At 42.2% G+C, this 288,358-nt stretch overlaps 8 protein-coding genes, 1 long non-coding RNA gene and 1 other non-coding gene across 12 annotated transcripts in view; 2 read left to right on the forward strand and 8 right to left on the reverse strand.

The window, feature by feature from the left end:
* LOC148349948 (small nuclear ribonucleoprotein Sm D3) overlaps positions 1-7,077 on the reverse strand; it is a 9,047-nt gene extending 1,970 nt beyond the window's left edge. Inside the window, exons 1-2 of one of the 2 annotated variants that reach the window (XM_088355986.1) lie at positions 6,937-7,077; positions 4,671-4,820 (exon numbers count right to left, since the gene is read on the reverse strand). In XM_088355986.1, coding sequence (XP_088212112.1) covers positions 4,671-4,796 — 126 coding nt within the window. In that variant the 5' untranslated portion in view covers positions 4,797-4,820; positions 6,937-7,077. The remainder of the gene's footprint in view (positions 1-4,670; positions 4,821-6,936) is intronic. The other variant, XM_088355987.1, reaches the window with a different exon arrangement.
* A 3,740-nt stretch (positions 7,078-10,817) lies between these two features.
* adora2ab (adenosine A2a receptor b) lies at positions 10,818-21,559 on the reverse strand. Its single transcript, XM_088319975.1, has 5 exons — positions 21,511-21,559; positions 19,386-19,601; positions 17,641-17,772; positions 13,147-13,250; positions 10,818-11,572 (listed from the first exon to the last, which is right to left on the reverse strand). Exons 2-5 carry the CDS (start codon positions 19,583-19,585, stop codon positions 10,818-10,820), a joined length of 1,191 nt encoding a protein of 396 aa, XP_088176101.1. The 5' UTR covers positions 19,586-19,601; positions 21,511-21,559.
* An 8,144-nt stretch (positions 21,560-29,703) lies between these two features.
* Positions 29,704-109,296, reverse strand: bcr (BCR activator of RhoGEF and GTPase). Its single transcript, XM_088355728.1, has 24 exons — positions 107,911-109,296; positions 105,319-105,987; positions 68,680-68,864; positions 67,229-67,333; positions 64,347-64,532; positions 63,373-63,480; positions 60,818-60,878; positions 60,688-60,740; positions 58,939-59,079; positions 50,085-50,206; positions 48,856-49,021; positions 47,151-47,270; positions 46,275-46,350; positions 46,080-46,184; positions 44,135-44,209; positions 43,953-44,050; positions 40,526-40,657; positions 38,423-38,482; positions 38,235-38,344; positions 37,249-37,388; positions 35,725-35,859; positions 35,541-35,646; positions 33,727-33,889; positions 29,704-30,895 (listed from the first exon to the last, which is right to left on the reverse strand). The coding sequence occupies exons 1-24, from the start codon at positions 108,725-108,727 to the stop codon at positions 30,806-30,808; spliced, it is 4,023 nt and encodes a 1,340-aa protein (XP_088211854.1). The 5' UTR covers positions 108,728-109,296; the 3' UTR covers positions 29,704-30,805.
* A 3,462-nt stretch (positions 109,297-112,758) lies between these two features.
* atp2a2b (ATPase sarcoplasmic/endoplasmic reticulum Ca2+ transporting 2b) lies at positions 112,759-133,272 on the reverse strand. Of its 2 annotated transcripts, XM_088319808.1 has the most exons (24): positions 132,699-133,272; positions 129,352-129,369; positions 129,202-129,284; positions 128,296-128,400; positions 128,071-128,209; positions 126,414-126,494; positions 125,701-125,786; positions 125,480-125,635; positions 125,264-125,405; positions 125,019-125,185; positions 124,612-124,700; positions 123,798-123,900; positions 123,586-123,717; positions 123,390-123,509; positions 122,455-122,673; positions 122,249-122,372; positions 121,242-121,453; positions 120,951-121,171; positions 120,669-120,871; positions 120,258-120,343; positions 120,046-120,179; positions 119,840-119,957; positions 118,532-118,652; positions 112,759-115,495 (listed from the first exon to the last, which is right to left on the reverse strand). In XM_088319808.1, the coding sequence occupies exons 1-24, from the start codon at positions 132,814-132,816 to the stop codon at positions 115,482-115,484; spliced, it is 2,991 nt and encodes a 996-aa protein (XP_088175934.1). In that variant the 5' UTR covers positions 132,817-133,272; the 3' UTR covers positions 112,759-115,481. The 2 variants fall into 2 exon arrangements, with proteins under 2 accessions (XP_088175934.1, XP_088175933.1); XM_088319807.1 differs by lacking the exon at positions 112,759-115,495 and having other exon boundaries at positions 116,328-118,652; positions 132,699-133,271.
* Positions 133,273-140,581: 7,309 nt separating this feature from the next.
* Positions 140,582-195,634, reverse strand: LOC148349952 (RIMS-binding protein 2-like). Its single transcript, XM_088319976.1, has 18 exons — positions 195,631-195,634; positions 195,395-195,470; positions 193,913-194,009; positions 191,288-191,373; positions 191,116-191,225; positions 184,058-184,861; positions 181,231-181,254; positions 177,292-177,443; positions 175,732-176,337; positions 172,521-172,643; positions 172,250-172,396; positions 164,638-164,734; positions 163,478-163,641; positions 161,885-162,053; positions 153,100-153,200; positions 152,959-153,030; positions 150,913-151,065; positions 140,582-141,350 (listed from the first exon to the last, which is right to left on the reverse strand). Exons 1-18 carry the CDS (start codon positions 195,632-195,634, stop codon positions 141,126-141,128), a joined length of 3,210 nt encoding a protein of 1,069 aa, XP_088176102.1. The 3' UTR covers positions 140,582-141,125.
* Positions 195,635-227,159: 31,525 nt separating this feature from the next.
* noc4l (nucleolar complex associated 4 homolog) lies at positions 227,160-239,038 on the reverse strand. Its single transcript, XM_088320036.1, has 15 exons — positions 238,872-239,038; positions 238,682-238,802; positions 238,497-238,603; positions 236,640-236,747; positions 236,415-236,564; positions 235,639-235,741; positions 235,533-235,567; positions 235,400-235,450; positions 233,942-234,053; positions 233,807-233,867; positions 232,726-232,836; positions 231,097-231,260; positions 229,684-229,766; positions 228,366-228,479; positions 227,160-227,661 (listed from the first exon to the last, which is right to left on the reverse strand). Exons 1-15 carry the CDS (start codon positions 239,022-239,024, stop codon positions 227,545-227,547), a joined length of 1,590 nt encoding a protein of 529 aa, XP_088176162.1. The 5' UTR covers positions 239,025-239,038; the 3' UTR covers positions 227,160-227,544.
* An 895-nt stretch (positions 239,039-239,933) lies between these two features.
* On the reverse strand, positions 239,934-249,728 carry pus1 (pseudouridine synthase 1). Its single transcript, XM_088355743.1, has 7 exons — positions 249,379-249,728; positions 249,110-249,315; positions 246,897-247,034; positions 245,442-245,544; positions 242,852-243,160; positions 241,098-241,489; positions 239,934-240,120 (listed from the first exon to the last, which is right to left on the reverse strand). Exons 1-7 carry the CDS (start codon positions 249,425-249,427, stop codon positions 240,088-240,090), a joined length of 1,230 nt encoding a protein of 409 aa, XP_088211869.1. The 5' UTR covers positions 249,428-249,728; the 3' UTR covers positions 239,934-240,087.
* Positions 249,729-253,073: 3,345 nt separating this feature from the next.
* trnaa-agc (transfer RNA alanine (anticodon AGC)) lies at positions 253,074-253,146 on the forward strand. The gene has a single exon. It is a non-coding gene; the product is annotated as a tRNA-Ala (tRNA).
* A 10,687-nt stretch (positions 253,147-263,833) lies between these two features.
* The window catches only part of LOC148349956 (transmembrane protein 132D-like), a 42,249-nt gene continuing 17,724 nt past the window's right edge, over positions 263,834-288,358 (forward strand). The window contains exons 1-5 of the mRNA XM_088355744.1: positions 263,834-264,030; positions 268,221-269,067; positions 275,191-275,337; positions 282,270-282,441; positions 285,129-285,272. Of these exons, the coding sequence (XP_088211870.1) occupies positions 263,961-264,030; positions 268,221-269,067; positions 275,191-275,337; positions 282,270-282,441; positions 285,129-285,272 (1,380 nt within the window). The 5' untranslated portion in view covers positions 263,834-263,960. The remainder of the gene's footprint in view (positions 264,031-268,220; positions 269,068-275,190; positions 275,338-282,269; positions 282,442-285,128; positions 285,273-288,358) is intronic.
* LOC148349957 (uncharacterized) overlaps positions 269,713-288,358 on the reverse strand; it is a 47,854-nt gene continuing 29,208 nt past the window's right edge. Inside the window, exons 4-5 of the long non-coding RNA XR_015853027.1 lie at positions 282,337-282,495; positions 269,713-270,058 (exon numbers count right to left, since the gene is read on the reverse strand). This is a non-coding gene — a long non-coding RNA (uncharacterized LOC148349957). The remainder of the gene's footprint in view (positions 270,059-282,336; positions 282,496-288,358) is intronic.

Genomic DNA, 288,358 nt, shown 5'->3' on the forward strand with positions numbered 1-288,358 from the left:
GTCGTGAGATGATTTGAAGCTAAAAAAAATGATTTTTATATTCATGCAGGTGATGCCATGCAAGCAAGAGTCAAGAAATCCAAGCAGCAGTGTTCCAATCTTATGATATTTTCATATTTGTAATGCTTTTTGGCCCTTCTACAGCATTTCCCCCACCCCATGACAACAAAAATGGCCGTGACCTAAAACAAAATCCAAAGGTTGTGGCGTTTGCTAAGCCGACTGTGCGAATGAAGTGCCTAATTCTCTAAGATGCGCATCTGCTAATGGTCGACATCATATAAGATGCGGTTGCATCGGTTTGCATAACATCTTCATTAAGATGCAGATTTGCCATTGGCTGAATTCCCTCCCACAATTACCCATTTTGCCCTCACTTCACAATCTCGTGTGCTCATAATCTGTACTTTCTGTACTGCAGTGATACTATTAACAAGGGCCACCTCATCCAAGACGTCCTCGCTGAACGAAAACTCGACTTCCTCGTTTTAACAGAAACTTGGCAACAAACAAACGACTTCGCTGCTCTGAATGACTCCACTCCTCCCGGCTTTGTTTACATCTGCCGTCCCCGTGGCAACGGCCGTGGAGGAGGTCTCGCGGTAATTCACCGCGAGAAGTGGAAAGTCTTGCCTGTCTCCGTCACTTCATCGACTTCCTTTGAATGTCTGGTGTTTAAGCTCCCCGGACCCACGCCAACCATTATTGCTTCAATTTATCGCCCCCCAAAGCCACATAGTGATTTTATCAATGAATTCTCCAGCTTAATTACACATTTATCCACTCTCTCGCCAAATTTAATTTTATTAGGAGATTTCAATATTCACATGGACAACCCCAACCTGCCACTCACCAGAGACTTCACATCCTGCCTGGAGAGTCTCGGGATACACAGCCTTATTGACTTCCCCACCCACATTAAAGGCCACACATTGGACTTGGTTTGCTGCTCTGGCCTCTCTACTTCCAAGCCCACTTCCAACGTTTTTCCTGAATCTGATCATGTCCTCCTCACTTTTAACACCGTACTCTGTCTCTCTACTGTCAAAACCTCCCGTCTCATTTCTTTTCGTAATACCAAAAATATCAACATTGACACCCTCTGCTCCATTATTGACCGTTCCCCACCCCCAGAAGCTCTTTCAAGCCCGGATGAGCTTACCACTCACTACAATACCTGCCTCACAAATATTCTAAATTCTCTTGCCCCCCTGAAAACCAGGACTGCCTCGTTCTCCACATCTGCCCCCTGGTTTACACCCGCTCTTCGGTCAATGAAATCAAAGAACCGCCAACTTGAGCGACTCTATAAGAAAACCGGCCTCACCATCCATAAGGACATGTACACTACCCATACTGCTAAATACAAGGACCAAATTGCACAAACCAAATCCAGCTACTACTCCGGCCTCATCCTTTCCAACGAAGGAAATTCAAGAACTCTCTTCTCTGTCATGAACAAAATCCTCCAGCCACCAAATTCTCTCCCCCTCCACCTGTACTCCACAGCAACCTGCAACTCCATAATGGAGTACTTCAATCACAAAATCCTTAAGATTCATCACCAACTCCATCAAAACCTGTCTGCTCCCTCCCCATCTGAATTTCCTTCTCCTTGTCACTTCTTCTCCAGTTTTGCTCCACCCACGACTGCTGAATTATCCAACCTCATACTCAAATCCAAGCCCACCACTTGCCAGCTCGATCCCCTCCCTTCATCCCTTGTTAAATCCTGCCTCCCTTCCCTGCTTCCTCTCATATCTGCCATTATTCACTCCTCACTCTCTTCTGGTATTGTCCCATCACTTTTCAAAACCGCTGCTGTTACTCCTACACTTAAAAAACATGGTGCTGACCCCAACAACTTCGACAACCTCCGCCCCATCTCCAACCTTCCATTTATTTCAAAAATCCTTGAAAAAACTGTTGCTGCTCAACTCCACTCGCACCTGTCCCTCCACTCTCTCTATGAGCCCTTTCAGTCTGGTTTCCGCCCCCGCCACAGCACAGAGACTGCCCTAATCCGTATTGTAAATGATCTCCTCATAGCATCCGACTCCGGTTTAGTCTCCATCCTCATCCTCCTAGACTTGAGCGCCGCCTTCGACACAATCTCTCACCCTATCCTCCTCACTAGACTCTCCTCCATTGGTCTCACCCATACTCCCCTCAGTTGGTTCCATTCCTATCTCACTGGCCGCACTCAGTTTGTCCAGCTGAAATCCTTCACCTCAAAGCCCTCCCTAGTCACCACAGGTGTACCCCAGGGATCTGTCTTAGGTCCTCTTCTCTTCATCGTCTACCTCTTGCCTCTTGGTCACATCCTCCGCAAATTTAATATCCACTTTCACTGCTTTGCTGATGACACCCAACTCTACCTCTCCTGCAAACCAAACTCCATACTCCCACCTCCCTCCCTCACCTCTTGCCTTTCCGAACTCAAAACATGGTTCACAACAAACTTTCTTAAATTAAATGCCAATAAAACAGAATTCCTCCTTCTTGGCACCAAATCCACTTTATCCAAAGTAAACAACTTCTCTCTCAACATCGACAGCTCCTTAGTGTCCCCCTCCCCCCAGGTCAAGAGTCTGGGTGTCATCCTGGATAGCATGCTTACCTTCCACTCACATATCAACACCATCACCCGCACTGCTTATTTCCACCTCCGCAATATTACCAGACTCCGCCCTTCCCTCACCCCCCGCACTACTGCTATTCTCGTCCACAGTCTTGTCACATCCCGCCTTGACTACTGCAATGCTCTCCTCTTCGGCCTTCCCCAAAAGTCCCTCCATAAAATTCAGCTGGTTCAAAACGCCTCTGCTCGCATCATCACAAAAACATCTTCCCAGCAGCACATCACCCCCGTTCTCCAACAGCTACACTGGCTTCCTGTTCAGCATCGCATCAGCTACAAACTCATCTTATAGACATATATGGCCATTCACAACCTGGCTCCTCCTTACCTGTCCGACCTTCTCCAGGTGCACGTCCCCACTCGCTCCCTCAGATCCTCGTCCTCCCTCCGACTGTCAGTGCCCCCTGCCCATCTGAGCACCATGGGAGCCAGAGCCTTCAGTCGCGCTGCTCCCAAGCTTTGGAACAATCTACCTCCGGACCTCCAAAACTGCACACCTCTCTCCACTTTTAAGTCCCGTCTAAAAACACACCTGTTCAGGACTGCCTACAACACATAGCTTCTCCATTTCTTATGTTTTTATGATTTTATGTCTTGTTTTTATTTATTATTTCGTTTACAACTTTTTAAATTGTATTTTTTTTTCTTTCATTGTTTGTACAGTGTCCTTGGGTGGCCTGAAAGGCGCTTTTAAATAAAATGCATTATTATTATTATTAAAGGGAGCTGCTAAACATGACAACCATTGAAACAAAGCCTGCGATTATAAAACAAAAAGAAGTCACACAAATAGTTATGTTGGCTAAGGTGTATTGGCTAAACAATCAGGACCATTAAAAATGAAGAGTCAATAAAGCAAGGAGTGGGCAAAGAGAGTTGTGGGCCGCCCTGGGTTAAAAAATATGGCAGAAAGGCCAGCTCGGAGGGAAAATGATGATAGATTAGATCATTTTATCTGCCCATAAAGACTTAAACCAATACGTGAGGAAAAAAGATCATGTTGATCAATTCAATTGGTCCCAAGTACATTCATGAATGAGCAATAAATTTGATAAATACGCATTAAAAAAAAAAAAATTCAAAAGTGTTCTTTCCCCAGGAAATTTTATAAATATCTTGAATAAAATACACAATAAAAAAAAAAAGTGGACAAAAGTGGCACGAAAACGTTATACATATTTTTATACCATCATATGCGTAGTTATTTTCATTTTACCATTAAGATGGGCGTTCTAAGGGATGGGCAGGGCACCTGTATGATGCAGCGGGGGTAAACCAGTGAAAGCTGTTGGGCCTGGGTGAGCCTGGGTTTTACCATTTAGTATATAAGAAAAAAACGTATGCCTTATTTTTTAATCCACACTCACCCACTACACCACTGTATCAAAAGTCATATCAGACCAAAGGTAAATTACATTATTTCTACCATTACTTATATCTCTATTTGTACATTTATTTAATTATATACACAAATTACATACAAGCAGTACTTACTAGATTTCTTTTGTTATGTAATTATTAGCATTAGCTCAGGAGGTAGAGCACTCGTCTTGGAATCAAGAGATCGCAGGCAGGTTCGATTACCGGCTCCTCTATGTTATATGTCGAACTGTCCACTGAATCCCTAATGCCCCCAATAAGCAGCTAGCATTCAAAATGGATCCCACCAAAGACATGCAGAAAAGTGGACAAAGAGAAAAGAAGAGGAAGAGACTTTTTCTGGCCATCGAAGAAAGACATTATAGAAAGGTAATGCCTCCAATAAGCCTTGCATGGCTGACTACCTATTGGTGTGTGAATGGGTAAGTGTGAAGTACATTGTAAAGCGCTTTGGGAGCTCTTCATTGACTTGAAAAGCGTGATAGAAAGGCAGACCATTTACCATTTATTGGTTTGGGTTGCATTAGTCAATTAAAAAAAAAATGGATCCATGCAAATATGGCAATTTCACCATAGCATACCCACTTCCGTACAAATTTAATGCCAAATATGGGAGGTCTATAGAAGTGTGATGCTGAAATTGGCTCACCTGGCAGTTCATGTTGTCCTCCGCTTCAATGAGCTTTCCTCTGTAAACCTCTCCAGTGTTGGTCTCGCAGGTCACGATGTGTCCCTCGGCCTCATGCAGGACTTTGATAGGCACGCCGATCGACATCTTAAGCTAGTTTGTTTTTTTCTGCTGACAATACAGAAAGACATCATCAGCTTGTTAATCTTTGCATAAGTTAGGCCGGAATATCATCGGCTGCTCCCTGCCCGTTCTGGAGGACGCTGCGCTATTGCAGCAGGGCAGACACTATTAAGAAGGACTCGATTTCACCCCGGGCACAATCTCTTTGCCCAAATGCTACAGGTCCCTTAAAACAAAGACTAATGGGCTCAAAGGCGATTTCATCATTCCCCTCAAACAGGGGTAGGGAAGCTATGGCTCGGGAGCCATATATGGCTCTTTTCATGAGTACGTATGGCTCCGAAAAAGAATGTAACTGTTGCGCATCTCTCTGTAGCGTTCCAAAGTCATGCGATTTCATCCCGATTTTGGTCCATATAAAGCAGAAGCAACTTCATGCAGAAGTTGGATAAGAAACCATTTCAACTGATCAATAAAAACCCTGGCAAAGGACTTTGGGTGAGCAGTACGGGTGGGCGGATCCCTGCACACAGCGCAAGGCACTTCCTTCTCTGTCTCTCGCTCAGGGCAGTGAATATGACCATATGCTTAACGTTTGCAGTCATTTGTGACATTTTTACAAAAGAACTGTGCATGCACATTGTTTTGAAACCGTTATTAAGGACAAATTTCATGGAATAAAATGGTCTCAACACTCTTAAGGTGAAATACAAATTGTAAATGGCATATTGACATTGATTTGGGACACAGGATTTGGCATTATTATCATTTCATACATTTGATTCAATCATCAAATGACACACAGTGAAATCAAATGAGCTGAAGAATTAGCTTTTGTCGTGTTTGGCAGTTCTTTCAATTTTGGCTGAAAAAATATGTGGCTCTCTCAATTTCTTTTGAAAACATTTTTTGCTTTTATGGCTCTTTGGGTCAAAAAGGTTCCCGATCCCTGCCCGAAAACAGGCAGAACAAACATAGAACATATTCTTATTTTATTTCTTTATTTTAATTTTAACTTGTGTTGTCACACAATCAACCTTAATGTCATGGACATGAGCACTCAAAGTGGAAAATTTGGAGCAGTGTTTGTCTTTAAAGGGACTGTGAGTAGTATTTACTGCCTCCTACTGGTACAAAAAAACTTCAATCCCGTAATTGAGTTTCATAAAGCGAATGAGCATAAAATGTGCAGGTTTTTTTTAGCTAGCTTCCTGGATACTTTTTCTAGGCTTTGAAGCTAGCTATTTTCGTACATTTTTAGCTAATTACCAAGCTATCTACCAAGCGTTTTACATTTTTTGCATGCTATCGAGCTAACATTTTACCTTTTTTTACTATTTTATCTAGTAATCTAGCTTTAATTTAGTTTTTTTTACCTGAGTATATACACTTTAGAATATTAATATTTATAGAATAATATTTGCCATTTAGATTATATGTAAGCCAAGTTACATATTCATTTTTTGTCCATATTTCACTTAAAATATTTCAGTTCCTATAGAAATATGTTATATAGCTGTTGTTATATTTCACTACTTATTTTGTTATTGTGCTCTGTACAACCCTTTGAGGCTTTGTGATAAAGGGCTAAACAAATAAATATGACTTGATTTGTCAACAATTTGCCATTAATTAGAGTACTTTTACTTGTTTTCTGCAGATCAGATGTACTGTAACGCCATACATGCCCCCTAAAGGTCAGTTTTGGTACTACACTATATTTTAAATGTAAGGTGTTTACGGTCATTGCAAGAGAAAAAAATCAGCAGCACACATATTAACATATTTAAGCTTTGAGTCATGAAAACATTTTTAGAAACATTCTTGCAAGTTTTGATGATTTATTGCAAAAAAAAGCGAACGCCGCTAACAATAGCTAGCTAGCTTACATGGCTACACCTTGCTAACGTAGTTACCAGATAAAAAGTGACCTTAAGTAAATCACATTCTTACAATTTGACTAACGATACCCAATGAATTCAAACTTAAATCAAAAATTAATTGATTTGAAACTATTATTCATTTTGGCAGGATAGTTGATGTTTAGGACTTGAATGAACGAATCCGTGTTGGGGACGAAAGAATCACGTCTGCCGTTCCTTCATTCGGATATTCACAATATGAATAAATATGATCTAAATATCATATTTTATGTCGTTCTTACCTGTAATTTCGAACCGATTTCAAATCGTTTTGAACCAAAAGTTCAACAACGTGACTTGGACGATTTCCTGCGTTTTTTGGAGCCTTTTCGTTTTACCCACAATGCATTAGAGGTCGTGGAAATACTTCCGGTTTGATGCGCAGTGCATTGTGGGATTTGCGTTTCTTATAATACAGAATCCCTTATTTTTACTGCTTAAACTAAATATTCATAAATCTCAATTTTTGATTATCAATGTTATCTGGTAGTCACTAATTCATATAGTGTATGTTTTTATCTTGTTCAAACGCAAATTTTCTTGTTTAGACGCGTAGCGCATTTTGGGATGAATCGTAAAGGGACAGTGTGTAATATTTACAAAAAAACGTAATGCAGTAAAAAACAACGATTAGAATAATAGGTAAAACTACATGAACTATCATACCAATGTTAATTTCTATAAATATTCACAGCTCTAGAAATGTGTATTTCTTTTACATGGTGGAATCCATACCTAAGTCTTTAATCTTGCCGCTATGCTGTGCTCATTTGACACCGCTTTAGACAATACAGTGCCATCTCGTGGTCAAATATTACACAATTTGATTTTACTCACTGCTTTGTTTTATGCTACAACAGCATTCCAAAATATACATAAATATTCTGATACGTTAATAGTTGCTCAGTAATATTTATTCACAGAAATTAGTTTTGTATGTTGTTGTCCTTCTAATAAACACAATTTTCCCCTTTTTGACACGCAATGCATTGTGGGACTCGTGTTTCTCTAAATAACAAATCCTAAACTTGATTTTATCAGTGATTGGTACTATATTACTACGGCATTCTAAAATGTACGAATATTCATGCATTTTAATGTTTGTGCGGTAACATCTGTGATGGGCTGTGGATTTCACACCTAGGCCTTCAGTAGGCTGAATCAATCCAACCCTCAAAAGCTATCTAAAATCATTTACCGGAGCTACAGCTATGACATATAAAAAGCATGAATAATAACCATGTAAAAATTGCAGGTATAGTTATGAATATAACCAAATTTTACTCGCCCAAAATATTTTTTGTTTGTGGACGAAGCTATCCTTTTTCTTTCCTTATGAAGATTTCCGTAACTCTGTCGTACGGATTATCTGTGTTTTTCAGTTCCTTCAAAAGTTATTTTCTCTCCCATCGATGGTGAAAGTCAAGCCTGCCCTATCAAGCCTGCAAACATTTTTTAATCCAATTCGGGGCTAAAATTGTCCGTTCAACCTAAGCAGTGGACAAGGGGATTTTTTTCCCGCCATTTTGGTCGTGATACCTCAGGTACTGCCCCCTCAGCCAATCATAGTTTGAAAAACCACTAAGGTTTCCTGAGGCCTTCCAGAAGGCCCTCACTCTGCCATATTGAAATGTGATTGGCTAAAAAAACTGCGTTATTTACAGCTATACTATGGGAAAGCTGGCCTTCACAAACAATTCTGAAGGCCTTCGGGGAGATTCCCGAGCCTTACAGCAAGTATCGGCTGAAATGTGTTTGGTTAAATGACCCAATGGGTAATACTGTAAAGTAGGCTTAAACTATTTCCTCAAAAGTGTGTATTTCTAACCAGATGGCATCACGTTTCTCTGTTTCAAGTATTGGTACCGCCCAAAGGGGCGTTGCTTTCTTTCTCTTTCTTTGTTCTGCCTAAATAAATGCAGTTTGGTGGGGGAAGGGACCCACAGAGTTAGGAGCGCGGTCAAGGAGATGGACGTAAGTTCCTCCTCTCCTGGCTCCTCACCCTCTCCAACAAGAGTTGTAAAAAGTAGAATGCCCGGTGTATCTTTTTTTAGCGTTAGCCAACTTTTAAAATAGCTCTCCCACATGTAAGAGGTCGATTTAGACTCCACAAATACTTGACCACAAGATGGCACTGTGTCGTCCGGTGCGAGCGAGGCGGCAGGATGCCGGAAGAACATGGCGTCGATCCGAAAAAAAATGTCAAAATTAACATTGGTAGGGCTCTCTTTCTTGGCTCTTATTCTCTCTATCTCGCTTTTTTCTTCTTTTGTTTCTCTCTTTCACTCTTTCTCTTTATTTCCTTTTCACCCTCTTTTTTGTCTCTCTCTCTCTGTCTCTCTTTCTGTCTCTCCTTTCTCCTTCTTTTCTCTCTTTCTCTCTCTCGTTTTCTCATTGATGTCTCTTTCTTGGTCTCCCTCTCTCCTTTTCTCTTTCTTTTTATCTTCCCCCTTCATGTATTTTTTTGTACCACTCGGTGGCACTGAATCTTACACACTGTCCCTTTAAATAGGAAAGCACACATCTGGAAGCAGAACGGAAGCTGAATTTGGAATGATTTATTAAGTATTGATGGACAAAATAAAATAAGATTGCACGATTCAGAGAAGATGCGTAAGGATGCTCGTAAACAGGGTAGAATCGGGAGTCCCGAACCGGACCCGGAAAAACCAAGATCGGGGACCGGGAGGACAAAACAAAATGGCTCCTTTGTTTTGGCTGCGCTGCTGAATTGGACGCGGGAGAATCGGTGAAGCGGCCGACGGTTGCTTAGCACTTATCACACCGTTGCCCTTGGCAACTGATGACTTCCTCGCAAACATTGCGCATTTCTCTCTTTTTATTATTCTCTCCTCTCTCTCTTTCTTTGTCTCCCTCTCAGTTTCTCTTTCTATCCTTTTTTTTCTCATGATGTCTTTCTCTTTCTCCCTTTTCTCTCTCTTGTTTTTTTCTTTGATGTCTCTTTCTTTGTCTCTTTCTTTGTCTCTTTCTTTGTCTCTTTCTTTGTCTCTTTCTTTGTCTCTTTCTTTGTCTCTTTCTTTGTCTCTTTCTCTCCTTTTCTCTTTCCCCTTTCTTTGTCTTTCTCTCCTTCCCTCTCTCTTTCACTTTTATTTATTTCTCTTTCTATCTCTATGGCTCTCTTTCTTTGCTCTTATTCCCTCTATCTAGCTTTTCCTTCTTTGTTTCCCTCTTTCACTCTTTCTCTTTATTTTATTTTCACCCTCTTTTTTTTCTGTCTCTTTTTCTGTCTCTCCTTTCTCCTCATTTTCTCTCTCTCTCGTTTTCTCTTTGATGTCTCTTTCTTTGTCTCTTTCTCTCCTCTCTTTGCTTTTATCCTTCCCCTTTTTTTCTCTTTCTCTCCTTCCCTCTCTCTTTCACTTTTCCTTCTTTCTCTTTCTATCTCTGTAGCTCTCTTTTTTCTTTGCTCTTATTCTCTCCATCTAACTTTTCCTTAATTGTCTGTCTCTTTCACTCTTTCTCTTTATTTCCCTTTCACCCTCTTCCTTTTTATTCTCTCTCTTTCTCTTTCTGTCTCACATTGTTCTTTCTTTTCTCTCTTGTTTTCTCTTCAATGTCACTTTATTTGTCTTTTTCTCTTTTTCTTTGTCTCTCTCTTTCTCTCTTTCCCTCTTTCTTTCTCTTTTCTCTTCCCCTCTATCTTTCTTATTCTATTTCTCTAACTTTCTTTTTCTTTGCTCTCTCTCTCTCTCTCTCTCTCTCTCTATTTTCTGCTCTTTCTTCTTCTCTCCTTTTCTCCACTTTTTCTCTCTTTCTTTCTCTTGTTTATTTCTCCGTTTCGTTCTTTGCCTCTCTTTACCCCTTTCTCACTCGATTTCACTTTCTCTGCCACTCTCTATTATTCCTTTTCTTTTTCACTTTTTTTTCTATTGCTCTCTCTCCTCTCTCGCTTCATCTTTCTATGTTTTTTTTCTCTCTCCCTCTCTCTTTTTTTTTATTTCTCTTTGCTCTATTATTCCGGCTCCCGTAAGATCTATTATCTACCATGTAGCCCCTGAGCTAAAATCAGTCGAACACCGCTGTCTTACAAAACATAACAGGCATGTAATCCAATATGGCGGGCGCCGGAAATGTCACATGACCCCGGGAACCCGCTATCGGACAATCACGAGACTTCGGGCAAGTCCTTCGTTCGGGCGTGAACGTTGATGAAAGAAATACAGCTTTGGGTCTGTCTCTCGTCCACGTGACCGGTTGCCAAGCAACCGTTAGCTCCGCAGCTATCGGGTAAGCCCCCCGAGGCCGAGGTCCAATGGCCGGACTCCAGGACGTAACTGTTAGCGAGCGTCCCGCCGGACGAATCGTCTTTACTGACTCGCGAAGACGTCCGGGGGGGGAGTCGTACGCCCGGGCCACGCCCCCTCCCGGAGACACGCCTCCTCAAAATTTTTCGGAAAGTCTGTCGGAATTCTCGAATGCGGTAGGCGTAGATGAAAGGGTTGACCACCGAGTTAGCGTGCGATAGCATGATGGCTACGTTCATCACCCACAGGTGAGGACGCTGGCATCCGTCGCAAAGGTAATTGAAGCAGTTGATGACGTGCACGGGCAACCAGCAGAGGGCGAACAAGCCCACGATGATGGATAAAGACTTGGCGGCGTGGACTTCTTTGTGTAACGTGGAGCGGAAGGAGGAGGAGGGCCAAGCCACGCCCACTTTTTTCGGACCCGTCAGGCGGAGTTGGCGTCGGGCGGCTAAGAAGATGTGGGCGTAGAGCACCAGCATGACCAGCAGGGGGAGCAGGACGCAGCCCAAGAAGTTGAAGTAGATCATGTAGTCCAGCGTGACCACGCCCTCGAAAAGACATTCCGTCAGGCCCTCGGGGCAACTGCTGTGGGCGGCGGCTGTCGAGTTCCAGCCTGGACCGATAGGAAGACAACCGTTTGTTGGGTTTCTGACCGGCATCTAGTGGTCAACTCGTAGAATGCAACAGTTCTCGACAACAAAACCTGAGGAGACCTCGGACCAGTCTGAAAAAGCTCACCAGTCCACGAGTTTAGTGTTCGGGGTTACGTTCAGGAGTCAGGCTTAGGGTTAGAGTGTAGGGTTAGGGTTTAGGTGTGGGAGTTAAGGGTAGGGGTTTGTGGTTAGTGTTAGGGATAGGGTTAGGGTTAGGGGGTTAGGGGTTAGGGTCAGGATAGCAGTTAGGGGATAGGTGTTTTAGAGTCAGGGTTTAGCTGTCAGGTTAGGGGTTAGGGGGGGGGATTTTTTAAGGGTTATTGTTCTGTCTTCTTTATTCATTATCCATTATCCGTTATCGGTCAGTTCATAATACGCTACATAGCCTAGGAGCCGGGACACTTACTCTCAGCCAAAAGGCCAAGCTAAGGTCCTAGCCCTAAAGCCTTGCTGCGATCATTGCGAATGCACCGTTCCCGGAAGTACTGCAATACCGGGCCGATGCGAATTCCGTCACATGCCGACACATCTAGATTTTCATAGCCGTCCAGACATGCAGTTCAAAAACCTAGGAGCCGGGACTCTTACTATCTCCCCTGCCAGGTTAGGGGTTAGGGTTTGGGTTAGATTTGGTGTTTGATGTTTAAGGGTTTGGGTTAAGGGATAGAGGTATGGGGTTTATGTATAAGGTGGGGTTAGGTGTTAGGGTTAGGGGTGGAGTTAGGGCTAGGGTTATGGGTTAGGGTCAGGATAGAAGTTAGGGGTTAGGTGTTTTTGGGTCAGGATTTAGGTGTTAGGTTAGGGATCAGGGTTTGGGTTAGATTTGGGGTTTGGTGTTTAGGGGTTTGGGTTAAGGGATAGAGGTGTGGGGTTGATGTATGAGGTAGGGTTAGGTGTTCGGCTTGGGGTTGGAGTTAGTGTTTGGTATTAATGGTAGAGCTACTGGTTAGTGGTTGGGTTTTGGGGGTTAAAAGTTTGGGTTTACGTGTCTGGTTATGATTAGGGTTAGAGTTACTGTTAGGTGTTAAGAGGTGTTAGCATTTGAGTTTAGAGTTAGGGGTTTATGTTAGTTGTAGAGTTAGGTTGTTAGGGCCAGAGTTAGGGGTTAGGGTAGGGCTATCGGTTATTGTTGGGTGTTAGGGTTTAGGATTTGGGTTTAGGTGTATGGTCAGGGTTTGGGGTTAGAGTTTACTGTTAGGGGTTACAGTTAGGGGTAAGGGTTAGGGTTGAGAGTAGGGTTAGGCGTTAGGGTTGGGTATGGGCTTTAGAGTTAGTGTTAGGTGTTAAAATTAGAGTTTGAGTTTAGAGTTTTATGTTCGTGGTCGGGTTGGGGGTAAAGTTTTGAACTCTTATTGACTAACTTTGTGGTCTGAGTCAGTCAGAGAAGGGACATGCGGGAAAACCTGTGAACCTGCGACTGAGTGTCCTAATGACTGAATAAATAAAGAAGGGAATCGATACAAACATTCCTGCTTAGCGTGAGAGTCGACATAACACCTTCCTCTCTCTGAACGCGTTTGACTTCTGAACTCACCTTTATTCCAGCCCAGCATGGGCGTGAGGCCGATGCCTACCGAGAGAAGCCAGCACAAGGCGATGATGCCCTTCGCTCTCCGACCCGTCACCAGGCTGTTGTACCTGTACCAAAAAATAAAGATTCATAAATCAATCAGACTTGAATTGGATGAGGTTTTGTCGTGAACAGGGTTGAGGGGTAACGGAATACATGTAAGAGAATTAGGATACAAAAACTATAAAACCGTGTTCTGTTACTCTTACAGAAAAAAAAATGTCATGGAATTACAGGTACATTTAGTGAAGATAAGGATTACGGAGAGGAGGCGGACTCGCTATCTTCGTGAACACGAGGCGGTGTAACCCTGGGCACAAAGATTTCCATCGGCCGCAGGGACGTCCAACTTTTGGCCTAGCGTGTGACGTCATCCACTCCGCTGTGGCTAAACTACAACACAGCACCCTGAGGCCATCCTGTTAATTCGTTAATAAACAACAAAATGATACTGCTGGGAGTGTGAATTTCCCTACGGGGATGAATAAAGTATATATCTATCCATCTATCTACTTTACAGGATTCCGATTGTATTCAAAAGTATATTCACATACACTTAATGCCCCGATAGACAAATGGTCTCATCATTTCAATCACTGTTGCGCAGATTGTACAGAAGGCCAACTCATACACTGTGTTGCACTTAAAAACCTTTTGTCTTTTGTCTGTATTTTACTTCTCCTTCAATGTAGCACTCATCTGTCATGATTAGCGATGTGAATCACTTGTGCCCGCTCATTTTCGCCAACCGCTGTGGGTTCTGATTGGCTCCCTGTCCCTATTTAAACCCAGTCCTGTCTGTCCCCTGTTGTCCATCCATCTGCGAACCTCTGTTTAGATAAGGCAAGCCTTTTTTGACCCTGACTCCCGCCTGTTTTTTGCTCCCGTCTGTCCCCCAGCTTCGACCCATTTCTGATCCTGACCACGTCTACTCTCCAGTCCCAACTTTCGACCTCTTTTTTGTCCTCGACCAAGTCTACTCTCCTCTCCTGGCTTGTGACGCGTTTCCGACCCGACCACGTTTTTGCTCTCCCTATCCCGGCTACCGAAATGTTTTTAGTCCCTGACACCGCCATCGGTCGCTACGGAAGATCCACTTCCATGCTCGGATCACAATCCGAGTGTGAAAGCAACTTGCCTCCCGCGTCCAGCGAGCATCGGATCGTGGGTGCAACCCTTTTGCTTTCTTTCAATAAAACTTGTGGTAAACGTTACGCAATCGGGTCCTGATTCTGTCCTGGTCCTGTCATCATCTTGTTGAATTGGCGTGAGCCTGCAGTTTTGTGAGGGCAGCACTCGTGTTACATTCAAGCACATTTAGGAGATATGATTGTCTTCTTTTTGTATTTTGCAGATAATCGGTGTTCAAAATCACAAAACGATCACTGAATTGTTATATTGTGAGAATGTTTTATTAGCTGAGTCGGAGCAAAACAGGTCGTAGCTGGAGACAGATGGGAGCAAAGACGGGACAGGTGGGAGTCAGGGTCGAAAAAGGCTTGCCTAGTATTCACTGAGGTTCGCAGACGGACTGACAAAAGGGAATTGACAGGACCGGGTTCAAATAGTGACAGGGAGCCAATCAGAACCCGCGGCGGTTGGCGCCGAATGAGCCGGCACAGCTGAGCCACATCAGTAATCATGACACGAAATGTAGTACTTTTATTTATATTATGTTTATTTGGTCTTTTATTAGCATAAAATGAATCAAGTTACACTACTGCAATATAATGGTATTCGGACGACGTTATTGATTCAGTTTTTCATCAGGTCATTCCTAACTGTATATTGGATTCCATTTTGAAAGTAACCCTGGTCGTGAAAAGCAGGCGATTATGCAACTGCAAATGAGTCACCTGCCGCGGATTAAGCTAGCGTAAGAATGCAACGTAGCACGATCTCCAAACACAAAACGTTTCCATGACACGAGTCACGAGTACGCTCTTGTCGGAGGATTTTTCGACACTTAGCTATTGACTGTTTTTTCGTTACCGTTTCGTTTTAGAGGAACATGAAGAACATTTTTGAAATTGGGACAGGTTTGTCAAATCACCACACACCTTCCCCTATTTACTCTAAACTTTCTTAAGGACATTTTGGACACTGTTTTCAGTGTTATCCTGATTTGTGAGTTTTTTTTGTTGTTGTAGTTTTATTGTTGTTTTTGACCATTTGCATGATTGTTTCTTTGTTCCTGTCAGGACCAGAACGGAAACAGGACCCAATAGCGTTACGTTTCTCACAAGTTTTATGAAAGGAAAGAGGAAGGGCTGTGCCCACAATCCGGCGTTTGCTTGGCGCAGGAAGCAAGTGGCTCTCGTACTCGGTTTGTGATCCGAACAATGAAGTGGTTCTTCCGTAGCGAGTGATGGCAGTGTCAAGGACAGAAAAACAGGTCGATAGCTGGGACAAGAGAGCAAAAATGTGGTCGGGGTCAGAAACGGGTCGTTAGCCGGGACGGGAGAGCAGACGTGGTCGGGATCAAAAATGGTTCGTAAGTCGGGACGGGAGAGCAGACGTGGTCGGGATCAAAACGGGTCACAGACAGGAGCAAAAACAGGACAAGCGGGAGTCAAGATCGAAAAAGGCTCGCCTAGTATACACTGAGGTTCGCAGACGGACTGACAACAGGGGACAGATAGGAGTGGGTTTAAATAGGGACAGGGAGCCAATCAGAGACCGAGGCACAGGTGATTCACATCGGTAACCATGAGAGTTCCTGTGCTTTGTTATCAAATATCATCCTTTTTTCAAGCACCGCATCCTCAACTTTTGCTCCCTTGCATTTGGGTCCACCAGAAATGATAACAGCTTCACTGCTTCCTCATATTGGTGAATACTTTTCTTCTATTCTGTGGCTATTATTAACCAGATTTACTTATACAGTATAAAGTCATTTCTAACTAGATCATTTTTGTTGTCAATAATCGAGAGTGTCCTGAGGAGGGCAGCACAACTGAAAGACTTTTCGAATGATGTAACAAGAACTGTAACTAATGGGTTGGTTTTCAGTGATGCGACCAACACTGTATACATGTGTATTTGTTTCTCCATTTATTTAGATAGATAGATAGATGTCTAGATAGATGTCGAGATGGATAGATAGATGTCTAGATGTCTAGAAAGAAGTCTAGATAGATGTCTACATAGGTAGATAGATGTCTAGATGTCTAGATAGATGTCTAGATAGATAGATGTCGAGATAGATGTCTAGATAGATAGATATATGTCTAGATAGAGAGATGCCTAGAAAGATGTCTAGATAGATAGATAGGTGTCTATATATATATATAGATGGATAGATAGATGTCTAGATAGATGTCTAGATAGTTATATGTTGAGATAGATGTCTAGATAGATAGATAGATGGATAGATGTCTAAATAGACAAACAGACAGACAGATGTCTAGATAGATGGATGTCTAGATAGATGTCTAGATAGATAGAATGATGTCTAGATGTCTAGATAGATGTCGAGATAGATGTCGAGATGGATAAATAGATGTCTAGATAGATGTCTAGATAGATAGATGTCTAGATGTCTAGATAGATGTCTAGATAGATGTCTAGATAGTTATATGTTGAGATAGATGTCTAGATAGATAGATAGATGGATAGATGTCTAAATAGACAAACAGACAGACAGATGTCTAGATAGATGGATGTCTAGATAGATGTCTAGATAGATAGAATGATGTCTAGATGTCTAGATAGATGTCGAGATAGATGTCGAGTTGGATAAATAGATGTCTAGATAGATGTCTAGATAGATAGATGTCTAGATGTCTAGATAGATGTCTAGATAGATGTCTAGATAGATAGGTGTCAAGTTGGATGTCTAGATAGATAGATATATGTCTAGATAGAGAGATGCCTAGATAGATGTCTAGATAGATAGATAGGTGTCTAGATATATATCTAGATGGATAGATAGATGTCTAGATAGATGTCTAGATAGATGTCTAGATAGATAGATGTTGAGATAGATGTCTAGATAGATAGATAGATGTCTAGATAGATAGATGTCTAGATAGATAGATAGATGGATAGATAGATGTCTAGATAGATAGATAGATGTCTAGATAGTTCGATAGAGACAGATAGATGTCTAAATAGATAGATACTTCTTTCATCCCCGTAGGGAAATTCACACTTCCAGCAGTATCCTTGTGTTGAAAAATAAAATAATAAAATAAAGACATAGAATACAAAAATACCCAATATAACGTGTTGATATAGAGTATTTAAATAGTGCTACGCAAAATACACACCGTCATAAAAATGGGGTACTACGCGAATGTGAGGGTTGGGTTTAAGTTGGGCTTTTACTCTCCCGGGTGGAGTTAAAGAGCCTCATGGCATGAGGAAGAAATTATCTCCTCAGTCCGCCCGTGGAACAAGACCGTGACAGCAGTATGGTATGAACTTGTATTCAAAGTTACAAGCAATGGTTCTTACCTGAGCGGGTTCTTGATGGCGATGTATCGGTCGACGGCGATGGCCAACAGGCTGAAGATGGAACTTTGAGTGAGGACCAGCACGAAACAGGCGATGAAGAGGCAACCGTGGAAGTCGGCGCAAAAACCCGTGCTGGTGTCCAAAAACAAAACAAAAAGAAACAAACATGAAATTTGTATTATCATATATATCCATCCTTCCACTATCTGCACCGCTTATCCTCAGTAGCGTCACGGGGGTGCTGGAGCCCATCCCAGCTATCTTCGGGCAGTGGGCAGGGGACACCCTCAACTGCTTGCCAGCCAATCACAGAGACATACAACCGTTCAGGGACAACTTGGACCGGCCAATTAACCTGACTTGCAGGTCTTCGGAAACTGGACTGTCCGGAGGAATCCCACGAAAGCGCGAGGAGAACATGCAAACTCCACACAGATTTGAACCCATGACCAACGTCTCTGTATCTGATATCAGAGTCCCACTCAAGTCTTCTGAGTTATACGATCAGTTTTCCATTTTCTGAAGTCATTGAGTGTATTGCTAAAAGGTTGTAAAAGCGTCCTGCTAGCTTTAGCAGCTAAGTGAGACCCTTGCAACCCCCCTGCATCCAATTGCCAAATGGTTTAGTCCGTTAATTTATTGGTTGCAGCCACCAGGGCTCGTTTTTATTCCCGCCATTGCGCATTGTTTGTAGCTTTTGTAACAGTACAGTACAGCATTTAATTTCCAGCCATAGGTCCTCACAAAAGAAGTGTCAGGACCAGAACGGAAACAGGACCCAATTGCGTGACGTTTACCACAAGTTTTATTGAAAGAAAGAAGAAGTGTTCGCTGGACCCGGGAAGCAAGTCACTCTCGCATTCGGACTGGGATCCGAACACGGAAGTGGATCTTCCGTAGCGAGCGATGGCGGTGTCAAGGACGGAAAAACGGGTCGGTAGCCAGGACTGGGAGAGCAAGGCGTGGTCAGGGTCAGAAACGAGTCGTAAGCCAGAACGGGAGAGTAGACGTGGTCGGGGACAAAAAGAGGTCGTCAGCTGGGACGGGAGAACAGACATGGTCAGGAGAAAAACAAGTCGTAGTCGGGGTCAGACGGGAGCAAAAACGGGACAGGTGGGAGTCAGGGTTGAAAAAGGCTTGCCTAGTATTCACTGAGGTCCGCAGACGGACTGACAACAGGGGACGGACAGGACTGGGTCCAAATAGTGACAGGGAGCCAATCAGAACCTGCGGTTTGTGACTCTGGCAACAGATGTTTCATCAGGCTGGAGGAGAGCAATAAACGAAGATCTAGAAAAGTTTCTTATGATTTGGATACTGAAAAAAGAACTCGAGACGTCAGAAACGAAGGAAACGTTTGACTGCTGGCATAAACTGCAGGCTTTCATCAGAAAAGGACGTCATTCACACAAAGATTGTGTGGAATGACATTCAAATGACACACTGTCCCTTTAAAAAAAAAAGTTTTAAAACTTTAAAACAAGAGTCCTAGATGGCAGACTACATGAAGGGCGAGTTGGTCTCCCACGCTCTGCCGACCAGTCTCGACGAGGCAATTGTGCTCGGAGTCTTCCTCTCTCCTGCTCGCCCTGAAGGATTGGTACCACCTCTGATTTTCCGCATCCACCCGCAACCCTACTAGACCCTGTCGCGTAAATGATGGACTACAAAACTAGAGTTCGAATGTTTAAGACGACCTTCACGTTCGGTTTTCCTTGAAGAAAGCCCGTCCTAAAGAGTCTGACCTGATGGTGACGGCGAAGGGGATGGCGAGCAGGCCCACGGCAATGTCGGCGGCTGCCAGGGAAACCACAAACAGGTTGGTGATGTTCTGCAGGTTGGAGTTGAGGAAAACGGCCCAGCACACCAGAACGTTGCCCACCACCGCCAGCCCGGCGATGGTCAGCTCCAGGCCCACGTAGAGCAACTGCTCCTTCCCGAGCATCCTCACGGACGCTGGTCTGAAAGAAGCAAGAAAGCGTCCAAAATACTCAAGTTCTCCGCATTTGGTTTCTCCGGGCGGACAATTCCGCTTAAGGCCAGGAATCAAAGCCTGGCCGGAACATAGGTAACCTTAGCCTGACCCTACCTACCAAGCAACTGCCGCGGGTTCTGATTGGCTCCCTGTCAGTATTTCAACCCAGTCCTGTCAATCCCCTGTGGTCAGTCCATCTGCGAACCTTTGTTTTTCAAGGCAAGCTGTTTTCGACCCCTGAGTCCCGCCTGTCCCGTTCTTGCTCCCGTTTGTCTCCGGCTACAACCTGTTTTGATCCCGACCACGTCTGCTCTCCCACCCTGGCTTACGACCCGTTTCTGACCACGTTTTTGCTCTCCTGTCCCGGCTATCGACCTGTTTTCCGTTTGCTCGTTACGGAAGATCCACTTCCGTTTTCTGATCACAATCTGAGTACGAGAGCGACTTGCTTCCCGCGCCTAGCGAACACCGGATCATGGGAGCAACCCTTTCTCTTTCCTTTAATAAAACTTGTGAGAAACGTCACGCAATTGGGTCCTGTTTCAGTTCTGGTCCTGACACTTACTTTGTGAATTTTGATATCTTGGGTCTTTTTTGGGACGCAACCTGTATCTATGGATCTATATCAATCGCATAAGAGGATTCACCAAAAAATAATAATTTAAAACAAAATAAATAAATAAATAAATGCAACTTAATACAAAAAAGATCAATTATATCGGTAAATGTAAAAAAATGATAATTATATTTAAAAATAGCTAGGATAATAGCAAGGCTTGCAAATTATATCACAAATAAATAATCATATATTTGCAAGTTAACCAAATACCTAAATAACCACTTATTTGCATTATTTAAAAAAAATTACATTGTATTTATTTTCGTTTTGTTTCTATATTATTATCAATTTTGCATATTACATATTTGATTTAAGTATTCAAATTTCTTAGCATTCTTAGGAGGGTTTTGTTTTCATATTCTTTCAGCCTTGTTCCACAGACAGACTGAGGAGATTTTTACTTCCTCATGCCATGAGGCTCTTTAACTCCACCCGGGAGAGTAAAAGCCCACATTAAACCCCACCCCCACATTTGCATATTACCCTATTTTTATGACAGTGTGTATTTTATGTAGTACTATTTAAATACTCTATATCAATACGTTATATTGGGTATTTCTGTATTCTATTTTTTTTTATTTTATTATTTTATTTTTCAACACAAGGATACTGCTGGAAGTGGGAATTTCCCTACCCGGATGAAGAAAGTAGCTTTCTATCTTTCTTTGTATTTTTTTTATTTTATTTGAATGAGTTGAGGGAGAAAATGTTATTTTTGTTTGTGGCTTTTTATTTCGGCATAGCACAAACAACAACATCGATCATTGATGGACAAAGTATACATGATGTGCTCCAGCACCCCCGTGACCCTACTGAGGATAAGCGGTGCCGATAATGGATGGATAATGGCTGTATACATTCATTTAATCTCTCTCTCTAGATATATAAGAAAAATATTTGTAAATATATATATACATATATATATATATACTTTTAATTTGACTTTTTGTTTGAATTTCTAGACAAAGTGCTTTATTTAATTTTTTTGGAAAAAGATAAGTTTGTCTTTTTTTCTTGACCAAGAGAGTTTTGTTCAAATTTTATCAGTATTTTTAGATTTAGAATTTGATTTATACTATAATTCGACCGGTATATTTTTATCTTTCATGAAAAACGATTGTTCTTTTTTTCAATGATTTGATATCATTTCATGCGATTGCGAATGGATTTTTTTTCCCCATTTCTCGACAAAGAGAGTCTCGGAATCACAAAAGTCTTCCTTTTCCAATGTAGTCCATAAGGGTTATTCCGATTCCCGGTCAAAGGCATTTCCTACCTGCGTGGGGCGGCATCCCGGTCCGCGTCCCTTCGCCTCCGGCCACGGATTCTCCCCGACAAAGTTGTCCGGGACGCGAGCAAAGTCCGGCTTTTGCTTTTTTCGGGGCGGAAATCCGTCTCGGGACCGAAAGGAATGGCAAAAATGCAAAAATCCCCGGGCCGGAGAAGAATACGCGCTGGAAAAAAACAAGAGTGCAAATGATGCGGCCCTAATTGTGTTTGTTCTTCTTCTGCGTGGATGCTTTCGGCCAGGAGAGAATACAAAAAAAACGATAACGGGGATCGATGCTGATGATAAAGACCGCGTGTGGGAAAAACAAACGGCTATTTTTCCATTTTTCGGTTCTACGATCATACTGAAATACAGGACTGCGCAATAACTGTTTTTTCCCGTCGATACCGATTGGAGACCGATACGGATAAGCGATAACTTACAGCAACTTAATTCTAGAAAAATTCTAGAATTATTTTTTCTGCCGTACTCTTGTTTGAATCTGTCACTATATTATCGTACCAGGTTGCTCGCGCTTTGCTACTGTAGACTGATACTGATAGCTGATATTAAATCTTGATTCTGGAGACCGATACAGATAAGCGATAACTTATACCAACTGAATTCTAGAAAAATTCCAGAATTATTTTTTCTGCCGTACTCTTGTTCCGTCACTTCATTATCTTACCAGGTTGCTCATGCTATGCTATTGGAGACTGATACCAATAACTGATATTAAATCTTGCTTCTGGGGACCGATACAGATAAGCGATGGCTAATACCAACTGAATTCTAGAAAAATTCTAGAATTATTTTTTCTGCCATACTCTTGTTTCGTCACTATATTATCGTACCAGGTTGCTCGCGCTATGCTACTGGAGACCGATACAGATAAGCGATAACTTGTGCTATGCTACTAGAGACTGATGCCGATAACCATGATCTAGAAAGCTTATCTAATTATAAACCTGTGTCAAACCTGGACCATAATATCTTACTAGAACGGTTGGAAAAATGGATTGGTCTCTCAGGAACTGTCCTCTCACGGTTCAGATCCTACCTATCAGATAGGACGCACTGTGATAAATATGGTGAAATGACATCTGAGACTTTGAATGTTACCTGTGGTGTTCCGCAGGGTTCAGTACTTGGCCCCCTTCTTTTCAGCATTGACATGCTTCCATGAGGTGATATTATTCGCAAGTATAATATCAGTTTACATTGCTACGCAGACGATACTCAACTGTATCTTTGATCTGTGCAGCCCTTTGAGACTCTTTGTGATTCAGGGCCAAACAAATAAACATGACTTGACTTGACTATTATATAAAATGTGTCAGTTTTTTTTAAATATTGGATTTCTTTTATTTCTGGTGCATATACATATTTTTGTTCAAACAGCGGACTAGACTTGCAATATTAATATAAATTCAAATAAACATAAGCATGCAAAAAAAAAAACAACAAGTTGGCAATAAATAAATGAAAAAAACACTACAATTCAAAAAAACAGGCTAGCTTTTTAAAACTAAACCTAGCTTACAAAGGAATAAACAGGAGTGTGACTAGTTCATTGTAATATTATTTTATTATCATCATTTTTATATTCAAGGAATTCATAAAAAGAGAAAAAAAATCGACTTGAAAAGGCATGTTTCATGTATGTTAGCTATTAACGGAAAAAAATACAGTAAAGTAAAAAAAAAAAAATACACAACTATATTATAGGATAATAATCATCATTTGAACGAGAAATTGTTTCAGAAATTGAACAATTCAATTCTCTAAGAACTGTCCCGGAACAGATTATGATCAAATACAAATGATTATGATTATTTCATGATGTCAAAAATGGTTTATGTTTGACTTTTTTTTCATTTTTTAAAAATGTTTATAATAATCATAACGAATGAAATGCTCATAAATAACATAAATGACACATAAATAACTGGCCGGTTTTAGTTTCTGGCCGTGTTGAAATGGAGACTGTGACTAGCCAATCACAGACGGTCTTTTCTTAGTCCCGCCTTTTTTGGGTGTTTCTATTTGAAGCTGTGTTGTCCTGGAAAGGGATGGGCGCCACCAGGCTGTGTTTGCCCAAGACACACCTACGAAACTCACACACAACTCAAATCTGTGTAGGCGGCGCCTTCTTCCCATCATCTGCCGTTTTTACGATTGTTTGTCCTTATAGATCCGATCGTCGTACGTTTGCATTGTGACCTACTTTCCAAAAGCAAAAATAAAACCCTTTTTTTTTCCGTCCTCTTGTTTGAATCCGTCTCTATGTTATCGTAGCAGGTCGCTAGCTCTATGCTAACAGTTCTTAATTTGTCAGCAGTATCAAGTTCCTAGGGGTGCACATTACAAACAAACTCACCTGGTCCGTGAACACTGCATCACTGGTTAAGAGGGCACAGCAGCGCCTGTACTTCCTGCGGAGGATGAGGAGAGCCCACCTGCCCCCACCCTCCCTCATCACATTCTACAGGGGCACCATAGAGAGTATCCTGACCAGCTGTATCTCTGTGTGGTGTGGAGGCTGCAGCGCTACCGACTGGGGTAGTGTGAGGAGGGTAACGAGGACAGCAGAGAAAATAATTGGGACTACACTTCCCTCCATTCAGGACATTGGCCAGAAGCGCTGCCTATCCCATGCTAAGAACATTACCGGGGACCCCTCTCACCCCCATCATGGACTGTTCACACTGCTAGCCTCTGGGAAGAGGTTCTGCAGTGTGCGGTGCAGGACCACCAGGCTCCGCAATAGTCTAGTCCCACTGGCCATTAGACTGTTAAATGGTCAATCTAACATATAGTTAACTTAAATCTAAGCGGCTGCTAATCTGACTTTTTGCTCTACTGGCAGTTTTTATAGCTTGCCACTCATTGCACATTGCTCTCTGCACTATGGTAATTACAGCGTTGTTGTTACAGTGTTAATGTTACTGTGTACCTGACTTGTTAACCTGACTGCCCATTTTGCACATCTGGTTAGCTACTCTTCTTGCACTATCGGCACTATGGTAAAATACTATACGTAGCCAATTACAATACGACTTTATTTATATCTGTACATTCAAGGAAACTGTGGGGGTCAGATGCATCGACATTTCGTTCTGTATACACGTGTACTAGAATGACAATAAAGTAGATCTGAATCTGAATCTGAATCTGAATCTTAATTCTTGAACAGTGTCACTATGGCGCTCTTTATACCATCATATTAGGATGCGTTCCAAAACACATTTTTCACAATAAAAGCATGTTCAAATCTCAACTGATCACTGATACCGCTTACCATTTGAACATTAAAAGTCATTTCCCATCCCAAAAATGACTAATCTTTTTAAATCCCGACATTCTTTTCAATCCAGGATACCGTTTGTTCGATGGCCACAAAAAGTCAGCTAAACTGGCATCAGATGACCGTTGCGACTATCGATACCTTCAGAAAAGCTGGTATCGATACTCGGCCGTTCCGAGGGCTGCAATCTATAATTTTGTTTTTAAATAATGAAGAAAGTGGATCAAATACAGATCCCTAAATGTACAGTAGCTATCTGGCTTTGTCTAGATCTAGTCATCTACACCTATCTATTTAGAGCTATCTAGATACACCATTCCGTCTTGATTTATCTAGATATATCTATCCATCTAGATCCATTAATCCATCTATCTTTCTAGATCTATTGATACATCTATCAATTTTTATATTGATCTATTCAAACAGGGCTCTCTCGATCTATCTCGATCTAGCATCCATCTAGAGCTATTTCGACCTATCTAGTTATATCCACCTATTTAGAACTACGTATCCATCTAGATTTATCCACCCATCTAGATCTATCCTTCTAGATCTATTGATTTATCTATCAACTTTATATTGATCTATTTATATAGGGATATCTAGATCCTTCTCGTTCTATCTAGGGCTATTTAGACCTATCTAGATATATCTACCCATTTACAACTATTTTTCCATCGAGATTTATCCACCCATCTAGATCTATCAATCCATCTAGTTCTATCTTTTTAGGTGTGTCGAATTATCTATCAATCTTTATATTGATCTATTTCTATAGGGCTACCTAGATCTACCTCGTTCTATCATCAATCTAGAGCTATTTAGACCTATCTAAATATATCCACTCATTAAGAACTATCTATCCATCTAGATTTATCCATCCATCTAGATCTATTAATCCATCTAGATCTATCTTTCTAGATCAATTGATTTATCTATCAATCTTTATATTGATCTATTTCTATAGGGCTACCTAGATCTACCTCGTTCTATCATCAATCTAGAGCTATTTAGACCTATCTAAATATATCCACTCATTAAGAACTATCTATCCATCTAGATTTATCCATCCATCTAGATCTATTAATCCATCTAGATCTATCTTTCTAGATCAATTGATTTATCTATCAATCTTTATATTGATCTATTTATATAGGGCTATCTAGATCTACCTGGTTCTATCATCCATCTAGAGCTATTTAGACCTATCTAGTTATATCCACCCATCTAGATCCATCCATCCATCTAGATCTATCTTTCTAGATCTATTGATTTATCTATCAATCTTTATATTGATCTATTTACATAGGGCTACCTAGGTCTATCTCGTTCTATCATCCATCTAGGGCTATTTAGACCTATCTAGATAGCTAGATCAAGACGGATCGCTCTATCTATCTAGATCTATGAATCCATCCAGATCTTTCCATCCATTTGGATCCATCCAAATAGATTTATCCTTCTAGATATATCTAGACTTATATTCTTTTTAGATCTATCTAGATGAAGGGTCTCCAATATGATGCACTCTGGCACCAGGGTGCTCTTTAAGGTCATTTGAGGTGCCCACGGACCTGTTGTGAAAATAGATCACCCGTGCTGGGTTATTGTGGTTGACTGAATCTATTTAAATCTACTGTCAATAATTAACCTGGTGATAACAGAAAAGTGACATGGTAACAACATCGTAAAAACATGATGGTTATTTTAGAAATGCATATAAAACTAGAAGCCCCCTGCGCTAATCGGTATCAAAAAGTAGCTCTTGAGTTGTAAAAGGTTGGAGACCCCTGATCTCGATCTATCTATCCCCCTATCTAGATCTACCCATATCACCATCTAAATCTATGTATCTCTCAATCTAGATCTATCTGACTATTTCTGTCATGATTACTGATGCGAGGCACCTGTACCTGCTCCTTTGGCACCGACTGCTTCGGACTCCCATTGGCTCCCGGTCACTATTTAAACCCTTGTCTATTTGTCACCTGTTGTCAGTCCGTCTTCGAACCTCAGTTTACTCTAGGCAAGCTTTTCGACCCTGACTCACTCCTATTTTGGCTCCCGTCTGTTTCCCGGCTTTGACCCGTTTTTTGATCTTGACTATGTCTCCTTCCTGGCTTTTGACTCGTTGCCGTTTTTTTGCTCTCCTGTCCCGGCTACTGACCTGTTTTTACCGCTCTCGACACTTCCGCGTTCAGAGCGACCTGCTTCCCGCGCCCGGCGATCACCGGATCGTGTGTGTGCAATCCTTTTCCTTCTTCCCAATAGAACTGAGAGAAACGTACGCAAGTGGGTCCTGTCTCTGTTCTGGTCCTGACAATTTCTCTATCGTTTGCTCTCAAATAAGCACACCAGGACTTTTCCTTTTTCATGAATTTTATTCTTCCAAGATATTACAAATAAATAGAGCCGGCAGACGTTCTAGTTCAAGCTTAAATAAATACAAAGGCAGAAAAGGATCTAAAGTAAGGACACGGGCGACAAGTTCGGACCCCACCGATCCGTTATCACTTTTCAATTTACGGTATCGAGGTGAGAACGGATCTAAGAGCGAGGTGCGTCCAGTTCTTCTTTCTAGTTCAGGTCCTGTCTTAGTCGAGAAGAGACGTGCGGCAAAAAAAGGCAACGGGAGAATTTCCGCCGGCGGCGGACGTGTTAGCGTGCTACGCAAGGCCAAAAACGTGCTAGCAAAAAATGAAAAAAAAAAAAATGACACGGTGTCTTACGTGGAATGACGAGCGCGGCCCGCTGGTTTCGATATGTCACGAGTGTGTTTTTGTATCCAAAATTTGTGCTGGAGGGACAACGAAAAGAAAAAGAAATAACACGCCTGCATGTTATAAGAGGATAGGTTTAGCCCAACAGGCTAACGAGGTTTGATCATGTTTAAAAATGAGAAAAAAGTGGAAAGGTTCGAACGCCCGAGCGCTTCGATTCGTCCAGGGACGCCTGTGAAAGATTGCACGGCAGAAAACCTTGACGCTTGACTCCAGATTTAAAATGGCGGCGCTGCGAGCTAGGCTGTGGCTAGCGAGGCTGTAGCGAGCTAGGCTGTGTCGAGCTAGGCTGTGGCTCGCTAGGCTGCGGGTGGCTAGGCTGCGGGTGGCTAGGCTGTGGCTAGCTAGGCTATGGCTCGCTAGGCTATGGCTCGCTAGGCTGTGGCTAGCGAGGCTGTGTCGAGCTAGGCTTTGTCGAGCTAGGCTGTGGCTAGTGACTCTGTGGCTAGCGAGGCAGTGGCTAGCGAGGCTGTGTCGAGCTAGGCTGTGGCTAGTGACTCTGTGGCTAGCGAGGCAGTGGCTAGCGAGGCTGTGTCGAGCTAGGCTGTGTCGAGCTAGGCTGTGGCTCGCTAGGCTGTGGCTAGCGAGGCTGTGGCTAGCGAGGCTGTGGCTAGCTAGGCTGTGGCGAGCCAGGCTGTGGCTAGCCAGACTATGGCTAGCCAGACTATGGCTAGCCGGGCTGTGGCCAGCTGGGCTGTAGCTAGCTAGGTTGAGGCTAGCTCGGCTGTGCCTAGCTAGGCTGTGGCTAGCGTTACCTCTCAAAAAATATTCATAAAACAATATGAACACAAACTTGCAAAACTAAAATAAATACAGAAACATTAAATAGTAAATACACTGGCTTGTTAAAAAACAAAATGGAACAAATTCTATTAAAATAGCAAAGAAAATTCAATAAAATTATCTAAACTGGTAAAGAAAATATATATATTAGCTCGCAAAAAAAAAAATTGTAGTTCGCAAATAAAATGATATGATCACTAGTTTGCAAAAATAAAATTAAAAATAAAATAGTATAAACAAAGGCTTGCAAAAATAAAACAAAAAATATTTGTCTGCCAAAAAAAAAATAGATACACAGGCTTGCAAGACAAAATAGAAAATAAAAATGGGCTTGGAAAACTATTGACATCAAATAATATAAAGTATAGTACGCTAAAAAAGGAGTAGCCTGCAAAAACAAAATAAATACAAAGACATAAAATAGTATATACACTGGCTTGTTAAAAAAACAAAAATAGAACAAATTATATTAGCTTGTACAAAAAAAATAGTTCTTTGCAAAGAAAATAAAATAAAATAACATAAACTGGTAAAGAAAAAATATATGTTAACTTGCAAAAAAAAAAACAAAAAAAAATTGTAGTTTGCAAATAAAAAAAAAGATCATATGATCACTGGTTTGCAAAAATAAAATAGTATAAACAATGGCTTGCAAAAAGCGAAAATAAATAAATAGATACACAGGCTTGCAAAAAACAATAATAAGCTTGGAAAACTAAAATCAAATCTTATAAACAATAGTACGCTAAAAAGTAGTAGCTTGCAAAAACAAACAAAAATATCCTAAACACAAGTGTGCAAAAAAAATGGCAACAAAAAAAAACAAAAAAAATATGAGCTTGTAAAAACAAATAAAAGAATAAAAAATGGAAACAAAAGCGTGCAAGAAAATGAGTTTTCAGTGAGTCAAAAAAGACGATTGTGCAAAAAACAAACACTAGCTTCATTAAAAAAAAAAACTAGCTTGTAAAAGAATAAAATAAACTTTAGTATGCAAAAAAATTCTACTGGACTGTAGTAGAATTAATAATCATTTTGTATTATTAGTCGTAATCGCAATATTATTGTTTTTCGAATGATCAATAAAAATGTAAAAAATATTCATTTTAAAGGGAATATCAAAATATTCCAACTGAAAAAAAAAAAATATATATGCAAATATATTTTCATATATTCTAGAATAAATATACTCAAAAATAATAGTAAAAAATATATTTTGTAAAATGATCATGAAAATAATATTGTACCTAAAAAGGTACAAATTCTAGCCAACGAGCTATGAAAGTTTGTATGAATCATTTGTGTTTTTATCAATTCTCATTCGAAAGTTTGTATTTATCATTTGTGTTTTTATCAATTCTCATTCGAAACTTTGTTTTTTGAGCATTAAAGGAGCCGAGCGTCAATACCTCAAGATTTCATTTCGAGGTCTAAAACTTCCGCGATACAACCTTCCAACATTCACCTGGCACATTTGCTTTAAAGGTACAGTGTGTCATATTCCACCACTAGAGGTCTCTCTATATGGTGTGGTACGACTGAAAAACACAAGGAAGATTGGAGATGTTTTCCTTCCTTTTTTTGCCTCGCCTTTCACGAAGAAATAGGGAAAAAGAAATAAAGGCAGAAAAATGTGAAAAAAAAATACGTTTTTAAAAAGGGAAACCAAAAAAGCAAAGAAAGGAAAAAGGAAAAAGAGGAAACAAAGAGAGAATCATATGAAAAACTGGAGAAAAGAAAAGAGAAAAAAGGGAGAAAAAAAAGAAAAAAACTAAAAATTTAACAATAAAATAATACTTGAAATAATCAAAGATCATCTTACTTTTTACATTCTGAATTATTTTTGTTTATAATAATGACGCTAAAAAAAAACCCGATTATTCATAAAAATGCATGTTTACATTATAGCTCATTTATGTTTTCTCATCATTTAGATCAACGTTGTTTCGAGCGAATGAAGTTCTTTCTTTAACCACCAGGAGGCGCTCAACACTACACACTGTCCCTTTAAGCAAAATGAATGTCCTTTCGATTCGGGTTGTCGGGGGAAAAAAAAGAAAAAAAAAACGAAGAAAAAGTGTGTCCGAAGGCTAAAATCTGGCTCAAGGCTTGGAGTCGATGCTAACCGCTAGCGGTTCCGAGAAAAACGAAGGACCCGACGAAAAAAAGTCTCTTCTCCAGGATCCCGGAAATAAATTACGGAAACACGATTATGTACAAGGAGGATCGCGGAAGCGACAAACGAGGAGAACATCGGGAACGTTTCCGCGATAGAAAATATATTGCTTCCTCCGTTTTTTTGTACGCTAGTCCGAAACGGAGGGAATAGCGGCGCAAGGAGACTCGCTAGCTCCCCCTGGTGTTCCGGAGGGCGAAGAGAAAATGGATTTCCTGGACTAGAGTAGGTCCTTGGGCATAAAAATGGGGGTCCCTAGACCTCCGTGGAGAAGAGGATGCTCTGCCGTTTACTGTCCGGAGTCGGGATGGTCTCCAATTGGAGGAAGTAGAGCAGAACTTGGACCTGGGAAAAAAATTCCGGTGAAAATGGAATTGATTTTCGTGAGGGATGCATAATAACTGGGTTTTTCTATTGATAACCTAGATCCCAGGTGTCAAACGGGCGGCCCGCGGGCCGGATCAGGCCCGCTAAGGGATTGAATCCGGCCCGTGAGACAAAACTTAGAGAAGCGCAAGAGAAAAACAAGCTGCAGGTTGAAATGTGTCAACTTGATATTGCCAAAGAAAGGTGCCTCGAACAAAGACACTGTACTTGTATTTATTTCTCTCTCTCTCTCTTTCTCTCTCTCTTTCTCACCCTCTCTCTCCCTCTCTCTCTTCCACACCTTTTCTCCCACTCTCTGTCTCTTTCACTTTCCTTGTCTCTCTTTTTCTCTTCCTTTGTTGCTCTTTGTCTTTTTCTCTCTCTGTGTCTTTTAACCTCATTTGCTCTAACTTCCTATTTTCCTTTTCTCTCTTTTCTCTTCCTACCCTTTGCACTTTCTTTTCTCTCCTTCTGTCTTTTTTTAAGACAGAAGGAGAGAATTATTTTTCTTTGGATTTCTTTCTTTATACATGTCTAGTCATTCAGTCATCCATGTCGGGGGACATTCCCCCCCCCCTCTCTGTGTCTCTCTCTGTGTGTCTCTCTCTCTCTCTCTGTGTCTCTCTCTGTCTCTCTCTCTCTCTCTCTCTCTCTCTCTCTCTCTCCAACACCTTTTCTCCCACTCTCTGTCTCTTTCACTCTCTGTGTCTCTCTTTTTCTCTTCCTTTGTTGCTCTTTGTCTCTTTCTCTCTGTGTGTCTTTTTAACTTCTTTTGCTCTAACTTCATTTTTTCCTTTTCTCTTTTTTCTTTCTCTCTTCCTACCCTTTGCACTTTCTTTTCTCTCCTTCTGTGTTTCTATTTTTCTTTGGATTTCTTTCTTCCTCTCCCTTTCTTTTCCCCCTCTCTCACGACTTCTCTTTTTATCTCTTTTGTTTCTCACGCTCTCTTCCTCTCTCTCTTTCTTTGTCCCGCCCTCTCTCCTCTTTCTCTTATTTCTTGATCTCTCTTTTTCTTTCTCTTGAATCGACTAGTCCGGCCCCCGACAGAATGTTTGTTCTATCGAGTTTGACACCGCTGACCAAGATGTATATCATAAAAATGTATAAAAGAGAAATGAAGTACTACTAATAAATATATTTTGTGTGTCTACCAGGGTGCGTAGACCCTTTTCACGGTCGAATTCAAGCACTTTCGCGGCCAATTTTCCAAATTTTCAAAAACTTTCCAAGGAAGAAATCCAGCACGGATCAAAAGAAGTTTTTGGTTGTTGCTGTTGACTGTAATGGCTGTAATAAAGTCACTATCTTACGGCTAGCACATGCTATTTTGAGGTGTTCCTATCTATGCTCTACAAATGTTCTGCTATAAACTGACATGAATTCTGCCTCAACAATGCACGCACAGCTTCAATACATCACACTTGTTTACAAATACGGAAAAGGCACAATAGTCTATAATAGGGAAGTCATTGAAGTTTATATGAAAGACAAAATAAGAAAGTACTGTTCGTATAAAAACTAAAAAATACATCCAATTTAAACTCATTTAAATGTAATAATATTGATTGGTCCAAAGCAATTGTGGAGACTGCTTTTTGTTTGACTTATTTTAAGTATTCTTTTTGCCTGTTTTTCAGAGGATCTGTGTCTAAGTTAGTTCAAATAGATTTGTAAGATTTGTGGACAGAACTACTGAATGAGCCGCGAGGCCTGACAAAATACGACTGGGGATAATGGATAGCGACTGCATGAGCACAGTCCACCTTTCGGTGGACAGAACATCTGCATAGAGCCGCCAGGTTCAACAAAAATGTAACCGAGGGTGGTGAAAACCTACATCCAGCCCACCGGGCACCACCAAAATGCGACTGGAGATAACGGATCGTGTCTGAACGAGTGCAGTCCAACTTTCGGTGGACAGGACATCTACGTAGAGCCGCCAGGTTCAACAAAAATGTAACCGAGGATAATGGATCGTGACTGCACGAGTCAACCGTTTGGGTGGTGAGTACCTACATTAAGCCACTGGACCTGACCAAAATGCAACTGGGGATAACAGATCGCGACCGCAAGGGTGAAGTCCACCATTTGGTGGACAGAACATCTACATAAAGCTGCCAAAAATGTAATCGAGGGTAGTAAAAACCTACATTGAGCCCACAAGGCCACACCAAAATGCGACTAGGGATAATGGATCAAATAGATTTGTAAGATTTGTGGACAGAACAACTGAATAAGCCGCGAGGCCTGACAAAATACTACTGGGGATAATGGATTGCGACCGCACGAGTGCAGTCCACCTTTTGGGTGGTGAGGACCTACATTAAGCCACCAGGCCCGACCAAAATGCAAATGGGGATAATGGATTGCGACCGCACGAGTGCAGTCCACCAGAACGGGTACATAAAGCTTCCGCGTCTGACGAAAATGTGATTGTGGATAACGGATCGTGTCCACTCAGAGGCAGTTCACCTTGGTGCACGATAGAGCCGCAAGGCTGGATAGGGATGATGGATTGAAGCTGTTGAGTGCAGTTAACTCTTTGGTGGACAGAACAGCGACACAGAGCCGCCAGGTTCAACAGAAATGCGACCGGGAATAATGGATCGCGACCGCACGAGTGCAGTTCGCTTTCTGGTGGACAGAACGGCTACATAAAGCTGCCAAGCCTTCCTAAAATGCGATTGGGGATATTGTCCCGCGGCCGCTCGAGTGCAGTTCAATTATGGTCGGACAGAAGGGCTAAATAGGGCAACCCCATAGGTGCAGTTCGTTTTAGGCGGAGCCGATAAAAAAAAAAAAAGTGGTACCTGCGCCATGACTTCCAGGGACCAGCTGTCGCCCATGCTGATTGGCTGAGTGGGGTGGGCGGGGATCTTGCTGTCCTTCTCTGCCGGCCTCAGCAAAGTGGGCCCGAAAACGGTGGCCAGGTTGTGCAGCGACATCTTGTTCACGCTCTCCTTCTCTGCCACCCTGTCCGAAAAAGATTCGGAGCCCGAAATTGGCACCTTTTACACCGACGTAGAGGGAATCTCGCTCGTTCGAACAAAGATTTAGAAAGCGCCGTTATTATTCCCGACCTTAGCGTGTTTCTGCGTAAGAGGTTTAACCCTACCTCTTTGGGTGGTCCAAGAGGAAGAGTGAAGGATCCGAGTTTGCTTTTTCTATGGAATGCAATGTACCCCAAATTGGCATGTTTTCCACCTAAGAAGTGTCAAACTCTCTTTCTAAATTTTCAGTCATTTTCAAGGTACCGCTAGGTGCTATTTACAACCGAGGTTAAGCTGTACCTCTTCAGGTGGTCCAAGAGGAAAAGGGGACCGAGATTGTCGTTTTAATCCCAAGCAACTGGAGTCAATGTGCGCAGAATTGGTAGATTTGAGACCTACGTCGTGCGAATCTCTCTAAGCTCCTGGGAGGACCCATTTGAAACGACTGCTATGTGCTATTTTCAACCTTAGCATGTTTCAACAACCGAGGATAATGGATCACGATAATAGATTATACTGTTCTTCTTTAAGTGGTATAAGTTTTAAAAGAAAGGGATCCAGGTTTTTAATTAAGAGCAATGAGCGTCAAAGGGCCTATAATTGGCATGCTTTACACCACGGGTGTCAAATAGGCGGCCCGCGGGCCAGATTAGGCCCGCTAAGGGATTGAATCCGGGACAACACTCAGAGAAGTGCAAGAGAAAAACAATCTGCAGGTTGAAATATGTCCACTTCCTGTTGCTAAAGCCAGGTAACTCTCACAAAGACACTGTACTTGTATTTATTTCTCAGTCTCTCTCTCTCTCTCTCTCTCTCTTTTTTTCACCCATTTTCTCCCTCTCTGTCTCTGTCTCTTTCACTCTTTGTGGCTCTCTTTTTTCTCTTCCTTTGTTGCTCTTTGTCTCTTTCTCTCTCTGTCTTTTAACCTATTTTACTCTAACTTCCTTTTTTCCTTTTCTCTCTTTTCTCTTTCTCTCTTCATACCGTTCGCGCTTTCTTTTCTTTTTTCTCTCCTTCTGTCTTTCTATTTTTCTTTGGATTTCTTTCTTCCTCTCCCTTTCTTTTCCCCCTCTCTCACGACTTCTCTTTTCATCTCTTTTGTTTCTCACGCTCTCTCTCTCCCTCTTTTCCACCCCTTTTCTCCCACTCCCTGTCTCTGTTTCTTTCACTCTCTGTGTCTCTCTTTTCCTCTTCCTTTGTCTCTTTTTCTCTCTGTCTTTTTAACTTCTTTTGCTCTAACTTCCTTTTTTCTTTTTCTCTTTCTCTCTTCATACCCTTCGCGCTTTCTTTTCTCTTTTCTCTCCTTCTGTCTTTCTATTCTTCTTTGGATTTCTTTCTTCCTCTCCCTTTCTTTTCCCCCTCTCTCACGACTTTTTATCTTTTGTTTCTCACGCTCTCTCCCTCTCTCTCTTTTTCTTTCTTTGTCCCGCCCTCTCTCCATTTCCCTCCCCCTTTCTCTTATTTCTTGATCTCTCTTTTTCGTTCTCTTGAATCGACTATTCCGGCCCCCGACAGAATGTTTGTTCAATTGTGTGGCCCCCGAGATACACCTATATCCGGTCATTTTTTGGTCGATTTTTCTAAATCATTTAAAAATGACGGCAGTTGGAATCCCTGTGGGGTCTCAACCGTACCTCTTGAGGTGGTCCAGTAGGAAGAGAAAGGTGACCAGGTTGGGCTCAGGTAGCGACAGCAGCAAATTCAGCATGCAGCTCTCCTTGGCCACGCTGTCGGACAGCGCTAAACAAACAAAAAAAAAGAGGATAAGCTAAGCTGAGTTAAGCTAACCGGGACCCGAACCCCGAATGTGCCGCTCACTGATGCCGCCGGCAAAGTTGGGGTACAGTTCGTCGGTGAAGAGCGGTTCGGGCAGTTCTCGGAAGTAAAGCTTTAAAGTCCCGGCGATGGCGTTCACGTCCATCTCGCTCATCATCACCGACACGTCTTTGTGGTCTGCGTTAGCGACAGGTTAGCAGAGACGACGGGACCGAGTTAGCGAAAAACAGACGACCGAGTTAGCAAAGACGAGACAACAGAGTAAAAACGAAAGGATCGAGTTAGCGAACAAGAGAGGACCGAGTTAGCAAAGACGAGAAAACCGAGTTAGTACAGATGAAAGGATCAAGTTAGCGAACAAGAGAGAACTGCGTTAGCAAAGAGGAGAGGACTGAGTTAGCAAAGACGAGACAACAGAGTTAGTAAGGACGAAAGGATCAAGTTAGCGAAGACAAGACGAGAGGATTGAGTAAGCGAACAAGAGAAAACTGAGTTAGCAAAGAGGAGAGGACCAAGTTAGCAAAGAACAGAGGACCGAGTTAGCAAAGACAAGACAACAGAGTAAGGACGAAAGGATCAAGTAAGCGAACAAGAGAGAACTGCGTTAGCAAAGAGGAGAGGACCAAGTTAGCGAAGAACAGAGGACCGAGTTAGCAAAGATGAGACAACAAAGTTAGTAAAGACGAAAGGATCAAGTTAGCAAAGACAATACGATGGAGTAAGCAAAGAGGAAAGTCGAGGAAAGGAACTAATTAGGGCAGAGGAGAGGACCGAGTTAGCAAAGACAAGAGGTCCGAGTTAGCAAAGAGAGAGAGCCGAGTTAGGAAAGACAAGACGACGAAGTTAGCAAGGACGAGAGGACCGAGTTAGCACAGCAGCTAGGACCGAGTTAGCAAAGGCGAGACAATGGAATTAGCAAAGACGAGACGACCAAGTTAGCAAAGATGAGACAATGGAGTTAGCAAAGAGGAGAGGATCGAGTTAGCACAGAAGATAGGACAGAGTTAGCGAACAAAAGGGAACTGAGTTAGCAAAGACGAGACAACAAAGTTAGTAAAGACGAAAGGATCAAGTTAACAAAGACAAGACAAGAGGACAGAGTAAGCGAACAAGAGAGAACTGAGTTAGCAAAAAGGAGAGGACCGCGTTATCAAAGAAGAGACAACAAAGTTAGTAAAGACGAAAGGATCAAGTGAGCGAAGACAAGATGAGAGGACCGAGTAAGAAAACAAGAGAGAACTGAGTTAGCAAAGAGGAGAGGACCGAGTTAGCAAAGAGGAGAGGACCGAGTTAGCAAGGACGAGACGACAGAGTTAGCAAAGGAGTGAGAACCGAGTAAGCAAAGACAAGAGGTCCGAGTTAGCAAAGAGAGAGGACCCAGTTAGGAAAGACAAGACGGCGAAATTAGCACAGCAAATAGGGCTGAGTTAGCAAAGGCGAGACGACGGAGTTAGCAAGGACGAGACGACCGAGTTAGGAAAGACAAGACGACTGAGTTAGCAAAGACGAGACGACGGAGTCAGCAAAGACGAGTCGTTGGCAAAGAGTTTGCAAGGTGGCGCTCACTTGTATCGAAGGCCGTCTTGAGGGCCTGGATATCGGTGGCTACCCCGGAGACCCGGTAGATGCCCACCTCCTCCATCCCCCTCCTCTCGATCTCCTCCAGGCACTGCCGGACGATGTAGGGCACCTTGGAGCGCTCCCGTCTGAGGAAAGAACAGTTTTTGGTGAGGGGGGGCCGCCCAAATCGCAATCTCAATACATCTCGATACTGTATGTACGGAATGGCGATTGAAGTCCTATGAGGATTTGCTGCGGAGTGCCTCAAGGCTCTGTTTTAGGTCCTTTATTGTTTTGATTGCATATAGGCAAAATGGCCTGGCGTTGCCGGGCCGTGAGAAGATTGGATTTGGCTGCTTGGAGTAGTCAGTGGTCATGAGCCACAGTGCTCAGTTTGACCATTAAAGACCAGCAAAAGCAGACCGCGGAATAAAATGTCCATCAATTTTGTTGGCATTTATTGAAGGTGCCTTGACACAAAACCTAGCTGAAAAAAATGGTGTAAATGTTCTCAAAAATTGCTTCATTCAATTCAGAGTCGCATATAAACACACAAATTGAGATTTATAAAGCAGATGGATTAGATCGAGATTAGATAGATTAAATAGATGAATTTGATAGTTTAGAATATGTTGACATAGATTATTAAATGAGATGGATTTAGATTAGATCGATAGATTAAATTTTGGTTCGACAAAAGCAGAACGGTCCACTGTTGCCCTATGTTGGGTAAAAATGAGTAATATGACGTTTCATCGGACAATGCCATACGAACTCATGCCAGCTGCCGTTAATCACGAGGGAAAAGGAAACGTATTGGCAACGCCAATCCACTAGAGTAGAGAGCGCATAAGGCCTCATTGTTGAGAAAGATGGCAACGATGTCAAGCCTTTACACTTTTCAATCCTTGAAAAGGCAGTATTAAAATTCAAGCCTTTTCAAGGATTCGGAGCAGCAAACCAAGCAAATCCAGGTGAAATTGGAAACCAACTTAGTGACGGTGGAGATCTTGACTCCGAAGACCCCCATGGGTTTTCGCGAAGGCATCCTCTTCAGGCTGAACTCGCGGCTGGTGAATTTCATGGAGAGTTTGACCTCCATCTGGAAGGAGAAAAATCCCGGCTGGAAAACGGGCAAAACAACCACCAAGAGAAACCCGAATGGGAAAGGAGCACGTACCCCGTTCATGGGAACGACGGTCCTTTGCCAATCTTTGCCTTGGAGAATTTGCGGATCCAGCTGATAAAACGAAACAATTACACACATTTTCATATTTAAATTTTTTTAGTGTATTTATTGATGCTTTTTTTTTTAATTATTTATTTTATTCGATTAATTCACACCTGACTTGATACAAAAAATATGCCCCAAAAAAATGTAATCGGACTTATTTCCAATGACCACTTCCTGACATTTGTATCATATTGTCACGGTTGCCATGGCGCCCAATTGTCCCCGCCCGTGTGTGTCACGGTTGCCACGGTGCCCAATTGACCCCGCCCGTGGGGTGCCATTGTATTTCTGTCTAAATAAAGCTCACCGCTCTCTTGCTTCGGTTGTCAGCCTGTCAAACGAACTTTTGCCCGACAAGACGTGGGTTCTGACTCCGTCCTGTTTTCCTGTGATATCTCCAGTCCGGTATTGCTCCCGTTTATTTTTGTACGGTTTCATTTCGGGTTCCAGTTTTGTTTCTGTCTGTTTTTCTCCTGTTTATTATTTTCTCCAGTTTTCATTCCAGTCTAGTTTCTGCTGTGAATTTTCGATATCCTGAATCGTTACCTATCCTGTCTGTCCCGTCCTGTCCGGTATCGACCCCATCTGTCCGATATCAATTTGGACAATTGTTATCGATCTAGTCGGTCTCTGGCTTCCTGTCCTTCCACGCCAGACCGGCCGCCTAACGTGCATGACTCCCCATTTCCCGTAAAATAAAAGGCTTGTGTGAGAACGTCACGCGTTTGGGTCCTGATCCTGTTCTGGTTCTTGACACATAACAAAATTGTTTGTTTTATGATTGATAACATGTATTCTATACAAATAATTGAAAAACATGATATGTCTAGATAGATGGCTGTCTAGATGGCTGTCTAGATGTCTAGATGTCTAGATAGATAGATGTCTAGATGTCTAGATAGATAGATGTCTAGATGTCTAGATAGATAGATGTCTAGATAGATAGATAGATAGATAGATAGATAGATAGATAGATGGAACAATAAATAGATGTCTAGATAGATAGATGTCTAGATAGATAGATAGATAGATAGATAGATGTCTAGATTATAGATAGATAAATGTCTAGATAGATTGATGTCTAAATATATAGACAGATGTCTAGATAGATAGAAAAATAGGTGTTTAGATGTCTAGATAGATAGATGTCTAGATAGATGTCTAGATAGATGTCTAGAGAGATAGATGTCTAGATAGATAGATGTCTAGATAGATAGATAGATAGATAGATACATAGATAGATAGATACATAGATAGATAGATAGATGTCTAGATAGATAGATAGATGTCTAGATAGATAGATAGATAGATAGATAGATAGATAGATAGATGGAACAATAGATAGATGTCTAGATATATGTCTAGATATATGTCTAGATAGATAGATAGATAGATAGATAGATAGATAGATAGATGTCTAGATTATAGATAGATAGATGTCTAGATGTCTAGATAGATATATGGATAATAAACACAGTGGTTATTATTACCATATATTAAAAATAGAATTATTTATATACATTAAAATATAAAGATAATATTGTTTGATTGTGAAAATGCTGACCTTCTTTATTTCTATGACTTCAAAAAGAGCGAAAACAAAAAAGAAAATGAGTCAAACGAAGCGGTATTTTTCACGATTTTCCCACAAAATATCATACGTTCGAAAAAAATGCTGTCAAAAATGAAAAACAATAGTCAAAACAGGCAGAACGATCTGATCTTTTGGGCGGCTGTAAAAATAAAAATAAAAAATATTAGCCCACAAAATCTATAGTAGAAAATATGACATTTATTTCCATAAATATATATATTTGAATCTTTAAGAAGAAGCGCAGTGTTGCGTTTTCTGCATGGTCGTTGAAAATGACGTCATTCGTGCAGTGATAGTGACAAGAGCGACCGCCAGATGGCACTGTTTCTCCCACTCGCGGTAAAGATTCTCAACCCTCTCAGTCAAACGCACACAAGGGATGATTGCAAAATGGCTTTCTCGTTTGGATCGAAAGGGAGTGCGCGCCCCCTGGCGGAGGACATAGGAAGCCTTACGGGGATGCATCCTTTGGCCACCATGCGGTCGAGGCTTTCGCCGTCCTCTTTGTTTTGCTTGCTCTTGTTGTAGCACTTCTCGTAGCAGAGGAGACGCAGCGTCTGCGAGCCCTCCAGGTCGATCTCGAACTCCTGGAGAGAGAAAGAGCGCGAAAATGGCGACGTGAGTGGCGTGGAAGGGAAGCGCAATCTCCCGCGATTACACAGGAAACCCCGTCCTTAGCCAAAATGGCCGAAACCGGAGTTTCCGGCAATGCTCCATTCTTAGTCAAAGGGGCTTTTAGAAGAGATTGACAATGATCAAAAAGTGTTTTTTCTTATGAGTTTTCGGCCTATCACGCGAAAGGTCTCGGGTTCGAGACCGGGTGCAACGTGGCAGTACCAGGCAGTACTTGGCTGAGACACACCACAGGAAATGTTGCCCCTACCGCCCAACTATTGTGACTCATACAACTTTTTCAACCCTGACTCCCACCTGTCCTGTTTTTTGCTCCCGTCTGTCCCCCAGCTTCGACCCGTTTTTGACCCTGACCACGTCTACTCTCCTTTCCTGGCTTACGACTCGCTTCCGACCACGTTTTCGCTCTCCTGTCCCGGCTATCGACCTGTTTTTCCGTCCTTGACGCCGCCATTGCTCGCCATAGAAGACCCACTTTCACGTTCAGAGCGAACACCGGATCGTGGGCGCAGCCCTTCCTCTATTCTTAAATAAAACTTGTGAGAAACTTAACGCAATTGGGTCCTGTTTCCGTTCTGGTCTTGACAGATAGTCCAAGAGACCACCCCAAAACTCATTTTTTCTCTCTTTTTCTGGACCTTTTCTCCATTTTCCCTCATTTCTTTTCTACTTCAAAAAAAACCCCCAAAATGTTCTTTTCATATTGTTCTCATTTCGTTCGTTTTTTTTCCTCATTTTTTCTTTATTGGCTTTTTTTCTTCTGTTTTTTTCTTCCCTTTTTCTGAGCTTTTATTCTTTGTCTTATTCTTTCCTGCTTATTTTCTCTTCTCTCTATTCCCGATTTTACTTTTTACTTCTTTTCCATTCTGGTATTTTTTTGCTTTATTTCCCCCCCCTTTTAAGTCATGAAGTGCAAAAAGTAACATAATTTAGAGCCCTATTTTTTATGCACCGGATAGATTTTCTTGTGTGGCGAGAAGGTCTGGCCACGCGTAGTTTAGAGGGAACGTTGGATGAAGGAGGGACGAACGGACGATCGCTGGATGGGGTGGAATGGTAGAGGGATGTATGAGTAGATGGATACATGAATGGTTGGATGGATAGACAGAAGAATGGATAAATAACTCGACGGATGGGTTGACACAAGAATGGACAGACAAACAGATGAATGAATAGATGGGCAGAAGGATGAATGAATGGATTGATGATAGATGAGTGGATGGATGGATTGATGGACAGATAAATGAACGGATGGATGACTGAAAGACCAGACATGTATAAAAGAATTGATATACCGATGGACTGATGAATGGACAGATTATCTTGTGGGTGGATGGATGGAGGGATGGATGGACAGACGGAAAATTAATGGATTGATGATAGATGAGTGGATGGATTGATGGACAGATGAATGAACAGACAGATGACTAAATGACAAGACATGTATAAATAAATTGATGGATGGATGAACTGATAAGTGGACGGATTATTGTGTGGGTGGATGGATGGATGGATGGATGATGGATGGACAGACGGAAAAATGAATGGATTGATGATAGATGAATGAACGGACGAATGACTGAATGACTAGACATGTATAAATGAAATGATAGACCGATGGACTGATGAATGGACAGATTATTGTGTGTGTGGATGGATGGATGGACGAATTGAAAAATGAACGGATGGATGAAGGAACGCATGAATGGACGGACGTATGAATAGACAAACAGGAAGGGCATCAAACATAAATCTGACTTGTCAAACAAATAAATGGATGGATGGATGGAAGAATGGACAGATGGATAGAAGAATGGATGGAAGAAGGGATGGATGAATAGATGGATAAATGAAAGGCTGGATAGATAGACAGTAGGACAGATAACTAAATGGATAAATGGCTCGACGGATGGATAGAAAGATGGATGGATTGACAGAAGGATGGATGACCAGACAAACAGATAAATGAATGGATGGATGATAGATGAGTCAATGGATTGATGGACGGATGAATGAATGGAAAGAGGACTGAATGACTAGACATGTATAAAGGAATTGATGGAGCGATGGACTGATAAATGGACAGATTATTGTGTGGGTGGATGGATGGATGGACAGATGGAAAAATGAATGGATGGATGATAGATGAGTAGATGGATAGATGGACAGATGAATGAACGGATGGATGACTGAATGACTAAACATGTATAAATGAATTGATGGACGGATGGACTGATAAATGGACAGATTATTGTGTGGGTGGATGGATGGATGGATGGATGGACAGACGGAAAAATGAATGGATGGATGATAGATGAGTGGACAGATGGATGGACACATGAATTAACGGACGGATGACTGAATGACGAGACATGTATAAATGAATTGATGGAGCGATGAACTGATAAATGGACGGAATATTGTGTGGGTGGATGGATGGATGGATGGAAGAATGGACAGATGGATGGAAGAATGGATGGATGGATGGAAGAATGAATGGATGAATAGATCAATGGCTGGATGGATAGACAGAAGGACACATAACTAAATGGATAGATGGCTCGACGGATGGATGGAAAGACGAATGGATTGACACAAGGATGGACGGACAGACAAACGAATAAATGGACGGATGGATAAATTAATGGATTGATGATAGATGAGTGGATGGATGGACTGATGGACAGATGAATGAACCGACGGATGACTGAATGACTAGACTAAACATGTATAAATGAATTGATGGACGGATGGACTGATAAATGGACAGATTATTGTGTGGGTGGATGGATGGATGGATGGACAGACGGAAAAATGAATGGATGGATGATAGATGAGTGGACAGATGGATGGACACATGAATTAACGGACGGATGACTGAATGACGAGACATGTATAAATGAATTGATGGAGCGATGAACTGATAAATGGACGGAATATTGTGTGGGTGGATGGATGGACGGACAGATAAATGAATGGATTGATGAATGACGGATGAACAAATGGACGGACAAACAGACAGATGGACGGACAAACGGACATATGGATGGATGAAGGGACATACAGGCAGACGGATAAATAAGTGGAGTGATGGATGGATGAGTATATTCTTATGAATGGATGAATGGACAGACGTAGGATGGAATAGGAAAGTTACAAGGACGGATGAATGAAAGGACGGACAGATTGATGGAAAGATGGACGGAGGCATGAGGAAATAAGCCCGGACGGAGGAGTGAGTGAGCAGACCTCGTTCCATTTGGGTTCGGCGGTGTATCGGTAGACTCGGGTCTTGGCTTTATTGGAAAAGAAGCCGAAAGAGTCCACCTCCAATGTGCAATAGAGATCTGCGAGGAAAGCCAAAATCATCCTCACCATTTTCGCCACCGTTCAAAGAGTTAACAGCGCAGTTAATTCATCGCTCCACTCACTCAAGCTCTGTTTGAGGCCGGAGGCCGAGTGGACGATGACATTCAGGAACCCGCAAAGGCCCGGAGCTTCGTCCTCTGAAGTGGGGGGAAAGAAAAGATTAAATCGCGATTCATCAATTGATAGAGATTCTAGATAATTAACTCAGAGTTAATTGCGAGATATTTGTCAAGATTATCAAAATGTATTTTTTCCCCTGGCCTTTTCTGTCGGATTTCCCTGGTAAATGTTGGTCATCACACTTAACAATAATATGTTGCAGTTAACTCTGAGTTAATTAATTAGACTAAAATAAAATAAATAAATAAATAAATATATATATATATTTCCTTTTTTTTCTGGCTTATTGGTTTGTTTTTGTTCCTGATGAATGTCGGCAGTCACCATTTTCTTGGCAAATGTCGATCATCATGACTAATAGAAAATGTCATACTACAGTTAACTCAGAGTTAGTAGCAAGATGTTTGTTCTGATAATCATAATGTATTTTTTTCCCCTGGCCTTTTCTGTTGGATTTCCCTGATAAATGTTGTTCATCACACTTAACAGCAATGTGTTGGAGTTAACTCTGAGTTGATGACTAAAATGTCAAAATATATATATATATTTTTTTTTTTTTTTTCCTGGCTTATTAGTTTGTTTTTTCTGATGAATGTTGGCATTCAACAACAACTCTAGAAAAATATGCGTGGTTTTTATTTTCCTGGTGAATGTTTATTGTAATTAATAGAACATGTCATAATATAGTTAACTCAGTTAATCGCGAGATGTTTGTCCGTATAATCACAATTCTATTTTTACCCCTAGCTGTTTCTGTTGGACTTCCCTGGTAAATGTTGGTCATCACACTTAACAGCAATGTGTTGTAGTTAACTCTGAGTTAATGACTAAAATGTAAAAAAAAAAAACATATATATTTTTTTTCCTGGCTTATTAGTTGTTTTCCCTGATGAATGTTGGCAGTCACCAATAACTCTAAAACAATATGCGTGGTTTATATTTTCTTGGCGAATGTCGATCATCGTGACTAATAGAAAATGTCATACTATAGTTAACTCAGAGTTAATTGCAAATGTTAATCTGGATAATCAATGTATTTTTTCTGGCCTTTTTTGTTGGATTGCCCTGGTAAATGTTGGTCATCACACTTAACAGCAATGTGTTGGAGTTAACTCTGAGTTAATGAATTAGACCACAAATATACATATATATTTTTTTACTGGCTTATTAGTAGGAATAAAAACATTCCTGATGAATGTTGGCAGTCACCAATAACTCTAAAACAATATGCGTGGTTTATATTTTCTTGGCGAATGTCGATCATCGTGACTAATAGAAAATGTCATACTATAGTTAACTCAGAGTTAATTGCAAATGTTAGTCTGGATAATCAATGTATTTTTTCTCCCTGGCCTTTTCTGTTGGATTCCCCTGGTAAATGTTGGTCATCACACTTAACAGCAATTTGTTGTAGTTAACTCTGAGTTAATTAATTATACTAAATATATGTATTTTTTTTAGTTTGTTTTTCCTGATGAATGTTGGCAGTCACCAATAACTCTAAAACAACATGTGTGGTTTATATTTTCTTGGCGAATGTCGATCATCGTGACTAATAGAAAATGTCATACTATAGTTAACTCAGAGTTAATTGCAAATGTTAGTCTGGAAAATCAAAGTATTTTTTCTCCCTGGCCTTTTCTGTTGGATTCCCCTGGTAAATGTTGATCATCACACTTAACAGCAATTTGTTGTAGTTAACTCTGAGTTAATTAATTATACTAAATATATGTATTTTTTTTAGTTTGTTTTTCCTGATGAATGTTGGCAGTCACCAATAACTCTAAAACAACATGTGTGGTTTATATTTTCTTGGCGAATGCCAATCATCGCAAGTACTAGAGTTAACTCAGAGTTAATTGCGAATGCAAAAAATGTGGAAAATACCTTCTTTGTTGATACTCAGCGGAATGTGATGGACAGTTTGGAGCTTGAGGCAAGAATTGGTTAACATTTGGAGTTCCACGGAAGTTAAGGAAGCCGCTTTAAAACCTGGAAACGGAATTCAAACACCGTACTCGGATCCGGAATGCGAAAAATTTTTGGGGGAATATTTCGGAGCAAAAAAAAAAAAAAGCTTACATTTCTTTTGCTGCTCTTTGATGAGCTCCTTCCAGTCGGCACGCTCGTAGTCGGACGATATGAGGAAGCTGTAGCTCTGCCCCATCAAATCAAATGGTGAATATTATTTCGACAGATAATTGAAAAAAATTCATGTTATTAGAATAAATATTTTATATATTTTAAATAAAAATATACAATTATTGATTAAAAATGAAAATATAGATGCAATTAAAAAATACAAAAAAAAAAACATTTTAAAAAGTAATGACTATAAAAAGAGTCGATTATAGTTGAAAAATACACAAGATGAAAAAGTATATTTTAAGAAATATGAAATATACTTTATAAACTTCCCAAAAATAGTCAAATATATGGAATTCAAGAAGTAGAGCCATCATCCATTTTTTTTAAGATTGTAATTTAAAAATAGAGGATGTTATTGAATGCTCGATTAAAAACGTACACTCCATTTAAAAACCAGATTATATAACAAATGGTGATTATATTAAATTTGTACAATATTTTTCACAATATCTAAAAGTAAGCATAAAAATATTCAATTAAAAAGTACATTTTATTAAAGAGAAATATCTAATATATATATAAATATAAAAAAACTCAAAAAAATGACTGTAATAAATAGATTACATTTACATGAAGGAGATTATGACAAAAAGTAGATATTTAAAAGTAAATAAGAATCCAAAAGTAGATATAGTACATTCAATTTTTAAGAGTATATTAAAAAAAATGATATTAAAAGGTCAATAGAAATGATAAATCAATCTTTTTTTTCTTAAAGTAGATTACATTCCTAACGGAAAAAAAGTGAGGGGTTCATAGATAGAGCCCAGGGGAACGCCGATATGCGAAAAGCTAAAAAAACATGCTTACCTTTCCAGTTTTATTGTAGACCCTGATGAGCAAACTTGGAGACGTTAGCAGCAGCAGCGACTCCTGTTCCGAAAGCTTCTTCCTCAGTCGCTCGATGACCTTCGAACCCTTGTTGGCCCTCTAAAAAAAAGCAATTTATCGAAATTCATCGAAATTAATACGTGAATCGGAATTTTAGCCATCGCGAATTCTGAGGGTTGGAAAGAAAGCGGGACTGTTTTGTTGGCGTTTGCGAGAGGTCATCCGGAAAATACACCAAAAAAACAACTTTTTTGTCATTTCCCCTACTCTCGTCAACATTTCTCCCTTTTTCTCACTTATTTCCAAAGTTAACTCAGAGTTAATTGCAACGTGTTTCTCCAGCTTTTGTTGGAAAATGATTCAACGAAAACATTAGAAAAAGCCCTGCTAATGTCAAGCAAGTCTTTGCAATAACAATCAATAGCAATTTGTCATAGTTAACTCAGAGTTAAGGCAAGTAGAAAAAAAGTTGAAACACAAAAAAAACACCTATGTAAAGCTTAACTAAAATTACAAGTAAGAAAAAAACATTAGCGCTCTTAAGAAACGCGGGAATCATGGCTAATAGTAATTTGTAATTGTTAACTCAGAGTTAATTGCAAATGTTAAAAGTTAAAAATCTACCATGTCTGTCCAGCTTTTTAACTCAAATTGGATCCAAGAAAAAACATTAGAATTCTCAAGCAAATCAGTGTTATCACGATTAATTTTTCATAGTTAACTCAGAGTTAAGGCATTTAGAAAAAGTGTAGTGAATAACCGTGTTTGTCAAGCTTTTTAATCAAAACTAAATTCAAGAAAAAACATGAGCGCTCCAAAAAAAACCGGGTTATCATGATGCATAGCAATCTGTCCCAGTTAACTCAGAATTAATTGCTAAAGAAAAAAAAAATGACATCCATGTCTGTCTAGCTTTTTAACTCAAATTGCATTCAAGAAAAAACATTACAACTCTCAAGCAAGTCAGTGTAATCTGGAATAATAGCAATTTATCATCGTTAACTCAGAGTTAATCGCAACATGTTTCTCCAGCTTTTGTTGGAAAATGATTTAACGAAAACATTAGAAAAAGCGCCACTAATGTTAAGCAAGTCTTTGTAATAACAAACAATAGCAATTTTTCACAGTTAACTCAGAGTTAAGGCAAGTAGAAAAAAAGTTGAAACACAAAAAAACACCTACGTAAAGCTTAACTAAAATTACATACAAGAAAAAAACATTAGTGCTCTTAAGAAACTATTTGTAATCGTTAACTCAGAGTTAATTGCTAATGCTAAAAGGTAAAAAACATCCATGTCTTTCCAGCTTTTTAACTAAAATTGCATCCAAGAAAAAAACATTAGCACTCTCGAGCAAGTCCGTGTAATCACGATTAATTGCAATTTTTCATAGTTAACTCAGAGTTAAGGCAGATAGAAAAAGCGTAGTAAATAACCGCGTTTGTCAAACTTTTTAACTAATACTAAATTCAAGAAAAAAACTGGGTTATCATGATGCATAGCAATCTGTCCCAGTTAACTCAGAATTAATTGCTAAAGCAAAATATGAAAATAAATATTCATGTGTGTCCAGCTTTTTCATTCAAATTGCATTCAAGGAAAAACCATTACAACTCTCAAGCTAGTCCGCGTAATCTGGAATAATAGCCATTTATCGTTTTTAACTCAGAGTTAATCGCAAATACCTTTTCTCTTTGGAGTTCCCCTCGCAGGTGCGATATCTTCACCTTAATGGCGTCCAGTTCTTCGTCCGGGACTTGAGGGACGCTGAGCGCTTCGGCCTCTTCCGGGCCCTGGAAGCTCAGTTCGCCGAGCGGGACGTACCACTTGCTGTCGTACTGCTGGCTTTTACTGCACACGGGAGAAAAAAAAAGAAAGAATCGAAACTTTGTTTTTGGACAAGCTACAAGAGATTTGAGGCGGAGGGATAACAGTCATAGAAATACACTCATTCACGTTCGTTTCTCTCATTTGACAGAAATCAGCGGGGAAATGTCCAGTAAAGAAAAGTAACGCGTCGTGCCACGATTAAGACACTCGTTTGCAGGCTCTATCTGCACTAGCGTAGCAGTCAACGTGAATTAAATTAGCATTAACAAATAGGAGTGAGACAAAATCATTGTACATAAATACTTGGAATGTCGGCTGATTTAACGTAATGGATTTTTTTTCCCATCGGGCCGAATACGGCGACGTCCTATTCGGCTGTTATCGGTCCGATAACTGTCAGCCCGATAATGATCGTGTGACCCTCCTCAGGTACTAACTAATGTCAGCATGTATTTGTTTTTGAAATTTGTATTTAGTAGTAGCAAGACTCTCCTCCACTTCATGCGCGCAATGAATGGGAGAGCTTAATATCAGTCTCATAGCACTGCAAGTGTTTAGACTGTTGTACGGGCTTCTGAATTTTAGATAATATAGCACACTGGGTTTTGTTTTGAGAATGTTTTTGTTGCACTACAGCAAATATGCTAACGACAGTGTGATTGAGATTGACTGCTGTGGACACAGTCTGCAAACGAGCGTCTTAATCACGGCATGATATGTTACTTTTCTTTACGAGACATTTTTTGGCCCATTCTGCCAAATTCGTCATCTTATTTAATCATTGGGTGATAGGCATTTGACTACCAAAGTGAGTCATAGTTACTCCAGCCAATTAGCCGCGCTTCATTGAATTTCTTTACCGTGACATTCAGAGCACTTGGCAGAAAACGCGGCGCTTTGTTTTAATCAAACAGTTGGATTGCCCTGGTCCGCACCAGTTCTAAGCCACCTACTAGGGGTTTGTCCTAAGAAATTGCATTGTGTTGTAAACCACAGTGTTTAAAATGTAGGAAAAAAAGTAGCAGGTTTTAGTCCAAAATTGACAGTAAACACACCAAAAAATCTCCAATGAATGGTTCCTCACCCTGCAATTTGTTTTTTGAGTTTGGCGCAGAGCAGCAGGTCGGTGAAGAGGAAGACGTGCCGCAGTTTACGGGCGCCCTCCACCAGCTCCACCATGAAACCGTCCTTTAGCAGTTGCCGATTCTGGAGATCGGAAAGAAAAAAATCGTTACCGGTTTGTTGATGTTTGCAAGAGGCGGGTAGAAAACAAACAAACAAAAAACTTTATTGTCATGTAAAGATCGTCATTAATCTGATTTGATAAATTAATCAGAAGCAGTTGCTGATTCTGTTGATCAAAAATGATTCGGGACTATGTTGCGGATGTTTGCAATAGACAACAAACAAACAAAAAGATTTTTGTCCTGTAAAATAATAATTAATTGATTGATCGATTGATTAATTAGTTAATCAGAAGTTTAACGGCGACCAAATCTGTGGATTTGTTGATGTTTGCAAGAAGCGAGTAGAAAAAAAACAAAGAAATCAATTTAATCATAAAAGAACCTCATCATTATGTAAAAATATAATTAATCGAAATTGATTAATTAATTAGTTAATCAGAAGTTTAACGGCGACCAATTCTGTGGATGTGTTGATGTTTGCATGAAGCGAGTACGAAAAAAAACCTGAAAAATTTAGACATAATAGAACCTCATCGTCATGTAAAAATGTAATTAATCGAAATTGATTGATTAATTAATTAGTTAATCAGAAATTTTGTGGCGACCAATTCTGTGGATTTGTTGATGTTTGCAAGAAGCAGGCACAAAAAAACAAAGAGAAAATTTTAAACATAAAAGAACCTCATCATCACGTAAAAATATAATTAATCGAAATTAATCAAAATTAACTAATTAATCAGCATTTTAGCAGCTGCCAGTTCTTTGGATCGGAAAGATATCCAAAACCAACTTGTTGATTTGTGTGACAAAGAAGACGAAGAAAAGGATTTATAATAAAATTCCTTGTCATGAAATTTTTTTAGTTAATCTTAATCAATTAATTAATCTGACTTTTAGCAGTACAGTCAAGCCTTTTAGAACTATTGTGATGGCGTTTGCGAGAGGTCATGCAGAAAGTAAACAAAAAAAGTTTAAAGAAAAAATATATAGAGATATTGTCATGTACAAATTGTAGTTAATCTCACTCAATTAATTAATCTGACTTTTAGCGGTACAGTCAAGCCTTTCGCAACTATCGTGATGGCGTTTGCGAGAGCTCATGCAGAAAGTAAACAAAAAACAAAATAATATATATTGTCATGTAAAAAAACATAAGTCATGAAAATTCAGGACTGTAAATTCATAATTTAATGAAACTTTTGTGGATCGGAAAAAAAATTAGAAAACATTTTGTTGTTGTTTGCAGGAGGAGTGTAGAAAACAAACAAACAAATCAAACAAAGCGATTGTCATGAAAAACCGTAATGACTCTAAATCAACGCATCCGAATCTTCGAGTGGTTTTCCGTGCGGAATCAAAAAAGCCTTCTCGCTGATGTCAGACTACATAATGAGGCTGCATTAGCAAACTCGACCAACAGATGGCAGCCGTGTCAAGATAAACGTTCGACAACAACGGAACACAAGTCTAGCGTTTTGTTTCCTAACAATGACATCATCGATACAACTAAAAAATAAAAATGTTTGTTTTGTATTTTAAACGTCTTGTTTTTTTTTTCTCTAATCTTAAATTTTGCGCGGGAACTAACAATTTTTTTCTTTTGTCTTTGGATGTTTTTGTGGCGGTCTCAAGGGATGACGTCACACAAACCCAGGAGCGATGACATCATCGTCTCGATCTAAAACAACCCCCCCTCCCCGTCAACTCTGCCTCAAGACCATAATCCATCTGGGGCGATCACTTTTGTCTCATTTTAAAAAAATAAACATGAAAAAGGGCTGCAAAAATACAAAAAACAAACCATCCTCCCCCCCTCCAAAAAAGGATTCATTTAACCAGTTTGTTGATCGTTTTGCCGATTCATCGATAACATATGCACCTTTAGTTTTTCCCTGAAGCGACCGAACAAAATCGGTTTAATTGACCTTGAAATTTTCAATTCTAAAAAGATGTTATAGTATAATCTCAATAGCTGCACCGCTTATCCTCAGTAGGGTCACGGGGGGTGCTGGAGCCCATCCCAGCAATCATCGGGCAGTGGGCAGGGGACACCCTCAACTGGTTGCCAGCCAATCGCAGGGCACACGGGGACAGACAACTCACTCGCTCATTCACACCTAGGGACAATGTGGACCAGCCAATTCACCTGAAATGCATGTTTTTGGAATGTGGGAGGAAACCGGAGTGCCCGGAGGAAACCCACGCAAGCACGGGGAGAACATACAAACTCCGCACAGGAAGTCTGGAGCTGGATTTGAACCCACGCAGGAGGTTCCCAAGACATGAACTGTGCCGCCGTGCTGCCCGTTATAGAATAATAACTAAAAAAAACTATTAGATTAATTTGCTAGTTAACGACTTACTGATTCATTGATTTCATACGCAGCCATAATTGGAATTCCCCAAGAAATGTAATCCGAGAAAATCAATTTCAAACGTCAAAACATAGTTTTCGAAATTAATTTCACAGTTAACTCGTTGCCGATGAATTTGCATGCAGATGCACTCACAATTGAATATTTGCATCGGTAGCAACCAAACAAATCAGGTGAATTTCCTTTAGAATAAGCAACGTACCGACATTTTTTTAAAAACAAATTATGAGATTAATTTGATAGTTAACTAGTTACCGATTAATCAATTGCACATGCGGACGTACTTTCATTTGCCCCAGAAATTGAAGTTGAAAAGCTTAATTGTTCAAATCTAAAAATATAACCAATTTTTAAAAAAATCTAGGCGATTAATTTGATAGTTAACTAGTTGCCGATTAATCGATCTCATACGCAGTCATAATTGCATTTCCCCAGAAATACAATCCAAGAAAATAGTCAGAAAATAACGCAACTTTTTTAACATAAAAACATATTTTTCAAAAAAAAAAAAACTGATTAATTTCATAGTTAACTCGTTACCGATGAATTTGCATGCACATGTACTCACAATTGAATTTTTGCATCGGTAGCAACAAAACAAATCAGGTGAATTTCCTTTAGAATAAACAATGTACTGACATTTTTTTAAAACAAATTATGAGATTAATTTGATAGTTAACTAGTTGCCGATGAATCAATTGCACGAGCGGACGTACTTTCATTTGCCCCAGATATTGACGTTGAAAAGCTTAATTGTTCAAATTTAAAATTATAGTCGATTAAAAAAAAACATATAAACGCGATTAATTTGACAGTTAACTAGTTGCCGATTAATCAATTGCGCATGCGGACGTACTTTCATTTGCCCCAGAAATTGAAGTTGAAAAGCTTAATTGTTCAACCCTAAAAGACAGAATCAATCTAAAAAAAAAAACTAGGTGATTAATTTGATAGTTAACTAGATGCCGATTAATCAAATGCACATGCGGAGATACTTTCATTTGCCCCAGAAATTTAAGTTGAAGAGCTTAATTGTTCAGATATAAAAATATAATCAATTAAAAAAAAATCCAGGCAATTCATTTGTTAGTTAACTAGTTACCGATTAATCAATTGCACATGAGGACGTATATTCATTTGCCCCAGAAATTGAAGTTGAAAAGCTTAATTGTTCAACCCTAAAAGACAGAATCAATCTAAAAAAAAAAACTAGGTGATTAATTTGATAGTTAACTAGTTGCCAATTAATCAATTGCGCATGCGGACGTACTTTCATTCGCCCCAGAAATTTAAGTTGAAAAGTTTGATTGTTCAAATCTAAAAATATAGTCGATTTAAAAAAAAATCCACGCGATTAATTTGATAGTTAACTAGTTGCCGATGAATCAATTGCGCTTGCGGACGTACTTTCACTTGCCCCCGAAATATGAGTTGAAAAGCTTAATTGTTCAGACCTAAAAAAAATAATCAATTTTAAAAAAAAAATCTTGGTGATTAATTTGATAGTTAACCAGTTGCCGATTAATCGATCGCATATACATAATTGCGTTTCTCGCAGACAGAAACCCCCAAAAATCAGCAGAAATTGACAGAGAGCTTCAAATGTTCTCATCTAAATTCTATTCATCAAAATAAATGTGGGCGATTAATTTGATAATTAACTCATTTTCGATTAATCGATCACATATGCAATAATAATTGTATTTCCCACAGAAAGCAACCAAAGAAAATCACCAGAAACTGACCGAAAAGGAATTTCAAACATTCTTATCTTAAAATATATTCATAAAAAAAAAATCCAGGCGAATAATTTGATAATTAACTCGTTTCTGATTCATCGATCACCTCTGCAGCCATAATTGCATATCTCACCGAAAGCAACCAAAGAAAATCGCCAAAAATTGAATGTTAGGGAGTTTCAATGTTTCCCATCTAAATTCTATTCATCAAAATAAACGTAGGTGATGAATTCGATGATGAATTAATTGCTGATTAATCGATTACCTATACAGCATAATTGCATATCCCACAGAAAGCAACCAAAGAAAATCACCAGAAACTGAATGTTAGGGGAGCTTCACTGTTTCTCATCTAAATTCTATCCATCAGAATAAATGTCGGCAATTAATTCGATGATTAACTCATTGCCGATTAATCGATTGCCTATGCAGCCATGATTGCATATCCCAGAGAAAGCAACCAAAGAAAATCACCAGAAACTGACTGAAAGGAGCTACATATCTAAAAATATATTTGTTAAAAAAATGCAGGCGATTAATTTGATAATTAACTCATTCCGATGAATCGATCACCTATGCAGCCATAATTCCACAGAAAGCAACTCAACAAAATCACCAGAAACTGACTGAAAGGGAGCATCAAATATTCTTATCTAAAAATATATTCATTAAAAAAATGCAGGCGATTAATTTGATAATTAACTCATTTCTGATGAATCGATCGTCTATGCAGCCATGATTGCATATCCCACAGAAAGCAACCAAAGAAAATCACCAGAAACTGACTGAAAGGGAGCTTCAAATATTCTTATCTAAAAATATATTCCTGAAAAAAAAATGCAGGCGATTAATTTGATGATTAACTCATTGGCGATTAATCGATCGTCTATGCAGCCATGATTGCATATCCCACAGAAAGCAACCAAAGAAAATCACCAGAAACTGACTGAAAGGGAGCTTCAAATATTCTTATCTAAAAATATATTCCTGAAAAAAAAATGCAGGCGATTAATTTGATGATTAACTCATTGGCGATTAATCGATCGTCTATGCAGCCATGATTGCATATCCCACAGAAAGCAACCAAAGAAAATCACCAGAAACTGACTGAAAGGGAGCTTCAAATATTCTTATCTAAAAATATATTCCTGAAAAAAAAATGCAGGCGATTAATTTGATGATTAACTCATTGGCGATTAATCGATCGCCTATGCGGCCATAATTCCACAGAAAGCAACTCAACAAAGTCACCAGAAACTGAACTTTAGGGAGGTTTAATGTTTTTCATCTAAATCATATTCATCAAAATAAACGTAGGCGATGAATTCGATGATTAATTTCCGATTAAGCGATCGCCTATGCAGCCATAATTGCATATCCCACAGAAAGCAACTCAACAAAATCACCAGAAACTGACTGAAAGGGAGCATCAAATATTCTTATCTAAAAATATATTCATTAAAAAAATGCAGGCGATTAATTTGATAATTAACTCATTTCCGATGAATCGATCGTCTATGCAGCCGTAATTGCATATCCTACAGAAAGCAACTCAACAAAATCACCAGAAACTGATTATTAGGGAGCTTTAATGTTTCTCATCTAAATTATATTCATCAAAATAAACGTCGGCGATTAATTCGGTGATTAATTTCCGATTAATCGATCGCCTATGCAGCCATAATTGCATATCCCACAGAGAGCAACCCAAAAAAAAATCGCCAGAAACAGACTGAAAGGGAGCTTCAAATATTCTTATCTTAAAATATATTCATTAAAAAAAAATGCAGGCGATTAATTTGATAATTAACTCATTTCCGATGAATCGATCGCCAATACAGCCATGGTTGCATATCCCACAGAGAGCAACTCAACAAAATCACCAGAAACTGAACGAGATGTTTCTCATCTAAATCATATTCATCAAAATAAAAGTCGGCGATGAATTCGGTGATTAATTTCCGATGAATCGATCGCCTATGCGGCCACGATTGCATTTTTTTTTCCACCCACTCAAAGGAATGAATCTCGGACATAATTAACGTGACATATTTAAATCCCCTCTGGAATTATTGATCGGACTTTCCCTTCGAAAGCGACGAGCTCGCGTGGTACTGTTGAGTGGAATTACCCATCATGCATCAGTGTCAATCTCCCTGATGCTAATTTGGCATTGGGACAAAAGAGATTTATGGCGGAGTGACCGCGGGAAGAGAAAAGGAGGTTTTTTTACGATATTTATTGCTAATAAACGTTGACGGAGGCGCTCGACCTGCCCGGAGATTGATTTATTTCAGAGCGAAGAGAAAGAATAGTTTATGGCCGCAAACGCCGTAAATAAAATTCAGACGTTTATTTTTCGGCCATTTTGTCGCGGCAGGAGCGGGATTCCGTTCCGACGCATTTCCGATGAATCTAGACCAGGGATGTCAAACTCATTTGAAGTCGGGGGCCACACCATAGACCAAATATTCTCTCGGGGGCCGGACTAGTAAATTAGAGAGAAAGAAAAAGAGAAAGAAAGAAATAAGAGAAAGAGGGAAGGAAAAGGAGAGAGGGCGGGACAAAGAAAGAGAGGGAGAGAGCATGAGAAACAAAAAAGATAAAAAGAGAAGTCATGAGAGAGAGAGGGGGAAAGAAATCCAAAGAGAAATAGAAAGACAGAAGGAGAGAAAAGAGAAAAGAAAGCACAAAGGGTAGGAAGAGAGAAAGAGAAAAGGAAAAAAGGAAAGTGAGAGCAAAAAAAGTTACAAAGACACAGAGAGAGAAAGAGACAAAAAGCAACAGAGGAAGAGAAAAAGAGAGACACGGAGAGTGAAAGAGACAGAAACAGAGAGTGGGAGAAAAGGGGTGGAATAGAGAGAGAGAGAGAGAGAGAGAGAGAGAGAGAGAGAGAGAGAGAGAGAGAGAGAGAGAGAGAATACAAGTACCGTGTCTTTGTTTGAGGCACCTGGCTTTGGCAACATCAAGTTGCCATATTTTAACCTGCAGCTCGTTTTTCTCTTGCGCTTCTCTGAGTGTTGTCTCGGATGCAATCCCTTAGCGGGCCTGATCTGGCCCGCGGGCCGCCTCTTTGACACCTGTGCCATAGGATGTCAAATGGCTTATAACTTCATCTGTATGGAATAGTCAATCTTTGGTGAGAGTAGAGAGCGTCTTTGGTTTCCACGTGCAGCTTCATCAATCTTTGATGCTAAGCTAAGGGGGCGGGGCAAGCGCTAAGCTAGCACGTGTGGGCTGCAGTGGGGGGAGCCATTTTGCTATTCCCCCCCCCCCCCCCCTCCCTCCATCCTCTTCCCCTTCCCCTTCCCCTTTAATGAATAATTAACTGAGGAAGACCGGCGGCTCCTTGGCTCATTAGCGCCATTATGTACGCCGGTGTCGCTAACGTTTTCCATCAAATCGTGCTCTTCGTGTCCTCTCCGGAGATGACGGCGCCGTGGGGGGGCGAAGGGGGGTGAGAGATACGGGGGAGCGAGGGGGGAGATATAAGGCGAGCATCCTCTCCTCCCCCGTTGCGACCATATAAGGGCACGGGCTCGGCTCCGAGCTGCAGATTGGTGACGGGCCGGGGGCCGTCGGCTTTTTATCAAGGTGACTTCGAGGTCGCGGGGATTGAGTGGAGACGACAAACTCCCAGAACTGGAATTGAATATCCGTACTTGAAAAATGATACAAAAGCGGGGACGCAACAAAACAAAGGGAGAGAAAGTGTGAAGAAAGACAGAAAAAAAGAAATAAGAGAGAGAAAGAAAAAGAGACACAAGAGGAGAAAGAAAAAGGAATAAATAGAAAAAGCAAGAAAAGTCATGGTGAAAAAAAGAAAAAAACTAAAGAAAGAGAGAAAGGAAGAAGGAAGGGAAAAGAAAGAGAGAGAAAGAAAGAGAGAGAGAAAAGAACGAAGGAAAAAGAAGAGATAGGAAAAGAGACAACAGAAAAGATATACACTAGAGAGAAAGAGCCCGAGAGAGCAAGAAAGAGAGCAAGTGAGAGAGTGAGCGAGAGAGAGCGAGAGAGAAAGAGCGCGAGAGAGCGCGAGAGAGCAAGAAAGCAAGAGAGCGATAGAGCGAGAAAGAAAGAGAGAAAGGAAGAAGGAAGGGAAAAGAAAGAGAGAGAAAGAGAGAGAGAGAGAAAAGAACGAAGGAAAAAGAAGAGATAGGAAAAGAGACAACAGAAAAGATATACACTAGAGAGAAAGAGCCCGAGAGAGCAAGAAAGAGAGCAAGCGAGAGAGTGAGCGAGAGAGAGCGAGAGAGAAAGAGCGCGAGAGAGCGCGGGAGAGCAAGAAAGCAAGAGAGCGATAGAGCGAGAAAGAGAGCGAGAGAGAGAGAGAGCAAAAGAGAGAAAGAAAAAGAGAAAAAGCAGTAGGTAACAAAAAAAACAAAACAGAGGATAAAGAAAAAGGAATAATTAGAAAAAGAAAGTCATGGTGAAAAACAAGAAAAAAACAAGAGAGAAAGTTAGAAAGAAAGAGAAGACATAGAAAAAGAGATAACAGAACATATAGACACCAGAGAGAAAGAGAGACAAAGAGAGAAAGAGAAAGAGAGAGAAAAAGAGAGAAAGAGTAAGAGAAATAGAGAGAGAGAGAGAAGGAGGCAGGCTTCTCTGTTGTGGGGGCAACGGGGCGCTCTCACCTCCCCTTTTTTGACAGTCATGAGTTGCCGTCGCGGTGTGGATTCTTCATTGATGCTGGACAGGAAATTTTGGGAGATGCGAAGAGCGTCCTGCAGGAGGGGCTGGTCCGGGTGCCCGGGGGGAGTGTGCTTTAGCAAGTCCTGAGGGCAACAAAACAAAAAATGACATTTGCTTGAAAAAAATCCAACAAAAACAAGACATAAAGGTACTCTCTCAGCCCCAATTCTCAGCAATAATCGACCGGGGATAATGGATCGCGGCCAAAACAATGCTGTTCATTATAGGCGGGCCACAATGGCACGGTTCAGCGACCCGGACCCCCAAAAATATGCCTGTTAGCCACTGCTCTCTGAAATAGTCGATCGGGTATAATGGATTGCAGCCCAAACAGTGCAGTTCATTTCAGACGGGGAAGAAAAACAGCAAAAAAGATCCGCCACGCTACAAATTTGCTCCCTTAGACGTGTTATAATCACAAAAACACGTTTTATCTATGTCTATCTATATACTGAAGCCAAAACCCCCTAGTGGTCGTTGACTACAGTCAAGAACACACCCATACCGACCAAACATTCTACTTCGCTCTTCCCAACCTGACACCGAACATTGAACCCGCAGAACAACAAGAGCTGAGTTGCTGTGTCAGCAGAGAGCCCTCTTCTTGCAGCAATTTTTGATCAGGGATAACGGAATGTAGCAACAGGGGGGTGCTGTTCATTTTCGATAGAAGGAACAGAAAAAAAGAGCTGCGATGCAAGACAGACATTTGCTCTCCCAGCCCCCATTCACAGCCATAGTCATCTAGGGATAATGGAGTGCAACTGCAGGGGTGCTGTTCACTTTCAATGAAAGGAACAGGAAAAAAGAGCCGCGATAGAAGACAGACATTTGCTCTCCCAGCCCCTGTTCACAGCCATAGTCAACTAGGGATAATGGATCGCAACTGCAGGGGTGCTGTTCATTTTCAATGGAAGGAACAGGAAAAAAGAGCCCGATGCAAGACAGACATTTGCTCTCTCAGCCCCTTTTCACAGCCATAGTCAACTAGGGATAATGGATTGCAACTGCAGGGGTGCTTTTTATTTTCGATGGAAGGGACAAGAAAAATGATCCGCGATGCATGACAGACATTTGCTCTCCCAGCCCCCGTTCACAGCAACAGTCAACTAGGGATAATGGATTGCAGCCAAAACAGTGCAGTTCACTTTAGATGAGCCCTAACGGCATGCTTTCCCACAAAAGGGCCTTCCCCACGGAGAATGAAATTTTAGGCAGAATGAAAGGAAAAACACAGCCGCCGCACATGACACAAATGAGCTTCTCGGCCACAGCGCTTAGTAATAATTGACTGGGGATAATGAATCGTGGCCAAAACAGTGCAGTTTAACTGTATGCTTCAGGGAAAAAAGTGCAATAGTTGACCAGGGATAACAAATTGCGGCCACAACAGCAAATATCATCCTCAGTGAGTCAGAACAGCAAGACTTCCCACAAAAGTGCCTTTTGCCGGTGGTCCATGCTCACAGCAATATGAGAATGGGGATAATGGATCGCGGCCACATGAGTGCAGCTCTCTTTTTGATGGACAGAACAGAAAAAAAAAGTACACGCAGACCAGACAAAGATGCGCACTGCCAGCCCTTGTTCGCAGTGATATGCTATCAGGGATAACGGATCTCGAACTATTTTTCAACCCGCTTTATTCTTAAAGCCACAAAATATATACAGGCAGGCCCTGCACTACTCACATGAAGCACGAGCGTGCTGCGAGTGACTCTGTCCACAGGTTTATAAAGCAAAGCTGCAAAAACAGAGAAAGAGAGAGAATGGTTAAACCTTTGAAAAAGAGGATTTGGGGAAAAGGAGTATCTCGTTTACCCTCCAGAGAGTTCTTGGCTGTGGGCTCCTTGCAGTCTTTGGGGCTTCTCACCTTCAAGTTCTGTTTGGAGAGAAGACAAACGCTCTGATGATGGCCCAGTTCTCCAGTGCCCCGTGCACATAATAAAGAGGTTGAGAGGAGACACGACCAAGTTGTACTACTACTTCCATAGAAAATAAAAATATAATCTAATGAAAAACATCAATACTTAGAATCTTTTGAACAAGAAGCTTGAGCGATATAGCCAAAGTCTCTGGTCCCTAACACACGTTATGAAGAAGTAAAGAGGAGATACGACCAAGTTGTACTAATACTTCTGTAGAAAATGACAATATATTCTAATGAAAAACTTCAATGCTTAGAATGTTTTCGACAAGTCGTGTCAACTGATTATGGCCCAGTTCTCCAGTGCACATTATAAAGAGGTTGAGAGGAGACACAACCAAGTTGTACTACTACTTCTATAGAAAATAAAACATGTATTCTACTGAAAAACATCAATGCTTAGAATCTTTTGATCAAGAAGCATTGAGCGATTTGGCCAAAGTCTCTGGTCCCTTACACACATGATGAAGAAGTAAAGAGGAGACACGACCAAGTTGTACTAATACTTCTATAGAAAATGACAATATATTCTAATGAAATACATCATTGCTTAGAATCTTTTTAACAAGTCGTGTCAACTGTTTATGACCCAGTTCTCCAGTGCCCCATGCACAAGGTAGAGAGGAGACACGACCAAGTTGTACTACTACTTCTATAGAAAATAAAACATGTATTCTACTGAAAAACATAAATGCTTAGAATGTTTTGAACAAGAAGCATTGAGCGATATAGACAAAGTCTCTGGTCCCTAACACACGTTATGAAGAAGTAAAGAGGAGATACGACCAAGTTGTACTAATACTTCTATAGAAAATAAAAAATATATTCTAATGAAAAACTTCAATGCTTGGAATCTTTTTGACAAGTCGTGTCAACTGATTATGGCCCAGTTCTCCTGTGCTTCGTGCACATTATAAAGAGGTTGAGAGGAGACACGACCAAATTGTACTACGACATAGACAGAAAAACCAAATATATTATAAAGAGTAACCTAAATGCTTCAAACATCAAGTGTCGACTGGTTATAGCCAAGCTCTCTGGTATTATGAACAGGTGGAGAGATTACATGACCAAATACTATCAAAATTCAAATGACATTCTTATGAAAAACATACATGCTTTAAATCTTTCCAACAAGTAATTTCTGCTGATCGCATCGTATAGCGTAGCATCAAGTGACCAATTATTGTGTCTCTCCAGTCCCTCATGCACATTATGAAAAGGTTGAGAGGAGACATGACCAAGTTTCGCAATCACTTCTATAGAAATCCCAAAAGATGCTAATGAGGAAAATAAGTTCTTTGGATCTTCTTAACAAGTAGTTTTGACCGATTATGACTCATGCGCCTCGCACGTATTTGAAGAGGTAGAGAGAAGACACGACCAAGTTGTTGTACTCCTATTGTTAATCAAAATATATTCTAATAAGGAAAATTAATGCTTAGAATAGCTTCACCAAATTGTGTTAAGTGATCATGGCTAAGCTCTCCAGTGCCTCGTGCACATTATGAAGAAGCACAGAGAAGACACGACCAAGTTGTTGTACTCCCATAGAAAATCAAAATATATTATAATAAGGAACACAAGTGCTTCGAATAGCTTTAACAAGTAGTGTTAAATGATCATGGCCAAGCTCTTTGGTGCCTCATGCACATTATGAAGAGGTAGAGAGAAGACACGACCAAATTGTTGTACTCCCATAGAAAATCATAATCTATTATAATAAGGAACACAAATGCTTAGAATCGCTTTAACAGGTTGTGTTCAGTAATTATGGCCAAGCTCTCCAGTGCCTCGTGAACATTATGAAGAGGTAGAGATAGGACACAACCAAGTTGTTGTACTCCCATAGAAAATCAAAATATATTATAATAAGGAACATAAATGCTTGGAATAGCTTTAACAAGTAGTGTTAAATGATCATGGCCAAGCTCTTTGGTGCCTCATGCACATTATGAAAAGGTAGAGAGGAGACACAACCAAGTTTTTGTACTCTTACACAAAAATCAAAATCTATTATAATAAGGAACATCAAAGCTTAGAATAGCTTTAACAAGTAGTGTTCAGTAATCATGGCCAAGCTCTCCAGTGCCTCATGCAAATTAAAAAGACACAGTTGTTGTACTCCCATAGAAAATCAAAATATATTATAATAAGGAACACAAGTGCTTCGAATAGCTTTAACAAGTAGTGTTAAATGATCATGGCCAAGCTCTTTGGTGCCTCATGCACATTATGAAGAGGTAGAGAGAAGACACGACCAAGTTGTTGTACTCCCATAGAAAATCAAAATCTATTACAATAAGGAACAGGAATGCTTCGAATAACTTCACCAAATCTTGTTAAGTGATCATGGCCAAGCTCTTCGGTGCCTCATGCACATTATGAAGAGGTAGAGAGGAGAAACGACTCGGGCATAAAATCAAAACACCCCATCAATCGGTTTTACCTCGGAGATTTCAGAGAACTGCGTGTTGGCCTGGCAGCACTTCTCGGCCGTTTCCACGGCTAACTGGTAGTTGTCCACGAAGGCCCGGTAGACTCCTAACTGGCTGGCCTGCAAAAAGAGGTGCGTTTCAGATGCATCTTTGACTTTGTTCCACGGTTTCCTTCTTTAGCCACATTTGTTAGCCACTTAGCTTGAGTAGAAAATGTGCATCTCCTGAAAAATACTGTTAGCTTCAAAATATCAAGAAATAAAACTATGTGAAAAAAACTACAGAAAAATATGAATGAAAATAAGACTACAAGACAATAAAAATAGAAAGAGAAAATGAAAAATGAACAATAAAGAATGTAAAAAATAAAAACATCAACAACAACAAGAAAAAAACAATTGTAAAAAATAAAAAAGAAAATAAAAACAAAGAAAAGGAAAACCGTAATAATAATGATTAAAGATGAAAAATAAATTACAAACACAAAAAATAAAAACAATACAAATTAAAAAGAATAAAACAATACAAAGACATAAAAACTAATAAAAACTAAAGTAAAAATATAATAATGCAAAATTATAAATAAAGTGAAAAACAACCAATAACAACAAATAAGGAGACAATCTAAAAATAAAAAAATGAGAATTAAAAAGGAAAAAAAAAGAAAAATGAAAAATAAATTACATATAAGAAGAAAAATAAAAACAATACAAATTAAAAAGAATAAAACAATACAAAAACGACTAATAAAAAATTCAAATAAAAATATAATAATGCAAAATTATAAATAACAAGTTGGAAAAACAACCAATAACAACAAATAAGGAGACAATCTAAAAATAAAAAATGAGAATTAAAAAAAAAAGATGAAAATGAAAAATAAATTACATATAAGAATAAAAATAAAACTTTGCAAAGAAAAACAACCATAAATATAAAAGTGAATAGGACGACAGGAGGGCCAAGGCGACGCAGGGGGGCTCACCAATTTCTGGAAAAGATCTCCGACCCTCTGGTGATGGCTCCATTGCTGGACCCGGGGCAGGAGCCCGTCGTAGAAGTCCTTGTGGATCTCGAAGAGCTCGGGAACTTTGAAGAAGATGGTCTCGATCTGGGACGCCGACAGCACCGGCTGCGAGGTGGTGGCCGCCGCTTTCAGGGGCTTCATGGGCTGAAACCCGGACCACATAGCCACAACCTCTTCGTTATACAGCGCTACCCCTACTTACAAATCTCGTTTCAGGTTACAAAGTAGCTAAATATTGCCCCTAGTAGCAAAGTCCTTTCAGGATACAAAGACCGTACAGTACGCTCCTGGTGCTTATGCAACCCCAGCATGCTCTTCGTGTCCCCTTACGCCCTATAAACGGTCTACTTTATGGTTCTGCTACAAAGAGCTATCATTCAATGGACCCCACCAAAGACATGCACAAAGTGAACAGGGAAAAAAGAAGAAGAAGAGACTTTTTCTGGCCATGGAAACAAAGCAAGAGATTATAGATAGGTATAAAAACGCACACCGCCGTGCAGGAGGAGTTCATAAACGACAAAGAGGAGGACACAGCCGTCGTTCCATCAGCACAAATTAGAGACATTTTGGCAAGTCTCGGAATTGGTGGAAAGAAAATAGCCAGAAAAAGCGCATTTTCCAGAGCCGGCAAAAGCAGACGTCATTGGATCAGTTTTAAAAAAAAAAAAAACACCGCTAAGGACTAGTAAACAAGGAGGCCCGTTAAAAGGTAAATGAATCATTTCATGATGTCCTTTTTTCTTATTTTTTACACCATGTGCTTCTTGTTTTATGTTGATTATGCGGTAATCTAATTTATGTATTTGTTTCATGTTCTGATGCTCATTTATGATTCATGAAAAAAATATTCTGTTGCGGTGCTTGGAACAGATGAGCACATTTGCATTGAAAAAGCGTCTCTACTTACAAATGTTTCAGGTTACAAAGGTACTACGATTTAAATCCGTAAATAGAGGTACCACCGTACTTAGATTTACCGTAATCATTCGGGTAGACTGTTTTTTTTTCTCTTTTTGTTTGTTGATAAATAAAACATAGAAAATATATATAATTATTGTACGCACTATTAACATTTTTTCATTTACATATCAAAAAATAAATAAAAATAAATAAATCCTACGAATATCTTGGAATTTAACTTATTAAATTTAATATTTTTATGATATTTATTTATTTAATCAATATTCAAAATGTAAATTACTATTATGAAAGCACAACAACAAAAACCAAATATGGGTAGATATTGATAAAAATGATTAAATATAAAACTAATTGTAATCATCCTGAATTGGTCCAGTATTTCCTTCAAATATTATGTAACTTAATGCGACATTGACATATTTTAATTTAATAATATAAATGTAATTTTTATTTTAAAAGCTAAATCATTAGTATGAAATCACTAGATAGATAGAGATAGATGTCTAGAGCGATAGATGCCTAGATGTCTAGTTGTCTAGATGCCTAGTTGTCTAGATGCCTAGATATCTAGATAAATAGATCGATAGAGATAGATGGATAGAGACAGACAGATGTATAGATAGATAGATAGATAGATAGATAGATGGATAGATAGATGTCTAGATAGATAGATAGATGTCTAGATAGATAGATGTCTAGATAGATAGATAGATGTCTAGATCGATAGATATCTACATAGATAGATAGATGTCTTGATAGATGTCTAGATAGATAGATGTCTAGATAGGTAGAGATAGTTAGATGTCTAGATAGATAGAGATAGTTAGATGTCTAGATAGATAGAGAGATAGATGTCTAGATACATAGATGTCTAGATAGATAGATAGATAGATAGATAGATAGATAGATAGATGGATGTCTAGATAAATAGATCGATAGAGATAGACGGATAGAGACAGACAGATGTCTAGATAGATAGATGTCTAGATAGATAGATAGATAGATGTCTAGATAGATAGATAGATAGATGTCTAGATAGATAGATAGATAGATGTCTAGATAGATAGATAGATGTCTAGATCGATAGATAGATATCTACATAGATAGATAGATGTCTTGATAGATGTCTAGATAGATAGATGTCTAGATAGGTAGAGATAGTTAGATGTCTAGATAGATAGAGAGATAGATGTCTAGATACATAGATGTCTAGATAGATAGGTAGATGTCTAGATCGATAGATAGATGTCTAGATAGATAGATAGATGTCTTGATAGATGTCTAGATAGATAGATGTCTAGATAGGTAGAGATAGATAGATGTCTAGCTAGATAGAGAGATAGATGTCTAGATAGATAGATAGTTAATTCATCCCTGTAAGGAAATTCATACTTCTAGCAGTATTCTTGTGTTGAAAAATAAAATAATAAAATAAAACAAATAAAAACACCCAATATGGTAATATGCAATGTGGGGGTGGGAATCAACGTGGGCTTTTACTCCCCGGGTGGGGTTAAAGAGCCTCTTGGCGTGAGGAAGAAATTATCTCCTCAGTCTGTCCGTGAAACAAGACACTAGTTAACAATAATAAAATTCCAAATATAAATATTAATGGCTTCATTGATATAGTAATCATGATAAATGAGTACTTTTTCATATTTCTGTCAGTCAAACTTTGTTCATATTCAATTGGAGGGAATTTATTTTCAAAAGGAAAAGGATTCAAATGAGATCGGTATGAGAAATGAGTATTATATAATACCAATTACAGAGAACACGAGTAAGCTGGTTTTCGAGAAGATATGGGCGCTTATTTATATTTTATTTTCCAGGAACACGTCTCAAAGACGAACCCCGGACCAGAGTAGACGACGATGAGTCACCGACGGGAGGAAATGAGAGGAGATGAGTCTCACCAGCAGCATGGCCTCCAGGTGACTCAAGTAGGTCTCTTCGCTGGCCAAAATCCCGGACAAAACCCACTTCCTCATTTCCAAACCTTTCTCCAGGTCGCATTCCGTCTGCAAACATAAAAATATTTGAATTGAATTGATTTATTGTCATTGATATCAAGGTTGGGATACATTGTGTTCTGCAAGATTAGACGTGACACTCTAGGATAAATGTGGAGACGGTCACGTCCACCCAACACACATGCACGGCCTTCCGCCACGGGGATAGCATTTGCTGCGTGTTGTCTGCCGCAAGCGCACGATGAAACGTTGTGAAAACTGTGGTAAGTAAAGCGCAATACAGCGAGGGATAACTGTTGGCACCGAACCTCGCGAATGAGATCAACGCCGATCAGTAAAAGACGGCCACAGGGCCAGTCAAAGCTCAGTCTGGAGAAGCATCCGAAAAAAAAACGGAGCCACACTGAGATTCCCGGGGCTGGCCGGGCTTCGCCGCCGACTTCCGAATAACTCAAACGGGCGGGACGTCCCCGAGGAGGACAAGGTTGCCGTATAAATACCTGACTGCACGGAGGAGAGACGATGAAAGAGAATGGAACAGACAGGAACCAAAAAGGGCCGACTCGCATCAAGGGAAAGGAGAGTCGGCACGGAACAGACGCGACTGACGACTCCATTCGGAAATCCGACTTCGGGATTTTCAGGGTTCCTACACATCGGTAATTATGATAGTATGCTATTTTGTTATTTTGAAATTTTCATTCAGTTTTTAAACTCCCGTCTCCTGAAAGGAACCCGTCAGACCCTCTGCGAACCTATGCTCTCAGCTAGGCAAGCTTTTGTAATCTCTGACACTATCCTGCCCTGTTTTCCTGCCTGATACCTGTTGCCGACCTTTTTCTGGACCCGTTTCTGCTTTTGCTTCTCTGTCCCGGCCATCGAACTGTTTTGCCCTGTTTCCTGCCTGATACCTGTTGCCGACCTCTTTTCTGGACCCGCTTCTGCTTTTGCTCCTCCGACCCGGCCACCGACCTGTTTTTGCCCTGTTTCCTGCCTGATACCTGTTGCCGACCTCTTTTCTGGACCCGTTTCTGTTTTTGCTTCTCTGTTCTGGCCATCGACCTGTTTTTGCCCCGTTTCCTGCCTGATACCTGTTGCTGACCTTTTTCCGGACCCGTTTCTGCTTTTGCTCCTCCGTCCCGGCCATCGACCTGTTTTGCCCCGTTTCCTGCCTGATACCCGTTGCTGACCTTTTTCTGACTGAGTAAAACGAACGCTATTGGGTCCTGTCTCCGTTCCCGGCTTGTGACACGTTTGACTTTATGATCCCCAACTCAGAACAGGTAAATGTGGCGAGAGGTTTTAACATACGGCGACAGGGAATCGAACCCACGCCGCCATATGAAATCGATACAGAAAGGCGCAACGGTACGAATCGGAGACGAGATACTGACCGACTTGGAAGACTCCAGAGATCCCGAGGAGAGCGTATCTCGGCTGCTCCGGCTCTTGGAGCTCAAGTGAGGCGACGAAGAAGGCGAATCGTCGATGTAGGGCAAGATGTCGTGGTGCCTTCGCTGTTCCTCGGCACGGTCGGCGTCGTAGCCGTAAGACGGAGGCGTTCCCGTGTAATGGCCGTCTGCGGTCGGGGGCGGACGAGAAAAAGAGTCTGGGTTGGAAACGGACATGATCCAGAACTTCTACAATTGCTTTCCTTAAGACCAGAAAAACGACCAAGAACAAAGTACGATGGACATTTTAAGAACAGAGCTAGGGATCAGAAAAAAACCTTAAAAATGTGTAAAGAACCCTTGAAGAACTTGACATCAGAATAACCAAATTATTTCGAGAACTTCTCTGATACACAATCAGATAACATTTTAGGAACTTTGGACTAAAAAAGGGTCTACAACTTCTAGAAGTGGGCAGGGAACCATTTAAAGAAGTTCCCTTGAGACCTGAAAAAAACCTGAACAATTCATCCAATTGTGTCAAGAACATTTCACAAACGTTCTTCAAGACCAGAAACAATATTTCAAGAACTTCTCCAACTGTGAACATTTCAATAAATTTCCCAGGATCACTTTTAAAACTCTTTCAGGAACCTTTTACACTGTGTCAAGAAACAAAAAAAAAAAAAAAACAGAAAAAAATGAATAAAACTCTTTTGAGAACTTCTACTGGCGCGTGGAGAACATCCAGTTCCGTTAAACCAGAAACACAATCAAGTGTTTCTATAACTGGGTAGAGCCCTTTTTAGGACTTCCCGTGAGACCAGAAAAGAACCTCTTTCAAGAACCTTCCAAAATGTGTCGAAAACATTTAAATAACTTACTATGAGAACAGAAAAAGGAATTTGAGAACTTCTACTACCGTGTGGAGAATATTTCAAGAACTTCCCTTGAGACCCAAACAACTATTTCAAGAAGTTCTCCAATTGTGTCAAAAACTCTTCAAGGACTTTTTTTGAAACCAGAAAAGACATTAAAACTCTTGAGAACTCCTAATCCCGTGTAGAGAACATTCAGGAATGTTCCTTTAGACCATAAAAACTATATAGAACGACTATAGCTTTGTAGAGCATATTTCAAGACCTTCCCTTGAGACCCCCAAAAATATTTCAAAAAGTTCTCCAATTGTGTCAAGAACTTTTCAAAAACTTTATTTGAAACCAAAAAATACATTAAAACTCCCGAGTACTCCTGCTACCAGGTCGAGAATATTTCAAGAACTTCCCTTGAGACCCCAAAAAATATTTCAAGAAGTTCTCCAATCGTGTCAAGAACTTTTCAAGAACTATTAAAACTCTTGAGAACTTCTACTACCGTGTGGAGAATATTTCAAGAACTTCCCTTGAGACCCCAAAAAAGAAATTCAAGAAGTTCTCCAATTGTGTCAAGAACTTTTCAAGAACTTTCTTTGAAACAAGAAAAGACATTAAAACTCTTGAGAACTTCTAATACCGTGTGGAGAACATTAAAGAATGCTCCTTTAGACCATAAAAACAAGAAAGAACGTCTATAACTGGGTAAAGCACATTTCAAGAACTTCCCTTGAGAACAGAAAAAGGAATTTGAGAACTTATACTACCATGTGGAGAATATTTCAAGAACTTCTCTTGAGACCCAAAAATATTTCAAGAAGTTCCCCAATTGTGTCAAGAACTTTTCAAGAACTTTCTTTGAAACCAGAAAAGACATTAAAACTCTTGAGGACTTCTACTACCGTGTGGAGAATATTTCAAGAACTTCCCTTGAGACCCAAAAAAATATTTCAAGAACCTTCCAAAATGTGTCGAAAATATTTAAAGAACTTAATATAAGTACAGAAAAAGGAATTTGAGAACTTCTACCACCATGTCCAGAATATTTCAAGAACTTCCCTTGAGACCCCAAAAAATATCTCAAGAAGTTCTCCAATTGTGTCAAGAACTTCTCAAGAACTTTCTTTGAAACCAGAAAAGACATTAAAACTCTTGAAAACTTCTACTACCATGTAGAAAACATTCAAGAATGTTCCTTTAGACGATAAAAACTATATAGAACGTCTAGAACTGGGTAGAGCACATTTCAAGAACTTCCCTTGAGACCCCAAAAAATATTTCAAGAAGTTCTCCAATTGTGTCAGGAACTTTTCAAGAACCTTCTTTGAAACCAGAAAAGACATTTGAGAACTTCTAATACCGTGTAGAGAACTTTAAAAAAATGTTCTTTCAAGAACCTTTCAATCCATGTTGAGAACATTTGAGGAACCAGAAAAAACACTTCACCTCGTCTTGTTTTTCCAGATGGGAAATTGGCCAAGAAGTCATTGATGTGAGTGAGGGACCACGCTATATTAGCATTGTTAGCATTGTAGTCCAGGACAGATTTATGGAGGCCATGTTGGTGGCAAAGGAGGATCCTAACCCTCAGGAGAGTACCACCTCCCCCAACTACCAACATTTCTCATCTTCTCCCTCGATCCTTTGTTCATAATTTCCTCACTAATGAGCCCTGAAAATGAACAGCGACCCCCCATTTATTGGGGTCTCCCCCCTCAGGCGACGCTTGTCTTCTTTGTGGGAAGGTGGCAGTTTTCCTGAGCTCGCTTGAACTCAGAAAAGCTTTTTCATCGATGCATTTAGCACGCTACGCTAATGCCCTTGCTATGATTTTCATTCTATTTTAAGAATCCCTGAAACTGGAACTAGGGTTTTCAAAGCTATCCTGTGGTTTCAGACCAGGGTTTGGGTTTGGTCATGGGTTTTAAAATGTTCCTAGGGTTTCTGGCCATCATTCGGGCCTGAAACTAGGGTTTTAAAGAGTTACTTGGGTTTTTGGCTAGGGTTTCTGGTCATGGTTTGGGCCTGACACAAGGGTTTTAAAGTGTCCCTAAGGTTTCTGGCTAGGGTTTGTGATCAGGCTGCGGGCCATAAACTAGGGTTTTAAAGGTTTCCTAGGGTTTTCCAGCGAGGGTTTCCGACCAGGGTTTGGGCTTGAAATAAGGGTTTTAAAACATTCCTAGGGTTTCTGGCTGGGTTTCTGGCCATTATTCAGGCCTGAAACTAGGGTTTTAAAGAGTTACTTGGGTTTTTTGCTAGGGTTTCTGGTCATGGTTTGGGCCTGAAACAAGCGTTTTAAAGTGTCCCTAAGGTTTCTGGCTAGGGTTTGTGATCAGGCTGCGGGCCATAATCTAGGGTTTTAAAAGGTTCCTAGGGTTTCCAGCTAGGGTTTCCGACCAGGGTTTGGGCTTGAAACTAAGGTTTTAAAACATTCCTAGGGTTTCTGGTTGGGGTTACTGGCCACTATTTGGGCCTGAAACAAGGCTTTTAAACATGGGTTTGCGATCACAAACGCTTTTCTATCACAACTATTTCAAATGCCATTTTTGTCTGCAAGCTTAAATCACAGGCATGTCGGGACTCAAGAGTTAGCTTTATTCGTCTCTAAATATATTCTTTCGGCTTCAGCGACTTATTCAATAGTCCAAGCGTCCGAGACGGAAGGCAGGAGAGAGGGAGGGATAGGCTCGGCTGCATCTGAGCCTGAATAACTGCATTTTAATTTATTTTTTCAGTCCGTAGGATAATGTGGATACCGATATCGACCAAATCGCCAAATATCAGCGCGGATAAACCGTCAACTAAAATAAATGAATAAAACAAAGATAAATAAAATAAAATAAATAAATGAAATAAATAAATTAAATAAATCAAATAAATAAAGTAAAAATAAAATAAATTAAATAAATGAAATTAAAATAAATCAAATAAATGAAATAAAAATAAAATAAATGAAAAAAATGACATAAATGAAATAAATGAAATAAATCAAATAAATAAATAAATGAAATAAAAATAAAATAAATAAAATAAATAAAATAAATAAAATAAATAAAATAAATAAAAAGATAAAATAAAAAATAATAATGAAAAATAAATAAAATAAATAATAATGAAAAATAAATGAAATAAATGAAATAAACGGCAACTGCAAAGGGAATAGTGGGCTATTCCCTCTGCAGTTGCTGTTTTCCACCTGCAGTTAAAAAAAACCCATCACCAACCCCCTCTCTTTGTGCTCCTCACCTCTTGAAGATTATCCAAGGAACACTGATACAATTCTTTGACCCCCGTGCTTTTGGTTTGGACCTCCAGAAAAGAAAAAAAAAACCAAACCTATCGATCAGCGCCACGCATTCTTTTTCTGCCATTTCCGAGCGTTTGGTGCGCTCTCGAGGCTTTTTCTGCAGGGGGGACGGAGGGGAGGAAGGCCATGCGGGAGGAGGGGGAAGCCCGGGAAGAAGCGGGAGGACGCCGGCTGTTTGTGTCGCGTTGGGAAAAAAAAGAAAAGGGCGAGGTGTACTGTACGCGGAGTTCCTGGAGAAAAAAAAATGGAACGAAACATGAAAGGTTGACTCGAGGCGGCGTGAAAATCAGGTCACGGGTAAACGGATCGGGACCCCGTGTTGGCCCAGGCCGGGGATGGGCGGACGATGACTTCGACAAATCGTTGAATAAGAGAAAGAAGACAACAGACAAACCAACACTCAATAAAAACCACATTATTTCTTTAAATTACAAAAAAACAAAAAAAAAAACACATTCATGTTTTGTAAAAATATTTTAAACTAGACAATTCCCGCGGCAATTGTAAGAGTTGCGATTGATCTGGAAGATGATCCCGGCATGTACAGGTATATATAACCCCGGTTGTTAGCATTAGGAGTTAGCATAAAGCACAGGTGTCAAACATGCGGCCCGCGGGCCAGATCAGGCCCGCTAAGGGATTGAATCCGGCCCGCGAGACATCACTCAGAGAAGCGCAAGAGAAAAACAAGCTGCAGATTGAAATATGTCAACTTCATGTTGCCAAAGCCAGGTTCCTCTCACAGACACTGTACTTGTATTTATTTCTCTCTTTTCCACCCCTTTCTCCCACTCTCTGTCTCCTTCACTCTTTGTGTCTCTCTTTTTCTCTTCCTTTGTTCCTCTTTGTCTCTTTCTCTGTGTCTTTTTGACTTATTTTACTCCAACTTCCTTTTTTTCCTTTTCTTTCTCTCTTCCTACCCTTTGTGCTTTCTTTTCTCTCCTTCTGTCTTTCCATTTTTCTTTGGATTTCTTTCTTCCTCTCCCTTTCTTTTCCCCCTCTCTCACAACTTTCTCTTTTGTTTCTCATGCTCTCTCCCTCTCTCTCTTTTCCTATCTTTGTCCCGCTCTCTCTCCTTTTCCCTCCCTCTTTCTCTTGTTACTTTATCCCTCTTTTTCTTTCTCTTTAATGTACTTGTGCGGCCCCTGACAGAATGTTTGTTCTATCTTGTGGCCCCCGAGTTCAAATGAGTTTGACACCCCTGGCATAAAGTTTTTAGCTCGGAGAGATGTTTCTGTTATTTTTTACTTGGTTCTGTGGGGTGACTAACTAAATATGACAATATAAAAAAAAAACATTCATTTTATGGTAAATGGTTCAAAAAATATAAGAACTAAAAACCTCTATATTTTCGAGGTATAAAAACAAAACAGGGGCAGCACGGCAGCAGTTCTGAGGTTATGAGATGAAACCTGTGTGGAGTTTGCATGTTCTCCCCGTGCTCACGGGGGTTTCCTCCCGCATTCCAAAAACACGCATGTCAGGTGAATTGGCCGGTCCAAATTGTCCCTAGGTGGGAATGAGCGAGTGAGTTGTCTGTCCCTGTGTTCAGGGTGTCCCCTGCCCACTGCCCAAAGATAGCTGGGATGGGGCTCCAGCACCCCCGCGACCCTGCTGAGGATAAGCGGTGCAGATCATGGATGGATGGAAAAACGAAGTAAAAGTTGAATGAATACATGATTCAAAAAAACAACAGAAAACTGAGGAACAAAAAATAATACAAATTAATAAAACAATCTTGAATTAAAAGACTAACAAAGAAAAAATACTCAGAATTAAAAAAAATATATATATATATTTGGTACCACTCTTCACCCCAGTGTACCTTCCTCATGATTTATATATTGTATATAGATGGATATACATTTTTTTAAATTAGATAAAGGTTCGAATAAGAACAAAACCAAAAAGAAAGCCATATTATTCATCTGTAAATAATGTAGAAAAAAAAAAAAAAACGCTGAAAATTAAAAAATAAAGAATTTTTTTTGAAAAAAAACAAAAAACATTTTTGTAAAAAAAAAAATGCAAGGAAAACAACAAAATAAAAAAACATTCATCATTTTTATCATGTTTAAAAATGAACCCAAAAAAAAATCAGAATTAAGATAATAGAAAAAAATATATACAAAATGTCTCCAATTTTTGGGGATAAGAATAAAAAAAAATGTTTTCATCCCAAAATATTTAAAAGGAAAACAGCAACAAAAACAAAAAGCCCACTTTTTTTAAACGTTTAAAAATAAAAAAATAAAAAACAAAATCCAGAAAAAATATAATGTATGTATTTCTTTTAATTAAAAAAACGTTAATTAAAAACAACAATCCAAACTGAAAAAAAATGTTATTTTTTAATTAAAAATATGTTTTTAAAAAAGCAAAAGTTTGTTTTCAATAAAAATAAAATAAAATAATAATAATAACTGCAAGGGCCCCACCATGCACTTCCCCTAAATTATGGATAAAAAAAATTATAAATAACCAAAATATTTAAAAGAAAAACAGCAACAAAAACTAATAAAAAGCTCAAATGTTTAAAAACAAAATCCAGAAAAAATAGAATGTATGGATTTCTTTTGATTTTAAAAAAAAAGTTAATTAAAATCAAATATCAGAACCGAAAAAATGTTTTTTTTTATTAAAAATGTTTAAAAAAAAAAACTAGAAATAAAATAAAATAAAAATAATAATAATAAGTGCAAGGCCATCCACCCACCATGCACGTCCCCTAAATTGTGGAGCAGGCGAAAAGATGGAGGGAGAGGAACGAGGCCCGTCAGGATATGAAACAAACGGGCGCGCTCCGTTTCATCGACGCCTTTTTTTCAGGGTTAGAGGTCATTCAAAGTCAATACCTTGCTGATGAAAGAACAAAGGAGGAGGAATGAGCACCAGCGACGAGGAATAAGTAAATCGACGTCACACGGCAGAATTGTATGCACGTTTTAAGATTTTTTCGAATCATGAGAAGTCTTTTGCAAGCCGAAAGGAACCCGTCGTGGACATCCCTACGCCTTCAAACGGACTTTGAACACAGCGAGGGCGAGGAACGACGGCGGGTTTTTCAAACTGATCTCGCACACGGCGAGGAACGACGCTCGCTTAGTCTATCCTTCAAGTATCCAATTTAAAGACAATTAAAGACAATTGAGCAGCAAGTGGCAGGGGGGGAAGAAGAGCAGGCGGGGGGAGGAACGAGGCCCGTCAGGATATCAAACGAACGGGCGCGCTCCGTTTCATCGACGCCTTTTTTTCAGGGTTAGAGGTCATTCAAAGTCAATACCTTGCCGATGAAAGAACAAAGGAGGAGGAATGAGCACCAGCGACGAGGAATAAGTAAATCGAAGTCAAACGGTAGAATTCTATGCACGTTTTAAGATTTTTGCAAGCCGAAAGGAACCCGTCGTGGACATCCCTACGCCTTCAAACAGGCTTCGAACACAGCAAGGGCGAGGAACGACGGCAGCTTCTTCCAACTGGTCTCACACGAGGCGAGGAACGACGCTCGCTTAGCCTATCCTTCAAGTATCCAATTTAAAGACAATTGAGCAGCAAGCGGCAGGGGGGAAGGAAGAGCAGGCGAAAAGATGGAGGGTGGCCGGCGGGGGGAGGAACGAGGCCTGTCAGGATATCAAGCGAACGGGTGCGCTACGTTTCATCGACTCCTTTTTTCAGGGTTAGAGGTCATTCAAAGTCAATACCTTGCTGATGAAAGAACAAAGGAGGAGGAACGAGAACCAGCTACGAGGAATAAGTAAATCGATGTCAAATGGCAGAATTGTATGCAGGTTTTTTTTTTATGCTAGTCTTTTTTTTCCCTTTCAAAATAATAAACATTCTTTTTTGATGACGAGCGATGAAGAGAAATAAGCAAGGAACAATTTACAAAAGGAGATTCTTTCATTCTTTTCTTTTTTGAAACTTTGTCCCTTTTCTCGTTCCTCCCCCGGCCCCTTCCACGTTTTCACTGCCTGAAAATAGAAGGTAGGCCCGGCTAATTGCAGGTTTCCGCATTTATTCCGGCTTTCGTGCTGCTGCGGGAGGGGGCGGGGTTTCGACCTCACTTTTTGGAAGCCACCGTCGACATAAGGGGTGCCGAGCGTGCGGCCCGCGGGCCGATCCGGGCCCGCCGACGGATTGAAGCCGGTCCCCGAGAAAACCAGCTGCAGTTTTAAATATGGCCGCTTGACGTTGCCAAAGCCAGAAACCACACTTGAGCTGTATTGTAGTCTTTCTCTTTCGTTTTTTCCCACATTCTCTCCCTTCCTTTTTCTCTCTCTCTCTCTCACTCCTTTCTTTCTCCCTCTCTCTCTGCTTTTCTCTCCCTGCCTCCCTCCTTCTAATTCTTTCTCTTTGTCTTTCTTACTTTTTTCTCTCTTTAATATTCTCTTTCCTTCTCTCTGTCTCTTTCTCTCAGTGTCTCTATTGCTTCTCTCCCTCTCATTCTTTTTTTCTCTTTGTTTCTCTCTCTTTTTCCTATTCGTTTCTCTCTTTTTGTCAATCTCTATATCCTCTATATTTTTCTTTATCTCTTTTTTTGTCTCTTTTTTTGTCTCTTTCTATCCCTCTCTCCCTCTTTTTCTCTCAGTGTCACTTTTGCTTCTCTCTCTCATTCTTTTTTCTCTTTGTTTCTCTTTTTTTCCTGCTTTTCATTGTTCGTCTATCCTCTATATTTTCTATATTTTTCTCTATCTCTTTTTTTTCTCTCTCTCTCCCTCCCTCTCGATTTCTCACTTTTTTTCTCTCTAATTTTCTTTTTCTGTCTCTTTTTGTCTCTCTCTTCTTGCCCTTTTTCTCACTCTGACTCTTTCTATCATTCTCACTTTTTTATCTTTATTTCTCTTTCTTCCTTTCCTTTTTCTCTATTTTTGTTATTGCTCTCTTTCTCACTTGCTCTCTTTCTGCCACTGCCTCTCTCCTTCTTTTTCTTTCTTTCTCTTTTTTTCTTATTCTCTCTCTTTCTTCCTTTCTTTTTTCTCTTTCTTCCTTTTTTCCTTTAATCCCTTACATTCCCTCTCTTGCTCTTTCTCTATCTAATTCTCTCCCCCCTGGTTTTCTCACGTTCTCTCTCTTTCTTTCTACATTTCTCTTGTTCTCTCTTTCTTTTTTTCTCTCTCTCCCTTTTTCCTTTAACTCCTTTACATTCCCTCTCTTGCTCTCTCTCCATCTCATTTTGTCCCCCTCTGGTTTTCTCTCTTTCTCTCTTCCTTTCTCTATTTTTCTTGTTCTCTCTCTTTCTTCGTTTCTTTTTTCTCTTTCTTCCTTTTTCTCAGTCTCCTTTTTTTCCTTTAACTCCTTAACATTCTCTCTCTGTCTCATTCTCCCCCCCTCTCTCTTTCTTTCTCCATTTTTCTTGTTCTCTCTGTTTCTTTTTTCTCTGTCTCCCTTTTTTCCTTTAACTCCTTTACATTCCCCCTCTCGCTCTCCATCTCATTCTCTTTTTCCCGGGATAAGCGTTTCGGGCGGCACGAAAGGCAGAGAAAAAAAAAAAGCAAAAGAGGGGCGCCCGGGGCCATAAATCCCAGGCAGTTTATGACCGGCAGCGGGACACAAATTGGGAATTTGTTCAAGGCGTCGTGGCCATTCTCTCCAGCGCGTCTCCTGGGAAACGGTTGCCGCGGGTAACCACTCACAACAACACCGGCGTTTCGCCCTCCCGGACCGGTCCACGGGTGGGAAAACTACGGCCCGCGGGCCGCAGGCGGTCCGGCAGGCCTAATATTATGACAACGTATATCATAGTGAATAAAGTACTCCTAATAGAATACTATTATTGGGGCTCCAAGTCATAACTGTATCAAATTCAGTCCCTTGTATATTAATTTACTCTTATTCTGAAAAAAAAACGAGTACTGTAAACACAAATTTTAAAAAATACTACAGTCATACTATGATACAAATATACTACTATAGAAAAACACCTGCAGTAATAATATTACAGAACTGCAGTTATATTAAAATACAAAAATATTACTATGGAAACAAAAACTATGATAACACTTTAAAAATACAACTACAGTATGACTAAAATACAACAATTCTATTACAGAAACACAACTACAATAATACTAATAGAATACTACGAAAAATATACTACAGTAAAAAACTTCTACAGGAATCCTACAAAATTTCAACAATATTACAGCAAAAATACCATAGAAATACTGCAAAAATACTACAATAATACTCCTACAGAAATACAACTCCAACAATACTGCAAAAATACTACAGAAATACTGCAACAATATTACGACAATAAAAATACAAAATACTTCGACAGGAATACTATAAAATGACAGCCACACTACTACGGCAAAAATACCAAAGAAATACTACAAAAACACGACCAAAATACTACTACTATTACAAAAATCCAACGACAGAATTACTACAAAAATACTACAATAATACTCCTACAGAAATACAACTGCAACAATACTGCAAAAATACTACAGAAATACTGAAACAATATTACGACAGTAATAATACAAAATACTTCTACAGGAATACTATAAAATGACAGCCACACTACTACGGCAAAAATACCAAAGAAATACTACAAAAACACGACCAAAATACTACTACCATTACAAAAATCCAACGACAGAATCACGACAAAAATACAACTGCAAAAATACTATAATAATACGACTATAGAAATAAAGGAATACTCCTAAAATACTACAGAAATTCTGCAACAATATTACTACAGTAATAGTACAAAATACTTCTACAGGAATACTATGACAGCCACACTATGAAAATACCATATGGCTCAATTTTGAGACTAAACATATTTACATAATTATGGGGATTGAAGAATTGTATATTTTATTTATTTGACTATAAGGGATTTTATACAATTTTATACAAGTAACATTAATTGAACGCAATGAAGATTTTTCAAAGAGGAGGCTTAAGTTCCATGACAGGTCGCGCCGTTCCAAGTGCGGAGTGTTTTGGCTGGGGAATTTTGAGAACGGGGCGCTGACGAAGGACTTAGGCCTTGTTTTGATAAACGCTTGGCATTGTTTTGAGAAGCGCTTAGCTGATATGAGTTTTCTTTAGACATGGCGGCGCCTTTCGGCGAGGAGGTGGTGAGGCTGGCACCTGACGCGCCCTGTGGGAGGAGTCGGCACGCCCCATGGGAGGAGTCGGCACGTCCCATGGGAGGGGACAATACGCCAGCTTGTGAAAAGAACTTCAGAAGATAGAACTTCACAACAGACGGAAGATCGACCGCGAGAGGGAGGCTCGACGAAGACTAATTAGACTAATTCGACAATAATTTGGCTAATTCGATGGAATTCACTTAGTTAAATACTTTAGGAAAATAAATCTGCTGTTGAAATGCTGGACTCTTGCCCATATTTTCCCTAAATTAAGAAAAGAGCATGCATTGTTAGGTGAATGAAAGTTATGTTTGGTTAATGGCGTCATAACTACCGTATTTTCCGCACTATAGGGCGCAGTGGGTTATAGGGCGCACCCCGAAAAAATCATTTTTGGTCCTATTTTTGAGATACATAAGGCGCACCGGATCATAAGGCGCTACAATGGGAACGTGGACAAAACAGTCGGATAGTTCAGTCCAACTGATTACCCCCTTAACATTCCCAAAGCTTGCAAAGGAGCAAATAGGTGTCTCAGACATGTACGGAAACAGTGTCCGTACGATGTCACTCAAATGCATCGTTCCATCATTCGGAAGGTTCAAGTCTTGGGATTCAAGAAATGCCAACCATTCCTTATCTATTTTCTTTTTCGCCCGCAACTTTACTGTGCATATGACAATAAACACTTGGAATTGAGTTGAATTTAAAAATAAACACTCCATTCCATCCATTATCTGCACCGCTTATCACAGAAACATCGAGTTCAGTCTGAAAATAGATACAGGGAAAATATATAGCCGGAGTAGCTCACCGAAGTCGTTGCGTTCAATAATAATGTGCAGCCATGGTCCTCTTATAGCCGTGAGTTTAGTAAATCCAGGAGAATAAAATATTTACAAATACAAAATAGTAAAAAAATGCTTTCTGTATGCCGTCAAACCACGTGCTATACGCATTCATCTTTTTTGGCCAATTGCAGGCTTTGTTTTGCCGCTTCAGCCAATGCCAGCCTGTAAATGATAAAAAGGATCCGCCCCTTTACCTCCAAATAACTTTAGCCAATAGCGATCGATTCAAATGATGATTGACGCATTGGTTAGCCAATGAAACGCCGGTAAATAAATCCCAGCATACACCGCGGACTACTTGGCGTTCGGGGGAAAATCGAGTCGGCGGCTGTTGCGTAAGTTGCGAGACCTTGCGATTTAATATTGATCCATATACTTTTGTATAAGGCGCACTGTCTTATAAGGCGCATGGTCAGCTTTTGAAAAAAATAAAGGCTTTTAGGTGCGCCTTATAGTGCGGAAAATACGGTAATTCGAATAATTTGGTAAACGCTACATTTTTAATCGTTTTTTCCCCAACAGGATGAAAACGCCTAATTCAAAACAAAAAACAATTCCGCTCGGGAATACCTTTAAGGCCTGACTGGGAAAAGAACAACAACTGGAGGGCTCAGGGTGTTTTATACACATCCACATTTGAATAGGATGTGTGTTTAGCAGCAGGTAGTGGGGGGTGGGGTGGCGCTGCAGACCAAATGGGAATATAATAATAATCATCACGGCGGTGAGGCAACTGCAGCCGACAGCAGCTCGAGAGGCGGAATCGCGGCTGAAGAACAAAGTGGTCGCGGGGGCCCGTGAGGCCCCCGTGCGTCACCGTGAATCACAGGCGTCTCACCGCCGTGTCTGCGTGAGTTTTTGTGCGTTGGCAGAATGGAAACAAGCAGAGAATAGAAAACGCCAAAACGGGAACCAGAAGAAAACACATCTATATGCTAGATTCACTTGTCTCTTAGTGCGTGGACCGTCATAGCTTACTAGATGAGTCGAAACAATGGATTAGTCTAGCATGGACCGCTCCTCTCGCGGTTCAGATCCGACCTCTCGGAGTGGACGCATTTGTGTGATAGGACCTCCTCGCCTCTTTGTTTTATTTGTGGCGTTCCGCAGGGCGCAGTATTTGGTCCCCTTCTTTTCAGCATTTAGATAGATGGATGGATAGATGGAGATGGATAGATGTCTAGATAGATAGATGTCTAGATAGATCGATAGATGTCTAGATAGATAGATAGATGTCTAGATAGATAGATAGATGTCTAGATAGATAGATAGATAGAGATAGATGTCTAGATAGATAGAGATAGATAGATGTCTAGATAGATAGAGATAGATGTCTAGATAGATAGATAGAGATAGATGTCTAGATAGATAGATGGATAGATGTCTAGATAGACAGATGTCTAGATAGATAGATAGAGATAGATGTCTAGAAAGATAGATAGATGTCTAGATAGATGTCTAGATGTCTAGATTGATGTCTAGATAGATAGATAGATGGATGTCTAGATGTCTAGATAGATAGATAGATGGATGTCTAGATAGAGGTCTAGATAGATAGATGTCTAGATAGATAGCTGTCTAGATAGAGGTCTAGATAGATAGATGTCTAGATAGATAGATAGATGTCTAGATAGAGGTCTAGATAGATAGATGTCTAGATAGATAGATAGATGTCTAGATAGATGTCTAGATAGATAGATAGATGTCTAGATAGATAGATGGATGGATAGATAGATACTTTGTTCATCCCCATAGGGAAATTCCTACTTCCAGCAGTATCCTTGTGTTGAAAAATAAAACAATAAAATAAAATATATAGAATACAAAAACACCCAATATAACCTTTTGCTATAGAGTATTGAAATAGTGCTACATAAAATAAACACTGTAAAAAAATGGGGTCATATGCAAATGTGGGGGTGGGGTTTCATGTGGGCTTCTACTCTCCCGGGTGGAGTTCAAGAGCCTCATGGCATGAGGAAGGAATGATCTCCTCAGTCTGTCCGTGGAACAAGACTGTGACAGCAGTGAGCAAAAAATGAACGCAGAATGAGGATTTTTACTCTTTTTGTTCATTATCAGAACTAGATAGTACTTCTTTTTACTTTCCAAATTCTACGAATTGAAATGTTTTTTTTTTTATTTCGTGAATTGAACAAATGTTTATGAAGAATTCAGTTCAATCCCCTGAACGGGACTTTTAACTGTTTTACTGCAGTTTCTCCATTCGTTGAACTCCAATGACATTGTTTTCCCGAGCAATTCATTTTGATATGATAGAAATCTATTTTCAGGCAACACGAGGCTAAAGACGAGCCAAGGAAATCCATACGAGTCTGAAAATAGCATCGCGGGCCGGAGAAGAAAAATCCAATTCGATCTGGAGACTCCCCCAGGTCCCGGAATCCACTCGGCCACGTTTCCCTCGCGGGGGTCGTGCGCTCCGTCCGATCTGCCCGCTCCAGCGTCCCAAAGAGACAATAGGGGAGAACGGTCACGGACGAGATAATAGGGGAGAACAGACTCGAGAGAGAGCATAGGGGAGAACAGACACTAAAGAGACAAAGCGAAGAACGGACACAAAAGAAACAATAGCAGAGAATGGACACGAAAGAAACATTGTGGGTGAACAGACATGAAAGAGACAATAGGGGAGTAGGGACACGAGAGAGACCATGGGAGAGAAGAGACACTAGAGAGAGACAATAGGGAAGAACAGACACGGGAGAGACCATACGGGAGAACAGACACAAAAGAGACAACGGGGTTGAACAGACATGAAAGAGACAGTAGGCAAGAACAGACACAAAAAAAACAATAACAGAGAATAGACACGAAAGAAACAATGGGGGAAAACAGACATGAAAGAGACAATAGGGGAGAACGGACACGCGAGAGACCATAAGAGAGAAGAGACACTAGAAAGACAATAGGGAAGAACGGACACGAAAGAGATAATAAGGGAGAACGGACACGAAAGAGACAATAGGAAGAACTGACATGAAAGAGACAAAAGATGAGAAAATACATGAAAGAGATAATAAAAGAGAATGGACACGGATGAGACAAGAGGGGAGAACAGGCATGAGAGAGACCATAGGGGAGAATGGACACAAATTGACAATAGAGGAGAATATACACAAAAGAGATAATAGGGAGAGAACGGACATAATGTCTCAGCACGATGCGTTCAAATGACGTGTCCTCGCGACAACTGCCCTCAAATCCCCTTTTCTTCTTCTTTTTTGTGACTATTTTGGAAAGGCACTTTGATTCCATGAGAACAATTTATCGCATCACTTCATAAAGAGAAGAGATAATGACAAATTCCATTATCCCTTGCATACTTGACTCTCGACCGAGGCCAAATACCAATTCCCTCGATTAAATAACTGAGAACATTTTTAGTGTGTTTCTCTGTCGCCCGTTTTTGCAAGTACTCTTATCCGAGACGTATTTGGAATTGTTTGGATTTTTGCTACAGTAAATAGTTACTTTCGAGTTTCGTTTTTTAAAGTCATTCCACAAAGTTTGGACAGTTGTTCGGTGAATACGTCTTTTTTTCAACATTTATTTCGATAGTTCTTTATTTATATATCGATCTAGTCGAGACGAGGATATCATACCTGAGTTGCGTGTGTGTGTGTGTGTGTGTGTGTTCGTATGTGGCTTATAGGCTCCAAAATGGCTAAAGCCATTTTTGTGAAAATTGACACAGTGGTACTTTAGGCCCCCTCAAGTGTCTTTAGCTAGATTTCGTGTCAAATGGATAAACATCTGCTTTCAAGTACTCCGAAGCTGCATGCCGTCACACCGCTCTTCGGCACTCCCTAGTGGGCCAATGGCGCTTTTTCGAGAAACCACGGCCCCAACGACCTCGCTCAAGTCCAATGCCCGACAACGCTGGCCATTCTCCCGGTTTCGAACGAAACCATTTTATGAAATTCTTAACTTATGTCACTTATTCCGAATCATTTACTTTTGTAGGAACTGAATCCCTTTGAATAGATAGATGTATAGATGGACGGATGTCTAGATGTCTAGATAGATAGATGTCTAGATAGGTGTCTAGATAGAAGACTAGATAGATAGATAGATAGAAGTCTAGATAGATAGTGGATAGAAGTCTAGATAGATGTCTAGATAGATGGATGGATGTCTCGATAGATAGATGTCTAGATAAATAGATGTCTAGATAGATGTCAAGATAGATCTCTAGATAGATAGATGTCTAGATAGATGGATAGATGTCTAGATAAGATAGATATCTAGATAGATGTCTTGATAGATAGGTGTCTAGATAGAGGTCTAGATAGATAGGTGTCTAGATAGAAGTCTAGATAGATGTCTAGATAGATAGAAGTCTAGATAGATGTCTAGATAGATGTCTAAATAGATGTCTAGATAGATGTTTAGATGTCAAGATAGATGTCCAGATAGATAGATAGATGTCAAGATAGATGTCTAGATGTCAAGATAGATGTCTAGATAGTTACATGTTTAAATAGATAGATGTCTAGATAAATCGATATATGTCTAGGTCGATTGATAGATAGATGTCTACATAGATAGATGGACGTCTACATAGATAGATTTATAGAAAGATGTCTAGATAGATAGATATAGATAGATAGATAGTTTATTCATCCCTGTAGGGAAATTCACACTTCCAGTGGTATTCTTGTTTTGAAAATAAGATAATAATAAAAAAAAAAAAAATAGAATACATAAATATCCAATATAACGTGTTGATATACTCTAGAATATTTAAATAGTGCTACAGAAGATACATACTGCTATAAAATTAGGGTAGTATGCAAATGTAGGGGTGGGGTTTCATGTGGGCTTTTACTCCCCCGGGTGGAGTTAAAGAGCCTCATGGCATGAGGAAGATTATTCATTCATTTGACTATTCATTTGAATATAAATAGAAAAATATATGAAAAGTCAGTTACGCCATAAAGAGTCTCTAATAGGTCACAAAAATAGTTTTATGAAAAAAATATCGAAGCCACAAGTAATGCGTATATTTTCAGAACAAAATAGGCTTTTGAATTCATCCGTTAGCTAACGTTAGCGCTTTAGCTCTTTGCGGGTAAATAGTCGAGCTGTTGAGTCAGAAAAAGGTCGATACATTTTTTAGTAGTTTTATATTTAGTGGCTTAAGTGCTCCGGTCCGTCCGCATGCATGTCTCTGGTGAATGCATTTTATCTCCAGATCTTTTTTTTTTTTGGCCTCAAGGTGACGCCGATTCACACGTCGGCCGGAGAGAATTCCCGCCATAAATTGCTTATGAATCGGCTTATGTGAGAGATTCACTGAGGTTAGCTTGGTGCAAATTAGCTTAGCGCGGGCAAATGGCCTGCAATACAGTTCTGAGTCTCTGGATCAGGGGGTGGGAACCTATGGCTCGCGAGCCATATATGGCTCTTTTCAGGAGTACGTTTGGCTCAAAGAGAAATTTTTTCCATGTCCTTCCTAATCCCAATGAGTTTAGAGGTGAGATCACAGTCTTGTTCCACGGACAGACTGAGGAGATCTTTTCTTCCTCATGCCATGAGGCTCTTTAACTCCACCCAGGGGAGTACAAGCCCACATTAAACGCAACCCCCCACATTTGCACACTACCCTATTTTCATGACAGTGTGTATTTTCCGTAGCAATGTTTAAATACTCTATAGCAACACGTTATATTGGGTATTTTTGTATTCTATTTCTTTTATTATTTTATTTTTCAACACAAGGATACTGCTGGAAGTGGGAATTTCCTTACAGGGATGAATAAACTATCTATCTATCTATCTAGACATTTATCTAGACATCTATCTATCTATCTAGTCATCTATCTATTTATTTAGACATCTAACTATCTATCTAGACATCTTTCTATCTATCTAGACATCTATCTATTTATCTAGACATCTATCTATCTAGACATCTATCTATCCATCCATCATCTATCTAACTAGACATCATCAATCTATCTAGACATCATCTATCTATCTAGACATTTATCTATCTATTTATCTAGACATCTATCTATCTAGACATCTCTCTATCCATCTATCTATCTAGACATCTATCTATCCATCTAGACATCTATCTATACATCTATCTATCTAAAAATCTATCTATGTATCTAGACATCTATCCATCTTTCTATCTAGACATCTATCCCTCTATCTAGACTTCTATCCATCTTTCTATCTAGACATCTATCTAGACATCTATCTAACAATATAACCCAATATATGTCAATCATTCTTCATACTTTTACTCATGTAATTATTTAGATGAATGCGTTTTACTTCAACTCGAGTCCCATTCTTCTGAAGTAAGAGTATTTTTACTTGAGTAACAGAATTTGAGGCTGGACTAAGGCGCCAAAGTCATATGATACACATCACTCGACCATAAAAAAACATGTTTATCAGTTGAACTCCAAATCACAAATTACGAAGAAATCTTCATCTTGGGTGTCACGGTGAAAGATGCGCCGCTTCCTCTTTCCGCCTCTTACGACATTTCCGCTTCTCTACGGCACCTCACAAGCTTTACACACTTATTTCTGCTTTTCTCCCAAATGGTTCCAAGAGCCAAGAAGAAATCTGACAGTGTTTTCCATTGGGTGCCTTGGTGCTGTGGAATGCTCTTCCTCCTGAGATTCGATCTGCAACCTTAGTGGAAATGTTTCTATCTAAGCTTAAAACACACTTCTATTCTATTCTATAGCATATGAATAACCTACATTTTATGTTGTCAATATCTGTGTATTATTTGCCCTCATGTAGGTTTTAGATCAGGGGATGCTGTCATAATAGTCTCTGTTCCGTGCAGCCCTTTGAGACTATCCCTTCTCAAGGTTCCTTCATTTTCCTCATGTTGAGGTTTTTGAGTTTTTCCTTGCCCTCATGTAGGTTTTAGATCAGGGGATGTTGTCTACATAGTCTGTGGTCTGTGCAACCCGTTGAGACTATCCCTTCTCAAGGTTCCTTCATTTTCCTCATGATGAGGTTTTTGAGTCTTTCCTTGCCCTCATGTAGGTTTTAGATCAGGGGATGCTGTCATAATAGACTGTAGTCTGTACAGGCCTTTGAGACTCCTTGCGATGAAGGGCCAAACAAATAAACATGACTTGACTATTTGCATTTTGTAATCTGCAGAATACGGTTTTCTTTTCGGTGCCATTTCTTTTGGTTTCATTTCGCTGCACTTCGCCGAAGTGCACTTCGAAGTGCACTTTGAAGTGCACCTTTGATTTGCTGGACTAGGCCGAAACGCAGACTTCGCACAGTTCAGTTCCTGTCTTTTAATGTGTACTCTGTCTCCTATCTCATATTCTCTTTCTCTCTTTTACTCTTGCTCTTTCTCCCTCTCTCTCTCATTTTTCTCTTTCTCTCACCGCTACTTGAGACTGGTCAGTAGGAGTGGCGCGTTGTTTACTTAGTATAAACAACTTGACTATTTAAATGAGTTCAAAGTTCACTGTATAGTGAAACAGTTAAGCCAATCATAGTAGAATACATTTTTGAAAATAATTAAATTGGTGCATCGAGTTTTATGATTATCAGTAATAACCATCCATCCATCCATTATCTGGACCGCTTATCCTCAGTAGGGCTGCGTGGGTGCTGGAGACCATCCCAGCTATCTTCGGGCAGTGGGCAGGGGACACCCTCAACTGCTTGCCAGCCAATCGCAGGACACACAGGGACAGACAGCTCAATTGCTCATTCACACCTAGGGAGAATTTGATTTTGGTTAGGCCAATCAACCAAACATGCATGTTTTTAGAATTTTGGGAGGAAACCGGAGTGCCCGGAGGAAACCCACGCAAGCACGGGGAGAACATGCAAACTCCACACAGGAAGATTTGATCTCATGACCTCAGTACTGTGCCGCACACGCGCTAACCACTGCGCCGCCATGCTGCCCCCTATCCGTAAAAATTTGAAGAACCGTCTCTTATATTGGGAAGGAGTTCAGGTATCAGTTCTCTGAAAAGAATCGGAATTTCCATTACTTTTCATCATTTCATAGCGTCCAAAAAGCCAAGTGATGTCTTTCGTGCCGTCCTAAAAAGACGTCTCGAGCGTTTTCAGATGTTGGCGAGTGTTTTCCGAGCCTGTTTTCCCGATAAACTCGCCGTAAAGACGAGCTTTGATGGGGTTTTACGACGCGCGTTTATTGCGGGAATCCCTCCCGGCGTCCACATGGCGTCCACATGGCCAGAACCATTATCTCTCTACTCTTCTCTCCTTCGGCCCACTTTACCAGACTATAAATGGCGGCGCTCGCCGGAGGCCCATTGCTTTTGACGGGAGTTATTTTCTGTTTCTCTTCTCTCGCATCTGCTCGTCAACAAAGAGAGAAAGGGAAACTGGAGACGGAATGAATGGATTTCTCTGCCATTCATTATTGATGCAGAGCCGCTCCAAAAAAAAAAAAAACGGGGTGTCGGGTTCCCGATTTTGCACATCGGACCCCCCGGGTTACGCCCATATGAAGCAATTACAGTAAACCCCCGGGATAAGACGCTAAATCTGACTCTCTGAGTTCGTACGCCTTTTTCTTGGCAGATTTCCATGCCATCACTTGCAGCCAAGTGGCCAGAGAAGGAAACAGCGAAACAAAAAACATTTCCAATTTTCTAAACCTACCAGTTTAGAAAATCTTATTAAATAGTGTTTTAGCTTATTATTTAAATCAATAGTTTTTTGGGGATAAATAAAGTATTTTGACACCACTAGAGGTCGCCTTATTTTATACACAGGGGCTTTAAAGGCAAACAAAAGCGAATCTGTAAATAAATAGAGCTATTTCACTAGTGCACAGGTGTCAAAAAGGTGGCCCGCTGGCCAGATCAGGCCCGCAAAGGGATAGAATCCGACCCGCGAGACAACACTCAGAGAAGCACAAGAGAAAAACAAGCTGCAGGTTGAAATACTTGATGTTGCCAAAGCCAGGTGCCTCGAACAAAGACACTGTACTTGAATTTCTTTCTCTCTCTCTCTCTCTCTCTCTCTCTCTGTCTCTCCCACTCTCTCTCCCACTCTCTGTCTGTCTCTTTCACTCTCCGTGTCTTTTTAACTTCTTTTGCTCTAACTTCCTTTTTTCCTTTTCTCTCTTTTCTCTTTCTCTTTTCTCTCCTTCTGTCTTTCTATTTCTCTTTGGATTTCTTTCTTCCTCTCCCTTTCTTTCCCCCCTCTCTCACGACTTTTTATCTCTCTTGTTTCTCGCGCTCTCTCCCTCTCTCTCTTTGTCTTTCTTTGTCCCGCCCTCTCTCCTTTTCACTCCCTCTTTCTCTTATTTCTTGATCTCTCTTTTTCTTTCTCTTGAATCTACTAGTCCGGCCCCCGACAAGATGTTTGTTCTATCATGTGGACCCCCAGTTAAAATGAGTTTGACACCCCTGCTTTACATGGCAACGCCATTTTGAAGCCGACTTTATTCTTCTACTTTTTTTTGTGTAATGCGCGACGTGTCAAGACAAACTGCCGAGAAACCTCACAGGGCCAGAATTTCAAGCATTTTCAAGCACTTCATACAAAATTCAAGCACTTTTTTGTCCTTGAAAACACAAGATTAAAATTCAAGCATTTGAAGATTTCCAGCACCCGCCCAAACCCTGAACTCAGATAAATTTCTCCCCGCCACGCGACCTATCCTTCTGTGTTTTCTTAAATCTCAAATTTGCCGCTCGGTCGCTAAGAAGGACTAAAAATAATTCCGAAACGCGGCTGGAGGAGAACAATAGTCGGAGAGACGAAGAGCAGACCTTTCAACCGATGAAGGAGCGATTTCTTTCCAGTGAACTTTGCACAATGAACGCCATTCTCATCCTTTTTTTTTTTGCAGAGAATCAAACGCTCCTCTTTCCTGGTGCGCTTGATTTGACGTTAAAGTTGATCTCATCAAGGTCTTTTGTTGCCAAGTTTGCTGCGGGCGGACATACAAAAGGAGACAAAGTCACATCAAAGAGGGATGCTTCTTCCTGAAGGCCATTCGAAATCGGATCTTCCCCGGAGGCCGGCATTATCCACATCTCCGTACAGTCCGGGCTTGTTTTCCTAAATCCGACGTTGTTTGGGTCAAGCGCAAAAACGCAGAGCGGCTAACAATAAACACAGCAAAAAAGCCATGGCCTGCAGTCAATTGGTGTGAATGGCTAGAGAGGGAAACAATAGAAAAAAGTAAAAAGATGCCCGCGATGTTCACTCGCTTGCAATACCAGCTGGGGAAGGCGAGGGATGCTGAGGGACATGGCTAGTAACAAGATACAGCCTAAAACCAAGTCGTATGATATGGGTGGCTAGAAAAGGAAACAGTGGTAAACAGCAGGAGATGCCCGAGTGACTTGACTCAGTGACCAGCGTAGCAGGCAAGCGAGGAACCAGGCTTTATTTGGACTGTGTAACAAAAATTAACAGCCATCTGCAAACAATAGCCTGCAGCCAAGTCGCTAGAGAGGGAAACAATAGAAAAAAGTAGACAGATTCCTGCGATGTTCACTCGCTTGCAATACCAGCTAAGGAAAATGAGGGAAAGTGACGGATGCCGAAGGATACGGCTAGTAACAAGATACAGCCTAAAACCAAGTCGTATGATATGGGTGGCTAGAAAAGGAAACAGTAGTAAACAACAGGAGATGCCCGAGTTACTTGACTCAGCGACCAGCGTAGCAGGCAAGTGAGGAACCAAGCTTCTTTTGGACTGAGTAACATTAACGATAGCATGCAGCCAAGTCACAAGAGAGGGAAACAATAGAAAAAAGTAAAAAGATGCCTGCAATGTTCACTGCTATGGGTGAAACAAATATTAAGCCAAGAGGCTTTTATGACTCGCTAGAGAGGGAAACAATAGAAAAAAAGTAAAAAGATGCCCGCAATGTTCACTCGTTTGCAATACCAGCTGGGGAAGGCGAGGGATGCTGAAGGACACGGCTAGTAACAAGATACAGCCTAAAACCAAGTCGTATGATATGGGTGGCTAGAAAAGGAAACAGTGGTAAACAACAGGAGATGCCCAAGTGACTTGACTCAGTGACCAGCGTAGCAGGCAAGTGAGGAACCAAGCTTTATTTGGACTGTGTAACAAACATTAAACAGCCATCTGCAAACAATAGCCTGCAGCCAAGTCGCTAGAGAGGGAAACAATAGAAAAAAGTAGAAAGATGCCTGGGATGTTCACTCGCTTGCAATACCAGCTGGGGAAAGTGTGGGATGCTGAAGGACACGGCTAGTAACAAGATACAGCCTAAAACCAAGTCGTATGATATGGATGGCTAGAAAAGGAAACAGTGGTAAACAACAAGACATCCCTAAGGTTTCTTGACTCGGCGACAAGCGTAGAAGGCAAGTGAGGAACCAAGCTTCTTTTGGACTGAGTTACAAACAATAACAGCCATCTGCAAACAAAAGCCTGCAGCCAAGTCACTAGAGAGGGAAACAATGGAAAAAAAGTCAAAAGATGCCCGCAATGTTCACTCGTTTGCAATACCAGCTGGGGAAGGCGAGTGATGCTGAAGGACAAAACAAGCTTGAATTATACAGCCAGTGACAAGATTTTTCGGCCCCTGCTCTCCAGAATAATCGACTGGGAATAATGGATCGCGATCAAAATATTACCGGACACAAATAAGCTCTTTCAACCCCTGCTCTCGACAATAATCGACTGGGAATAATGGATCGCGATCAAAACATTACGAGACACAATGATGCTCATTCGGCAGCTGCTTTCGTCAATAATCGACTGGGAATAATGGATCGCAATCACAACATTACGGGACACAAATATGCTCTTTCGGCCTCTCCTCTCGGCAATAATCGACTGGGAATAATGGATCACGATCAAAACACTACGAGACACAGTGATGCTCATTCGGCAACTGTTCTTGGCAATAATCGACTGGGAATAATGGATCGCGATCAAAACATTACGGGACACAAATAAGCTCTTCAGCCCCTGCTCTCGAGAATTATTGACTGGGAATAATGGATCACGATCAAAATTACGGGACACAAACATGCTCTTTCAACCCCTGCTCTCAGCAATAGTCAAATGGAGATATTTGAACGTGGCCAAAACCACGCAGCACACAAATTTGCCCTCTTGGCCCAAGCTCTCAGCAATAGTTAAACAGGGATATTGGATTGCGGCTTCATGGGTACAGCTCATTTATGGCTGAAAGGACCTGCACACATGACACAAAATGGCTCTCTAGGCCCTTCTCTCAGTAATACTCGATTGGCGATAACGGATCGCGATCAAAACGGTGCAGGACACAAATTTGTGGTCACCTAACTTGAACCATACTGTTTTGGCCATTATCCATTATAGTGAGTCTGGGAGTGGGGGATAACAGAGCGCATGTCGAAAAAGGAAGGTTTCAGGTCCCCAATAACGGCGCTAAACGAGAGATAACAGGATGCGACGGGCGGAGCACTAAAAGAGCCGACTTCCTGAATGGAACATTCTCCAAAGGTGCGTTCGAGAGGAGTCCTAATCATTCGAATTGTGATGATGGTTTGCATTTATAGAGCGCTTTTCTAGTCACTTTACAATGTACTTCACACTTACCCATTCACACACACACCAATAGCGGCGTCAGCATATACTCCCAAACTGCTTTGCGAAAAAAAGCTACATGGAGCTAGCTTGAGGATTATCACGCCACTGTCTGCTCTTTGAGCTCAGTGGGGAGGAAGATGGAGGGGGACTTCAATCTGACCCTTTGAGCCGGATAATCCAGATTGGTGAAAAAGAACTGGATTAGAAATAGACCCCTCCAATATCCCCCACAGATTTGCTGTCTCAGCTCTGCTGTCAATGATAGTCGAATAGGGATAATGGATCGCCGCCGCAGAAGTACTGTTCATTTAGGGCGGAAGGACAGAAAAAAAAGAGCTACCACATATGAGACAAAATTGCTGTATTGGCCCTTGCTCTTGGTAATACTTGACTGGGGATAATGGATCACAGACGCACAGGTATTTTTCATTTTAGACTGAGTATGAGTTGCAATGCATGACAGAAATTTGCTCCTGGCCTGCGCTCTTAGAATAGAATAGAATAGAATATACCTTTATTATCCTAGCAAAAGTCAATTGGGAATAATGGATTGAACCAAAACATTGCAGGACACACATTAGAATAGAATATACCTTTATTATCCTAGCAAAAGTCAATTGGGAAGAATGGATTGAACCAAAACATTGCAGGACACACATTTGCTCTCAAGGCAAGCGCACCTAGCAGTAGTTGACTGGGGATAATGGATCACGACCGAAACAGTCCAGGACGCACATCTACTCTCGCAGCAGCCCTAAACAAAATGTACCTTTTCAGAGTAACCTAAATCCACCTCTTTGCTCTTTTCCTCCTACTGTTCATTTGAGGCAGAAAACATATACAAAGACACAAAATTGCTCTTTTGCCCCCTCCCTTTGCAATAATTGACTTGGGATAATGGTTTGCAGCCAAAACAGTCTGGCCCGCCTCACATGAACTGCATCGTTTTGCCCGCTCTCAATGATCTTCAGTCGACCATCACGAGATGCCGGGGGACACCACTTCACAGATTTGCCTTCTCGGCCCTCGCTCGAAGCAATCGTCGAACGGGGATAACGGATCCGGTCGAAACGACGCGGGAGACCAACGTTCTCTCATGTGGCGAAGCCGTCAGGGAAGGCATCCGCGATAAATGTCACGTTGTCGGAAACCGAGCGGGACGGCGGGCAGCGCCGTGGTCTTTCGCTCGACTGCTCAAGGCGAAGAAGAAGGATCGGATGGGAAAAATCTCGCCCGTTGCGTAACTTAGACGGGAACCGGACCAGAACCAGACACGTGTTTCCCTGAGAATTTTGTAAGACCGAAATTAGCATCTTTTAATGCTACCTGTGATATCATATATTTATATACTGTACTATATAGTTATCTCTTCCACCCTGACACAGAGCGCCCTCAAGACCTTAGTCCGGAAGTCAGGAACCTTTTGGACCCTGACAACCATAAAAGCAAAAATCAACCGTACCATAGACTTTAAGAAAGAACTGCCAAAGAAAGCCGCTTTCCAGACAAAAGCTAATTCTTCACCATTATTGGTGTCCTTAATAATTGTTTCAAAACAAGGTGCAAGCAAAGTCCTTTTGTAAAAATGTCACAAAATACTGCAAACGAGGACACCAAGTCATTTACCTTTAGTGAAGACAGCGCTGGGCGAGAATACGTGCCTGCGTCCAAATTGCTCTAAGTGCTTTGCTAGAGTTCCTGGGTAAAAGGTTTTTGGGGGGTTCAACTGTCAAGGATGCCATGGCGCCCAATTGGCCGCGCCCGTGAGTGTCACGGTTGCCGTGGTGCCCAGTTGGCCCCGCCTGTGTTGTGCCAGCTGCGGCTCGTTGAGAGATTGGATTTCTGTCCATATAAAGCTCAGCGCTCTCTTGCTTCGGTTGTCAGCCCGTCAAACGAACTTCTGCCCCACAAGACGTGGGTTCTGACTCGGTCTCTGACCACCGCTTTACATGAGGTACCAGGCGAACTACACAATAGTAAAAAAAAACAATTCTTATGCTTGTGAAAATACGGTATTCATGAAAAGACATGGTTTCCTGACCCCTGCCTCAGGGTGTTCAACAGCCCGCCCTACCAACACCTGTCGTAGAATAATGAAGTCAGATCTTATCGACATGATGAGGACACATTTGTTTAGACAGGAAATTCCAGGCTTGAAGGAATAACACTCGGCTTCGTTTGTAACAGCTTGCGAAGCTGACAGGAATTTGGCTGGGACAGGGCGACTCCAACTATTGTCTTGAAAATCGCGTAATTTGGGAGAATCGAAAGAGGACGAAAACATTCTGAGAAAAACGTTGTCGATTCCGGGAAGTGTGCGCCCAGTAAGATAAAAACAACACGTGATGTGTCTGCTCTGAAGGGTATAAGAAAGCTGATTGTCTCTTAGACGAATGAGAATGCTGTTTGAACGCTGACAAATATCGATAAACGACGTCTACCTCTCAGTCAAACTTCGCTGCTCTTTTGGGCATATTTTTGGGGCGAGGCCCAGATACGGTCTGCTCTGATACACGATCATGAAATTTGCCGGGACGAGACGGCAGACAGGAAGAAGGTGGGGAGGCCGACTCGCCCTGGCCCTGGCCCAATAGAACGATAATTATCGTGATATCGTTTTCGCCATGATAAATAATAAAACCTCGGATAAAAGTGGATCCAACCGAATCTCGAGTTCCAGACTGACACTCGGGAAACGAAAACGTGACAAGAACCGGCCAATCATTTCGCAGGACGAGCGGAATGCCAGCTCACAGAGTGAAAGCCAAACTGGACTACAAGACGGTCAAAGAGACGAAGGATAACAGCCGGCATACCCTCTCAAAACTTGCTGAAACAGTCGTGGATGGGAGAACCCCCTCATCTCCATTTGTTCCGGGGTATTTTGGCTACTTAGAGTCCGATAAAAAAACTTTGGCGACACGGCAAAATGATAGAACAGCATCGGCTGACAAGTACCGAGCCAATGAGCACCAAACAGTTAGCTAGCAAGGCGCTACCTGCCTATACCTGCAACCAGTTCTCCCTCTGAAAAGGTATTCACTTGTTCGATCAGGGTTCCAAGTTAAATTCGAGACTTTTTAAGACTTTTTGACCCCTTAAGGTTCCTGCTTCCAAAATGGCCTAAAAACCTCAATCCAAGACACACTCAAAGTCAATTCAATGCTGTTGTTAAAACCGAACGGTTGTGGTTTGGTCCCGAACTGAAATCCTGACCGCAAGCGCTACAAACATGGAGTCATCCGAGTCGGAAGACACAGAAATAGAACGTTTTTACTCTGGTCTCACAGTCAGAAGACGGTAGCACGAGCATCTTAGCTGGAACACAGCTGGGACGAAAGCATGACGACATAACATCGTAACCGCGTTATTTTCCCGCCATTACCGACGATCAAAAGCCCCGTTTGGTACGCCGTTTTCCGCTTTCCTGAGAGTTGTTTACGTCACGTCTTTTCAGGATCACGACACCATTCAAAAATAGCCACTACCATATAGTCAGGTAGCCATTTCGAATAAAGTACCCCAACAAAAGGCAATTAAGAGTTTTGACGTGTCGTTGCCGAACTAGCATCGATACTTGCTAACTGGGATGCTATTATCCGTGTTTTTGTTTGTTTTTTAACACAAAAAAAGAGCATAAGTAGCTAGCTAGCTAGCTAGCCTACTCACTTTTTCTGTCTCGATTTCATTTTTAAATCCTGCTAGCAGAATTATAGTGGTCTAAATAATTAGAACAGACTTATTCTATTAGCATAATAGGACACAAAACAGTCTGAAGTAGGCTTTGGACTCCAAATTAAAGTCATTGTTTAAGCTGAATGATTCCGTGATAGATAAATAGATAGATATATGTCTAAATAGATGTCTAGATAGATAGATGTTTGGATAGATAGATGTCTAAATAGAAAGATAGATGTCTAGATGTCTAGATAGATAGATAGATAGATAGAAATATAGATGTCTAGATAGATTGATAGATAGAAATATAGATGTCTAGATAGATGTCTAGATAGATAGATGTCTAGATATATGTCTAGAAAGATAGATGGATGTCTAGATAGATGTCTAGATATATAGATAGATGTCTACATAGATAGATGTCTAGATATATGTCTAGATAGATAGATGGATGTCTAAATAGAAAGATAGATGTCTAGATAGATAGATAGATAGAAATATAGATGCTTAGATAGATGGATAGATAGAGATAGATAAAAAGATTGATAGATAGAAATATAGAGTGTCTAGATATATGTCTAGATAGATAGATGTCTAGATATATGTCTAGATGGATAGATTGATGTCTAGATAGATGTCTAGATAGATAGATAGATGTCTAGATAGATAGATAGATGTCTAGATAGATAGATGTCTAGATATATAGATATATGTCTAGATAGATAGATGTCTGGATAGATAGATGTCTAAAAAGATTGTCTAGAAAGATAGATGTCTAGATAGATATAGATAGATAGATACTTTATTCACCATCGTAGGGAAATTCACTCTTCCAGCAGTATCCTTATGTTGTTTATTAACAGATGAACAGGATGGCCTCAGGGTGCTGTGTTGTAGTTTAGCAACAGCGGAGTGGATGACGTCAAACGCCAGGCCAAAAGTTCCACGTCCCTGCGGCAGATGGAATTCTTTGTGCCCAGGGTTACACCGCCTCCTGTTCATGCAGATAGCCAGTCCGCCTCCTCTCCGCTTCCCGCAGGCTTTTGTGTCTCTGTCTGTTCCGACTTTAATTCGAATCCAAAATTTTAGCGCACGGAATGGCTAACTGCTAAACACAAAAGCGGCAGTGGCGTTTCAACGCGTGCCGGAAAAGAAGATGAGATGAGATTTGCGGAAAGGTTGAATGAAAGTGATTAAGCGTTAGGAGGATTAGCGGTGTTAGCGAGCCGCTGTCCGAATCTATTACTTTGAAAAGTGCTGTGACACCGTAGACCTTTTAGCCATATTGCTTCCGGGGAACATTTTCGGAATTTTTGGAGGGAATCGTCGCTCAGATTTTAGAAGCATTAGCGGCTAGGCTTAGCGATCCGAGTGCTAGCAGTTGCGGCTAACGTCATTGTTGTCAAATTTGTGTAACCTAAAAATGAAACCCTAATTTGATGAAGCTAGTTCAAGTATATCTATGTATATATCATCATCATCACAATGTTTTTCCCGCCAAAAATTAGCCACTTTCCAAAATTAGCATATAACAATTTCATTTTTGATTGGATTTCTTGATTTGCTATTTGATTAATCTACCTAGAAAAGCTATTTACAAATACTGTTAAATCGGGAAAAAAAATTGTTTACCAGTATCATTACATTTTATTTCGTTTGTTGAGTAATAACACAATACATAATACTGTAATACTGTTGATTGAGAAAAAAGGGGGACTATTATATAAAAAGCTAAATATTTTATCATTATCATATTACTTTAAATTATTTGTAAAGGAACAAAATAATACTTTAAAATGACCTGAACTGAGAAATATGTACACGATTTTAGCGAAAATGATGAAACTAGATTCCTTTATGTATTTGACTTCTTTTTAAATAAAAAGAGTCATTGAATATCTGTTTTTAAGATATTCATTTTAGTAGAAACGTCTATAAAAACTAAAAAAACATAGTATTCATAAATATTTACAATTTACTATGTTTTAACTTGTTTTTCATGAATATTGAAATAATCTAGACAATTCCCGAGGCAATTGTGAGAGTTGTGATGGATCTGGGAGATGATACCGGTGTATGTATAACCCCGGTTGTTAGCCTGTAACTGTTAGCATAAACTTTTTAACTCGGAGAGATGTAGTTGTAATTTTTGACTTGGTTCTGTGGGGGACGTTAACATGACTCGTTAGCATGACTCGTTAGCATAAATCCGTTAGCATGTTGATGTTAGCATAACTTGTTGGCATAATTTGTTAAAATGAAGTGGTTAAAACTTAGCTGTTAGCCTCATAAATTTGCATGTTGCCGTAAGCATGCAGCTGTTGGCATGATTTGTTAGCATGCAGCTATTAGCATGTTGCCTTAAGCATAACTTGTTAGCAGTAGCAGTTAGCATTCAGCCGTTAGCATGTAGCCGTTGGCATAATTGGTTAGCATGTAGGTGTTAGCATTTGGACGTTACCGACCCTTGTTAGCATCTAGCCGTTATAACCCATCGCTTACAGCACGAGTGGCAGTGGGTTGTTCTGTTGAAGCCATCACAACTAATTATCTGATTTATAATGAACCTAAAAATGTAAAATGGCGTCCTATATAACGTGGACTGAACCATTTAGCGGTCAAAATTGTCTCAGCTTCGTATGTTCGACAATTGGTTCATGAAACGTCAACGCATTCGTCGTTTGCGCATGATCCATTTCGTCACCGAGCCGTACGTACTCATGAAAAGGGCCACATATGGCTCGCGAGCCGTAGGTTCCCGACCGCCTGCGCTCACATGTAAACTTAAATCCGCCCTCTTTTTGTTTGGGAATTAACGAAGTAATTCCCATGGACATTAGCCTTTCCCCTCTGGCATGTAAGACACCGCGCTAATGCGCCACGTCCTATATATTTCATGCGGGATTAGCGCCCGCCGGCTAGCGCGGGGGTGGGCACCCTTTTGGAGTCGCCGCCCGGATTAAGTTCAAAATTTTGGCAGAGGAGACGACGAAAGGAAGAAAACAAAAAAAAGATCGTATCTAAGTTGTGGATCCAATACCAAAAAACATCTTTTTGGTAGCCTTTTGCTGTTCAGTCCACCAAAAAGTGAACTGTACTGGTGCGGCAATGATCCATCATCCCTGAAGGCATATTGCAATGAGCAGTGGTCAGCAGAACAGTAGTCTGAACAGCTCTTTTTTGCCATTTTGACAACCACATATTGAATTGTAACTGTGCGGCAGCAATCCATTATCCCTGAAGGCATATTTCTGCGAGGAGGGACCAGCAGAGCGCAATTTTGTTGGGCCTGGAAGGTTTTTGTTGCCGTTCTTTCCACCCAAAACTGAACTGCACTAGTGCAGCAGTGATCCATTATACCCAAAAGCATATTGCCTAGACCGGTAACTGGCAGAGCTCAATTTGGTCAGTCTACCATAAATTTAAAAGACTTGAGAGGCTGTGATCCATTATCTCCCATGACATATTGCTGGGGGTGGGGAGTAGCAGAGCAATTTTGTCAGGCCTCATGGCTCCTTTAAGCTGTTTTGTCGACTAAAAATTGAACTGTACTCGTGCGACAGCAATCCATCATCCTCACTGGCATATTGCTATGAGCGGTGGCCGGCAGAACAGTAGTCCTAGCTGCTCTTTTTTGCCGTTCCGACAACCACATATTGAATTGTAACTGTGCGGCAGCAATCCATTATCCCTGAAGGCATATTTTTGCGAGGAGGGACCAGCAGAGTGCAGTTTTCTTGGGCCTAGAAGCTTTTTGTTGCCGTTCTTTCCACCCAAAACTGAAATGCACTTGTGCAGCAGTGATCCATACCCAAAAACATATTGCCTAGACGGGTAACTGGTAGAGCTCAATTTGTTCTGTCCACCATAAATTAAAAATACACGAGAGGATGTGATCCATTATCTCCCATGACATATTGCTGGGAGTGGGGACTAGCAGAGCAATTTTGTCAGGCCTCGTGGCTCCTTTTAGCTGTTTTGTCGACTAAAAATTGAACTGTACTCATGCGGCAGCGATCCATCATCCCCGGTGGCATATTGCTATGAGCGGTGGCCGGCAGAACAGTAGTCCTAGCTGCTCTTTTTTGCGGTTCTGACAACCACATATTGAATTGTAACGGTGCGGCAGCAATCCATTATCCCTGAAGGCATATTTTTGCGAGGAGGGACCAGCAGAGTGCAGTTTTCTTGGGCCTAGAAGCTTTTTGTTGCCGTTCTTTCCACCCAAAACCGAACTGCACTTGTGCAGCAGTGATCCATTATACCCAAAAGCATATTGGCTAGACTGGTAACTGGCGGAGCTCAACTTGTTCAATCCACTAAAAATTGAAAAGACTTGAGAGGTTGGATCCATTATCTCCCATGACATATTACTCGGAGTGGGGACTAGCAGAGCAATTTTGTCGGGCGTAGATGGTTTTAGCTGCCATTCTTTCCACCCAAAACTGAACTGCATTTGTGCAGCAGTGATCCATTATACCCAAAACATATTGGTTAGACAGGTAACTGGCAGAGCTCAATTTGTTTGGTCCACCAAAAATCAAAAAGACTTGAGAAGCCGTGATCCATTATCTCCCATGACATATTGCTGGGAGAGACCAGCAGAGCAATTTTGTCAGGCCTAGTGGCTCCTTTTAGCTGTTTTGTCCACTAAAAATTGAACCACACTTGTGGGAAAGTGATCTATTATCTCCTATGGCCAACCTGTTCTGAAACCAGCTGGGACATTGTGATTTTCTAGTAAAATGGCTTTTTTTTGTGGTTGACTGAGTTCAACCAAATTTCCACTCGCAGACCAGCGGATTAATCCATTAGTTGCTAGACGTCACGCCGCACCGATTTTGAACCCAAAAGCGTGAGAAGGGCTTCCATTATCCCGACTGAATTTGCAGACTGTGATCTCATGTGAGCGCAGACTGAGCGCATTGTTCTCTCTCCGGACTCGCGGCATTCCATGAATAAGCAGCGTGAGATCTTCTCCCACGCCAGGGACCAAAATAGGGGGTGTTGTTGTGGTTCGCAATTATTTTTTGTCGTGCCCCCCTCCCCCAGGAAGTTACCCCGGATGTAAAAAATGCTGACTCGGTATTTTTCACAGAAAGTCATTCCGGTCTCCCAGGCCAAAACAACATGGAATATCAATACCATTTTCACAAGCAGTCGGGTCGGTTACCTGAAGCTGAATTGTCACGATTAGTTTCTTTGACTCAGCATTTTTCCTAGAAAGACATTCTACTCTCCCAAGCCAGAACAACATTGGCTATCAAAACCATATTTCAAATGTAGTCAGGTAGGGTTTTCTAAATGTGAAAACTGATGAAAAAAGCTTACTAAGAATTTTTGTTTTGCTGATTCAGCAGCTCTCCCAGAAAGACATACTACTCTCCCAGGCTAAAACATGTACGCCAGGAGCCCAATCTTTTACAAACAATCAGGTATGACTCTTGAGGTGAAATTACCCCCAAAAATGACTCAGCACATGTGTTTTTTTCTGACTCAGCAGTTTTTCCAGAAAAACATTCCCCTCTTCCAGGAGGAACTACATTCAATTTAAACACAATGATTTGCAGGCAGTTGGAAAGGTAGACCTATATGTGAAAAAATGTCAAAACAAATGCTGCCACAGCACTTTCGGTTTCTTTGACTCTGCATTTTTCCCAGAAAGACATTTTACTCTCCCAAGCCAGAACAACATTGGATATCAAAACCATATTTCACAGGTAGTCAGGTAGGTTATCCTCAATGTGAAAACTGATGAAAAAACCTGACTAGGAATTTTTGTTTTGCCGATTCAGCAGCTCTCCCAGAAAGACATTCTACTCTCCCAGGCTAGAACAACTATTGCCAGTAGCCCAATCTTTTACAATCAGGTATGACTTTAGAGGTGAAAATGACTCAGCACGTGTGTTTTTTCTGACTCAGCAGTTTTTCCAGAACAACATTCCCCTCTTCCATTAGGAACTACTTTCTATTCAAACACAATGTTTTGCAGACAGTTGGAAAGGTGGACCTATATGTGAAAAAATGTCAAAAGAAATGCTGCCTCAGCAATTTTGGTTTTGTTGACTCTGAATTTTTCGCAGAAAGACATTTTACTCTCCCAAGCCAGAAGTGGATATCAAAACCATATTTCACAGGTAGTCAGGTAGGTTATCCTAAATATGAAAACTGATGAAAAATGTGAAAACTGATGCAAAAAGGCTGACTAGGGAATTTTTGTTTAGCGGATTCAGCAACTCTCCTAGAAAGACATTCTACTCTACTAGGCTAGAACAACTATGACCAGGACCCTAATCTTATACAAACAATCAGGTATGACTTTAGAGGTGAAAATGACTCAGCACGTGTGTTTTCTCTGACTCAGCAGTTTTTCCAGAACAACATTCCCCTCTTCCAGGAGGAACTACATTCAATTTAAGCACAATGTTTTGCAGACAGTTGGAAAGATGGACCTATACGGGAAAAAAGGTCAAAAGAAATGCTGCCTCAGCACTTCTGGTTTCTTTGACTCTGCATTTTTCCCAGATAGACATTTTACTCTCCGAAGCCAGAACAAAATTGGATATTACAACCATATTTCACAGATAGTCAGGTAGGTTATCCAGAAAGACATTCTACTCTCCCTGGCTAGACCAACTATGGCCAAGATCCCAATCTTTTACAAAAAAATCAGGTATAATTCTAGACGTGAAAATGACTCAGCTCGTGTGTTTTTTCTGACTCAGCAGTTTTTCCAGAACAACATTGCCCTCTCCCAGGAGGAACTACGTTCAATTGAAACACAATGTTTTGCCGACAGTAGGAAAGGTGGACCTACACTTGAAAAAAGGTCAAAAGAAATGCTGCCTCAGCACTTCTGGTTTTGTTGACTCTGCAGTTTTTTTCCTCAAGTGCCAATGAACCTCCAAAAAGGGAAATGCCACCCAACATTTTAGAATTTGTGGAAAACCAGAAAAGTGTTGACAGGTTGGGCTAAATCTCTTTATGATGACGTCTGTCAATAAGCCAGTAAAGTCATTGGAACAGTTTTTTCAAAAAAGGTAAATCGATATTTTTATCATTTCCTTTTTCATATTGTATTTGTTTTATGTTTTGATGCTCTTTTATGGTGAATTAAAAAAAGATATCATGTTTTTGCAGGGTGAAAGGATTTTATACATTTTATAAAGGATATTATAAAATCAACTACAAAGTAAGTACATGTACTCAGTTTAATGCAGTAGAGAGATTCACTGACTGTTTTTCTTGAAGGTACATTAGAAGGTTAGGCTGTCTGGAATGCATCAGACGTCTTTTGATAACAGAATTCCTGCGAGTGCTGACGGGAGAAGGCCAGACGCACAAGGACGTCAGGCATTGTTTTGAGAAGCCCTCTGCTGATATGAGTTTTTTAGACATCGCGACGCCCTTCAGTGAGGAGGTGGTAAAGCTGGCACCTGGCGCGCCCATGGGAGGAGTCGGCACGCCCATGAGAGGAGCCGGCAGAAGAACTTCAGAAGTAGATCGAGGGACAATCGAAAGAGAGGCTCGACGAAGAGCGACCACTAATCCGATGGAATTCACTTAGTTAAATACTTGAAGAAAATAAATCTGCCCCCGTGTGAAAATGTCGGCTATTCTTGTCCATCTTTTCCCAGAAAGAAACGAGCGCGCATTGTTAGGTGGTGTTTGGTTAATGGAGTCAGATAACTCATTCGAACAATTTGGTAAACCATACATTTTTAATAGCTTAATTCCTAAAAAGGGCCTGGAACGGATTAGCGCATTTCCATTGAAACGGCGTCTCTACTTACAAACGTTTCAGGTTAAGAAGCTCGTCTCAGGACAAATTCGATTGTGTTGTGGTTTAAAGACTGCTTACATTACGGGAAATCCTTGGCAAACAAATATTATTAATGATCGCCTTGGACGAAGGACTGGCGTTTGACCTGCCAAGAGATTCTGGCAGGGAGCAAGGTGACCCAACTTTTCTGAGAAAAGTGAGGGAAAAACAATTCCCAAGAAGGTACGAAACGGGCTATACTGTTTACTCATGCTGTGTTAAAACTATAAAGAGCCACTCATATCTAGATTTCTGCAAGATTGTTGCTTCAATAAATGAAATCTTCCTCTGACGTCATCGATTCTCGCATTCTCTTTTAAATACATACGCGACGATCCCAGCGGTAACTCCGCATCAATTGGAAAGTTGAAGTACCCCGCCCGACTTCTGACCCCGCTAACGGAGAAGCACCGGGTTAGCGCGACTCACCGAGATGGTCTCCGTGGAAGCTGTTGTCGTGCGGCGCCCGGACCGAGTGGGCCGGCGGCGGCCATATCTGCCCGGTTTTGCGGACGCTGACGATGGTGGCCTCCGACATGACCGGATGCCCGCCTTGCTGGCGCTGGTGGCGCTTTTGCGACTGCGGCGTGGGCGGACTGCTGCTGTCCAAGGAGTGCTGGGAATTCTGAGAGTTCTGCGAGGGGGAACGGCTCTTCTCCCGGAAGGGTCTCCGGAAGGCGGCGGTGGGACTGGGCGAGACGCGGCTGGACCGGCCCGACGAGAAGTCCTCCTCGCTGGACGTCAGGTTCTCGTTGGAGCTGCAGTCGGGCGTGTAGCCGCCGCCTCCCCCGGCGTCCTCGAAGCTGCCCGGCGAATAGGAGCGGCGGGGCCAGGTGAGGAGATGCTCCTCCGCCGGGTGGCGCTCTCGCGTCGGGACCCCGCCCCCCACGCCGCCTTCGCCCATCATCACGCCGCCCACGTAGACCGAAGAGTAGGCCTGGAAGTCGGAGGGTTGCCAAGGCGGGGGCGGGGGTTTGCCGCCGTTGGCCCGCCTGGGGTGGGGTTCGCCGTCCTCGTATTCCGCGTCCGTGCTCTCGGTGGAACGGCCCCGGTACACGGGCCGGGCCCGGAGCTCCCCCGCCACCGTCGCCAGGTTACCTGCGGGCGCCCGACAGGGGTCAGTTCCTGGCCGAATTCGAGCGCTTTCGAAAAGGACAGTCTAAGAGATTTAGCGCCTCCCAGTGGCCGTTTGCAGGACACGAAAAAAACATTTCGACGCGTTAAACATAACCACCGGCAGCTTTCATCAAGCTTAATTATTTCAAACCATCAGGGTTGAGTAGGGTTACTTGAACTGGATTACTTTCAATGACTTTTGGATGACTCCAATAGCAAATATGCTCATAAAAGACAAAAGAAACTAAATAGGAATCAAATGATGACTCACAACACGTGGTATGCTTTCTCTCCTGGCTTTGATCTCTTTGATCTCCGGCAAAACGAACATTAAATGCGACAGAAACAAAATGAAAATCAATCCAAACAGCTTTTTGCCGTTCCATGTATTCTGTTACTCCCCAAGCCTGCACAAAATGGAGTCATTTGATTCCTATTTAGTTATTTTTTGTCTTTTCTGAGCATATTTGCTATTGGAGTCATCCAAAAGTCATTGAAAGTAATCAAGTTAAAGTAACCCTACCCAACCCTGCGAACGATAGACAACCATCTCCCTTCTCGACCATTTTTCCCACTTGCGATTGGTCAGTATTTTCAATTTTTTCCATTACATTTTGTTGACCATTATAAAAGGTTAAAAAAATTGTCTAGTTTTAGATTTGTAACGATTCTTTTATGTCTCCACTGTTTTCAGGGATGTGTACGAATAGCTTTGCTCAAAAACAGTCATGTTTTATTCTTGTAATTTTGTCCCTGCACCAAAAAAGTCCATTCGTATTTTTGTCCTTTCGCGCAGGGATTCCGATGGCTTGACTTGGAAGTTGAAATGAAATTCACTGGAGAGTGAAAAAAGAAATGCTAGTATAATAGGGTTTTTTTATGTGCGTAATGTGACATTAATACTGGTAAAATACTGATTAAGCGACCTTAAAATAACCCTTTTCCTGCTTTATCTCTTTCAATCATTTTCCTTTTCATTTCATACTTTTGCTTCCAGCTTATTCTTGTTTTCATTTATCCTACATCCACTATTCTTTGGGTGGGCTGAGTCAATCTGTGGGTGGGCACTATCCTTGAAAATCCATTAAAATGGAAGCATTTTCAAGATACACTGTATAACCCACCGAACTATTGATATGTTTATCACATTGGTTTAATTTAACCTCAAGTCTCTTGCATGAAAGTAGGTTAAACTTAGCTCTGCTCAGGTATTTCCTACAGCAAGCCTTCTCCTGACGAGGCTAAGATTATCCCCGGAGATACATCTTGGAATGTTTTCTGTCTTGTGTGATAACAACTAATAACTTTCATAGCATTGCCTTGGACTTTCTTGATCATTCGCATTTTTTAAACACCCCATTTATTTTCTGCAAAATCTTACAACCAGACACCCTCCCCAAAACACTTTCTTCTTGGATCAGCACTAGGAGTCTCCAACGTGGTACTCGCAGGGACCAGGGTGCCCTCTAAGGACGGCTGAGGTGTCTGCAGACATGATCCGAAAATTGCTCACCAGTACCGGATCATTGTTATTTTCTAGGAAAGAAATTTAGGTGGGTGCCTGAGTCCTGGTAGTAACATAGTAAAAAGATACTAACAACACAATGGTAGCGAAAGTTATTTTGAAAATGCATCTCAAATTGCGCCAATGGATAACAAAAAGAAGCTCTTGGTTTGACAAAGTTTGGCGACCCCCGCTCTACAGCTAGCCTAGGCTAACAACGAGGGTAAGATGATCCCCAGATATACATTAGGAACTATTTTATGGCATTTCCTTGGGCTTTCTCGATAGATTGCATTGTTTTAAACTCCGGGTTGATTCTCACTACCAAACCACCTCCTATCTCTGCCCAAAATAATTTCTCCTGGGATCTACACGATTCACACACATGTTCATGGCCGTACCTGGCAAGGAGTGCAGGGACCTCTTGCGTTCCATCTGCATGGCCTGGCTCCCCAGGTTGCCGATCTTGTCGGAGACCTCGCGGTCGTTGACCCGGACCAGCCCCCGGTCGTGGTGAAACTCCATGTTGGAGTAAAACGGCGGCGGCGGCTTCTCCTGACTTTTATCCCCCAGCGAGTGGGAGTTGGCCCGCTTGATCCTCTCGAAATTGGACCTCAAGGCCGCCACGCCGAGTCCCATCCCCAGCTTGTCTTTGGGGTCCGGCTCCCGGTCCGGGGGCGGGAGCGCCCCCCGGCGAGGCGACGCCGCCGCCCTCTGTTTGGAAGGCGAGAGCCCGTCCAGGTTGTCGCAGGAGGCGGACTCCGCCTGCTGGGGGGGTTCGAAGGCCGACTCCAGCCCGTCGCCGTGCGAGGCCGACTTCCTGGCCGGGGGCGCTCTGGCTTTGCAGCCGCGGGGCGGGTAGCGCTGGCGCTCGGAGACGGGGGCGAAAGCCGCCCCCACGCCGCCCGTTTCCTGCATGTGGGGCTGCTGGGACTCGGCCCCCTGCGAGGCGGCGGGGTCCACCCCTTCGTTGAGGGGCGTTTTGCGAAAACCCCAGCGCTGCTTGTCGTAGCTTTTCCTCTCCTTGGCCAGGAGCGTCTGCAGGTAGATCATCCGGAAACGTTCCTTGTTGACTTCCTGCTCCAACCTCCTGATGGACGCTTTGCATCGCTCCAGCTCGTGTTCGATTCCTCCCACCGATCTCAGCTCCATCTTGGGGGGCTCCGACTCCGGGAATTGAGCCTTCCATGCTTCGATGAATCCCACCGGCTCTACCATATTGTGTCCTTCTCTTTCTTTCTTTCACGATCTTCTCAACGACGCCAGCTCACCTGCGGTTAAACGGCATCTCCGGCGGGCTTCTCGATAACAAACCAATGACAATAGTGCTTGAAAACCGCTTCGCGAGGACGACAAAACCTCATCGAGACACCGAATCCGTCATTTATCACTTCTACAAAAGAAAGTCGTCAAAACATCCCTCGCATCCATTGTCAACTCACCCCCGGAGGAAAACGTCACAAACCCCCCCGGAAGAACCCCCTTCTTCATGTAGCGTCTTAAAATCCGTTTTGGACACCGATTCCTAGTCCCGGACTCGAATTGGGAACCGAATCGGGCTTCTGGTGGCCTTTGTACCGGCGAAGCGTTCGGAGAAAGGAACACAAGGACGACGTCGAGTGAGCGAGCTCAGCGTCGAACGAGTGTCCCGAAAGGCCGAAGCGAAGGCCCGGTCGGCTTGGAAGGTTCGGCGGGCCGCTTCATTTTCTTCCCTCCTGGTCGAGGACTCGGCTTTTCTTGTTTTTTTCCGGGCCGTGATGGAACCGATTCCGCTCCTTTCCCATCGCAAACAAGTGAAGACTGAGAGAGTGGAGGCTGCGGGAGTGGGCGGGGCCTGGGACACTCAGCTGCTTAAAGAGACAGCGCGCTGAGATTTGAATCCCCGCCCCCTCAATAGAAAATGGACATATTTTAAATGAAATTCTATTTCGAACATTCCATGCGATGTATCCATTCGTAAGTTGATCATAAACGAGGCTAGCTAGGTTTGGTGAGTTGACACCAAAGAATCCCTCTTCCCCGCCTCTGTTCAGCTCAAAGACGCCCTCTGTTGGATAAACCTTGCAATTACAGTTGGCGTTTACTCCAAAAAGCGATGACGTATGAAGGAAAGCGGGGGCGATTTTAGGGTTAAGGGTGTGCAAACTACGGCCCGCCAGACAAAAGTGCTCAAGTATAAAAAAGCAAGATATAATCAGGGTTGGGTAGGGTTACTTTAATTGGATTACTTTCAATGACTTTAGGATTACTCCAAGAGCAAATATGCTAATAAAAGACAAAAGAAACTAAATGTGAATCAAATGACTCCATTTTGTGCAGGCTTAGGGAGTAACTGCAAAAATGATGTTGGCAAGCTGTTTGGATTGATTTTCATTTTGTTTCCGTCGCATTTTATGTTACTTTTGCCGGAGATCAAAGCCAGGAGAGAAAGATTACCACGTGTTGTGAGTCATCATTTTATTCATATTTAGTTTCCCAATGTAATTGAAAGTAATCCAGTTAAAGTAACTCTACCTAACCCTGGATATAATATAGTAAATATAGTACTAGTAATAAAATATTTTTGTGCCAACTATGTCCCCGTGGTCTCTTTAGATAGATAGATAGATAGATACTTTGTTCATCCCCGAAGGGAAATTCACATTTCCAGCAGCATCCCTGAGCTGAGAACAATCGAGAACAATCGAAAATAACATGTCTGTGATAAAAATACAACAAAGTGACATATTTAGTGTTTAAAAACAAGGTTTAACATATGATGTTATCTTCATTATGATTAAGATATACTATACATTTAATACTACTTACACTAATGCAAAATTACTACTACAGAAATATTACAACGAAAATACTACAAAATACAGCTACACTAATATCAGTACCCTATTGTCCCCTTTTGTGTCTGCAACTAAATTACTACAAAATAACAAAACTATCATATTTAGTACTTAAAAATAGGGACTAACATATGTTGTCTTCATTCTGATTAAAAAATTACTATAGAAATACAACAAAATACGACAATTACACGATTATAAAAAAATAATACTACATAAATATTACAACAGAAGTACTACAAAAATAAAAGTACAGTAATGTTAAAAAAATACTACGAATATACTCGTATGAAAATACTACAAAAATACCACTCCGGTTACACTGTAAAACAAATATACTACTACATAAATATTTCGAGTCAAGTCCCATTTCTTGATTTGGCCCTTCATCAGGATGGCGCAAATATTGCACCACCCACTGAGCTTAAAACGACCAAAAATGCTCCAAAATTCTAAAAACTATATACTATGGAATAGTACAAAATTACTATTGTATAAAAACTACAACATAAAAGAACAGTAGAACCATAAAAATACTACAGAAATAGCATTCAGGAAATTCTACTAAGACTACTACTGACAAACTACAAAAATACATCTGTAGAAATACCCCAGGGCAGCGCGGCGGTGCAGTGGTTAGCGCGTGTGCGGCACAGTTCTGAGGTGATGAGATCGAACCTCCTGTGTGGAGTTTGCATGTTCTCCCCGTGCTTGCGTGGGTTTCCGCCAGTCATTTCATGGATGAAATACTTCATCCAAATCTACGATAGAAAGCACTTCAAAAATACTACTGCAGATGTACAATCCGGTGCTGAGAATGAAATGAACTCAACCATGATGGCGGTGAAATCTTTTCCTTGTTTTCCTTTAAAAATAAAATCTAGTGTGTTCATCATATTCTAGCCTATCCGGTCCTTTAAGAGAAATAGTTTTCAAAAGGCTATAACTTTTGGGGGTGTTCGAGTACCCCCCAAAACGGACCGGTTACACCCATGGACAAAATCATTTTGCGTTATTTTGTGCAGATTTGGATTTGATAGCGGTGGTTGGCGCATTGGCCTACCACGGGAAAGGACTCCGGGGTCGAGACATTTGTTGGCCTGGAGAGGGATGTACTTACCCAAGGCACACCACAGGAAATGCGGCCCCTAAGACTTACGTCAGGGATCCAAACACCAAAAGGAATACACTCACAGAAATGTCTCAAGCTAAAAACTGCCTTTTATTCCCGATTGGCGCAAAGGGCAGCCAGTGCATATCAAGCATTCAGAAGAAAATCGTGTTATAACAATATTATACCGTTTTCAAGTTGTAATTATTCAATATGGGGCTCAGTTAACCGCCTTAGATAAGGAAACTGAATGATTTATAAAAAAAATAAGCTAATTTAAATTTTAAAACATTTTGACCTGAAGCATGTGAACGCCCGCATGGACCAGCCGGCAGAGATGGAAAGCTGCGTCGTGGCCGTCATAGGCTTTCTGGACAAGTTTACAGGCTGGGGGTGTCGCTGCTGTCATGCACTTTCCAGACAAATTTTCAATATGTTACTTAGTGTTTACTACGCTTATGTATAGTAATGCTAATTGTAATTCACCCTGGTCATCCTGAAAGGGGGATACCACTTGTGAGGTCCCTTCTCAAGATTTCTCTTTTTCCTAACGCTGAGGTTTTGAGTTGTTCCTTCCCCGCATGTTGCTTTAAGATCAGGTCATTGTAATCCTGTGCAGTCCTTTGGGACATTTTTGTGATTAAGGGCATCATAAATAAATTTGACTTGACATTAGAGAGTTTAAGAAAAATTCATCATGTATTTAAAGTCAGTCATCATGTCAATATATTATACCAGTTAGAAATTAAGTTTCCCAGAAAGTCACAATAATCGGGCAGTCTCAGGGTGGTATGGCCATAAAAACATGTCTATTGCATTATATATTTTTTTACCATTTTTTAAGCCAAGGCACATTTCTTTCAGTGAAAATATCCCGCGAACCACCACCAGTCGGTGCTGTTGCATCACCGGTATTAATGAATCCAAATCAAAAGCAAGATTTCGCTAGACCGCACAGGCACAGAAATTGCAGAGTGCGACAAAAAGGGAATTTCATTTTCAGCATTTGTAACAGGGGGGGGGTACAGTCAGTGCTGTCGCAGCAGTGTCCGCCACTTGACCCATTGAAAGCACCTGGTATTCCCAGGCGGTCTCCCATTTGAGTACGAACACCTCCGACCCCGCTTAGTTTTCCGAGATCAGGCGTTCTCAAGCCCTGCATATCGTGTTTCCATCTTTTAAATTTGGTAGGCCGGATGACAGATGTATTATGAGCGGTCTGTGGCCCACGGGCTTTCGTTTGCCCACCCTTGGGCGACCGCCGTGCGTACCGATATCTTAAAAAGAAATACAGACCAAAGTTGAAATAGGATTTTTATTTTCCTCGAAATGAAAACACAACCTCCGAAATGCATCTACAATCCTTACTGTATAATTATTCCTAGGGCTAGATCTGAAAAGCGAGGGTCTTTTTGCAGGGGACGCACTTATTAGATCACAGTTACCCAGCAGACGTTAAACATACAGGACCCTACGCGGCTAAAGAGGATATTCAAAAATAAAATGTTGTATTGCAGAGATGTCCTTATGAGAAATCACAACACAAAATGGACTTTCCTAAATCCAGTATGTCGAAGGGGGGATAAAAGAAAAGGGATTTCCCGAAGGAGTCCACAATAGAAGCATCTTAAATCGAAATGTCATTTATACATTATAGTCTATCATTACAAAGCGTAAAGCCTACGTACAGCTGCAAGGCATGCATGAGGTCTGTACACAGAACGGGAGGAGGGAACTTCATGCGAGAGGGAAGGACAATTTTAGGGCAATTCTTGGAGCCTCTTTGACCACAAAATTAATATCTCCGTGCCGGTATGTGGAATTCAAGTGTTTACGTCGTGTTTTTGGTCTCTTTTCTGCGACTCTGCACCACAAAATTATTTAAAACAAAAAAGATATATATACATATATCAAAAAACATCCTTGTAACTGTCTAATATTGTTTGCAGATCCATACAAGCACAAAAAACCCTATAATCCATCCCAAAGGGCAGCCATTTTGCCATTTGCCACCCACCCAAAATGATCGTAATAATAGTGTGCCCATTGGAAAGGATACTACCATCTATACTTCCCTCAAAGCGCTACTTCGATATGTGGATAGTATAGTCTTCTCTCTTGCCTAGCTCCCTCGCTGACTAGCCGAGGTGTGACCGACAGGGACACTTTTAGCACCTCTTTCTACCTGGCCTGCTGCTGCATCGTGCCTGCCAGGCAGAAAAGAGGGACGGGTCTTTTCGGCATTGCAGCGTGGACTTTTTTTTTCAACGACAGAAAAAGATAACGCTAGGTGAACCTTGAGTGTTGAGGGTCTACTGTGGCAATATCACAAATTTACATCAACACGTGATAAAAGCTCTACCTGCAGCATAATAATTAATAATAATCATTTCCTTTGTATTGTCATTCTTTGTAACAATGTACACAGAACGAAATGTCGATACACCTGACCCGTTGTAGCGAGTCGATGCAGCCGCAGCCAGAGGGCGCCGCCATTATACCAATTAGGTATGTCTCGGCCGAGGCGCGAACCAGCGACCTCCCAGTCTCAAAGCGGGCACACTACCATCTAGGCTACTGAGCTGGTGAAGGACCAGCAACGAAAAATAGGAACATGCTGCTGTTCCTGAACAAAAACCTGTAAATCCCTCAGCACTATGGCAACAGAGCCAATGAGAGACCATTGACTATTTGTACTAGTGACTATGATTTTCTAAATACTGTGCAATGGAATGTATATTGTCTCGTTGGAATCGTTAACTACTATGCTTTTGGTTGGTTTTTGTTTTACTGTTAAAAATTGCAATGTCGTCATTTAAAGGGACAGTGTAAACAATATTTATTTGTATACTAGGCAATTAATTTTTTTACAGAATCACCAATTCCATGCCTAGTAGTTGCCGCCACGTTTGCCTGCCATCTTGCTGCCCCATTGTGCTCATTTGGGACTGCTTTTCCTCCGCATTAAACAATACAGTGCCATTTAGTGGTCAAATATGACTCAATGTACCCTTAATAAAGAAATAAAACATTTTAAGTGCCTAAAATTTGTGTGCTGTATAAACTAACTCCAGGGGGAGGGTTCAATTCTTGAATGATCGTGACATTTCCAAGCAAAAAGTATCAGTATCGGATGGGTTGTATTAGGGTGCATTTACTTGTATCGGGGGGAGCACGCCTCGCGGTGGTTAGCGCGTGTGCGGCACAGTTTTGAGGTCATGAGTTCAAATCCAGCTACCAACCTTCCTGTGCGGAGTTTGCATGTTCTCCCCGTGCCTGCGTGGGTTTCCTCCGGGCACTCCGGTTTCCTCCCACATTCCAAAAACATGTATTTCAGGTGAATTGGCCGGTCCAAATTGTCCCTAGGTGTGAATGAGCGAGCGAGTTGTCTGTCCCTGTGTGCCCTGCGACTGGCTGGCAAGCAGTTCAGGGTGTCCCCTGCCCACTGGGCGATGATTGCTGGGATGGACTCCGGCACCCCCGCGACCCTACTGAGGATAAGGGGTGCAGATAATGGATGGATGGGTAGATACTTTATTCATCCCCGCAGGGAAATTCACAAGACTACTTGTCCAACAGGATACTTGTATCGGATTGATACCATAATTCCTGGTATCGCCCACCGCGTACGTTGCAATTAGATTTCTTTAACTGTGACTATTTCTTTTTAAAAATCACGTTTATGTGTTTTTGCTTATGTTTGAATCAATCGTATTTTATTTGAATTATCAAGCATTTAGACACCCCTAGAAGTCGCTAAATAACACACACTAGGGTTAAGGACCCATCAGGATTCACTCTTTTCTCCAGCAGCTCTCTGATTGGTTGTCACATGGAACTAAACAGGTGAATAGCATGTAGCAAAATGGCCGCACTCAGCTGAGATTAACATAACAGGTCGTGCTTGATTCATACTCGACAAACGTTCTCGTTGTGGCAATTCATATAACATGATTTGGGTTATAGCCTAAAACAAGTGTTTTCTTTCAGCTTACATACGTGGTGAAGAGCAGGATGAAACATTTTAAGACAGCCAACCTAAAAGGGGAGAAAATATAAAAAACGTCAGATAATATAGCAACATTTTAAAGGTGAAATGAAGGTCGGGGGGAGTGGATGGGTGTGGCACGCAGGTGACATTCACAATGAAAGCAGATGTTGATATTTTGTTTACAGACTTTTGGGGTATGGAAAATCAAAATACTCACTCTTTGGTCGGCCGCCAGAGGACAGCATTGAAGAAAAAGCACAGCAATGTCGTCAAGTGCTACACACTGGCATGCTTCCAATGCAAACTTTTCATTTCACCGATGCAAATGTTCACGCCAAACACGGTCAATATTTGCAGTTCAAATCAAAACGCCGTGCATTCATGATTGAGTGTTTACTTTGCACACATTTTTCATGGCCGAATTCAAGCACCTCAAGTTTTTAAATACCATTAAAAGAATTCTCATGTGAATGGCCACAATTATATCTGCTATTTACATACGTGATATCTATTCTTGCGTGTACATTTATGGAGACATAATTTTTAAAATCTTGAGTAAATAAATGGCCAATATATTTTTTACATATTCAGTTGCTGGAAGTTCTTGGGCGTGGCCTGTAGGGGGCGTTGACGTTTCATAGAACAATACCGTATAAACTAATGCCAGCTTCCGTTAATCACGAAGGAAAGATAAATGAAATGAGAAAACGAAGCCAGCAGAGAGCATTGTCTGTGTCATTTTCGGGCAGACTTGTGACAGATAACAATTTGAAGCACTTCACCCAAAATTTAAGCACTTTTCCATCCTTGAAAACATTAATTTTTCAAGGATCTCAAGCACCTGTGCGAACCCTGCTTCAATAAAAAAACACACACTGATTCAAAGGGTCCATGGATGTATTTTTTTCGTTAAAATAAAAAACAATTGAAATAACCGACTCATCCTCGTCTTTTCTTTTTATCCTTTGAATCAACTATCAAATGCACATGATCTCAAACTATACTTGGCCTCTAAAGAAAACGGATGTCAGAGAAAAAAAAAACATCACACCAATCTTTCCTTAAAAAAAAAAACAGTCAGAGGGAAGATTCCAAATTCTGCACAGGCAAACGACAGCTGAGCTAGACTGGAGGGGAAGCTACTTCAAAAATAAAGACCTATCACAAATGAGGTAGCCGTGATCTTCCCAGTGCAGAAAAAAAGGACTTCTTTCAAATCATAGCAGTCGATTCATTTTTAGTCTTGAGTAAAAGGGGCGCACAAAAAACGAGAAACCACATACAGTTCATGCTCGGTCAACATGCAGTTTAGTTTTTCCGAAATCTTTGCTTTTTTTTTTCCACGCCGCACATTCCGACATTCACCCCCAAACCTTTCCCCTGCTTTCTGTCTGCCGCACGTCGCCTGTTCTCTGAAAAAACCTCAACGCTTGAAGACACAATGGTTAACAAAAGGAAAAAAAAAACATCAAGGCGATCTAAGCCACGCTGGTCCGACAAATTTACAAAGCCATAAAAGAAAACAGTTGCATAAAATAGTGTTCAATCTCTGTACAGTTGCACAAATTTCGTTCCGTAAGGAAGGACTAAATAATAGTTGCCGCGGCGACGCCGGATCGATGACACCAAAGGGTACAGCTTAAAAAGGCATGAGCATTACCGTATTTTCCCGACAATGCGGCGCATCTAAAAACCCCAAACTGGCCAGAGATTTGTGTGTTATAATGCGGTGCGTCTTATATGTGGACAAAATTTGGAATGCTTCACTATATCTGTGCAATGATTGATCACTCTATGTACGTTTTCACTGACTGCAACTGCATAAGAGCGGTAGCAAGAGGATCGAACTAAATTTAACCACCAGGCGTCTAGGGACCTGGATGCTCGTTCACAATCGCATAACATTGAGTGCAACAGGGGTCGAACCCGGACCCCGGGCAGGGCAAGTGCCGGATCCTATCCGCTTGACGACGAGGGATACGGACGACAAATGAAAAAGGCATTAGGTTTTATCTCATTATCACTGTTTTTAGTCACGGTGCCAGATGTGTTAGAGAGAATGTGAATTATGTACTGTTATTCATCATGTGTAAAGCACACTCCTTCTTGTATGACGCGCACCCCTAATTTCGTATTTAAACCAGTGGAACATTTTCTCAGCTAAAACTAAGCATTGCACATGAAACATTTTGAACACGTGCGGCCATGCGTTAACTCAGATATTTCAGTAAGACCAATTTACTTCCCACGATGCCTTTCTCTCTATTCAGTTCAAAACGATCGAATGACTTCCCACCATGCCCTTGCCGCCATCTTCTTCAGAATCTTGTGCGCTTCGTAAAGACTTTGCAACTGGTTTAACATCGGACTGCCTTCTCTCAACCCGGCCCAACATCGACAATTTGTAATGCCTTTGCATGTGACGTCTGCATACCTAGTAGTCTAGTGTATAGGATCCGACGCACTCGACGACAGAATCTGGGTTCGATTCCAGTCGAATCCAATGTTATGAAATTGTGATCAGTGATGTATTCTGACCGTTCAATGCACAAATAATTACGGCACGTTCTGTACGTTTTGTACAACAACAGCCCTTACAGTAGTTTTGATTCCATGTGCTTATAGCCCGGTACGCATTATGAATCAACAAAAATAATGATCTGAAAACCCTGCTTTTTGGGCGGTGCGCCTTAGACTGCGAAAAAATACGGCAATTTTAAAATAGGGGAAAAAAACTCAATCGTCCTTATGAAATATGATGCGACTTCTCTATGTGAAATTATTGTTTCTCACACACACACGCTAACTCTACAAACGGCACACACAAGCTACGCACGTGGAGGTGGGTAGAGCGGGAAGTGGGCAGGGGGGGATGGGTGGTAGGGAGTGACGCTTGTGATGGAAAAAGAGTTGAGGTTGTGCTCAAGTCAGTCAGCTCCAGAACATGTCGGCCATGTTAGTGTCGGTGCTGTAGATCCAGAGGACCAGGGGGAGGGAGAGGGCCACGAAGGGCCAGGAGATGCCCTCCATGCACGCGGCCAGGCAGCAGCCATCCGAGCTGGCCGACTTCTCCGGCTCTTTACCCGGCTCGAGGTAGTTCCTGGCTGCAAATTTCAGCAGCTCGTCCAGTAAAATGACCGGCAGAGAGATCTTGAGCACCACCAGCCACTGGGTCAAATTCAGGGGGGTGATCTGGAATATCATCTGGCGGGATGAGAGCAAGATAAATGTGAGTGGCGCGTAGCATTCAAAGTCAAAAGATGGCAGTGTTTTTCATTTTCATTGGTCCCGCCAGGCTGTCATCAACTTGCATTGTTAAAAAATACTACTTTTATAAACGTATTAATTCCCGATTGATCAAAATAACTTTTCTAATGATATAAATGGGCACAAACACCACATTGTGCATTTGTGTTTTCAATAAGTCATAAATAATCTGTCAGTCGGCCCCTCCCGTTTGGTTGTTGCAGTGTTTAACCCATCCCGTCTGATCCGATAGCTTGGTAAAATGGGCAGTCGTTCAGAAGGTAGAGTGCTCGTCTTGAGACCGAGAGGTAGCAGGTTCGAACCCATCCGGATAAAATGTCACAATGTCCGTGGGCGAGACATTGAACCCCTACTGCCTCCGATATGCAGGCGGCGGCTTGCATGGCTGACTTCGTGTGTGTGTGTGTGTGAACGGGTAAGTATGAAGGACATTGTTAAGCGCTTTTCTCCAAGTTAAACATTTTTCAACTCTCAGCGACGGGGAGAAAACATTTTCACCCAGAAGAACCGCCTAGCACCTCTTCACACTGCCAGCTTAAGAGTGTGGCGCTACCTTTCCAAACATTTAGAAAAAAAAAGAAGCTTGGAGCAGAATTTGAGGCCTTAACTGTAGCCCATAAATTGCGCGTTATAATAACCTCCTCTAAACCACTGAAGAAGAAACGTCATACTGTCATAGCTGCAACCGCAAAAGCAGTGGTAATTATACTTAATACTGTAACTTAAAAAATCTCTGATATGAGAATCACGTACATTCAAATTTCAAACTCTAATTGCTGATTTAGTTTGTTTACTCACCGATACAATTCTTTAAAGTAGTAGAGCATCGGCATTAGAAAAACCCTAGTTATAATATATCGATTTTTTTTGCATTCAACTCCTGCTTCGTTTACCATGCTTTGTGGGTGTGACCCGTTTGCTGTACCTTTCACAACTTGTGTATTTTTGATTCAATAGTTTACAAGGGCAATCGTTCATCGTAGCTCTAGCTTTGTGATTTGGCTTCAAATTTTCACCAGTTCACATTTAAAATGTAAAAAGGCGGCAGAGGATGCCTCCGGACCCCTTCATAAGCACATCACTAGCTGACATCGATATTCGATAGCAGGAAAAGAATCCCTTACCGGAAGAGGCTCTACATAGAGGATGAGGAAGTGGAGGGACATTGAAAGACAGATTGCTCCCAGCAGCCACACGTTTTCCCAGGGAGGCATTCGCAGCAGGGACTGATTCTCAGAAACGCTGAAAAACAAAGCCACACAACAAAATTTTCAATGATATAACACGTGGGGGAGGAGGGAAGCTGTTTTGTAGATGTTTTTGGACCAACCTATTGAGAGCATTGCACATTTCAATCGTGACCAGCACCGACAAGGCCATCGTCATCGGGTAAGGAGACTCAAAGATTTTACAGTCTACATTGAGGAATTCTTGATTGTCTGGACCACACTGGAGGAAGTGACTCTGATAGCACAGAAAATGACAACAATTACAAATTTGAAAATGTTGCGAGTGAAAAGGCAGATTGATGGGATTGCATACCAGCTGGTAAAATGTAATCCTCGGTCCGTCTGCTGCTGCAACAAACCACCAGGCCGCGGCGCCCACCGTGGCGGCACCCACATAGCCTGATGATGCATGGGGAAAACAGCACATTTGATGGGGGATGTATTGAAGATTGTTCAAAGAATGCCAGGCTGAATGGTCGGCCCTCACACATTTGAGCTTACCAGATTCAGCCCGCTTTCTTAATGTTTGGATACACCTGCCATACATGCATATTATATTTATGTATATTTTACGATACAATTTTTTATGAATGCATAATATTTATAAACAATTTTAATGTTTTGACCTGGGGTTCAGAACATATTTACCAATTACCATAGGTTTCTTTCCCCGCCATACAACCACCTTGCGATCGCCCCTCAGAAGGGATAATTGTGGACTTACATCCAATGGCGAGGTAGCGGAAGAAAAGCCACCCTGAAATGAGGGGTTCACGAGCGTTACGCGGAGGCTTGTTCATGATGTCCAAGTCCGGAGGGTTGAAGCCCAAAGCCGTGGCTGGTAGACCGTCAGTCACAAGGTTGACCCAAAGGAGCTGGACAGGAATGAGCGCTTCAGGGAAACCGAGGGCTGCCGTCAGGAAGATGCTATCAAAAAAAGAGAAAATGTCCTTAAAGACAATTGTTTTCATGCAGAGTAAGTCAAAAATTGTGTGCACACACTTACCAGACAACTTCTCCTACATTAGAAGAGATGAGATATCTGATGAACTGCTTCATGTTGTTATAAATGGCGCGGCCTTCCTCCACAGCAGCCACAATAGTGGAAAAGTTGTCGTCGGCCAGCACCATTTCAGAGGCCGTCTTGGCAACCGCCGTTCCGGACCCCATGGCGATACCGATCTCGGCTTTCTTGAGAGCGGGGGCGTCATTCACACCATCGCCGGTCTGAATGGGAACATCAACAACGTGAGACCCACAAAAAAAAAAAAAAAATCATATGATCTTTAGACCTCACCATAGCTGTGATCTCATCATAGGACTGCAGATATTCCACAATCTTGGACTTGTGCGACGGCTCCACGCGTGCAAAGCAGCGAGCCTTGACCACCGCGTCTCGTTGCGCCGAAGGGCTAAGATCGTCAAACTCTCGGCCCGTGAACGCCATGCTGGCCACGTCATCGTCCTCTCCGAAGATACCGATGCGTCTGCAGATTGCAACTGCCGTACCTGTCATGACCAAAACGATCAAATGGTTTACATCGCAGAAAGATCAACTTCTTTTTTTGGACATATATATTGTGAAGTAACAAAAGGCACACCCCCAAAATAGTCTCTAGTCATATATTTTTCATACACAAAGAGCACCACCGGACTATAAGGCGCATTAAATTGAGATTATAGTAAGAGCTTCCTTGTGTTTGGGTACATATCAACACAGAGCATTAATATCTATGCAATGCATTAAAATGTGCCGCTAACTCAAATTGCATAACAATGTATGCAACTGGAATCAACAGTTTAAAATCGAAATGCACTATGCAAAACTTCACCAATGTTAGCGAATGGAGAAAAGTCTTTCAACAAAATAGTACACAAGCTTTTTTACATACGCATACATACTAAACTTAAGAGAATATTAAAGCACAGTTAAGATGTGGAGTGTTTAAACTATAAGAATGCAATATGCAAATCAGTGTTGTGGTACCGTGAGGAAAAATAGCGTCGTATGTCATCTGTACCACGGGCGGTCTAGTGTTGATGTGTCAGCACTCTTTCCACAACTACTCGGGTTCGATTCCTTTTACATTGTTTTGGAATTTAGGTCTGAGATGTTTATCGATTTTATCAATCATTGCTCGATTACGGTATTACCGTAAAACCTTGTAAGGTAATGCATACAAATACTGTTTGCATTTCCAATCTTATCCGCCGTATTCTGCGGTATATAAAGCTCACTTTCAATTTTCAGGCCAATATAGGAGTTTTAAGCGTGGCTTAAGTCCGGAAAATACGGCGAATTACCTTTGTTGTCTCCAGTGATCATGATTACTCTAATGCCCGCGAGACGACAGAGTCTAATGGAAGCCGCCACCTCTGCCCGGGGAGGATCCAGCATGCCCACACAGCCTACGAAGGTCAGATCAGTCTGACGTGATCAAGACAAAACATCGTCAACACGGGTATCCGAAAGTGTCAATACATTGATGTTAAAAAACATTTTCACTCACTTCATAGTCAATAAAGCGAGTGCAGTCTTCCAATACCAAGTCTTCCTTGTTCAAAGGGTTATCTCGCGTGGCCAGAGCGAGGCAGCGCAAGGTGTCACGGCCGGTCCCGTATTCCCTGATCACTGACATCAATTTGTCCTTGATGCCGGGAGTCATGGGCACTTTGGCGCCACCGATTCGGACGTGCGAGCACCTGTCTATCACTCCCTCGGGGGCACCCTGGTCAGAGAACACGTACAATATCAAGGGTCATTTGAGCTTATAAGACACCAATTGTGTGTCTGTATATTTGGGGTTTCAGGCTGTTGGCTGGGGAAAAAGGAGGGTATTTTATTTCCTTATTGTACACTGAATGTTTTATACAGCACATTGTCAATTCATTGCCTGAAAAGTGCTTTATCAAATAATTTGGATTTGAATCATTATGGTTGGCAGTTACAGTATAATACGAAGGACCCCGACCTAAAGTGTTCCTGCCTTATGGCATTTTCACTCTACGATGTAGAATAAGATGTTTCATCAGCCCTTCGTCATGACTTTTCCCCACCGTACAATGTCACTTATCTCGTATAACAAACTTTTGTTTAGCTATGAGCTTTAAGACTAGCAGTGATAAGGGAACCAAAATCATGCTAACCAAAGAAACAAAGCTTGCGTTGATCTACAAAAAAGGAGGCACAGGGCTGTAACTAATGGACGATCGGGATTATTACTGAAAATAAGGAGGCGATTAAAGCAAGGGAATCTACAGGCATGACACTCACGAAAGATTTTTAATTTATCTGGGGTACCAGGGCTTCGGAACGCATTAGTTACTGTAAGTTTCTATCCCCGCTATTCGGCAATTTCACTTTGCGATCCGTACATCGGAATGGACTAATGTCGTATACTGGGGGGTCAATCGTATGAAAAACCGTTGTACGTTTCAAACTTACCTTGACAAACATCCTGCCTGCAGATGAGCGAGCTTTGTTGGGGGTGCAATACACAGACATGGACTTCCTGTCTCTGGAAAACTCTAATGTAAACTCCTTCTTCATCAGTTGGCTAATTACCTGTATGTTTCAAAACAGTCATTTCAAGTTAGACTCTTGCATAACGCTTCAATATTTTGGAATAATTGTTACATACAGAGTTGCATGCGTTGGCTCTCTCGATCTTGGAAAGGCCTTTCAAATCAGTGTCAAACACATTCATCTTTTCCACCAGGCAGGTGAGCGCAGTCTCAGTGGCCTCACCCACTTTTTCGTACACACCTTTAACCTGGGGGAAAAAAACAGATTCCAACCAGAGTGTCCATCACGCCAGCGAGGGACTTCATACATTCCACAAGCGGACCCCACCTCGTTATAGTCCAACGAGGAATCGTTGCAGAGTGCGCAGATGGTGGCAAGCTCCACCAATGAATCATATTTGGAACATTTGACTTGTCTGCCATCGTGGTACCTAATTTAATCAGATATAAAATCAATTTTAAACACTTCTGAAAATCAATAAACACATTCTTGCAATTATTAAATATCTAATTGAATATGACCATTGTTTGAGTTGGGAAACAGTTCCATCCCAACCTTAGTTTTCAGGGGTTGGGGGTTAAATCTCAAACTTAAATGCAGCTTTGGTTATATTAAAAACACAAATGCAGGGTTCCTACAGCTTAAGTTAAGTTCACTTCAGGACTTAAAACTTTTTAATTCCTGTTGAAATCAAATTTAAGACCGGGTCGAGAAAAAAAAAAAAAGATACAAAAAAAAACAAAAAAACAATATGAAAGATGTTTACAGTACTTCATGAATCCTGAGTCAAAACGGGCAGATAACTCGTAATTCCAAAGAAGTCTTCTGCTACATTCATCAAGCATTTAAAACATAAAGTATGATAAATTACCTTTTGGTACGGCGAAAAACTTTTTGGAAAAACAACACTGCTATATTCATGACGAATTTTGAGTGTAGCGTCCTAAATACACTCGCTTGAAAAAATACTTTACTCCATGGACGTGGACAATCGATAAATATTACTAAATCTGTGTAAACATTTCTAAAACTTTCGGAAGTTGGATTTGAGAAACTTTAATGCCAAATAGGGCCTTACTATTAGAATAATGAATTTAATGCCAAAAAAAGACTTTTCAATGATCTGCAGGAAGACACTCACACTTCTCCTTCTGGGGCATACGTAGAGCCGGTCACAGTAAATTCCTTCAAGGAGCAATGTTTACCATCAGACTGGTCAACAATAAACATCTGCAAAACAAACATAAAAAAAGAAAAATGTCTTATGAACAGAAAAATACAATTATTTAATCACATTTGAGGCTTAATAGAGAATTATGTGACTGACGAGCAGTATCCAGCAGATGGCAGCTCTCAACCCTAACATTTCTGTGGACTAGTATGAGTACATCCCTGACTGATCATTGAGAATTCTGAAAATATTTCTTCACCTCAGATTTGCAATAAATGAATCACTTATTTGATTTGCCAAAACATTGAAAATAAACCACTAAATAAACACCCATCTAACCTAGATACGTCTGCTCCACATCCGTTTGCTCCTCTTACCCTGCATACGGACATCTGATTTGTCGTCAGTGTGCCAGTCTTGTCAGAGCAGATAACGGACGTGCATCCGAGAGTTTCCACCGAGGGCAAACTGCGAACGATAGCGTTTTTCTTGGCCATGCGTCGTGTGCCCAAAGCCAGGCAAGTGGTGATGACGGCTGGCAAACCTAAACGGGGAGAGGTTTGATTCACAAAAGGCACTCGGGTCATAAGGACTTCCATCATGCAAAACCTGCATGGCTTACCTTCAGGGATTGCTGCCACTGCCAGAGCCACGGCAATTTTGAAGTAGTAAACAGCCCCGCGGATCCATGAGCCTCCGTGGACAGGGTCGTTGAAGTGTCCAATGTTAATGATCCATACAGCGATGCAGATTAATGAAATAACCTGGAAAATAAAAGCCATCACAAATGTCATGGTCATATAAGTCACTTAAAATAAAATCTATATGTATGCATTACTTTAGACAACTGCTGCCCAAATTCATCCAGCTTTTGCTGCAGCGGCGTTCGCTCTTGCTCCGTGGCGGCCATCTCGTCACGGATTTTACCGATCTCTGTGTTTCCACCCGTCGCCACCACCACACCGACTGCCTTTCCAGCTGCAATGTTGGTGCCCTGAGAGAAAACATTGTTATTCCAGCAGGCACTTCAATGGTGCATCCTACTCTGTTGTCACATACAGAAAACAGCATGTTCTTCTTGTCTTGGTTGACCGCCCGAGGGTCTGGCACTGGGTCGGTGTGCTTGATAACGGACACGGACTCTCCTACAAAGAGAAATAAAAATAAACTGCCACATGCATGAAATGTGAATTTTTGTTGACACGTTGGCACAGCTGCAGTGTGTGGAAGTCTTTCCAGCTGTCTAAGCCTTTGAGAGGTGATACGGAATAACTTGGAGGCAGGCTGATGTCGCTGAACTGTGCTTAATCAACATGTTCTGATACGGTACGACAGACGTTTGAAGGCTATGTTGCCTTGAATGGGGAAAAGAGGAGCATAAGAAAATAGCTAGAATCACTAAAAATACCCAGTGGAGTTTACAACCAATTAAGGCAGTTGGGAAAGACAAGATATATGGCTCCCATTCACATTAAACTCTCTCGTGGAGCGTCCGTCTTTATACGCCACTTCAAGTATTTTCCATTTCAGACCAAATTATCCTGTTGCTTTTTCAGTTTCACCTCCTTTCAATCGCATCTTTCAGGTTTGAATGTTTCGTAATGACTGCGTAGCCATGACTACAGGATAGTTATGGGGTCTGTGAATCAAGGGAAGGCAGATCTTTTTTTCCTCCCCTGCAGTTTTTCGCTCAAAATAGAGAGGACGACAGGAACTAGCTAGTATACGAGAATGTGAGGTCAACAAGAAACATGAGTGTTTATTTGTTTTACCTGTTAGAATTGACTGATCAACTCTCAACGTGGTTGACTTGATGGATGTCAACCTGATGTCCGCGGGTACTTTATCACCAACTACGGAAAAAATACCCAAATAGAACATTCATTAGCGGCATTCCATGAATACCGAACATGCAATCTAGACAATTTTTTTAGCCCAATTATTATTGTGCGGTTGGACAAAACATGCATCAATCTGAAATCAGCAGAGGAAGTGGTGGTTCATTTACACTGATCTAGAATAACAGGTCTGCATTAGTTGAAAACATTCAGGGAGATTCTACGGAATCTATGACACACATGGAAGAAAACGGTCTTAAAATGTCTCCCATCACACATTCTTTTTGCAACAGTACACTTTAGATATCCCCCGTAAACCCAAGTGTAAACATACACCAACTAAGAAAGTGTTCATCCATACAAAGGGCCTAAAATAAAGATACTAACAAATAACCTCTGCTGACAGCAAACACAAAAAATGTGCGTTGACACAATTAAGAGATTTATTAAGGGCTGAGTGTACAGTACTATAAAGTATTAGGTAGGGGGCTATATAAAATTGGAATATTAGGGTAACAGTTACTGTCTACAGTGTAGACAGACATGTAAACCCTTGAGCCTCAAGTGCCCAAGAGTCAACCGGAGGAGGGAGGATGTAACAAGTATTAGATTCAGAGTCCGGCAAAACACACATCCAAAAATGGGAAAACTATTCCGATGAGTTGAGAAAGGGCGGGAATACTTTTTGAATGTCCACATTTGCATGAGCAGTGATGGTAGGATGAGTTCATCTTTTTTAATTTATGAATTAATCTGCATTAATGGGGATATTGTGAAATGGCAATGCTTACTATCTAGTAGAAAACTAAACAAGATATTACCATCAGAACTACCAAATACGGTCCGTTACTATACTGGAAATTGGCCGTTGTCAGGAGAGCTTCAACACAAACTTCCTACCTTCAAAACACTTTCAAGGTCATCCCTGATAAGCACAGTGAACCACGAATGAGGCCCTGCATCTTTCAGGACAATAAATCTGCATTTGTGTCATGATTAGATTAGCTCTGAATACTACAAATAGGAAATCTGCTCCCGGCAGTCAGGAAAAATTGTGAAAACCAATAACATCTCCCGCTCGACTGTCAAAACAAAAAGAAACACAAGCATACAAATGCAATTTGAGAAGGCACACTTTGCATGGCCCCTCCTACACAAGCCTGCTGCTTGGACCCCCCAAGTGCAATTTATCTATTTTTTGTTTTGTTCCATGATGCTTTCCGGAGTGGAGAATGAGCACGTAGGCTGACAGCCTTTCATGAAATTTCACAGGGTCACTCAGGCCCTCAAGAGACTACTTTTTCTCTCTTCATGAACGGAAGGATCACAAAGCAAGCGACAAGCAATAAACGGCACTGTCAGTAAGATGTCGGCATAGTCCTATGACGGAGAAAAAATGGTGGTAGAAAAGCAGAATCTTAAGGAGAGGAATGGACAGGCAAGAGTTGAGTTCATCTATTAGGAGTCAATTTTATAATTGTAAAAAAAAAAGAGGAGGAATAACCGTGTCGGCACATTTCCTTTTTAACCAAGTCCTAAATCAGAAAATTAAATATTGCAAAGATTTTTAGTTTACCCGACGCAATCTTACCTGCAACTTCCACAATGTCACCAGGCACGATATCCCTGGCCTTGATCCTTTGGACACTCTTCCTATCCTGGCGGTAAACTTTTCCCATCTCTGGCTCATATTCTTTCAGGGCTTCGATGGCATTTTCCGCATTTCGCTCCTATTTTGAGAATAGAGACATAAAATTGAGACATACATTTACAAGATAAAAACAAGCGTCGCTTTCATGTTGATTAGTGTATTGACCTGCCAGACTCCAACAACAGCATTGGCTATGAGAATAAGCAGAATCACAAAGGGCTCCACAAAAGCCGTAACGGTTTCTTCACCCTCTTCAAACCAGGCCAGCACCTACAACAAAATAAACCTTGTTAAATGCAGAGGAAATACGTTAACAGGCTGATGGCAAAGACATAAAGATGAGGCCACTCATGCCATTTTACAGCCAGTGGAATTATTAAATCAAATAATCCAATGTCATATTGGAAACTGATCATGTTAATAACCATTTCTAAGAGTTGCTTGTTGCGCTGCCTATGCTTCGTTTTTTATTGACGACAACTTAAACAATGACAAAGTTTTTATTCCTGCTGTACAGCATCGGTCGAACAATGCTCAAGTGTGCTGTATGTGTTTTCCACTTATGTTTTTAGTGCCCCTTGTGTCAACAGGCTATTCAACTCAAAGGCATGTCAGAGATATAGGAATCTGTTGACTGATTAACAACAAAACAGACCTTAACTCACAAGTCCAAACTCAAGTCAACACTTCTGCTCTAAGACAACTCGGGCTAAGAGGAAAGAGTTCAGTTTCATTTGCATTAAGAGCAAGATAACTTGTCAGCTGGGTTCTTTCTCGTACACTCTTCAGCACTCACCACTAATCTACAAAGATTTATGTTGTTTGTAAAGTTTGTGGACTGCGACTTAAATGTAGTTCTTGTGACAAGGTTTAGTCTCTAAAGCCAGACATTCACTATTGAATTGAGATACAAAGAGGGACCAGAGTACGTCCTCACATTTAATCATACGGATTTATATCGTTTAGTTTACCACCATACAAATCCTCTGAATTTAGCGTTTGAACTTGATTGTTTCAACCATTTAACTCACGAGAGCACTTATAAAAACAATAATGACAGAAAATACTTACAAATGATATGCAGGCAGCAAGTAAAAGGATCCTGACAAGCAAATCTTCAAACTGTTCAACCACCAGTGCCCAGAGAGACTTGCCTGAAGAAAATGTAATATTACTTTTTGAATCAGACAGGTAATAAAAAAGCAATTAATAAGTACTTACCCTCCTCTGCTGGCAATTCTGCTCATCGTAAGAAAACCCCGGGAGGGAAAAAAAGAAAAGAGGTCAATACTTGGAGTTTGGACTATGACTTCTTAATGTGAATCAGGTCATAAAACATAGCAACAGAGATAATTAAAGAGGATTTTCAATGAAAGAAGAAGTTAAATTGATATATATTTTAGATCAATTCGAGTTCAACTTGATTGTCTATCATATTTGCATAACATTAAATACAGATGGAATTACTTCCTCTTCTCCGCGACCAAACATGCAAGAGACGCAAAATCCATCCATCATGTTATGCTCATCCGGGGTCGGATCGAGGGGGCAGCAGCCTCAGCAGGGAAGCCTAAAACACCCTATCCCCAGCCACTTCATCCAGCTCATCTGACAGGATTCTGAGGCGTTCCAAGACCAGCCTAGAGACGTAATCTCTCCATCAAGTCCTGGGTCATCCCTGAGGCCTCCTGCTGGTGGGATATGCCCGGAACACCTCCCGAGGAAGGCGTCAAGGAGGCATCCTTAACAGACGCCCAAGCCACCTCAGTTGGTTTCCCTCGATGCAGATGAGCAGCGGCTGTACACTGCCTGTACACCGAGTCCCTCCCGGATGACATAGCTTCTTACCCTATCTCTAAGGGAGAGTCTAGGCACCCTGCAGAGGAAACTCATTTAAATCGCTCAAATCTGGCATCTTGTTCCATCAATCATCATCATCAGCTCCTGATCATAGGCAAGGGTAGGGACGTAGGTCAACCGGTAAATCAAGTGCTTTGCCATTCGGCTCAGCTGCTTCATTACCACGACAGTCTGGGTCAAGGTCCGTATGACCGTAGACGCCGAAACGATAAGTCTACCGATCTCCTGTTCTATCCTAACCTTGCATGTGAATAAGAACCCGAGATACTTAAACTCCTCCACTTTGAGCAAGATCTCATCCACAACCCGGAAAGAGCATGCCACCCTTTTACAGCCGAGAACCATGGTCTCGGAATTGAATGTGATCATCTTCATCCTGGCTGGGAAGTGCTCCAGCGAGAGCTGATGATCAGGGCTTGAGGGAGCCAACAGCACCTCGTCATCTGCAAAAAGCAGAGATTCAATGCTGCGGCTCCCGAGAAAGACCCCTACCCCACTAAGAGAGCGCCTAGAAATTCTGTCCATATAAGATATAAACAGAATCAATGACAAAGGGCAGCTTTGGTGGAGTCCAACTGCCACGGAAAACCAATCTGACTTACTCCCAGCAATACCGAGGAAACTTTGCTACTGGTCGTACAGAGACCCCATTACATACCCCATTACTCCCAGAGCACCCCTCCAAGGGCTCGCAGAGGAACACAGTCGAATGCCTTCTCCAAGTCCACAAAACACATGTAGACTGGATGGGCAAACTCCCATGCACTCCTAAGGACCCTGCATAGTGTGTAGAGATTCAGAATGGTTCAGATGGTTTACTGGTCATACGTATATGAAACTCTGTTACTCTCTGCCACCATCTCCTGGCTTAAAGTTATAATTGCATCCTTAGTCAACTCCTTCACGATGCGCGTGCAAGATGGTTCATTTTTTTGATGCGCTCATATACTTTGTTCATCTCTTGGAGTTTGTACTTTACTGGAATCATGCCTTTTCCTCCAGCGTTCTCAGTATGCACTCCTCGACCGTAATTTGTTCTGGTTTCTCTTTTCTTTGTCAAATCCACCTGCGACGATGTGAGTCACAATGGTCGAAAAACACGAAATAGACGAGGTTTGCCTTTGCTTGAATTACGCTGGTCTACCAGTCGTCCAAAGAGTAAAAAAGAAATCTGCAGGTTTTCCATTCGGGCCAGGGTGCTGTGGAATTCTCTGCCCTCTTATCTGCGACTTCAGTGGAAGTGTTTAAATCCAGGCTTAAAACACACTCCTATTTGATAGCTCATGAATGATGTTGACCTCAGGAAGCTGTCTGTTATCACCTAGGGATTTTAGAGATTAGCGCAGTGACTCTTCGACATTTAACTTAGAAATCGAACTCGGAATCCATAACTTCAAGGTTCCATTTTCTTTGAAAAGCCAATTTGTCACCCAGAAAGCTATCTATGGATCGATTTCGAGGATGTCCTTTAGTAACATCAATTTAAAAAGAATATCTGACCCCCTATCGTGTGTAAGTCAATGTGACTTGAGAAGCACTATATAAAATGCAGTCCATATACCATTAACCAATATTTCAGGTTGATGATTTCTGTGTATTGTCTGTACAGGCTTTAAGACGTCTCGCTATTAAGGGCTATACCTATGAACATGCCTTGACAAATGTAATATGACCCAGAGCGACTCAATTAAATATTTAAGCGTTATATTTGACACAAACACACGTGAAGAATTAGAACAGCTTTCTTATCTTTGCAACATTGCTAAAATTCGCCCTATGCTGTCTCAGTCGGATGCGGAGATTATAATTCATCCCGTCTCGATGACTGTAATGCACTACTCTCCGGTCTCCTGAAGTCCAAAATCAAGAGCCTTCAGCCGGTACAAAATGCTGCAGCGAAGCTTTTAACTAAGACAAGAAAGCTTGATCACATGACCCCAATTTTAGCTCACCTGCATTGGCTCCCTGTTAGCTTAAGATGTGATTTGAAAGTTCTGTTGCTAGTATACAAAATCATGCATGGACTTGCTCCCTCATATCTTTCAGATTTAATTCCCCCCTATGTTCCGGTCCGGAGCCTTTGCTCTGAAAACGCTGATCTATTAGTGATCCCAAGAGCCAAGAAGAGATCTGCAGGTTCGAGAGCGTTCTCCATCCGGGCCCCGGTGCTGTGGAATGCTCTTCCCCTTGAGATTTGTTCTGCAACCTCAATGGAAATGTTTCAATCTAAGCTTCTATTCTATAGCATATGCATAACCTATATTTTATGTTGACAATATGTGTATTATTTGCCCTCATGTCGGTTTTAGATGAGGGGATGGTGTCATAATAGTATGTCGTTTGCAATAGTCTTTGATCTGTGCAGCCATTTGAGTCTCTTTGTGATTAAGGGCGTCACAAATAAACATGACTTGACTTGTAATAGTGGTTGACTGAACCCATTTTAACCACTCTGATAGATTGAATCTAACACGGTAATAAAGTAAGGATACCGTAGCAACACGAGTTGCTATTTATGAACTCCATATACAACTAGTAGCCCTTTTTATCAGTAAGAAAAAGCATCTCTGATAAGAATTGTTTTGAGAAGTAAACGCGTGTTTTTCGCAGCGACGTGACGTCACTCCACTCGTCTTAAATGACGTCACACCGTCCCACGTCACCTCAGCAGCCCGTTACAAGGCATATAACGTTTCCAAGGTCCTTACCGTTGGGCCCGTAACGCTCCCGTTGTTTCTTGATTTGCTCCGTACTCAGCCCGGTGCTCTCGTTGACGTTAAAAAAGCCGTAAACTTCTTCCACCGTCTTGGTGTGCGCGTTGTCCATGCTGAACGGACACCCGGAGAGGGTCGGTAAACCGCTTCGCCTCAACAATTCCTCCCTTCGAACGCTTTTAGCGATAAATAAAACGCCGAACGGCACTCTTTTAGTCGCTGGGTTGACAACAGCGAAACTAAAAAAAAAAAAAGAGAAAAAAAAAAGTCCGTTTAAAATGGAAGATGCTAACGGAGAGTTAGCCGCTAATGCTAAAGCTAACAATTCAGCTCCGTCTTGATTTCGCCGGTCTCGCTTCGCTCGCTCTCCCGTGAAAACCGCAAATGATATAATTCATATCACCCGCTCACTATTAATTTTGTAAACGCGAGGGAAGTTGACGCCGTGGCCTTATTTAAACGTCCGCTAGGAATAGCAAATGTCCTCTTCGCTATCATTTGCATTTGTCCGTCGCAGCCTTCGCGTGAGTCGATTGCGGTGTTCGGTGTCCGCATGTGGAAGCCTCTGATTGGCTACTCCAACCGGAAATTTCTCCTTCCCGATTGGTTGCTATGACCGGAAGTCAAGCACTCGCCATCTTCATTTTGGATTATTATGACATCTTTTTTAAAAATTCTATTTCGAGGGTTTGAGTGGCTGGCAGTAAGTCCCAAAATAGCTTGAAGATAGCCTGGGTTTTAAAATAAATATAAGAGAAGGATTGGGATAAAAAAAAAATGCAAGTAAAAGTAAGCTATACATAACTGCCACTTGCTTCTCTTCACGCGTGGAGGGTTCCTCCCACAGAGGTCGTGACGTCATTATGACGCCACATAATCTCCTTTTTGTTGTACTGTATTTTTATTCAAATTGAGATTTTGCTTCTCTTTTTTTGTTGCCACATGAAACTGTAAAAACATATATACCTTTTGAATTTTATAGTTTTTTTTTATTGCTTTAAATGTTATTGCACTATACAAATGCACTATTCTTCCTTATTGCATCATTAATATTAGAACTTGGGCCAGGTTTTCTACGCACTGTGTTGTGATTCTTATGACTATTATTATTTGCCAATGCATCCTGATAATCTTTCTCTTTTTTCCCCTTAAAAGTATTTGTATGACTCGTTTTACCCTGGAGTGCCATGTCTAATCTCGTTGCATACTCTGTTTCACTACGTTGATATCAATAACAATAAATTCTAATTCTTCTTTATTTTGTGTACAGCAACATTCAGTGTCCTGAAAGGCGCTTCGAAATGAAATGTATTTTTATGATTTGTATTATAAAATGATGACAACATGGCGGCTGATAAGGAAAGTGCGTTTCTCATCCCCGAAATGGACGATAAATACAATTCTAATTTTAAATACTGCATGTTTTGAATATTTTAAATGTCGCCAGGAACATATTAACTTTAACGCATTGGCATTGAGATTTTCCGCAATAAATTAAAGAGACAAGTGTGGAATATTTGAGCACTAGGTGTCACCATATTGTGTGGTGCAGCCAAAAACGTGTACCACAAAATGCAAGAAAGAATGAAAACGACAGAGTCTCAAAGCAACAAACCTGCACTGCAATGCTTTTTATTTGTCTGCCAAGTATTTTGCAAAAAATGAAAAAAAAGAGAAGAGAAATAATAAAAGAAGGTAAAAAACAAGGAAAGAAATAGGTAAAAGGGGAAAAGGGATAAAAAAAAATAAAAATGAAATATGGGGAAAAATACAAAAAAGAACACAAAAGAAAATATAGAAAAAAAGAAAAAAGCAAGCCAAAAGAAAATAATAGTAAAATAAGTAGGGTGGGGGAGAATGAAAAGAAAATAAGGGGAATAGAAGGAAAAGAACCTGAAAAAAAGGAAGAAAAAATAAACACAAATAAAAATCAAGACAAAAGACATAAGTGAGTACACAATTTAGAAAAAAAAGAGCAAAGATGGTAAAAGGAGAAAAAAAGCAAGAGAAAATAAAATTAAAAAAGGGCAAAAAAAGAGAAAAAGGCAAGAAAAAAAAGAAAAGGAAAAAGACAAAAATGAAAGAAAATAATAAAAAAAAAGAAAAAGAAAAAAAAACTAGTTCCAAATATATGGAGCGTTGAGGGAGGGGGGAAAAAACAATAAAATCATGAAAAAAAAATCAAACAGCAACATTTTTTTCCAATTTTCTATTCGAAGGACCAAACAATTTCCCATCAAGCTGACACAAATAAAAGCAAACATATTACAAAATATCAAATTTATTCATCTTATAAAATTCTTCGTCCCCTTCCCCTCATGCACACACACACCACCACCATAAATACTGTCCCATACACACACACACACATATATATATATATATATATATATATATATATATATATATATATATATATATATCCATTTTTCGTCTCCGCAACAAAGATAGCACATACGGTGGACTGTACATCTGATTCCAAAAGACACTATGAGAATGCTTGCAACTTTTTTTTATATTTTTGGCAAATCAAAAGCTGTCATAAAACAGAGTCATAAAAATTTTTTTCCCGATGATCTACAAATGGATCGGAGTCCAAAAACAACAGAAACTGTTCACAGGAAAACACAAGGATTCGTTAGTGGATTATTATAACTTTTGTTTCTACTTGGAGAATAATGACACCGTTTGTAGTCGATAAATACATATTTCAGCAAGATTTGAAAACTTTTGTCACAGAAAACAGGAGTTGATGCATGAAAATTCAGCAGTTCTCTCAAGACACTGAGATTTCCTACTCTTAGCGGGGTCAGCAAACGCACCTCATGTCTTCTTAGAGTATAATTTCGCCTTTATTTTCTTTTCTTCCTTTTAAAACACTTTATTTTGATACTGTAAACACCAACAATAGTCGAGCGGGGATAATGTATCGTGGCCAAAACAGTGCACTTCATTTCAAGCGGGACACAATGGCACACTTCAGGGGCTAAACCGAAAAAGTGTGCCCTGCCGGCCCCTCTTATCATCAATAGTCGGCCGGGGATAATAGGTCACTGCCAAAACAGTGTGGTTGGTTTTAGGCGGGTCACAATAGTACACTTCAGGGGCTAAACGAAGAAACTGTGCCCTGCCGGCCCCTGTTCTCATCAATAGTCGACCGGGGATAGTGGGTAACTGCCAAAACAGAGTAGTTCGTTTTAGGCGGGTCACAATGGCACACTTCAGGGGCCAAACCGAAAAAGAGTGCCCTGCCGGCCTCTGTTCTCATCAAAAGTCAACTAGGGATAAAGGATCACTGCCAAAACAGTGTAGTTCGTCAGGTCACAATAGCACACTTCAGGGGCTAAACTAAAAAGCTGCGCCCTGCTGGCCCCTGTTCTCAGCAATAGTCCATCGGGAATAATGTATCACTGCCAAAACACTGCAGTTTGTCGTCAGCGCATCATGATGGCACACTTTAGGGGCCAACCCGAAAAAGAGTGCTCTGCTGGCCACTGCTCTCAGAAATAATTGAACGGGGATAATGGATCACAGCTCAAACAGCGCAGTTTGTTTAAGGCGGGTCATAACGGCACACTTCTGGGACCAACCAAAAAAGATCATTCCCGGTCGCCACTCTCAGTAATAATTAACAGGGATAACGAATCACAGCTAAAAACGATCAGTTCCTTTTATGTGAGTCACAATGGCATACTTTAAGGGCCAAACTGAAAAATAGTGGTCAACCGGGGATAATGGATCATGGTCAAAACCATGTATTTTTAGGCTTGTCAAAACAGCACGCCTCTTGACAAAAATGCCTTCTGCCGATCCCCTCTCTCAGAAATCTGGGATTGAGAATAATGGATCGCAATCAACCATGATCGCATCTCATCTAACGCGAAAATAGCGTGCGGGCAGACAGACTTGCAAGGCCCACCAAATTGTGCATTGCCGGCCTCCTCTCACAGCAATATGAGATCGGGAATAATGGATCGCAGCCGCACGAGTGAAGTTCACTATACGGGGAAAAGAACAGCTAAAAAGAGTCGCGAGGATACAAAAACAGGATCTGCCGGCGCCGACCGCAATAACTTACGATAACGGATTGCGGGATATTATTCTACCCACAATGCACTGAGACCACAAAGTAATGAAGGATTACAGTATTAATGATCTCAGATAAGAACTATTCCTTTTTCCTTCCCTTTTCCTGGTAAATGAACATTATTTTTATTTTTTTTTGCGTACCAGTAATCATAGAATATGTTTTGTGGCTAGTGAAAAATGATTGGCACTGATCGAGTTAAACAAAATTTTTGTGTTCCTTCCAAATCAGCTCTAGGACGCCCCCTACAGCTTTTTTAATAATGAAATAAAAAACAATTTACCAAAGTTTTGAAACTCAGACAATGGAAATGATTAACTCTTAGCCTCTTCTCTTGACTTGAGTAGATCTGTACAAACTTTTAATATCAGATAGAAAAAATACACTTAAATAAAAGAAGTGTTTATTTTTAAATTTTATGTATATATATACGCACGTACACAACCAAACGCTCGATTTGTCTCAGGGGTTTTAACGTGGCTTTTTGATGACCGTTATCCCTCGTATATCGCAAATAATGCGATGAACAAAATGCCAAAATCTGTGAAGTAGCCCCAACCCGATTTTTAACAGCAGTCGACTCGGGATAATGGATTGTGGCTGCGAGGGTTAGAACAGAAATAAAAGCCTGATTGCTGCCAAAACAGTGCAGTTCTTTTCGCACACTTCAAAGGCCCCCCATCTTTAGCAGTAGTCGACCGGGGATGATGGATCGCGGCCGCACAAGCCCTGTTCATATTAGCCGGATAGAAAGGAGCAACAAAGTATGACACCGATTTGCTCTCTCGGCCAAAATAGTGCAGTTCGTTTTAGGTGGGCCATAATGGCATGTTTCAGCAGCCCACCCTTCCTAAAAGGGCTCTGAAAAATATGCTAAAATAAAAAAATAAAAATCAGAATTTTCTATGGAAATAAAAAACAATGAGAAAATTCCTAGAAAAATAAAATTTAAATATATCTATGTATCTTTGTATCTATGTGGCTAAATAGATAGATAGATGTCTAGCTAGATAGATAGATGTCTAGATAGATGTCTAGATAGATGTCTAGATAGATAGATAGATAGATAGATAGATAGATAGATAGATAGATAGATAGATAGATAAATAGATATATACTGTAGATAGATGTCTAGACAGATAGATAGATAGATAGATAGATAGATAGATATAGACAGATAGATGTATAGATAGAAACTTAGATATAGATAGATTGACAGATAGACAGGTAGATGATAGATGGATAGATAGATAGATAGATAGATAGATAGATGTCTAGATAGATGTCTAGATAGATTGATAGATGTCTAGATAGATGTCCAGATAGATGTCTAGATAGATAGATGTCTAGATAGATAGATGTCCGGATAGATGTCTTGATAGACAGATGACTAGATAGATAGATGTCCGGATAGATAGATGTCTAGATAGATAGATGTCCGGATAGATAGATAGATAGATGGATGTCTACATAGATGTCTAGATGGATAGATAGATAGATGTCTACATAGATGTCTAGATGGATAGATAGATAGATAGATAGATAGATAGATAGATAGATAGATAGATAGATAGATAGATAGATAGATAGATAGATAGATAGATAGATAAAAGTCTGGATAGATATATATATAGTGATCTAGATAGATGTCTGGATAGATAGATAGATACTTAGATATGGATGGATAGATAGAAGGATAGATGGATAGAAATCTAGATACATATCTAGATAGATAGATAGATAGACGGACAGACGGATAAATGGATAGATAGTAACTTTGATATAGATAGACGGATAGATAGATACATAGATATCTAGATAGATGTCTAGATAGATGTCTAGATAGATACTCTATTCATTCCCATAGGGAAATTAGTAAAGTACCAAAACTGTAAAAAATACATAGTAAAATAAGAAAAGCCTTATTTTTCTCCAGAAATCAAATGAAAAGAAAGAAGGCTTAAATTGATATTTCTAAAAGAAACGAAGCCCTATTTTAAGGTTTGCAGTACGGGGGTGCGTACGCTCTTTAATGCCACGATATTTCCACGGAACGCAGCCGCAACGGTGCAGTTCTGCAGTTTCGGATTTATTTACCAGAAAAAATGAGAGCCCTTTGCGTTAGCAGCTCCGATCACTTCCATTATCGGGTACCCTGAATGAAAAATGGAATAGTATTTCCGACAAAAATGGCAAATACAACACATAAAGCAATCTCAATGTAAAGTACCGTATTTTTGGGACTATAAGGCGCACTCGAAACCCCCGAAATTGGGCAGAATTGTGAAAATATGCTTTTTATACCGCAGTATTCGGTGAATACTACACAAGGTTTTACGGTATACTGCGGTTTTTTTTGTGCAACGATTGATTAAACGAAAAAGACTGTTGAAATAAATCGCAAATCATTGCGTGGAGCGGCAGTAGCTCAGTAGGTAATATGCAATGAAATACGCACTTGGCACTGAATGACTTAACCAATCGGAATGCATTATGCAAATCAGTGTTTCTGGCACTGTGAATATAGGGTCATAATGAGAAAAGGTCTAACGCCAAATGGTATCTCATCCGTAGCGCAGGTGGTCTAGTGGTAAAGTATCGGCACCCTCACCACCGGGATCCGGGTTTCATTTCCATTGCAAGGTTTTGCGATTGAAATCAGCCAAATTAGCTTCGAAAGTTGTCTTGATCTAAAGGGACAGTGTGTCATATTTAGTACCTTCTAGTGGTACAAAAACCATTGCTTTGAATACTATCATACCAGTATTATAGGTCAAGAAATTTGTTTAAGTCGCCGCCATGTTTGTCTAACATCTTGTTGAATTCTGTGGCACTGGTTTTCATTGGCATTAGACAACAGTGCCATCTAGTGGTCAAATATGACACACTCTGGCGGGGTCTTCAACCTGGTGCCCCCTAAGGACAGCTGAGCTTTTCTGAAAATACCTGGGTCATTGTGATTTTCTACTCATTTTTGTTGTTGTGGTTGACTGAGTCAAATTAACCATACTTCCTACTTGTCTCTGTTTCTTTTATTATCTTCCTATCTGTCTCTCTCTGTCTTCTGCTCCCTTTCTTTCTCTTGCTCCCTATTCTCCCTCTCTCTCTTTCCATAATCTGTCTCTTTTTCTGTCTCTCGCTCTCATCTCTGACTTTTTCTCTTTCTCAATTTGTCCCACCTCTCCCTCTTTCTCGCTCTTCCTTTTTTGCCCTGTCTTTCTCCTTTTCTCTTTCTTATTACTCTCTCTTTTTTCTGCCTTTCTCTTTTTCTCTTTCTTTTTACTCTCTTTTTTTCGGTCTATCTCTTTTTATCTATCCACTCACTCTCTCACTTTCTTTCGGTCTTTCGGTCTTTTTCTCTTTCTTTTCTCTCTGCGTCATTCTCTCTTTTCTTTCTTTTTATTTTCCTCTATTTCTCTCTCCCTGCTCTTACTTTGTCATTATTTCACCCTCTCTTTCTCTAATGCTTTCTCCCTTTCTCTTTCTCTGTTCCTTTTCTTTCTTTCTTTCTTTCTTTCTTACTATGCCGTTTTCTTTCTTTCTCTTTCTTTCTTACTATGCCGCTTTCTCTCTTTCTTTGTTACAATGTTTGTTACTATGCCTTTTTCTTTCATTCTTTCTTTCTTTCTTTCTTCCTTTCTTTCTTTGTTACCATCTTTGTTACTATGCATTTTTCTTTCTTTCTATCTTTGTTACAATGCCCTTTTCTTTTTTTTTATGTTTTTCTTTCTTTCTTTCTTTTTTTCTTTCTTTCTTCTTTCCTTTCTTTTTTTGTTACCATCTTTGTTACTACGCATTTTCTTTCTTTCTATCTTTGTTACAATGCCCTTTTCTTTCTTTTTTTCGCTCTTTTTCTTTCTTTCTTTCTTTCTTTCTTCTTTCCTTTCTTTTTTTGTTACCATCTTTGTTACTATGCATTTTTCTTTCTTTCTATCTTTGTTACAATGCCTTTTTGTTTGTTTCTTTCTTTCTTTCTCTTTTCTTTTCTTTCTACTTGCAAAAATTAACACCTGGGAATAACATAGAAACAACATAGTAAGAAGTAGTAGATGAGTTCTTTTTGAGGAACTTTTGCGCTAATAAGTAGCAAAAAGTAGCTGGACGCTTGAAAAAAGGTTGGAGACCCCTCCACAAGGGCTTTAAGTATGACTATTTTTGGGGGGGGGTTTGCCGGGTGCACCATACAGTGCAGAAAACACAATACATCACAGTCCTTTTTTTGCGTTTTTCACGTCTACGCGGGGATTATGGCACCGTACATGGATCGGGGACAGGAAAAGCACACTCGAGTCCTGAAAGAAAGACGGCGGCCGCAAACCGGGTCGGCTTTTTTTTCACTTGGCGGGCGAAAGTCGCTTGAGTAACTTCTTCCCCTTAGAGAGGAGTCCTTTCTTTTTCTTGTCGGCAAAGTCTCGGGGGTCCCGGGGGCCGAGGGGGAGGCTGGAGGGGCCGCGCGGCGGGCTGAGGGGCCTCATGGTGCCCGGCAGAAGCGGGCGGACGACGGGCGAGGGCGCCGGGACGGGCGTCGCCTCGTTTTCCCCCGGGGTTTCCGGCGCCATCTGGGGAGAAAGGTGGCGGAAGAGTGGAATGGCGTCGCCTCCTGATCATTAACTTCAGATTTGATGGCTTGTGAGCCTCGGAAAGGCAGACTTTTCATGCCCTCATTTATGAGTGTGGCTCCCGAGAGAGTTTGACACCTCTGATTTTAAAGCGTTTGTTGAATATTTGCTCGTGTCATCAGAAATTCGTGTAAAAAAAAATCGTCTATAAAAATATTGATACTGTAATCCCTTGTTTTCTCACAGTAAATGCGGTCCAGAACCCCTCGCCATATGCAAAAGCCTACAAAGTTTTAGTCCAGCGGACAATGGATCGCAGTCGTACAAGTGCTGGTCTTTTTAGGTGGAAAGTAAAAAAACAAGAGTAGTCACGCATGATCCAAATCCTCTCTCTTGACCCTTCAGCAATAGTTGACTGGGGATAACGGATCACGGCCAAAACTATAGATAATTCGTGGCGGGCCAGAATGGGACACTTCAACATTCTGGGTTTAAAGAAAATGCACTCTCCAGGTTCCTCCTCACAGCAAAAGTTGAGCAGGGATAATAGATCACAGCCACAACTGCAGCAATTACAGATTGTGGCTTCTTGAGTATACTTTATTTTAGGCAGAGAAAATAGCCTCCATGCCTAACAAAAGTGCGCTCTGCTGGTCCCCACTCCCAGCAATTGGCGATTGGGGATAATGGCCAGCGGCCGCACAAGTGCGGTTCACTTTTTAGTTGACAAACTAGCAAAAAAAGAGCAGCCAGGCATGACACAAACGCTTTCTGCCGGCCTGCACTCTTAGAAATATGCGATCAGGAATAATGGCCCACAGCCGCACAAGTGCAGTTCACTTTTTGGTTGACAAACTGGCATAAAAGAGCTGCCAGGCATGACACAAACGCATTCTGGCGGCCTCTACTCTTGAAAATATGCGATCGGGGATAATGGACCGCGGAATCCTTTTCAACTTGCCATCATGCACCGAGGCCACTTACTGCAAAGTAGCGAGGGATTACAGTATATAATATGTATCTTTGCTGTCAAGTGAAAAAATATAACATAATCCATTGTTCTTTGTCACTTTTACATATTTTCAATATTTTTTTTCAAATGAGAGCGTCAAGTCTTTTAAATGTTTGCTTTGCTAATCTTGAATTTAAGTATTTTAATTTTATATTTATGTGTAATAAATATTGTTGCTATCAAACAAGAATATTTTGAGCCAGCCTTTAGTAAAAAAAGCAAGTACAACTGTAGATACCAGGTTTGTTTTCTAATCCATTAGCTTGATGTGACATGAATATAATTCCTCGGACAATTGTGCTTTTTTCAATGATGAGAAAGGGAAAATGAAGGATTCAAAAGATCAAATACAGTGGAACCCCGGGATATGGCGCCCCCAGCTTACAAACAGGGTGAAAAAGGACATTTATTTCTATTGTTATTCATCAATCAGGACAGAGGACAATATGGCTAGTAACTGTCAGGATTACTGATTACTGGCCCCTTGGCGCCAACAGCCACGGGATCTGATTGGCTGTTGGACTCTTTGTAAACTCCAATCTTCCGAAAGGAAGCCGTCAGACCGTCTGCGAACCTATGCTCTCAGCTAGGCAAGCTTTTGTACTCTCAGACATTATCCTGCCCTGTTTTCCTGCCTGATACCTGTTGCCGACCTTTTTCTGGCGCCGTTTCTGCTTTTGCTCCTCCGTCCCGGCCATCGACCCGTCTTGCCCTGTTTCCTGCCTGATACCTGTTGCCGAGCTCTTTTCTGGACCCGTTTCTGTTTTGCTCCTCCATCCTGGCCATCGACCTGTTTTCCTCGCTGTCAACGACTACCCTCGCTTGACACGGAAGTGTCACTTCTGCGCTCCTGCCATCAGCTACCCGTGATTGACGATCATCGGATCGTGGAAGCAAGCACTGCTCTCTTTCTTAAAAACTAAGTAAAACGAACGCTATTGGGTCCCGTCTCCGTTCCTGGCCTGTGACAAGGAACGGTGCTACCAAAGAAAGAAAACCTTCCACTAAGCAACTCCAGAACCATCAGTCTCATCAGCCGTCAAGTCATGCTAAAGGTCCTACTAGGAGAAGCTGAAAACATCCAAGCCCGAGAACAGACGGGATTAGGGACAGAAGAAGCACCGCACAACACGGATCTCATCTGGACAAGTTTCAACAACCTCCGTCACGTCTTTATGGACTTCAGGAAGGTGCTTGACAGAGTATGGAAGGCCTCTCTATGGGCTACCATGCAGAAGAACAACATGGACCAGAAACCAGTTCTGACCATTGCGGTACTTATCAATGGTAGCATCGGAACATGCTTTCATACCACAGTCGGTGTCAGACAAGGCTGCATTCTCTCCAATGTTATTCAATATCTTCCTGGAAAGGATCATGACTGACGCCCAGGGGCAACATGAAGGTATAGTCAGTATTGGGGGACACAACATCAGGAACTCCTGTTATGCTGATGATATTGCTAGACTGGCAGGAGAAAGCCCTTGAGTCAGAGATCTGGTCAATCCAGTAAGGGAGCATTAACCCAGTACGGGATGGAAATCAGCACAGAAAAAAACCTAATGACCCATACCCCCCAACGTATCACCACAAACAATACCATTAACCACCAAGAGCTTGAACCTATCCATCCATCCATCCATCCATTATCTTCAGCTTATTTGGGGTCGGGTCGCGGGCGCAGCAGCCTTAAAAGGGAAGGCCAGACGTCCCTATCCCCAGCCACCTCCTCCAGCTCACCCGACAGGATCCCGAGGCGTTCCCAGGCCAGCCCAGAGACAGTCTCTCCAGTGTGTCCTGGGTCGCCCCCGGGGCCTCCTGCCGGTGGGACATGTCCATGAGGCCTCCTTATCAGATGCCCGAGCCACCTCAACTGGCTCCTCTCGTTATGGAGGAGCAGTGGCTCTACACAGAGTCCCTCCTGGATGACTGAGCTTCTTACCTTATCTCTAAGGGAAAACCCAGACACCCTGCGAAGGTGCCATTGAACCTGTCCCTAAATTTAAATATCTGTCCTATCAGAACAGGGGTAAGAACCAGAAATCATGGCCAGGATAGCTCAAACCCAACTGGAGGGACAAGAAATTTGCAGTGGAATCAAAGATCAGATTCTTGCAAGCGCTGGTTATTTCCATCTTTGTCTACGCTTGGAAGGAAAATCCTGGCCATGGAGATGCGATGATACAGGAAACTTCCAGGTATTAGCTACTTAGCCCATGCGATAAACCAAATGAACACCATCAGTGGGCATGCTGGACCACACCAAGAACTGTTGACGAAAACTGCAGTGGTATGGTCACATCACAAGATCATCAGGACCAGCCAGGATGATTTTTCAGGGCACAGTCCGAAGGAAGCAACAGTAGAGGAAGACCATACTGTGCCAACTTTGCCATAACCCAAAAACAGGCCAGGAACCAGTCATGATTACCGATTCGGGGCACCTGCGGCTGCCCCGGTGGCTGCCCCGGTGGCGCCAACAGCCCTGGTTGCCGATTGGCTCCTTGCCACTTTTTAAACCCCCATCTCCCTGTTACTGGTGTCAGACCGTTTGCGAACCTATGCTCCCAGCTAGGCAAGCTCATACCTTCCGACATTTTCCTGCCCTGTTTTCTCCTGCCTGATACCTGTTGCCGACCTGTTTCTGGACCCGTTTCTGCCCTGCTCTTCCAACCCGACCCTCGACCTGTTTTGCCGTTTCCTGCCAGATACCTGTTGCCGACCTATTTTCTGGACTCGATACCACCCTTGCTCTCCTGTCCCTGATAGTGACCAGTATCCCTGCTGCCTATGATTATCCTCGCTCGACACGGAAGTGCCACTTCCACGTTCCGGCCACCTGCTACCGGTGTCCGTCGATCATCGGATCGTGGAAGCAAGCACTGTTCTCTCTCTTTATCAATAGAACTGAGTAAACGAACGTTACTGGGTCCTGTTTCTGGCTTGTGACAGAACCGTCAACAGTGGAGAAAACGGTCCAGAGTTGTGTCCTCATTGATGCTCCGACACCCCGGGGGGTTAAGGGATCCGGGACTATTTTGCCCTGGTATTTTTTTATCTGGGGTGACGGGGGGTCAGATGCTATTAGCTCATTAGCATAGGTTTCTATCCTCGCTATAGAGCAATTTGACTTTGCCATACCCGCTGTATCCCGGGGTTCTACTGTAGATAAATAAAAAGTAGTCACCATCAGAAAAACCCACAGAGCACAATGCCACCACAATGAAAACATTGACACACACAACAACACAAAGAGCGCCAAAAGAAGGTTTTTAATATCCAATTTTTTCTTCTTCTCTCATTTCTTTTATTCCCCCCCTCCTTTACGTAACAGTACAGTTCAGATATTTCGGTGGTGCCGTTAATTTTTGCTGAAAAATCGATTGATGTGTGTGCAACATACACAAAGAAGCCTCTTTTCGGGAAACACAACCAGAGTCTTTAGAAAATGGCTCCGTTAGGAAAACGGCATGCTGTTTTTTTGTTTTTTTTTGTCGATTTTCGTTCTTATCAAAGCACTTGGTCATTATCGTCCAGGACACGTTTAGAGTTTTGTGTTTCAGTGCAAAGAGGTACAAAGGAATGAGTTGATTCTCCTCCGGCATGCAAGGACACCCCCAATCCCGGAAGAGTCTATCCTCTATTTTTCAAGGGGGGGAGGAGTTGTTAGTCGGTCACTACCAGTGTTGGGCGCAATACTGAAAATAAAGTACCGTATTTTCCGCACTATAAGGCGCACCTAAAAGCCTTTATTTTTTTCAAAAGCTGACCATGCGCCTTATAATACAGTGCGCCTTATTTATGGATCAATTTTAAAATTGCAAAGTTTTCCAACTAACTTGCAGCCGCCGACTCGATTTTCCCCCGAACGCCAAGTCGTCCGCGGTGTATGCTGGGATTAATTTACCGGCGTTTCATTGGCTAACCAATGTGTCAATCATCATTTGAATCGATCACTATTGGCTAAAGTTATTCGGAGGTCAAGGGGCGGATCCTTTTTATCATTTACAGGCTGGCATTGGCTAAAACGGCAAAACAAAGCCTGCAATTGGCCAAAAAAGATGAATGTGTATAGCACGTGGCTGACGGCATAGAGAAAGCATTTTTTTCTATTCTGTATTTGTAAATATTTTATTCTCCTGGATTTACTAAACTCACGGATATAAGAGGACCACGGCTGCACATTATTATGAACACAACGACTTCGGTGAGCTACTCTGGCTACATATATTATCCCTGTATCTTGTTTCAGACTGAACTCGATGTTTCTGTGATAAGCGGTGCAGATAATGGATGGAATGGAGTGTCTATTTTTAAATTCAACTCAATTCCAAGTGTTTATTGTCATATGCACAGTAAAGTTGCGGGCGAAAAAGAAAATAGATACTAAGGAATGGTTGGCATTTCTTGAATCCCAAGACTTGAACCTTCCGAATGATGGAACGATGCATTTGAGTGACATCGTACGGACACTGTTTCCGTACATGTCTGAGACACCTATTTGCTCCTTTGCAAGCTTTGGGAATGTTAAGGGGTAATCAGTTGGACTCAACTATGACTGTTTTGTCCACGTTCCCATTGTAGCGCCTTATAATCCGGTGCGTCTTATGTATGTCAAAAATAGGACCAAAAACTATTTTTTCGGGGTGCGCCCTATAACCCTTTGCGCCTTATAGTGCGGAAAATACGGTAAGTAGTTATAACGGCTGGCAAAGGTATTGGCCCCCCAAGAACTTTTGGACCAATCGCAATGTACCAGAATATTCTGCCATATTAAACGTCAGTTAACTGGACAAGAAACAAAAAGACATAGAAATGTTTGTGATACACCTTCAATTATCAAAAGATCATACAAAACATGAAAGAAAGAATGTAAAAACTCAAACTATTTTGGAAGAATCAACAACATGCGTGACACGATCATGAAAAGAAAACAAACGTATTCAACATTTTATATCGTGCTAAGCAAGACAATTGAAAAGTAGACCTTGGTAAAACGCCCAGGTTGTTGTAAATATGCCTGCAGGTCATCCAATGTGATTATGGGCCTCTTGGTTGCATCTCTGATGAGTTTTTTCCTTGTTTGGGCCATAAGTTAAATGGTATGGTCATGTCTTGGTAGTTTTGCAGTGGTTTTATGCTCCTTCCATTTTGATATAAGCGCTCGCAGAGTCTTCCGGAAGATGTGCGTATTGAAGGATTTTATACATTTGATTATAAAGGATTTTATACGATCGAATACAAATTACATTTAATGCAAAAGATATCGGGCAGCACGGCGGCGCAGTGGTTAGCGCATGTGCGGCACAGTTCAAGTCATGGGAACCTCCTGCGTGGGTTCAAATCTAGCTCCAGACTTCCTGTGTGGAGTTTGTATGTTCTCCCCGTGCTTGCGTGGGTTTCCTCCGGGCACTCCGGTTTCCTCCCACATTCCAAAAACATGCATTTCAGGTGAATTGGCCGGTCCAAATTGTCCCTAGGTGTGAATGAGCGAGTGAGTTGTCTATCCCTTTGTGCCCTGCGATTGGCTGGCAACCAGTTCAGGGTGTCCCCTGCCCACTGCCCGATGATTGCAGGGATGGGCTCCAGCACCCCCGTGACCCTACTGAGGATAAGCGGTGCAGCTAATGAAAAGATAACCACTGGCTAGGCTGTGGTGCGAGGTCAGGGCACCCTAGTAGAAAATGTTGTTTACAGGAACGGCAAGAACAGGACAAAGGGCTGATAAGATAATCAGCACATCCAAACGCAGAGGAGCCCTGATGACGTAGAAACGTTTGGTGTTGTTTTGAACATTCCAGACATCGCGACGCTCTTCGGCGAGGTGGTGAAGCCCCAGGGGAGGTTCTCTGGCACGCCCATGGGAGGAGCCGGCGCACCATTGTGCGGGGAGAAGATGGCCATTAAGAAGAAAGCTAAAGCTAGTTGCAGACACACTTAGTAAATTGTACAAGGGTGGGATGTCTTTTGATATGTTTGTTGAAATGTATAAGTGATCCTGGAAAAATCGGGGTGGGAGAGTCGTCTCCGGAGGGCACACTTACATCTGCTCTTGTGAATAAACTCGCCCCCGTGTGGAATTGCAGACTGCTTGATTATTTTCTTTTCTTCTCTCTCACAAAACGAGCACGCATGATTGTTGGGTGAATGTAGGTCGTGTTTGATTAATAGAGTCAGATAACTCATTCGAACAATTTGGTAAAGGTTTGGTACATTTTTATAGTTAGGAATCCAACAGTATGTTGCGAAATCTTCTTGTATCCCATAACCCTAACCTGCCAGAATTGCCCTCTATTTGTTACCATCTTCCCATTAGCACTAGCCATCTTCCCAGTCCCTTCTGAAAATGATGCTGCCACCCCCATGTTTGACAGTGGGGCTGGTGTTCTTTGGGTGTTGTGCAGTGTTACCTTTAAGCCAAGCGTAGCACTTTTCATTTAGCCCAGAAAGTTCAATTTCAGTGTCATGTTATTTGGGTCTCACATGTGGCTTCTCGCAAACACCAGACAGGACTTTTAGAGGGACGGCCAGGTCCTGGTAGGTTTGCAGTGGTTTTATGCTCCTTCCATTTTGATATAAGCACTCGCAGAGTGTTCCAGGAGATGTGCGTATGCTGCGAAATCTTCTTGTATCCCATTTCTGCTTTGAACTTCTCCACAACATTATCCTGGACGTGCTGGGTGTGTTCTTTGGTCTTTATAACGCTGTCTGTTCTCCAGATTCTCCTTTCACAGACATCTGAGGCCATCACAGAGATGGTGCATTCAAATTGAGACTTAATGACACACAGGTGCACTTTGTTTGTCATTGTCAGTCATTTAGGTCGACATTGGATCATTCAGAGGTCCTTCTGAACTTCTGGAGTCCCTTGGCTGAGTTGAGAACAGGGAGCTGATATTTTGGAACCCCATTTTTTAGTTTTTCTTGTATATAAAACATGTAATGTTCCACTTCACAATTGTGTGTCACATGTTGTTGATTCTTCGAAAATATTTTCAGTTTTTTAACTTTAAGTTTCAAGTTTGAAATGTGGCAATATGACCAAAAGTTCTTGGGGGTCCAATACTTTCGCTAGGCACCGTATAGACGTAGGGAGAATATTAGTCTGGAGAAATTCTGTTACTCTGTGCTTAAGAATTTGCCATTGTAACTATTGAGCTGCACTTTGTAATAAACATGCTAACTGCGCATTGGTGACGTGCTAGCGGACGAAGGGATAATGAATCCATCTTGAGCAAAGGGGGAACAGATCGAGTTTAGACCAGGGGTCGGGAACCTTTTTGAACCGTAAAGGAAAGAATATTTTGATTTTTTTTTAGGAGCGCCACACCATATATTTTAAGACAAACCAAACTGCTAAACCCTGCTCTAAAAAAAAAACACTTAAAATTTGTCTCTCTCAGTCATTTAAGAGTATTAAGGCTTATACATTTTTGTCCTAAATAATGGTTTCAAAACAAGGTGCAAGCAGAGTTATTTTGTAAAAATGTCACTTAATACTGCAAACAAGGATACCCTTGCATTTACGTTCAGTGCAGACGGGGCTGGCCGAGTAGAAAGTGTGGGTAGCTCTTTGTATAGCAAGGACCATTCCTACTGCTCACCCCATCCAATTGCTCTAGGTGCTCGGCTAGAGCTTCTGGGTAAAACATTTGTTTTGGGTCAAAGTTTGCTCTGCGAGTTTTCTATCCAATGGTTATGGGTTTTAACGCACAAAATTCGAGGAATCAACTCCTTACCCTGAAGAATTCTCGTGCCGGCGTGATGAGGGGGCCCTATCGCGGATGCAGAGCCGGAGCTAGCTAAGCGGCTAGTGGCGTTATAAGCCTTCGGTACCGTCTGTAATCATGGGAAATGTGAACTCTCTACCAAAAAAGGTCGACGAACTGGCTGTGCTGGTGAAAAACCTCAAAGCGTACAGGGAGTGCAGTTTGCTGTGTTTTACGGAAACATGGCTCACGTCTAGCATTCCGGACGCTAACGTGGAGCTACCCGGCTTCAGCGCTGTTAGGGCAGACAGAGACACAAACGCCTGCGGGAAGCGGAGAGGAGGCGGACTCGCTATCTACGTGAAGACGAGGCGGTGCAACCCTGGGCACAAAGATTTCCATCTGCTGCAGGGAGGTGGAACTTTTGGCCTAGCGTGTGACGTCATCCACTCCGCTGTTGCTAAACTACAACACAGCACCCCGAGGCCATCCTGTTCATCTGTTCATAATCAACACAAGGATACTGCTAAAAGTATGAATTTCCCTACGGGGATGAATAAAATATCTATCTATTGTCAAATTTGATCTCTAAGCCATAGGTTCCCGACCCCCGGTTTAGAAGGTGTTTTCATAGGTAGGTAGTGGAGTTACGGCCAATGTTTTAGATCCAAATTTGGATTCCCGATACGGAGAAAATGGCGGAAAGTAACGCGTTACCCCCAACACCGGTCACCACACGGACGACAAACACACACGATGGAGAGCAAGCCGGAAGTCAAGAGAAATAGAGGAAGAAGGGAGGAGATTAGCGCTGAGAACGGCGGTGGTGATGACGGTGTACCCATTTGCCCTCCGAAGAATTGGCGGGGAGCCGGTCGTGGGGCTCCTCCAGGGGCAGGTGGGTCGGCGTTTCGGTCAGGTATACCTCCACGTCGTCAGGCACTTCTTCCAGGAAGTTGGAGGGGACCAGGCCTCGGTGACCGTTGAGCTCGCCCTGACCGGGGAAAAGACGCCTTGCTCAGTGTTTCCCATTCATAGGATCAACCAGCCATAGTCTCCTGAACTCGTATTATTGAAAAAATAGAATCAAATATATATGTATTTGTCGATTCAAGATTGCTAATTATACAAGGTGTTGTCGTGGAATAATGAAGTCAGAGCTTATCGACATAATGAGGACACATTTGTTTAGACAGAAAATTCCAGGCTCGTTTCTCTTGAGTTTAAAGAAAGCGAAGCAATAACACTCGGCTTGGTTTGGAACAGCTTGCGAAGCTGACAGAAAGTTGGCTGGGGCACGGCGACTTCTGATGAGAAACATGTGGACGATTGCAAAACGGTATTGGCTGAGACAGGTCAAAAAATCACTGTCAATTCTAGGAAGCATGCACTTTGAGAAAAACAAGCGCGTCATCGGGAGCAACATGTGATATTTCTGACGTGATGTTTTTGCCCCGGAGGGGATAAGAAAGCTGATTGTCTCTTAGATGAATGAAAACGCTATTTGAACGCTGGAGATTGTTAATAAACGACGTCTCCCTCTTTGTCAAACTTCTCTGCGCTTTTGTGTATATTTTTGGGGCGAGGCCCAAATACGGTGCGCTCCGAAAGTGTTTCCAAAAATATGATATCCTTCGAGATGTGAATATCACAGAAAGTACAGGATTAAGACGTGTGGAATTGAAAAGTATTATGTTGAGAATCACAATTCTTGCAAATCTGAATGAGAAATTCAAAAATATGTCAGGAGAGTCAAAACTTTTCAGGAAGCTGGCCGGGTTTGGTGAGCTGAAAATGGGTAAGGGTCAACTCTTCAGCCTGGCATTCTATAAACCATATTGCAGTGCTTATAGGTCATCGTCCCGACCCCGTAGTTCGCCTTCGTAGCATTTTCGTTCGACTCGTGAAAAAGTGCTGCTGTGTCGTTATTACAGCTTCCGGTTGCTTTACCTTTTCACAGCGTTTGTTTTCAGTTGGCTTTTTGTAGTCTTGCACTGCCCCTTGATATTCTATTCTTGAAAAACAGCCACGGGCAAATTAGGCAGACGCAGTTGTTTTGTATTTCGATGAAAAACGACTTCAAATTCCGCTTGTGAAATGGCCGCATCACAGTCAAATTTCCTTGTTTTATTTACAGTCGCCATGTCGGAAGTGGGGTTGGATAAAGTTCTTACAGAAAGCCAAGGGCTAAAAACGCTGAAGCATATCTTGAATATTCAAAGGATATAGATTTTTTTTAAACCAAGGCAACAAAACAAAATGCCCTTGATATAATCGACATTCACATTAAGGAAAATGCAGAGTCAATTTTTTTGCAGTGTTCTCGGCTCATGATGACTGTTGTGAATACCCTGTGCACGCTCCTTTGGTGCCAACTGCCTCGGACTCTGATTGGCTCCCTGTCACTATTTAAACCCACTCCTGTCAATCCCCCTGTGGTCCGTCCGTAGGCAAATCTTTTTCGACCCTGACTAACGCCTGTCCCGTTTTTGCTCCTGTCTGTCTCCCTGTTTTGATCTCGACCATGTCTGCTCTCCCGTCCTGAATCACAATCCGTTCTTAATTCCGACCACGTCCGCTCTCCCGTCCTGGCGACTGACCCGTTTTTTCCGTTCCCGACACCGCCATCGCTCGCCACGGAAGTCTCACTTCCGCGTCTGAGCAACCTACTCCCCATGACTAGCGATCTCCGAATCATGTGTACGATCTTTTCCCTTCTTCCCAATAAAACTGCGAGAAACGTTACGCGAGTGGGTTCTGTCTCTCGTTCGGGTCCTGACACCAAGAGGCCCTGAATATGACACACTGTCCCTTTAAAAAGTGCATTTTTTTTAAAGTTCACGGCAAGTAACACAACATATGTATAAATATAAAAAGAAGTCCTCACGTAGTAAAAGCCGTCTTCATCGATATCGCCAAAGACGGCAACGATGTCCCCGGTGCAGAATGTTAGCTCCGCCTACCAGAATGAGAGTTAGCAGACATAACCAATACCCGGTTCGATACTAATCTTCTTAATCACCGATACCTCCACGTCAACATTCGGCGAGCTTTCCCGGGGATCGTAGTCGTAGAGCGCCACCATCCTCCTGGAGGCCTCGCCGCGACGTAGGCCTCTTCTGTTCTGCTCTGAAACGGAGGACGTTCCATGTGAGATCGGTGGCCCCTTAGTAAAACCGCATCCATGAGACGTTGAGCAAAATCCAGAATAGAAATCGTGGAATTCCGTTTTCCAAGATGGATCACTCATAATGCAAAGATGAATGAATGAATGAAAACTTTGAACATAAAAACAGAAGAAAAACAATAACACAACAACAAAATAATGTGACATGATATGTTCGAAAAGGGGCAGTAAGAAGCCAATGCTTCTATTCCCTCCCCCTTCCTCTTCCCTATTAAGTACACCAATGATAATAACAACAATAGCAATAATAACAGTTATGATATAACAATAGCAACAATAACACAAAGTTAACCGTAGTTCTAGACGCACTATTCCCAATCTACCCCATTTTATTCATCTCTGTATTCCGCCAGGAATGTTTTTTTTTTAATTTAAATTTGAAGCCGTGAATCGTTGGACATTGTTTGATCTGGTCTTGTCAATTGTTCCAAAGTTTGACTCCGCACACAGACACACACATACTTTTCCTGGTGGTTCTCACCTTTGGGATTAGGAATTTATGAATAAAATGTCCCTCTTTCCGAATGAATCATTTATGACTGTTTTCTGGCACTATGTTTTTGTTGACCTTAAATAGCAGTTGTGCGGTGAAAAATTTGACTGAATCATTTAATTTTAACAATTTGGACTACAGGAATAAAACATGAGTATGATCAATGGTTCTAATTGCCCGTTTTTGGAGGATAAAAAGGGGATGTAGTGAACTTTTGGAATGATTGCCCCAGACTTCTGCACAATATGTTAAGTATGGCAGAACTAGAGAACAATACAACAAATACAATGCATTATAGTTTAAAAGAAATTTGGCTTGATTAATTATTGAAATGCCTTTAGATACTTTAGTTTGTATGTGTCTGATGTCAGGCACAGTCTGGCATAACGCTCAATATCTCTTTTCTATGATCGATATTTTATATAGAAAATGTACAACGCATGTCGTAGTGGCTTGAAATGTGACTTGAATTTTACCGAGGCGAGTCAGACTCCCTCTTGTTTAACCTTCAGACTGTTCGCTTCAAATATTCGTACGTTACTGAGCTACTGCCTTGATATGCAAGGTCTTCTTTGCAAGTCGTGTTTTTAGAATAGAATAGAATAGAATAGAATATACCTTGGTTGTCATTGTTACAAAATGGGTTAACATATTGTGACAACGAAATTAGGCATGACACTCCAGTTTCACATATTCACAGTGAGGTAAAAAAGCCAAGAAGATAATGGAACAGAAGAGATAAGGTTATAAAACAAGGAGGATAAGGTTATAGTTATAATTGACACAAGATTTACACAAGAAATGTCGGCATGTAGGATGTTACATACAGTTTGGTATCGTAAGGGTTTGTGCAATTATTTTATTGGCCGTATCGTGGCTAAAATGCCCCCGATCTTGAAAAGTTTCGGTACTTGTTGACGGAGTCAATTCTGTATGTAACTGAAACTCTATTGGTGCGTTAGCGACTCGCAGCCGTGGTTATTCATGTAAGATGCCTCACTCTGTTGGGAAAACATGTCTGGCAACAACAGTGGACAATGGAACTTCCATGATTCATTTTTGTTGACAACGTTGACTCATCGTTTCAGTTACCTTTTCTGGGACACAATTTAGAATAGAATAGAATAGAATAAAATATACCTTTATTATCATTGTTACAAAAAGGGTTGAACATATTCTGACAACAATTGTAGTAATATTAATAATAACAGTTATGATATAACAATAGCAACAATAACACATAGTTAACCATAGTTCTAGACGCACTATTCCCAATCTACCCCATTTTCTTCATCTCTGTATTCTGCCAGGAATGTTTTTTTTTTTTTTAAATTTAAATTTGAACACGTAAATAGTTGGACATTGTTTCATCTGGTCTTGTCAATTGTTCCAAAGTTTGACTCCGCACACAGACACACACATACTTTTCCTGGTGGTTTTCACCTTTGGGATTAGGAATTCACGGCAGCCCCTTAAATGATAATTTCCCTCTTTCCGAATGAATCATTTATGGATGTTTTCTGGCACTATGTTTCTGTTGACCTTGAATAGCAGTTGTGCGGTGAAAAATTTTGGTTGATTAATTACTGAATTCTTGAAATGCTTTTAGATACTTTAGTTTGTATGTGTCTGATGTGTGTTTTCCAGCCTAATTGATTGTCTATTATGACCCCTAAAAACTGAATTTCTGATACAGCGTCTATTGCAGCACCATCCATTTTTACTTCTAAATTTGGATTTGTGGTGCGATGACCAAATAATATTACTTTGGTTTTATTTCAATTTAAAGATCATTTATTGATATCCATCCATACTTTTAGGTTCATTAATTCACGATGAATACAGGTTACCCAATCAATATAGTTATCATTTGAATAGAAAATGTTAGTGTCGTCTGCAAATATTAATATTTTCAATAGTTTTGAAACATTAAAAATATTGTCAATATATAAATTACCGTATTTTCCGCACTATAAGGCGCACATAAAATCTGATTTAAAAAAAAAAAAAGCTGACTATGCGCCTTATAATCCGGTGCGCCTTATATGTGGATCAATATTGAATTGCAAGGTCTCCCAACTAAGAGAAGCAGCCACCGACTCCATTTTTCGCGTAGAAGAAGAAGTCCGCTGTGCATACTGGGAAATATTAAACAACGATTCTCTTTTACTTGTGCGTTTGTATAAAGACCCTGACATGGCTCCTATTAAGAGACACGCTTACAACGCAGAGTTTAAACTCAAGGCGATCAGTCACGCAGTAGAACACGGGAATAGATCAGCAACAAGTGGAGGGAGCATGAGGATAAGCTGCGCCAAGTAAGGAAGACTAAACAAAGTTTCCGTGGCAATAAAAGCGAGATGGCCACAGTTAGAGGACACACTTGAACAGTGGGTTGTTGAACAAAGAGCAGCAAGTAGAAGTGTCAGTACAATAACTATTCGAATGAAGGCAACAGCGCTGGCACGGGAACTTAACATCAAAGAATTCAGAGGTGGTCCTACTTGGTGTGTGTTTACGTTTTACATTTTACAGTTATTATGTTATTGTTTTGCACTTGTTGTTTTTGCACATTACGAGTGTCACTATCTTGCGATTGCACTAACGTTTCATTTACCATAACAGTATCAGACGTTTTTTTGCGTGTTGACTAAATGGAGGAAAAGTAAAATGTTATGCCTTGCTGTTGTTCAAAGATGTGTCACGAAAATCCTTTACCTCAGAGAAAATAATAAAACGGCTGTTTATTCATTTTGGGAGTGAATGGAGTTGTGGAAAGCTCGTTTGTTATCTATTAATAAAGTTTGACTGACCTATCTGACGGTTTTGTTGACATTCCCTTTAGTGCGGCACCATCTAACGGTTGTATAACGTAACTACATCCTCTACTGTGGCCAAGTCAAGTCACATTTATTTATATAGCCCTTAATCACAAAAATGTCTCAAAGGACTGCACAGGATTACAATTACAAAATTGCACAATTACCTGATCTTAAACCAGCATGCACTTATAGCGCCTTATAATGCGGTGCGCCTTATGTATGGAAAAAGTTTTAAAATATATCATTCATTGAAAGTGCGCCTTATAACACGGTGCGCCTTATAGTGCGGAAAATACGGTAAATAACTTTGTTTAAGCAGATTAAGCATATATTGATCATTCCAATAGTATCCGTGATCAAAGTCATGAAACATTGAATGTAGCAGGAATCAAACCAGAGTCGTGGTGGTGAGAGCGCCGACATTTAACCACTACACCACCGGTGGTGCGGAGGACTTACAGCCTATCACACTATCACGCTATTTTGACTTAGAGTGCCAGAAACACTGATTTGCATAGTGTAGTTTGTTCTGCAGTCCCACCACTTCTTCTCCTGTGAGTCAATGAGTTTGCGGTTTCATATGTGTACGTACATACAAAAACCTGTATAGTATTTTCGACAAAGACTTTGTGTATTCTCCATGCTCTGACATTTGTTGGTGAAAAAGTGGAGGGACTGTTTAAGTGATCGGAATGTACTATACAAATCATTGATACAGCTCTAATGCCTTTTTGTATGTTACATTAACTACTGATGTTTATGGATTGATCCATCATTGCAAAAATAAAGTAGTATACCGTAAAATATCCAATGGGAACAGATAGCTATGATGATTGTATTCATTACCATTGAATATAAGGTGCAACGAGTTATAATGCGCACTTTCAAATTTGTGAGCCTTGGTGTGAAAAATATGGTACACGAACCAAAACTTCTAAAGTTTGGGAGCTTTTTAGCCTGGACACAAAATAAAAAGACTACTTGCACAGCAGACTTTGTATATCATGGCAGTACCTTGGTGACACACGAACATTTAAAGAGAACAGTCAGTTAAACGGCAGACTGTGCCTGACAAAAAAATTCGAAAATGAAATGCTAACCCTATTCGTTAAGTTCTTTAGCGACAGACTTTGCAGTCGGCCACTCAATAAACTTCACAAAATGCACATGATATTTTTTTAATTGACTCTTCTACTTCTTCTAACGATCCTATTCTTGGTTTACAGGGATATAGTTAGTTGATTTTAATGTATTGCCTGTCCCTGTAATGATTAGCCATTACGCTTTTAACCGGATTCCCCGTTTGTCTCTGGCTACGAACCGTTTTTGACCCCAGACCACGTTCTGATCTCCTGTCCCAGCTAACGACCCGTTATTGACCACCGACCACGTTCTATTCTCCTGTCCTGGCTAACGACCAGTTTTTAACCACCGACCACGTTCTAATCTCCCGTCCCGGCTAACGACCGGCTTTTAACATGATTCCCCATTTGTCTCTGGCTATGACCCGTTTTTGACCACCGACCACATTCTGATCTCCCGTCCCGGCTAACAACCTGTTTTTGACCACCGACCACGTTCTTATCTTCCGCCCCGGCTAACCACCCATTCTTGACCATTGAACATGTTCTAATCTTCCGTCCCGGCTAACAACCGGCTTTTAACCTGATTCCCCGTTTGTCTCTGGCTACAACCCAACGACCACGTTTTCTCCACCGACCACGTTCTGATCTCCCGCACCAGCTAACAACCTGCTTTTGACCACCGACCACGTTCTGATCTCCCGTCCTGGCTAACGATCCATTTTTGACCACCAACCACGTTCTGATCTCCCGGCCCGGCGAACGACCCGCTTTTAACCACCGACCAAGTTCTAATCTCCTGTCCCGGCTAACGACCAGCTTTTAACCCGATTCCCCGTTTGTCTCTGGCTATAACCTGTTTTCTCCACCGACCACGTTCTGATCTCCCGTACCGGCTAACGATCTGCTTTTGACCACCGACCACGTTCTAATCTCCTGTCCCGGCTAACGACCTGTTTTTGACCCCAGACCACGTTCTGATCTCCTGTCCCGGCTAACGACCCGTTATTGACCACCGACCACGTTCTATTCTCCTGTCCCGGCTAACGACCGGCTTTTAACATGATTCCCCATTTGTCTCTGGCTATGACCCGTTTTTGACCACCGACCACATTCTGATCTCCCGTCCCGGCTAACAACCTGTTTTTGACCACCGACCACGTTCTTATCTTCCGCCCCGGCTAACCACCCATTCTTGACCATTGAACATGTTCTAATCTTCCGTCCCGGCTAACAACCGGCTTTTAACCTGATTCCCCGTTTGTCTCTGGCTACAACCCAACGACCACGTTTTCTCCACCGACCACGTTCTGATCTCCCGCACCAGCTAACAACCTGCTTTTGACCACCGACCACGTTCTGATCTCCCGTCCTGGCTAACGATCCATTTTTGACCACCAACCACGTTCTGATCTCCCGGCCCGGCGAACGACCCGCTTTTAACCACCGACCAAGTTCTAATCTCCTGTCCCGGCTAACGACCAGCTTTTAACCCGATTCCCCGTTTGTCTCTGGCTATAACCTGTTTTCTCCACCGACCACGTTCTGATCTCCCGTACCGGCTAACGATCTGCTTTTGACCACCGACCACGTTCTAATCTCCTGTCCCGGCTAACGACCTGTTTTTGACCCCAGACCACGTTCTGATCTCCTGTCCCGGCTAACGACCCGTTATTGACCACCGACCACGTTCTATTCTCCTGTCCCGGCTAACGACCGGCTTTTAACATGATTCCCCATTTGTCTCTGGCTATGACCCGTTTTTGACCACCGACCACATTCTGATCTCCCGTCCCGGCTAACAACCTGTTTTTGACCACCGACCACGTTCTTATCTTCCGCCCCGGCTAACCACCCATTCTTGACCATTGAACATGTTCTAATCTTCCGTCCCGGCTAACAACCGGCTTTTAACCTGATTCCCCGTTTGTCTCTGGCTACAACCCAACGACCACGTTTTCTCCACCGACCACGTTCTGATCTCCCGCACCAGCTAACAACCTGCTTTTGACCACCGACCACGTTCTGATCTCCCGTCCTGGCTAACGATCCATTTTTGACCACCAACCACGTTCTGATCTCCCGGCCCGGCGAACGACCCGCTTTTAACCACCGACCAAGTTCTAATCTCCTGTCCCGGCTAACGACCAGCTTTTAACCCGATTCCCCGTTTGTCTCTGGCTATAACCTGTTTTCTCCACCGACCACGTTCTGATCTCCCGTACCGGCTAACGATCTGCTTTTGACCACCGACCACGTTCTAATCTCCTGTCCCGGCTAACGACCTGTTTTTGACCCCAGACCACGTTCTGATCTCCTGTCCCGGCTAACGACCCGTTATTGACCACCGACCACGTTCTATTCTCCTGTCCCGGCTAACGACCGGCTTTTAACATGATTCCCCATTTGTCTCTGGCTATGACCCGTTTTTGACCACCGACCACATTCTGATCTCCCGTCCCGGCTAACAACCTGTTTTTGACCACCGACCACGTTCTTATCTTCCGCCCCGGCTAACCACCCATTCTTGACCATTGAACATGTTCTAATCTTCCGTCCCGGCTAACAACCGGCTTTTAACCTGATTCCCCGTTTGTCTCTGGCTACAACCCAACGACCACGTTTTCTCCACCGACCACGTTCTGATCTCCCGCACCAGCTAACAACCTGCTTTTGACCACCGACCACGTTCTGATCTCCCGTCCTGGCTAACGATCCATTTTTGACCACCAACCACGTTCTGATCTCCCGGCCCGGCGAACGACCCGCTTTTAACCACCGACCAAGTTCTAATCTCCTGTCCCGGCTAACGACCAGCTTTTAACCCGATTCCCCGTTTGTCTCTGGCTATAACCTGTTTTCTCCACCGACCACGTTCTGATCTCCCGTACCGGCTAACGATCTGCTTTTGACCACCGACCACGTTCTAATCTCCTGTCCCGGCTAACGACCTGTTTTTGACCCCAGACCACGTTCTGATCTCCTGTCCCGGCTAACGACCCGTTATTGACCACCGACCACGTTCTATTCTCCTGTCCCGGCTAACGACCGGCTTTTAACATGATTCCCCATTTGTCTCTGGCTATGACCTGTTTTTGACCACCGACCACATTCTGATCTCCCGTCCCGGCTAACAACCTGTTTTTGACCACCGACCACGTTCTTATCTTCCGCCCCGGCTAACCACCCATTCTTGACCATTGAACATGTTCTAATCTTCCGTCCCGGCTAACAACCGGCTTTTAACCTGATTCCCCGTTTGTCTCTGGCTACAACCCAACGACCACGTTTTCTCCACCGACCACGTTCTGATCTCCCGCACCAGCTAACAACCTGCTTTTGACCACCGACCACGTTCTGATCTCCCGTCCTGGCTAACGATCCATTTTTGACCACCAACCACGTTCTGATCTCCCGGCCCGGCGAACGACCCGCTTTTAACCACCGACCAAGTTCTAATCTCCTGTCCCGGCTAACGACCAGCTTTTAACCCGATTCCCCGTTTGTCTCTGGCTATAACCTGTTTTCTCCACCGACCACGTTCTGATCTCCCGTACCGGCTAACGATCTGCTTTTGACCACCGACCACGTTCTAATCTCCTGTCCCGGCTAACGACCTGTTTTTGACCCCAGACCACGTTCTGATCTCCTGTCCCGGCTAACGACCCGTTATTGACCACCGACCACGTTCTATTCTCCTGTCCCGGCTAACGACCGGCTTTTAACATGATTCCCCATTTGTCTCTGGCTATGACCCGTTTTTGACCACCGACCACATTCTGATCTCCCGTCCCGGCTAACAACCTGTTTTTGACCACCGACCACGTTCTTATCTTCCGCCCCGGCTAACCACCCATTCTTGACCATTGAACATGTTCTAATCTTCCGTCCCGGCTAACAACCGGCTTTTAACCTGATTCCCCGTTTGTCTCTGGCTACAACCCAACGACCACGTTTTCTCCACCGACCACGTTCTGATCTTCCGCCCCCGGCTAACCACCCATTCTTGACCATTGAACATGTTCTAATCAAATTCGCGGTACCTTCAATTAAAGATGTATTTTTAATCATACCCGGTTTTCTGGCTTATATTTTCATTTTTTACACGATCGAATCAGCCTTCGCTAAATTTAAGAAAAAAATAATACGACGAATCGTTTCAATAGTCGGTCGCTAAAATAGTCGGCCTACAGATGGGCCACTCGTCGGTCATCGGAGCTAGTCCATACCTAATTTGTCCACCGGGGTGCTGAGAGGAAGGAAACCTTGTTTGATGAGCTGGTCCATGGTCTCGTCGTCTTCGGCTCGGATTTCGGACACCATGTTGCAAGGGATCAGGCCCGTCCGGCCTCGTACTTCTCCTCGGTAGAAGCCGTCCGTGTCTTTATCGCCGTAGATCTGGAGTACAAAAATTCGATCATGTTGTGAGAAGGTACGTTTGAATTTTGAAATAACTATGGACAGAAATCACTAGTTCATCCTGGTGAATGGGGACCAGAACCCCCCCGCGATATGCGAAAATCCGCCAAGTAGGCCCCTTCTCACGGAAATAGTCAACACGGGGATAAAGGATCACGGCTGCACGGGTTCTGTTCATTTTATGGAAAAAGAACGGGAAAAAAAGAGCCACCAAGTATGACAAAAATTTGCTCTCTGCCCCTGCTCTCAGCAAGTTTCGACTGGGGATAATAGATAGCTACCAAAACAGAGCAGTTCAGTTTAGGTGGGTGACATTACAAATGCGCTCTGCCGCCCCCCTGTTCTCAGCAATAGTCGACCGAATATAATGGATCAAGGCCACACAGGTGCTGTTCATTTTAGGTGGAAAGAATGGAAAAAAGAGCCGCCAGTGACAAGGATTTGCTCTATCTGCCCACGCTCTCAGCAATAGTTGACGAAGGATAACAGTTTGCGGCCACAACTGTGCACTTCATTTTAGGAGGGCCACAATGGCACAGCTCCCTACAAACGTGCGTTATGCTAGTCCCCACTTTCAGGAGTATAGTATTGAGGATAATGGATCACCAACGCAGAAGTTCAAATTAGTTTTTGTGTAAAAAGTACAGAAGCAGCAAAGAAAAAAAGTACGATCCGCTGGGATAAGAAGTAATGGATCATGGCCTCAAAAGTGCAGTTTTTTAGGCAAAATATACAATAATGGAAATAAAAGAAAAGTAGGCTCGACAAAAGTGCCTTCTGCCAGTTCCTACTCGCAACAATAGGCAAACCTGAGATAATGGATCTTAGTTGCATGGGTGCAGTCATCTCAGCGGACAAAATGGCAAAAAAAAGCCGCCAGGCCCAACAAAAGTCTCTTCTGCCAGTCCCCGCTCCCAGTATTTGCTTGGGGATAATGAATTGCGGCACCACAAGTGCAGTTGAATTTAGACAGAAATAACAACCAGTAGTCTGGACAAAAGTGCGCTTTAACGGTCTCCACTTGCAGCAATATGTGATCTGGAAAAAATGGATCATGGATGCATGAATGCACTTCATTTATGGATGGACAGAACAGCATAAGAGAGCCACCAAGCCTGACGAGAGTTTGCTGTTGTTCCCCGCTCACAGCAATAAGCAATCGGGGATAACGGATCACAGCCGGACAAGTGCAGTTCATTTTCGAAAGAGAGAACGGCATAAAAGTGATTTCGGGCCTAACAAAAGTGCGTTCTGCTTGTCCTCGCTTCCTGTAATATTGGCTTGGGGATAATTGATCGCGGCCGCCAAAGTGCCAGTTGATTTTAGGGGGGGAAGAGGTGTAAAATGGAGGGGTTGGCATAATGTTATCAGTGTCATAGGGAGGTCAATCGAGAAAGACTTACCCTAATAATCTGTCCCTCTTTAAAGGGCAACTCTTCATCGGCGGCGTCGGGGTTGGGGGACATGGAGAGCGGGTCGTAGTCGAAGAGCGCCACGAAAACCCGAAAAGCTTCCTCGGCCTCCGATTCGTCCAAGTAGGTCGGCGAGTGACCTTCCCTGTAGCCGTCTTCCCAACACAAACAAGCAAAGAGATTTCAATCAAGTCGAAAATGAAAATGGTGAGAAGGGTGCCCTGGAGGTATCCATGTGTTTATTATCCCGGATAAAGTTAGCCTCAAATCGGTTGCATGAACACAGGTTAATATTAGGTGTGGTGATTTCTTCTCTAAGGCGGGCCTTCTTCTGACAAGGCTAACCATTAGGCCAGGGTTCAGGAATCCTTATGACTCAAAGAGACATAAAAACAAAAATATTTAGATTGTTGGGGGAGAGAGCCACGGTATATCTAGATGAGGACAAAATGAAACAAAACTGCCAAACTCTTTCTAGTCCTTTCCAGCAGCTCCGTGTTATTTCGCTCTTTTTGAGATTTATTGTTTTAAGTGTCTGCTTCTATCTTTGGTGTTTTTGGTCCCATTTGACAACTACACTTTGGATGACTTTCTATCCTATGGTGATGGGTTTTAACGTACAAAAATGCGTTGATTCGAGGAATCAACTCCTTGCCCTGAAGAATTCTCGTGCCGGCGTGATGAGGGGGCCCTATCGTGGAGCTAGCTAAGCAACTAGTGGCATTTTAAGTCTTCGGTACCGTCCGTAATCATGGTACCAAATAAGACCGACGAACTAGCTATGCTGGTGAAAAACAAAGCGTACAGGGAGTGCCGTTTGCTGTGTTTTACGGAAACGTGGCTCACGTCTAGCATCCCGGACGCTAACGCGGAGCTACCCGGCTTCAGCGCTGTTAGGACAGACAGAGACACAAAAGCCTGCGGGAAGCGGAGAGGAGGCGGACTCGCTATCTACGTAAACACGAGTCGGTGTAACCCTGGGCACCAAGATTTCCGTCTGCTGCGGGGACGTCGAACTTTTGGCCTAGCGTGTGACGTCATCCACTCCCCTGTGGCTAAACTACAACACAGCACCCCGAGGCCATCCTGTTCATCTGTTAGTAAACAACAATCTATCCATCTATCTATAGATAAAAGAATTCAGCACTGACCATTGAGGGGTCCCATCACCGCTCGTCTTTGAGGCTGCGGAGCGCCGTGGTGCACCCTCCGGACGCCTTCGTGACGGCCTCTGGAGGACGCCTTCGACTACAAAGCCAGAAGACAGCAAGAACTCAAACGCCGCTCGCCACAGCAGCGGCGTCATTAGCGAGGAGGATATGCGCTTTGACATACTCTCACAGATTCCACGGCGACAGACTCATGCAGCGCTCTCACACAAAGACACACTGACGCACAAACAGGCCCACACAAAGTCCAAAACCTGACCGTCGAGTAGGAGTCGGAAGTAAACTAATCTTTGCCGCTCGCTTTTTCGTTTACTTTTAGCTTTAATAAAATCCCGACGCAGTGAAACATCCAAAGTCAAACACCCGAATCATTTTAAGAAGTCCGACTTAACGTTAATAAGCAAGATTTAAAAAAAACAAGGTTTTTTTAGTCAGCTGTATTTTTTTTTTAGAAGAAAACAGCATTTAAGAGAACTTACAACCTGGTTTTAAGATCTACCAGAGTACAGAGACTGCCCTTTGAAGTGTTAAATGATATTAAAGGATTTCATACATTTGACTATAAAGGATTTCATACGATTGACTACAAGTTACATGTATTGAGTTGAATGCAATAGAAATTGACTGACTGTGCCTTCATTCAATGAGCAGTGAATGTGCAGGGCAGGCATGTGTTGTGAGATCGTTGGACGCAAACAACTGCTTGGCACGCCTATGGGAGGAGCCAAGACGCCATCTTGCGGGGAGACGTGGGCCAATAAGAGAAACCTAAAGTACTAGAAGAAGGCTTCCCACAGACTCCAACGTCACTTCAGCCGTCGCCTGTTTTACACTTAGTTTTGCTGTTGGGAAAAATAAACATCAGCCCCTGTGTGAAATGTTGGCTTTCCTGGTCATTTTTCGCTCAAGAACATTGCCCCGCGAGGGGCCCCAAAGACCAAAAAAAGTCCCCATCCGGAATAATGGGTTTTGAGAATCTCCCATCCGGAATACATGGGCCCATACAAATCAATGGGTAGCCATGGCAACCGGGGCTTTCCTGAGCGTAGTCACAGTAATAAGGGACTGTCCAGGGTGGCTTGAGGGGGCCCGACCCACATTACCTTTAACCATGGGTAAATGGTGAATTGCAAAGAGTGGATGCTAGCGAGAGGATGCTAACAGCTATATATAGCAAAGTGTTGGGCTGGCTATGCCAGCCCAAGCATTAGCGCAAGCTAGCTGTAAACACTGTTGGTGATTAGTTGGGCCAAGTATTAGTGATGAGAGGTTGATGCTATGCTTACTTATGCTAGCTGTAAAAACTGTTGGTGACGACTTGAAAAGTATTTGCGCAAGCTAGCTGTAACACTGACGGCAATGGGTTGGGCTGGCTGTGTCAGCCCAGGTATTAGCGCAAGCTAGCTGTAAACACTGTCGGTAATGCTAACTTCTTTATAGTAAAAAATTTTGGTAATGGCTATATTTTAACGACTTCATATTTAAAAATTATGCTAATGGACTCATGTGAATGAGTTATGCTAACAGATACATTCTAAAAAGTGATGCTAACGGCTAAATGCTAACTTCTTTGTACTAAAAATTTTTGGTAATGGCAATATTTTAAAGACTTCATATTTTAAAAATATGCTAATGGCCTCATGTGAATGAGTTATGCTAACAGATACATTCTAAAAAGGGGAGTCCCCCCACAGAACCAAGTAAAAAATGACAGAAACATCTCTGAGTTAAAAACTTTATGCTAACTCATAATGCTAACAACCGGGGTTATATATACATGCCGGGATCATCTTCCAGATCAATCACAACTCTTACAATTGCCGCGGGAATTGTCTAGTTTATTCCTACTTCACAGACAGACATTTCTTAGTACGTATGGATGCATGTTACTCCAGAACCTATAAGGTTAAATGTGGGGTTCCTCAAGGGTCCATTTTAGGCCCAGTATTTTTTCATCTGAATTTGCTTTGATTATTAAAAATGTCTTCGTGGGAGAACAATTTTTGTTTGTGAAATAGCAGAGGGCACGGCCCCTTCGACTTTCCACCCACCGGGATCTCATCAAATTCTATGGACACACTAAGAAACCCTTTAAAATGCATTTTAGTTATCGAGTCGCGGGTGATAGAGAACTTCCTACAACTCAATCAGGACAAAACAAAGGGATACGCCTTGTGTTCTGGAAATAGTGGATAAAATTGAAAATGCATAGTAACAATAATACAGCATACGGTGACTGTTCTGCCTTTGAGAAACATATGGAGTGTTTATTAGATGCCAGCTCAAACGCCAGTGCTCATTTTTTATAAAAACTATTCTGATGACTTAAATGATCATTTATGGTAACATTTTGTACAGTTATGCACTCTAGTAGGGATTGTTGTTAAACGATATTGCATACGGTAAACTGTTTTGCATTTGAGAAACTTATATAGAGTGGTCTTTCAGGTAACATGTTCATTGTTTGTTGCCAAGATTCATTTTCATGTTAATATATGTATGCTTTATGAAAGAAAGGATTTTATCTCATCTCATCTCATCAGCCGTACCGCTTATCCTCATTAGGGTCGCGGGGGGGCTGGAGCCCATCCCAGCCATCTCCGGGCAGTGGGCAGGGGACACCCTGAACTGGTTGCTAGCCAATCGCAGGGCACACAGGGACAGACATTCGCTCATTCACACCTAGGGACAATTTGGACCGGCCAATTCACCTGAAATGCATGTTTTTGGAACGTGGGAGGAAACCGGAGTGCCCGGAGGAAACCCACGCAAGCACGGGGAGAACATACAAACTCGGCACAGGAAGAAGTATGGAGCTGGATTTGAACCCACGACAGGTTCCCATGACATGAATTGTGCCGCACAAGCGCTAACCACTGCGCCGCCGTGCTGCAGGATTTTATTTCAATGTATATTTTTTTGTGCCTTAATAAATGGAATCAACATTTTAAAACTGCCTTTTGCATATCCTTGGGTTGGGTTGATCATCTGAAACCTTCGTGAGTGATGTATACGGAAAAAAAAACACAGAAATCGTGTAGGGGGCAAATACTTTTGCTAATAAGTTCGTCTTTGACCCTAGCTTTTTCTGTCGTTTTAATTCTGTGCGCCATGGGCGATTTTAGGTGTCGAATGCAACTTGCATTCCATTCAACGCAGTTAAATGAGGACTAATATTTGTTTGATGACAACAAAGTCACAATAGTATACGGTAAAATAGTGGTTCAACATAACCACCAGATAACATACTCCCACCGTAATACACCAGAGCCTCCACAGACTCTGCCGCTATGCCGCAAGTCACACGAGGCGAGCCAAAGAAGAGCGGAAAGGGAGGTGAGAGCGGTGTAAAGAATCAAACGGACTGAACTATTTCAAGGCAATGGAGGATTTCCGACGCTGGAACGTGCTTATTTTTGTTTTATGTTGCTTTTTATTTTTTTATCCAGTGTGTTTTTTATCCTATTTAAGCCTATCCTGAGAGTTTTTGTTATCATTTTGGGGAGGCTTGGGTTGATTTTAGGAATGCTTGAGCAAAAATATATGGAAAATATATCATTAAAGTCGATATTTGGGGGTGTGACCTATCATCTGGTGCGCCATATAGTGCAGAAAATATAGTCATTTGTATGGATTTTACACTTACTTCTCTGGTTTTTGCAACTGAATTAGAGTCCCTAACTGTTTTCCGGCATCAACAGTTTGACTTTGAAGATTTTGCGGTAATGGCCCTAAACTCAGCATGCATGTATGGGAAAAACGGTGCCAATGAAGTATCCGAGGCAAAGTGCAAAGAAATGAGCGTTGCCTCCATGTCCCTTGTCCAGCTGCATCTCTTAGTACAGTTCTTGAATGCCTTTTCGTATGTCATCTGTGTTACTAGTGGCCTAGTGGTTTTGTTTCAGCGTCCTCACAGCTGTGACCTGGGTCCGATGGACTGATGTATACAGCGAGACTTTAAAAGCCTCGAATAAATACTTTTACTGCGGTTTTAACTTCATGGTCCTTATAGTCAAGTGCACCTTTTGTATGGGAAATATATCACGAGACTATTTTGATTGTGTGGAAAATAAGGCATACCTGTCACCCTCCACGGCTCCATGCCCTTACAAACTTACTTAATCTGACACCATATTTTTTTTTTCAAATGTGTTTATTTATGTCGTTTAACATGTTATATTGTACATGTGTTTCCTTATATCATATATATTGTTAATTAACATTTACTGAGTTGCTCGACATGAATGAGGTTTATTATATAAAAAGTTCAAAAATGAAGTCGCTCGGACGTTCGCTGTGGAAGGAAAAAATACATGCAAATAGAATCTCATCATCTCATCTCATATCATCAGCTACACCGCTTATCCTCAGTAGGGTCGCGGGGGTGCTGGAGCCCATCCCAGCAATCATCGGGCAGTGGGCAGAGGACACCCTGAACTAGTTGCCAGCCAATCGTAGGGCACACGGGGACAGACAACTCACTCGCTCAGTCACACCTAGGGACAATTTGGACCGGCCAATTCATCTGAAATGCATGTTTTTGGAATGTGGGAGGAAACCAAATAGAATTAAGTAGAATAATATATTTTCTTACTTTCTGCATTCAATTATTGTTGGTAATATACTGATTAAAGGGATAATCACAAACCTGTCTTTTTTCATTTTCTCCTTTTATACTTCCTTTTTTTCTTAACTTCTTTATACAACATAATAATTTGCAATATAATGCATCAAAGCAAGTGAGCCGTTGGAGAGCCGGCTCTCTTTAACGAGCTGAGCCGAAAAATCCGCTTCTCTAAAAAGAGACGGACTTCCTTTCACTACACAACTACCACATGAAATCCGATGTTTTCTAAGACCACTGTTGTGGATTGTTGTGGAGAAGGCTTGCATAAGGAACGCATTAGGCTAGAGAAAGGGGAAATTTCAACTTGTTTACCCCGAGTTCAAATGTTGGCGAATATTATTATTAATGATCGCCTTGGACGAAAGACTGGCGTTCGTCCTGCTAAGATTTCTTGGCAGAGAGCAGGCCGGATCAAACCGACCCAGGACATTTCTTGGAAGCTGACCCCGAAAAACAATTCTTGGAAGTTATATAAAAGATTACAAAACAATCGGTCCGGTGGCACGTGCAAGGGGACGGGTGAAAAGGATATAAAAAGCCACCCGTCTCTGAAGACGGTGAGAGATTTTGAGATTCCTGTTGCAATAAACGAACTCTCCCTCTGACGTCACGACTTCGTTGCACCTTGTTTTTCAAGTATTATTAGCAGGGTTGGGTAGGGTTACTTTAACTGGATTACTTTCAATGACTTTTGGATGACTCCAATACCAAATATGCTCATAAAAGACAAAAGAAACTAAATATGAATAGAATGATGACTCACAACACGTGGTAAGCTTTCTCTCCTGGCTTTGATCTCTTTGATCTCTGGCAAAAAGAACATCAAATGCGACAGAAACAAAATGAAAATCAATCCAAACAGCTTGCCAACATCATTTTTGCCGTTCCATGTATTCCATTACTCCTCGAGCCTGCACAAAATGGAGTCATTTTATTCCTATTTAGTTTCTTTTGTCTTTTATGATCATATTTAATATTGGTGTCATCCAGAAGTCATTGAAAGTAATCCAGTTCAAGTAACCCTACCCAATCCTGATTATTAGTATACTGTGGGAAAAATTGCTCAGGCTGTTTCCGCAATACCACGCTCGTTTCATTTGCAACGAAAAAAACGATACCGAGATAGAGGCTACCGCGGCGAACTCGTTTGACTTGATTGATTTGCCGTTAGGTGATCGTCGGTGTATACCGGATGGTACCCATCATTGGGAAATTTGCGTTTTTCCGTACAGATTTTCTTGTACTTGTGTCTTAAAATGCATCATAAACGTACTTTGTACGGCAAAAACCTACAGCTTGACAGGTATGATACCGTTTTTGGTCTGGATTTGACGCCTATTTCCCAGATTTTTGCAACTTCCGTGGAGTGCTGCAATGCTAAATGTAATTCACCCTGGTCATCCTGGAGAAGGGATACTACTTGTGAGGTCCTTTCTCAAGGTTTCTCTTTTTCCTCACGCTGAGGTTTTGAGTTGTTCCTTGCCCGCATGTCGGTTTAAGATCAGGTACCGTAAATTCCGGACTATAAGCCGCTACTTTTTTCCCTAACTTTCAACCCTGTGGCTTATTCAGTGTCTGGCCAATTTGTGTCATTTTTCTAACATCCGCCAGCGGCGCGCGAGTGTTGCTACCATTAACTGCCCTGTCAAAGCTATATTATTATTATTAAAGCTTTGAAAACTCTCTCGGTGTACCGTCTTTCTTTGTAAATATGTGTAACCCATGTATAATATGTATCTGCACCTGTATATTTTTGTAATGTATGTATTTGTATTTATTTTAGACACTTATTCTGATATGTTTCGCACGGGTGAACGAAAAATGAGGGGCGGAATAAACGCGGGGTGCCGAGTTTAAATGGGGACTGCTAAAGGTGAGGGACAGACAAGGAAAGAAGAGGGGGTAAAAAGTTGTTTAAAGAAAAAGGAGTTGCGTGAGTAAATGTGTTCATCTGATATATTTTTCCCACCCTTACCGTTGGAAATATACACTTTTTTTCCTTGGATTACTTTCAACGGGACCCGTATCGTTTTCCATTCATTTTGCCGGCTGTGATTTTTGGACTGTGGACTTTAATGAAGGGCTGTGGGATTCCGGTTGTTTTGGCATCGCACTGATCCATCTATTTGGTTCCAATCGATCGGGAGATGGAATAAGAGCTTGCTCTGTCCACTCCTCGCATCGGCCCGGTATTGCAGTACCTCCAGGTACGGTGCATTCGCACTGATCGCTGCTTGGCTCTGTGGCTAGGACCTTGACTCAGCCTCTTGGCTGAGAGCAAGTGTCTCGGCCACTTGGCTTTGTAGCGTATTATGATTTGACCGATAACGGATAATGGATAATTGATAAAGAATATAGAATAATAAACCTTACAAAATCCCTCCCCCCCTCGCACTGATCGCAGCTTGGCCCTATGGCTAGGACCTTGACTCAGCCTCTTGGCTGGGAACAAGTGTCTCGGCCACTTGGCTTTGTAGCGTATTATGATTTGACGGATAATGGATAATTGATAAAGAATATAGAACAATAAACCTTACAAAATGCCCCCCCATTTAGTTTCAATCGCGGGACTCGAAGTCAGGTTTGGGTTAAGTTTGTGTTTGTGTTACATGTTTAAATGTGGGCGCATGCGGCTTATATACAGGTGCGGCTTGTGTATGTACAAAATCGGTTTACCTCTTGAAAAGTGGTGGGTGCGGCTTCTAATCAGGTGCGCTCTATAGTGGGGAATTTACGGTAATCGCGTCATCGGAACCCTGCGCGGTCCTTCGAGACGTTTTTGCGATCGAGGGCGTCAGAAATAAACGTGACTTGACTTGAGTAGGTTGAAAAGGGTTTGACTTTGGAGATTTCGCCGCAGCAAGACTAAACTCAGCACACACGCTAACAGCACATACGGGGGATAATGGCGGCAACGGAGTCTCCGCGCCTGTGCTTGCGCGTACGGTATAGTGCAAAGAAGTGCACCTTGGGTGTGTTGTGCGAGTTGCGTCGGCGTCCCTCGTCCGGCTGCATCTCTGAGTACAGTTCCTCCTCCTCCTCTTCCGTGATGTCGGACAGGTCAGAGCCTCGGCTGCTCTCGCTGTGATATTCTTGGCTCTGACTATAGTGAAGCTTTCCGCCGTCACACACAAACACAACACACCGGCCGCCCGTCAGTCGGCGCCGCTCGCCGACTCCGAACGCCGACACAGATGACAAACGCACGGATGAAGCCGGATCCCGGAGGACCACCTACCGGCCTCCCCAGCTCCGATCCTCGCAGGAACTCGTCCGCCGAAGGGCCCCGACCGCGAACGCGCCGACAACCCTTCTCCTCTTCTTCCTCCTCTTCCGAAGGATGCTGCAGGAAGGTCGGACCCTGGGAGGGGAAAACGGGACGGGTTCAGCGTTCCCTCGAATTTTCCTTACGGGTCTGACCGCAACGCTTGAAACAACGGTGAGCACCCGCAATCCCAAGTGTGGCAACTAAGTTATCAATTATCAAACATGTCCAAAACTTAATATCACGTTACATTTTGCTGAGTTTCCGGCAATGCAACATTTTTTTCCCCTGACTCATGCACGATTGCCTACAAACATCATTTGTTTTAACAATTCTTTCACAAGATTTCCATTTCTTTTTTTTCCTGGTATCTTTTGTCGCATAATAAAAACATTTTTGGGGGCTCATTGAGTCGGTTGCACGATACAGAACTGTATTTAATCACATTTTTTTTAGAGGAAGTACAATGTTGGCAACTTGGTGTAATTGGAAATTATTTGAATGCGACACAAACCTTTTCTTTTTCCCTATTTTTTCTCCTTTTTTTAATTACTTTTAAGGAAAATCTTTCTCTCTCTCTTTATTTTTTCCCAGCTGTTACTTTTTACTTGCTTTTTTGTTCTCTATTTCCTTTTTCATTTTATTTGTTTCTTTTTCTTTTTTTCTGGTTTTCTTTCTGAATTTTTCCTGTTCTCTCTTTCTCTTTTTATCTCCTTTTTTTCCCAGCTCTTCACTAATTTTTCATTTTTGGTATTTTTTTCTTTTTTGTTCTATTCCCCCCCTTCCTTTAAGGCATATTTGGTCGTGTAGGGATGAAAGAAGCAAAAACAACCCGAAGAGCCGTTTGGGACCCGAAAGAGCCGGTTCCTTTTAGTGAGCCGAGCCGAAAAAGCCGGTTCTCGAAAAACTCTACTGACTTTTGATTTTTCACTTTTGAATGAATTGACTCATGTATGATTGCCTACAAACGTCATTTGTTTACAACATAATAATTTGTAATACAAGCAAGTGAGCCGTTGGAGAGCCGGATCTCTTTAATGAGTTGAGCCGAAAAAGCCTGTTCTCTAAAAAGAGACGGACTTCCTTTCACTACACAACTACCACATGAAATCCGATGTTTTCTAAGACCAATGTTGTGGATTCGGCTTTGCATAAGGAACGCATTAGGCTAGAGAAAGGGGAAATTTCAATGTTCCCTGTCATTTTCCTTACGGGTCTGAGCGTTCACGCCAAGTCGGTGAGCAACCCTTGAAACAACAGTGAGCAACCGCAATCCCAAGTGTGGCAACAAAATCATGATCAAACATGTCCAAAACTTAACATTGACAGAGTTTCTGGCAATGCAAAATGATTTTTCACTTTTAAAGGAATTGACTCATCTACGATGGCCTACAAAAGTCATTTGTTTTTACAATTATTTCACAAGACTTCCATTTCTTTTTTTTTCTGGTATCTTTTATCGCATCATACTAACATTTTGGGGGGCTTATAGAGTCGATTGCACGATACAGAACAACATTTAATTACAGTTTTTAAGTGGAGTTACAATGTTGACAAAAAGATGAACTTGATATCATTGGAAATGATTGAAATGCAACACGTTTTTTTCTTTTTCCCTGGTTTTTTCTCCTTTTTTTAAAATTCCTTTTAAGAAAAATCTCATTGTGTTTATTTTTTCCCAGCTGTTACTTTTTTCTTGCTTTTTTGTTCTCTATTTCCTTTTTCCTTTTATTTTCTTTTTTCTTTTTTCTGGCTTTTTCTCTTCCTTTTGTTTCTTTTTTTCTCAGCTTTTCACTACTTTTTCATTTTTGGTATTTTTTTCTTTTTTGTTCTATTCCCCCCCTTCCTTGAAGTCATTTTGTGCACAATTTTACATCATATTTGGTCGTGTAGGGATGAAAGAAGCAAAAACAACCCGAAGAGCCGTTTGGGACCCGGAAGAGCCGGTTCCTTTTAGTGAGCCGAGTCGAAGACGCCGGTTCTCGAAAAACTCTACTGACTTTACTCCACTTCGTTCTACTTCGACCTTGACTTCCAAATACCGCATTTAGAACACAGCGTCAGGGGAACCTGTGTATTTCTACCTTCATGCACTATAACTTTGACTTAATTGGCTTCTTAATGAGAAATTACGAGCCCTGATTTTTGTGAGCTGGCTAGATTTTATTGTGCGTGGAAAAGCTCTGGGAAGTGCGCAATTGCGCACACGCGCAGCTTAGAGGGAGCATTGAGCGGGTTTGATGTGTTTCCGGGATTTGGATTTCGATAAAATACTCGGTTATTTCTGGTTTCCTCCTTCGCAGATTTTCAATTGAATGGATTTGAATTGTCCTTGATATCAGTGTATCGTGCGTTGTGTTGTGTTAGACAGAGCTCTGTGATAGGCTGGTGTATGCAGTCAGTCAAACAGCAGGCTAGCGCTGCCTCCGTATGCAAACTGGGAAGCATGGAAACCGCATTAAAAATAAATTCATCGACGAAATCTGACTCTGAGGAGAGCCAGAAGAGGTGGTGATGACCAGCTGGTGCTGCGTGGATTATTATCGGGTTCCAAAAGCAACTGGGGCGGCGTCAGTGAGAAGACTACTGCTAGGCTAAATCTCTTTAGCCAGCGTTGCGGACCCAGTATCTAGCCAACGCCAGCTCCATTAGCCGTAAGAAGGTATGGCCTGAAGTTACAATTAGTGGAAACTTCTACATTCGGGACGGTTTTATCTTAATCATTGCTGAGACCTGGCTCAATCCGAGGACCACCCAACAGTAGCGCGCAGCTGCTCTTTAAATTGCTATCTTACATTGAAAGGAGGGACCAAGATTATTTTCCAAGACCGGTGGCATTATTGCCACAAACTAAAAACAGGCCAGAAAGAAAGCAGGAAGCCGTCCAGAATTGCATCCTCGGTGGTACCCTGACAACCCAGGCGGTTAAGGGATTCGCGAGACATGAATATCATTAAAACTGATAATTGCTAATGCTAGTATTCGCATCTGCAAAGCTAGTCATAAAAGCTAGCGTACATGAAGCGATACCCTAATTCTAGTATCGACGAAGCACAAGTATTAAGCGACACTGGCTGAAAACCAAGAGCCGGTATCTCAAGGGCTCGCTGTTCGCAGGATCTATCGCGTCGCAAGTCGGGAGATCGGACGACGTGCAAAAACAACGGAGCATGCGCGGACAAACCTTGCCGCTCTCGGCTGCCACCCTCTGAGCCGCTTCCCTGGCGATGGCTTTGGCCACGTTGTCCGGGACCAGGGTGCCCCTGGGCTGGGGGAGGATCCTCTGAGGCGAGGGGGAGCGCAGGTTGCCAGGGCGGGGGGGTTCCAGGCCTCGGCCCTGCATCGGGGGCTGCGAAGTAGGGGAAACCGGCAGGTCCCAACCGGGCGGGGGGCCGGCTCGCTCTTTGGCATCCAGGTCTCTGGCACTTACCGGTCTCTGAGGTACGGGGTGGGGGTGGGCGTGGGGTTGCAGGGGTAGTCGGTGCCTGGGACCCTGTTGGAGGCGAGGGGGTTGCGGGTGAGGGTGGCGAGGCTGGAGCGCACCCGGGTGGGGGAGTCTGGGGTGGGGCGGGACGGGCGGTCCCTGGGGCGGGGCGGCGTGCGGGTGCCCGGGCGGGGGGAGGGCAGGTAGAGGCACGAGCAGGTTGTTCGGAATGAGGGCCACGTGGGAGTCTTGGGACTCGCCCTGGGCCGACAGCGTCCTGACGATGACCTCCCTGGCTTCCAGGCACTGAATCCTCGTCAGCTCCACCGTGACGTAGTCGGCCATTGGGAACATCACCTCCGCGATCTGGTTTGGAAACCCACAAGAACGGATTTCGTTGGTCCGCGTGTCAAAGACCAACTTGTTAGCAAAAGTATTTGCCCCCTACACGATTTCTGTGGGTTTTTTTTCGTATACATCCCTCACGAAGGTTTCAGATGATCAACCCGACCCAAGGATATGCAAAAGGCAGTTTTAAAATGTTGATTCCATTTATTAAGGCACACAAAAAAAAAACTATCTAAGCCATCTATCTAAAAAGTAATTCCCCTTGACCCTAATAGCGAGTTGGGCCACCTTTGGCAACGAAAAGAGAAATCAAACGTTGACCATAATTGCTCATGAGTCTTTCACAACACTGTAGAGCAATTTTGGCCCACTCTTCTTTGCAAAATGGTATCAAACCTGCTATATTGAAGGGTTTTCTAACATGAATTGCCCATTTATGGTCACACCACAGCATCTCAATTGGATTTAGATCTGAGCTTTGACTTAGTCACTCCGGAGGCAGCAAAGCAGCCCCAGTTCATCACACTACCGCCACCATGCTTTACGCTCGGGAATATGTCCTTTTTGTCTAACGCTGTGCCATTTTCACATCAGATGTAACGGGCTTCACACAAAATTTCAATTTTTGACTCATCAGTCCACAGAATGTTTTTCCACAAGTTTTGAGGATAATCAAGATGCTTTTTGTGATATTTTTGTGACTGCAGTGGTTTTCACCCTCCCGGGGCTGCCATTTTCGGCCAGTGTCTTTGTTACAGTGAAGTCAAGACCCTTGACCGTGACCGGGTGCCTTCTTTTTCATGCTCATGTCCACGTCTTACCCGTATGATTTAGTTTCTGTTTGAATTAATACAAGTAAAATGGGTCGGCATTGAATGTTGCCGGGCATTCCACGCAGGCAAATGTGGCAAGAAGTTCTTAGGGGGGCAAATACTTTCGCTAGGCACAGTAGGTAGAAGTAATCGACCTCACCTTTTGTCCTTTCGTGCAGACAGCATAACCGAGGACGTTGGCCCCGTTGGAGGTTCCGGTGGGGGACAACAAGGGGGGCTTCCAGCGTACCTGGAGGACCCCTGGCGCTTGCCCACAATGCACCTGGACGTCCTGGGGGGGCATCGGGGGACCTGCAAGCCAGGCACGAAATGTCATCTCAATAAAAGAATAAAAGTCGCATGCGCTCGATAAAAATGCCATGAAAGTTGAAGCATTCGCCGACATGCGTGGGAAAATGGAGCGCCAAAAACGCCCTGATAAAAAAAAAAAAAGAGAAAATAAATGGTGTTTATCTATAATTTCAAGCTACATGATAATATATAGGCAGCAAGGCAAGCAGTGGTTAGCGCGTGTGCGATACAGTTCTGAGGTCATGAGATCGAACCGCCTGTGTGGAGTTTGCATGTTCCTCCTGTGCATGCGTGGGTTTCCTCCCACATTGCAAAAACATGCATGTCAGGTGAATTGGCCAAATTGTCCCTAGGTGTGAATGGGCAAGGGAATTGTCTGTCCCTGTGTGCCCTGCGACCAATAAGCTGCCCAGAGCTTTTTTGCAAGAAAATCTAGCCAGCTCACAAAAATCAGGGCTCCAAATTGCTCATTAAAAAGCGTATTAAGTCAAAGTTACTGTGCATGAAGGTAAAAAGACACGGGTTCCCCTGACGCTGTGTTCTAAATGCGGTATTTGGAAGTCAAGGTCGAAGGAGAACGAAGTCGAGTAAAGTCAGTAGAGTTTTTCGAGAACCGGCTTTTTCGGCTCGGCTCACTAAAAATAACCGGCTCTTTCAGGTCCCAAACGGCTCTTCGGGTTATTTTTGCTTCTTTCATCCCTACACGACCAAATATGATGTCAAATTGTGCACAAAATGACTTAAAGGAAGAGGGGAATAGAACAAAAAAGAAAAAAAATCCAAAAATGAAAAAGGAATGAAAAGCTGAGAAAAAAAGAAACAAAGAGAAAAAAGAAGGACAAATTCAGAACAAAGCCAGAAAAAAAAGAAAAAAAGCAAATAAAAGGAAAAAGGAAATAGAGAACAAAAAAGCAAGAAAAAAGTAACAGCTGGGAAAAAATAAACACAATAAGATTTTTCTTAAAAGGAATTTATAAAAAAATGGAGAAAAAAACAGGGAAAAAGAAAAAAACGTGTTGCATTTAAATCATTTCCAATGATATCAAGTTCATCTTTTTGTCAACATTGTAACTCCACTAAAAAAAAACTGTAATTAAATGTTGTTCTAAGCCCCCAAAAATGTTAGTATTATGCTACAAAACATACCAGAAAAAAAAATGGAAATCTTGTGCAAAAATTGTAAAAACAAATGACGTTTGTATCCAATCGTACATGAGTCAATTCATTCAAAAGTCAAAAATAATTTTGCATCGCTGGAAACTCAGCAAAATGTCAAGTTTTGGACATGTTGGATCATGACTTCGTTGCCACACTTAGGATTGCTGTCGCTCACTGTTGTTTCAAGCGTTGCTCACCGACTTTGTGTGAACGCTCAGACCCGTAAGGAAAATGACAGGGAACATTGCCTGTGACTGGTAGGCCACCAGTTCGGAGTCTCCCCTGCTCACTGCTCAAGGATAGCTGGGATGGGCTCCAGCACCCCCGCGACCCTACTGAGGATAAGCGGTGCAGATAATGGATGGATGATCATATATGAGTGTTTTGGATAAGGTGTCACAGCTAAAAGGAGCATTGGTCCAAAAACCAAATGCAAATCTGCATTTGCGCATATTCAAGTCACTTCGTACGTTTCATTACGGAAGCGGAGTTTTGCTACCGGCAAATAAATCATTCATCGTTAGAATAAGAGACGATATCGGGCGCCGCTTCCTTAATGACTCGTTAGTCGTGCGCTGTGGACAAAGAAGCCTTTTATTGGATTTGGATTCGAATCGTGAAAGGGATTCAGTGTCGTATCGGACCACTAGATGTCGCTGTAGAGTGTCGTGCAAGAGAACCACGGGGGCAAGATGGCGGACGATCAGGTCAGCTCCCTCTAGGCCAGAAGTGTCAAAGTCATTTGAACTCGGGGGCCACACCATAGAACAAACATTCTGTCGGGGGCCGGACCAGTAGATTCAAGAGAAAGAAAAAGAGAGATCAAGAAAGAAGAGAAAGAGAGAGGGGAAAAGGAGAGAGGGTAGGACAAAGAAAGAGAGAGAGGGAGAGAGCGTGAGAAACAAAAGATAAAAAGTCGTGAGAGAGGGGGGAAAAGAAAGGGAGAGGAAAAAAGAAATCCAAAGAGGAATAGAAAGACAGAAGGAGAGAAAAGAGAAAAGAAAGCGCGAAAGGTAGGAAGAGAGAAAGCGAAAAGAGAGAAAAGGAAGTTAGAGCAAAAGAGGTTAAAAGACAGAGAGAAAGAGAGAGAAAGAGAAAAAGAACAACAAAGGAAGAGAAAAAGAGAGACACAGAGAGTGAAAAAAGAGACAGAGACAGAGAGAGGGAGAAAAGGGGTGGAAAGAGAGAGAGAGAGAGAGAGAGAGAAATAAATACAAGTACAGTGTCTTTGTTTAAGGCAGCTGGCTTTGGCAACATCAAGTGGACCTATTTCTACCTGCAGCTTGTTTTTCTCTTGCGCTTCTCTGAGTGTTGTCTCGCCTGTGCTCTATCCCATGGGTGTCAAACAGGCAGCCTGCGGGCCAGATCAGGCACGCTAAGGGATTGAATCCGGCCCACGAGACAACGCGCAGAGTAGTGCAAGAGGAAAACGAGCTGCAGGTTGAAATAGGTCCACTTGATGTTGCCAAAGCCAGGTGCCTCCAACAAAGACGCTCTCTGTCTCTCTCTTTCACTCTCTCTGTCTCTCATTTTCTCTTTCTTTGTTCCGCCTTGTCTCTTTTTACCTTATGCTCTTTTTTCTTTTTTTCTTTTCTCTCTCCTTTAATTCTGTCGATCTCTTGTTTTCCCCTTCTCTCATTCTCATCTTCTCTTCCTCTCCATCTCTTTTCTGTACTTCTCTCTTTCTATTTGGATTTTTTTCTTTCTCTCTCTTTCTTTCCCTGTCTCTCACTATTTCTCTTTTTATCCTGTTTGTTTTTCACATCTCTCTCTCTCTCTTGCTCATTTTCTCTTTCTTTATTCCACTTTGTCTGTTTTTACCTTCTTTTGCTCTTTTCCTTTTTTCTTCTCTCTCTCTCTCTCCTTTCGATCTGTCGCTCTCTTGTTTTCCCCTTCTCTCATTCTCCTCTTCTCTTCCTCCATCTCTTTTCTCTACTTCTCTCTTTCTATTTGGATTTTTTCTTTCTCTCTTTCTTTCCCCTTCTCTCACTATTTCTCTTTTTATCTTTTTTGTTTTTCGTATCTCTCCCTCTTGCTCTCTCTCTCTCTCTCTCTCTCTCTCTCTCTCTGTCGCTCATTTTCTCTTTCTTTGTTCCGCTTTGTCTTCTTTTACCTTCTTTTGCTCTCTCTTCCTTTTTACTTTTCTCTCTCCTTTCATTCTGTCGCTCTCTTGTTCTCTCATTCTCCTCTTCTCTTCCTCTCCATCTCTTTTCTCTACTTCTCTCTTTCTATTTGGATTTTTTCTTTCTCTTTCTTTCCCCTTCTCTCACTATTTCTCTTTTTTGTTTCTCGTATCTCTCTCTCTCTCTCTCTCTCTCTCTCTCACTCTCGACTGTTATCTCCCTCTCTTTCTGTCTTTTTCATTTCTCAAATCTACTAGAGAGAATGGCCCCCGAGTTAAAGGGAGTTTGACAGCCCTGCTCTAGGCAGTTTTATTTCCATGTAAAAAAATACAAATTTCTTGACTCGAGATTACTTCAAAAATGTATATGATAGTTCATGTATTTTGTTTCCTAATGTCTCTTTTAATGAAGTTTTGTTTGACCACTAGGAGGTGCTTTCAAATACACAATGTCCCTTTAAGAAATGAGGCGTACGTGCTATGGAATTGGGAGTATTCGATTCTGACCTGTTCTGCAATAAGGCGTTGGACCTAAAAGAGATAATAGACAACAATAGAAAAAAAAGTAATCATCTGGGTTATAATCGTAGTGGTAATTGTCAGGTAGGCAACACAAACTGGTTGGAGCTCAAGGTTTTTGTTGTTGTTTTTTTATTCATTTTAAAGGATGTGTGCGGGATTTGTAAAGTGTGTTACTCCCTGCCGCCATCTCCTGGCTTTAAGTCATGATTACAGACCTGAGGCAGCTTGTTTGTGCAAGTACGTGCATTTCTTAGATGCGCTTGGGGGATTTGGACTTGACCAGAAGCAGGCCTTTTCTTACTTTCACCATTTTCATGCGAGACCGACAAATTGAAACAAAAACCTGTGAGGACGGCACTCTCAAACACTCCTCCCTTTCCCCATTCCTCGAACGTAATCTGTTCTTCCCCAAACAGCTCTGATAAAAGTAAGATAAAAGCAAATAGAGGCAATGGAATATAAAAAGTAAAGGCTCTTTGAACTCAGTGGGACATCGTTAACGCAACTCATTCAATGCCAGACGTTTGGCTCAAATGGGAAGTGCAGGGGCTGGACAATTTTCCCCATTTTAAAACGTGTTTCTAGCTTTTAGCATTGTTTCGTTAACTACAGATTTCTTGAAAATACTTGTTTCCGAGAAAACATTTTTTTGTGATAACATTCATTTTAAGCAGGACTTTAAATTATTTTTTTCTAAAAAATGCTTTCCATAAACCCAAGGGTGCTTTGCTAGCAAAATCACATTTTATTTCAAGAACACTGAACTTATGCACAAACTTTGCAAGAACTTTACAGTTCCCGGTAAAAGTATCACATGATTCGGGTCGCCATGACGATCGCAGACGCGCACGAAACGTCATCCCTCCTTATATCCTTGTTTTTCTCACCACACTGCGCATACTCGGCAGATGGGCCGCATACGCGCTGCCATATGGTGTCATAGGGTGGATGCAGGAAGCAAAACTAGGCAGTTGTTGACAAAGATCTGATCAACACCATTACTGCCATCTAGTGGTGAGTTTTTTGAATCATTCCCAGTGGCTTGATACTTAATCAGTAAGACCCTTGTAACATTTTTTGAAAATGAAACAGAAAGAAACAGAATTTTACGTTTTGGCACTGAATAACTTCGTCGAGAAAACATTTCTCTTGCAACCACACTTTAACATTTGAAAATGTAATAGATTCCTTTTTAAAAAGCGGTAGGCATTTTTAAGAGGCGAAAAGCGATAGTCTGATGCGTAAAACTGTAATGTTGGCAGGTATGCTGGCTGTTACAAAGAAATAATAAAAACATACAGAAAAAAATCATGGCTAGCAACTAGGGCTGCAACAATGAATCGATAAAATCAATCAAAATCGATTATTTCAAGCGAATTTCATCACAGATTTGTTGTATCGCGCGATTTGTGCACCACTCAGAACATGACTTGAATGCAAAAAAGTGCATTGAAATTTCTCTTGATTTGGTGACGAACTTGTAGTTACACTTTGGTCCTGCAGAGGTCGCTTTGAGACTGTGTTTTTGATGCAAGAGGTCATCATGAGGGGGATGCAGCCATCATCATCTGAGCCCTAATTAAAGACATTTTGTCAAAATTCCACAAAGTCTCGGAATTTGTGAAAAGGAATCACTCAGAAAAAGTGTTGAGAGGTCAGGCTATCGCTTCGTCTGCCTAGGGCATTTCCGACCCATCGTCAAAAGCCGGCGTCGTTGGATCAGTTTTTCAAGAAAGGCCAGGCAAAAAACACGACTGAGGACTAGTAGACAAAGAGGCCTGTTAAAAGTGAAATGAATATTGTTCTTACGTCATTTATTCTTTGTTTGTCTACATGATGCGTCTATCATTTGATGTTTATTGTGCGGTAATATAATTCTAATATGAATTTGTTTCATGTTCTGATCATTTATTCAAAGAAATATCCTTTTCGGAGCAAATTAAATTTTCATTCAAAAGGCGTCTGTTTCAGGTTACGAAGCTACTCCTAGAACTTGTAGTGACACTTTGGTTCTGCAGAGGTCGCTTTGAGACTGTGATACAACAGGTCATCTTGCTCCAAATCCAAATTGTTGTATAAAGCAATTTTCAGACACAAAACTCAAAGTGCTGTATCAAAAGTTCAATGTAAAATAAGAGAGATACATGTCTAGATAGATAGATAGATAGATAGATGTCTAGATCGATGTCTAGACGTCTAGATAGATAGATGTCTAGATAGATAGATGTCTAGATAGACGTCTAGATAGATAGATATCTAGATAGATAGATGTCTAGATAGACGTCTAGATAGATAGATGTCTAGATAGATGTCTAGATAGATAGATGTCTAGATAGATAGATGTCTAGATAGATAGATAGATGGATAGATGTCTAGATGTCTAGATAGATAGATGTCTAGATAGATAGATAGATGTCTAGATGGATAGATGGATGTCTAGATAGATAGATAGATGTCTAGATAGAAAGATAGATGTCTAATTAGATGGATGTCTAGATCGATAGATGTCTAGATAGATAGATACGACAAAGGTTTTCATAGGTTTTCATTTGAATCAATTTTTGAAAGGCGCATTTTGTATTTCCTGGAGTCGTCCCTGCGTCATATTCAAATTGCTTTGACGATCCGAAGCCTCGGTGAGTGTGAAACGTGCAAAAGGGCCGAAATCAGGAAGGGGGCAAATACTTTCGCAACATCGATTGGATTCGGGTGAAGGGCGCAACCCCGCCAGCAATTTTCCCAACGGAAAGAAGCCTCGACGGGGTTCGCCATTTCTGCATTATTGATAGCGTCTCGGGGACGTCGCGCTCACCTGCTGCCCGGGTGCAGAACTCCACCCCGGCTTCCTTCCTCTCCCTCTGCTCCAGGGGCAACTGCCAGGGCACCTGATGAGGTTTGGCCACCACCGTCACTTTGTAGACCGTCAAGGGCTTCAGGTTGAAAAAACGAAGCCGGTACCTCCCGGCCTTCAACACGGCGTGTTCCGCCCCGTCCAGGAAGACCGTGTGCCCGTAGTTGCTGTTGCTGGGCAACCAGGAGAGCTCGGCCGTGTCCCGCCGGATGTCGTCCACCCTCAGGTTGTAAGGGGCCACCACCACGTTGGCCCCCACCAACAAGGAACAGCGCAGTTCGTCCGACAACCCCCTGTCGGTCACGCACTGCACCGAGACCCGGTGCACGCGGCCGTCCAGGTCCAGTTTCTCCAGCAGGCAGTTGGTCCGGCCGCCGAAAGGGACGCCGGCTCGGAATTCCCCGTCCGCCGACACGTTGTAGCCCGACACCTTGTTCCCCCGACCCGGAGGCAGGAACGGCGGCTCCCAGGCCACGATGACGCTCCGGGCCAGCTGCTTGATCAGGGCCATGTTCCGAGGGTAAGGCACCGCGTCTTCCGCCAGGTCCTCGGGATCCGGGGGACCGGCGGTCCCGTTGCTGCAGGGGACCAAGGCGTCGGACGGGACGAGAGAGTCTCGGTCGGGACCGCCGTCCGCCGGCAGCAACGCCAGCGGGGCGGGGTCCTCTATTTTGTCCCCGTCCTGGAGGGGTAATTTGTCCTTGTCCTGGACAAACTCCACAAAGTTGGACGGGACCAGTCCTCGTTGGCCGTCCAGTAGCTCACCTAGTGGTATGAGCATAGCATCTATCGTTAATTAACAAAAGGAAACGCTGAGCTACACGTAGACAACTGGTACCTCTACTTACAAATGCTTCTACACAAGAAAGTTTAAGGGTACAGGGCTATATGGCCTCTAGTTACAAAGGTGTTTCAGGATACAAAGGCAAAAGTACTGTATGTGCTGCCATTGGCCGCTCCGAGAGTTCTACCCTGTGTGTATGCGTGAATGCTTGCATGCTCTGTACACAGTCTGCTGTATGTGTTGAAGAATAATGAAGTCAGAGCTTATCGACATCATGAGGACACATTTGTTTAGACAGGAAATTCCAGGCTTGTTTTTCCCGAGTTTAAATGTCATTATTCTACAACATATGGTGCAGCTACAAATAGATATTATTCACAACGGACCCCAAAAAAGACATGCAGAAAAGGGGACAAAGAGAAAAGAAGAGGAAGAGACTTTTTCTGGCCATGGAAATAAAGCATGAGATAAAAGAAAGGTATGAAAACACACACCGCCGTGCAGGAGGAGTTCAGAGATGACAAGGAGAACGATGCAGCCATCATCATCTCAGCAAAAATTAAAGACATTTTGGCAAATTCCATGAAGACTTGGAATTTGTGAAAAGGAATCACTCAGAAAAAGTGTTAAGAGGTCAGGCTATCGCTTCGTCTGCCTGCCGCATTTCCTACTCATTGTCAAAAGCCGGCAATAGCAGGCGTCATTGGATCAGTTTTTCAAGAAACGCCTGGCAAAAAAAACGACTGAGGACTCGTAAACAAAGAGGCCAGTTCAAAGTGAAATGAATATTTTTCTTACGTCATTTATTCTTTGTTTTTCTACTTGTTGCGCCTATCCTTTTATGTTTATTGCGCGGTGATATCATTCTAATATGAATTTGTTTCATGTTCTGATGATTTATTCAGAGAAATATCCCTTTAGCGCATTTAAATTCAAAAGGCGTCTCAACTTACAAATGTTTCAGGTTACAAAGCTACTCCCAGAACAAATGAGAGATCACATTTGTGTTACGCATGGATGCTCTTTTTTGCGCCTAAAATGAACAGCACCCTTACAGCCTGATCCATTATCCCCGGTGGACTATTGCTCTGATTGGGGGTCGGCAGCGCCCATGTTGAAACATGTTCTTTTGCATAGTGCGGGGGTGGCGGGTCCGGTCCCCGTTCACGGCCATAAACCATTTGATTTCCCTCCCCCTTAATCTGTCCAGACGGCTGTTCCAGTTTTATGGTCAGCAGATCAAAGGTTCTAAAGTGCTCCCTGTGGACCGCCAGACATTTGCTAAGGAGAACTGTCAGGATTAGTGAGGAATGGAGATGACTCGGGTTAACCGTCTCCCTGAGGAAATTAATTTGGAGTGAAGGCTCGAAGCTCATCTCGGGTCATTGGACCTCGGATCGACCGGATGACCATCAAGTGAGTTGGTCGTCGACCGGCTTGAAACCTGAAAACTGGGAAGGGCTACATCTAAGGCAGGGGTGTCTGACTGCTTTTAGCTGGGGGCCGCAAACGTTATCAAAAAATCTCACGGGGGCCGGACTAGTAAGTTTAAGAGAAAGAGAGAGGGAGAAAAAGACAGAGAAAGAGAGGGAGGGAAAGAGAGAGCGATAAACAGATAGAGTAACAGTGAGAGAAAAAGAGATGAATGGAGAAGAAAGGGAAAATGAATAGCGAGAGAAAAAGAAAGTGAAAAAAGAGAAGTGAAACGACAGAAAGAAAAGAGTCAGCGGGAGAAAAAGAGACAAAGTGAGGTGAGAGAGAGAGAGAGAGGTCGAAAGAGGGTGAGAAAGAAAGAGAAAAATAGAAAGAAAGAGAATTAGAGAGAGAAAAAAGAAAGCAAGACAGAGAAAAAGAAAGAGTTTGAGAGAGAGAGAGAAATAGAGAAAAGAGAAAAAGAGAGAGAAATAAATCAAAAAGAAGTGAGTCAGAGAGAAATGGAGAAATGCAACCACATTTGTTTTGCAAGCGTTAACTGTCTTGGGTGACATCCGGTGGAAATATTTAAAACGACAGCTCATTTTCCTCTTGCGCTTCTCTCACGGTTGTCTCGCGGGCCGGATTTAAACCACGGGTGGGACTGATCTGGCCCGCGAGCCGCTAGTTTCACACCTGTGATCGAAGGCAACTCCGGTAGACCCCTGGGGTACGAGGACCCCGCCTTAAGACGTTTTCGCTTTCATCCTAAGGAACCAAATTTGGTTTTCAAACAGCTTGAAAAATAGATGCTCAGTAAATCTCATGTTATTCTAAGGGAAACACTGCTCACTAGGAAAAGAAAATAGTCCAGAAAATTGAAAAACACATCCAAATTGCAATACTGGTCTGAAAAATAGCAATTAGGTTTTATTCCAAATGTCAGGACCAGAACGGAGACAGGACCCACTTGCGTTACATTTTCTCTCAGTTTTACTTCACTCTGAATGAGGAAGTAAACGGGTCAGTAGCCGGGGCTGAAGAGCAAAAAACGTGGTCGGGGTCAGAAACGAGTCGTAAGCCAGGACAGGAGAGCAAAAAACGTGGTCAAAAGCCAGGAGAGGAGAGTAGACGTGGTCAGGATCGAAAAAATGTGTCGAAGCCGGGAAACAGACAGGAGCAGAAACAGGTGGGAGTCAGGGTCGAAAAGGTTTGCCTAGAGTACACTGAGGTTCACATTACCGATGTGAATCACCTGTGCCCGTTCCTTTGGCGCCAACTGCCTTGGACTCTGATTGGCGCCCTGTCCCTATTTAAACCCACTCCTGTCTGTCACCTTTGGTCAGTCCATCGCGACCCTTTTTCGACCCTGACTCGCACCTGTTTTTTGCTCCTGTCTGTCCCCTAATTTCAACCTGTTTTTGATCCTGATCACATCTGCTCTCCTGTCCCGGCTTACGACTCGTTTACGACACCGACCACGTTTTGGCTCTCCTGTCCCGGCTTACGACTCGTTTACGACACTGACCACGTTTTGGCTCTCTAGTCCCGGCTACCGAGCAGTTTCCGCCCCTGACACCGCCATCGCTCGCTACGGAAGATCCACTTCCGTGTTCAAATCACAAGCCAAGTACAAGAGCAACCTGCTTCCCGCGTCCAGCGATCATCGGATCGTGGGCGCGACCCATCCTTGTTTCTCTAAAAAAACTTGTGGTAAACGTTACGCAAGTGGGTCCTGTTTCTGTTCTGGTCCTGACATATTCCTTATCATAGGATTTAGACATTTTAGGGAACTTACTTTTTTCAAACTTTTTATACGAGAAGAAAAAATAATATAGAAAAGTAAAAAGTTGAAAAAAACAAAACAAGGTCCAGGTCATATTTGAAGAGCCGAATGACATTTAACACCGAAAAACAACGGCGACCAGATGATGAAGCTGCTGAATCAGAGTCAGATCAGGAAGCTTCTGGTAATCATGGAAACCGGTACGATCTGTTTCATGTGGGGGGAACAAACCCCTACCCAAAAAAAACAGTCTGGAGAGAGATGGTCTTGGACAGGTTGTACTGGCCCAAGACAAATGACTTGAAGAGGTGATGTGACGACCCTGGTGGACCTGTGAGTGTGTATATTACACGTAAGTAGTGATTCTTAAATCCCATTTTGTTCATAAGACCGGCGAACTGGCTGTGCTGGTGAAAAACATCAAAGCGTACAGGGAGTGCAGTTTGCTTTGTTTTACGGAAACGCGGCTCACGTCTAGCATCCCAGACACTAACGTGTTAGGACAGACAGAGACACAAAAGCTTGCGGGAAGCGGAGAGGAGGCGGACTCGCTATCTATATGAACACGAGGCGGTGTAACCCTGGGCACAAAGATTTCCATCTGCTGAGGGACGTGGAACTTTTGGCCTAGCGTGTGACGACATCCACTCCGCTGTTGCTAAACTACAACACAGCACCCCGAGGCCATCCTGTTAATAATCAACAAAAGGAAACCGCTGGTGTGAGTGTGAATTTCCTGACGGGGACGAATAAAGTATTTATCTATCTATCTATCCCAGGGGTCTAGCGTATTTTTTCCTTTCAGTTCAGGGCTTATTGAAGAAACAAGGCCTTTGGCACTGAAAAATCTCTTTCTGGTTCTCTGCCAGTAAGTCTACGGCGATTGTACGTGCACCGGGATAAGACGAGCGGGATGAGTCATCCAGCTAAAAGAGAGCAAGGTCCCGTCTTCGGGACAACTTGGTCTTCTGCCAGAGTTTCTCTTCCGCAGGGTTTCAATCCAATAGCGCATTTATTCGTGTACAGTGCATATTTCTTTGACCTGAAAAAGCACTCCGAAGTTTGGCTCAGAATGAGAAATATTCCGTGTATTCGGTCCCCGAGCGTTTCGGAGCAGCCTGTGAAATATGCCCCAGAAATATGCACAAAAGTACAGAGAAGTTGATCGGAGAGGGAGAAGTTTTGATCAGCGTTCAAAACAGCGTTCTCACTCGTCTAAGAGACAATCAGATTTCTTATACCTTTCGGAGCAAAAACATCGCGTCAGAAATGTCACGTGCTGCTTAGTGCGTCCTCTCCCGATGACGCGCTTGTTTTTCTCAAAGTGCATGCTTCCAGGAATTGACAGTGTTTTCCTCAGAATGTTTTCGTCCTCTTTCGATTCTCCCAAGTGACGCAGATTTCCAAGAAAATCGTTGGAGTCGGCCTGACCTAGCCAAAAATTCCTGTCAGCTTGCAAGCTGTTCCAGACCAAAGCGAGTGTTATTATTAAACTTGGGAGAAACAAGCCTGGAATTTCCTGTCCAAACAAATGTGTCCTCATTATGTCAAGCTCCGACTCCATTAATCCACAACAAGCGTCGAGCTACTTTTTAGGAGTAATTAGCGCAAAGGGAACACAGTTTCACATGCATTTCTAATCCAACTACTTATCTCATCCAGGATCCCTTCACAACCAGGCTTATCAGCGCACCACTTCTTGTGGTGTGTCTTGGGTAAGTACAGCCTTGGCGGCGCCCATCTCTCTCTGGGCCAATTTTTATGGGTATCCTCCTGACCCGACTCAGATACAGCCCCTTCATCATCTGGTCGCTGTTGTTTTTTTGGTACAGAGCGTCATCCGGACCTTCAGAGATGAGCCGGACCTCAGCATCGATGGACTTAATTGAAACAGTTGGTTTTGAAAATATTGCTAGCAGTTTCTGATTAACAAAAATACAGAATATCCCGTTGAAATAGTAACGGTAAATTCTCATTTATTTTGGCAGTTCACATACAAAAGCTTTGTAAAGAGATGCCATACGTAAGAGAACTTCCCCATAAAGGAGAATGAGTTATTTGATATGTTATCACCATTATTTTACGAGAAGAACAAACAATATAGAAAAATAAAAAGTTGAAAAAAAACAAAACAAGGTCCGGGTCATATTTGAAGAGCCGAATGACACTTTACACCGAAAAACAACGGCGACCAGATGATGAAGCTGCTGAATAATTATTCGAAATCTGACTCAGTCAACAACTAAAACAATCATTTTACTGGGAAATCACAATGACCCAACCCTGGTGGGATATTTTCAGAACAGGTCCGCGGGAACATCAGTTGTCATCGAGGGGCACCATGTTAGAAACCCCTGCCTTAGGGAAATTCATTTTCACAGACTGAACCCAGGGGGAGGTACAGTCTGTGCTGTCGCAGTAGAGCGTGCGCCTGGTATTCCAGGCGGCTTCCCATCCGACCACTAACCAGGCCCGACCGGTCTTAGCTTTCCGAGATTGGGCATTCTCATGGTGGCCACACGTTAGAAACCCCTGCCTTAGGGGAAAGTAAATTTCACTGACCGTACCCAGGGGGAGGTACAGTCAGTGCTGTCGCAGTAGAGCGTGTGCCTGGTATTCCAGGGGGTTTCCCAATCCTGACCCATCTTGGCTTTTTGAGATTAGGCTTTCTCATGGTGGCCACACGGTTTTATGGTAGTATTTGTGCTAGGATCAATTCGCGGAAAAATATTGCTGACCAGAATCGTAAAAATTTGGATGCAATGAGAATCGAGCCTGGGTCTCTCAGTTGAGAGCGCTAAATTTGAACAAATAGACCACCAATTTTTAACGACAGTTTAGACCTGTACATTGCTAAATAACCCTGGAAATGGAAGATGTTGCTGAGCACTGGTGTTGATTACATATGAAAAGGCATCTCATCACAATTTTTTTTAGTCATGGTACCAGAGATGAATGTAAGAGAATGGAGAAAACAGAAAGTGGCCCTGGAAAATACGAATAGATGCATAAAAAGAGACGAGGAAAACTCCTCACCTTCATAGAACCCGTCGTCATCCATGTTGCCGTACACATACAAGTACTTCCCGGCCACCAGGGGGAGCTCTGCTTCGGGGTGTTCATTTGGGCCGTCGTAGGGGTTATAGCTAAGAGAAGAAAGATTGAGTAATGGATTCGAGGATAGAAAAGAAGTCATGGAGTTCCTCACCTGTATCGGGCAGTGCAAAGGCGAACCTGGCCCGTGTAGCGAGGCTTGGACCTTGGCGACGGGCTCGCTTCATCCTCCATCTGTAGCTTGACCACAAACCCAAAATAGAAGAGATAATGGATTAGAGGAGGAACGCTAGCTTTTATCAAACTAGAAGCTAGTTAGCGGATTAAAGGAAGAACGCTAGCTTTTATCAAACTAGAAGCTAGTTAGCGGATCAGAAGAGTAAACGTTAGTTTTTATCCAACTAGAAGCTAGTTAGCGGATTAAAAGAGGAAACGCTAGCTTTTAGCGAATAACAAACTAGTTCGTGGATTAGAAGAGGAAACGCTAGCTTTTAGCAAACAGCAAGCTAGTTAGCGGATTAGAGAAGGAATGGTAGCTTTTCCCAAACTAGAAGCTACTTGGCGGACTAGAAACAGCAACGCTAGCTCCTATCCAACTAGAAGCTCGTTAGCAGATTAGAAGAGGAAACGCTAGCTTTTAGCAAACAACAAGCTAGTTAGCGGATCAGAAGAGTAAATGTTAGCTTTTATCAAACTAGAAGCTAGTTAGCGAATTAGAAGAGGAAACGCTAACTTTTAGCAAACACCAAGCTAGTTAGCGGATTAGAGGAGGAACGCTAGCTTTTATCGAACTAGAAGCTAGTGAGCAGATTAGAAGAGGAAACGCTAGCTTTTAGCAAACAACACGCTAGTTAGCGGATTAGAAGAGGAAATGTTAGCTTTTAGAGAACAACAAGCTAGTTCTCGGATTAGAAGAGGAAACACTAGCTTTTAGCAAAGAACACGCTAGTTAGCGGATTAGAAGAGGAAACGCTAGCTTTTAGCAAACAACAAGCTAGTTAGCAGATTACAAGAGGAAACCCTAGCTTTTAGCAAAAAACAAGCTAGTTAGGGGATTAGAAGAGGTAACGCTAGCTTTTAGCAAACAACAAGCTAGTTAGCGAATTAGAGGGGGAACGCTAGCTTTTATTGAGCTAGAAGCTAGTTAGCGGATTAGAGGAGGAACGCTAGCTTTTATCAAACTAGAAGCTCGTTAGCAGATTAGAAGAGGAAACGCTAGCTTTTAGCAAAAAACAAGCTAGTTAGGGGATTAGAAGAGGTAACGCTAGCTTTTAGCAAACAACAAGCTAGTTAGCAGATTAGAGGGGGAACGCTAGCTTTTATTGAACTAGAAGCTAGTTAGCGGATTAGAGGAGGAACGCTAGCTTTTATCAAACTAGAAGCTCGTTAGCAGATTAGAAGAGGAAACGCTAGCTTTTAGCAAAAAACAAGCTAGTTAGGGGATTAGAAGAGGTAACGCTAGCTTTAAGCAAACAACAAGCTAGTTAGCAAATTAGAGGGGGAACGCTAGCTTTTATTGAGCTAGAAGCTAGTTAGCAGATTAGAGGAGGAACGCTAGCTTTTATCAAACTAGAAGCTCGTTAGCAGATTAGAAGAGGAAACGCTAGCTTTTAGCAACAAACAAGCTAGTTAGGGGATTAGAAGAGGTAACGCTAGCTTTTAGCAAACAACAAGCTAGTTAGCGAATTAGAGGGGGAACGCTAGCTTTTATTGAGCTAGAAGCTAGTTAGCGGATTAGAGGAGGAACGCTAGCTTTTATCAAACTAGAGGCTAGTAAGCAGATTAAAAGAGGAAATGCTAGCTTTTAGCAAACAACAAGCTAGTTAGCGGATAAGAGGAGGAAAATAAAAAATCGTTAGCATTCCACTCAAAAGATGCTAATGTCAGTAACGCTAGGCGCCTAAGACAATGCTAGTATTTATGGTCGTGTTTCACACGGAATATGATGCTAGTTTTTGACGTATACCCTACCTGAATGACTTCCTTCGGACTTTGTTTTCCTCACCCACGCTTACAGAGGTACCTCTACGTACAAATGTCTCCACATACGAAAGTTTCAGGTTACAAATGAGCGGGTCGGGAAAGCAGTGCCTCGGGTTACAAAGTCAAAAATAAGGTACAGCACGCGCTGCTATTCGCCACTCCTGGAGTTTCCCGAACAATAGACGCTTTCCACTAATTTCCCTACATTAACAAAATGGCTAACGCTTCCAATCCACCTGGAAATCCAGTGCGCGTGCATCCCGGCATGCTTTTCGTTTCACCGTCCGAGTTTACATACTAGGAGGAGGCGGGTTTTCTAACAACACCATCATTCAATCAGCCCAAATGAAAGACATTCTAGCTCAATTCATAAAATGTGTGGAAAGGAATCACCCGGGAATAGTGTTGAGACGTTGTGCTATCGCTACAGGCAGAAGCAGACGTCACTGGATCAGTTTTTCAATGAACGCAAGGCAAGAAGTTCCTATTCTTTCTATTATATTTACATACAAAACGCGTCTCTACTTATAAAGTTCTTAGGTAACGAAGCTACTCCCAGCACCAATTACATTTGTGAGTAGAGGTACCCCTATATTTCAAAAAATCCTGTCCTATGAGGTCCTGGACTGAGTCTGTCTGGCAACACTCGGCGTACTATTTGGTTCGCTGAGACTTGCGCGTTACAACTAGCCAATTCACCGAACCGAGCTTTCAGCTCAGCTCACTAACAACCCCTAATAACTTCTCCCAAGGAGAATGCCCAGCAATAGCGCGAGGGCAAATTCGGTAGACTCACCGCTGCCGGGGTTGGCGGCCGAGGGCAGATTTTCGCTTCTCGCGTCGCCGATCTCTGCCGACACCCGATCCCCACTTTCCACGCTCGGCCCCGGACACTGCCAAAAAACAGAGATGGGTAGCCCCTTTAGCGCTAACGCATAGCCTTTTTTTATTACCTTTATCTTCTTTGTTCCTTTATCTTCTTTGTTTTCTTTTATCCTCATTGTTAAATGTGAAACTGGAGTGCCACGTCCAATTTCGTTGTCACAATATGTTCAACCCATTTTGTAACAATGACAAGAAAGGTATATTCTATTCTATTCTACACAGATCAGTCGCCCTGGTCCCTTTAAAGCAAAAAATCCCCAGAGCATGATGTTTCCACCCCCATGCTTCACAGTGGGTATCGTGTTCTTCAGACGCAATTCAATATTGTTTCTCCTGCAAACAGAAAAAACCTGTGTTTTGATTAAAAAGTTCTATTTTAGTTTCATCTGACCATAACACTTTCTCCCGGTCCTCCTTTGGATCATCCAAATGCTCTCTCGAGAACCACAGACGGGCCCGGACGTGTAGTGGCTTTAGCAGTGGGACATGTCTGGCAGTGCAGGGTTTGAGTCCCTAGGGGCCCATTGCGTTACTGATAGTAGCCGTTCTTACTGGCGAATATAATTGCGGATCCGAACAATACCTGTGTAAATATATTTCAGAATTTCCCTCTATTTATGTGTCGCATAGAAAATATTCTGGTTCCTGGCACGGACGAAGACGACGTTCCAATTTGACATAAAAAAAAAAAAATATATATATATATATATATATATATATATATATATATATAGTATTTGATGTGTAAGACGCAGATGCGGGCAGCACGGCGGCTCAGTGGTTAGCGCATGTGCGGCACAGTTCATGTCATGGGAACCTCCTACGTTCAAATCCAGCTCCAGACTTCCTGTGCGTAGTTTGTATGTTCTGCCCGTGCTTGCGTGGTTTTCCTCCGGGCACTCCGGTTTCCTCCCACGTTCCAAAAAACATGCATTTCAGGTGAATTGGCCGGTCCAAATTGTCCCTAGGTGCGAATGAGCGAGTGAGTTGTTTGTCCCCGTGTGCCCTGCGATTGGCTGGCAAACAGTTCAGGGTGTCCCCTGCCCACTGCCCGATGATTGCTGGGATGGGCTCCGGCACCCCCGCGACCCTACTGAGGATAAGCGATGCGGTTGATGAGATGAGATGAGAAGACGCAGATGCTGATTTTCCCCGCAGAAAAATAAAACACCAATGAGCAGAGAAGAATGGGCGTGACGATGCTTGGTAGTTCAACGCCATACAAACTGATGTCAGCCGCTGTTCATCATGCAGGAAAAAAACGCCCAAAAAAAAGGAAAAAGTTGAATTATTGAAAGAATACGGTTGAAAAAGAGCAATCCCCTACTTTTGTTGTGAAACCCGCGTTTTCTCCTCAGATTTATTTATCGAACGGTTTGACCGCGAAACCTACCGGTACCCGCCTCGGCGACCTTTGGGAGCTGCTCCGCTTCCCGGGAGAGGAAAGGAGAAGATTTCCGCGGGATGATCTCCGCAGGACGGGATCGGAAACGGAAATTCAGCAGCTCTTCGGAAAGCCGCGGGAGGTTTTCACTCTGCGAGCGGCATGACTGCTCCGGCTCACAAAGCTCAACCTTTTCAAAATAAAAGAAGAAGGGCTACTAAATATAGAATCATCGCTCATTTTACCCATAATAAGGAACTTTATTTCTGTATTTTTCTGACCTTTGGCAATTCCTGGATCTCCTCCTGCTTGGCCTGCTCATGCTCCGTCTTTTGCCACGGCTTCACCTGGAAATAAAATTGCAAAAATAAAAAAAAATAAAACTCCAAAAAAAAACGGGTGAAATACTGTAATCTATACAAAAGTCCCTTCTGTTGGTCTTCCTCGCAGCAATATGGGATTTTGGATAATGGATGACTGCAATAGTTGACCAGGGATAATGGATTGTGGCTCATTTAAGGCACAAAACATAAATATACACCATGTAGGATGCAAATCTGCTCTCTCAGTACTGGCTCCCAACAAAATGGATAATGGATCGCGGCCAAAATTCTACAGTTCCTTTTAGGCAGGCCAGAACTGCGAGACAAAGGTGCCTTATGTTGGTCCCCGCCCGCAGCAGTATAGAATTTGGGATAATGGATCACTGCTGCCTGAGTGCGGTTCATTTGAGGCAGAAACACAGTAACGGCAAAACAGGAGAGGCCTGACTAAAGTGTTCTCTGTCAGTCCTCGCTCCCAGCAAGATGTGATCTGGGGTAATGGATTGTGGCCAAATCAATGCAGTTCCTTTCAGACAACCAGAACTGCATGACTCCTGACAAAAGTGCCTTTTGTTGTTCCCCGCTCGCAGCAATACGGGATTTGGGATAATGGATTGATCCTGCACAAGAGCAGTTCATTTGAGAGAAGGGGAGTGTCTTGCGCTGCGTGCAGGACTCCGCCCACCTCTACCGCTCACCCAATCAAATCGCTCTGAGGGGTTTGCTGGTGTTTTTATGTATTTACAGTTTGATCAGTGGGTTTTCATCCAGAAGTATATCGACAGTGAAGATACAAAACGACCTACGACTAAAACGAGGTATGGTGGTGTGACACTCTGACTGTAAACTGTAGTTGAGAATGTGCCCTGTATACACTGGACTGAACCAATATTATACACAGTGCTACTTCAGCTTTGCATGTACCAAAATCAGGATGTAATGGACAATAAATGAATGGATCTCTGAGCCAAATGTACTTGTGGGAGCCATATATGGCCTGGGAGGTTCCTGACGCCCGCTTTTCCAGTATCAAGGTACTTGCAAAGAATCGTTCTTTCTTTCGACTTAAAAAGAAAAAAACCGCAGCCAAAGCTTTCTGCTTGTATTCCCCCTTCCCTGGCTTTCCCCCCCCCCAAAATCGGTTTTCATCCTCAGAGTGACTGGAACGTCCCAGACCGCTTTGCATAATCACGGCAAAGCGCTAAGCTACAGAGCTGAGGCTCCGTCACCAGGATGCATCATATCTTGGAACTGCTTCTAACGGAACAAGAATATAAAGAGGAGTATGCAGAGAACATACCCGCACCTGGGTCCGACAATAACCTCATGTTTTAACACCTAACAGAACAAAACATGAGACTGTGAAGGATGACTTTAAACACTACTGACCGACTCCAACTGGACAAAACATGAAAGGAGGGGCAATGCAAGATTTGTCAGGTCGACGAACTCACTCTAACCCAAAAAAAAAAAAAACATCAAACAAAATGCACGACACGTAAGAATGTCGGTTCTAACTAAACAATACATGAAAGAAAGGAGAAACCCAATAGGTTGGAAAATAAATGAGTTGTAGCTGAACAAAACACCAAAGTAACAACAAACGCACACGTAGATAGAACAACTTGGCAATGTTCAAACGACAACCGGCTCTAACTAAACTAAACATGAAACACAACAAATGTTCTCACACGAGAAAAGAACAACAACGCAGAAACGGGAAAAAACATGAAAGGAGGGGCAATGCAAGATGTTTTGATAGACAAACTCACTCTAACAACCAAAAAACATCAAAGAAAATGCAGAATATGTAAGAATATTGGTTCTAACTAAACAATACATATAAGAAAGAAGAAACCGGATAGGTTGGAAAATAAATGAGATCTAGCTGAACAAAACACCAAAGAAACAACACACTCACACGTAGATAGAACAACTTGGCAATGTTCAAACGACAACCGGCTCTAACAAAACTAAACGTGAAACACGACAAAAGTTCTCACACGAGAAAAGAACAACAACGCAGAAACGGGACAAAACATGAAATTAAGACAACACGGCACATGTTGCTACACTAAAGTACCCTAACCAAGAACAAGGAAACACAGAATGGGTTTGGAAAGAAGATCTAAATGGAAATACTGAGAAACCGACAAAACAAAACATGAAAGGCCAATACAATGGATGTTGGAATGCTGGTTGTAACCAAACAAAACGTGAAAGAGAAAAAGAAACAGAATTTGTTGGAGCTGAAAACAGTTGTAACGGAACAAAATGTGAAAGGAAGAAGAAACAGAATTAGTTGCAGCTGAAACTGGTTGGAACCAAACAAAACATGAAAGGAAAAAAAACAATTTGTTGGAGCCAAAAAAGGTTGTAACCAAACAAAACGTGAATGGAAAAAGAAAGAGAATTTGTTGGAGCTGAAACCGGTTGCAACCAAACAAAACGTGAAAGGAAAAAGACACAGGGGACATGCGTGATGATAGAATCACAACCAGCTCTAACAGAACAAAACATGAAACACAAAAAACTCCCCACAAGAAGAAAGAACAACAACGAGAACGCCGTGACGACGAGACCACTGAATAAAATGCAGGCACGTGAATAAGCTCTAACTGAACAAAACATGAAAGGAGGAAACATACTGTTGGAAGACTAAATATCTAACAGAACAACAAAACAATTCGGAATTTGTAGGGACAAAACAAAAGCAGCTAACAATAACAATATCGGCTCATAGCTCTATTTTGGTGTAATTGCACATCCACAGGATTAGGTGGCAGCGGTGCACACAAGTCGCAGATTTTACAGACAAGGAAGTTTTTGAAGAAATATCGGCGTCGTTTCATTCGAATTAGAAAGCCGATCCGTTACCCGAACGTCCCGACCGATAATTCGTCATCGGTCGACGGCGCTAACTTGTCTCTACTCCAAATCCGAGATTCGTGAAGTCTTCTTCTGGCCTTCGAACATTCGTATGGACGTCCGTACCGTTACGCCACGATGTCCGTCGCACATCTTTAAGCTAGCTGGCTTTAGCCTAGCCGCTTTTTTTGGAGCAAATTGTGATTTAAACAAAAGACAAAGAAGAAGAACTGCTGTAATCCAAGCAATAGAAGCTAGCAAAAGCTAGCAAGCGCGGAGAAAGACCAGGGTTTGTCGTGATTTCGTATCCGTCAATTCAAAAATGATGTATGACACCCGCCTCGTATCGCAATGACACTTAAGACAGAAAAGAATGTTTTAAATTTATGGCCGTGAAAGTGCAGTTCATTTCAAGCGGAAAAAGAGTCTGCCCGTGTTTGCAGCTGCAGTATGCCATCGAGGATAATGGATCAGGGCCGCTCGAGTGTAGTTCATTTCAAGCGGAAAAACAGTCTGCCCTTGTTTTCAGTGGCCGGATGCCATCAGGGATCATGGATCAAGGCCGCTCGAGTGTAGTTCACTTTTTGGTGGACAGAATCGCCAAAACAATGCGCTCTGCTGTTCGCTGCGATATGGGATCAGGAATAACAGATTGCGGCTGCAAACGTGCCAATCATTTTAGACGAAAATACAGTAAGAGCAAAATAATTGATGCCATGCCTGAAAGACATGCGCTCTGCCGGCCCTCGCAGTATGCAGTCAGGGATGTTGGTCTGCGGCCGCACAAGTGCAGTTCATTACAAGCGGAAAAACAGTCCGCCATTGTTTGCAGCAGCATTAGGCCATCAGGGATAATGGATCAAGGCCGCTCGAGTGGAGTTCACTTTTCAGAGGATAGAACTACAAAAAAAATGCGCTCTGCTGTTTGCTGCGATATAGAATAGGGAATAATGGATAGTGGCTACAAAAGTTCTGTTCATTTTAGACGAGAATACAGTAAGAGCAAAATAATTGTTGCCACGCCTGACAAGAAAGGTGCTCTGCCGGCCCTCGCAGTATACAGTTAGGGATAATGGTTTGAGGCCGAACAAGTGCAGTTCATTTCTAACAGAAAAACAGTCTGCCTTTGTTTGCAGCAGCAGAATGTGATCAGGGATAATGGATCAAGGCCGCTCGAGTGGAGTTCACTTTTCAGGGGACAGAACTGCAAAAAAATGCGCTCCGCTGTTTGCTGCGACATGGGATGGGGAATAACGGATCGTGGCTGCAAAAGTCCTGTTAATTTTAGACGAAGATACACCAAGAGCAAAAACAATTGTTGCCACGCCTGACAAGAAAGGCGCTCTGCCGGCCCTCGCAGTATGCGGTCAGGGATAATGGTTTGCGGCCGCACAAGTGCAGTTCATTTCAAGCAGAAAAACATCAGGGATAATGGATCAAGGCCGCTCGAGTGGGGTTCACTTTTTGGTGGACAGAACCGCCCAAAAAATTAGCTCCACTGTTTGCTGCGATGCGGGATCAGGAATAACGGATCGTGGCTGCAAACGTGCCGTTCATTTTAGACGAAAATACAGTAAGGGCAAAATAATTGTTGCCACACCTGACAAGATATGTGCTTTGCGGCCTCCGCAGTATGCGGTCAGGGATAATGGTTTGCGGCCGCACAAGTGCAGTTCACTTTTTGCCAGACAGGATTGAAAAAAAAAAAATCGATGCTTTGCCTGATGAAAGACTGCTTTCCCAGCGATTGGGGATAATGGATCGCGACAACACAAGTTGCTTGACAGAAGGGAAAAATAGCACTCTGTTGGGGATAAAGACTGCTTTGCCAGCGATTGGGGATAATGGATCGCGACAACACAAGTTGCTTGAGAGAAGGGCAGAAAAGCACTCTGCCGGGGATAACAGATTGATAAATGGGATATATATATATTGGCGCGATAATGTAGTAGAGGAGCTCACTTTGGATTTGTTTGTTTTGGCCAGGCCAGACGAGCCGATCCCTCCGGGGCCGAGAGAGAATCTGTTGACGGAGCGTCCCCCGGCTCCCGTTTTTTTCGGCCCCTATTTACTCGTCGGTCACGGGGGCCGGCTCTCTCTTTTCTTTCCCGGAGGCGCCCAAGCCAGGACGAAGAGACGAGCCGGATGGAGAGATTCCCCGGACGTTCCGGATAGACCGAAGCGATGGATCTCAGAACGACTGATGGGGAATGGAAACGAGTCCTGATGGAATTTGAAATACAGAAGCTTATATGAGCCACGTCATTTCGTGGCCTCTCTCGATTTTCTTTCTTTTCTCTCTATCTCATTTCTTTCTCGGTTCCATTCTCCCTTTTTCTCTATCTTATTTCCTTCTTTCCTCTCTTCCTTTCCCTCTTTCTCTTTCTTTCATTTTTGTTTTTTGATCTCCCTCTTTCTTTTCTTAGTTTCTTTACTTCTTTATCCCTTTCTATCTCTCTTTCTCCCTCTTTATCTATTTTTTTCTATCTTTCTCTCTCTATCTCATTTCTTATATCTTTTTCTCTTTCCTTTATTTCCTTTTTCTTCCTTTCTTTCCATCTTTTTCATGGCTTTTCTTTATTTTTCTCATTCACGTTTCTTTTTGTCTTGCTCTCTTTATTTCATTACTTTCTTTTTCTCGCTCTCTGTTTTAATGTTTGTTTTTCTTTCTCCTTTTCTTTTTTTTCGTTTTTTATCTGCCCTTTCTTTCTCTTTTTGGTTTCGTTTCTATCTTCCTTCGTTTTCAAGTCACAGTGGACCGACTGACTACATTCTTTTTTCAGGGAAGGAGAAAGGAAGGGATATTTTTTTTGTTCTTTTTTCTGTTTTCTTTAAAAAGCTTCATTTTGCGTGTGCTAACCGTGCGTTTCCTTTTTTTCCCTTCTTTTTTTTGAGGGTGTATTTCCTGCAAGCTTTGCATTTGAGCTAGTGTGCAACGGGGTCAGTCCTCAATTATTCACTTCCCGTGACTACTTGTTGTGTCTATTGGGGGGGGCGCCCCTCGTTAGCATCCCCCATTAGCATTTTCACGTTAGCATCGGCATTCCTCATGTTACGTGCTCTTCTTTCTTCTCTTTCTCCTCATTGCCTTTCTTTCTCTCTTTCTTTCTTTCTTTCTCTTCATCTCTCCCTCTCTCTGCCATTTTTATCTCCCTTTCTTTCTTTTCCTCTCGCTTCTTGTCATTCTTTCCCACTTTCTTTTTTCCTTTGTCTCCTTCTTTCTTTCATTCCCTTTCTTTCTTTCTCTTTATATCTCTCTGCCATTTTTATCTCCCTTTCTTTCTATCATTTTCTCTCTCTCTTCTTGTCATTATTTGCCAGTTTCTTTTTTTCCTTTGTCTCCTTCCTTCTTTCACTCCCTTTCTTTCTTTCTCTTCATCTCTCTCTTTCAGCCATTTTTATCACCCTTTCCTTCTATCTTTTTCTTTCTCTCTTCTTGTCATTATTTACCATTTTTTTCTTTCTTTGTCTCCTTTCTTTCACTCACTTTTCTTTTTATTTCTTTCTTTCTTTCTTTCTCTTTATCTCTCTCTCTTCCATTTTTATCTCTGTTTCCTTCAATCATTTTCTCTCTCTCTTCATGTCATTCTTTCACAGTTTCTTTCTTTCTTTGTCTCCTTTCTTTCACTCCCTTTCTTTATTTCTTTCTCTCTCTCTGCCATTTTTATCTCCCTTTCTTTCTGTCTTTTTCTCTCTCTGTTCTTGTCATTATTTCCCAGTTTCTTTCTTTTTTTGTCTCCTTCTTTCTTTCACTCTCATTCTTTCTTTCTTTCTTTTTATCTCTTCATCTCTCTTCCTCTGCCATTTTAACTCCCTTCCTTTCTTTCCCTCTCTCTTCTTGTCATTCTTTCCCAGTTTCTTTTTATTTCTTTGTCTCCTTTCTTTCACTCGCTTTCTTTCTCTTCATCTCTCTCTCTCTCTCTGCAATTTTATCTCCCTTTCTATCTTTTTCTCTTTCATTGTTTCCCAGTTTCGTCACTCCCTTTCTTTCTTTCTCTTCATCTCTCTCTCTGCCACATTTTCTCCCTTTCTTTCTTCTTCTCACTCTTTCTGAGGTTATTTTTCCATTTCTTTTTTTTCCTCCTTTCCTATATAGCTTTCTGTCTCACCTACCTCTCTCTTTATTTCCCGGTGAGCATCGGTTAGCAAGCTGAGGCGCGACGCCCCAGGTCTATTTTTTCCCCATGATTGTGACTAAAATGAACAGCACTGATGCATCCACGATCCATTATCCCCAGTCAACTATTGTTTTGAGCAGGGGCCGGCACTGTTTTGGGCGCGATCCATTATCCTAGTTGAGTATCGCTAAGAGCAGGGGCTTAGTGACTGTGTTGGGGGGGGGGGTTAGGTCTTTTGTTCCCATAATGACTAAAATGAACAGCACTGATGCATCCACGATCCATTATCCCCGGTCAACTATTGTTTTAAGTGGGGGCCGGCGCTGTTTTGGGCGCGATCCATTATTCTAGTTGACTATCGCTAAGAGCGGGGGCTTAATGACCGTGTTGGGGGGGGCAGGTATTTAGTTCCCATGATAATGACTAAAATGAACAGCACTGATGCATCCACGATCCATTATCCCCGGTCAACTATTGTTTTAAGCGGGGGCCGGCACTGTTTTAGGCGGAATCCATTATCCTAGTTGACTATCGCTAAGAGCAGAGGCTTAGTGACCGAGTTGGGGGGCCAGGTCTTTTTTTCCCATGATAATGACTAAAATGAACAGCAGTGGGGCGGCAGTAGCTCAGGAGGTAGAGCGATCGTTTTAGGATTAAGGGATCCCAGTTCGAATCCCGGCTTGTCCGTGTTACATGCCGAAGTGTCCTTGGGTAAGACACTGAACCCCCAATACCCCCAATAAGCAGGTTAGCAGCCTTACATGGCTGCACAGATCATGGCCGCTATTGGGAAATGTGAAGCACAATGTAAAGCGCTTTGGGAAGTCATTGACTTGAAAAGCGCTATATAAATGCAGATCATTTCATTTCATTTCAGTGACGCATCCACGATCCATTATCCCCGGTCAACTATTGTTGTTAGTGAAAAATGTGGCAGGGGGTTTCTTTGCAGAGTTTCTCAGGTTTTGGAAGGTTCCGGACCCCGGGTACTGTGACACACGGGGGGATCGGATATGCGCAGCATATAATCTGTTATCTCCCTGCGCCGGGCTAAAGTAGATCACCTGCACAACGGGCCCCGATCCAATTTTCATCCGGCTGCCCGTTTCCGTTCTCCCCCCCACGCCGGGCAGGAAATAAGCTTCTCTTCCGCGTTGTTCCTGACGAGACTGGCGGCGCACGCCGGGAAATCCATAAAGTTTCGCTTTTCTGTTTCTCGGGGAGGGGAGGGGGCGAGGGGGGAGCAGGTTGCTATGGAAACGCTGCTTTCGCAGTTATTCGTACCACAAAACCTGACCTCGGAATTCGCGTCAATTCTAGTTTCTAGAACGCAGGTTCGCATAGTAGTAGGTATGTACTATTTCCATCGTGGTTATTTGGAGTAATTCTGTAGTAGTATTATTGTAGGATTTCCATTGTTTTCTTTGGAAGTATTTCTGTAACAGTATTTCTGTCGTAGTATTTTGGTATCATAGTATTACTGTAGTAGTATTTTTGTAAGATTTCCATTGTGTTCTTTGGTAGTATTTCTGTAATAGAATTTCTGTTGTAGTATTTTGGTATTATAGTATTACTGTAATAGTATTTTTGTATTATAGGATTACTGTCAAAGTATTTTTGAAGGATTTCCATAGTAGTGTTTTTGCAGTATTTCTGGAGTATTATTTTTGTTGTATCTCTGTAGTAAGTAGTGTTTTTGGAGTATTTCTGAGGGTGTATTTTGAGCTATTTCTGTAAAATTGTTTTTGAAGTATTTCCATAGCAGTGTTTTGTAGTATTTCTGAAGTAGTATTTTTGTGGTATTTCTGTACCATTTTATAGTATTTCCAGTAAGTATTTATTTAAGAGTATTTCTGGAGTATTTTCGTGTAATATTTCCATTGTATTTTTTGCATTACATTATTACTGGATTATTTTGTAATATTTCCGGAGTATTTTAGTAGTATTTCTGTAATACTTTTTGTCATATTTCTGTCATATTTTTTGTATTATATTAATAATGTAGTTAGTATTTTTATAGTATTTCTGTAATAGTATTTCTGTAGTCATATTACTGCAGTATTTCTGGAGTAGTATTTTTGTTGCATCTCTGTAGTAGGTAGTGTTTTTGTAGTATTTCTGAGGGTGTATTTTGAGGTAGTTCTGTAAAATTGTTTTTGAAATATTTCCATCGCGGTGTTTTTTGTAGTATTTCTGAAGTAGTATTTTTGTCGTATTTCCATGGTGGTGTTTTTTGTAGTTTTTCTGTAGTAGTATTTTTGTTGTATTTCTGTACTATTTTGTAGTATTTCCATGTCAGTATTTTTTAAGTATTTATTTAATAGAATTTCTGTATTGTGTTTTTTGAAATATTTCCGTTGTATTATATTATTAATGTATTAGAACTTTGTAGTATTTTGTAATATTCCTGTAGTGTTTTCTAGTAATTTTTCTGCAACACTTTGTAGTATTTTGTAATATTTCTGTAGTATTTTCTAGTAGTATTTTTGTAATAGTTTTGGAATATGTCTGTCACATTTCTGTCACATTTTTTGTATTTTAGTTACTATTTCTATCATATTTCTGAAGTAGTATTTCTGTAGTCATAATACTGCAGTATTTCTGTGTTAATATTTACATAGTATTTCTGTTGTATTATTTCTATTATACAGACACGTAATCGGCAATCCCTTGAATTTCCTCCCACACTTGACGTAAAATTCTTGTTTGGCCTCTCACCCGCCCACGCAGCCGTCAGGCATATGCACGCTAGCTTAGCGGTACGTTAGCTTAGCGGCGGGCTAGCTTAGCGGCACTCATCAAGCACTTCTTTTTTTCCTGATTCTTTCAAAAATCTGCGCTGTAAATCAACACAAATAATCCCGCACTTATACTAGTGTATTACGGGTAGTATAACACTAGCTTATAAGAAGTATTTTGGAATATATAAAGAATAAACTACATGAAGAGCTACTATTGCATACATACAAATTAGCATGATGACGCCTGCTTTCATCACTCAACAAACAATGAACAGGTTAACCACAAGAGGGCACTCCAAGACCACTCTATGCGTTTCTCAAAGGCAGAACAGTGAGCCACTGCAGTATCATTTTGTCGGTATCATGATTTCTGGCCAATTTGGGGTTTTTCGGTAAACTTCGGGGAAATACGATATACTGAAACAACACGCTCGACTCCAATCGACATCCGTATTCTTGGAACTGTTAAAGGGACAGTAGTCACTTTCTAGTATTTCTGTAGTATTTTTGTATTGTATGATTACTGTAGTAGTACTTTTGAAGGATTTCCATTGTGTTTTTTTGGTACTATCTCTATCGTATTTTTGCTTTGTAGTATTACTGTAGTAGTATTTCTATTGTTGGATTTTTCCCGTAGTATACTCATGTACTAAAACAACACACTCAACTCCAATTGACATCCGTATTCTTGGAACTCTTAAAGGGACTGTAGTATCTTTCTAGTATTTTTGTATTGTATGATTACTGTAGTAGTACTTTTGAAGGATTTCCATTGTGGTTTCTTGGTACTATTTCTGTCGTATTTTTGCTTTGGAGTATTACTGTCGTAGTATTTTTGTTGTATTTCTATTGTGGGTTTTTCACGTAGTATACTCATGTACTAAAACAACACGCTCAACTCCACTTCCTTGAAACTGTTAAAGTGACAGTGTGTCATTTGAGGGCATTCGAAACAGAATGCGGGGCAAAATCGCAAAATTTGAGGCGGATCCACCCGGAGCGACTGAAAAGAGCCAATAGCCGGAGTTGGGCAGAGCCGATGTCATTGGCTAAGTTTAGCGGTTGGCTAAATAAATGAAATACATACATGTCGAAAAATACAAATCATAAAAGGTAGAAACCATATATAGATAAAAATATAAATAAATACATCTCAAAATTAAAGAAAATATAAATCGTGATTGGCATAAAATGAAAGAGGATGCAAAAAGATATGTCAAAAGAGAAATCATTGGAAAAAAATGGAAAAATGAAGTTAAAAACCAAAAATATATTGACAACAATTAAAAAAGCTTTTAAAAAATATCTAAAATAGAAGTCATTCAAGAAATATATAAACAAATGAAAGGATGACAACGGAGCACAACGTATTACACAACTGCCACTGTGAAGATCCACCTATTTATTTCAATCGTCTTCATTTCTTTGACTTTAAATGAGAAGCCCTCCAAATTCGTGATACGTTCGTCAAACGGCAATCCATTCATCCATTCATTCTTTCATCCTTTCATTCTTTCCTCCCATCCTTCGCTCTCGAGGCAACACCTGGCAACCCTGCCGCGTTCAGGGACCCGGGAAAAAAGATCGGACTTTCGGCCGCTCCGACATCAAATCGACGAGCGCTTCTCGCCGACATGTGTAACCGTCACGTCACCCGTCGTGCACGCGCACACACACTTCACGATTCCCGACCGCTCCCCTCCACTCACCCCCTCACGCACGCGCACTCCAAACAGGTGGCTCGCCCTTTTCGTAAAAGTCGATATTCAGGAAAAACGTTTTTTCCCGTCGGACCGTGAAACACACGCACTCCTGCGCGGCTAGGCTAACCTGAGGCTGCGAAATGAGGCGTTCAGGTTCCGGGAGGAGGTGGAGGATTTTCCCGGTGCACGTGGCGGCGTCGAGAGGCTTTTAGCGGCGTTTGGGCGACGTTCGGCGGCGGCGTCCGTCCCCTTCCCTCCGGGGGGACAATCGGGAATCGGATGCTGCATCGGCGGCATCCGTGGCAGCTGCGGGGCCTGCGTCTCGCTCTCTCTCTCTCTTCACTCCATCCTCTCTCACTCTCTTGCTTTCGAAGTGATGGGTGGTTCGTAAACTACTTGGCTGTGCGAGACGGCTCATTTAAGCGAGTGGGGCTCACCATCACTACTTATAAAACTCTCGCTCCCATGTCCTCTTTTTCTCCGTTCTGCTAGCAAAAAAGAGCTTAAAGATAATTTGGGTAGTTGTTGCACCGCTAATGGAATATTTTTATTTTACATTTGGTTTTGTCGTGTTTTTCGGGGATTCTGCGTCAAAATCGACTTTAAAGTTGCTTACGATAAACAATTTGAAAGTTCAACTTGTGTCATGATTACCGATTAAGCGCAGAAGCCCGGACAGCTGATTGGCTGTCACTCTCTTTTTAAACCCCCGGCTTCCTCTTGGAAGCCGTCAGATCGTGATGCGAACTGTTGCCTTCAGCTCAGTAAGCCTTTTCGTCCGCCCTGCTTTTTTCTGCCTAATCTTTGTTGCCAACCTGTTTCCGGACCTGAATACGCCCCGTTCTGCCTGCCGGTGACCTGACCTGTTTTGCCCCGTTACCTGCCTGCCTCCTGCTACCGACCTCGCTTACGAACTCGACACCGCCTTTGATCCCCAGTCTTGGCCAACAGCTTGCTATTCCCGCCTGTCTCCGATCCTCCTCGCCAGACATGGAAGTGCCACTTCCGCATCCCTCTTTTTCAAAAAAACTGAGAAAACGAGCGCTATTGGGTCCCGTGTCCGTTCCTGGTCTGTGACAACTCGGGTAAAAGTTCACAGCGCGTCAGAACAATAAAGGCTCTTATTACAACAGGAACAAATTTGGTGTATCATGTTTCAGGATGGGTCTACACACTTATTCGCTGAATACAGAAAGCAACACCAGGATGTGGGGGGCTTCCTCGATGCGTGGACAAAGATCTGATCAAAGCCACTCCCGCCATCTAATGGTGATTCATCATACTGAAATCATTCCCAGGGGCCTGATGCCTACTGATGAGCTGTACCAAACCCTTTAAAATACATTTTCTTATTGCTGGTTCGATTCCCGGCTCCTCCGTGTTATATGTCGAAGTGTCCTTGGGCAAGACACTGAATCCCTAATGCCCCCAATAAGCAGGTAGCAGGCCTTGCATGACTGACTCCCTACTGGTGTGTGTGTGTGTGTGTGTGTGTGTGTGTGTGTGTTTGTGAATGGGTATGTGCAAAGTAGATTGTAAAGCGCTTTGGGAGCTCTTCAGTGACTTGAAAAGCGCTGAAGAAATGCAAACCATTTAGCATCTTGATTATCCTCAAAATGTTTGGAGGCTGACTCCCTATTGGTGTGTGTGTGTGTGTGTGTGTGAATGGGTGTGAAGCAGATTATAAAGCGCTTTGGGAGTCTTCAGTGACTTGAAAAGCGCTATAGAAATGCAGACCATTTACCAGTCCTATTTCAAAAGAGCCGTTTGTAAGCCGAGCCGAAAAAGCCGGTTCTCTCTCAGGAGCTGGAGTTCCCATCACTACTCTCTCTTATCTCCGCCCACAGCCCCTCCCCTCGAAATACCCCCCCCCCCCCCCCCCCCCCAGCTCAATTTCCGCCTAGAACAACGATGAATCGTCTTCATGAAAAAAAGGAAGACAGTTTTTATTTGTTTTTAGTTTTTTTAAGCAATTGATATGTTGAAGAAATCCATTTTGGACTCTAGTTTGTTTTTAAAAAAGTTAACCAGTCAATAAGCCAATCATCTTCACTCAAATCATGAAATTATTTGCATTTATTTCTGTTTTATGAGATATTCAAGTTGTTTCCTCCCTCTAACTATAGTTTACATTTCTTTTTTTTATCTTATAAAACTTTATTCGATGTGAAATTTTTCCAATCCTAAAATAAAAACATATTTTTTGTAATATTTTTGCTTCAATAACATTTAAATCTTTTAAGAAAAATAGGTATGTTTTGGGGGGCGAGGGAATTCAAATATCTTTTTAAAAATATCAATGTGTTAATTTACTTAGTGTTTGTATAATTTAATAAAATTTGATGCGTTCATGCTCCGAAAGTTGGAAGAATTTGACCGCGCATGTCATAAAAGGAAAGGCCTCGAGCGAGGGCTTTTACAACAGGTTGGACTTTCACGTTGATCTCCATTTTTCAGGACCCGTTGATGTCTTCTCTTCGCATTTTGAGTGTCTACTTCACTTCAAACTTAGCAAATGCGTATTTAACACTAACCAGCGGACAGCCAAAAGGCCATGTTATTTCAAACTAGAGGCAGTCGGGAGAAGTACTACAAAATGATGACAAAACTAAATATCAAATTTAGTACTTCAAAACCGGGAGCTCATCTATTATTTCGTTTTCATTCTATTATAGAAATACGACAGAAATACTACCAACAATACTATGATACAAACATGTCGTGTCCAGCATGGTCGCCGTGGCGACCGGCTGGCCCCGCCCCCTGGGCACGGCTGCAGTAAATCAGCTCATTTGCGTGTGTGCCACTTAAGGGTGGGTTGTGGGTTTTGCGGCTACTGGCTCATTGCATTTTCTGTCTGCATTTCCAGTTCTGTTTTGCTCTGTCCTGTTTTGTTTGAGTCGGAAGAAACCTGTGTTTGCACGTTTTTAGTTAAAGCCTGTTTGTTCTGTCTTGTCCCTGAGTTTTGGACGACTTTTATTTTACTAAATAAAAGTTTTGATCGTCAACGCAATTGAGTTCTCCCTTCCTGCCTCCTGCCTCCGTTCTGCTCCGGTCCCTCGTGACAAAACATCCTATTCCAGATATATAATGACAGATATACTACAAAAATGTCTCATGGAAATATGACAAAAAACTGTATACATTATTTTAAGAAATATCATTGTAAAAATACAAGCATACTACAAAAAATATCTCACGGAGTTATGACAAAAACAGTATAAATTCTTTTAAGAAATATCATAATACTACTATAAACACACTACAAAAATACCACAAAAAACAACTACAGTAATACTACAAAAAGTCATTATTGGCAGGACCAGAACGGAGACAGGACCCACTTGCGTCACATTTCTCTCCGTTTTATTGGGAAGAAAAGAAAGGGTGGCGCGGGAAGCAGGTCGCTCTGAACGCGGGAGTCGATGGCGGGAACGGAAAAACAGGTCAGTCGCCGGGACAGGACAGCAAAAAACGTGGTCGGGATCGAAAACGAGTCGAAAGCCAGGAAAGGAGAGTACACGCGGTCGGGGACAGAAAAGGTCGAAAGCCGGGACGAGAGAACAGACGTGATCGGGAACAAAAACGGGTCGTCACCGGAGACAGACGGGAAGAAAAACAGGACAGGTGGGAGTCAGGGTCGAAAAAGGCTTGTCTAGTATACACTGAGGTTCGCAGAAGGACTGACAACAGGGGACGGATAGGAGTGGGTTTAAATAGGGACAAGGAGCCAATCAGAGTCCGAGGCAGTTGACGCCAAAGGAGCGGACACGGCTGAGTCACATCGGTAATCATGACAGATACAAATTTCCTATTACAGATATATAACGACAGAAATACTACAAAAATATCAAATGGAAATACAACAAAAAACGACATAAAGTATTTTAAGAAATATCATAGTAACACTATAAACATACTCCAAAAATACCACCAAAAAACAACTACAGTAATACTACAAAACTCTAGCATATACGTGAGTGGTTTCTTATCAAATTAGAATAGATTTTGATTTCCTATATAGGTCGTAGAACAAATTGCTCGTGTTTACTCTCTACGTCACTTTAAAGTGACAATGTGTCATATTTAGAGCCTTTAATTTAGTCATTTGAAAAATACTTGAACTATCATATTATTGTTTTTTTTAAATTTCATTCTGTGATTTGTTTTTTTTTCCCATAATCCTTACCTAAAAGTTGCCGCCATGTGTGTCCAGCCGCATATGCCACTGTTTTTTGTTTGGCATGCGACAACAGTGCCGTCTAGTGGTCGAATATTACACACTGGGGTTTTAATGCGTGCAAGGCATTGGAGAGACCTCCTAGCGAGTCATTGTTAGCCACGCCGAATCATTTCATCGGCCAAAGGATCCCTGTAATTCATTTTGGCATAGGGCGGCATTAGCTCAGGAGGTAGAGGAAGTGTTCTTGGGCAAGACACTGAATCCCTAATGCCCCCCATAAGCAGGTAGGCGGCTTGCATGGCTGACTCCCTATTGGTGCGTGAGTGTGTGTGTGAATTGGTAGGTGGGAGCTCTTAATTGACTTGAAAAGCGCTATATAAATGCAGACCATTTACCATTTAAATAACGGCTTCAATGTAGCCCAATGTAGCGAAATAAGAGTACACCTTCTTCCTCACAAATCTGATTTCAAAATACTCCTAGAAGTACAAAATGTCCCAAAACTTGCTCAAGTGGATGTAACAGTGGGACGGCATTAGCTCAGGAGGTAGACGTAGAGCGCTCGTTTTGGGATCAAGAGGTCGCAGGTTCGATTCCCGGCTCCTTTGTGTCATATGTGGAAGTGTCCTTGGGCAAGACACTGAACCCCTAATGCCCCTGATAGCAGGTAGGCACTTTGCATGGCTGACTCCCTATTGGTGTGTGAGTGTGTGTGTGAATGGGTAAGTGAGAAGCACATTGTAAAGCACTTTCTTCATTGACTTGAAAAGCGCTATGGAAATGCAGACCAATTACCATTTAAGTAACGGCTTCAATGTAGCCTAATGTAGCGGAATAAGAGTACACCTTCTTCCTCACAAATCTACTCAAGAAAGTAGAAAGTTGAGTGATTTCGAAATACTACTAGAAGTACAAAAAGGATGTAACAGTGGGACGGCATCAGCTCTGGAGGTAGACGTACAATGCTCGTCTTGGGATCAAGCGGTCGCAGGTTCGATTCCCGGCTCCTCCGTGTTATATGTGGAAGTGTCCTTGGGCAAGACACTGAATCCCTCATGCCCCTGAAGAGCAGGTCGGCGCCTTGCATGGCTGCATGGCCACTATTGGTGTGTGACTGTGTGTGTGTGTGTGTGTGTGTGTGAATGGGTAAATGTGAAGCACATTGTAAAGCGCTTTGGGAACTCTTCATTGACTTGAAAAGCGCTATAGAAATGCAGACCATTTTCCATTTAAGTAACGGCTTCAATGTAGCCTAATGTAACGGAATAAGAGTGTACACCTTCTTCCTCACAAATCTACTCAAGAAAGTAGAATGTAGAGTGAGCGGATGTAACAGCGGGACGGCATTAGCTCAGGAGGTAGAGCGCTCGTCTTGGGATCAAGAGGTCAAAGGTTCGATTCCCGGCTCCTCCGAGTTAAATGAGGAAGTGCCCTTGGGCAAGACACTGAACCCCTTGCATGGCTGACTTTCTATCGGTGTGTGAGTGTGTGTGTGAATGGGTAAGCGTGAAGCACATTGTAAAGCGCTTTGAAAAGCGCTATATGGAAATGCAGACCATTTATCATATCGGACGGCGACGAAATGAAGCGACTTCTCCAAGGCGGAGAAATGTTGGCGCCAACGGCGTTTGTTTGTTGCCACGTTTAACAGTTTGCGTCCCCGCGCCACAACAGCGAGCGCACTCGCTATGGCGCTGCCCACGCCGCCTTGTCATCGCTGACTCATTACATCATACTCGCTCGCCGTGTGTGTCTTTCTTTGCATGTGCGGACGCCACGCCGCGTGGGGGATAAGTGCAAAAAAAAACGTCTGAGAGACCATCGTCCCTCGCTTTATGCAGCGCTACAATATTATATTAGGAAATATGTGGATTTTCTATCGAAGCGGTAGCTCCGTTTGGTCGTTTCCCCTCTCGACCTCTCCTCAAAATGCAAAAGGTACCGAAGATGTCACCAAACAAGGCTTAAATCATTAACTTTCAATTTTAGAAAATAGCGTAATATCTTTTAATAGTAGGAGTACAATGAAGTTGTTTCACCTCTCTACCTCTTCATGATGTGCACCGGAGAGACGAGAATATCAGTCACCGGACGCTACGCTAACCGTTGTTGTTGTTAGAAAAATTTGAACCTTTTAGTTCCTCATTAGAAAAGATTTTGATTTTGGTTGTGTTCCCTCTATAGTTCTCCTTATTGTGCACGAGACACTGAAAATCTCACCCAATGAGACTTAAATCATTTACTTTCAATGTTAGACAACAGTGTGATATATTTTACGAGTAGGAGTACAATGATGTCGTTTCACCTCTCTACCTCTTCATGATGTGCACGAGGCACCGGAGAGACGAGATTATGAGTCGCCGGACACTATGCTAAAGGTCGTTGTTAGAAAAAATTGAAGCTTTTAGTTCCTCGTTAGAAAACATTTCGATTTTTTTGTGGAAGTAGAAGCAGCACTACTTGGTTGTGTTCCCTCTCTACTTTTCCTTATTGTGCACGAGGCACTAGAAAATCTCACCCAATGAGACTTAAATCATTGACTTTCAATTTTAGAAAATAGCGTAATATCTTTTAATAGTAGGAGTACAATGAAGTTGTTTCACCTCACTACCTCGTCACGATGTGCTCGAGGCACCGGAGAGACGAGAATATCGGTCACCGGACGCTACGCTAAAGGTCGTTGTTAGAAAAATTCGAAGCTTTTAGTTTCTCGTTAGATAAGATTTGGATTTTTTGTGGAAGTAGTAGCACTACTTGGTTGTGTTCCCTCTCTATTTCTCCTTATTGTGCACGAGGCACTGGAAAATATCACTTAAAAAATACCTAAATTGTTGACTTTCAATGTTAGAAAATAGTGTGATATTTTTTAAAATTAGGAGTACAATGAAGTCGTTTCACCTCACTACTTCTTCATGATGTGCACGAGGCACCAGAGAGACGAGATTATGAGTCATTGGACGCTACACTAAAGGTGGTTGTTAGAAAAATGTGAAGCTTTTAGTTCCTTGTTAGAAAACATTTCCATTTTTTTGTCAAAGTAGTAGCACTATTTGGTCATTTCACTTCTCCAACTCTTTGTGATGTACACGAGGCACCAGAGAGACCAGATTATGAGTCACCACTACGCTAAGGGTCGTTGTTAGAAAAATTCGAAGCTTTTAGTTCCTCATTAGAAAAGATTTCGATTTTTTTTTTGTGGAAGTAGTAGCACTACTTGGCTGTGTTCCCTCTCTCCTTCTTCTTATTGTGCATGAGGCACCAGAGAAACGAGAATATCAGTCACCAGACGCTACGCCAAAGGTCGTTGTTAGAAAAATTTGAAGCTTTTAGTTCCTCGTTAGATAAGATTTAGATTTTTTTGTGGAAGTAGTAGCACTACTTGGTCTTGTTCCCTATCTATTTCTCCTTATTGTGCATGAGGCACTGGAAAATCCTACCCAAAAAAGACCTAAATTATTGACTTTCAATGTTAGAAAATAGTGGGATATCTTTTAAAAGTAGGAGTAAAATGAAGTCGTTTCACCTCTCTATCTCACCCAAAGAGACTTAAATCATTGACTTTCAATGTTATAAAATAGTGTGATATCTTTTAGAAGTAGTTGTAATATTTGGTCATTTCACCTCTCTACCTCTTCCGAATCTGCATGAGGCATCTGAAACACTATAATATTCAATCAGCCAACAGCAGTTTTGAGAAAGAATCCAAGCATTTGGTTACTCGTTAGAATTATCCCCGCCCGGTCGTGTCTTCTCACGACCTCTTCATGATGTGCACGAGGCACCGGAGATCCTGCCCGAAAAAGATTCCGAGCTTTTCTGTTCCACAATGACTATATTTTGTAGCAGCACAACTCTTTCTCTCTCTCTTTCTCAGTCAGTAAATTTGCCGCCCAAAAAAGAAAAATAGGTGTGTCAGATTAATTTGGGATATTAATCTTTGGCTGATATGAGAGTCAAGGAAGATGCAGGTTTGATATCAACAGGAGGCCTCCAGTAACCGCGGGGAGAAAAACGGACCCACTCCATTGAATGACTCCCTTTCTCTCACCGTGGCCCAGTGACCCGAATGTTTTTATTTGGAAGAAGTCAAGCAGTTGTAAAAACATACCAAGATGACTTTCCTGTATCCTTCAAAATAAAGACTGAAAGTGTGCATATATTTTAAACAGAATCATATAAAAGAGTAGAAAAATAGAGAATAAGTAATAAAAATAGTATGAACTCAAGTACATTCCATCAGAGCCATTTGTGACGTGAATAATAGAGATAATAGAGAAAATTACAAATAACTAGATTTAATATACCTTACAGGTGCCACACTAATTCAGCCATTTTCACTTTCCGTGAAAAGCCAAGGATCTCTGATTTAATCCGTTCGAGTCGAGTCCTCAACAATTCTCGTTTGAGACACGTTAAGCGAAACTGTCTTTTTCCCGCACGAGGCCAAAAAACCAGGCGTAGCAGCAAAAAGGGCCGAAACAATCTCCAGATGGAGCGTGCGGGAAGATGTCTGCGGCCATCAATTGGGATTGACATCAAGTCAAATGAAGTCGCAGGCGACGTGAAGATGCGCAGGACTCCGAAAACAGCATTTTCTCCCAGCCCGGCTCCATTATCCCCTCCTACCATATCCCCCCACTCACCCCACAACACTGACTTAGAAAACAATCTTTGTTTTGCAGAGCCACAAATACAGTGCCGTGCAAAAGTATTGCGCCCCCTACAAATATTGCCAGATTTCAGGCTTACTGAAAATACATTTTGAAAGTAACCTGGTCGTACCCGTGTTGGAAGGCCAACCTGCGCCCCATTCTCAGGTCTTTGGCAGACTCCAACCGATTTTCTGCCAGAACAGCCCCAAATTTGTCTCCGTCCATCTTCCCCTCAACTCTGTCTTGCCAGTCCCTGCTGAAGAAAAGCAACCCCAGAGCATGATGCTGCCACCACCATGTTTGACAGTGGGAATGGTGTTTTCAGCCCAAACGGTTTCATTTTGGTCTCATCTGACAAGAGCACCTTGTTCCACGTGTTATCTGTGTCTACCGTGTGGCTTTAGGGGCCTTTTTTTTGGTATTCTTTCTGAAAAGGCTTCATTTTTGCTACTCTTCTGGAAAGGACAGATTCATGCTGTCATGATTGCTGATTGAGCCCAGCTGCAGTGGCTTAATTGGCGCCAACAGCCAGGACAGCTGATTGGTGGACACTCTCTTTTTAAACCCTCTTGGAAGCCGTCAGATCGTTATGCGAACTGTTGCCGCCAGCTCAGTAAGCCTTTTCGTCCGACTCTGTTCCTGACCTGCTTTTTTCTGCCTGATCTTCGTTGCCAACCTGTTTCCGGACCTGACTTCGCCCCGTTCTGCCTGCCTGTTACCTGACCTGTTTTGCTCCGTTACCTGCCTTCGTCCTGCTACCGACCTCGTTTCTGAACTCGACACCGCCTTTGCTCTCCAGTCCCGGCCAGCGACTTGTAATTCCCGCCCGTCTCAGATCCTCCTCGCCAGACACGGAAGTGCCATTTCCGCATCCCCTCTTCCTCTTATCAATAAAACAGAGTAAACGAACGCTACTGGGTCCTGTCTCTGTTCCTGGTTCGTGACACATGCAGAGTATGACTACTCATTGACTTATGCACAGATTGTCCCACCTAAGCTGTGTATGCCTGCAGGTCATTCAATGTCATCATCGACCTCTTGGTTGTTTCTCAAATTAGTTTTCTCTTTGTTGGAGTCAAAGCTTTTGAGTGACAACCAGGTCTTGGTGGGTCTGCAATGCTTGTATGCTCCGTCTATTGTAAAGTAGGCTTAAACGTATTTCCTCAAAAGTGTGTATTTCTAACCAGATGGTATCACATTTCTGTTTCAAATATTGGCGTTTCTTTTTCTTTCTTTGTCTCTGTCCTACTTAAATAAAATACAGTTTGAGGGGGGAAGGGCCCCCCAGAGTTAGGAGCGCGGCCAAGGAGACGGGTGTGAGTAAAAGTCGAATGCCTGGTGTACCTTTTTAGCGTTAGCCAATTTTTAAAATAGCTCTCCCTCAACATGTTGATTTAGACCTCACACTATCTAGATATTAACGGTCGCCAGTTCTCCGGGAGGTGTGTAAATGTTGCAAAATCTTCCTATAATCCCATTCCTGCTTTGAATTTTTCCACAACTTTATCTTGGAAATCCTTCCCATTACAATTTACCGCTGAGAAACGCTACCTTCGTTTTTTAGCATAGACCATCATTAACAAGTAATAATTGCTCTAATACACATTGAATAGGATCCTCTTTAGGTGAAGCATGCACCTGTCCCGTAGGGGGCGATGCCGCTTCATAGGAAAACGTTTTCAAACGAATGCCAGCTGCCGTTAATCAAGAGGGAAGAGGAAATGCATCGGCAAAGCCAAGCTACCAGAGGGTCGGCATTGTTTTTAGGCAGACTTAGTAGAGAAACGTGGTGACGATTTCAAGCATTCACAAGCAACCAAAATTCAAGCGTTTTCAAGAATTTCAAGCACCTGTACGAACCCCACCTAATCAATTATTGTCGCCATCCCAATCTCCCGCCGAACACGGGCAAAGGTGAGCTCCGCCCCGGACCGTGTCCGTCCGTCGCCACGGAAACGTCCTCTCTCTGCGAAGGCGGCGGGTCGCCCGACCGCGGGGCCACGCCTTTTCTCGGCCGTGGATGGAGCCGACGTTTCCACGGCAACCCCGACCCCGCTTCTCCAGTCTTTCCCGGAAAAGGCCTCTTTGACATTTACCGGCACCGACGCAAAGCGGCCTCCGGGCCACGTTTCCGTTGGTGTGCAGGAGCCGTGCCCAAAGTCAGGCCCGGGGGCCAGTGACGGTCCCTGATCACATTTTTACTGGCCCCCAGCCTCCATCGCAAAATGAATATCAAAAAAGTCATCAAAAAATATTCACCATTTGACCAGATGATGGCAGTAGCCCTTTGGCCATCGAGCCCAGCCCATTTCCGCCACTGTGAATAAAAAAAGGAAAGTTGCCTGTGAGGGCCGCCGCTTCCAAGACAAGTGGAGTATTTTATCCCCGAAATCTGAAACAACCGCGTCTGCCAAAAGTCTGCGGCTGTTTTCGGAAAATAGAATATCAAGGAGGGCTCGCTGCCAGACGACAAGGAGGTGACCGGATACGAAGGCTGTGAAAAGGTGAAGCGACCGGAAGCAATTTTAGTGTCAGAGCAGCGCTTTTGCACCAGACCCTGTGTCACAGTTGCCATGGCGCCCAATTGGTCCCTGCTCTGTGGTGCCAGGTTCTGTCACGGTTGTCACAGTGCCCAATTGGCCCCGCCCATGGACACCCACTGAAACGCGTTAACAGATTGCTCCCTGACTACTTAATCGCTGTCTTGTGAGTCGCCTTTTGTCGGAGCATCTACGAAATTCCTGCTAGACTCTGTTGTGATACGTCAAGCCCTGTGAATCCCCGTTTTCGCCTGTGCTTTTGCTCTAGTTTTGCCAAGCCCAGTGAATCTCCATTTTTTTCCTGTGTTTTGCTCCTGTTTTGTTCTCGCCCCGATCTATTTGATTTTGACTTCTGACACTGCCATTGACAGATGTAGACAAGATCTATTTAAAATGGGCTGAGATGTGCGCAAACTACACCCTGTTGGGATTTTTGAATTCAGCCCACTGAATTCAGTGAAGTCATTCGGTGCTGAAATGTATAAATACGTTTTCAGAAGCATTGTCCCTGAGTGCCAAAACGTAAAAATAATTATTTTGGTTCTCTTTAAAAACGAAAAAGTATGATAAAGGATTGGGTGCAGATCATGTGTAGGCATCAGGCCCCTGGGAATGATTTCAGTAGGATGAATCACCATGAGATGGCCGGAGTGGCTTCGATCAGATTTTTGTCCACACATCGAGGAAGTCCCCCACAACCTGGTGTTGCTTCCTGTATTCGGCGAATAAGTGTGTAGGCGGCCCACATGGCGAGTAAGCGCAGTGGAGCAGTGTGGTGAGAATAGTGAAGATACAAGTACAGTTTTTTCTTTCTTAAAAATATAACGAAATCCCTTCTTGATCATCGGGGCTGAGAGGGATGAGGTTTTGTGCACACCCAAGGTGTGATCACGTCACCGGAAACATTCGGTGCAGGAATATGTACGACGACAGAAAATAATACGACAAAAGTAAAACGACAGTAATATTACAAAAAAAAGTCAAAAATACTACAAAAACACCACCATAGAAGTACTGCTACAATATGACAGAAATACTAATATAAATATACCATATTTGAAATACTTTTAAAATATTTCTAGAGCGATAATACAAAAATGCCAATTCAGTGAACCTATAATAGAAAAATACTACTACAGAAATACTACAGTACAAAAATATATTATAGTGTTTTACTTCTGATTTTCTTCCCTTCTTCTCCTTGCTTATTTTTTGTCCTAGACTTGAACGTATTCTTCTTGCTTTACTTCTCCTTTTGTTCTTTGGTCTGGTTTGTTACTTTCTTCTTTTGTCCACCCCATCCCCCAATTTTTTTCTTCCTTTTCTCTCGCTTTTCTCTTTTGGTTTCTTTCACCTCTATTCATTTTTAAACTTTTTTCCCCTTGCTTCTTTTTTGCCTCTTTTCTTCATTGTTTGCTTTCTTTTCTTTTGCTTTCTGTCCTCTTTTTTTCGAACCATTCCGCAGATGAAACATCGAAACGATCTGGGAGCCGAAAGAGCCGCTTCTCGCAATAGAGACGGACTTGCCGCACGGTGGCCTTGAACCGGAACGCGAAACATTTCAAAATAAAAGAAATAAAAAGTCACCAGTTGGCGGCGCTGTCGCTGCTCTCGGCGGGGGGAGGACTCTTCCTGTGGCAGAAATAGCGTTTTTTCCTCCAGGGGAAGAAAAGGACTTTGGACGGAGAGGTCCGACTGAAAAAAACCCAAAAACAATAAAGACATATTAGTTTTGGACGAAGGATGGCCTACTAGGTTTTATTTTATTTTTTTCACATTTATATTCAATCTTTTTGATATTATATTTATTAATACAATTGTTTTTTCGATCCATTGATTTTTATGATCCATTGACTTATTTTTCCTCAGTAAAGAATATTTTTTTCTTTTTATCTGAATTTTTGTATTCTACTCCCAATGATTTCATATATTGATAATAAATGTATCCTATTTCAAAGAACACTTTTCTCTTTTCCAATTGTTTTTTATCAAGTCATAGTTTTCTAAAGTTATATTTTCAAATGTATTTTAGGAATAAATGAAGAAAAACAAGCTAAAAGAAAGGGTAAAAATGATGCTATTTATTCATATCAGCCAGATAAAGAGTCACAAAAATATTATCGAATACAATCAAATAATATATCCAAAATAAGAATGTCATATTGTTGATGATAGCTCTGTACAGAAAGGTCGTGTTGCCTAGCAACACTGGCCCCGCCCCTCTCCTGCGCTGCAGAGGCATAGGATGGGATTGGAAGAAGCGGCTCTTTTGGCACGGCTCACTAAAATGAGCCGGCTCTTGAGCCTGCCAAACGACTCCTTCATTGAAATAGTCACAGGAATAATTATGGAAGGATAGCCTTTATTTTTTAACTTTTACCGACAATATTAAGGAATGACGGCACGTTTCGTTGCTTTGAAATATTGAGTGCCTCCTCGTGGTAAAAAAAAGACATTCGGTAGATTTAATGCTCAGGGGGGCACAACTATCAAGTCAATCATTCAAAAAGTAATATATTCTTTTCTTTTTTTTCTTGATTTTTTTCTTTTTTTATGCTTTCTTTTTTTCTCTCCTTTTCCTTTTTTGTTTTATTTTCGTTGTTGAGCTTTTTCTTTTTTCTTTTTTCCTCTTTCTTATATATTCTTGCTTTGTTCTTCATCTCTTTTCTTTTATTTCTTCTTCCTTGTTTTATTATTTTTTTCTCCTTTATTTTCCTTTTTTTATCTGATTTTTTCCCCAGACTGCCCTCACTACGACATCCAGTATTCTTCGGGTGGGCAGAGCGTGTCTGTGGGCGGCCACTGCTTACCCCCACCCCTGGTAACGCCCCTGGCCAGGGAAGCATTCGGCAGCTGAAAGAGCAGCGGGTTGCCGACCCCCGGGGTTGAGCCCATCCGAATGCAGAACGCAATACATGAGGAAAATTTGCTAAGGAAGCGAAATCGCGATACGGTGAGGGATTACTGTGCGGCCAAAAGTAGTGTTTAAAACGTAACGGCTTGTTAGTCCAGGATTTACGGACTCCAAGTCAAGAATAACAGACTTTGGCATACCTGGAAAGAAGAACGGCGCCCTTGCGTCTTCCTGGCGGCGATAATGGTTAACTGTCTCCGGATGCAGTGAGAGCGCCTCAGAAGTTTCTCCACGTCGGAGGTGTGATTCCACATCCTCACCTGCAGGGCGGCGACAAAAAAGACAGATATGTTTCAGTCGTTTGATTTTGTGCCAATTTTTGACCACAAGATGTCACTGTTTTGTTTAGTGCAAGCGAAAACAAGATGAGAAAGGATGGCTCCTCAAGGTGATCTTTTTTCATCATTTTTTGAGCCCAAAGGTTTGGAAAGAAAGCAAAAAAAGAAAGATAAAAATGAAAACGAAAAATAGGAAAGAAAAATAACAAAGGAAACGCGGGAAGACAAAAAGAAAAAAAATAAGAAAAAAGGGGCATGGAAAAGAATGCACTTTTATATGACAGGTCATGTGATTTTGCTTGTTGTTTTGTTTTATAACTAATATGCGCTTAATACATACTGTTCCTTTAAATATAAAAACTATCATTTCAAATATTTGTATTGTTTCTATTTACTAAAAATGAGGATCAACAATAGTTTTTCGATAAAAAGGCATTTCATATGTTCAACTCTGACTACATCTATTCTATAAGTTAAAAATGATTAAGTTAATTCATAAATGAAAAAAACCCCTTTTGAAAAACGAAATAAAAACGATTTAAAATATATTGGAATTAAAGAATATTTTTTCTTCTTTTTCTAGAAATGAGGGTAAGAAACATAGTTTTTTTACTTTTCATGGGCAATTTTCTGTGAGAAAAAAAAGTGTACTTTGGCACTCAAAAAAATATATCAAGAAAGATCAAAACAATACTAATGGCATGCCTTTGCTTTTCACGTTAGGTGTTTGAAAGAGAGAACAGCACAAAAAAAAAACCAATCCGTCAGGATTACTGATTCGGATTGGCACCAACAGCCACGGGACCCGATTGGCTGTTGGACTCTTTTTAAACCCCGGTCTTCCGAAAAGAAGCCGTCAGACCGCCTGCGAACCTATGCTCTCAGCTAGGCAAGCTTTTGTACTCTCTGACATTATCCTGCCCTGCCTGATACCTGTTGCCGACCTCTTTTTTGGACCCGTTTCTGTATTGCTCTCCCGTCCCGGCCATCGACCCGTTTTCTCGCTGTCAACGGCGTTCCTGCCATCAGCTAGCAGTGATGGTGGCTGCAAGCGCTGCTCTCTTTATTAATAAAAACTGAGTCAAACAAACGCTATTGGGTCCTGTCTCCGTTCCTGGCTTGTGACACAATCTTGACCCGTATTTTAGTCTATGGCCGCTTGATTTTCAAGCCTGGGGAAAGTTTTTGTGTGAATAAGAGGCTCCAAGGATCACATTGGATTTACTGCTCTTGTTTCATACAAGGTCATCTTATTTTCAATCCTCTGGAGACTCGGGGGCCACACGATAGAACAAACATTCTGTCGGGGGCCGGACTAGTAGATTCAAGAGAAAGAAAAAGAGAGATAAAGAAATAAGAGAAAGAGAGAGGGCAGGACAGAGAAAGAGAGGGAAAGAGCATGAGAAATAAAAGAGATAAAGAGAAATTGTGAGAGAAGGGGAAGGAAAGAGGAAGAAAGAAATCTGAAGAGAAATAGAAAGACAGAAGGAGAGAAAAGACAAAAGAAAGAGCGAAGGGTAGGAAGAGAGAAAGAGAAAAGAGAGAAAAGGAAAAAAGGAAGTTAGAGCAAAAGAGGTTAAAAGACACAGAGGAGACAAAGAGCAACAAAGGAAGAGAAAAAGAGAGACACAAAGAGTGAAAGAGACAGAGAGTGGGAGAAAAGGGGTGGAAAAGAGAGAGAGAGAGAGAAACACAAGTACAGTGTCTTTGTTCGAGGCACCTGGCTTTGGCAACATCAAGTGGACATATTTTATCCTGCAGCTTGTTTTTCTCTTGCGCTTCTCTGAGTGTTGCCTCGCAGGTCGGATTCAATCCCTTAGCGGGCCTGATGTGGCCCGCGGGCCGCCCGTTTGACACCTGTGTTTTAGAATCTCAAAACGTTGCCATTGATGAAATGACTTTCAATGAGAATTCAAAAGGAATAAACAGAACCAACACAGTCCGCTTTTAGTCACTTCTGTGCAAATGCTCTCATCCTCCTCTACCAAATGACTCTTCGGTAGGAAAAGACATCCGTAGTAGTAGTTTGCACGTGCGGCAGCGGCGCAGAGGCCGAGCGGGGCTTACGTAAGAGAGGATTACGCTCGTCGACAGAATTACGGCAACATTCGTTTCGCCGCCGCCGCTTCTGAATCCTGCTTACTGTCAGCCTTCTCTTTATCTCTGCGTGTCAGGGTTGCTTCACTTTATACATGGCCAAATTCAAGCACCTCTTAAGGATTCTCAATGCCAATTGTACCATCTCTCCAGCACTGGTAAATGATGTCAAACCATGTTTTACCAAAGCTATCTATATATATATATATATATATATATATATGTAACCGCGTTGTACGTGTCCCACCAAAGATCCACATTCACGCTGGACTGGATGATGAGGTTTTTATTATTACAGTTCTGCAAATGGATGAGTCACAACATTAGCTTTTTCTGCTGGGTTTGATCTCTTTGATCTCTTTGTAGTACTCTGGTTAAACTGACAACAAAGCATATCAAAGAGCTGTCTTTTCACTTTACAGAAAATACATTTTAGAATATCACAATACATTTATAAATCTTTGCATTTTAACAAGATACTTTTAACAAGAGATCGTATAGTGGATTTTTAACGTTTACAATGAATTCAACATGTTTTTCTTTACTCTGAATTTTAACCAACATCATCCTTTTTTAATGTATATGAAAAAATAGGAATAAAAACAATAATGAGTATAAAAATGGGTACAATTTACCTGCAAATGGATGAGTCACAACATTAGCTTTTTCTGCTGGGTTTGATCTCTTTGATCTCTACAAGGGGAATTAATATTTAGTAAAACAGAAACAAAACGAAAATAAATCAAAACAGCTTGACAATATCAATCACATTACTATGCATGGTGAGAGATTTGTCAGCTGGGGTTATAATGTTTAAAATTAACTTATTTTGTGGAGCACCAAAAGATATGTCTTACCTTTGTAGTACTCTGGTTAAACTGACAAAACCCCGCCTCCTGGTCACATGTTAGAAGCCAAAACCAAACCCCACCCCATACCAGCAGATGGCACTGTTGGACTCAGCATTGCAGGACATTTACCAAAAACTATACACATATTTTAGCAGGAATTTCAATAAAATAAAAGTTATTATTACACCCGTTACATATATATATATATATATATATTCCTGTGCGGAGTTTGTATGTTCTCCCCGTGCTTGCGTGGGTTTCCTCCCACATTCCAAAAACATGCATTTCAGGTGAATTGGCCGGTCCAAATTGTCCCTAGGTGTGAATGAGCAAATGAGTTGTCTGTCCCCGTGTGCCCTGCGATTGGCTGGCAACCAGTTCAGGGTGTCCCCTGCCCACTGCCTGGAGATGGCTGGGATGGGCTCCAGCCCCCCCCCCCCGACCCTAATGAGGATAAGCGGTACGGCTAATGAGATGAGATGAGTATTTTTCATTTTCCAGCCTTCTTTCATTAAAACAGTCACCTGGTCGAATCTTTCACCTCTTGGGCAATGATGCTTCGCATAAAAACACCAAATACAAACTAAAGCCGTTTCCGTTAATCACAAGGTTGGAAGAAATGCGATGGCCAAGTGACGCCATCGAAGCAGGTGTTGTGACAATGTCACCCAAAATTCAAGCACTTTGAAATCCAAATGTTTTCTAAGACTTATACGAACCCTGGCATGAATATAACTGCAACTGTTCCGCCTTTGAGACTCATGCTTAACATGTTCACCGTTTATTGCTAAAAGGAAACCGTAGAGAAGCGCTAAACATCAGACTTTTGAACATCGACCGCAAATTGTCTCGTTTTAGCTTTTGACAATATTTTTCCCCCAAGTATGAAACATATCATTCGAAGGTATATTTTATTTACAGTAACGCTTTGTACAAAATGATGTCATTTTGTTTGATTGACACTGGACATTGTATAGTGTTATATTCTTGAAAATTGACAGCTTTATTTGAGAATTGACATAAGAAATAAAGGGAAGACACACAAAAAAAAGCCAAAGCTCATCTTCATCCTATCCTATTGACAACCAAAAGACAAATTGTTCTTGTCATGAAATCAGATTCTTCTAACAAGCCATTTTAAGTAACACACTAAAGAAATATTCAATAGGTCAATCTCCATCAGCATTGTCATGTTCGCCCTATCATCTCCCCCTCCTCTTGGTTTGTTTCATTTGTACGAGAAAAAAAGGTCCCACGAGAGTAAAAATCAGCGAGGTTATTTCTACTCTAATATCGATAAGAATGTGGTCATACATAGCAAGCACTCTGAGGTAAACACAAAATAAAGACTTTTAGGAGAAAGACGAGATCAAAGGGATAAATGATAGCATTGAAAACAAAAAGGCAAGCCTATTGAAAGTTTTTGTTGAACAAATCCAAAGTGCTGCACTTTAGAAACAGAATTCGAGCTGATACAACAGACTGCACTCCGGTGCCTCGCCCGTATTACCCAGTCAGAGGAGACACCACCAATTCTGAAACTCAGTTTTTCTCCAAACGACTAAGTATTTTGTCTTGGTCAGCCCATTTGGCCCAATATTTACGGTAGACCCCTGCTATTTTTCTACGGTGATTGCCGATCGGCACACGGAGGAAGAATCAACGCTTTTATGTACTTACCCAAAGAATGGCTCCTAATCCTGGCACGAGACCGCCTTCTCGTTCCATGATGTGCGACAAATATTTCAAAAAGAAGAAGAAAAAAGGTGGGCATCGGCAGAACAACAATACAAAGCGCGTGTCCAAGATCGGTTTTTGGACGGCGTCTCATCGTCCGAGTATTCTTTGGAGGCTCGAAGGCCGCTTGCTGTGCGGCCATATGCCGCGCTTGACCGAAGGGGGGAGAGCGTTATGAGGCTCGTTCAAACAAAGGCAAACACCCTGCAGACATTGTTAGGAAATACCTTAAAAATGTAGCCTTTACCAAATTGGTCAAAATAGTTATCTGACTCCATTAACCAAACACAGCTTACATTCGCCTAACAATGCATGCTCGTTTCTTTATGGAAAAATGAACAAGAGACCGGCATTTACACACGGGGACAGATTTCATTTCTTAAATAATAAACAAAGTGAATTCTATCGAATTAGCCGAATTACTGTCGCTCTTCGTCGAGCCTCTCTCTCGATTTGGTCCTCGATCTTCTGAAGTATTTATGCCCACGTCTTTTCACAAGCTGGCGTGCCGGCTCCTCCCATGGGCGTGCTAACTCCTCCCGTGGGCAGGCCAGAGACTCCCCACGTGGACTCCACCTCTTCCGAGCGATTATCAAATCAGTGCCTGGCCTTCTGCGTTTGGCCTTCTCCGTCAGAGTCCCGTTATCAACAGAACTAAACAAAACGTTCGCATTCGGAACGGCGTGACCTGTCATTGAACTTGAGCCTTCTCTGTGAAAAATCTTCATTGCATTCAATAAATGTCACTTGTATAAAATCGTATAAAATATAAACTCCTTCAACATGATAGATTTATTACTTTGGCCATGTAGAAACAGAGGATTTGTGTACAAATACAAAGTATAACAGTTAATGCCGACGCACGCGTTCCATACGTATACATTATATAGCAAGTATATATGCATGATACGTGTACATATGATATAAAACAGAGAGGATGTTGAACCCAACCTTTCTATAAATATTCATAGGTGGAAAAGTCTTTCTTGTACATAGCAGAATCCATACCGAGTCGTCGGGGCCGTGTTTGTCTGGGATCTTGCTGCTACGCCGTTCTCATTCAGCACTGGCTTTTCTACTGCTCCAATATGACCCAAGGTACCTTTAAGATCCACAGAGTGGTTTTGGAGGTTTCGGAAGCGTCCCCGCTTCTTTCAATGCAGACCAAAGTGTCGCCCCAGTACGTCTTTGTCGTTCAGGAACCGCGTGGCCGTTTCAAACTCCAGCGGGACGACGGTCCTCGACGTCATCTTCAAATCTCGCTCCATCAGCTAGGTAGGAAAGAGCTCCTTTATCCTCAAAAACATCACATTGCTTACATTTGTCCACACACGCTTTGGGAGGTCTTCATTGACTTGAAAAGCGCTACAGTAATGCAGACCATTTCAAACAGCCCTTTTCTTACTTTCACCACTTTCATGCTACGCCAATAAAAACAGCACAAAAAAATAATTCACAGAGACAAGCACCCCGCCCACCCCTACTTAACATGTGGTGGCACCAACAGCTTTGCTAAAACAAACATACACGAAGAGTGGAAAATAATGCAAAAGGGCTCTTTGAACTCAGTTGGGCAATGTTAACACATACTCAAGCGAAATCGATTCAACTTTTTACGAGACCTCAGACGACATGAGTGATATCATGCACGTGGTTTTCTTTAATTGTCGTATGAAAATAGTGAAAGTCAGAGAAGGACCGTTCGAATACTGACCCAAACCCCAAAAAGAAAAAAAGTTGATTCAGACGCTTTTAAGAATTTCCCATGGGGGCAGCAAGTAGAACATTAGTTACCAAGTAACAGTGTGCAATAGTTCACCACTTGAGGGAGCTCTAGTTTGGGCTTATAGTCTAAAAAAAATTCCAGTATTTTTTCACCAATACATAAAACACATGAATAATTGTATGACGGATTCATTTAAAATATACACGCTTGTAATGATTAAAAGACAGTAAAATAGAAAAAGAAGCTGACCTCAAATATCGTCACCTCGAGACCCTCGCTGATGTCATCCTCCTCTTTGGACAAGGGCCTGTTGATTAACATGGCCGTCTTGGAGACGTCCGGATGGTAATGCCTTTGTAACGTCTGCCATAAATTCAGATTTCCATCAATGAACTCGTACGAACGAGGTACACTAAACCCGCAGGATACGGCGTCCAGGGGGTCAAATACATTCGAGCTTGGGGGGCTACATGGGAGCAAAAGAAAAAAATGAAAGCAGGAGAGAGAAAATAAGCAAAAAAAGAGGAAAAAGGGAGAAAGACAGAAAGAAAGAGTGAAAAAAGGAGAAGAAAGAAAGACAGAAAAAATGAGCAAGAGATTAAATGAAAGAGTGTGAGAAAGATAGAAAGAGAAAAAGAAAGGGAGAGAAAGAAGGGGAAAAGTAGAAAGATTAGAAGAAGAAAAAAGAAGAGAAGGAAAAAGGAAAAAGAGAAAAGCCAACCATTTCGTAATGTCAGGAATGTACTTTATTTGGGGCGCTAGGGGTTCAGAACGCAGTTCCTATAAGGTTATGTTCCCCGCCACATCAAGAGCTCGTACACCTTTTCTCATGACCAATTTCAAGCACTTTTAAGGACTTTCAAAACCAATTTTACAACGACTCCAGTACCAAAAAAAAAGAAGAAATCCCCTGTAATCTGGTATTTTAAAGAGCCACAAATATATGAGATTTTAATCTTGCATTTGTCAAGACAGGATTTTAAGATCTTGAGTAAATATTTTTGAGACAAATCTCCCCGTATAAGTACAAATAACATAAATGACATTTTCAGTTGCAGGAAGTTCTTCCCATTACGATGGGGGAACGCTATGTTCATTGATTGTATGGCCCAAAATAGTCCATCCTTGCCATACAAGGCAATACCAGCTGCCGTTAATCCATGGGAAGAAGAAATGCGATGGCAAGGTGAAGCCACCATTTTGAGGCAGGCTTGTTGAAAAACATGGCCACCATTTTTGAGGAGTGGGCATGAAAATGGGTCAGGAGATAAAAAATGTGAAAAGGGAGAGACTGCATCATGCAAATCTTTAACGATGAATGTCAAAGAATGGAGAAAAGGTCAACAAAATACGATGCAAACTCTGATGTACGCAGACATATTAAACGGAGGTGTTTGACACCCAAGAAGTGGAGAAAGTGTCTAACCAATCAGAATGCACTATGCAAAACTGTTTCTGGCACCTGCATAAGGCAATTTCCCTTGACAACGCCCACTTTAGATTTTTTGTGTAGTAATGTATTGAACTCAATGAAGGTTGAAGAAGGACCCCCAAAAAGCAAACACACCTTAATTTCCCACAGGCTACTGTCCATGGCACGGCAGTGAGCAGGGTCCTCCTCCTCCATGAGATAGGGGTCTTCCAAAGGCTCTGTCATGGAGAAGCGCGTTTTAGACAATTGGGCTTTTCTCTTCACAAGTCCCTCCGATATTCATACGTTTATTCCGTTTTTACCATTGGAAAAACCGCAGAGGAGATTTCATAGGATGACAGTGCTTTAGTTGTTTCGACGATTGTTAGTGGGCTTTGATTCCGATACCACTTTAGGGTGGATCTGTTTTTGTAAACCTTCAAGATTTAGGAAAAAGAGGGGATGCTTTTAGGACAGCATTAAATTCTCCTATCTGAAAGCTCCTCTACCGGTCCTCCTTGCAAGGTGAAAATCCATTGATGTTTTCTTGCCCTATTCATAGGCGCCGCCGCGAGCGGCAGCCTTTCCGGCAGCTCCGTGTTATTTCGCTCTTTTTGTCATTTCTTGTTTTAAGTGTTCTATCTTTGGTGTTTTTCGTCCCGTTTGACAACGACATTTTGGATTACTTTCTATCGTATCGTTATGGGTTTATTCGAGGAATTAACTCCTCGCCCTGAAGAATTCCCGTGCTGGTGTGATGAGGGGGCCCTATCGTGGCTGCAGCCACTAAGGCTAAGCGGCTAGCAGCGTTAGAAGTCTTCGGTACCGTCCGTAATCATGGTACCAAAAAATACCAACGTACTGGCTGTACTGGTGAAAAACATCAAGCGTACAGGGAGTGCAGTTTGCTGTGTTTTACGGAAACGTGGCTCACGTCTAGCATCCCGGACGCTAACGTGGAGCTACTTGGCTTTAGCGCTGTTAAGACAGACAGAGACACGGAAGCCTGCGGGAAGCGGAGAGGGGGCGGACTCGCTATCTACGTGAACACAAGGTGGTGTCACCCTGGGTACAAAGATTTCCATCTGCCGCAGGGATGACGAACTTTTGGCCTAGCGTGTGACGTCACCCACTCCGCTGTTGCTAAACTACAAACACAGCACCCCGAGGCCATCCTGTTCATCTGTTAACAAACAAAAGGATACTGCTGGAAGTGTGAATTTCCCTACGGGGATGAATCAAGCATCTCTCTATTTTGATTGTGGGATTAGATAGAAGACCCGAACTCATCTGCTAGGTTGCTGCGCACATTCTCCAGTTTGCTCCCGATAAAACTAATCACGTCTCACATAGGCACATTGAAGAGGGCGCGTGTCCCCCGCCCTGGCCAAGACAGTATAGGACTAGGCAATATCTTAGATAAGACAGACGACTTCCATGTCATGCTGAAAAAGGCTCTGTGGCTATGTATTTCATCTTTCTGGCATTAAAGAGAACGTGCGGTCTCCTGGTTCTTATTTCGAGTATAGCGAGCATTGAAGATAAAAAAAACGTCACAAATATACTCGCCGTCTTCGGCGCCGGGCTTGTGTAGGAGGATCCGAGAGGACGGATGTCTGCGGATCAGGTTGTAGATGAAGGGCAGCGCGATGAGGAGCCCGCCGGGCGGGGCCGTCAGGGCCAAGCGGGAAAGACGTTTGGCGAAAGCCGCCACCAGGTACGCCGGCAGGTGGCTAGAGGGCAAAGTAGAGAAATAAACAGCGTCGTCAATGCGTTTTGGGAAAGGGGTACGGCGTTTTCCACCCGTAAGATATTGGAAGGCCGCCAGGGTTGAACTGGTCCCGCCAGAGTCTCGTCACCTCGCATTATTCACAAATATCAGATTTTTAATCATATACAGGGATCAGAATTTTCCGCGGATTTCCGCTGTTTTTGAACCCCAAAGGCATTCCGACTTTTTCACTTTTTCTCTTGCGTAGCAAACAAATTCAAAATCCGACTGTCTCACTCTTTCCTCCGCCCTGGTTTATTCCTGGACGCTGGCTATTTCAGCTGAAAATGAAAATCTCCATTCTGATCCCTGCATATATAAGTGAGAAGTGAAGGAAAATAACTTTTAGTTTTCTCATGATATAAATGATTGCAAACGCCATGGTCAGAAGGAATCTGTCAGCCGGACAAGGTCTCTTATTTTCCTCCTGCTGAGGTTTTTGAGTTTTTCCTTGCCCGCATGTTGATTTAAGACATACGTGTCAAACAGACGGCCCGCGGGCCAAATCGGGCCCGTCAAGGGTTTCAATCAGGCCCGCAAGACGACGCTGCGAAAATGAGCAGTGTTAAATATGTCCACTTGATGTCATCCAAGCCAGGCACCACTCGCAAAGCAACAGTTGTTGTATTTCTCTCTCTCTCTTCCTTTCTTTTTTCTTTCTTTCTCACCCTTTCCATCTCTCTCTCTCCCGTTTTCTATTTATCATTTTTCTTTCTCACCCTCACTCTATCTTCCTCTGCCGTTTTTCTATTTTTCTCTCTGTCCTTTTTCTCTGGTTATTTCCTCACACTTTTTCCCTGTCATTCTCACTCCCTTTCTTTTTCTGCCTGTTTCTCATGCTCACTCTTTTACTCTCTTGGTCTTTTTTTCTCTCATTCTTCTGATTTGTCTCTCTCTCTCTTTTTATCTCTATTTTTATCTATTGATCTTTCTTTTTCTGTCTCTTTCTCTCTCCTCCCCCCTCTTTCTCTTGTGCTTTCTCTATTTTTCCCACTCTTTCTCCCTTTTTATGTCTCTCTTACTTTCTTCCTCTTACTCTGTCTCCCTTCTTTCTTTTCATCTCTCTCTTTACGGCTCTCTATTTCTTCTTTCTCAAAAACCAACTAGTCCGGCCCCTGTGAAGTTTTTCTTTTCTAGTATGTGGCCCCCAGCGCAAATGAGTTTGACACCCCTGGTTTAAGATCAGGGGACAGTGTCGTTGTAACTTGTGCAGTCCTTTCAGACATTCTGGGATTAAGGTCCTAACAAATAAACGTGACACATTCATCGTAGATCTAGCGTCTCAATTTTGCTAAAAATGTAACGGATCTGAATTTAAAAGATGGAAAATTTCCTTTCAGGGGCATGCCCACGGGACCCCTCCAGACAATCTAGCCACCAAGGTCTGAGAAAATTGGATGGGAAAGACCGGAGTAGGAGGAACATACCTGGAACTGAGGAACAAGTTGGCAAGATGGAAAAAACGGGCTCTGTACTTGACGTGGAAAATGGAGGGCTCCAGGAGGTTATACAGTTTCTTGTAAAAGTTGGGGTAATCTCTGAAATGGAGAAAACATTTACAAATGGACATATATATTTGAAGTTTCTGGTCCCTGATCATAAAGCCAAATAACAGGAGAAATCTTGCCCGCAATTACCCATTATTTTAGAAATTTCGGACTAATTGGATAATACGATACCAATATCAATCCATGATATCAGTGAAAATGATAGCATTTTTTACATTTAAACTGTTCCTTTATTTTGTAGTCTCCAAAATGATGAATTGAACAAAGTGATTGAATCTGCCTTATTTCTTTGATTTCCATTATTATTCTGTTATTTGATTTTATTCTAAAATAAATAAAACTATGAGTTGTTGTTAATATGTATTTATGTTTCCCACAAATATAAAATAAATAACATTATTTTGAGGGTTCATAAAAATATTTAGATTTGACTGTTTATGTACTTGTCTATAATATAGATACTAATATTTGTCAGAAACTGAAGGCGTTAACCATTTTTAAATGATTGGCGTCATTTATTTATAATTTGTATTTATGTATAAAAATACATACATTAGAAAGGTATGATGTGAACCATTTTTTAATTATTTGCTTTTTAAATAATATTTATATTTATACATTCAAATCTATTTGCATTTGGTTATATCCATCTTTTCCCCCCAAAATGAATAGATCAGATTAAAAATAATATTTTGCATTTGTTGTATTCTGGCCAAAAATAAATAAAAACTATTCATTGATTTTGGTTTATTTCATGTTAATCTATATTACCCCAAAACAAAGAGTTTATACGTTCTTGTATTGTTTAAAATAAATATTTTGCATTAAATTGTTACATTGACCTCCCTTTCCCAAAAATACATGAATTGTATTCATTTATTTCTTTTAAATAAATGCCTTTATAACCGATAAGATCAGATGTTGACCGCCAATATCAGATTTCTTTTTTTTGCATCCGATTTCAAAATCTATTGATAATAATATCATACGCGCTACTTACAGATTATGCTTATGGATGAGGATAAAAAGTCCGTTGAGGGCCAAGAGGCTGATGGCTCCCCCTATCGAAAATAAGAAAAGATTCACGTATCGTATCCATCTAATCCATTTTTCCGACGGGAAAAACCGGACATACCGACATCGTAGGCCGCCGTCAAGAAATCGATCATCAACGTGGGTTTGCTCATGTGGGGCAAAATGGCGTCGTGGAGGATGACCAAGACTTTCTTATACATGTTACTCGGCAACTACAGAAGAAAAAACATATCTGAAAAGTTCCACGTGAAATTTCGGTTTCCATGATGACACCTTCGGTCTTTCGCGAGCTGTTAAAAATACACGGTTATGAGACTCTGGCTCAAGTCTCAAACTTGTATTTTGAAAAAAGACACATTTTCATTTATATTTATTTTTTAGAGGTTCTGTGTGGGGTCTAAATCGACCTCTTACATGTGGGAGAGCTATTTAAAAGTTGGCTAATGCTAAAAAATACACCAGGCATTAGACTTTTTACAACTGCCAGTTGGAGGGAGGCCGGGCCAGGAGCGGAGGAATTTACCCGCGTTCGTCTCTCTGGCCGCGTTCCTTCCCTCTGGAGCCCTTCCCCCCCTACACTGTATTTTATTTAAGTCACAACGGGTAGGACAAAGGCAACGAAGAAAAATAAACACCACTTTGGGCAGTACCAACATTTTGAAACATGATACCATCTGGTTAGAAAAACACACTTTTGAGGAAATAGTTTAAGCCTACTTTACATTCTGTGTTTTTTCAGTCTACTGAAAGATTTTATACATTTGACTACAACGGATATTATAAAATTAACTACAAAACAAGTACATGTACTCAGTTTGATGCAGTAGAGATATTCACTGGCTGTTTTCCTTCAAGGTACATTAGAAGGTTAGGCTGTCTGGAATGCATCAGACGTCTTTTGATAACAGAATTCCCGTGAATGCTGACGGGAGAAAGCCAGACGCGCAAGGACAAACATCCGCGACGCCCTTCGGCGAGGAGGAGTCAGCACGCCCATGGGGGGTGGCCGATGTCCCGACGTGTCAAAAAGACGGAAGGCGGAGAGAGACGGGAGCAGAGACGAGAGATGGGAGGCTTGACCAAGACTAATTAGAATAATTCGACAATAATTCCGCAAAATTCGATGGAATTCACTTAGCTGAATACTTTAAGAAAATAAATCTGCCCCTGTGTAAAAATGTCGGCTATCTTTGTTCATGTCCCCATTAAGAAACGAGCATGCATTGTTAGGAGAATAAAGTGTGTGTTTGGTTAATGGAGTCAGATAACTCATTCCAACAATTTGGTAAACGCTACATTTGTAAAAATATATTTTTTCCCCTAACACTACATTGGTTAAATGTGTAAATATAAACAGTCGAAATATATTTGATTCCAGAGTTTCTTTTAGCACTGAAGAGTTCACATTTTCTAGACATCGGTGACGGGAAATATTGCTGCGGTTCACTAGCAAATGTTGTCCCGGATCGAGCATTTATTTTCCAAGCGTAGCGTTGACACAAATACCCGTATTTTGCTTTGAGTAAATGGGGCACCACTTTCTATGGTAAACACTGACCTTGTACTTGAGAAAGCCCAACCACATCTTCTCAAAGTTCCGTTTGTGTTCCTGAGAAGGGAAAAAGAGCGAAACCTCTTTAAGATCTTAGGGTCTGGGTGACAATGTGGAATTTCGAGGACGGTTCACTCACAATTAACTTTGTAGCTTTCCAGTCTTTAGGTTTGGCTGAAACAAAGCGACAAAACAGAATTAGAACCCTTCCAATGAACGAATCGTGGAAAGATAGCAAGTCTTACTTTCTTGTTTGACCAGGAAGTTGGAAAGCTCAGACTCTGTCTTGGGCACGCTGATGTTGGACATGAGAGCGAAAACATTTTGTTGATAGACAGGGAGCTCTTCCTGGTGAAAAAAATAAGATAATGAGGTGCATATGATTCAAAGTCCATTCAAAACCTCATACAAGAGCTCTAATACTTGGACGTGGGGTGTGTGGTTTGAGATGCCCTTAAAAAATGTTTTCAATTCAATATTACATTCGTGTTCACAACGCCAATTGGTTTCAAAAGAGCCTATACATATTTCCTTCCCACCATGCCTCTCTGATTTTATCTTACGTTTACCCGCGGTGTTTCAGCCGCAGCGCGCATTAGGCAGGACGAAAGGCGGCAGGGGGGAGGAGAGTGATTCTATGCACGCGCTTGTGGTTCTTTTTTTCTAGGATCTAATCTAATAAAAGAAAAGGACCATTTCAAAGACAGTCCAAACCCAAGAGAGATAAAAAAAAAGATAATTTGAGCCGACGTGGAGGAAACAAGATGTATTTCTGTCATTGAATATTATTGTTTAGTTCATAAAGTGGCACACATCATTTGTATGCTCCTTTGAGTAGTCAGACAGGTATCTGACCCCGGAAGGGCTAACCCTTTTGACCGCTAGGCTGGTTTTTGATTTTGTAGTTTCTTTTTAATACACGGCGTTTGAAGGCAGCACGGGCTGGTCTTTTTTTCTTCAGAAAGTCAGCGCCCTACACCAAGGACGGAAGCAGAAGGTCGGCATCTTCTCTCGGTCTTACCCCTTTGTTTTTCTCCATGACTTTTCCCAGGTTCTCCCGTACGGCGCTCATGACATAAAATCGCACATCGTCTTGCTCCAGGAACTCTTGAAACCGCGAGATCAAAATGGAGTTGTCCGTCGTTTTGGAGAGCAACTGAGTCACGATGGCCTGTTCCAAAAAGAAATCAATTACAAAGGAGGCACATCACAGGAAATCACTTATTGTTCAATGACAAATACATACCAGAACGAGTTCCCTGGGGAAGTTGTAATGTTCACTCCAGTCCAACTCTTCAAGGGGATGCTCTCCTTGCCCCGCTGCAAACTTCATCAGGCAGCACAGCGAAGCTTCCTACGATTGAGCGCATTATTTGTAAAGGCACAACAGGGTTTCTTTCCCGTATTGAGTTTCAACTTGGGTGCGTCGCGTAATTTTTGACTCTGCTAATTCTGCAAATAGATTCATCGCAAAACTTCGCAACTGAACTCAAATCAATCAGAGAACTACCTTCTGTTCCATGGGTGCCGATTGGAGCAACCCGAGGGAATTGTTCACAAGACGATAGAAAAAATTTGAGAAACCCACCTGTATACAGTATGTGCCATTTGAAAGCAATTCCAACAGGGAGACAAGAGGTACTTAAAATTGCAGCCATAGTCGACCGGGGATAATGGATTGCGGCCACACAAGTGCTGTTTATTTTAGGCGGAAAGGACAGAAAACGAGCCGTCACACGACGAATTCCCTCTCGGCCACCGCTCTCAGCGAGTCAACTGGGGATAACGAATCGCGCATTCCCTGTGGTGAGGGGCCCTCTCCCCATGAGAGAATTCTCCCAGAGTGGTCCGCTGCGTGTCGTAAAGGCGACTAAAGTGGAGGGAGCGAGGGGACTGGGGATCCCCTCCCCTCCATCAATACTCCCTAAGAGAAAGCAAGGCAAAGAAAGGGGGACGGGAGACCTAGTTATAGGGTCACTAAATGTGAGAGGATGTGGAAGTAAAGCGACCGAGTGAAAGACAGAGGAGTTTGGAGGGATGATGACTAAGAGGAAGGTTGATGTGTTAGCCTTGAGTGAAACCAGTAAAGCTAAAATAAAAAAATAATTTTATAACAAGTACTGGACCAGCCCCTGCACTCAGCAATAGTAGAATGGGGATAATGGGTCACCTGTCTAAAGTGTATATTTTTAGCCATGCCAGGATGACATGCCTCAACAAAAGTGCCTTTGGTCAGTCTGGATTGGGGATAATGGATTGTGGCTGCACAAAAAATGAGCCGGCAGGCCTTACTAAAGTGTGCTCTTCTAGTCCCACATCTGTGATAATTGATCCGGAATGCACGCGTGTCGTTAGTTTTATGGCGGACAGTACAGCAATAAGCCGCCAGGCCTGACAAAAGAGTGGCCCGTTTTAATAGTGAAGAATTTTTTATTTTATTTATTTGACTATAAGGGATTTCATATAATACAAATTACATTTGATGCAGTAGAGAGATTCACTGACCTTTTTTCTTCAAGGTACATTAGAAGGTTAGGCTGTCTGGAATGCATCAGACGACTTTGGATAACAGAATTCCTGTGATTGCTGACTAGGGAATTAGGCCTCGTTTTGATAAACGCTTGGCATTGCTATAAATAAGCTTTCTTGTTGTGAGTCCTTCAGACAAGTAGGCGTCTTTTGGCGAGGAGGCGGCGGCACGCCCAGGGGGAGGAGTCGGCACGCCCCACGGGAGTGGCCAATGCCCCGACGTGTCAAAAGGACGGAACGCGGAAGATGGAGAGGGACAGCAGAGATAGATCGGAGAACGAAAGATGGGAGGCTCAACAAGGCTAATTAGACAATAATTCGGCAAAATTCGATGGAACTCACTTGTCAATATTTTTTCCCTAAAATTAAGAAAAGAGCACCGATTGTTAGGAGAATAAAGTTTGTGTTTGGTTAATGGAGTCAGATAACTCATCCGAACAATTTGGTAAACGCTACATTTATAATAGTTTAATTCCTAACAATAGCAAGGGATTTATATACATATATAAATGATTTCTACAAATGGTTTGCCTGAAGTTGAATCATTTTCTTCTCAATTTCCCCCCAAACTCACTTGGACAGCAGGAAGTTCATGGCATAGATGTTCGAGCAGCATTTCCACGCAGTTGTTGTAACGATGAGTCATGAAGATTTTGTATTTTGTTTCGGCATTATCGTCGCCTCATAAGGAGAAAAATCAAGTGGTTTTAATGAGCATTATACACAATAAAGCACAACTTTATTTTCACCCAAACTCACCACTTAACCCTTCCTCTTCCGCCGGCAGCTTGCCTTTAAAAAGCTTCTCTTCCCCCAAAAGGCTGCAAAATAAGATGCCGCACGCTTCGATAGCTTTGACGACATCATTTTCCTTTTCGGACTGAAAAGAAAGAAGACATGTGCTAACAGTTCTCAACAACATATTAGCCGAGCGGTGTATTGGTACTACCTGGAGGAATTTGAACACGTCGAAGATTTGATTGGCGTTATTTCGATTCTTGAGTATAAGATGGACTCGACTGTTTAAGTCGATTTTTGCCCTTTTTGTTCTCGGTTGTGCTGACTTAGCAAGCTTCACGTTGCGTTTCAAGGAGGGCGCCATGTTTGTGTGGGATGAAGGGGGCGACTTTTCTTCTTCTACGCAAACAAAAGTTGTACGGTATAGGGCTCCCACTACAGGCCACTAAAGATATTAGAACGGTGGTGTTACCAGCCAAGCGATAGAATCGACGCCGAGAGAAAAACAAGCAGCACTTATAAATCATTTGTGTATCTAAACAATACGCGTGGAATTATTTGGAAATAAATAGTTCCCCATGTGGGAATTTGGTCATAAGTAACTTAAATTTTCAATTTCAGGAAGTTCTTCCCATTACAATTTACCACTGGGGAAACACTATCTTCATTTTTTTGTATGGCTCAGAAAAAAACATCATTAATACATAATCTTTGTACTAATACACATTTCATAGTGTCCTGTTTGGGTGCAACATGCACCTGTCTTCTTGGGCGCAACCCAAGGGGGGCAAAGACGCTTCGCAAGACAATGCCATATAAACTAATGCCAGAAGCCGTTAATCAGGAGGAAAGAAGAAATGCAATGGCAAAGCCACAAGAGAGCATTGTCGGCATCATTTTAAGCAGACTTGCTGAGAAACTTGGCAACAATTTCAAGCATTTAAAAAGCAATGTGCAATCTTTGAAACCCGCAACATTTAAAATTTAAGCATTTTCAAAGATTTCAAGCACATGTACGGTACAGGTTGCGATGAGGAGACTTGCGTTTTCATGAACCACGGTCTCTCGTGGCCAAAACGGCTAATGGCCTCAAACGCATTAGCGCACTGTAATGTGGAAATAAAAGGCAGTGAAAGGGAAGCCTGGCCTGAACATAATGGTTTCATTTTCGGCCTGACCTGGTCCAAAATTTGGCTCAGGCTTAAGCTTTTACCTTTAAATCATACTGGTTTAAAAAACAATGGAATCCAAGCATCAATTGGCAAAGGTGTCATACCTTGAAAAAGGGCCTTTTATTCATTTGGTATACAGTAATAATACAAAGTATAAACAAGGCCCCTAACTAATAAAAAAAGTTCAATACAAATGTCAAATGTATTGGAATTCCTCTGTGAGTTTTTAAATGAAGTCTTCTGTTTTTTTTTTTTTCAATCAAAATCATTTGGAACATCAGCGTCCTCCTGGAAAAAAAAACAAAGCAAGTTATACTGTATTTTCGACACTATAAGGCACACCGGATTATAAGGCACACCCTCCAAAATAGTCTTAGGTATTTCGTGATTCACCGGTCAGCACGCCCAGGGGAGGCAAAATTCGATGGAACTCCCTTAAGAAATAATTTAAGAAAATAAATCTGCCCCCGTGTGGAAAAGCCTGTCTCTTGTCAATGTTTCCCTAAATTAAGAAAACGAGCACGTATTGTTAGGAGGATAAAGTTTGTGTTTGGTTGATGGAGTCATAACTCATCCGAACGATTTGGTAAACGCTAAATTTATAATATAGTTTAATTCCTAACAATACCAAGTTTTAATTTCTGGCACAGCGATAATGAGATGCAACCCAAGGCCTTTTTACCTGTGGTCTAGATAGATAGATACTTTATTTATCCCCAGAGGGAAATTCACATTTCCAGCAGCATCCCTTCGCTGAGAACAATACAATAATAAAGTAAAAAGAATACAATATACAAATACCCAATGTGACGTGGTAATACCCACTGTAGCGTGTTATATAGAGTATCTAGATAGTGCTACACAGAATACACATTGCAATAAAATACGGTAATATGCAATGTAGGGGGTGTGGTTTAATGTGGGCCTTTACTCCGCCGGGTGGAGTTAAAGAGCCTCATGGCATGAGGAAGAAAAGATCTCTATATCCGTAGTGGTCTAGCGGATAGGATCGGGCACTCTCCCCGCCGCGATCCGGGTTGGATCCCTGTCGCATCCGATGCAATCGCATGGGTCTAACAGATAGGATTCGGTAATTTTGACACCGCCATCAGGTTCCATCCCCGTTTTTATGCAGGTCTGGTCAGCGATAGAATTGATCGACCGGTCAACGGATTCTAAAAATCGTTTTCTACTTTCTGGCCAATTCGGGTTTCGGGGTGCGCCCGATAGTCCGGAAAATACGGTAACGGAGATTCGCGGCGTACCTTTTTCCGCTCTTTATGATTCTGCGTTTCGGTAGCCGTACCCCGGAAGTCGTGAACGGGCAGCGTGGCCATCCAGCCGCGCATGGAGCCCTCCTGACACTCGGTTTCCACGATGGTGGGGTAAAGGTGAGCCTCCTTGAAGGCCCGGATGGCTTCTTCCTGGGCGTCCCACTCCAGACGCTCGTGCAGCCCGTCCCCCCCGAAACGTTTGTTATAGCGGTCGAAGTGGACCCTCTCCAGGACCAAACCCAGTCCCGGGGCTTTGGGCACGTCCAGTTTTTCCGGCCGCCAGCTCAGCTCCATGACGTCTTCTTGGGCGTATCCCTTCACCACGGCGATCACCAGGCCGATCATCTTGCGGATTTGGTGCATCATGAAGCTCTGGCCCCTCACTTGAAAACAATCAGAATGGTCTTTATTGTCATTGATATCGACATTGTGCGCGACGAGATGAGACGCGGCACTCCGGGGGGAAACGTGTCATATCGAGACTTTGTGGAGAAAAGAATTAAAAGGCTATCAGGATGAATAGGACAAAAAAAAAAAAAGAATAAAAAAAATCGTGTGTCTAGAAAAACTGGCCTCAGTTACAATGAATGAATTAAAACTTTATTCGAACATTAAAATAAAAACAGAAAAAAAACCAATAACTCAACAGCAAAATAATGTGACATAATCGGTTCGAAAAGGGGTGGTCAGAAGCAGATGCTTATGTTCCTTAACCCTTCATCTTCCCTATTAAATACGCCAATGATATAACAACAATAGTAATAATATTAATAATAACAGTTATGACACAACAACAGCAACAATAACACAAAGTTCACCATAGTTCGAGACGCACTAGTCCCAATCTCTCGCATCACTCATACCCCATTTTCTTCATCTCTGTATTCCGCCAGCAATGTTTTTTTGTATTTAAATTTGAACAAGTGAATAGTTGGACATTGTTTGAACTAATCTTGAAAATTGTTTTAAAATTGGACTCCGCACACAGACACACACATACCTTTCCTGGGGGTTCTCACCTTTGGGATTATGAATAGACGACAGCCCCTTAAATTATAATTTCCCTCTTTCGAGTGAAGAATTAATGGATGTTTTCTGGCACTATGTTTTTGTTGACCTTAAATAGGAGTTGTGCAGTGAAAAATTGGACTAAATCATCCAATTTTAATAATAATAATGCAAAGAAGAATAGTGCATTGTAACAATTGTGCAATGAAAATAAGTGCAATAACATTTAGCAGCAGCCGTTTAATATATATATAAAATTCAAAAGGAATATATAATTAATTTCTTCTTCCTCACAATTTCGTGCAATCCATTCAATACGTGGACTGTGCAAACAGGGGGGAAAACACTGGACCGCTTGTACAGTAACATAAAACATGCGTACAGAGCTTCCCCTCCTTCCCCACCTAGCTGGATCTGACCATCTCTGTCTGTCCCTCATACACCCCCCCTCCGGAGAAACACAAAGCCTGCAACAAGGACAATACAAACATCTTCTTTGCTCTCTTCTTTCCTCACTGTAAAATGTGACACTGGAGCGCTACGTCCAATTTCGTTGTCACAATATGTTCAACCCATTTTGCAACAATGACAATAATGGTCTGTTCTATTCTATTCTATTCAAAATGCATTAACTCTGATAAAAATTGGAAGATCCCAATTAAATACATAGAGAGATTTTATGCAAAACTAAAACAAACATGTACAATTTCCTGCCATATTTAAGAATGAGCGACTACCTTTGATGAGGGCGAATTGGTTGTCTTTCCGGATGAAAGGCTCCCCGCAAGACATCTCGGTGATGTAACGTCGGGCGCTGGGGTCGTCGGGCGTCTTCTGGGAGGTGAAGTTGTGGAAGTTGTGAGTTCCTTTGTAGCGCGAAAAAAGGAGGTTGACTTTCTGGAGGGTTTCCGGCTCCAGGCGGAAGGATTCCGGGCTGTCGGCGTCCCGGTCTTTGTGGGAGAAAGCCACGGTCGGGAGAAGGTAAGAGTACGTGCGGGCGTCGCAGTTGTTTTTGGAATTGAAGCCTTGAGTCACTCGTTTCAGACCTGCCCGGGACAAAAATCGCTGTTATCCGAGAGACACCAGATAGTCTTTATTGTCATTGACATAAAACGCCGATGACGTTTTCTTTGAAGCCTCAGTGTATAGTGTTGGCAAAGGGATTTCAAATTTACATTGAATGTTTGGAACAGTTTAAAATCAAATATACACAAACACACACACAAAAAGGATGGACGAAAATGAATGCTCTACACCAGGGGTGTCAAACTCAATTATACAGATGGCCAGAACTCCAAACACACCTTTGGTCGCGGAAATATTTATTGAATACACTTTCCTTTTTAAAAATAAATAAATAAATAAGAATTTAAAACAGTCAGGAATATTATACCAGAATAAACAAACTTAAACCTTAAATGAATTAAGAATCATTGCTCTCCATAAAAATATCTCCTGTCAAAACTATAAAAATGAAAATATGAAAAAAATCAATAAAATGTGTGCTTTTCACTTTGGGAATCTTCGTATTCTTCTTGAACTCTTCAACTTTCTGTATCTTTTCCCTGGATTCAAGGTTTTTCAGCTTACTCTAAAGTTTTGTCTTGTAGTGCCGTTTTACATAAAATTCCTTAAGGGAGGCCACAAAATCTCCACAAATAAGACACATGGGTTTACCGGCAATGTCAGTTAACATCATTTTCTCGGCCATTGTGGTTTTTAGTATCCGAGTATAATTTGTAAGTCATCAGGGTTTCATGGACCCGGGCCATTATAGTAGATGGATATAAAAGGATTTCACGGGCCGGATAGATCTGTACGCCGGGCCGGATGTGGCCCGTGAGTTTGACACCTGTGCTCTAGCCAGTGCTTTTAAAGCATTCTTCTGAACAAATGATGCAATTTGTTAAGTGATTATTAATATCAGAAGTTGGGAAAAGATTACTTTTTTTTCCATTTTATATACTTTAGCTCATGGGGCAATAGCACACAATTGCATCCATTTTCTGCAACGCTTCTCCTCAGTGGGGTCGCGGGGGTGCTGGAGCCCATCCCAGCTATCTTCGGGCAGTGGGGAGGGGACACCCTCAACGGCTTGCCAGCCAGTCACAGAGACAGACAAGTCACTCGCTCCTAGGGACAATTTGGTTAGGCCAATCAACCTGAGATGCATGTTTTTGGAATGTGGGAGGAAACCAGAGTGCCTGGAGGAAACCCACGCAAACACGGGGAGAACCTGCAAACTTGCATTGTAAGTATTATTTTTGTGCATGGTAAACATGTCTTGGCTAAGAAATCAGTGTCTCATTCGAGAATTTTTTATGGTAGCGTTGAAAAGATTTTGAAATCATAAGTGTTTTCCAAAAAATTGCACACCAGAGATGGCACTTATGCACCATAAATGACGAAGGAACAATCAACAGTGTCAATTAAAAAATGAGCATTGCTTGATTGTTCTTTTTCCGATTTTCTGAGATTTAACAGAAAATGCTTTTTTTTGTATTTCGATATAAACCGGGGGGCAGCACGGCGGCGCAGTGGCTAGCGCATGTGCGGCACAGTTCATGTCTTTGGAACCTCCTGTGTGGGTTCAAATCCAGCTCCAGACTTCCTGTGCGGAGTTTGTATGTTCTCCCCGTGCTTGCGTGGGTTTCCTCCTGGCACTCCGGTTTCCTCCCACATTCCAAAAACATGCATTTCAGGTGAATTGGCCGGTCTAAATTGTCCCTAGGTGTGAATGAGCGAGTGAGTTGTCTGTCCCCGTGTGCCCTGCGATTGGCAGGCAACCAGTTCAGGGTGTCCCCTGCCCACTGCCCGATGGTTGCTGGGATGGGCTCCAGCACCCCCGCGACCCTACTGAGGATAAGCGGTGTAGCTAATGACATGAGATGAGAGGAGATATAAACCGGCAGGGTCAATTCCACAGGATTCCTAGCACTTGGTAGCATCGGTAAGACACATGTTGCACGTTTCGTCAAGATGCTGTTGAAATGAATCAACGAGCTGTCGATCTTAATTAAATCGCGCACAAACACGCGAAATAGACTGACCAAAAAGCCGACAACAAAAAAAAAACTGAATATGGCCACGCTCTCCGTTTCCTCGTTCAAATTAAGAAGAGGTAGAGGAAGAGAAATGACCAAGTTGGAAGAAAATCAGAAGATATTCTAACATAGAGCAGAAATGCTGATTGAAAATGACCACAGGGTATAATTATCATATCTTTTTTTTGGGCCGTTGTCGATTACATAACAATCGTCCTGCTACTTATCGTGGATCATTTTTCATCATACTGCAGATTCAAATGAAAATATGGACATCACTCACCGAGGATTCTAATTTGAGGCGGCAGATGCTGGTTGATTTTTTCAACGATATCTTCAATCATCCTCAGTTTGAGTGACACCACTTGGCCCGCTGCTGACACACCCTAAAAGACATGAAGTCATTAGATTTGTTAAAGCGACAGTGTGTAATACTTCATCAAGTCTTTACAGTCGGGAGACAACAAAAGACTGAGTGAGCTGGATACATCCGGAGCAGCTGTAGAGTCCCAATACCTGGGTTGGTCAGAGCTGGTGTAATCGGTTATCTTTGGCAGCTAGTCGGATAGGCTGCTAAAAATGTCAGAAAAATATCGCAATTCGATGAGCATTGGGATCCTAAATCGAAGGATTCAACCAAGGGAGGTGAGAGACGCTGAAGCAGCCAACATTAAGAATAGTGCCTAGCGGAAATTCAGAAATCAAATCAAAATGTATTTGTAAAGCAGTTTTCAACTAAAACATTGGCACTCAAAATGCTGAATAAAAACATTCAGTGTAAAATGAGATCATAAATTCAAAGACACACAAACATTGTTTAAAATAGAATAAAATCATACTGACAAAATTAAAAAAATAAACACAAAAAATGGCTAGGCACAGACTAACAATCAAAAGAAAGGGTCCTGTGGGAGGCTCATCCACATAGCCAGCAGACGAATGGCTAACACGAGTGGCTAGAGAATGCAACAGTGAACGAAAGAGGATGCCAGAAACATTGGATTGGGCGACAAGAATTTAAATGATTACCGGGGCCATGCTAGCTTAGTCGTAAGATGACTGCCAAACATGTTAGCTTCTTCACAGGGAGTTTCACCGTGTGTCGTATAATTACAACTTTCTAAAGTGAACTTTGAGAGACTTCTACTTTCCCTTTGAATTTGAATCAATTTTTTCTAATCAAGTGAATTAAGTATTCTTACACTATATACAGTAATGCACACTTGGGCTTTAAATGGACATTGTGTATCATTTAGTGCTTCCTAAAAATAATAAAAATGCATCATTAAATTTAAGAAAGAAAACACATCAACGTTGATTTGAATAGTAAGCACAAATAATTGAGGTATGATACAAATGTGGGGTTTTTAAATAATCCTAGATCAATAAATTTATATTTTATTTTACATACCAGCAGGCCCACCCAGAGTTGGGTGACAATATTGTCGGTCATCTTACAGCTAAGGATACGCCCAGAAATTTGGGGAAAAACTGGGCAAACATTAGGAGAGAGTGCAGTTTAGTCACTTTGGGTGTGTCGTTTGTATTCTTACTTGTGCTTTGTTGCACTACACAATAGGGACACCAGGGGGACCAATATTACAGAGTGTCCCTTTGAGGCAATTCATTGACATCAACGTAAAGAAGGGAAGTCGGCAAAAGGACCGCCGCGCAAACCAAGGCAAGTCATTCGAGTGTCCGGCATGTTCCGGAGACGTCCTTATTTGTTAAACCCTACCTTGTCCGTCCTGGCGCATCTCTGGAAAGACATCTTCTTCATTTCCTCGCCGTGGTTTTCAGGAATGCAGCCCGATTGGATGAGCGCCGCGACCAGTTCGTCTTCGATGGTCCTGAACTCGGGTTTTCCGGGATTTCTCTGCAGGAGATGAAGGAGCATTTTTCTTTAAACACTGTTTTGATTTGATCATTTTCCATAAAGAAATAACATAAAAACGCACCACAAATAAATAAAAAACAGACATGCAGTAGAGCAGTTAGACATCATTTCTATCTATCCATCTACCTTGGTCATATCCCTCAAGAGGGGTGACCGACAACAAGACAGACACATACAATAAAGAAAATAAAAAAGGGAAAAATATAGCAAAAAACACACAAACATTTTTGGACCCAAATGCCCAAACAAGTTAAACACCTCGGCACCCAAGTCAATCATGCTTTCGTCCCTCCAGATAACACGGGACACCAGAAAACGTGTCACTCGGGTCAGGGTGACACAACACACTCTTCTGTTCAACAGCAGGACTCGCTGGTTTACCCCTGCCGCATCATAGAGGCAGCCTGTCCGCCCCTTAGAACGCGTCCAAAAATCACACTATCCTTTTACAACACCTCTCCACTCATTCCTATCACCAACAATCCCTAAAGTGGAGGGAGTGAGGGGACTGGGGATCCTCTCCTCTCTATCTCTACTCCCTAAGATACAGCAAGGCAAAGAAAGGGGGGCGGGAGACCGAAAGGTCTCGCAAACCCTAGTTATAGGGTCACTAAATGTGAGAGGATGTGGAAGTAAAGCGACTGATTGGAAGAAAGAAGAGATCGGAAGGATGATGACTAAAAGGAAGGTTGATGTGTTAGCCTTGGGTTAAACAAAGCGAGCACAATACCAACATAAAATTTGTATTCCTTTCACGTCCGTCCAATTCATGATCAGATACACAAAAGAGTTGTTTCCCTCGTCGTGCTTTTCTGGCCTTTTTGATTAGTTATTTAAATATATTTCTTTCAGGATGAATTTGTTTTCTCCATTCTCGAACATTCGTCTCAAGTACGAGAATGTTACTGTATTTATTCCTGCGTGTTACACAGGAATAAATACAGTACTCCCGTCCATGTGAACTACACCGATTTCAATTCAAACGCACTGCCTCAAATGCCCAATTCACGATGGGAAATGTCACAAAACCCCACTCCCCACCTCAAAACATTTTCTCCTCAGATCTATTGGATTTACGTGGGACACCTTGTGATACTTCAAAACTGTGAATTTCTCCTAAAAGGCTAAATACTTTCGGGTTTACGGAGTCATCCCAATCAGTCGCATTCGACCCGTTTAATCCCTTGAAGATAGTAGGGTCCATAAGATATATTAGCTTTTGAAAAAAATTGGATATTTAGTATAAACTCAAAATACAAAGCTATCGTCAAGAAACCGCAATGGTAACAGGTGCACAGGCGAATGTTGGAAACTGCTTTTAAGAACAGGAAGTTTTTAACTCTGAATCCCTAGAAAGCTGTTGATTTGACTGATAACACTAAAACTGTGCCAACGATTGCAAATCCTGTAGTTGCGGTATCCTGTTGACCATTACAACACCTCAGAAAAAGCTTTATAGTGTCATTTCACACACATTGCAACGATTATCTGATCATAGACTTGTCTCAATCCAAACAGGTGTCCAGAATATACACCAAAAAAAGCTTCTCCAGAAGCACTCAAACTATAGCCTGGGATTGTTTCCACCATTCTCCTCACCCGAAATGAAAACCACCGTACTTTTTGACTTGCAATGATTTTATTTCGGCAGCACAGTGGTTAGCACCTCCTGTGTGGAGTTCTCATGTTCTCCCCGTGCTTGCCTTGGGCACTCCGTTTTCCTCCCACATTCCAAAAACATGCATGTCAGGTTAACTGGCCGGTCCAAATTGTCCCAAGATGGGAATGAGGGAGCGAATTGTCTGTCCCTGTGTGTCCTGCGACTGGCTGGCAAGCAGTTCAGGGTGTCCCCTGCCCACTGATTGCTGGGATGGGCTCCAGCACCGTCGCGACCATACTGAGGATAAGCGGTGCAGATAATGGATGGATGGATTTAATTCCAAAAGCTATGGCGTCCATTATCGGTGTTTTATGGCTAGACGACCCGGAAGCTTTTACTGGAAGATCAAGTAAACAAGACATCTGCTCGTGTTGCTTTATAGATTGTACTCCACCTGCATGCCGTAGTAGCCTTTTCCACAGTACGCCATAAGGAGGACGACTTTCTTTTTAGGAAGTCGCTTTTCCTCCTCAGTGTTACCTCCCTCTTCACATTTGACTTTCTTTGCATCGTGAAGGACTTCGTTTTCCTCCCTGGCTCTTTTCAAGTGATTGTCGGGCGATCCTTCGCTCATCGTGGAGAGGAATTGAAAACAACCTCCTGGAATGCCAGAATTTGCTCATTTCATTTTTAGTCAAGTATTTCACGTGTAATAAATCTTACCTCTTGTTGCGGTGATTCGTCTACTTTGCAGAAATATAGTCTGCAGCATGTCACCTCGAAATACTTTTAGGTTATTGTCATATTGAGTGACGAGCCGAGCTAACGTGGGCTAGCCAAAAAAATACGTCAACAAAAAAACGAGTTTGGAACGTAATGAAAGTACTGCATAGAAGAGCGTCACTTTTTGTCTAACAACCGTGTTATTGTTTCTCTTCTTTGTCTTATAAACTGTTTGAATTGTATGAATTCAATGTTTTTACTATGGCTGCCATTCAGCCACATGGAAAGAATCAACTTTGACCCTGAATAAAAGCATCGCGGGATTTGCTTTATCGCGAGACTCGGCGTTGGAGAAACCTGTTGACAAAAAAAGAGAAAAAGAAACATATTTACTATAACAAATCATGAATTTTGAGCGTCTATCAACCAAGATTTGGATGTTTTTAATACTAAAACATTTGAAAATATTCTTTTGATTGTAAATATCGCGGGATTTCTTTTATCACGCGACTTGGCGTTTGGGAAAATCTCATCTCATCTCATTAGCTGCACCGCTTATCCTCAGTAGGGTCGCGGGGGTGCTGGAGCCCATCCCAGCCATCTCCGGGCAGTGGGCAGGGGACACCCTGAACTGCTTGCCAGCCAGTTGCAGGACACACAGGGACAGACAACTCACTCGCTCATTTACACCTAGGGACAATTTGGACCAGCCAATTCACCTGAAATGCATGTTTTTAAAATGTGGGAGGAAACCGGAGTGCCCGGAGGAAACCTACGCAAGCACGGGGAGAACATACAAACTCCGCACAGGAAGTCTGGAGCTGGATTTGAACCCACGCAGGAGGTTCCCATGACATGAACTGTGCCGCACATGCGCTAGCCACTGCGCCGCAACCCTTCGACTTTTGCTGTATTTATTTTCCTAGGATGAAAATGTAAAAAACCTAAATATAACAAAAGAAACACTACAAGAATAAAACTACAGTCATTTTAAAAAAGACTACAGAAATACTACAAACAGCACAGTAACACTGTAAATACTGCCAAATAAATATTACAACAGAAATAATGTATCAAGAAATACAAAAATAAAATACAGTAACACTGCAAATATACAGATATGCTACCAAAATGTGACTGCGGATATTAAACAAAAATACTTGAAATCATAGAACGACAATGTGACCACAAAACTTAATATCCAAAGTGGAGCTAGGAATAAAAGTGACTGAACCATTTCAAGGCAGTGGAGTATTATCCATGCTGTGTTGTTCATTTTTTTGTTTTTATCTGTCTTGAAGATTCAGATCTACTTTATTGTCATTCTTGTACATGTGTATACAGAACGAAATGTCGATACATCTGACCCGCACAGTTTTCTTAAATGTACAGATATAAATAAATGTTGTACTGAGAGTATTGAAGTACTGATAATATGCTAAATAATTTATAGCTATGTATAGTATTATACAGTAGTGCAAAGAGTGCAAGAGGAGCAGCTAACCGTAATGCTACCATGCTTGTTACGTCCATGTACCATGTTATAAGTTTACAAAATGCAGAGTAATACAGTCATGTATATAAAAATAGATAGAAATGTACTCGTACAAGAGTTTTTAGACAATGCTCCATAAAAACGTTCAATGTCATAATCAGGGTTGGGTAGGGTTACTTGAACTGGATTACTTTCAATGACTTTTGGATGACTCCAATACCAAATATGCTCAGAAAAGACAAAAAAAAACTAAATAGGAATCAAATGAATCCATTTTGTGCAGGCGTGGAGAGTAACGGAACACATGGAACGGCAAAAAGCTGTTTGGATGTATTTTCATTTTGTTTCCGTCGCATTTGATGTTCGTTTTGCCGGAGATCAAAGCCAGGAGAGAAAGCTTACCACGTGTTGTGAGTCATCATTTGATTCCTATTTAGTAACTATTCCAAAAGTCATTGAAAGTAATCCAGTTAAAGTAACTCTACCCAACCCTGGTCATAATAAGGAAATCCAATCACACAAAACCCCAAACACAATGGTTAAAAAACTCGTAAATACATTCTAAATAACAACAATGGCAAAACAGCTTTTTTTTAGTACATGAGTAGTATGCCGTTGTAATCCGTTATTACTCCGGTAAATAAACACGATTTGGATGTATTGTCCACATTTTGAGGTTAAATGTAAACATGCGCGTGTAGTAAAGTGTTCAGGCCGTTAGAGGGCAGTCGAAGCCTGTAATATCTGACTTGGGTCCTTTGTCACCTGGACTCAAGTCTCAAACGGAAAAATTGTTTTCGAAATTGGAGAGAAAGAGAGAACAGACAAAAAACAAACTAAAAATTTTAAACCTGTAGGAGAAGTATTTGAGAGGCTACAACATACCTCATCTAAATAAACTAAACGCGTTTATGTTATTCTCGAAATCAACCCTTGGTTATGTGCTATCATGCAAAATCTCTGAAATCAGTTGGATTTGACTCTTTTTTGCAATATTGGATTTCATTTATAAACAAATAAAAAAAATACAATGTATATGCAAATTGCTCTGCTAATATATACAATCAGCTATAAAAAATAAATAAATGCAAGGAGATAACACCTTAATAAACGAGTCCATAAATTGTGCAAGCAAATGTAATGGATAACAGATAAAAGATGTTAAAGCTTAAGCAATCATAATATGTTCTTAGTAAATGAGATCATAGATAAGGAAAGAGGAAAAACTTAGCTCAATTTTAGGAGATGTTTGTAGAAAATGTCAGGGATTTTACCTCTTTTCTGATCGGTTCTATTTTCTTTCTCTCTGTTTGCTCTTTTTTTCTCCCATTTTCTCCTCCTATTTTCCCCCCTCCCTCTCATTTTCTTTTTTATTCATTGTCTTTCCGTGTCCCTCTTTCTTTCACACTCTCTCCACTTTCTTCCATTCTTTCCCTCTCCCTCTCTCACTTTTGTCTTGTCTTTCTTTTTCTCACTCTCCCTTTTGCTTATTTGCCTCTCTCCCCTTCTCTCTCTCTTTTGTTCTCACTTTCTCCTTTTTATCTTTTACTTTCTCTTTCTGATCCACTTGTTTCTCTCTCTCTCTCTCTCTCTCTCTCTCATTCTCTCTCACACGCACACACTTTCTCTCTCTTTCCCCATTCCTCCTTCTCTCTCCCTCCCGCTCTCTCTCAGGTAAAAATCGAGTGCGACGTTAAACTCGTTTCGATGTGAAAGGTTAACATATATGTGTTCCGTCATAGAATATTCTCACCATTTTTTTTCCGTGAGAAATAAAAATTACGATGTACATTTTAAATAAAAATCCTGCTCGTAATTCAAATATTGTTCGGCCCCTGCCAACGTTGTGACACTCTACTTTTAGGGACAACAAGATAATAATATTAAAAACAGAAAGTGGCAATCTTTGACCGAATGGGAAATCGAATTCGATCGTCGGAGCGGTTTATCGACACACAATCACTTCCTGTAGTTACGCTTCAAAATAAAATATCCGTAGACTAAATGACACATAATCAGTTCCTGTCGACACAACAAAATAAAATAGCCGTAGACTAAAATGATAGTTGATATTTAAAAAAAAAGACACTCTTCATTTATCAAAATAGTATAAGAAGATAGTCGAACGTGTAATACGGCAGAGTTGACAAAAATCCGGATATGAGAGTTTATAAAATCAGCTTCCACGCTAACTCGTATCGGGGGATTAGCTCAAATGGTAGAGCGCTCGCTTAGCATGCGAGAGGTAGCGGGATCGATGCCCGCATCCTCCAAATAATTTTTTCATTCTTATTTAACTTTGTCATTTTAAAAGTGGTCAGTAACACTCAATAAATCAAGGGTGTCCAACTGGTTTTAGCCGGGGGCCACAAATGCAATCAAAAATCTCACGGGGGCCGGAATAGTAAGTTTAAGAGAAAGAGAAAGGGAAAAAAGGAGAGAAAAAAAGGAAGGGAAAGAGGGAGCGATCAACAGATAGGGAGAACAAGGGAGACAGAGTAACACTGAGAGAAAAAGAGAGAGCAGAATAGAGATATGAATGGAGAAGAAGGGGGAAATGAATATAGAGAGAAAAAGAAAGTGAAAAAAGAGAAAGATAAAAAGAATAAGAGAAGTGAAACGACAGAAAGAAAGAGTCAGCAGGAGAAAAAGAGACAAAGTGAGACGACAGAGAGAGAGAGAGAGAGAGAGAGAGAGAGAGGTTAAAAAAGGGAAAGAAAGAGGGTGAGAAAGAAAGAGAAAAATAAAAAGAAAGAAAATTAAAGTGTAAATTAGAGAGAGAAAATAAAAAGAGCGCAAGACAGAGAAAAAGAAAGAGTGAGAGAGTGAGAGAGAAATAGAGAAAAGAGAAAAAGAGAGAGAAATAAATAAAAAAGAAGTGAGTCCGAGAAAAATGGAGAAATACGACCACACTTGTTTTGCAAGCGTTAACTGGCTCGGGTGACATCCGGTGGAAATATTTCAAGCTACAGCTCATTTTCCTCTTGCGCTTCTTTCACTGTTGTCTTGCGGGCCGGATTCAACCCGCGGGCCGCTCGTTTCACACCGGTGCAAAAAAAATCATATTTCGTCGAGAAAAGTGATGGCGCCACAAAATCTCGCATAACCTTCCTCCACCGCTAGATGTCAGACTCCATTTTCCCCGGGAACTTCTCACCAACGAGGCCTTGATGAAATCCTCATCAAGTCTTCCTTTTTTTTCTTCTCGGTGTCCTTTCCTCCATCTGCTCCCTCTCTTCCCTCTGCGACCATTTCCTAAAAGCTCGTTCGGACTTGTTTGTTTGGCCGCCATTAAAAGCCGGCGCCTTACGAGGCCGAGCGGACCCAAACGCAGGGCGCGCTTTGCATCTTTTAATGACTGTTTGCTTGCATAATGGATGTTCTATTTCATTTTATTACATTTGAAAAAGGCCTCGGGGTGAGGCTAACCTTTTTGGGTCCCCCCCCCCCCCGACTCTCTTTGCAGTCATTTCCTGGCTTCGGTTGACCTTTGGAGCCGACACCAGTTGATTTCCTGTAAAGCGCACGCCATCGTGATGGCTCTACTGAGTAGAGCAGGGGTGTCAAACGGGCGGCTCGTGGGCCCGGATAAGCCCCCTAAAGGATTAAATCCGGCCCGCGAGACAACACTCAGAGAAGTGCTAGAGAAAAACAAGCTGCAGGTTGAACTATGTCAACTTGATGTTGCCAAAGCCAGGTGCTTCTCACAAAGACACTGTACTTGTATTTCTTTCTCTCTCTCTTTTCCACCCCTTTTCGCCCACTCTGTCTCTTTCTCTTTCACTCCCTGTGTCTCTCTCTCTCTCTTTTCCACCACTTTTCTCTCATTCTCTATCTCTTTCACTCTCTGTGTCTCTCGTTTTCTCTTCCTTTGTTGCTCTTTGTCTCTTTCTCTCTGCGTCTTTTTAACTTATTTTGTTCTAACTTCTTTTTTCATTTTTCTTTCTTTTCTCTTTCTCACTTCCTACCCTTCGCGCTTTCTTTTCTCTTTTCTCTCCTTCTGTATTTCTATTTCTCTTTGGATTTCTTTCTTCCTCTCTCTTTCTTTACACTTTTCTCACGACTTCTCTTTTTAATCAATTTTGTTTCTCTCTCTTTCTCTCTCTCTGTCTCCCTCTCTCTCCTCACTCTTTTCCACCCCTTTTCTCCCACCCTCTGTCTCTTTTTCTGTCATTCTCTGTGTCTCTCTTTTTCTCTTCCTTTGTTGCTCTTTGTCTCTTTCTCTCTCTCCATCTTTTTAACTTCTTTTGCTCTAACTCCTTTTCTCTTTCTCTCTTCCTACCCTTCAAGCTTTCTTTTCTCTTTTCTCTCCTTCTGTCTTTCTATTTCTCTTTGGATTACTTTCTTCCTCTCCTTTTCTTTCCCCTTCTCTCACGACTTCTCTTTTTATCTCTTTTGTTTCTTACGCTCTCTCCCTCTCTCTCTTTCTTTGTCCCGCCCTCTCTCCTTTTCCCTTCCTCTTTCTCCTATTTCTTTCTCTTTGTCTTTCTCTTGAATCTACTCTCCCGGCCCCTGAGAGAATGTTTGTTCTATGGTGTGGCCCCCGAGTTCAAATGAGTTTGACACCCCTGGTGTAGAGATTCTATTTTGGTGTTAAAAAACCCAAAAAGCAAGTCATTGTTCGGTATCTCCGCATTCTTCCGGTAATGGGCCGAGTAACATTCATCCATATCAGTAGGGGGCAGCAGATGACTGGATCTGTTTTCCATTTCTATCCACTGAATTTTCTGCACTTTAAGACATTCCTTCGAAAAGAAGTCTTATCACATATAGGGGGCCCTAGACTGTAAGGCACATTCTTTTTCTTCTTTTCTTGCCTATTTTTCTTCTTATTTTGATCTTTTCTTGACCTTTTTCCCCTTTCAGTTCCCCCTTTTCTGTTTTTTTTGTGGCATTATATTATCCATTTAAATGTCATCTTTTCCCTTTACTTCTTCTTTTATTGCATTTTTCCATATTTTTTAATGGTAAAATAATATTGAATGGTTTTTGTTCTTTTTTCCCTTTTCTTGCATTTGTCTCTTCTCTTCTTTCTTTTCATTTTTCTTGTTTCTTTCTTTTTCTTCTTTTCCTAGTTTTCTTTCCCTTTTCCTTGCTTTTTTATTCGGTTTTTACTTCATTTTAAAGGTAATTAGGTGCAGTCGGATCACTTTTGGGCAGCACGTCGGCGCAGTGGTTAGCACGTGTGCGGCACAGTTCTAAGGTCTTGGGAACCTCCTGCGTGGGTTCAAATCCAGCTCCAGACTTCCTGTGCGGAGTTTGCATGTTCTCTCCGTGCTTGCGTGGGTTTCCTCCGGGCACTCTGGTTTCCTCTCACATTTCAGGTGGATCGGCCAGTCCAAATTGTCCCTAGGTGGGAATGAGCGAGCGAGTTGTCTGTCCCTGTGTGCCCTCTGATTGGCTGGCAACCAGTCCAGGGTGTCCCCTGCCCACTGCCCCATAGTTGCTGGGATGGGCTCCAGCACCCCCGTGACCCTACTGAGGATAAGCGGTGCAGCTCATGAGATGGATCACTTTCAGTTTCAGTAGTTTGTATCCTTCTTCATGGTTTTGAGCACTGGATTTTGGTTGCACGACCCAAAAGAGCAGCATCTCCTGGTCAAATCATGCACACTGTCCCTTTAACATTCATGCTGAGGGCTGCAATTGGCCCCCTGGTTTAATCATTCAGTGACGTTGACGGACTGACAAAGCAAGAGTGAGAGCACTGAGCTTAAAAAGACGGAAAGCCAATCTGTTAATGAGCAACTCAATTCTAAATCTTTTTTTTGCTATTGTCTTCCTTTTTTGCATTCCTTTCTCCTCTTTTTGGAATCTTTTCCTTTTTTCACGTCTTGTTTTTTTTGGGGAGAACCGAAAGCGTCAATAAATCCTTTAAACGTGACCCTGGCGGCCGGCAATAAGGGCGAGAACGGATCCGGGACGGGAAAAGGAAAGAACGGCAGGACGTGCTGACAAAGTGCGCGGAGTTTGAAAGTTTCCGGGCAGCGGTAAACTTTGCATTAGTGCTGAACTGGGCTTCGCTTTGCCGAATTCTCCGTTGCCGCCGTGATGAATGGGGCGAGAGTTGTGCGGATGTTGCATTATGGGAAATCGCAATATGAGGATAATGAGGCTGTGAATTATAGAGGTGGACTTTTTTCCCGGGGTCCTTTTGAATACCGACGCATCTTAATTTCAAAGTCGTTTCACTTCTCTTATTCTTTTTATCTTTCTCTTTTTCTTTCTTTCTTTTTTTCTTTATTTCTCAAGTATTATATCTCAATTCTGCTCTGGTTTTCCCTCACTGTTACTCTTTCTCCCTATCTGTTTATCGCTCTCTCTTTCCCTCCCCCTCTTTCTCTCTCTTTTTCTCCCTTTCTCTTTCGCTTAAATTTACCAGTCCGGGCCCCGTGAGATTTTTTTTATAGCATTTGTGGCCCCCAGCTAAAACCAGTTTGACACCCCTGCTCTAGAGTCTCAAACTCTCTTCTTTTACATTTTTTTCTCCCTCTCTTTCTCCTGTTCACTCTCTTTTTCTCTCTTTTCTCTATTTCTCTCTCACTCTCCAACTCTTTCGTTTTCTATTTCCTCTCTCTGTAACTTATGCTGTAATTGTCTTTCTTTCTATTTTTCTCTTTCCTTCTCACGCTCTTTTTCTCACTTTTTTTTATCCCTCTCTCACCTCACTTTGTCTCTATTTCCCCTGCTCACTCTTTTACTCTTTCTTTCTCGGTCGTTTCACTTTTTCTTTTTCTTTCTCTCTTCATTTCTTTCTTCTTTTCTTTATTTCTCAAGTATTATATCTCAATTCTGCTCGGGTTTTCTCTCACTGTTACTCTTAGTCCCTATCTGTTTATCGCTCTCTTTTCCTCCCCCCCTTTCTCTCTCTTTTTCTCCCTTTCTCTTAAACGTACTAATCCGGCCCCCGTGAGATTTTTTGATAGCATTTGTGGCCCCCAGCTAAAACCAGTTGGACACCCCCCGCTTACCAAAGCCGCATCATCTCTTTTAAATTGTCAAGCCGAATCAAGACGCGCGTATAAATCATCGGACCTTTCTCCTAATTCACGCCATCGCAGTTTATTGTCGCAAACCGACATCATTGACAGTCCTTGAAAAGTTGCTCTCGGGTACACGGTAGCCTATACGCGTACAGCGTACACGCGCATACTCCTCGGCAGCTTCGGCTCTGAGACAAAGATGTCTTTATTTACCCGTGATGTCTGCGTGAGCTCCTGTGGCACCTTGTTAAAAAGAGAAAAAAAAAGAAAAAAGAAAAAAAGTGTCCCTGAAGCAGGTAGAGGGAAACATGGCAGTCACTCACATCAAATAGAAAATAAAAGAAAGGTTGAAGGAGGTCATGAAGGATAAGCGACAATCACAAATGATTATCAGGCCGCGAGGGCCCGCAAGGCCTTCTCTTCTGGCTTAAAAGATCTTGAGTACTTTTGAAATGAAATGATCTGCATTTATTTCACGCTTTTCAAGTCAATGACTTCCCAAAGCGCTTTACAATGTGCTCCACATTTCCCAATAGCGGCCTTGTATTGCAACCATGTAAGACGCTAACCTGCTTATTGGGGGTATTAGGGGTTCAGTGTCTTACCCGAGGACACTTCGACATGTAACACGGACGAGCCGGGATTCGAACTGGGATCCCTTGATCCCGAGACGAGCGCTCTACCTCCTGAGCTACTGCCGCCCTAAAATTCCAGATAGTCTGTCCTTTAATCCCAAATGTGTGCTTTTATATTTATTTCTGTAACATTTTTGTGGTATCTAATATTAGACATTTTTGTAATATTTTTTCGTATTACTGTAGTGGTATTTTTGTAGTATTTCTGTCTGTCATGATTACTGATGCGGGGGACCTGAGTCTGCTTTGTTGGCGCCAACAGCCGCAAACGCCGATTGGCTGCCTCCTCTATTTTAAACCCCCGCCTTCCTGTCAGCATTTGTTGGATCGTGTGCAAACCTACGCTACACGCTAGGAAAACTTTTGTGACTCCTGACTATCCTACTTTGTTGTTCTGTCTAATTTCCGTTGCAGACCTCTTTTCTGGACCCGTTTCTGTTTTGCTCCCCCATCCTGGCCATCGACCGGTTTCCTGCTATCTGCTACCAGTGACCGACGATCATCGGGTGGTGAATGCAAGCGCCGCTCTTTTTCTCAATAAAACGGAGTAAAACGAACGCTATTGGGTCCCGTCTCCGTTCCTGGTCTGTGACAGTTTTGAGCATTTCCTTGCCCGCATGTTGGTTTAAGATCAGGGGACGGTGTCATTGCAATCCTGTGCATTCCTTTGAGAAATCTTGTGATCAAGAATGTCACAAATAAAACTGACTTGCTTGACAGTTCATATATTCCATGTCAAACAGGAACATCTTGTTTTCCCCATCGTTTGCGAATAAATATATTGTGTTTAGAAAAGATCTTGTTTGATATTATATTATATGGAGGGTAGGTTACTCATCCATCCATCCATTATCTGCACCGCTTATCCTCAGTAGGGTCGCGGGGGTGCCAAGCAAGCACGGGGAGAACATGCAAACTCCACACAGGAATGTTCGATCTCATGACCTCAGAACTCTGCCGCACACGCGCTAACCACTGCGCCGCCGTGCTTCCCTAGGTTACTCGTGTAGTCTAAAAAGCAAAAAATTTGGAGTTGACATCCTTTTAGTGTTCCAGCTTGCCTCACCACTCAGTCCGGATCCGTCTCCAGTGCTCAACTGACTCCGATGCCCTGATGTCGTGCCGACAGACCGGTCTCATCGATGATTCCGGCGCAATGAAAAATCAAACGCGTTGTAAGAATCGTCCAATGAGACGGTGACGTTCAACAAGAACAAATCCTCGAATCGGTGGCAAGCGATATATTTTCACACTTTTGCAGGCTTGTTTAGGGTGGTGATGGCCCAGGGGAGGAACTGTCTCTGAGCCTGTTACTTCCTGTTTTAAGGGACCCGTAGCTGCTTCAAATAGAAATAAATGGAGTTCAGGCCAGGGGCCTCTAACGTGCTGCTCGACACTATAGAATGAAAATAGCTCACCGGCGCTGGGTCATTGTGATTTTCTATTTTTAGTGGTTGACTTCACTCTATTCGATGTTTTAATAATGAACCCGGTAATAACATGAAAAGACCTAAAAAATTATATTCGAGTATTAGTCCCCATTTATAAGCAATTCTTCAAGAGAGTGGAATGGGAATCTATTCATTCAATCATTCGTCATCTGCACCGCTTATCCTCAGTAGGGTCGCGGGGGTGCTGGAGCCCATCCCAGCTATCTTCGGGCAGTGGGCAGGGGACACCCTCAACCGGTCGCAGGGCACACAGGGACAGACAACCCGCTCGCTCATTCACACCTAGGGACAATTTGGACCGGCCAATTCACCTGACGTGCTCGGAGGAAACCCACGCAGGCACGGGGAGAACACGCAAACTCCACACAGGAGGTTCGATCTCATGACCTCGGAACTGTGACGCACACGCGTTAACCACTGCGCCACCGTGCTGCCCGGAATGGGAATCTATTCGTGTATTAAAGACATGTATCTTTACATCTTTGTATTGATTTGTTTTACAGGAACTTCAACAAACTCAATTCCAATTTTTGGGTTTTCTGAAGGAAATGTGTATTTTTTTAGTTAGCTATCTGGCTTTTTAGCTTTCTATCTCACTTTTTGGATGTCTTTTGATTCTTTTAGCGAGCTAACTCGCTCCCTTTTCATTTTTAACCAATTTTAACGATCAAGCTACATTTTTAGCTTTTTAGCAAGCCACCTAGCTATGTGGCTATTTTAGAAATTCATGATCAAAGTGGGGGCAGAACGGTGGAGCAGTGGTTAGCGCGTGTGCAGCACAGTTCTGACGTCATGAGATCAAACCTCCTGTGTGGAGTTTGCATGTTCTCCCCGTGCTTGTGTGGGTTTCTTCCAGGCACTTCGGTTTCTTCCCACATTCCAGGTAATTGGCCGGTCCAAATTGTCCCTAGGTGTGAATGAGTGAGTGAGTTGTCTCTCTCTGTGATTGGCTGGCAAGCAGTTGAGGGTGTCCCCTGCCCACTGCCCGAAGACAGCTGGGATGGGCTCCAGCACCCCCGTGACCCTACTGTGGATAAGCGGTGCAGATAATGGATGGATGGATAATCAAAGTGGGTGCTCATTGCGCTAATAAGTCATAACAAGTATCTGGGCGCTTGAAAAAGGACCAGGGGGTCCAGGCTCAAGGCACCCAGGTCAGATTTTACAGGTTTTTACTGCCCTCTAGTGGCTATGGCCCGCGGGCTTCGAGTTTGGGACCCCTGCCACATAGACATCGGAACCTCGGTTCTAAAAACAATCTTTTTCGTCATTCGAGAGAATCAAACGGCAATCTATAGAGGCAAATTTCAGTGTGACGGCGCCCCCTCGGCGTCATGTGACTCTCGGCTTAAGCTTATACCTGCGTCCATCTGCTGCGTCCCGCGGCGTCGGACATGATCCGGTTGCCACGCCGATGCGGCGTCCCGATCTGGGATCACATCTGGAGGGACAAAAATGGGGACAAAAATGGGGACGAATCATGCAAAACAACATCCAGGACATGCAGGAGACCAAGTTCATGACACAAATAGTCGACGTAAGGTTCAATTGCAAGACATAAGACTAGAAAAGCCACAAAGAGCGGATTCAAATTACGACATAGTAACGCAGGGTTTCCCATACACAGGAAGATTCTAACTTTCTCCATTACTTACGAAAGGCAAGGACACGGCAAACAAGTCACGCCCACAAAGCATCGTCAACGAAGAGGGAGAAAATCTGCTCGTCATCTAATTAGACTGAAAATGACTCTTTGTCAGGACCAGGACAGGAAACGGGAAGCAGAACCCAATCGCGTAACGTCACAGTTCATTGGGACGAAGAGGAACGAGCGCACGCTCGATCCGGGGATCGTCGGTCGCGGAAGTAGATGGATCGGAACGAGGGAGTGGTCAAAACCAAACAGATCGGGGTGAGAACAAAACAGGAGCAAAAAAAACAAAAAACAGAGATTCACTGGGCTTGGCAAAACAGGAGCAAAAACACAGGGAAAAACGGGGATTCACAGGGCTTAACGTGTCAAAACAGAGTTTCGCAGTCGCTCCGACAAAAGGCGACTCACAAGACAGAGTTTAAGTACTCCCAGGGAGCAATCTGTCAACGCGTTTGAGCCGGTGTCCGTGGGCGGGGCCAATTGGGCGCCGTGGCAACCGCGACACTCTCGGGTTAATCGATACCGATGCTGCGTTATTTTTAGTAAGCGGAGAAGATCACACGTTGAACTGTAAACGTGCTGTCTGGAATTTGAAGCTGTGTTACTCTCTGCCGCCATCTCCTGGCTTAAAGTCACGATCGCACCCTCAGTCGGTTCTTTCCTCAAGCACATGCATCTCGGATGTGCTCATATTGTCAGGAACCAGAACAGGATCAGGACCCAATCGCGTGACCTTGTCACACAAGCTTTTTATTTTACGGGAAACGGGGAGTCATGCACGTTAGGCATCCGGTCTGGCGTGGAAAGGCCAGAAGCCGATTCCAATTTCCTGAGTTGATATCGGACAGGAAGGGATCGACAGGATTGACAACAAATCAAGATCAATAATTAAAAGGAAAAACGAGACGGGAACAAAAAATGGAGAAAATAATAAACAGGAGACCAAAACAGACGGAAACAAAACTGGAACCCAAAATTAAACGGGACAAAAATAAACAGGAAAAATACCTGACTGAAGATATCAACAGGAAACCAGGACTAAGTCAGAACCCACGTCTTGTGGGGCAGAAGTTCGTTTGACCGACTAACAAAGGAAGGGCGAGAGCACTGAGCTTAAATAGACAGAAAGCCAATCTCTCAACCAGCCGCAGCTGGCGCCACATGGGCGGGGCCAATTGGGCGCCATGGCAACCGTGACACGCACCGGCGTGGCCAATTTGGCGCCATTGCAACCATGACACATATGAACTCATCTTTTGACATATTTTTGGGGGGTTTGGGTTGGTGTTTGGACTTGATTTCAAACAGACCTTTTCTTACTTTTAACACTTTCACGCTACACTAACAAAAACAGCGATGACGAGCATAAAGTCCTTCTCAGAATCTTCCAATGTATGGGAAACACCGATAGATCTAGCTTCTTGATTTTGCTCTCACAATGCCACTTACTCAATGCATTTGAATCTCGAACGTACCAAATGTGTTTCACTGCGATTGGATGATTGAATGAATGAAAACTTTATTCGAACATTCAAACAAAAACAGAACAATAACTCAATCACAAAACAATGTGACATCATCTGTTCGAAAAGGGCTAGTAAGAAGCAAATGCTTGGATTCCCTCCCCCTTCATCTTCCCTATTAAATACACCGATGATAATAGTAATAATATTGATAATAACAGTTATAATATAACAATAGTAACCATAATAACTAGGTTAACTCTAGTTGTAAAGGCACTATTCCCAATTTCTGCTATCAGTCATACCCCATTTTCTTCATCTCTGTATTCCGCCAGGAATGTTTTTTTTGTTTTAAAATTTGAAGACGTGAATCGTCGGACATTGTTTGATCCGGTCTTGTAAATTGTTCCAAAGCTTGACTCCGCACACAGACACACACATACCTTTCCTGGTGGTTCTCACCAGTGGAATTTTAAATTTACGACAGCCCCTTAAGTTATCATTTCCCTCTTATGGTATGGGATAGTAAAGAGTGCTAACTTAGTGGTAAAGAAGGTCGCGACGTGAATTCAAGTCCTGGCGCGGAATCATGTCCGCCGTTGCTTAGATCAAATGGAGAGCGACTGGCAGGGAAATCACTGATCCCTTTGACCTGGCGCACATTTAATTTGCTGGCGGCGCTTAGAGCCCTACCCCGACCCGAGCCACGTGGTCGCCACTAATCTGAAGCGTCGCACATGTCCACCGAATTCGGTCATGGGGATATTCCAGACCGCCGCTGATCCACCGTGCCGCCCGGGGTCCCGCCGCCGATGGTTTTTTAGGGGTGCCGAGGAAAGGAAAACAGGAGCGTATCGAAAAGTCTTTTTTCCGCTTACCGCAACATCGTTCCCTCGATAAGATGCTCCACTCGCTTCTCCGGTTCCTGTTTCTGTTGGTGACGGTTGCGGTGTTTGCTGCAATCACTAAAGGTAAGGGATCTGTCATTTTTTTGCAAATTTTTTGAAAAAAAATAAACCCAAAACATTTGTATAATGCTGCCTAAAATCAGGAGAATGTATCCACCAAGACAGTCAGGTCATAAATGATAAGGAAAAATAGCTTGAAGACACAAACGGTGAGGCAACCCTCATAAACAAGAGCGTCAACTATTTTTGGTGAAAAAAATACGACGATAGTAGACCTTGGTACATGACATATTCAACCAGGGATAACGGATTGCAGCCAAAACCGTGTATTTCATTTTGGGCGGACCGTAGTGAGGATCCGAAACCTAGGCTTATTAGCAAACCCCGGTACCTCGGATTATCCATCCATCAATCCATCCATTATCTGCACCGCTTATGCTCAGTAGGGTCGCAGGGGTGCTGGAGCCCATCCCAGCTATCTTTGGGCAGTGAACGGGGGACACCCTCAACCGCTTGACAGCCAATCGCAGGACACACAGGGACAGACAATTTGCTCGCTCATTCCCACCTAGGGACAATTTGGACCAGCCAATTAGCCTGACATGCAAAGGGAGAACATGCAAACTCCACACAGGAGGTTCGACCTCATGACCTCAAAACTGTGCCGCACACGCGCTAACCACTGCGCCGCCGTGCTGCTACCTGGGATTAACAAAATCCAATAACAAAATAGTACATGGTAAGTACTTACACTTTTTATGTGTACTATACGTGGATATATTCATATATAGCGTTTTCTATAGCACTTTAAGTCAATGAAGGGCTCCCAAAGCGCTTTACAATGTGCTTCACACTTACCCATTCACACACACACTCACACATCGATAGGGATTCAGCCATGCAAGGGATTAGGGATTTGGGATTCAGTGTCTTGCCCAAGGACACTTCCACATATAACACAGAGGAGCCGGGAATCGAACCAGTGACCTCTTGTTCCCAAGACGAGCGCTCTACCTTTACCTCCCGACCTAATGCCGTCCCACTGTTACATCCACTTGAGTAAGTTTTGGGACATTTTGTACTTCTAGGAGTATTTTGAAATCACTCTACTTTCTACTTGAGTAGATTTGTGAGGAAGAAGGTGTACTCTTATTCCGCTACATTAGGCTACATTGAAGCTGTTACTTAAATGGTAAATGGTAGTGCTTATCAAGTCACTGAAGAGCTCCCAAAGCGCTTTACAATGTGCTTCACACTTACCCATTCACACACACACACTCACACACCAATAGCGGCCATGCAGCCATGCAAGGCGCTGACCTGCTTATTGGGGGCATAAAGGATTCAGCGTCTTGCCCAAGGACACTTTGACATATACCACAGAGGAGCCGGGAATCAAACCTGATCCCGAGACGAGCGCTCTACCTCCTGAGCTAATGCCGCCCCAGAAAGAGAAAGAGAGGAACAAAGAAACCGAAAAAAAGAGACAGAGAGAGTGAAAGTGAGAGATACAGAGAGTGAGAGAAAAGTGAAAGAAAAATGGAGGAAGAAAGAGAGAGAGAGAGAGAGGGAAATAGAAGTTCAGCGTGGCTTTGGCAACATCAAGTGGACCTATTTCAACCTGCAGCTTGTTTTTCTCTTGCGCTTCTCTGAGTGTTGTCTCGCGGGCCGGATTCAATCCCTTAGCGGGCCTGATCTGGCCCGCGGGCCGCCCCGTTTGACCCCTGTGCTCTACAATCATACTGGAAAATGGTGTTGTTGTACTCCCCGAACTGCCCGCACACTTACATTTTTTTTCTCAGCATGACACTCAGAGCAAGGGTTCGTCTCATTTCCTGCTCCTACTATTGACAAATCTTCCATTTCCTGTTCGTCTGACTTTTCCATCTGGAGTATATTTTCTCCGTGACACAAAGCACCCGAAGGATCGTGCTCCTGTCTTTGATCAGACGTTTCTAGAAAGTTTTTGGCTTCGAAAACTCGTCACGGAATTTGTTTTTGGGCTTGAAATACGGTTCAAATACTTAGCTTAACTGAAGCAACTAGCAATGCAAGTCAGTCAAGTCCTGATTATTTGTTTGGCCCTTAATCACAAAGAGTCTCAAAGGGTGTCAGGGGACCGGACCAGAACGGAGGCAGGAGGCAGGAAGGGAGAACTCATTTGCATTAACGATTAGTACTTTTACTTAGCAAAATAAAAGTCGTCCAACTCTCAGGGACAAAACAAAACAAAAACAGGCTTACAGGCAAACAGAAACTAAGACCAGGGAATACTCAAAAAACAGGTTTTAACTCAAAACGTGCAAACACAGATTTCCTCAAGACAGACAGAACAGAATAATGCAGAACAGAAAACGCAATGAACCAGCACCCGCAATACCCACAACCCACCCTTAAGTAGCACACACGCAAATTAGCTGATTTACTACAGCCGGTGCCCAGGGGGCGGGGCCAGCCGGTCGTCACGGCGACCATGCAGGATATGACAAAGGGCTGCACAGACCGCAGATTATTGCAAGCCACAGACTATTATGACGCCATCCCCTGATCTAAAACCTACATGAGGGCAAATAATACACAGATATTGTCAACATTAGATTGAAACATTTCCACTGAGGTTGCAGATCGGATCTCAGGGGGAAGAGCATTCCACAGCACCGAGGCACCCGATGGAAAACACTGTCGGATTTCTTCTTGGCTCTTGGGATAACCAGAAGACCGGCGCTCTCAGAACGAAGGCTTCGGACCAGAACATAGGTGGAAATGAAATCTGAGGGAGCAAGTCCATGTACGATTTTGTACAATACTAAGAGAACCTTGAAATCACATCTAAGGCTAACTGGGAGCCAATGCAGGTTAGCTCAAATTGGGGTCATGTGATCAAACCTTCTTGTCTTAGTTAAAAGCCTGGCTGCAGCATTTTGTACCAGCTGAAGATCTTGATTTTGGACTTGGGGAGACCGGAGAGTAGGGCATTACAGTCATCGAGACGGGATGAATGATAATCCCCGCATCCGACTGAGACAGCATAGGGCGAATTTTAGCAATGTTGCGAAATTGGAAGAAAGCAGTTCTAGTCATATTCTTCATGTGTCTTTGAAAGGACAGATCGGGGTCAAATAGGACACCTACATTTTTGACTGAGTCGCTCTGAGTGATATTACATTTGTCAATGTTCAGAGCCGTTTTTGAGAACAAGTCACGGCATTTAGATGGACCAATGACTAACATTTAGGTCTTTTCAGAGTTAAGGCGCAAGAAGTTGAGTGACATCCACTCTTTGACCTCAGTGAGGCAGGCCTCACAGTTTCCACAATTGAGTGTGGCAGATTTCTCCATCGGAATTATCACTCGTGCTAGCGGCAAGCTGTTGTCCCGACCCCCTTTGGAACAAACTTACTCCAAACGTGTTCCAGGGAATTCCGGTCGATTAGCATTAGCGTGTGGAGTTGTCCGTTTCTTCTAGGTGTTGGAAAGCGAGAGATTCCAGAAGATACTGAACCTGAAAACGTGACTTGATGCGATAAAGTTAACTCAGAAAGGCGGGATGAATTACAATCGTTGATCAGCACTAGTATTTCTACGCAATCAAAACCGATGTCACAGGCCAGAATCGGAGACGGGACCCAATTGCGTCCGTTTAACTCAGTTTCATTGAGAGAGAGAGAGAGAGCAGTGCTTGCATCCACCATCCGATGATCGTCGGTCACGGGTGGCGGATGGCAGGAACGCGGAGGTATCACTTCTGTGTCGGGCGAGGGTCGTCGTAGGCAGCAGGAATACGGGTCGATGGCCAGGACGGAGGAGCAAAGGCTGTAACGAGTCCAGGAAAGAGGTCGGCAACAGGTATCAGGCAAGAAACAGGGCAAAACGGGTCGATGGCCGGGACGGAGGAGCAAAAGCAGAAACGGGTCCAGAAATGGGTCGGCAACAGGTATCAGGCTGGAGAAAGCAGGGCAGGAGAATGTCGGATAGTACAGAGCTTGCCTAGCTGATAGCATAGGTTCGCAGACGGTCTGACAGCTTCCTCTTGGAAGACAGGAGTTTAAAAAGAGTCCAACAGCCAACGGGGGCAGTCGCAGGTGCCCCGAATCAGCAATCATGACAACCAGAAGACATGCAACGATTAAAAAAACAACCTTTTTTATGCCAAGATTGAAAAATGTGACAGAAATCCTTCAATTAACTCAATATAATTAACTCAGAGTTATCTCAGAAAAACACGATGGATCATGGCTTTCCGTTTCTTCCAGGCGTTCAAAACCAAGAGATTCCGGAAGAAACCGAGCCCTCTACTCCGCTACCCGTCTATCCGACGGTCCGATTTCAGGTCCTCGGCGCCGATCACGTCTTCCTGACTCAGGACAGTCCCGGACCACCCGGGAACTCCAGTCTGACGTCCCACAAGCAGACTTTCCTCATCACCGATCCGGGAGCCGGTTCAGCGACCGTCAACGCGTCTTACGGACCCTTTAGCGTGGACGCTCCCGTTCCCAAGGAGCTCCTCCTCTCCGGGCGCGGGATCGTGCCGGTCATTTTAAACCGGGTGGTTCGCTCCTCTTCCCCGCTCATCAAGATCCTGTTCCACGTGCCGGACCGTTTGGACGGTCAGACCGAGGACGGAACTCATTGCGTGACGGCCTACGCTTTCTGGGGGACGAGGGAAGTCCGCGGAGCGTGTTCGGTATCTCCAAAGAAGTTCTGCCTGGCCCGGCTGAAACCGGAACCGGCTTGGTTCGGGGTTTCTGGGCCGTCCGGCAAAGAAGGACGTTCGGAAAGCGGGAAAGGGGTACGGGGTCATCCGGTGGAGGTCTACTTCCAGAGTCGGACGGAGCTGACGGGAAAGTGTACGCCGCAGGACAGCCTGCAGAGGGTCGGGGTAGGTAGGGCGGGGGTCCAGGGAGGGTCCGGGACGCCCTTGAGGAGGATCGGGAGCGTCAACTTGCAGAAAACTCCAGCTGGGAACACCACGGTTCTTCGTCTGAGGTTAGGGGGAGCCTTGGTCGTCCAGGCTTCGTCCAAGCCCCTCAAGACCGGCGATGTCGGGACTTTTTCCGTCTTCTTGGCCAGTACTTCCACTTTGGAGCGTTTCACGCTGAGGTAAGGAGGAGATTTTGCTCTATGACCGTGTACCAAAAGCATAAAATGATGCATAAAATGCAAAAAGTGGGGGGGATAAAGGCCTAATTCTTGCAGGAAGTGGATTTAAGGACACAAACAGTGGAGCAACACACATAAACAAGCGTGTTTACTCTGTGGTGAACAAAAATTCTATTCTAGTAGATGACATATGTGTCACGGACCAGGACAGGAAATAGGAAGCAGAACCCACTTGCGTAACGTTACTCACACTTTATTGGGGAGAAGAGGAACGAGCGCACACTCGATCCGGGGATCGTTGGTGGCGGAAGTAGATTGCTCGAGACGAGGAAGTGGTCAAAATCAAACAGATCGGGGTGAAAACAAAACTGTAGCAAAACACGGGCAAAAACAGGGTTTTACAGGGCTTGGCAAAACACAACAGACTTTAGCAGGAGTTTGGCAGACACTCTGACAAAAGGCGACTCACGAGACAGTGTTTAAGTAGTCAGGGAGCAATCTGTCAACGTGTTTCAGCTGGTGTCCATGGGCGGGGCCAATTGGGCGCTGTGGCAACTGTGACATCCTCAAGGGGAAGCATATACTGATTAAAAAGTAGCAGGCTTGATATTGAACCTCGGGGAACCCCACGTTTAACTTCCTGGGTTCAATGCATCCATGCTTACTAAGAAATGTCGGTCTGTGAGGTAGGAACCAAACCAGTTCAACCAGTTCATAACAGTCCAAAAGTCGAGCGACCCGACGAGAGACGGAATCCTGCGCAATCAAATGGTTACTCGGAGCGTTTTGACGCCGACGGGGCTCGGGACGAGAGCGAGCAGGTCCGCCGGTTCTACCGCCTTCATAAAAATCTCTCCGACATCTTAGTGAGCTGCTCCGGGGGGAGGACGCCCTCCCGATTCGCCGCTTTTAATATCTGGACATCCGCCGACATTCGAAGATTTCTTCGGGTGTTTGACTTCGTGAATAATGGATCTGGTTTTGTAGAAAGCTGCGAGAAAAAAATGGCGTCAGAGAACCGTTAGCGTCATGATTGCTGATTGCTGCGGCAGCTTAATTGGCGCCAACAGCCCGGACAGCTGATTTTGTTTTAAATGTCTGCTTCTATCTTCGGTGTTTTTCGTCCCGTTTGACAACGACACTTCGGATGACTTTCTATCCTATGGTTATGGCTTTTAACGCACAAAAATGCGTTTAAGTGAGGAATCAACTCCTTGCCCTGAAGAATTCTCGTGCTGGTGTGATGAGGGGGCCCTATCCTGGATGCAGAGCTGGAGCTAACGCTAAGCGGCTAGCTGCGTTATAAGTCTTTGGTACCGTCCGGACTCATGGTACCAAATAAGACTGACGAACTAGTTGTGCTGTGTTTTACGGAAATGTGGCACACGTCTAGCATCCCGGACGCTAACCCGGAGCTATCCGGAGCTACCTGGCTTCAGACAGACAGAGACACAAAAGCCTGCAGGAAGCAGAAAGGAGGCAGACTCATTATCTATGCAAACACGAAGTGGTGTAACCCTGGCTTTGCGTGTGTGGTCAACTATGCTAGGTCCTTAGCTTGGCCTAAGAGCTTGCTCTGTCCACTCCACGCATCGGCCCGGTATTGCAGTACCTCTGGGAACGGTGCATTCGCAATGATCGCAGCAAGGCTTTAGGGCTAGGACCTTAGCTTGGCCTTTTGGCTGAGAGTAAGTGTACCGGCTCCTAGGCTTTGTAGCGTATAATGAACTGATTGATAACGGATAATGGATAATGAATAACGAAGATAGATCAATAACCCTTAAAAACCCCAAAACCCTGGGCACAAAGATTTCCATCTGCCGCAGGGACGTCGAACTTTTGGCCTAGCGTGAGACCTCATCCACTCCGCTGTGGCTAAACTACTACACAGCACCCGAGGCCATCCTGTGAATCTGTTAATAAGCAACAAAAGAATACTGCTGGAAGTCTGAATTTCCCTACGGGATGAATCAAGTATTTATCTATCTATGGTATCTATCTATCTCTCTATCTATCTAGACATCTAATTATCCATCTATCTATCTCTCTATCCATCTATCTAGACATCTAATAATCGATCTATCTATCTATCACTCTAGACATCTATCTATCTATCCATCTCTCTATCCATCTATCTATCTATGGTATCTATCCCTCTATCCCTCTAGACATCTATCTATCCATCACTCTCTCCATCTCTCTAGACATCTATCTATCTAGACATCTATCTATCTATCTATCATGACATGATCCAGTCCGTGAAACCGCGCATCCCGCTAAATACAAGATACAATTCGGTATTCAGGTTCTTCTTAAACGGGATCGAGAGAAAAAAAAACTTAAATGAAGTTGAAGTGCTGAAGTCCAAGTTAACTCGGGGGGGAAAAAGTGATGGCATCTGTCTCCCAGCCCCGCCATAATCTGGTCCGTGATACGGCGCCCCCCCCCCTAATCCCAGAGACATGCGAAGATACGCGTATTAACGGCTGGAAGTTAAAGCTGCCCTTGAGCCAAACACGCCGACCCACTGACCCCCTTTTGCTCCGTCTTGCCCCTCCTCTCCGACGTCCCGAAAGTCCTCGTCCGTCCGACCCCGAAAAAGGAACCCCGAAAAGATCCCGTTTTGCCCCCAAGGTTGAGCAGCGCTCGCTCAGATGATCCGCAACCCTTGATTGAAAACCCGTCCGAAGGGTTAACTCTTCAGGGTGCGCTTGATTCGCCAGAGGATTACGCCGCCGCCGCATCTGTTTCCCACGTGCGATTTGACGAGCGATGATTTTTAGCGGATTTTTAAAGGGACGGTGTGTATTGTTTGACCGCTAGCGCAGGGGTGTCAAACTCGTTTTAGCTCAGGGGGCCGCAGAGTCGAAAAAACATTCCCAGGAGATAAAAGAGAAAGAAAGAGAGAGAAAGCTGAAAATCAAAGACAAAGAAAAAAAAGAGAGAGAGAAAAAGCAAAAAGAGAGGGAAAAACAGAGATCACACGAGGGGATAGAGAATAGAGAAGAGAGAGAGAGAGAGACAAAAAAAAGAGAAACATTTGGGAAAATAGATTAAGCAAGAGAAAGAGAGAGAAATACAAAAAGAAAGAGAGAGCTAGAAAGAAAGAAGACAAGAAGAGAGGGAAAAACAGAGATCACACGAGGGGGATAGAGAATAGAGAGAGAGAAAAAAAGAGAAAAATTAGGGAAAATAGAGCAAGAGAAAGAGAGAGAGAAATACAAAAATAAAGAGAAATGGAGTGTGAAAGGACAAAAAGTGAGGGAAAAGCAGAGATAACACGACAGGGATAGAGATAGAGAGAGAGAGAGACAAAAAGAGAAAAATTTGGATAAATAGAGTGAGCAAGAGAAAGAGAGAGAGAGAGAGAGAAATACAAAAAGAAAGAGAGAGGTAGAAAGAAAGAAGACAAGAAGAGAGGGAAAAACAGAGATCACACGAGGGGGATAGAGAATAGAGAGAGAGAAAAAAAGAGAACATTTGGGGAAAATAGAGTGAGCAAGAGAAAGAGAGAGAGAAATACAAAAATAAAGAGAAATGGAGTGAGCAAGGACAAAAAGTGAGGGAAAAGCAGAGATAACACAACAGGGATAGAGATAGAGAGAGAGAGACACAAAGGAAAAAAAAATAAAAATTGAGGAAAATAGAGTGAGCAAGAGAAAGAGAGAGAAATACAAAAAGAGAGAGGATGAGAGAAAACCAGAAATAAAGAGAAAAGTGATTATAAGAGAGAATAAGAAGTAGAGAAAGAAAGAGCAAAAGAAAATAAAGATAATTTGAGATAGATAGAAAGAGGAAAAAAGGAAAAAGAAAGCCAGAGGAAGATAGAGATAAACAGAAAAAGACAGAGTAAGAAAGACAGAGAGAGAGAAAGAAAAGAGAGGGAGAGAGAGAGAAAAACAGAAAAGGGGAAATGAGGAGAAAGATGGAGAGAGAGAAAGAAAGAGAGAAAAAGAAGAATCTTCACCCTGATTTGAGCACAGCGTGAGTATGAAGTGGCTGCGTGTGTGCACGTGGAAGGAGTAGATGCTCACGACAACATAGCGGAGCGCGGCGCCCCCCTCTCACAATTGCCCCGGGAATTGTCTAATTATGACTCTGTTATTGAACATTTTTCAAGCGCTTCCTTTCCTCCCCCGTTTTTTTTTTTTTTTTTTTTTTAATCGACGCGGCCCGAAAACCTTTGCGTCGGTCTATGACCTTGACCCGGTCGTCCCGCTAATCGCTATATGGCCCGGCCTAGCGTCCGCGTGTCCCTTTTTTCCACTGGTTGTTTTCTTCACTGATATTGTTGACAGGACAGTACTTCTAGATGTCTTTCTCTCTTTCTGGCTTTCTTTTTTCTCAATTTTTCTCTCATTTTGCACTTTTTACCTCACTGTTTCTCTTTTTTTCTTGCTTTCTCTCTCACCAGTTTTATATGTTTCTCTCTCTCTTCTCTTTCTTTCTTCTCTCTCTTTTCTGTTTTTCTATCTTGTCTTTTTTTGCTTTTTCTCTTTTCCTTGTCTTTTTCTCCTTGTGTTTTTCTCTCTCTCATTTTTACTCCTTCCCCCTCTCTCTTCTCTTTCTTTCTTCTTTCTCGTTTCTGTCTTTCTATTTTGTCTTTCTTTTGCTTTTTCTCTTTTTTTCCTGTCTTTTTCTCATTGTCTTTTCTCTCTCATTTTCACTCCTTCCCTCTCTTTCTTCTCTTTCTTTCTTCTCTCTCTTTTCTGTCTTTCCATCTCTTCTTTCTTTTGCTTTTCTCTTTTTTCCTGTCTTTTTCTCCTTGTCTTTTTTTCTCTCTCATTTTTCACTCCTTCCCTCTCTCTCTTCTCTTTCTTTCTTCTCTTTTTTTGTCTTTTTATCTCTTCTTTCTTTTGCTTTTCTCCCTTTCATCTGTCTTTTTTCTCTTTGTCTTTTCTTTCTCTTTTTTGACTCCTTCCCTCTCTCCCTCTTCTCTTTCTTTCTTCTTTCTCTTATCCGCCTTTCTATCTTTTTTTCCTTTTTTTCTGTCTTTTTCTCCTTCTCTTCTCTCTCCTCTCTTTTTCCGTTTCTGTTGACGTCGGGTGCCCCCGCTCCCGGTGTTGGCCCTTAGGAGGCCCCGGAGGTGGCGCGACGCAGCAGCTGGACAGGGGCCGGGACGGGCGTAGGGAGCGGGGTGTCGCGACGCGTGCGTCTGAATCCCATTAAGCCGTCCTCCTCTTGGGGTTCCTGGCCAAACGCATGCTAATTCATGCTAATTTCCAGTCTGCTCGCAGCTAGCGACGCATCTGTTTGCGGGTTTGTGGCCGCCTCGCGTTCGGCGAAGCGATTCCGGCTAAACGGACGCTCGCCGCAAACTAATTGGCACATTTTCTCTAATTGGTCTTTTTTAATTGTGATTAAAGCCGAGTCAGGTTTCACCGACACCGCCCGAGGCTTCCGATTAGGTTTTCGGTTATCGTGCGAATGAGAGACTTTGTGAATCGCAGTCATTCCGGAAAGAAAACGAATTTCCATCATTGAATGAAGAAGAAAAATGGGGAAAAATGATTCGGTCGCTGAATAAGTCAAGTCAAGACTATTATGACACCGTCCCCTGATCTAAAACCGACATGAGGGCAAGGAAAAACTCAAAAACATGTCAAGTCCTGTTTATTTGTTTGGCCCTCAATCACAAAGAGTCTCAAAGGGCAGCACAGACCACAGATTATTGCAAACCACAGACTATTATGAAGCCTGCCCTGATCTAAAACCGACATGAGGGCAAGGAAAAACTCAAAAACATGTCAAGTCCTGTTTATTTGTTTGGCCCTCAATCACAAAGAGTCTCAAAGGGCAGCACAGACCACAGATTATTGCAAACCACAGACTATTATGAAAGCCTGCCCTGATCTAAAACCGACATGAGGGCAGGAAAAACCTCAAAAACCACAGGATGAGATCTGTTATCCCTGTCAACGGTGGTCAAAAGTGGGCAATGACTTTTTCACAAAGTGTGCGATACTAAAATTGGTTTGATGATCTGAGTGAGATATATGCAAAAAAACAGAAATCAAGAAGGGGGTGATTACTTTTTCACGGCACGGTATACAGATATACATAGAAATATACAGTACATGTGACACAGTATTCAGTATACACATCTTTCCGATCTTCCCGTAGGGCCACGGTCAAGCCGGGATTGTCTTTCGGCGGCGTTCGGCCGAGCGAACCGACGCTATGGGACGCCGGGGCCGAACCCGGCCGGGTGGCCTTCCCTAACACCGTCTCGGTGGTCTGCCGGAGGAAGGGGGCCATCGTGGGAAAGAGGTCAGTGCGCGACGTCGGGACGATGCTAACTGATGCTATCGTGCTAGCAACTCAGCATTTCCGAAGGATTTTCTTACTCTATTTGTTGATCGAAGGCTAATGGCCCTCAGGAACCGACGTGGATCCGCTCTATGGTGAAATTGTCAAATAGCAAGAGATAGAAACCTAAACTATCCCCCAGGACCCCAGACCAGACACGAATTGTAAACTGTAATCCCTCGTTTATAGCACTGAATAGGTGACAGAACCTGCAAATAGACCCCAATTATTTTTACATGCGATCTGTTGGCCCGCACTTGGTCAACTACAGATAATGGATCGCAGTCACACAGGTGCTGTTTATTGTTGTCGGAACGAATGTAAAACAAGAGCCGCCACGCACAACTCATTTTTGCTCTCAGCGCAGGCTTAAAACAGTAGTTGACCGGAAATAATGGATTGTGACCAAAACGGTCCAGTTCAATTGAGGTGGGCACAATGGTACGGTTCAGCAGCCCAAATAACAACAAAAAAAGCGCACTACACGCCCCAGCATTAGTCGACCAGGGACGATGGATCACGGCTATAATGGTCCCTAACGCAGAAATATGAAATAAGGGATAATGAAGCACAGCTGCACAAGTGCAGTTCATTTTAAGATGAAATAATGGCAAAAAAGAGCGGCTAGGCCTTAAAGAAGTGCACTCCTAATGGATTGCAAACCTTGGCAAAATTGCGCTTGGTTGGCCCCCTGCTCGCAGCAAGACAAGATCAGGGATAATGGATCAAAATGGAAGCAAAAAGTGTGTCGTGCATCATAAAGGGTTCTGGTCCCCATCAACCGCAAAAAAAAAGTGAAAGAAGGGATTACAGTTCTTCCAAAATCAAAAATGCTCTCCTCTGGTCCCCACTTGCAGCAATATGCAGTCAGGGATAATGGATCATGAGCGCAAGACCGCAGTCCACCTTTTGGTGTACAGAACAGCAGAAAAGTGCCACCAGACCTGACAAAAACAGGCTCTGCTGCTCCCCTGCTCGTAGCAATATGCGACTGGGGATAATGGATTGCAGACTATTTTTTCAACCTACGATGCACCAAAGTCGCAAAGTACAGAGTGTTGTATATTGTAGGGGATTCTGGTCCCTACTAAACAAGAGATAACGGTTCTTTCTAAATCAAAAATGCATTTTTTTGGAGCTAGCTCTATTTAGCATTGGCATCCAAATGTTGGAATATTCATGGGTTTCAGGGTCCGTCCAACTTTTAATGGCCTAATTTAAGCAATCGTGAAGGACATTTCAATCCATTTTTCCATTTTCTCCAGTCCCGTTAAAAGAAGAAATCCGGTTGGAATCGTGTATCTTAATTATCTATCTGCCATTTACATATGCGATTTTTAATCTTGCTGTCAGGACCAGAACGGAAACAGGACCCAATTGCGTAGCGTTTACCACACGTTTTATTGAATGGATCTTGGATCTTCCGTAGCGAGCGACGGCGGTGTCAGGGACGGAAAAACGGGTCGGTAGTCGGGACTGGGAGAGCAAGGCGCGGTCGTGAGTCGTAAGCCAGAACGGGAGAGTAGACGTAGTCAGGGACAAAAAGAGGTCGTAAGCCGGGACAGGAGAACAGACGTGGTCAGGATCAAAACGGGTCGTAGCCGGAGACAGACGGGAGCCAAAACGGGACAGGTGAAAGTCAGGGTTGGAAAAGGCTTGCCTAGTATACATTGAGGTTCGCAGACGGACTGACAAAAGGGGACAGACAGGACAGGGTTCAAATAGTGACACGCAGCTAGATTTTTAGATCTTGACTGAGTAGAATAGAATAGAATAGAATATACCTTTATTGTCATTGTTACAAAATGGGTTAACATATTGTGACAACGAAATTGGGCATGACACTCCAGGTTCACATATTCACAGTGAGGATAAAAGAAACCAAGAAGATAAAGGAACAGAGAAGATAAGGTTATAAAACAAGGAGGATAAGGTTATAGTTATAATTGACACAATATTTACTCAAAGGAACGTCGGCAAATCAAAAATCTATTTGTTTTTCAGACAAACCTCTCTCCGTATGTGTGTTGGGTAAATATGATATGTAGCTTCCATTTTCAGTTGCAGGAAGTTGTTCCTGTTACATGGCCCATAATCAATTCCTTCACTCATAAACATTTCACAGTGTCCTGTTTCAGTGGAGCATGCACCAGCCCTTAGGGTCGCTTCATAGGACAATGTCATACAAACTAATGCAAGGTACTGTTAATAACGAGGGAAGAAGAAATACGATTGGCCTAGCAAAGCCACTAGAGAGCCAGTGTCGGTATCATTTTTATGTCAACTTGTTATGGCGACAATTTCAAGAATTTGCAAAGCTTTCAGCCAAAATTCAAGCATTTTTTCCAGCATTTTCAAGGATTTCAAGCACAGGTCCAGACCCCCTCGTTACCGTGCCGTATACCGTACGCGAGGCTATAACCGGACGGATATCATCCGTCCGAGTCGCCGACACAGACGTCTCCTCCGACCGAATGCAAACGACCGCCCGTCGTCCGTCCCGACCCATTTCTTGGTAATCGTCCGTAATCACGGATCCGTTATCCCTTAAGCCCTCGCCCGTTGGCGAGGGGAGGGGGGGATTAGAAAAGGGCAGATATGCCAAGTTTTCCCCCTTTCACGCACACACTGGATGCTGAAAGAAGATGTCGACCGATTTAAGAGCATAAAAGAAGGATTTCCAGGAAATAAGCAGCAGAAGCACACACTTACTGCTCCTAAGCGACTACGTACTGTAAATCCAGACTCCAGAGTGCGCCTGATTACAATTAAGGGAAGAAACTCCAAATTTCCCTTAGTACAAGCCACGTCGCATCTTAGGCCCCAAAAAATGAACTTGTTCAGTTCAATCTTTTAGATTTAAAAAACATCAGCGGGGAAATGTCCAGTAAAGTAACATGTTGTGCCGTGCCCAAGGCTCTCAATCCAATCCTGAAATACTAAAGGATAATGTGTGCTTTGCAACACTAATCCGGTTGTAATCCAAATTCTACAAAAATACAACAGAAATTCTACAAAAACGTTATTATATGAATAGTGGAAAATTATTACTACAGTAATACTACAAAATACAACTACACTATCAGCACAAAAATCCTACTGCAGAAATATTACAAAAAAGTGTACTACAAAATTACTACTAAGTACTGTAAAAATATTACGATATACATAATACAAAATACAACAGAAATACTACAAAATACGACCACAGTAATACTAAAGAAATATTACACGAATACTACAACAATGATCCTAATGAAATACTAAAAAATTACTACGAAAGTCCTACAGCAGAATCCTACAGAAATACTGCAAAACTATTGCTACAGAATACAAAAATACATGGATGGCTGCATGGCCGCTATTGGTGTGTGAGTGTGTGTATGAATGGGTAAGTGTGAAGCACATTGTAAAGCGCTTTCTTCATTGACTTGAAAAGCGCTATAGAAATGGAGAACATTTACCATTTACCATATAGCAAATGACTAGCATAGCCAGCCCTCTTGGCATACAAGGGATCGTCAACCATCTTGAATGCCTACTTTTAGTTTTGTTCTGTCCCTTTTAGAGAGCCTGAATACTCGGGAAAAAAATTATGGACATCTTTGTAATTAGTACTATTTGCAGATTGATTGGCAGATAGATAGATAGATGTCTAGATATATGTCTAGATAGATGCCTAGATGGATGGATAGATAGATAGATGCCTAGATGGATGGATAGATAGATAGATGCCTAGATAGATAGATGCCTAGATAGATAGATAGATAGATGCCTAGATAGATAGATGCCTAGATAGATAGATAGATAGATAGATAGATAGATAGATAGATAGATGTCTAGATAGATAGATGTCTAGTCAGATAGATGTCTAGATAGATACATGTCTAGATAGATAGATAGATGTCTAGATAGATGTCTAGATAGATAGATAGATAGATAGATAGATGTCTAGATAGATGTCTAGATAGATGCCTAGATTGATAGTTGTCTAGATGTCTAGATAGAAAAATGTCTAGATAGATAGATAGATGTCTAGATAGATACATGTCTAGATAGATACATGTCTAGATAGATAGATAGATAGATAGATAGATAGATAGATAGATGTCTGTCTAGATAGATCTCTAGATAGATGCCTAGATTGATAGTTGTCTAGATGTCTAGACAGATAAATGTCTAGATAGAAAAATGTCTAGATAGAAAAATGTCTAGATAGATAGATAGATAGATATATAGATAGATAGATGTCTAGATAGATGCCTAGATAGATAGATGTCTAGATAGATACATGTCTAGATAGATAGATAGATGTCTAGATAGATGTCTAGTTAGATAGATAGATAGTTGTCTGTATAGATAGATAGATAGATAGATAGATAGATAGATGTCTAGATAGATGTCTAGATAGATGCATAGATTGATAGTTGTCTAGATGTCTAGACAGATAAATGTCTAGATAGATAGATAGATAGATGTCTAGATAGATACATGTCTAGATAGATAGATAGACGTCTGGATAGATAGATAGATAGATGTCTAGATAGATGCCTAGATTGATAGTTGTCTAGATGTCTAGATAGATAGATGTCTAGACAGATAAATGTCTAGATAGATGTCTAGATAGAAGATAGCTACTTCATTCATCGGGGTAGGGAATTTCCCACTTCCAGCAGTATCCCTGTGTTGAAAAATAAAATAATAAAACAAAAGAAATAGAATACAGAAATACCGAATATAATGTGATGTTACAGAGTATTTAAATAGTGCTACGGAAAATACACACTGTCATAAAAAATAGGGTAATATGCAAATGTGTGTGTGTGTGTGTGTGTGTGGGGAGGTTGTTAATGTGGGTTTTTATTCCCCCGGGCGGAGTTAAAAAGCCTTATGGCATGCAGAAGAAATATCATAATCATATATCAAGGCGTCAAGTACATTTTTTGGGGGAGGGGGGGGGCGTAACTGTGACATAATTTTAGCAGTTAGAGGTCCAAAAACTTTTGACCCAATAGTTAATATGATTACCTAATACTTACTCGATAACTGATCATCAGTTAGTCCAAAAAAACGGTGGTATTGGATATTCCCGTGAATATTAAAACGCATGCCATCGACCCGAATTTTATTACTTGGTATCAAATAAATAAATCCTGTATTTCCATTAGTTATTTATTTTTGAATTTGATACATCTATTGGTATTATTACTGGGAATATATATATATATATATATATATATATATATATATATATATATATATATATATGCAGTGGAAATAAGGCGTTATAAACAAGTTTTTCTCTCCGTCTCTCTTTCTCAACCTCTCTGCATCTCATTTTCTCTTTCCTTCTTTATCTCCCATTTTCTCTTCTTTTTTCTCTCTCTTTCACTATTTCCCTTTTTTCTCTCCCTCAGTTCCTCTATTTTTCCTTTTTTTCTCTCTTCTTTTCTCTATCTCACTTTCCCTCTCAAACTTTTTTTTTTCTATGTCTCTCTTTTACGTTCTTTCTTTTACTCTCCTTTGCACTCTATCACTATGCCTCTCTTTTCCTTTTTTTCCTTTCTCTCTTTTTTTTCTTACTTTCTTTCCCTCTGTGCCTACTTTAACTGGGTAATAACATAGTAAAAACAAAATGAGTCGTTCAAACTATATGTATATCCAACTAATTAGTATCTCCGCTGAAAAGCTGGCGGGTCTCAAACAGCATCCAAGGTCTCGCGACCCGTATCGCTTTCTTTACAACAAACGCGTTACCGTGGCGACGGCTTTGAAAACAACCACGGCGACGCTTTGATTTTTGTTTTTGTTTTCCGTCTGCGGATCGCAGAGAAGAAAATAACCCTCGTTGAATGATTTCTGCATCGGTACTGCTTTTACTTGTTGCTTTGGAATTTTGATGATCCGTACCTCTTTGATGTATCTCGCCTTTTTCTGTGAAGTACTTTCTCAAATATCGGCTTTATCGTATTTTGTTTTCATTTCTTTTAATCTATCTGAACCTTAAATGCGGTCGACCCATTGTCTCTATTCTACATACAGTGATACCTGAATGCATATTGCTGTGAGTGAGAAGAACGCAATTTTTTGCCACTCCAAAATGTGAACTACACTCATTCATGATCCATTCTCCTCGATAGCATATTGCTAAAAACAGGGATCGTCAGAAGCCACTTTTGTCTAGCCTGACAGCTTCTTGTTTTTCCATGACTGTTTTTAAGCCTTAAATTGACTAAATGAACTGCACTGTTTTGACCTTGATCTATCATCCCTGGTTGACTAATGCTGGAAGAGCGCATTTTTGGCTGGCAGAGCACATTTTTGTCGAGCCTCAGGGCTGTTTTTGGCCGTTATGTGTACCAGAAAGTAAACTGCACTTGTGCAGCCACATTCTATTATCCTCAGTCTCGTAGTGACCAATAGAATCCATTTTTGTCAGGCCTGGCAGCTTTAGTTTTACCATTACTGTTTTTAGGCCTAAAATTGACTCAATGAACTGCACTGTTTTGACCTTGATCTATCATCCCTGGTTGACTATTGCTACAAGCAAAGGCTGGCAGAGCGCATTTTTGTCGAGCTAGGGGCTCTTTTTGGCCGTTATGTGTACCAGAAAGTAAACTGCACTTGTGCAGCCACGTTCTATTATCCCCAGTCTCATAGTGACGCGAGTAGTGACCAATAAAAGGCACTTTTCTCAGGCCTGGCGGCTCTTCTTTTGACTGTATTTCCGCCTAAAATGAACTGCACATGTGCGGGGAAGGGGATTACTTATAGATGTTTGCATTTCATGTTTTTTTTTGGTCCAAATAACCAGTGTTAAATGAAAATGACAGTATTATTTTGGATTTTCTTTCCACTTTGTCTTGGTGTCAATTGACTTCAATGCACTACAGAGGTCTCCTGGAGGTTTTCCAGTTGGACTTTACGGCGAAAGAGGGCTCGGAACCGATCGAGACTCACAGCGTCTCCTGGAGACTGGAACAGCCGGGGGACGTCAGGGATGTGGGTCAGATGCGGATCTACGCCACTCAGCGGGACTACGTGGGACTAGCGCCTCTGGTCTTGGTAAGAAACACACGGAAGCCGTAAATTGGAGTCGCCGGGACAATGCAGGCTGCACTGAGGGAAAAGAAAACAGAAAGACAGCTTACTTGAAAATAAATAAATCTTTCATATTATATATGCATACACTGGAGATCAGAATTAGAGAACAACTCCTAAAAAATGGAATCATTCTGAAATAATAGAAACTTCACTGCAGTTTAAGGACAATTGGTTGTGTCTATACAAGAGGTAAGATCAGCCCTCTGAAGCATGATGGTCGGAGACACATTGGAGAAAGACTAAACCTAAAGTATGTAAGATAAAGTCATTGAAAGGTGGAGGAGGAAGTGTCATGGTTTGGGGAAGCAGGAGTATGCAACGGGATCAGACACGGCACTGCAGGGTAAACATGTCATCAAGACTTTAGAGGGGAAAGCCGATGTGACTCAGCTGTGCCCGCTCCTTTGGTGCCAACGGCCTCGGATTGGCTCCCTGTCCCTATTTAGACCCACTCCCTTCTGTCACCTGTTGTCAGTCCGTCTGCGAACCTCAGTTTACCCTAAGCAAGCTTTTTTCAACCCTGACTCACACCTGCTTTTGCTCCCATCTGTTCCTGGCTTTGACCAGTTTTTTTTTTTTATCCTGACCACGTCGACTCTCCTCTCCTGGCTTTCGACTCGTTTCTGATCCCGACCCGGTTTTTGCTCTCCTGTCCCGGCGACTGACCCGTTTTTTCCGTTCCCACAGATGTCCCGCGTACGCGTTCAGAGCGTAAAGAATTTGAAACTCGTAAGCTGTTGTATCGGTTGACTAAGCCTATTTTAGACTTCATAAATACAACCTGGTAATAACATAAAAACCGGTCGTCCTTTGCGCTAATGGGCCACAAAAAAAAGTATCTCTCGGCTTGGAAAAGTTTACAGACCCCCGGTATAGGTAAACCAAAAACGAAAGAATCCCAATTTTTCTTTCTCTTTGGTCTTTTGGCCTTTGAGCGCAGAAGTGATTTTGATCTCAAGGGATGCGCCGGGATTGCTCAGGTGGGTGGAAAGAGCTAGCATGGCGGCGGAAATGAAAGGCTAGCCGGAGCAGACAGATGGTCAAGGGGAAGCTTTTCACAAGGAATTAGCCGGAGTGGCCGCCACGCTCGGAAAAAAGGCCGAAAAAGGATCCCGGGGACTTCAAACCGGGTCTCGGCTCGGCTTGTGAAAAACAAAGACCGCTCGTTTCGAAGGTGATGTCGTGTTCTGAGCTGACATTTACTTATTCTTAAACAGCGGGGGGGATGTTTGAACTTTTCTTTCCTATTTGTTGTCTACTGTCCGACAGTGCCTCGCCAGAGTCTCGGGATTCATTTATTACAATTGATATACTGGATCACTCAGTATATCCATTATATACCATTATCTCTCACAAATCTGAATCTAATTTCATCTGTATTAGGTACGGGGCTGACGACATCCTGAAAGATCGCCAACATTACAAGCTTATTAGGGTTTTTGGACACCTTGATGCCGTTAATAAAATGAATGAGAGCCTTTTCTACTGTCTTTTGACAGTGTCTGAAACAACGTCTGCCCAGACGCCTGGGGCGTGCATCTTTTACGTCGGGCGTACAACTTACACAACTTTTTAAAGAAAATATGGAAAAAAAGAAAGGAAAAAAAACGAAAGATTTTTTTTTTTTCAAAAAAAAAAAGTTTCCTTTAATCCGATTTTGAAATCTTCGTTTGGTTTGGGAATTTTGGAATGTCGGTATTCCGTTCCGCAATTTGCATACTCGGCAGCCAATCAGAAGCCTGCATCGACTAACTTCGTGCTCCTGGACTTTCCCGAGCCTTATAAGGTTGTACATTTGCATATCATTTTCCCAAGTAGACGCACGGAAAACACAAGAAAAATGGATAGGTGGTTAGGAATCAAGCCAAAACTTCAAAAGAAGCGAACAAAATGTATGACGCTCCAAAATGTAAACGTACATGAAAAGCATGGTGGCAAGAGGAGTTCACATGGCTTGTAGCAGACGCACAGAAAACACGAGAAAAATAGAAAAGTGGTTGGGAATCGAGCCAAAACCTCAGCCCCAGAAGAAAGATTCAAAAGTAGCAAACAAAACTGATGACGCTACAAACGTGACGTACATGAAAAGCATCGTGGAAAGAGGAGTTCACGTAGCTTGTATATATTTCAAAGTGTTGTTCTTTTATATATTCTGATTATCAATCTAAATACTTTGCAAAAATGGTTTTTTTTTTATCAATGAGTCGTCTTATTGCGTTTCAAGTTATGAAAAATGGGGCAGGGAACTTGATGTCTGGGCAGGCAACTTTTCAGAGTTGTCTTCCCTGCTGTCCGCTAACTTTTTCGCACGACTTTCCGACACCGCTTTTGAGATGAATTTTCACAAGAAGAACGAAGTTATACGGCTATGCTATCGGGAATAAACGACTAAAGAGTCGCTCGTTTTTGTTGTTTCAGCCGCCCTATTTGCTCCACTTGTGATACGGGGATACAGTAATATTGGTGGGTGTGGCTTAGCACTAGCTGTCGGATCTATGAAAAAGGGACAGGTGTGGGGTGATTGGGCACACATTTGGCGCCCTCTGGTGGACGGAGGCGCACAAAACCCTAACGTGTAGACGTTTTGTGCAATGAATGGGTGAATTTCTTTTTTAATACGAATCCTCATGTTCCCTTATGGCGTGCAGAGCAGCGATTTGCTGAATACGGCCGTGCTGACGGGCAAAACAGTGAAAGTGCCGGTGAAAATTTTAGCAGTGGAGGAAAGCGGCGACGTCACGGATGTCGGTCGGATGGCCGGCTGCAGGTCGGCCGACAGAGAAGTGCTCAAGGTAAGATATTTACTCACCGTCATTTCTTTCCCAATTTTTTTAGTTCAAACAAGTTGTTTGTAACAAAAACATCAAAATTTGGCCTCATGAAAGCATGGGCCATTCAATACGTTCAATTACTTTCTGTGTATAGTTTTCAATTGATATTTTTTACAAAGATAAACAAAATTGAAGTATGACAGTATTACTGAATAGCTCCTGAAATATATTTTTGTTCAAAACTAAAACATATTACATATTACTCTCTCTCTCTCTCTCCATATATACATATATTAGATAGATAGATAGATAGATAGATAGAGAGATAGATAGATGGAGATAGATAGATAGAGATAGATGGATAGAGATAGATGGATAGAGATATAGATATAGATAGATAGATAAATAAATAGATGGATACATAAAGATAGATAGATGTCTAGATAGATGTCTAGATAGATAGACAGAATCTTAGATAGAATCCTGGATAGATAGATAGATAGATAGATGTCTAGATCGATAGATAGATAGATAGATAGATAGATAGATAGATATATACTTTATTCATCCCCGTAGGGAAATTCACACTTCCAGCAGTCTACCCCGTTGTTTATTAACAGATTAACATGATGCCCGAGGGTGCTTGTAGCGGAGTGGATGACGTCACGCCAGTCCAAAAGTTCGACATTCCTGCGGCAGATGGAAATCTTTTCTTTGTGAAAATCCAGGGATACACCACCTCGTGTTAGCATATAGATAGAGATATAGGTAGATAGATATATGCCTTGTACGACCCCCATGTACAATCGGGTCCAAATAATAATATCAATGATGCTAAAAAGCTACTGAAATGTGGTTTCCTACTCCACCGGTTGACTTATGGAGTCTTCCCTCTCGACTCGCTCGGAATGGAAAAGTGACTCGATGACACTCAGCGAGAACTTGCTGCACTCTCATGAGCTTAGCACGGAAGGGACCTCCCACACAAAAGCCACTCATCTCAGGCTGGGTCCAGAAGCGTCGCCGCTTGACCTTTTCTAGAATGGCTCCGTGTCGTAGCACCGCTAGAGCATTCTAGAAAAGGACAGTGTTTTAAATTGGCCCACCGGATGTCGCTCTAATGTGCAGAGCAAGCAAAATGGAGTCCGAGGAAGACGACGACCTACGGAGACTGAAGGGGATCGAAAAGCTGACGAACCATTCTCGAAGAAAGACGAAAAAAAAGGGAAAAATATATATATTTGATTAAAGAATAAAAAGGAAGGGAGAAGGAAGAAGAGCCAAAAAAAAGTAGTGGAAAAGAAAGCAAAAAAAGGAAAAGGAGAAATAGTAAAAAAAAGAAAAAAAAGAAAAGCAAGGAATTAAGAGAAAAAAGACCAAAACGAATCCAAAATGCTATCGATTTCATTTTTTCTTTTCCCTTTTTTTCTTGTCTTTTATGTCCTCTCTCTTTTTTTTTAAATATCTTTTTTCTTTTCTTTCTTATATTTCTTATTTTCAAAAGAAACAAGGTACCTGTTGGTCACTTTGAGTCTCCGTATTTTGTCTCCTTTCGTTGTGCTTTTAGCACTCATTTTCGGTGGCATGACAGAACACGGCGGCGTTCTGTGGGAAAATGATACACACTGTCCCTTTAACTTTCATATTGAGGTATTGAGGGCGATCATCGTAAGGTCGGCGAGTTTAAGACCCCATATACGCATATCCATTCATCGCTCATCATTCTTCTACGATTCCACCATTCTATGGAATAAAGGTTCTCTCGCTGAAGTTCACCGTGACGTCATTTTCCGAAGCTATTGTGCAATGACGCCATTTAATATGTCGCATTTGCATTCATCCTCTTCACTCTTTATTCATTTAACAGCGATCGGAATCACGGATAGAGTAGAATAGCACGCCATTATTGTCATTACACAGTGAACGCCATTCAAATGCTGCCCCATATACTGCATGGATACACAGAGAATTCAAAATGGAACAGAATTTGAAAGCAGTGTCAGAATTATTGATGTGACTCAGCTGTGCCCGCCCCCTTGGCGCCAACTACCACCGGTTCTAAATGGCTCCCGATGAGTATTTGAAACCAGTCCTGTCTGTCCCCTGTTGTCAGTCCGTCTGCGAACCTCAGTGAACCTTAGGCAAGCCTTTTCGACCCTGACTCTGACCTGTCCCGTTTCTTGCTCCCGTCTGTCTCCGGCTTCGACCTGTTTTGATCCTGACCACGTCTGCTCTCCAGTCCCGGCTTACGACCTCTTTTTGTCCCCGACGACGTCTACTCTCCCGTTTTGGCTTACGGCTCGCTTACGACCCCGACCACGCCTTGCTCTCCCAGTCCCGGCTACTGACCCGTTTTTTTCCGTCCCTGGCACCGCCATCGCTCGCTACGGAAGTTCCACTTCCGCATTCGGAGCACCATTCGAGTACAAGAACGACTTGCTTCCCGCACCCAGCGGATCGTGGGCGCAGCCTTTTCTCTTTGCTCTGATGAAACTTGTGAGAAACGTAACGCAATTGGGTCCTGTTTCCGTTCTGGTCCTGACAAGTAGCGTAATTACCAATATAGTATATATTATATATATATATATATATATATATATATATATATATATATATATATATATATAAAATTCCACAACACATGAGTCAAGTCATGTTTATTTGTGACGCCCTTTATCACAAGGAGTCTCAAAGGGCTGCACAGACCACAGATTATTGCAAACCATAGACTATTATGACACCATCTCCTGATCTAAAACCGACATGAGGGCAAGGAAAAACTCAAAAAACTCAAAATGAGGAAAATCAGCATTCGAACTGCTGATCTACTAGATATCTCGACCTGTGATTGACATTAGTTCATGCATTTTAGCCTTGCATTCAAATCAACGTATTCTTTTGTACCACTAGGATGGACTACATTTTACACACTGTCCCTTTGAATAGATATATTTTTATTTTAGATTATTTCATCTTTCGTCATGCGCCTGGGTCCGTATTGGCGTTCCCATTTATTGCTCATCATTCGCTTCACAACTTACGCGTATCCAATCACAGACACAGCGATGCTATACGTTGTGGAAGATGCACATGAAATTACGAGTAAA

The sequence above is a fragment of the Urocampus carinirostris genome, chromosome 16 (assembly GCF_059441175.1).
Source record: "Urocampus carinirostris isolate Australia breed hairy pipefish chromosome 16, RoL_Ucar_1.0, whole genome shotgun sequence".
Lineage (NCBI taxonomy): Eukaryota > Metazoa > Chordata > Actinopteri > Syngnathiformes > Syngnathidae > Urocampus > Urocampus carinirostris.

Bases quoted from the DNA above. Each gene is read 5' to 3' on its own strand.
- adora2ab (XM_088319975.1), bottom strand. From the start codon at position 19,585: ATGCTCGGGAAGGAGCAGTTGCTCTACGTGGGCCTGGAGCTGACCATC. The intron at 17,773-19,385 runs GTCAGACTCTTT...TTTGGACACCAG, and splicing joins CCCTTCGCCGTCACCATCAG to CACGGGTTTTTGCGCCGACT. The intron at 11,573-13,146 runs GTGAGTTCAGAA...CTATCGGTCCAG, and splicing joins CATGCTGGGCTGGAATAAAG to GCTGGAACTCGACAGCCGCC.
- bcr (XM_088355728.1), bottom strand. From the start codon at position 108,727: ATGGTAGAGCCGGTGGGATTCATCGAAGCATGGAAGGCTCAATTCCCG. The intron at 49,022-50,084 runs GTGAGGAACCAT...TCCCGTGTGCAG, and splicing joins CTCAAAAAACAAATTGCAGG to TAAAAGCCAGCAGTACGACA. The intron at 47,271-48,855 runs GTATTTGCGATT...GCTTTTTTTTAG, and splicing joins GGGAACTCCAAAGAGAAAAG to AGGGCCAACAAGGGTTCGAA.
- atp2a2b (XM_088319807.1), bottom strand. From the start codon at position 132,816: ATGGACAACGCGCACACCAAGACGGTGGAAGAAGTTTACGGCTTTTTT. The intron at 122,373-122,454 runs GTGAGTGAAAAT...TGATCACGTCAG, and splicing joins CTCGCTTTATTGACTATGAA to ACTGATCTGACCTTCGTAGG. The intron at 119,958-120,045 runs GTTGGTCCAAAA...TTTGTTTTTCAG, and splicing joins ATGTGCAATGCTCTCAATAG to CGTTTCTGAGAATCAGTCCC.
- LOC148349952 (XM_088319976.1), bottom strand. The intron at 191,226-191,287 runs GTGAGGAACTCC...TTCTTCTCTTAG, and splicing joins CTTTGCACTGCCCGATACAG to CTATAACCCCTACGACGGCC. The intron at 164,735-172,249 runs GTGCACTTCTTT...CTGGCTTTGTAG, and splicing joins ACTCGCACAACACACCCAAG to TCGAAGGCGTCCTCCAGAGG.
- noc4l (XM_088320036.1), bottom strand. From the start codon at position 239,024: ATGGCGCCCTCCTTGAAACGCAACGTGAAGCTTGCTAAGTCAGCACAA. The intron at 236,748-238,496 runs GTGAGTTTGGGG...GCTCAATCGTAG, and splicing joins ATGAACTTCCTGCTGTCCAA to GAAGCTTCGCTGTGCTGCCT. The intron at 235,451-235,532 runs GTGAGTGAACCG...TTCCCTTCTCAG, and splicing joins GGAAAGCTACAAAGTTAATT to GAACACAAACGGAACTTTGA.
- pus1 (XM_088355743.1), bottom strand. From the start codon at position 249,427: ATGCTGCAGACTATATTTCTGCAAAGTAGACGAATCACCGCAACAAGA. The intron at 249,316-249,378 runs GTAAGATTTATT...CTGGCATTCCAG, and splicing joins ACGAATCACCGCAACAAGAG to GAGGTTGTTTTCAATTCCTC. The intron at 245,545-246,896 runs GTAGGGTTTAAC...CATGTCTTTTAG, and splicing joins GATGCGCCAGGACGGACAAG to GGTGTGTCAGCAGCGGGCCA.